Source organism: Natrix helvetica, assembly GCF_964273705.1.
Source record: "Natrix helvetica genome assembly, chromosome: 7".
In the NCBI taxonomy this organism is placed as follows: Eukaryota; Metazoa; Chordata; class Lepidosauria; order Squamata; family Natricidae; genus Natrix; species Natrix helvetica.
Window position 1 is genome coordinate 14,716,429 of NC_138558.1, and position 288,358 is coordinate 15,004,786.

The 288,358-nt window shown below is 42.5% G+C and overlaps 2 protein-coding genes and 1 long non-coding RNA gene across 10 annotated transcripts; 1 reads left to right on the forward strand and 2 right to left on the reverse strand.

Moving 5' to 3' along the window:
- Positions 1–822: 822 nt before the first annotated feature.
- FAM13A (family with sequence similarity 13 member A) lies at positions 823–159,630 on the reverse strand. Of its 5 annotated transcripts, none has more exons than XM_081959546.1 (24): positions 159,386–159,630; positions 153,965–154,157; positions 150,710–150,919; positions 143,354–143,534; positions 127,706–127,853; positions 121,226–121,306; positions 102,752–102,912; positions 65,418–65,459; positions 55,208–55,249; positions 52,207–52,386; positions 49,978–50,164; positions 47,635–47,711; positions 47,154–47,196; positions 34,329–34,473; positions 23,001–23,214; positions 20,689–20,827; positions 19,996–20,077; positions 19,677–19,894; positions 17,193–17,276; positions 14,855–14,950; positions 12,579–12,662; positions 9,826–10,022; positions 8,890–8,991; positions 823–7,068 (listed from the first exon to the last, which is right to left on the reverse strand). In XM_081959546.1, the coding sequence occupies exons 1-24, from the start codon at positions 159,410–159,412 to the stop codon at positions 6,942–6,944; spliced, it is 3,060 nt and encodes a 1,019-aa protein (XP_081815672.1). In that variant the 5' UTR covers positions 159,413–159,630; the 3' UTR covers positions 823–6,941. The 5 variants fall into 5 exon arrangements, with proteins under 5 accessions (XP_081815672.1, XP_081815670.1, XP_081815671.1 ...); XM_081959544.1 differs by lacking the exon at positions 159,386–159,630 and adding an exon at positions 159,155–159,217; XM_081959545.1 differs by lacking the exon at positions 159,386–159,630 and adding an exon at positions 159,128–159,145.
- A 28,183-nt stretch (positions 159,631–187,813) lies between these two features.
- On the reverse strand, positions 187,814–223,331 carry GPRIN3 (GPRIN family member 3). 3 transcript variants are annotated; one of them, XM_081959560.1, is made up of 3 exons: positions 223,185–223,281; positions 199,455–199,502; positions 187,814–190,714 (listed from the first exon to the last, which is right to left on the reverse strand). In XM_081959560.1, the coding sequence occupies exon 3, from the start codon at positions 190,618–190,620 to the stop codon at positions 188,311–188,313; it is 2,310 nt and encodes a 769-aa protein (XP_081815686.1). In that variant the 5' UTR covers positions 190,621–190,714; positions 199,455–199,502; positions 223,185–223,281; the 3' UTR covers positions 187,814–188,310. The 3 variants fall into 3 exon arrangements, with proteins under 3 accessions (XP_081815686.1, XP_081815685.1, XP_081815687.1); XM_081959559.1 differs by lacking the exon at positions 199,455–199,502 and having other exon boundaries at positions 223,185–223,331; XM_081959561.1 differs by lacking the exon at positions 199,455–199,502 and having other exon boundaries at positions 223,099–223,232.
- Positions 223,332–223,754: 423 nt separating this feature from the next.
- LOC309395373 lies at positions 223,755–264,167 on the forward strand. Of its 2 annotated transcripts, none has more exons than XR_014175895.1 (3): positions 223,755–223,901; positions 262,377–262,472; positions 263,282–264,167. It is a non-coding gene; the product is annotated as an uncharacterized lncRNA (long non-coding RNA). The 2 variants fall into 2 exon arrangements; XR_014175896.1 differs by having other exon boundaries at positions 223,762–223,905.
- The last annotated feature ends 24,191 nt before the right edge of the window (positions 264,168–288,358 follow it).

Below are 288,358 nucleotides of genomic sequence, written 5' to 3' on the forward strand. Positions count from 1 at the left end.
CATGGACTGTTGCCTATAGCAATCCAAATTAGGCCAGCTTTCCAGGATAGCCTTTCATCCAGATAATTTGCTTCCATTCAGGGGTGAGATTCAGCTGGTTCGCACTGGTTTGGGCGAACTGGATTTTAATTTTGCATCCAGTTCGCTGAACTGGTTGTTGCAAAGACTGGCTGGCCCTACCCACCCCTCCCTTGAGTCTCCACATAGCCCTTCCATCATGCCAGGTAAGTGCAGGGCCCGCACGGAGGCTGGGGTGAAAAACGGGCCTCCGGAAGACTGGAAACGGGCCCATTTCTGGCCTCTGGAGCCTGGAGGAGGCCGTTTTTGCCCTCCTGGAGGCTCGGAAAAAGCATCCGGAGCCTGAAAATGGGCCTGTTTCCAGTCTCCAGTTTTCGCCCTCGTGGAGGCTCAAGGAAAGCCTCTGGTGCCTGGTGAGGGCAAAAACATCCCTCCCCCGCCATGGTGCAGGAGGCCAAGTAGGCCACACCCACCATGGCCACACCCACCCAGCAACCGGGCAGAGAACTGGTTGCTAACATTTTTCAATCCCACCCCTGCTTCCATTGCATATTTATCAAAGCAAGTTGAGGACATGGATCTAGAATTGGGATTCCTGGAGCCAGAAGTGGATACTAGCAGCAGACTGCTTGGTTTAACTTTCACTTGTAATGACAACCAGGGTGTCTCTTCAGTGGGGATTTGATGGAGAACCGAGCATTTTGTACTGACTCTAAACTAGAAAACAGACAGATGGAGGATTATACATTCCATTGAGAAGTACTGGTGGCCCCCTTACATTGTTAGCAAGGATTTACGGAGACGTTCACTCGAAAATAGTTTATTTCTTTCTTCCATACAAAATACCATCATGTACGAAAATGCACACAATATAGTTTTGTCAATCAGTTTGCATTTTGAAAAAGTTGCAGTGAATGAAATGTAATTTTATTGTGCTGTAAAGAGAGAATGGTGTCCATTAAGTCTCACCAGGGACATAAAGTGAATGATAATTCAGAGAGACACAAAAAATGTAGTGCTATATCCAAAACCACAGATGACTTTTGACAAAGGGATTTTCTACAACTGGATGATTAAGAATGATTGGCTTTTAACTTTTCTACGGTAATTGAGGCGGTTTGTATGTCTAAAATAAAAAGGCACACATACTATGGAATCTCTTTGGTACATGGTTTGTCAAAAATTACTGGGAACTGCAGAGTAATAGATGGTTTTCTCATCTCAACAGTCTGTATACAGAATATCTTCAGGAGTCTGCTCCAAGTGCAATTAGATCTTTCAATATACATAGATGTAGACTAGCGAAGTATCAAAGCATGCATGCGTGCCTACAGATCGTTGAACACACACAAAAAGGACAACTTTGAAAGTATTTTTCAGTCACTGTTGAACACCTAAGCAATACTATTCAATTGTTCCACAGAATGGAAAATAACTTCTCATAAGAAAGAAACAAAAACAAAACTGAATGCACAACCACTTTATACTGAAACTTTCAGGTGTATGGACCTCTCCTGTATGCGTTTCTTTGCCATGGCAAAATTTATTACAACCTGTAGGATAACTACTAATAAGAATACTAGGGAAGGATTTGCTTGGAGTATCTTCTATTGTGTTTTAAAATGGTAATTATGGGGTGCTTTAAAAATATTTTGTGGCCCTTCAGAAGTGAAGCAGAAACATAATTTGATCAGGCATAGTGGCTTTAAAAAAAAAAGAAAGACAGCACCAGGGGTGGGCTGCTAGGAGTTTGCAGGGGTTTGGGAGAACATCTAGCTAAAATTCTGTGCAGTTCGCAGAACCCCCAAATCCCACTCCTGGCTGGCCTCTCCCCTCCCCGGAGTCCCCACATGACCCGTTTTGGATGCAGGTAAGTGCAGGGCGTGTGGGGAGGCTCGGGGAGAGTGCAAAACGGGCCTACCGGAGGTTCAGGTGCATTTCCAGCCACTAGAGGACCTCTGGAGCCTTGGGAGATCGTTTTTGCCCTCCCGGAGGCCCAAGGAAAGTCTCCAGAGCCCGGGGAGGGCAAAAATACCCCCCACCACCACTGTGGTGCAGGAGGCTGACTAGGCCACACCCACCCAGCAATTGGTTGAGAACCCCTTGCTAACATTTTTGAAGCCTACCCCTGGACAGCACTATATTTACAGAATTACCATAAAAAGGGGCAATAGAGTTCCAAGAAGGTCCCAGTTTCCCTTATTCTGCAGGGTAAGTGCTAGGAAGGAAAAGTAGGAATGAAAAAAGGCAAGTTTGGATACGTTTTGGAAAAGGCAATTGAACTTACATACACGCTTCTGTTCATTTGAAAGCTTAAAAATAGGCGGCAACTGTGATAACAACCGGTGCTTTCATAAAACACAATTTTAAAATAGGTAGTCCTTGACTTACGACCACAATTGAGCCCAACATTCCTGCTCCTAAGCGAGACAGTTGTTAAGTGAGTTTTGTACCCATTTTTTGACCTTTCTTGCCACAGTTGTTAGTTGAATCACGGCAGTTGTTAAATTAGTGTTAAGTGAATCTGGCTTCTTCATGGATTTTGCTCATCAGAAGGTTGCAAAAGGTGGTCGCATGGACCCCAGGACCCCGCAACCGTCATAAATATGAGTCAGTTGCCCAAGCGCTTGAATTTGGATCAGGTGACCAAGGGAACATTGCAATGGTCATTAAGTGTGAAACACAGGCGCTTTTTAAAATGCCGTTGTCACTTCAAACAGTCACTAAATGAACTGCTGTAAGTGGAGGACTACCTGTACAATCATTTCTTTGCCTCAGTGGCTTGGCTAAAATGCCATCATCGACGTGTTTCTTTAACCAACAAAAATAGTTCCATGAATCAGAAATCTCAACCAAGCAGGTAAGAAAGTAGTAATTGGATAAAAATCAGCCTTGAGAGGTTTTTATATGTCTGCACTACAGACATCAACATGAAATTGTTGAGAAATTATCCTTAGGCTTCTAAAGCAGGGGTCTCCAACCTCCATACTAAGAAAGGCTGAGGGACAAAGAATGGAGGTCTTTGAACTCTGGTGCTGGAGAAGACTCCTCGAGTCTCTTGGACTGCAAGGCGATCCAACCGGTCAGTCCTAGAGGAGATCAACCCTGATTGCTCCTTAGAAGGCCAGATCCTGAAGATGAAACGCAAAATACTTTGGCCACCTAATGAGAAGGAAGGACTCACTGGAGAAGAGCCTCATGCTGGGAAAGATTGAGGGCAAAAGAAGAAGGGGATGACAGAGAATGAGGTGGCTGGATGGAGTCACTGAAGCAGTTGGTGTGAGCTTCTATGGACTCCTGAGGATGGTAGAGGACAGGAATGTTGTCCACGGGGTTGCAATGGGTCAGACATGACTTCGTGACTAACAACTACTCCAACCTTGTCAACTTTAAGACTTGTCAACTTCAACTGCCAGAATTCTGGCAGTTGAAGTCCACAAGTCTTAAAGTTGACAAGGTTGGAGACCCGTGTTCTAGAGTATGCATCTTCCTACATAGGATAGGATTATTAATTTCTGTTGAGATTATAATTTTTCTTGCTTTATAATTGGTGGAGAGAAACTTGATCCAGTTCCCAGTGCCACCCTTCATCACCAAAGAGCTTGACAAGATCCCCATTCTCAACGATGTACGACCACAATTGAGCCCTAAATCTCTATTGCCAAGTGGGACTCCTGTTAAGTAAACTTTGTCCCATTCACTGTTACGTGAATCCCTTCTGTTGTTAAGTGAGTAGCACGGTTGTTAAGTGAACCTGGTTTCCCTATTGGCTTTGCTTGTCAGGTCGGAAAAGAGGGCCGCATGACTCTGGAACACTGCAACCGTCATACTACAAGCCAGTTGCCAAGTGTCTGAATTTTGATTATGTGATGAGGGGGATGTGGCAAACTGTGAAAAACAGTCATCCCCACCCCCCCCCAGTGCCATTGTAACATTCATTAAATGAATGGTTGTAACTTGAGGACTAACTGTATAATGCCAGCATTTTGGCCACTCCTTTCGTCCAGTAGTCGCCAGAAGAATAGGGAAAAGAGTAGGAGAATCTCAAAACATGCCAAAAATTCTTGCTGCAGATTGGCCCATTGCATGCACATAAAAGGCAAGTTGATTTGATATTCTGGTGGTAAAATGGTAGCTTGCCTCTTGCCAACTTATCAGAAAGTCCAGCTGCCACCTAATTCAGATAGACTTTGAGCTTTTAATTACAGACAAATTTGGCTACGGACACAAGCACATCATAAACAAATTAAACCTCAAAGCTTAACAACGATTAGAAGGCATGTTGGTTGCTTCATGTTTATTTTTGTGCGGGAAAAAAAAGTGACTTAATAGTTCACTCAAGAGTAAACACATTGGCAAATTGCAAGCTTTTTCCTTCTAATTCTGGGAATAATTTTCTATCTGCAAGAGTTTCATTGTTAATCTTCGTTTTAAAATGGAGGCTTGCATATCGTGTTAGCATCTTGCGATACCTAATTATTCAAAAGACAAGGAGCAGCTACCTAAAAAACATCGTTTTGACTTAAGCTGTTATCACTTGGTAGTTTCCGACTAAAATCTTAATCTAGACTCTGAAAATAATAATTAACAAATAAGTCAGTTTTCATCTTTCTCTTCACACAAACAGTAATTTTGGAAGGGAGAGGTCATGTTAAAAACAAAAGTATGAAAATAATTACCCCCGTTAATTCTAATACTTAGCTCATCTGGGTGAATTCATGAAATATTTGGGGTTAATATATAGTGTTATCCTAAGCAGCGTGGTGGCCTAGTGGTAAAGATGCTTGCCTTCCATTTGGAAGGTTGAGAGTTCAACCCTGCAGTGGCAGATATTTCTTTCCTAGGGCACAAAGCAAAAATAAATGCTGTGAACTTTGCATGGCATCAGGAAGGGCATCTGGCCAGTAAATCCTAAGCTTCATCCAGTCACCCTGAATTAAAGGATCACAGGGTTGTAAAAAGGAAATTTTATATAGAGTTATGCTAAAGGACTTATTATTAGAGCACAAAGAGCTTCCTTTGATTCTTTATTTGAAGTGCATTTGCTTTCACAAGCAGCTTGTTATGTGCCACAACGGGCTAATTGTTGAGAAAAAACAAGTCTAAAGCTACTTTAAGCTGAGAGAATTAGATTTTAGAATCTTTAGCTATATTGCATTCATTTGGATCCAACATTTCAATTATTTTGGTTGTTTGGTTGAGCATTAAAGTAATCGTTTTGGATTTGATAATTATATTTTTAGCATGATTTTTCAAGGTGGAAATCATTTCTGTTAAATGCTGATATTATTCATTGTATCAAACACATGTATAAGGATTTCCTAATGCTGGTGCTTCGAAAGATATGCATCTATAAGCACACTTTCCAATTAGCTGCCTATTTGTCTAGGCAAATTTTAAGGTTTTTAAGACATATTTTTCCTTCCTTTAAAAATGGCATAACAGAAAAGTCAGGTAGATGAAATGTTTTTTTCCTTTATTTAGGTACAGATTTGGTTACTTTTTCTTTTTAAAAAAATCTGTTTTCCATTTTCTAAAAAAATATAAGTTTCTTTCTAAAGTGCATTGTTCTACGATCTACCGTTTTGCTCAAGAGATTTGAAAGTACACCAATGTCAAAGCCATACAGAGCTTCAACTAAACATGAACTGGATTTTTTTTTTGCCCGAGATCAGTACCGCATCCACCTTATTTGGGTTACAAAAATTATAAGAGTATGAGGCAAACGGGCATTGTCATTCATTTCATTTTAAAAATCCACATTTTGATGCTTTCAAAGCCTAGGGAAACCTTTTGCATGAAATCGTTTTGCTGAAAAATCTCGGCACATTTTGCCCCAGTAATGTGCAGGAGAAAATTCTCAGAACTATGGCAGGGCACCAATAAAGTGGATTCCATTACAATCGGATGCAAATCAAGAGCAGATTGTGGGAAACGCCATTCTTGCAGAAGAAAACTCAAGTGACAATCTTCTGCTTTTCGAGGACACCTGTCCATTATTCCCGATCTTCACATCAAGGACAAAGATAAAACATTATAAACCCTTCCCAGTGTCTGAAATCCATTATATTATGGGTTACATCAGAATACCTTGGCTACCAAGATCATCCCATTCCTTTTCCTACTCTTGCGTAGGGTCCTGTCAACCAAACCCAATTTCTCCAAGGTCCACTTCCACAATGTTTTCTTTTTTCCAGGTCGAATGGATGTAGGAGTTGTGTAGTAACGTTTCTGAAAAGCTCGTCAGTAAGAAAGTGTGTTTTTGTTTTATAAAAAATAAAGCAGCCATATTGAAAGCCAAGGCAGTCCACGCTTAACAGTTCTCCACCAATTGGCAGTTCCACTTTCACTTGGAGGATGTTAGAGAGGAATTACATACCAACAATAACAACGAAAACCCTGCGGTCAAAGATGAGGTTTTTCAAGAGGGACCTACCAACCCTCTCCAAATGGTCTCAGAACATACATCCTATTATTAGAACAGACCTGATTGCTTTTATTGGTCTGAAAATTACAGGCCCATTATTTGGAGATTCGCGAGAACTTGTAACTGGATCACCTTTCTTACGCTGATGCTCCAAAGAAGATCAAAAATGGAGGTCTTTCTGTTTTGTCGTTGTTTTAGTCCAAGCAGTTGCAGGCCACCAATGGACGAAAAGCAAAAGGAAACTTGGGAAGCAGAGTCGTTTTAGTGGGTCAACCCCCATTCTGGTCTTGCCAGCCTGGATGGCAGGACAGGTCACAAGTCTGTGAAGAGAGATGCAGGACCATCCCTCCTTCACGCCGGGCTGCCACCTTCTGCCCACGACAGTCAGGGAGAGCCACTAAAGCCCTTTGTGGTAGTAGAGCTTCTTGCTGAGTTCTCTTGTGTTATTTGGCTGCATCGACGTCTTAACGTTAGTGGCAAATCCAGCGTGGCTTTATTACATGATCTTGGAACTTAAATCTCTTTTGCTGATGAGGACTTCTAGCAGCCTCAGCTTGGCCTTAACCTGCTTGTATTCGGTATATTCTTCAGCCATGGGAAGCCGCTCTTCTTTCTGGACATTTCTAAAAAGCACAACCAGATGAAACACATCAGCTTCCTGTATAGGATCATGTCCTTTAAAGGCAAAGTTTACACCTTTTGGGATTGGAGAAAAACAGAAGGGCAAACTTAGCATGTCCTGGTTGGGGAAGGGGGAAAACGCTTTAGGGCAGTGATGGCTAACCTTACCTGTACCCATAATGCAATGCTCGTGCGACGCCTCCATTGAGCCTCCTGGGACCAAAAACAGGCCATAGGGAGGTGCCATGCCCCCATGCGTGCCTGTGCGACCCTCGCCCCTGCGCCTCCTGCATGCACCCCATGCATGCGCATGCGCACCCAGACATGTGCAGCAGAGACCCCAAAATCTGGCGGGAGGGCTGTGTGCTTGTGCGGTGGAACTGAGCTGGGGCCAGGGCTCGTGTGTCCGCAGAGAGGGCTCTGTGTGCCACCTGTGGCAGGCGTGCCATAGGTTCGCCATCGCGGCTTTAGGGAATTGTTACAAAAAGGAAAATTCAAGTGGTGTGTCCAATCCCTTAGTGCAGTGTTTCTCAACCTTGTCAACTTGAAGATGTCTGGACTTCAACTCCCAGAATTCCCCAGCCAGCGAATGCTGGCTGGGGAATTCTGGGAGTTGAAGTCCAGATATCTTCAAGTTGACAAGGTTGAGAAACACTGCCTTAGTGAAAGGAAGTCGAGGCAGTCCTTGAATCACAACCATTTGTTTAGCGATTGTTCAAATTTACAACGCGGTGCCACTGGAAAAAAGTGACTTAAAACAATCTTTCACACTTATGACCATTGCAACGCCCCCATAGTCACATGATCAAAGTGCGGACACTTGGCAACTGGTTCAAATTTATGACGGTCACGGTGTCCTGGACTTCGTGTGACCACCTTTCGAGACCTTCTGACAAGCAAAGTCAATGGGGAGGATTCCAGATTCACTTAACAACTGTGTTGCCAATTTAACAACTGCAGGGACTCACTTAGCAGCTGTGGCAAGAAAGATTGTAAAAGGGGAGAAAACTCATTTGATGTCATTATTCAACGAATAACAGAAATGTTGGGCTCAATTGGGGTTATAAGTCAAGGACTATCTGAAGATCTTCTGGATATTAATAACCTCTACTGCAGGGGTGTCAAACTCAAGTCCCGGGGGGGGGGGCGGATCCGGCCCGTGGGATGCTTAGATATGGTCCGCGGGGCCACCCTGGAAACTGCGAAGGGCGCGAGTGCCTTTGCCAGCGAAAACAGAGCTTGGGAGGGCTGCATGTGGTACTGCATGAGTGGCGGGCAAATATGTGCAGCTCCACTTGTGTGAGAGGCAGGTACACCTGCTGCTCATGCAAATGGAGCGGGCACGTACATGCTTGCCCGCCGCTCGTGCAAGTGGGGATACACACGTACACACGCTCGTCCATCACTTCCACAGTTAGGACTCCGGGGTTAATAAGCAGGACCTTTGCAAGAAGTTAAAAAGAATATAGCATGCAATGGTGGATTGCAGGCGGTATGCCCCAGTACGGGCGTACTGGATCCTACCTAGAGCACCGGTACCATTCCGGGACCGTGCTCCAGAGGGCTCACCCATCCGCCTGCGCCCCTTACCTGTCTTTAAACCCTTCCGCGCTTCCGTGCACGCGCATAGCGTGTACAGCGCCTGCGCGATGCTCTGCCGAGCAGCTGGAGTGTCACAGAGGCATCGCTGGATGGTAAGACACACTGCACACGTTCATGTGGAGGACGCCGTACCGGTTGCAATGGGATCCGTAACCCATCACTGATAGCATGCAACATTAATTAGTCCAGGATGGGGGTAATAAAAAAGGATATCAAGTTACCTTCCGTTTTGTCGGAAAAAATTGTCTTCAAAATCTCTCAATTTTTTCCTGATCCTCTTTTTATCTTCCCTGACTTCTTGAAGCTGCTCCACAAGTTCACGCCTACAAAATGAAAAGAAAACAAGCAGCCCGATATTAGAAAAGAGACAAAAGACCAACGAGCATGAAAATAAAGCCAGTAAAGATACATTTCTCCCATGTATTGTGTGTGTTTGTCAGAAAACAAGAAAAAATAAAATTTCTAGTCCTCCAGAGCGAACATAGCAAAGGCCTTTATATTTTAAGTCTATTAAATTGGACCGGATCCGGCCCATGGGATGCCTTTATATTTTAAGTCTATTGAATTGTCATAGTGAAGCCTGTGGAATTTGAGACTTCAGTAGCATAATTTTCAATGTGATAATTCAGTTAATTCCCCCAATTCCAATTAGCCAAACTTAACCAGTACCTATGGAATTATATAAAGTTAATCATACATAACTAAATGCAAACAATTTAAAACGGAATGAAATTCAGTTTACTTGAAGTTCCATTCTATTCTATTCCATTCCACTGTTGCAACATTTTCCCCATTTTTCAGGGGGAAATGCCAGTTATTCCACTTTCTTGCTGCAACACACTGCAATAAGAGTCAATTTTGAACAGGAAACAGGCTGACTTCACGGAGTGCAAGGGCCACTCATCCAATGCGTAAAAATTGCATTTCAGAGCTTTTTCAATTCTGCCCCCTGCATGAGATGTGAGGGAGGGGACTTCCACAAGGACCGTGTCTACTCCCTCTCAAGAAAAAACTGAAATGCAACCTTTGACCGAGTGTTCAATAAACGGCAAGGATTTCACCACATATCCCTGTGAAAGTTTAGTTAACATCTCAGTCAATTAAAAAAAAAAAGCTATACCCAGAACATGAAATTGATTACTAAAAATCTGACATACATAGAAGCAGCATGAAGATTGGACAAGTCCATATCCTGGCTACTTCTCGAAGGGATCCTATCATCCACTGGAGAAATGAAACCATCAACGTCATCTTCTAGGTGGTCCAAAAAACTTCGCACGCCTACATCAGATTTTATGGTGACTGTGAAATCAGGTTTCACATTGCTGTCGTCCTCAGATCCATCCTCTTCCTCCTGGGGAGAGATTTTGATTTCAACGGTTATTAGCTTCTGGTAGCGGGCACGCTATCCAAACGGTTCACATTTAAAAAAAAATATGGACAGACCAAATACTTTCAAAGGTAGCATGAGAAAGGGCAGCCTACCTCTTGCAACCCTGTGAATGCTTCTTTAGCTTGCTTTCTAAATAGCCGGGATTGTCTGAACCAAGAGGAAAGCTGGCATACAGAAACATGCAATGAACGTGGCTAAGATTTGCAAAGGAGCTAGTAGGCCGATATAGAGGACAGCGGGCCTGGAAGGGGGGGGGGCTGGTGTGCTCTGGGGCAGGGGTCTCCAACCTTGGCAACTTTAAGCCTAGAGGACATCAACTCAGGGGTGAAATCTTCCTGGTTCGGCCGAACTGGTAGGGGCAATTGTCCTTGGTTCTGTGAACTGGTAGTAAAAAAAAAAAAAAAGCTTCCGCGGATCGCAAAGCATTTTTCCTGCCGGTTCAGCAGGGAAAAAATGTTTTAAAAAGTGAAAAAAAGTTGGCCACACCCACCAGGTCACATGACATCCCCTCCCCCAAGCCATGCCCACAGAACCCTTGGGAAATAAAATTAGATTTCACCACTGCTTCAACTCCTAGAATTCTGGGAGTTGAAGTCCTCCAGGCTTAAAGTTGCCAAGATTGGAGACCCCTGCTCTGGAGGATAGGGTCACGGCAACAACAACAAAAACAATGCACTAAAGTTGACCAGACCTCCCCCCACATTCTAAAGGATGTACCAATGTTTTATTTTCATTTGCCAGCTGGAATCCAGCAAGTGAAAAGACCACAGCACTTAAGACAGCACTCAAAATATATCTTCCGTTTGGGTTATCTGAACCTAGCATTTATACCGTGGCCACATTTAATTGTCAAATAATCTATTTCTAGGAACGGGACAATGCCATAAAGGCAGCAGATGTTACCATCCCTAAATAGCACGTAGGAGACCTTGGACACAGGAAGTATTTTAGGGAACTAGGATTTATTCATCTAGACTGGCATTGCCTATTCTGCTCTTCCCAATGTAGACACTCTCTGGTTGGATAGATTTAAATTCTCGCAAGTCTACACACAGAATGTCCACTGTGGAAAATTCTGAAGGATCCACATTTGGAGGACATCCATGTTGGAGAAGAATGGTTTACTTGACATAGCAATGGCTGTCTTAGGACTTGGGCTATTTCTGCTGCTCTTAATCCTTTTAGCTCAGGGGTGTCAAACGCGCATTGCCACGTCGTTATGTGACGTCTTACGAGTCCCGCCCCCCTTCGCTAAAACGTGGGTGTGGCCAGTGTATGATGCATCCAGGCTGCTGGGTGGACGTTTGACATCCCTGTTTTAGCTGAACATAAATCTGGAACCCTGTATGAGTAAAGCAACTATTTTGCTGTTGGTCAGGCTACTTTTACCACTTACTGAATTGAATGTCTGGCATAAGAAGTGGAAGGTTCCTGAAACTGACAAATTGTGGCTGTTATGCCAAGTAACTTTCGCATTATGCTACTGCAAAACTGGGGAAGGGAAAGGACAACATAACAACTTATACTCTCTTATTGCCAGAATATGTCCTTTTGCAGTGGGCAAATGAGGTTAGACAGAACTGCAGAGATATATTTCTTTCACTGGTAGTGAGTCAATAAACAAAAGCATGAAGATTAAAAATAATGATATTAGACCTTTCAGAACATTCTTCTAGGTCAGGGGTGTCAAACACAAGCCTGCAATGTGGTCAGATCCGGCTTATGGGGCCGTCTTGGAAAATGTAAGGGGCTGGCCCACTTCGCTTCGGCCAGGTCTACCCAATGCGAAGAGGAAACATTGGGCCAGTGTGGCTTTGGCCCAGTCTACCCAGTGCGAATAAGAAACATGCCATAGTTTGGGGAGTAGCATCAAGCTGGCCATGCCCAGTCGGCCACGCCCAGTGAGTGGTGTCAAGCTGGCCACACCCACCAACCCAGTCAGCCATGCCCGCCCAGCCCTCCAAGGTCAACCACATCCTTCAAGAAATTGAGTTTGACACCCCTGTTCTAGACAAACTTGGGTCTTGCATCAATTACATAGATTAAAAGTCTAGAGAAATTGTAATGTTGCAGTATATCACTAAATAAAATAATTTTCTAAATCAGACTGTATTAGTTGATCTCTAGCTTCTATGGGTGGGATGATTTTAGAAATCCAGGAACTAGGATGCAAAACTGTTATAACTGAAAGTACGTTGTAAAAGCAGTAATTGGAATGTGGGCAAACTGAGAAAAACAGCTGTTGCTTTTGCTGTGAGGTCCTTGGTGCACTGATGGTGTTACCTAGTTTGATAATGAAACGTCTGCATGAAAACAACCCAGCTCAGAGAGCACCAAGGACCCCTCAGGTTCAACCCTGAGCTGCAGATATTCTCGTCTATTGATTTTGCTTCCTGGAAACATGGAGATGAAGGAAGAGCATTATCTTCATCCCCCACAGTGGAAAAGAAGAACTGATGTAAGTGGAAGAAATGGATTAATGTGAGAGGGGAGAGCAAAGTCCATCTTTCGGTTTACCTTTACCTCCTTGAAGAAGGAAGCAGTTTCTCCTTCAATTATTGGCTGTAGCAAAGGACTTCTCCGCTTGCTAGAGGGAGAACCCTGCAAATATTCAAATAGGTTATATTACAACCTGTTCTTTTTCCACTTTATTCTCTCCCCACATCCCGCAGCACATTGCTGTATTTTTTTGGAGTATAAGACGCTTCGAAGTATAAGACGCACCTAGCTTTTGGGGAGGAAAACAAGGGAAAAATATCTGCCTCTGCCTCCCAGCAATTTGCCACCTTGCAACAAACAGCAAACAGTACAGACAATATATACTGTTTGTAGTGTTATATTTCAGACTATATTTGTACAGATGCTGTTAAAATTGATGTGCTTTCTGGAAGTATACTGTAGTTACTCTCTGCTATTTAAAAGAATAGCACTTTTGAAAACAATAGCACTGGGCCTCTTCAGATCAAGCATTTACAGTATTTTAAAAAGCTTCTTAATTTTGTTAAGTTGTCTAGATTAATAATAAAGAAGACTTTAAAAAATAAATCTAATAATTTGAACATTCTGTAGGCATTTATAGTTATTGACTTACCTCCTTGCAGCAAACAGCCTGATTAGCATATGAAAAAAAAATCTGCCTCCCAGCAATTTGCCTTGTGGAGCAAATTGAGTCACTTTCAATTTCTCAATCATCAGCTGTTTCAGGCTGCAGGGATTGCTATAGCCTATTGAAGCCTCCACAAGCCCCCATTTGCTGCAAAGAGGTAAATCGCTGGAAAGCAGAGGCCAAAAGGTAGGGGCTGGTGGGTGGGTGGGGCTACATTCAGTGTATAAGACGCACCCAAATTTTCACCCTCTTTTAGGGGGGGAAAAGGTGCGTCTTATACTCCAAAAAATACGGTAATTCCCACATCAACACGCTAGTATGGTATTATTATTCTAGGCCAGGGGTGTCAAACGTAAGGCCTGTGGGCTGGATCTGGCCCGTGGGCCCACTCTGGAAACAGCGAAATACCTGTCTGTGATGCTCTGGCCACCGAAAATGGAGCACAAGCTCCACCTCTAGGCCACTGCACCACTTCACCCCCTGGCAGCAGCATTTCCCAGTAAGAATTCTGATCTAATGAACTGATTGGATGAGATACGGTTTCTTCCAGGTTATCACCTATACCAGAGGTCTCCAGCCCCCAGGGCGCGGGCCACCTTCAGGCCATGAGCCATTCAGAACTGGGTTGCGGAAGTGGCAAGCACATGTGTATGTGTATGCATCCCCACTCGCGCCAGCAGTGGGTGAGCGTGCATTCCCATTTGCAACAGCGATGAAAGTGTACGCATGCCCCATTTATGCGCAGATGAGCTGCAAACATGCACTTCCCCACCGCTCACGCAGAAGCATTCCCTTTAACCCCCCCCCCCCCCACGTCTGCAAAGCTAGTTTCTTCTACTTGTGAGCTGTAAACCATCAAAAGATGTTCTGTCCTGAATGGTACACGCATGGCCCGTGCATTCTGCAGTTCCATTCATTTTTGCAAGGTCTTAAGGAACAAAAGCTCCTATTTGTGAAAAATCTTACAAGCTCTATTTTCACTATGCTGCATGATCTACGACAGAGATCCCCAGCACTGTAAGCTGAGGACATGTTTGGAATTTCAAGAACATAAAATACGGGCACCCCTTTAAGTAGAGCAAACTTGTAAAGTTTCTCCCCACCATTCATTCTTGTCTGTATTTTTTTTTTGCATTTTTTCCCACCTGGGCAGGAGAGAATACTTCCAAACAAAGCTTCCGAAAAGCTTTATTTGGAAGTATTGTTTTTATTAGAATGTGGAGTAGAAACTACTGAATGTCTCTAAGAACTACAGAAAGAAGAGCCTCTGGTTCGCCATGCACTAGCTTTCAATTTATTTTTGTTTTCATTAGAAGCATTTAAAACAAGAACCAGGAGTCTGATAAGCACCAAGAAAGGATGAATTTCTCAGAACAGTATATCTGCTGAACAAAACTCCGCATTGGTGACAGGAAGCGCATCCGGCCAGTAAACATTCTGCTAGCTCCATTTAATTGCCCAGACCCTGCAAGGGATTATGAGGTCGTTAAATGAAGAGGATGAAATGCTGCTGATCTGACGTAGTTGCTAGGGAAACTTGTATTTCTTTTCATAATGTGCAAGTATAAATATAATTATTTGGCTGTTACTACAGAGAAGATGTGGACTAGGAGCAACAGTGTTCTCCCTTGTCCTGCTTGCTAAGATAATTCAAGTGCAATAATCAAAACATTAGGTTTACACTCACGATAATGGGAATAGAGTTTGCTCTTGAGAGGATCTGTTTCACCAAACGGTATCTGTCATAGAGGGGCTTCATAGTTTGCCGTTCGTGTTTTGTTACCTGAAAAAGAAGAAAATTACCTGAATCTTGGGGCTGGTGGTAGGTAGGTTTTGCTAAAGCTGACCATATTTGGGTATCGGTCCAAAAGTCTCGGACGTTGCCAGATTTCAGCAAAGAGAACTATTTACCGCTAGTGATCAATCACATTTGTTACAGCATAGACTCTGTTTTCTAGGGAATGTCTTGTGAAAAAGAAAGATGATCTACCATATTTTCCAGAGTATAAGACGCACCGGAGTATAAGACACACCAAGATTATGAAGAGGCAAATAAAAAAAAAATTTTTTTTCACTCTGCAGAGCTTGTCAAAAAAAGGGCATGCATAGCCTTTAGGAGGCTTGTAGAGTGCTCCTGGGTGCTGGGCAAAAACGAGCAAAACACGGCCTGTTTTTCATGAAAATGGGCCCGTTTGTTGTAAAAAAAAAAAAAGGCATGCATAGCTTTTAGGAGGCTTATAGAGTGCTCCTTGGGGCTGGCGGGCAAAAAACGGCCTGTTTTCGCTCATTTCTGCCCTCCCCAGCCCCCAGGAGCACCCTGAAAGCCTCCTAAAGGCTCTGCACAGCCATTTTGGTGAAGGGGGCAGGGTTTCGGGAGGCAAAAATGCTGTATTCAGTGTATAAGGTGCACCCAGATTTTCAGCCTCTTTTTTGAGGGAAAATGGTTTGTCTTATACTCTGAAAAATACGGTACTTTCTATTATCCCCTTTTGAAGGGTAGGGCTGGGCTACTGATAAGGAATACAATTGTACAACAGAAACTTAATGGCATTATAATCATTCTTAGAACTGTTTCTTTCCTATTATCTCACCAGACTCCTTCATTTTATCCTGCTTGGGTATGTGATTGTTTGCCCTTATTAATATTTCCTACCGAATCAAAAAAGTTAACATCTACATATGCACGATATCCAATGTGGAATTTAAGTAAAATACAACTGCAACAATGCAGGCTGTTGCACTTTGAATTCTTGCATTCATCATCATCATAGTTACCTGTTTAAATGGACATTTTTATCAGTCAGCTCTGTGGTTCTAAGCAGTTCCATTTTTACCAATCCCTTGAAAAGGGAACGTCTTTTCATCTTTCATGGTCTAAGCTCATGGGCTGATCCCTACCTAACCAAATCACATCTGGTTTGGTACAGCAGCTAACCAGGACAGGTACACATTCCTGTCATGGAGCTGCCACTCAAGGAGCTGCAGAAAAAACAATCACAATCAGCCTGCCTTCCATAGAAGACCTGTATATTACCCAGGTCAGAAGGAGGGCTGAGAAAATATCTACAGACTCCTCACATCCTGGATATAAACTGTTTTAACTCCTCCCCTCAGAATGCTGCTACAGGGCACTGCAGGCCAAAATAACTAGACACAAGGCCAGTTTCCCTCCCCTTGTGCCATCACTCTGTTGAACACTTACTCCTCAAAGTCTTATGTCTTCACTATATTGACCATCTTGTATGGCTATACATCCTTCTCATCGTCTCTACTACACCCTCTTATGGGTATCCTATTCTGCTTACAAATGGAAACGAATATACGTGTCCCAGGATGGAAGTGGCAGGATCCGATCTGGGTCGGTCACTGGGACCAGAGGTTTTTGTCTTCCGAGATTTCGGACTCGTGCTGGAGCCCATCTTCAAGGAACTTGTCTCTAGCAGAGTGAGTGCTGTTCTATGTGTGTTCTGTGTATGTGGCTCTTTAGATGTTGATTGGGGTGTGTTGATGGCTGGCTTTTAAGGCATGAGCTGTCGTTTGCTTGTGCTGCCCAGCCCTCGCCTTCGAAGTACTTGAATCAGCACTCCTGTTGACTGACGAGAGGGGCCTGTTTCCCAGGCTTCAATCACTTCCATGGCTGTTTTTGTACCTGCTCGTCCAACAATCCTGGCAGCTGCAAAGTTAAATGTGTGTCCCTGTTCATAACAGTGACATTATGATTATTATTACTCTGTTTCTTTGCACGTACATTGAGAGCTTCTTCACTGGAGATAAATTCCTTGTCTGTCTAATCACACTTGGCCAAATAGAAGTATTCTAGATTCTATTCTGTTCTTTTTATCTAAATACTTTGCACCAATTATAATTACTGTCCACAATGATACCAAGCCAGTCCTCAACATCACTCTTTTGCTACTTTTCTTTGTATATTTTAATGAATGGGGACATGTTATCACATTTAATGGCCAGATAATTGCATTTACCGAAACGCTGAGCCCATTTGATACAAAAATTACTATACTTACTGGTCTTCCATGGATGCTTTCATAATAGAGGAGGGATTTCTGAAGGGCCACTTTCTCTGATGCTATCTCATCTCGAGTCATATCCTGGGTACAGGAAGGATAGACAAAAAGTAGAGGAACAGTACGGATACAGTATAGCAATAGCAATATCACTTAGACTTATCGTATTTTTTGGAGTATAAGACGCACCAAGGTTTTGAAGAGGCAAATTTAAAAAATACAGTTTTTGCACTCTGTAGACCTCCCCAAAACGGGCCCCTTTTTTGCAAAAACGGGCCCTTAAAAAAAAGGGGGGGATGAATAGCCTTTAGGAGGCTTGTAGAATGCTTGGGGGAGGGGAGGGCGCAAAAACGAGCAAACCCCCCCCCACACTTTTTTTTTCTTCAAAAAATGGTCCTGTTTTTTGTAAAAAAACCTATGCATGCATAGCCTTTAGAAGGCTTATAGAGTGCTCCTAGGGGCTGGGACAAAACTGAGCAAAAAATGGCCCATTTTTTGCTCATTTCTGCCCTCGCCAGCCCCCAGGAGCTCTCTGAAAGCCTTCTACAGGCTATGCACGTCCATTTTTGTGAAGGGGGCAGGATTTCAGGAGGCCAAAAATGCTGTATTTAGTGTATAAGATGCAACCAGATTTTCAGCCTCTTTTTTGAGGGAAAAAGGTGCATCTTATACTCCGAAAAATATGGTTTACAGCCCTCTCTAAGTGATTTACAGAATCAGCATATTGTTCCCAATAATCCTCATTTTACTGACTTGGGAAGGGTGGAAGGCTGAGTCAAATCTGAGCTGGTAAGACTCGAACTGCCAAACTGCTGGCAGCTGAAGTAGAAGTAGCCTGCAGTACTGCATTCTAACCACTGCACCAGCACGGCTCCTATTGTTTGAATGGCTGTTTCCCATCCTGGAGTTTTTTTATTTGCTAATCGGTGGCTATCTTGAGTCTGTTTTAAATTCCTTTATCTCTGTGCATCACCTGGAGTTGCTTCTGCACAGAGGAAGCTAATGATAAATTAAATTAAGTTAATCGATATGCCCAGAATTCTGCCTGGGTTGGTATTGTTGGTGATGTGAAAAACGTTCCTGGGCAGGACTTTTAAGAAGGTGGTCAAGAAAAGGATTCATTGGGTGGGTCAGTGAAAATAAGTAATACATCACTTGTAAGAATATTTTAGCTGTGTTTGAAAGAAACAATACATGATGGTCTTGAGACTTGGACCTAAAGGATGCTACCTTATTAATTCTTCTTGGTATATTGACAATTCCCTACACCATTAGATTTCAACTGCTTTCTTGAGAGATGGACTAGAGTGGAAGATGCTTTAATAATATTAATTAACTTCTAGAACGGTTGATTCTAGAAGGTGAGGTTGAGAAACTACAGTACTTGTCAAATGGAAATGCAAACATCTGAATGCTGCAATGTCAAGTACTAAACTTGGCAAGCAACATGAGAAAAAAAGTCAATAAACAAGGCTTAATAGATGAAAAGTTGATGATGTTGCTTGACTGTTCTTTTGCCCTAGACTGCAATGTTCATGTTTTCTAGAAGGACAGTGTTCCCTTTCAAAGATTAGTCCTGCATCTCCAGTTATTTAGTGGTCTCTGTGTCATGGAACATCCACTGGACATCTACTAAGTAGAAAAACCAGTTATCCATTTAGTTACTGGGTTTTTATCATTGTCCATCTCACATACACTATATTGCTAAAAGTATTCGCTCACCTGCCTTTACTCGCATATGAACTTACTGTAAGTGACATCCCATTCCTAATCCATAGGGTTCAATAGGACGTCGATCCACCCTTTGCAGCTATAACAGCTTCAACTCTTCTGGGAAGGCTCTCCACAAGGTTCAGGAGTGTGTTGATGGGAATTTTTGACCATTCTTCCAGAAGCGCATTTGTGAGGTCACACACTGAATGTTGGATGAGTTTACGTGGCCTACCATTTCATGGCTGAGTTGCTGTCATTCCCAAACACTTCCACGTTCTTATAATACAGCTGACAGTTGACTGTGGAATATTTAGGAGCGAGGAAATTTCACGACTGGATTTGTTGCGTAGGTGGCATCCTATCACAGTTCCATGCTGGAATTCACTGAGCTCCTGAGAGCGACCCATTCTTCCACAAATGTTTGTAAAAACAGTTTGCATGCCTAGGTACTTGATTTTATACCCCTGTGGCCATGGGAGTGATTGGAGCACCTGATTCTGATTATTTAGATGGGTGAGCGAATACTTTTGGCAATATAGTGTATATAACTTGGGACAGCTTACAATAAAAATTTAAGACATACCATAGTTTTTGGAGTATAAGATGCAGCACTGCCCCCTAGGGTTGGGAACGACTAGCACATATGTGCGAGGGGAACCTTTACCTTTACCTATCATGTCTGTATGCACACCACTTCAGAGAAGATCTTAATAATGGTGTGGGATTTTTTAAAATTATCATTTTTTTTCTTTCTGTTTTCCTAAGTTGTACCTTAATATCCTCAGGTCGATTTGCTTCTGTCCTTTTCTCCTGGAGCTTCTTGTGCATGGATTCCAAAGTTGTCTCCACTGAGGGCTTAGATGATTTATCAGAGACATCACGTTTCTCTTCCTCCTTCTCCAACTGAGAGCCAAAACTTTTGGGGAGTGTATTGCTACGTTGGCGTGTCATAGGAGCCAGCTTTTCTTCTGACAGTTTCAGTTTTGACTCTAGTTTTGGGCAAGAAAGAGAAAAAAAAGTATTTTTAATGACAGGCAATGGAAAGTAAGTCCAATCCTAAACAAGGAGGTGTTGCCAGGTTAATTCTCACCTTTTAGCTGCTTCCTAAACTTTGCAAGGTCATTTGTCCATTTCAGCACCTCGAGATTGGCTGCTTTGTCACTGTGAGAGGGCTAAACAAATAGGAACAAAGGATTTTTGTGAACGAAGGAATTGAAATCAAGGCTTGTAATAAACACATTTATTTAATTTATTCCAGCACTTTTCAAAGTTTTCCAAAACTTTCCGCTGATCTAGATGGTCTTCTTTAATATAATTAAGCCATCTTGGCCTTTTCTGAGTGACATTTTAAAGCAGGAGTGGGGAACGATGGCCCTTTTATGACTTGTGGACTTCAACTCCCAGAATTTCTGAACCAACTCAGGAATTCTGGGAGATGAAGTCCACAGGTCATAAAGGGGCCATGGTTTGCCACCTCTGATAAATGAATATGGTAAGTTTAAAAAAACAAACAAATGACAGTTCTATTTTATTTAGATATGCATTATTTGCTCAGTTTAGTGGGCTTTTCCTCCCCAATGGGTGAAAGAAGGGATGGCTAATTAATAATTTTTAAAAAAACTAGTCAGTAATTTCCTCTACTAGACAATCAGCTAAATGATTATACTGTTTTAACAATTCAACTACTAGTGATGTTCAGGTAAATTACATTTGGATAACTGGGAAAGAAATTAAAATCTGAAAAGTACTGTTTGATTGAAAGGAAAAGTTTTCGTCAGCTTACTCTATACTTTCTCTCCTCCTCAAACTTGTCTTCGTACCGCCTGATCTTTTTCTTCAGTCCTTGAATCCTGCGAGTTAACTGTGCTGGTGTCAAATCTTCACTGTCATCTTCGTAAGATCCCAAAGAAGAACTTCTTCGCCTAGAAGGAAAGCCATGCCGTTATGGTTCAATTAATTTGTGCACATACAGGGACATGAAAAGAGGATCCCATAAAAAGAGGATTTCCAGAAAATTATCAGAGTTTGTTACAGAAAAATCAAATCCAGAAAGCACACACAGATCACTGATTCATAGCTGGATTCATTAATTTCTTTATATACATAATAACAGATGGATAAATGTACAATATCAATAGTAGATTCTTTCAACATGGTAGAAGTTACAAGCAGAACACAAGCAGGAGAGAACAGTTAGTTTCATTTCAGAGTTCAGAGCAGACAAGAGTAGTTTCAGTTTCAATTCTCAGCACTAAGTGCTCTGATTTAGTTGTTATGCCTATTCATTGGCTGACCTTGTTACCATGTCTCTCCCAGTCATGAATATTCTAAAAAAATGTTAGCTGCTGTCATATGCTCCTTTATATGGAATTATATATATATATTTCATCACTCCCAGCTTTGGCTGGAGAAATCTCCAAGCCTTAGGAAGACAATTGTTTCCAGATCTCCTCCACAGAAATGCAAAACGTAGAATATCAAAACAAGTCATTGATTGCATGAAAATGCATAATGCAAACATACTTAAATGATGACTGAATAGAAAACCACAGGATCAGAGGATGTATGAAGACACAAATTAGAATATAGAACCAATGCTGTTTATTGGGTAGAAACTGGATATTTGATTCCAGATGGCCTGTGTTTGCCTCCTTTGATATCGCTGTACTACTGTGTTTCCCCGATAATAAGAGAGGGTCTTATTTTCTTTTGACCCCTGAAATAAGCACTTGGCCTTATTTTTGGAGGGGTCTTATTATTTTTGAGGTGCAGGAGGTGGCAAGCATGGTCACCTCATGGCTGCTGCTGTGTTGCAATATTTTTGGGGAGGGCTTATTGGGGGGGGGGTATTTTAGTGCATGCGCTCAAAAGCCCGGTTGGGTTTTTAAGCCGGGGAGGTTTTATTTCCAGGGAAACAGGGTATTACATTTTGTTCCATGCCTTAAAACTGAGATTAAGTGTCAAGATGGCAGCTGAGATCATAGATTTAATATATTTTGTTAAGATTGCCAAGTTATATTCTTTGCCTTAAAAACCTAGTTTATATGCACAGCAAAATAAAATGCTACAAACATGAAATGGGACACAATACTCCACGTTGGTGGAGAAAATAGTTTCAGCCGCCATCACCTGCAAGACATTTTCTGAACAAAATCCTAGCTTTATATTTTTGCAGTTCCTCTTTTCTCCCCTGCGGGATGTTTACGTTAATTAAACATTCCCAAATGTGGACCTACCCTTCTTTTTCCTTTCACAATCTCATCTAGAACAAAATATGAAGAAACATGGGAGATCTTTGATATAAAACCAAGAAGGACAGTCTCTCCTCTAAATCACAGAGAATTCTGCATTGCAGACGGAGTATGTCCAAAAACCTATTGTATTGAGTATCTGCTAAAAATAGATTAACGGCACAACGGGAAGGACTCTAGGTTTATGTTGTGGCCAACAACCAGCAGAGCTGGCAGAAGATTCGGACAGTGAGGAGGTTGGGGAGGAACAGGGGCCAGTCCTGGAGTCTGGGGAAGGCTCTGATGAGGGCTCTATGTCAGAGGCAGAGAGGGGGCCAGAGCTGTATGCCAGTTATCAGCTGCCTTCAGAGTCAAACATCAGTGAGGCAGACAAAGAGCTGGAACCTGTTCCCAGTGTGCACATGCGCAGAGTTGCCAGATGAAGGGAACAGCTAAAGAACAGGGGTTGACTTGGAAGGCCACGGGTGAACGATGAATGGCCCCTCCCAGAGAAAATAAAAGAGGAGCAAAAGGGAGTGGAGTTTGCAGGAGACAATTCGTTCGCTTAATTGGTTTGTGACTCTCCGAACTCCTTGCCAAGTTTTGCAGATATCGGCCTGGCAGCTCTCCAAGCCAGATAAGGTCCGTGACTGTAAATCCTCCCTTGAAAGACTTTGCTGGATGTGAATGAGCAGAATTCACAGTCAATTAATAAAAGGGGTTTTTGTCGGGACATGGAGTTTGCTTCATGCTCCTGTGAAGCCTAGGTCAGACCAGTTCAGTTGGAAGAAATGGGTGGCTGGAATTCTGGAGCAGTTTGGTAAGGAAGGTGAAGTCCTACCCAAGTAATGACCAGCCAACCTACCTCATGAATGAATGAGAATTGGGTGGAGAAGGAGGTACTTCTGTGTCATCCAAGTACTGCTGACTTTGCCCATAGTTATAAAAGCGAGGGGACAGCATTGGGTCACTGTCTTCATCCAGAAGCTGCTGAATGAGGCGTCCAGCCTGAGGGGAAAGACGAGCTTCATCGGTCTCTACGTCATTACGCTGCCAGGAGGAAAAGGCAGGGACAGGTTCTGGAAAACAGAGGAGAGGGACAACAATGGGGAGCTTGGTCTGCAATTGTGTTTAGCTTGAGTATAAATACTCAATGATTGTTAAGTCTCTAGCTCAGGGGTCTCCAAACTTGGCAACTTTTAAGACTTGTGGACTTCAACTCCCAGAATTCCTCAGCCACAGCTGGCTGAGGAATTCTGGGAGTTGAAGTCCACAAGTCTTCAATGGCCAAGTTTGGAGACCCCTGCTCTAGCTATTGCACATAATTAAACTTTTCGTAAGGTACAAATCACAATCCTTAAAATCCAGCAAGCAAACTGCGGAAACAATGGAAAAATACCCCCAGCACAGACAATATAAAACAGGTCATTAAGAATTCAAAATATATTGCAGGCTGTGTCCTAGTGACCCCAAAGGAAGGTAATTATATTCATTTGCAAAGCCCACTTACCATCAAATGATAGATGGAAAAATATTCATTGACTTCCTTTATATTCTATCAAGGTTTAGATAACACAGATTATACTTGGAGAAAAGTTAGTCTTTTTTTCCCTTTGGAAAAATAAAGTCATACTTCTAAAATGCTTGGGAGAGCAATTGTAACAAAGGTTCCTCACTAAAAAGATGTGAGGATTACTTTTCTAAATGAGTGCTCCAAAGCTGGAGAACAGCTGTTTCACAGCAAATCTCTGGATTTAGATTGAAGAAAGATATTCTGCTGATGACCTTAAGGTAAGCACACGGCAGGTGTTGAATTAGTTATGAAGGTTAAACTCTGCAGAGGTCAAACTTAATACAGTAATTTGAATTGGCCCAGAAATACACTGGAAGCAAATAAATGCAAGAAAGCTTACCATATTTTTCAGAGTATAAGACTCACCTCCCCCCCCCACAAAAAAAGACAGTGAAAATATGGGTATCTTATACACTGGGTGTCTTATACACATTTTTGGCCTCCTGAAACTCCTCCCCCTTCACAAAAATGTACACGCAGAAGCTTTGGGAGGCCTGCAAAGTGCTTCCGGGGGCTGGGGAGGGCAGAAACGAGTGAAAAATGTCCCCCAGCCCCCAGGAGCACTCTACAAGCCCCCTAAAGGCTATGCGTGCCCCTCCTTTTTTGGGGGCAAAACGGGCCTGTTTCCATTTTTTGCTCGTTTTTGCCCCCAGGAGTGCTTTGCAGGCCTCTCAAACTCTCTGCATGCCCCATTTTTTTTTAAAAAATGAGGCATGCAGAGGGTTTGGGAGGTCTGCAGAATGCAAAAACTTTTTTAAAAAATTTACCTCTTTGAAATCTTGGTGCGTCTTATACTCCTGTGCGTCTTATACTCCGAAAAATATGGTATATCATGTTAGTGCCTATGAAGCTCTTCATTTTGCACTGATTGAAAGTTTCCAAGTCAAAAAGATTGTGTCATTCCAACAGTCTTATTAATTACTATCTATGAATGTAAATTGGGTGCTACTTGTTAGTTCTGGATCTTTGGTAGAATTAGAAATAAAAAGTCATCGTCTAAGTCCAGGAAGTGGGTTATTTTCAAGGGCAGCAAACAGACTGCTGATAGTTTGGCGCTTATGATATTTATGTTCTGTGCCCTTTCGCTACATTTTCAAAATTCAGGATACATCCGCTTCTAAACAGACTTGCGAGCACTATATTTGGCCAGAGACAAGGCATTTTACATGAACCATTTTTATAACTGCTGACATTTCTGCCCTTCAGAAGTCAAAAGAATGTTTATGAACTTACAGAGCATTCCCATGGGATAGACTAGGACTGAAAGAGGGTCTGGAAGGAAATACTATTTTGGATTCTCCCACAGCATGTTCTCACCATTTTGCAATATAGTACTGCCAAATCTACTCCTTCATCAAGCAACTTCCAGAACAGAAATCGCTTCCAAAAACCCCAGGACTTGGCAGTCTTAACAGCATTATGGGCCCCGGGAAAAGCATTGTTCTGGGACCCTTATGACAACTACTCACAGGAATAAAAATGTAAATGGTCGATAAAATTAAACATATATTTGCATGTTAGTATTAATTTTAAAAATGCAGTAAGATGTAATAAATATGTTGCTGGATTTATATGATACAAGGTGCACTGAAGGGTTAACATACACAGATTAATATGGGGCCCCTATGCTTGTGGGGCCCACGGGAAATTGCCCATCAGGCCATGAGTTAAGACAGCCCTGGGACTTGGTCCTTCTTTGCTTTAGCTTTCTTGCCCAACATTTTTTGGATTTTAGATACTAACACCGACACACTGTGAGATTTGATAATCTTAGTGCAATGGTACAGGCCATTTTAAAAAAACCAAAATTATTCTATTTTAGGATTTTGCAGATGCCATCCAAAGACTTGTGCGTCGTAGTGCCTGCAGATGTTGCAATGTGGACTCCTGGCTTAAAGATGCTTCTCCAAAATCCTCTGTGATGATGTAATGAGCTACACAAATGAAAGGACTGGGAACTTCTTTTTAAAAGAAAGTAAGAAACAATCACCCTCTAGTTTCCGAATGGATGCAGGTGCAAAATCTGCAATTATAATTATGTATCATAATTAAAAGTATAATTTGCGGCAGAAAAAGACCTCTGTATGAATTAAGTCCTTCGTTTAGTCTGCAGAAACGCCAGATAAATACCATAGTTTAGAAAATGGTTTAGAAAAATACATGATTTAGAAAAGGCAGACAAAGATCTGGAAAGACCAGTAGCGTGTATTTCTCAATATGCAAGATAAAGCATTTTTATATTTTAACGTTTAAGAATCTATAGCAGTGAAGGCGAATCTTTTAGGCACAGAGTGGCCAAACCGGAAGGCGCATGCACGCACACCAGAAACCTGACGACCAGCTAGCGGGTACGCATGCGCACCTCGGAAACCCAACGACCAGCTGGCTGAGCTAGGGCGACGGTGCACATGCCCACAGAGATGGCTCTGTGTGTCACCTCTGGCATGCGTGCCATAGGTTTGCCATCATGGATTTGTAGGAATACTAAAAGTCTCCCTCAAATTGTTGGGATCACTGAAGTTTTGTCTGGTACCAGTCTTTCTACACCCTCAAAGATGAAGACTTCCCAGTGGAGAGGTCAATCATACCTGCCACGTACGCTCAAACAGAGCGTTATTCTTCCTTTCTATTGTGACATCATCCAATTTTATTCTACAATTCTGCATCTATAACTAGGCTCTGGTTACTTTCAAATGACCAGGTAAGAGAATTTATCCAACATCAATATCCTTCCTTTTTCGATTGCTCATTTGTTTTTGTAAGTTACAAGCTGCGAACCATTCAGATTCAACTCATCTCATTGTTCCTTAACCAAACTTAATTTCAAAGTACTATCAGAAATGAATAATTATCTCAATTCTACCATTTTGCTTAATTGAACAAATTTAAAGTACAGGCGGTGGGAGAGATGAGAGAGTAGGAAAATGAGAATAGAAAGTTAGGGAGAACAGCATTTTGGAAGAAACCGAAAGAAATGTTCATGCTTTGTGATAATTCCCACTGCATCCTACAAGAAGTCTTATTTACAAGTTGATAGTTTACTAAGCTGATTTGTATGCTCCTAATGAGCACGCTGGATTAATTGGTTTTACAATTTGTGGTTCTGTTATTCCAGATGGAGGCAACGATGAAAAATTTCCCAATAAATAAATTAGAAGTAAAGAACTGCTGTAAAAGCTCTTTCTAGAGCTTTAGAAGCAGGAAAAGCAGATGAAGGCACTTAGTTCTGATCATGCATAAGTCAGCAACCAATCCTTACACTCCTAAAACTCATTCCAAAATCACTGACTGCCAACTTTCTCTTATAAGATTACTGGTGTTTTGACCTACATATTCAGAAAAATCTAGCAGTAAGTAGAAATTTTCCAGATCCGTAACAAAATATCACGATAATATTGCCTCACGAATAAAACTTTTTGAATGAAAAAAAAATCAGCATGTCAAGAATGATCAGCCAGGTCTGTGTTATTGCAGGAGTTATGCTGTCAAGTGTCCAAATCTCTTACAACTTCAAGTTTGCCTTGTTGCCAACCTCCTGCTCAAGCAGGAGACCCTACACCATTTCAGAAAAATATCATTATTCAGTTTTTATGGATGGGACGCAGTGGCTCAGTGGCTAAGACGCTGAGCTTGTCGATCAGAAGGTCGGCAGTTCAGAGTTTGAATCCCTAGTGCCACATAACGGAGTGAGCTCCCGTTACTTGTCCCAGCTTCTGTTAACTTAGCAGTTCGAAAGCATGTAAAAAATGCAAGTAGAAAAATAGGGATCACTCCGCTCCCGAGCACCTTCGGCATTTAGTCATGCCCGCCACATGACCACGGAGACATCTTCGGACAGTGCTGGCTCTTCGGCTTTGAAACAGAGATGAGCACTGCCTCCTAGAGTCGGGAACAACTAGCACATATATGCGAGGGGAACCTTTACCTAAGCCACCCTAAAATACTTACTGCCAATGATCTTGTGTATCATATTAATACCCCATCAGGAATAGAACTGAGTTAGATGGCTATCAAAAGTAAGTTATTAATTAAAATTTGGGAGGAGCTCAATTGTTTGCCATAATAGTTATCTTCCCTCCATGCTCAACTGCAATATCTTTTTTTCCCTAGATTTTGAGTTGGCATTCCGCAAACAAAGAACCATTATGTCTCAAAGATTCCAAAGGTCCAGTATTTCCTCATTTGTCTCTCTCCTACATGAAGGAGACACAAGGCTTTTGGGCAAAAGCATGAAATGGACAATATTGAGGAAGAAGGGAAGATAGTGGACATCTTCCATGAAAATGAGTCATTGCACAAGTGGGGAAGAATTTGATCTGGATGAATTTATTCTTAAAAAGTACAGAGTAGAAGATTTGAGCAATACTTTATAACTGTGAAAAAAGGATTAAAAGTTTAACAAATTACGTAAACTTCCTGTTCAAGCAACTAATCTTCAAGTACCAAATACTTGGTAGACATCATTAATGATGGTTTAATTCCACAAAGCTCTGCTTCAGAGTTTGTGGGATATATCAGTTTGTTACATACAGATTGGACTTTTTAAAATCTGATCCTACAGGGTAATGTTGTTTAGTCTTATAAAATATGCCAGTAAAAGCAAGCCAAATAAATCATTCTTATCATTTCATATACTCAAACATGACCAGAAACTTTGTTTTACCTTATTTATATTGAGTGGTGAGGAAGCACTTTCTTTAGGGGCAAACATAGTAGGTATTTAAATTAGAACACGAGAAATGTAATTCACTAAATAATGTATTTCGAATGAAAACAACAATAGAAATAATTTCAAATTACAGAATAAAGATGGGGATCTATTGATTTAAAAATAAAGTGGGACATCGTGTTCTTTAAGTCCTATTTAACTTCAGTCAAGGAAAAATAAAATTTGAAGGAAGGATAGTTTGCTAGAATTGAAATATCACAGAGAAGGCCCTGTTCTTGAGATCACTAATATAATAAATCTTTCTAGCAAGCACATTAGAAATCCACAAACACCACTACTACTTAAAAACAAAAACAACCTCCAACCCTTATAGAGTAATTCTTTTTTGTCTTGTTACCTGTTATTTATAAGAACAAATACCGTGTTTCCCCGAAAATAAGACAGGGTCTTATTTTCTTTTGACCACCCCCCAAATATTGATTGGGCCTTATTATTGGGGGCGGCGGAGAGGGGGGCTGCTCTCTTGCGAGCGGGTGTCTGAAGAGCAAGGCATAGCCTCAAGGGCAAACGGCTGTGTTGGGCTGTCGCAGCAGCGCCAACACACCAGCCATGCCTGGCAATCCAGCCGGGCAGAGTGCCACTCACGACCCAGTGATATCTCAAAGGCGCTAAGTTGCGAGGTGCTCTGCCCTTCCCCCGGCTTGGCACATTATGGATACCCTTAGGTCAGTGCATGGCGGTGTGCCCAGCTGGAAAGGGAGGGTGCGCGAACTCCTGTTCCATCCCCAGCTCGTGTGCCTCCCAGCCTCACCATGCCCTGACCCAGCTCTCCCTGCAGGGCCAGGGCGGCCGCTCTGGGAGTATGCTCTATGGTGGTGGGCTGGCTGCCGGCAGAGCGTACTCCCAGAGCGTATTCCCAACAGCGCATCATAGCCGTTCGACCCTGAGGCTGTGCCCGGCTCTTCGGGAGCCTGCTCGCAAGAGAGCAACCGCCTGGCAACCCCCCTCTCCAGCTGGGCACAGCAACGCTCACTGACCTAGCGGTATCCCGAAAGCGCCAAGCAACATGAACCTTTGCCCCCCTACCCTGTTCCTGTGGCTTGGCGCCTTCGGGATACCGCTAGGTCAGTGAGTGGCGTTCTGCCTGGCTGGAGGGGGTGGGGTTGTCCAGGGGGCTTATTTTGGGGGAAGGGCTTACATTTTTGCCCACCCGAAAAATGTGGCATGGCCTTATTATCAGGACATGTCGTATTTTCGAGGAAACACAGTAACTGCATAAAATGGAAATGCGTTCATACCTCATGACTGTAAAAACAAAACAAAACATTCTGCTGAAAAGTCAGATAGCATGTGTTCATGCCATCTGCTATTCATTCTTATATAGTGCCGTGTAGGTGGCTATTACAGTGTTAACTTTTGCAATCAAAATGTTCCAGAAAGTGTCAATATTAACAGAGTTGAAGACATTAAGATCATGTGAGGTAATACAGCACAAATTCAGAGGACTGAAAAATTTCCTGTCAACTAAGAAAACTAAACCACTGATCACAAGTCCTCCTCTTGGGTATATTTAATTTGTGAATATCTAAAATATTACACACAGAGATGACATCTGTGTCAGAAAATGCCTCAAAGATATAACAAATCATACTGCTGGAATAAATTAAAATTAACAAAGCATACCTAGCATAAATTAAAACTAGCATATAAAAGAGAGAAAAATGGTAAAATAGTTTGGGGTAAGTATTGATTTTATCTTTTTCAAGAACATTTATGTCGACTTCCAAACTTTCCTAACTTTATAATTCCTTAGAATGAAGGACTTTGGAAGATATTTACTTATTTGTAGGAAGATTAAAAGTGGATATATGACAGCATTCTTTAAGTATATGAGGAATTGTCATAAGAAAAAGGCCTTCATCTTAATCATCCCAAAATGTCGGGCACCATTGCCTGAAGTTAAAGGAGAGTTTCAATGGGCACAAAACAGAACAGAAAATTGTCTCTAGGGACATTCACAATCTGTGTTGTGACTTGTTAAATATTCTCACTTGCTTGTATGAGGATAGTGCTGGAATTTGATCTCCTTAACTTTCATCTAAAAAACCTAAAAAGCGCTGCACAATACTATAAGGAAAGATAAAAGTTCCCCTGCACATGTGTGCTAGTTGTTTCCAGCTCTAGGGGAGGTGCTCATCTTCATTTCTAAGCCGAAGAGCCAGTGCTGTCCGAAGACGTCTCATGTGGCCGGCATGACTAAATGCCAAAGGCGCATGGACCGCTGTTACCTTCCCACCAAAGTGGTCCCTATTTTTCTACTTGCATTTTTTAAAAGAGCTTTCGAACTGCTAGGTTGGCAGAAGCTGGGACAAATAATGGGAGCTCACTCTGTTACGCGGTGCTAGGGATTCGAACCGCTGAACTGCCGACCTTCTGATCGGCAAACTCAGCATCTTAGCCACTGAGCCACCGCATCCCTACACAATTCTATATTCTACATTAAACAAAATTTTCAGCGAATGGATTATCAGTATCAATAATTACTTGCTAATTTTCCATTTTTACTTCTTTGAATTCAGAGAGTGTCTAAGAGAAGAGTATTAATTCAGTAGAAAATGAGCACACTTATATGTAGAATATTCACATTGTTGGCCTAAGCCAATGTATCTCAACCCCAGCAACTTTCAGATTATGGTCTTCAATTCCCAGAATTTACGTGTGCACATCTTAAAGATGCTGAGGTTGACCACTGGTCTAGGGAATGCTATCCAACCCTCTGTTCAATTATCCATGATTCAGATTAGGGACAATCCAAACTACTGTTTAGATTGTGAGACAGGACAAGGAATACGTTCAGCTAAATCAAATACTTCTAAAACGCTTCACCTACCTAACAACTAAATCATGAGTATCATGATTTGTCAATCCAAGGTTCAGGATTATAAAATAGTCAAGATGAGATTATAACAGACACCTCCACTGTTCACTGACCTCTCTTTCCACATGATTTTATTCTATTACCGTATTTATTCGAGTATAACGCGCACACGTGTATAACGCGCACCCCCTAATTTTCGATTAAAAATCGGTATAAAATTTTGTTTCACACCAAGCATTGTAATTGACAAAAATCCTGGAGACCCCCCCCCCACGTCGTCCCTTCCACCCAGCCCTCACGGCTGCAGGTTGCTCACCTCCCCCGTTCTTGTAACACAGGTAGGGAAAGCGCCACACGTTGCCTAGCCCCACGGCGAAGCCCAAGCAGGACATGATGAAATCCATCTGCCGGGTCCAAGTCTCTCTCTTGCGGGGCGGCAAGGCCAGGGTCGGCTTGCAGGAGTCCACGGCCTCCCCTTTGCTCCCGACTGAGGCTCCTTGGCATATGGCGGCTGCGGGGGGTCCCGTCTTTTTGTCCTGCAGTTCGACCGAGACGCTGCAGATGCTGCTGCCGCCGCCGCCACCACCTCCACTCTCCAACGAAGCCCCCTTGGCCATGGTGCCTGGGGGGATTCCCGAGTCCCGGTCGCCCCCTTCCAGACGGATCGAGATCCTGCCGACTGGAGGAAGAGGGTGAGAGGCGGGTCCTGTGAATGGCGGCAGCAGCGGCGGCAATACTCGCAACTCGGCGGCGGGCCGCCCCGGCTGGGAGACAAAGGAGGGGAAAGGCGGCAGGCAGCTGAGTTGCGAGTATTGCCGCCGCTGCTGCCGCCGTTCACAGGACCTGCCTCTCACCCTCTTCCTCCAGTCGGCAGGATTGAATGCTTCAGGGGCTACCATGCCAAGTAAATTTTCCCCAGCCGCCACTGCCACCCCACCCCAGCCCTCGTTTATAAGGCGCACCCACACTTTGATTCCTTTTTTTGGTACAAAATTTTGCGCGTTATACTCGAATAAATACGGTATTTATTTATTGATATATCATATTCAGAAACTTCTAAAATGTCCTAAAGTGGAATTTGCATCAAGCAATGTAATAATTTCAAGAGATTAAGAGAAGCATTATCCATTCTGTAGCCTTTCCAAATTCTTTAGGAGAAAAAGAAAAAAATGTTCTCATTTCATCCCTGACTTCTAAAACCACAGGGGAAGAATACAACTTTATTCAGATTACCTTTGAAAATATAACAAAACAATCCTTTTGGGAGCAGAGCTAATTAGAATATATAAGGAAATAAACGTGGCTGGAGGGATTCTTTAGATCTAAGGGGAAAGCATCTAATACACTGTCAAACTGTAAAAAGAAAGTTATATCATCTGGTATATTCCACCACAAATATCCACAACAGCTGATGGGGCAGGTTTGCATATCAGCTAGTATATTTGAGCCTGCTTTAGAATTCTGAACTGATACAAAAATAGCATGTGCTATTGGCATCATCCAACTCTCTACCCTTGCTAGCTGGGGAATCCTGGGAGTTGAAGTCCACTCATCTTCAAGTTGTCAAAGTTGAGATTTCACTCTTCCTAGTGAAAGGAACTGCTATTAACCAACAAACTTTCCAGTTACACCCCCAAATACCAAAATCCAAAAATGCAGTAATGAAATGTACCTTAAGCGCTTGGGGGGGGGAAAGGGGGGGGGCACTAGGTTCTCTAAAGAACCAAAATGTGTGGTAGCAATGTTCTTCCAATGTTTCCAATCACTGTTTTTAGTAGCATGACTTAAAGCACTCTTTGCCATTTAAATGAGTGGATACCAACAAAAGAGTTTGCTCGGAACCCCCCCCCCCGCCCCCCAATACTATGTTCCTTTCCTTGTAAAGATAATGTAAACAAATGAAAGTAATTCTATTACCCATTAGCTGGGCATCATCACTTGAGACTTTCAAGAAGAGATTGGACTGCCATTTGTCAGAAGTGGTGTAGAGTCTCCTGCTTGAACAAGCAGTTGGACTAGATGGCCTACAAGGTCCCTTCAAACTCTGTTATTCCACAGCAGACAATAAAAGTATGCATTCGTATATGCAATCAGAGTTAGAACTGCCTTGCTACAAAGAAAAAGAAATCAAAACATTGGTTACACCCATTTACCTTGGGCGAATCAATGATTTTTAGGACCTTTAAAAAATGGTGGGGAGAATTCTCTTAACTGGACCATATTATACATGGGAACAGTTTTTTAAAAAAATAGACAGTTAAGCATGAATACAAAAATACCAACTTAAGCCATCTTTCAATACATGTTTATTAACTGACCTTAGGGACAAAATGTGCTTCCCATAGAAGGACTCAGGGATTTATTAAGGTATCTTTTATCTGATTTGCCAGAAGGGAGACCTTTAAACTGCAAAATGTTAGCAATCAACTAAACACGACAAGTAAAGAGATAAAAAACATTTCTTTTACTTTTTCTCTGAGTTATATTCCTGAAAAGAATGCCCAATGGCATCTTTTGCAGCAAACGTTCAGCTCTTGTATTCAAACAGTTTATTAGTTTATTAGTTTCTACCGATTAACTTTCCCCAGATCAGTGTTCTTCAGATGAGCAACTCAACAGATGTGTGGATTGAGAAGCTACTGTTGAGAAGACATCTGAACAGGCTGGGGAAAACTGTCACTTATCATCCCAGAAACAAGAGAGAAAGTCAAAGACAGAAGTAAAACATGCAGTCCTGCTGAAATAAGAGCTGTCTCATTCATGCTCAACAAGCAATCCTACCTTAGGAAGAGGAGTTAAGAAAGGAAAAGAAGACATGGAAAAGGAGAGGAAGGAATGGAGGGGAAGTAAGAGTAGGAGATAGGGGAGGAAAGGGGAGAAGAGGGGAGGAGTGAGGGAGTGGAAGGGGAAGTAGAGAAGGGAAAGGAGAGGAGGAAAGAAGAAAGTAAAGAAGAAGGGAGGGAAGGAAGGAAGAAGTAAGGTAAAATAAGATAGTTATGAGATTGTATATTTGTGAATGTATGCGTGAGAAATAAAAACAAAAACACTTTTTAAAAAACCCAAGCAGTCCTACCTTCCCAGTTGTCACTGCACAAGGTTGACAGGTCCAGATGAGGCACTTCTGATATGAAAGTGTCTTCCTGGCCATCTATTTCTTGGTTCCTTTGCAACTTGACTTCAGGAACGCCGGGATGTTCCTGGATCTTCATACTTGAGTTCTGCAACACATCCCCCCAAAGCAAAGAACAAAAAACCTTTTGCAAAATTCAGTATAAAACGGGAAGTACAGATGTAAATAATCACACACAAAAACCAAAACAGCCCTTTTCCTTTCCGTATGGGCAAATTGAAAAACGGGAGCCTTTTCGTATCGAGTCTTTTTTCCAATTACTCATTTCAATGCTCATGGATCACTTGCACAAGTTGAAAAATAAAATAAAAAACCCAAAACTTTTGATCCAGAAAACCTTCTTGACTAAAGAAATAGAGAAAGGAGCTGAGAAGTTGCTTCCCTCCAACTGAGTAAGCGATCGGTCGAGTTTATCCGTGAACGGCTTGAAAAGGCAAAGCAATGAGACCAAAGACTGCATTTCCCCTTAAAAGTTCTGAATTCCCCCAAAAATGCATCACCTAAGAAGAAGCTGCGGTTGCTAAGGCTACAGTGCCACAAAAACTCTCTTGGAAATTGAGGACACTCCTTGTCTTCCTTCTTCCCTGGAGGAAGTGGAGTTTCAGAGCGAAAAGGTATGCAAAGGCTCTCTCCAGCAAGCTGTGCTGCGGTATAGCTCTCCGAATGCCAGCGGAGTTGCAGTGGCTCTGCTTGCAAGTCCTTGGCTTCCTGTGGTTGTTTTCCAGCTGGGTGTGGGGAAAGCGTGCCTATTTATGGAGGAGCTTTGGGATATTACAAGCCGCTGTTGCGCAAACTGAAATCATAGCGGACTTTGGCGTTTAATAAACTGGAAGGGGTAGGGGCCTGCAGAGTAAGCCACAGACCAGGAATGCTTCTCATTCCAACAAGTCTTCATCACTCTCTCTCTCTCTCTCTCTTCCCAATCCCCAAGCTAAAAACTGCTGAGGAGACGATCTATAATGTACGTTCGAAGAAAGAAACGAGAGCATTTTGCACGGTGCCCACTCACCAGATACCCGATATGTCCTGTGTGTCTGGACAGATTAAACTCTTGCCCTCTTGTTCCTGGCTTTGTACGCTTATCCTGTCTGACTTTTATGTTTTGGGCATCAGAGCGCGCTGTTTTCATTTGCAAAATGTAGAGAAATTTAATGCAAAGGGACTATCAGAGGAACGTGCCTGATGTAGGCAAACATATAAGGTCTTTACTTGTAACTTGGGGAGAAAACAGACAGGGAAGGAAAAACGACAAGAGAGACTTAGAGATCCCCCCCCCCCCCCCATACGATTAGAAAGGGCAGAAATACTAGGAGGAGAGTTAAAAGCAAGTTAACAAACTCTATTGTAAAAACATGAACAGCTCACAAAAGGTGCCAGACGACTTTTAACTGTGATTTCTTTCTTTAGAACAGTCAGAATTTATCTGTGCATCGGAAACTCTGTGTAACTCCCTGCAGGTTCCCCCCCCCCCCCCCCCCCCCCCCAGTATCTGCAGTGGGAACTGTTAACATTAATCCGCTCTGGAATTTGCCAATATGCTGAATTAAAAGGATGGTGGGAAATAAAACTGCACTTTGCTCTGTTGATTGTAATGCAAATAATCAGCGCTGCTTTCAGATGGTTTGCCTGGAAGTTCAAAAGTAAATGAAAACAAAACAAATCTTGAGTAGCACAATTCCAGATATATTTATTCAGCCGCTTTATGCTCCCTAGTCTACATATTTAGAAATGCAGCCGAAGTATACAATTTTGTCCAGCCACAGGGTTAGCGGTACGGTTTCAGGACGCTGAAATAAAATCTAGATTTCATGTTAGACTCATAAAACTACACACGTTTAAGAAGGTTGCCAGAGCAGTCCAGTGCCAGGAAAGTGACATACAATCAAACCACAGATGTTCTAGAAATCTAAGGAATAATATATTTCTACTGCAGGCTTCATTCTGCCAAACCAGCTCCAAGAAAAGAGATGAGAGAACAGATTCCACCCAGTATCCAAAATAGTCCCATTTTCTTTAGGGAAAACAGTCCAATCTCAAATTTCAAAGTCAACATCCTCACAAACAACAAAGCATTTCTTCTGTCTACACTTGTTCTGATAGGCACACATTGCACCATTAACCATGATTTATTCAACGACCACTGTTGGCTGAATTCTTACGATACAATAAACAAAACCTTAAGAACAAAGACTCCTGCTTTGTTAGATGAATCCTATCACCCACCTGGTCCAATAGAAGCCCAGAAACATAAACAGGATGGCCTCTCTGCTCACTAGAAGCTTGTGTTTAAAGAATGTTGCCTATAACCTCAGATGGAGTATTCAGTTATCAATAATCAGCCCATTCAAACTGTTTGTTATCACCACTTCTGATAACATATAATTTTGAGTTTTGTAAAAGCCAAAAAAGCCACGCTATCTTGTAGGATTCTCACCATAATTCAGTAAGCACCACCAAAGGGAAAGCTAGGACATTATTTGAAGGGACTATCAAGTTTGCTAGAAGTAAAAGGAAGGAATATAAAATTGGTTTACTTGACCAAGATTAAAATACATATGTTAACCTTTAATGGACATTTTATGATCCAATTGTCCTTCTCATCATCTGTATAGTATCCAATTCTCATCCTCTACGTAATGTCCTATTTCGGGCTCCTGGATTACCCATTTTCTTCTGCCTGCATCCAGCAAGTTTTGCTTGATGATCAGTTGACTTTGGTCCATTTTCTAACTTTATTTGATGCATTTGATGAATATATGTAGGATCCAAGGGGATTTGGCAGAGGAGATTGCACTGAAATTGGTGTCTGCTTTGATTGTTTCATGCTTAAATATAGTAATAATCTCCTGACAGGTGTTTCTGATTCTTCTCTCCATCCCCTGATCTTAGTGAGGAATAGTGTCGTGTGGGTTGTCCTGGACCATCCACATCATTCTCATCTTTCAATACCATGGCAAACTCTTCACTAGTTCCCTTTTGAGCCAGAACCCAATTTAAACTATTCTTGCTTGTGCTAAGTGACAAACTCGCCAGTATCTGTTTGCCCACATTTCTACCTACACTTCTGCTAATTCTTTATGTTCCTTTGCTCAGGACATTCTTGGTTCCTTATTCAAGAGTCATTGTCTCCAAATAGCAGGCTTTCAGAGATCTGGCCATCTTTGTGATACTATATAAAGGAGGTTTAAAGATCTTTATATTTAATTAACGGCTAGTGTAATCAGGGTGTTCCACTCTATCTGATAGATCCAGGATAACACTTTCTCTAAATTATTATAGATGTATACCGTATTTTTCGGACTATAAGATGCATTGGAGTATAAGACACACCAAGATTTCGAAGAGAAAAACAAGAAAAAAATTAGTTTTTGGCCTCCACACATCTGATTTTTGCTCTGTCTCCAGTCTCAGGAGCACTCTGTGGGTCTCCCAAGCCTTTTGTGCACCCTATTTTTTTTGCAAAAAATGGGCCCATTTTTGCCTTCCCAACCCCACCCCCCGGAGTGCTGTTTTTGCTCTCCCCAGCCCCCTGGAGCACTCTGCAAGCCTTCCAAACCCTCTGCGCGCCCCATTTTTGCTAAAACAGACGCGCGGGTTGGAGTTTCAGGAGGCCAAAAGTAGCTGTATTCGGTGTATAAGATGCACCAACATTTCTACCCTCTTTTAGGAGGGGGGGAAAGTGTGTCTTCTACTCTGAAAAGTACGGTATATAGCCAGTGCTCTCCCAGGATGCTATTTTAAGTGTATTGCTTTCATGCTGGACATTTTAATGTTAATTTTTCTTTATTGGATTCTGAGTTAATTTTATTGGATTGATCTACAATTCATTATTAGGCTATTGTTGTTCTACATTGTGCCTTGGCAAAGGGCCAAATAAATAAATAATAAGATGACTGCTAGTTTGCTTAACAGGAGAAGTGTGTTTCCTCTCAAGCTGAAACACTTGGCTTTTTAACTATTATCAACCCATCCCATTGCACAACTTTTGATTTCCTTTTTTCTCAACTTAACATGAACAGCATTTGCTGCTCTATGAAATCAAGCATAAAAGAGATAAACATACTGCAACTTTTAAAATATATATATATATATATATCAGTCATTCTTCTTGACTATCATACCTTTATCCAAATCATGTAAAGCTAAGCAAACATAGCAATTGAAAAACAAAATTTCAGAGTCCACTACAACATGTCCTGTACCCTCTGGCCCTACTCTGCTGTGAAGGAAAAACACGACAGCTAAAGGAACATTTGAAGAACAGGTTTTGTCATAGGGTATAAATGAACTTCCCTATCCTTTTCTCCTCAAGACACACTGTACCAGGCCATTAATCTCCACTATGCTGTCACAGCTGTAATTTAAAACTACCAAGGATCTTTCAAAGCCAGGCAATAAAATCAGATCAAGATTGGTCTAACTAACTCCTCCTAGACCTAGACATTAGGATCTGCCATTAATAAAAACTTGGAAGGATCAATTGAGAAGGTACATTCAGAACATTTTCTTCAATAAAAAGAATCAAATATTTCTAAGGCAACATCCAAAAGCTATAATGCCCACTCATCAACCTTATGAACACTGATCAATATTAAATCCAACTGGGATCTACCTCAGATTCATATAAAAAACCCACATTATTCCCTAGTAAATCTTGGTGCATTTTTGCTTCGGATGTCATTTAGCAAGGATTTTTGTTGCTGTTTAATAAAAGGTGATCCCTGATTTTTTTTAATCCTACAGGGTTGATTATGGAGGATGATTTTTCATTCCTGCATTTTGCAATGCAATGAATAATCCATACAGACTTTCTGAAGAGTCAAGATTTCTGCTTAGATTCACGGAAGCTGCATTCCAAACATATATGGATGGTTCTCTGAACAAATGTATTTTTATTTTTTGCTTCTGATGCTGCTATTCAAGCATGATGGCATGCCTATCTGTGGTATCACCCTTCTCTATGCTTGTAAGAACAGAGAACAGAGTGGGAAGCTTATAGGATAGTCAAGAATCTCCAGGGTGGAGAAATGATCTGGTGCTGCCAACAAATAAAGGACCCTAGCATAGTCACACTAACAGCATCTTCAGGCTGTCTACGGAGATTCTCAATCATCCAAGTTATGGTTGTCCCAAAGACAGAAGTGGCATTCAGCAGGTTCTGACCCGTTCTGGAGAACCGGCAGAGGAAATTTTCGGTAGTTCTGAGAACCGGCAAATACCATCTCTGGCTGGCCACGCCCTCATTTATTCTCTGCCTCCCGAGTCCCAGCTGATCGGCTGGGTCTTCTTCTGTTGCCCTGCACAGGAGAATGGAGCTGGAAAGCAGGTTAGTGGGGAGGGAATGGGGATTTTACAGTATATCCTTGCCCTGGAGTGGGGTGGAAATGGAGATTTTGCAGTATATCCTTCCCCTGGAGTGGAAAGGGATTAGGGATTTTGCAGTATCCTTCCCCTGCCACACAAAACCAAGCCACGCCATGCCCACAGAGCCAGTAGTAAAAGTGTTTGAATCCCACCACTGCCCAAAGATGCTTTTTTTCTCCCAAAAGGCAACTGCGGGATCGCATCGTCCCACACACATCCCTGCGGCCAATTCGCTCTCACAGGGAGGGGCTTCTCCTGGTGCCGTCCACTAGGCAATGCCAACGGGCGACACCAAGGAGTAGGGCCTTCTCTGTGATGGGCCCAACCCTCTGGAATGACCTCCCCCCCCGACATTAGAACCACCACTGACCTCCGCTCCTTCCGACAGAAATTGAAGACACACCTGTTCCGACTGGCTGGCCTGGCATAATTATAACGTCTACCTCCTGGCATACATATTTTTACTGGTTTTTAGAGGGATTGTTTCTTTTAAACTTAATTTTACAGGATAGTGGGGTTTTAAATTTTGTATATTCTAAATTATTTACTTACAGTTTTGTATATCTTTTTATCCTCCTCTGATATATGTATATATGTATCTAATTTTAATTCGATGTATTTCTGATACGGACTGTACACCGCCCCGAGTCCCTTTTGGGAGAGGGGGCGGTCTATAAGCGCTAAGAAATAAATAAATAAATAATAACTGGACTTTTTTGCTTTTCCACTAAAAACGTCCCAAAGGTGCTTTTTCAGGGGGCAACTGGGCTTTTTCTTTTGAAGACGTTTCGCTTCTCATCCAAGAAGCTTCTTCAGCTCTGACAGGATAGTGGGGAAGGAAAGGATATCCCCACTATCCTGATGGGGCTGAAAAAGCGTCTTGGATGAGAAGCGAAACGTCTTCAAAGAAAAAACAAGAAAGTCCAGTTGCCTCCTGAAAAAGCACCTTTGGGACAACCATGACCTGGATGACTGAGAATCCGGCTTCCCGGTTCAACCAGCATATGCCATCGCTGACCATCGGAGATGATCAATTAGCCCCGGTGGAAGGGGCACGCAATTTGGGCGTCCTCCTTGATGCCCGGCTGTCTATGGAAGATCATGTGACAGCCGTGGCGAGAGGGGCGTTCCACCAGGTTCGCCTGGTGCGCCAGTTGCGGCCCCTTTTGGACCGGGAGGCCTTGCGTACAGTCACTCACGCGCTGGTGACGTCTCGCCTGGACTACTGTAATGCTCTCTACATGGGGCTCCCCTTGAGGTGCACCCGGAGACTGCAGTTGGTCCAGAATGCAGCCGCGCGGGTAATTATGGGGAGATCGAGGTTCTCCCATATAACACCTATCCTGCGCGAGCTGCACTGGCTTCCTGTGGTCTACCGGGTGCGCTTCAAGGTACTGGTTACCACCTTCAAAGCGCTCCATGGCACAGGGCCTAGTTACCTGCGGGATCGCGTCCTGCCCCATACATCCCTGCGACCCGTCCACTCACACAGAGAGGGACTACTCCGGGTGCCGTCCTCCAGAGAGTGCCAGAGGGCAGCGCCCAGAAGTAGGGCCTTCTCTGTAGTGGGCCCCACCCTTTGGAATGACCTCCCCCCAGACATCAGAACTACAACCGACCTTCGCTCCTTCCGTATGAAGCTGAAAACCTACCTGTTTCGACTAGCTGACCTGGCATAACTCTACAACCTCCCCAGCCCAGGGCATTTTTAATTGTAATTTTAGTTTTTAAGGGTTAATTTCACTGGGGTTTTAACTTTTTAAGTATTGTAACTTATTTATTTATTCTTACCTCCTCTATACGCTATATAATACCTTTGTACGTCGCCCCGAGTCCCTGTGGGGAGAGGGGGCGACTAATAAGTTCAAGTAATAAATAAATAATAAATAAATAAATCTCTACAGACTTCCATTGAAAACATTTCACTTCCCATCCAAGATTAACTGAGGAAGTTTCTTGGATGAGAAGTGAAATCTGAAAGTGTGCCAGTGTATTCACAGAAAAAAAGTGACAATAAAGCTTACCTTATCGTTAATTTTCTCCAGGTACACCTATAACTAGACAGTCACTATCCTTTCCATTAACTTTCCAAAAAAGCAATATTTACAACTGCCTGTAACTATCTATATCTTTAAATTTGTATGTTTTCTAAAACATCATCTCATTGCCTCTTTCAAGTCATAATTCCTTTTAGAAGAAGACATCAATGACTCCATAAACCAGTCATTGTTTTCCTACTATATCTTAGTCATACTTACACCCCAATTCCCTATTCACTGGCATCCATCTTTCCACCACTATACTATTATTTTAAAAGAATACCATACTATTCTGTTAAAAGTTAAAGGAAGGAGTATAAAGTAGCTTATTGATCAATATTAAAACTAGCCATTTATCTTCAATAGTCTGAAAATTCTTTATAGACTTTTTGTTGACGCCAAGATTGAAAAGTTTATGTTTTATGTTTGTTTGTTTTGTTTTATTGGATTTCTATGCCGCCCTTCTCCCAAAGGACTCAGGGCAGCGTACAACATTAACAAACACATATCACAAAAGTTAAAAGGAAATTAGGTAAATATCCAAAAAAACAAACCCAATTAATATGACAATAACATTTTAAAAATTAGATAAAATTAACAGGCCAGGCCGGCTTGCTGGAAAAGCCAACTTTTTAGGGTGCGTCGGAAGGACCGGAGGTCAGGGATTATGCGAAGCTCCGGGGGCAGCTCATTCCAGAGGGAAGGTTTTTATCATATTTAAGTTTCTGTTGACACTGAACAACAAAACATATTAATAAAGACCCAACCAGTATAGTTTGTAGCTATTTTAACCTGCTGAGCAAAACCAAAGAGCTTTGTGGCACTTTGGAAGATTTCATGGATTATTTATTATCCTGGAAGGGGAAAAAACCTGGTATGTGTGTTTGTAGAGATTGTAAGGGACATCTAAATAAATTTGGACAGGGCTGAACTAAAGAGGGATGACATAATAAACATTCAGAATCTTTTCATGTCAGGAAGAGGGAGGGTAAAACTCATGCCATAAGAACTTGAGTTTCAAATCTGGAACCCTGGATAACATGGATTTGCTTATAACTAAGGGAAGAGATACGGAATGAAATCTGTTTGTAACCCTATGGGATGAAGAGTTATTAAATTTGTCCATATTTGTAATGACAGTTGGAATTGATTTCTTTATTCCTTTTCTTTTTCTTTAACATATTCTTTCTTTTTTTCTTCCACTTTTTATTATTTCTTACTAATCTTTTTGCTTTAAGTTTCATTTCCATTAGTTGTTACTCTGAAATAAAAACCCTTAACCAAATAAGTAAATCTATCTGGATAGAATCTTAACATTTCTTGATTATGCACTACCCAAATCACACAATTTTAGGGTAAATGTTATTGGGCAAAGCAACCAAAAGAGGTGCATTAAAACATGTGGGGAGACAAATAAAACACCTCTCTTTGAATCATTAAAGCACCCATGTCTTTTGCCAAATACGAGAGCCTCTGCATCTTTTTCTAATGCTTTGGACATTCCAGATTGTTTATTTTTCCTGGCAATGAAAACTTGCGAGAAAATACAAAGATTAGACATAGCAATCAATAATCCAAGAAACCTCTCCAGTAAAAGCATTTATTGAATGTCTCTAGCATTCTGCAATCACGAAAGACAAGAGAATCCCTGGAAACCATATTTATTTATGCCTACGTAAACACTTGGTCAACCTTGGCTGATTTCAAAGAGCAAGGCTGTGCTGCTTATAGTACTTCAATGAGAAATTGCCAAGAAACCCAAGGACTGCAGGCTAGACTGGGAAGTCAGAAAAGCATTCCAGACGAAACAATTTACTGTTGCCTAGAAACCTACATGGGGTGTTCCTGAATTTATCACAGATAAACTCAACTCAAAGGGGACAAGACTATATTTAACAATGGATTTGGCGATGGAATTAAAAACATTAGGTAGAGCTGTATTCTTGCTAAATATACAGTATCTTGACATAACCCTCCCAACTGTAGCTATTCAGTAGGAACTCATTTACATGGCTGCCCTGTGGAGAGGACATTTTTGGAAGGGGAAGAATAAAAACTGTCAGATCACAAATGACTTTCTTTTATTGTAAAGGTAAAGGTTCCCCTTGTACATATGTGCTAGTCGTTCCTAACTCTAGGGGGTGGTGCTCATCTCCGTTTCAAAGCTGAAAAGCCAACGCTGTCCGAAGATGTCTCTGGTCATGTGGCTGACATGACTAAACACTGAAGGGACACGGAACGCTGTTGCCTTCCCACCAAAGGTGGTCCCTATTTTTCTACTTGCATTTTTACATGCTTTTGAATTGCTAGGTTGGCAGAAGCTGGGGCAAGTAATGGGAGCTCAGGGATGGCGCTAAGGATTCGAACTGCCGACCTTTCTGATTGACATGCTCAGCTTCTTAGGCACTGAGCCACTGTGTCTTCTCCTATTGTACAACTTGCGATAGAGACCCTCCCTGGCATACTGCAATCTCATTGGATCAAAACATCGGTTAGAATTTAACAGTCTAGATATGCTTGTTTTACAAGCTATTATAAGCATGCCATAATTCCATGTAATCAACAGCAACAGAATGTGAACTTAGCCACAGACTTCAGCTTTCCAAGAATTTTTTTTGCTAAAATATATATTTTCATGATATGCTTTAAAACAGGGAGGTCACCAAGCCCCAGTCCGTGGACTGGCATGGGACCACGGCAACCGGACCACGCAAGCAAGTGAAGCCCCATCCGCGGGATGCAAGCAGCATACGAAACTATGTCCCCTCCAGCCCGCGGAAAAACCTTTCTCCACGGAACAGGTTCCCGGTGCCCCAAAGGTTGCAGGCCACTGCTTTAAGAGGAAAAGATAAAATCTCCTAAGTTCACAGAAGATGTTTAAGAAAATTTTTGACAGCCATAAGGCAAAATAACCAGTAAGGTTCCTGTCCCTCTCTCATGGTTTGTGGCTGTAAAAATGAATTAATGCAATATAAAATCATCCATGCAAATTGGCAAGATAAATACAGAGACTTTATTTTTGTGCGGCCAGCCGATTTGTTATTTCCAATTTGCTTTCTCGTCTGTCTTAGACCAGCTTCTTTGAAAAAAGATAATAACTTCCTGAAGCATCTCTATCTCGAGTTATCGAAGTTCTCTGCTTCTGAGAAACCAATACACTAAAGATTATTTCTATAAAGAAAGGAATGATCATAATAGAAAAGGAAAACAGAATTGACAGGGAACTGTCACTATACAGAAGGGTCTGACTTCTCTTAACCTTTCATTCCCAAAGGGAAGGAATAAATTTCAGTTCACAAGCCAAATTATTGAGGGAAGAGAAAAGTATCCATCAAGATTAGAGAAAAATGTATTGAAAAAATCAAAAATTGGTGAACAGTACTAATAGTAATATTTCTGTGCTTCCGACACAGAAGCATTACTATTACTACTGTTCACTAATTTGCCGGTGACATCATCACCATCGCCCAGGTAGGGGCTCTTTCCACACTCCTGTGAAGTTGCCCATAGAAGTAGTACTCACTAATCCAGCGGTCCCCAACCTTTCCGGATTGACGGCCCAGTGGGAGGGAAAGAGGCAGAGGTGGTATTCAGCTGGTTCAGATCAGTTCACCCAAACTGGTAGCGGAAATCGCAGGTGGGCCTGCGCACATGCCCCAGCTCTATGCGGTCCTATTTAGGCATGTTTTTGAGGCCGGGCGCATGTGCAGGTGCGCGTGTGAGCAAAGTTGATGCGCAGAAGGCCAGGCGCATGCTAAGAAGAGGCACATGCACCCACAAAGCAAGCGGGCACACCAGTGGTGGGTTGCAGGTGGTACGCCCCGGTACAGGCGTACCGAAGCCTGCCTGGAGCACCGGGTACCGTTCCGGTATGGTGCTCCAGAGGGCTCACCCGCCCTCCCTCCTTACCTGTCCTTTAAAGCTTTAGGCCCTTCCGTTCATGCCGCGTACAGCGCCTGCACGATGCTCCGCCGAGCAGCTGGAGCATCGCGGAGGTGTTGCTAGAAGGTAATGTGGAGGACGCCGGCCCCCTTTGCAACCGTACCGGTTGCAACAGGATCCAGAACCCTCCACTGGGGCACACCCACGGCGAACCAGTGGTAAACAAATGTGAAATCCACTGCTGGAGAAAGAGGATGGTTCTGTGTGATTGGTAAGCACACATGCATGAACTGAAGCTTGGTGCATGAGCGCGAGTGCCTGCTGCTTGTACAAGTGGAGCTGTGCTTGCTTGCCCATTGCTTGCGTGGCCCAGTTCCAAATGGACTGCAGCCCACTAGTGGCCCATGGACTGAGGGTTGGGGCCCCTTGCATTAATCTCCTTGCGATCACCTGCTTTCAAACTGTTGGATCAGTGGAAGCTGGGGTGTAGAATGGGAACTTACTCTGCCCTATAGCAGCACTGGGTTCCGAACACAAGAGTACCAATCATTAGCCTAGTGGTCTAACCTTGTGAGCCACCATGCTCGTTAGGGAACAGTTATTTCAACAGATCAAAGCAATAAACACAGGCTATTTTCATGATTCTGGGAGCAAACATGACCTTTCTGGGTAGGTATAAAACTTACTAATAAACCAGGGTGCTAGTTTCCTGGCATACAGTAATAGATGCAGAACAATTTAATCTCTTTATAATAATGAAGTTTTCTGATTTAAATCTCTCTCTGCCACGAAACCAATTAAGGGACTCAGAGCAATCTTTTCTTAAACTTTAGCCTCCCATTTCCAGCAGGATTTTAACTGTATAGTTTTATTTCTGCAGTTTGGTAGAATATGAATAGAAGTTCAGAGGATTCAAGATTTGGCCAAGGTCTTAGATTCCCTTCAAATATCTGTTCTCTGATTTCCAAGTTTGATCAGCTAAACTGGTTCAGTTGCACTGATTCATGACCAAGTCTAGATCAATGATCTTCTTAAATGCTACTTAAAATAGTTTTCAAGGAAGCGTCTTATAAATACTATACTAAAATAAATTCAATTTTTTAAAAAAACATCAAGAATATTCCAATATTTAATTTGGATGAATTAAAATGCATTTAAAAATCATATATTAAAGATGCTCACATATAAATTAATTGATTTTAATTAGTATCAAAATTAAAGCTCAGAATCATCTGTGCTTGGAAATGTATACATTCCATAAATAAGCACGTTCATAAACAAAGGTACTTTAATCTGGCATCTAAAAACCAAAGCCTATGATATCTGAATGTTTCTAACAAACATAGCTTGAATTAGATGCTACATTCTAATTACATGTTATCATTAATGTTGTAAAGTAAATAACAAAAGCAAAGTAACAACGTTAATAACGAAGTGAAAGCAATATGCTATTATTTTGCAAATGGTACAAATGGACACAAACCTGATTGTGCATTAACAAATCATCCTCATTTCTGCCGTCTTTGCTACAAAAAGAAGAAGAAGAAGAAAGAAGTATTAAGGAACATGCTATAAAGGAAGCAACAAACCATTTTTTAATAATCATAAAACCACATTTTTTAAAAAAGTGGATGAAAATAAAAGTTAAAATTTCAAATTGTGCTTTATAAACTCCTTCTTTGAGATTTGCATAAAAAAGCCATGAGATCAGTCTAATATTAACAGACGTGAAATACAATATGAATACATAAAATAAGGCATTCATTATAACATTAAAACACCGTTTTCTGGAAAATAGCATTTTCAAAGGAGGGCATATGCAGGCATACAAAATCTAAAGTTAGCTTTTTTTCTTTCTATGTAATGAAACTGGTTTCAAAGTTTAACTGGATTCTCTAGTACAGACCTTAACTGGCATTTACAAATCTTTATTTTTAAGACAGAGTAAATTCTAAGCAACTCACCTCTCTTCAGAAAACACCTCCATTTCATCGGGTCCTCTTCCATCCACATGTCTCAAGGAGCCAAAAGTTTCCATTGCCTGTCAAACATTAAGACAATTGCTAAGAACGAGTCATTTTAAACACCACCTCTCAAAACCTCCAAAAGTAATTGGGATTTCAACCGTCAGTACACCTATTCAACGGAAGGACACAGTTGTGTTCCATCAATACTAAGAAATGCTATTTATGATATAGGCAGTGAAATAGAAAGGGAGTGCGAAGGACACAGTAGCAAGAGGTCTACTGATCTACAGAGATGATGGACTGTTACACTACTGTGCAATGGGCAATCGTGAGTTTACTACTCCCACAGAAGGGAATTCTGGGGAATTAGAATTAGTGGGAATCCATAGAAAGGTTGAATACCAAATGTGTAATATTATAAGTCTCCTCTGAAATACCTCTGTTATTTCAAGTGTTTCTGTTCCAAGGGCCCACCCCAATACAATGGGACCTTGGGTGCTGACTGTAATCTATTCCGGGACTTCAGTCAGCACCTGATTTGGTTGTGACCAGCATGCATGCATGCATGTGTGCGTGCACGCACGCACGCACACACACACACACACACACACACACACGGAGTGGCAGGGAAAATAGCCGCGGCTGTGTTCATTCAGCACCCGAGGATGTGTGCGTGACTTGAAAACGTTTAGCGTATTTTTTGTTCGGCACCCGAATTCTTCGTGGTTTGAGCCATTCGGGACCCGAAGTCCCACTGTACACGTGTCCTTGACTTATGACCACAATTGAGCCCAAAATTTCTGCTGCTAAGTGAGACAGTTGTTATATGAATCACTGCAGTTGTTAAGTTAGTTAACACAGTTCAGTGAATCTGGCTTTCCTTGTCAGAAAGTCACAAAAGGTGATGACATGACACCAGGACACGCAACTGTCATAAATATGAATCAGTTGCCAAGCGGCTGTACTTTGTACATCACGTGACCGCAGAGATGCTGCATGGGTGTATGTGTGAAAAATGGTCGTAAGTCACTTTTTTCAGTGGCCATGTCACTTCGGTCGCTAAATAAACTGTTGTAAGTTGAGGACTACCTATATACATTGGCAGCTTCGGTTTCCTATGAAAATGGTTGGCTTCTAACTTGATCAAGTAGCAAAGCCACAAGTTTCGTTCCTGTACGGTGCACAGCCATAATTGGTTCTTTGGAACATTCTTCCTTCTGGGAGAAGAAAGTCTTCTAGCCTTCAAAACTATTTGTTCCAAAGGGCATTTGAGTGCTTTGACACAAGAGTTTCATTGGAATAGATTCATTTAGTTGGATTATTACTTTATTGCCTTTAAAGATTGGAAACAACCTTTGTGGGAAAATGGATAGCCTATATATAAGTATATGCATACATGCACGCACGCACGTATCTGCAAATAAACAAAACTATGACATAAAACCAAAACAGCTGGTTTCACACAGTGTTAAGCTGAAAGCAAACAATGACATGTGTACAGGTAGTCCTCAACTTACAACCACAATTGAGCCCAGCATTCCTGTTGTTAGGTAAGACATTTGTTAAGTGAATTTTGCCCCATTTTGCAATCTGGGTCCTCATTTTACCCACCTTGGAAGCAGTGACATGCGGTGAAGTTTATGACTGGTGAGGCTGGTGACATCATCAGCATGAGCCGCGGTCCCCTTCATGTTGACTCAGGAAGGAAGGGAATGGGACCACGTCAGCCTCCCTCCTGCACACGTCCCATTCCCCGCCTTCCTAAGTCAACATGAAGGGGACCGCGGAGCGTGAGCTGCGGTCTTGCGGCTCGTGCTCCACGGTCCCCTTCATGTTGACTCAGGAGTCAGGAAGGAGAGGAATTCCCCTCCTTCCTGACTCCTGAGTCAACATGAAGGGGACCACAGAGCGCGCTCCACGGGACCGTGGCTCATGCTCCGCAATCCCCTTCATGTTGACTTAGGAAGTCGGGGAATGGGACGTGCGCAGGACGGAGGCTGAGGCTAGAGGAGTCTCCTGCACACGTGGTCCCATTCCCTCCTTCCTGAGTCAACATGAAGGGGACCACGGAGCGCTCCCATTCCTGAACACGTGTGCAGAAGGCTCCTCAGCGCCTTTTCCCTTTTTTTTTAAAATTTTCATGATGAGAGCAGTGAGGCCCTGCCTCCCCTGACCGCACGTCCCTGCTTGGAAGGATGGAAGGCAGAGTCAACCTTGAGCCTGGTGAGAATCAATCTGCCAAATTGCAGGCAGCTGGTGATCAACAGAAGCACTGCACTCTAACCACGGCGCCACTGTGAATCATACTAAGCTACCCATAATTTTCATAAGTTTGCTTACCAAAGAACTCTCTTGGTTGTCGTTAAACTCAGATAGTTTGGTGCTGGATTTCTGACGTTTTGGTTTACTTCTTTCGCCTATGTAACCAGAACTGTTCTCGTGGCATTTTTCCACTTCCTGAGCATTTAACATACACTCTTCAATGCTACTGAAGCCAGAAGGAATATTCTCTTTATTGATGACCTCCCTAAGAAGAGGCGGGGGGGGGGGGGGGAAAGGGGTGAGAAAGATAGCAGAGTTCCAGATCATTTCCAATTACTCATAAAGGCAACCTGAGCAATTATTTTAACTTTGCAAGTTCTAGAAAGATATTTACACCCTACACTTCCTCAGTTATCTTAATCTAGCCTTACATCTGGCATTTTCTTCAAAGAATCTGCAGTCTATCTCTAGTGCACGGGTGTCAAACTCACGGCGTCACATTGCCGTCACGTGACATATTGTGATGTTTTCCCCTTTGCGGAACTGGGGTGAGTGTGGCCTGCATGTGATGCATCGGGGCCACCGGTAAGACCCCCCTGCTGTAACAAGGGGTCTAAGGGACAGATCTGGAATTTTGAGAATCTACTATAAGCCTTCACAAAATACCTATCACGGCTGAAACGTGTTTCACAAATACCAAACTGTCGAAGCAATTCTCTGCCAGGTCTTCTAGTCACCTAATAACGTGCATATGGCAATGTTTTCCCACTTGGCAGTTTTAACATTAGGCCTTGGTGGCTAGGGAATTCTGGGAGTTGAAGTCCACCCATCTTAAAACTGCCAAGGCTGAGAAATACTGGCATATACCGAAAGTTATATGAGTTTAGAGCCTGGCACTTTATTGTATGATGTGTAAGCTTTTTATTTATTGGTTTAAAAATGTTTAAACATTAAAGTTCACTCAGGGTGGTACAAAGAGGAGTATCATAGAAGCTTAATTACCTATCTCATATTTAGCCTAGCATAAAGCCAAATGCTGCAGCAATGTAGTTGAAGTGAAGCAGACTGAACAATGCTTGATGGGACACTGCCTGGAATTCCATAGGAAAAGGTTGACATATAAATGAGAGTGTAGAATATGACTTCCAAGAGGAAATGCCGTGGCAGGAGGCAGGATTTCCCATACCTACTGTCAAGTACTTAACAGAAAATGAGTCCAGTCTAATGAAAGGCATTCTAAGCAACATTCATTTCTGATTATGTAGGTCTAAACCAGGAGTGTCAAACTCAAGGCCCGCAGGCTGGACCTGGCCCATTGGGCTGCCTTGGGAACAGCAAAGGACACGCCCATGGTGTCTCTGCCAGTGAAAACGTGCAGCCTTAGCAAGCTCCGTTTTCGGCTGCGACGGCCTCCTGCAACCTTCTGCCAGCAAAAACGGAGCTCGGGAGGTCCCGAGCTCCGTTTTCACTGGCAGAGTGCTTGGGCCACTGCAGGTGCCCCCAACATGAGTGATGTTGTGGCCCTGCCCATGCTTATTCCAGCCGCTCGAGATCAAACATAACCCTAATGCGGCCCTCAATGAAATCGAGTTTGATACCCCGTCTAGACAAACCTGACAGGGAAATCAGAATATTCGGAAAATATTTCCATCAAACAGATATATACAACCTCTAAGATTCATATTTCTCCTTTTCTGTCACTGATGCAGCAGAAATAGAGGAACAGCTTCACAGGACATTCTCTCACAAGCTTTTCTAATTTGTACGGATTATCATTCAAGCACTCTGTTTATGGAATCAGACATCATGTACGGCCTGGATCTAATTCAGCTGCAGTATTCATTAAAAACTTAGCCACCCCACAACCCCGGTTGTAAACTTGTAATGGTTTATTTAAAAAAATACGCCCCTGCTAGTCAGTTTGTGAAACTTTTAAAATTATGAGTTATTTCACAAGATAAAAAGTTTCATGTGTATACAGAAGTTTATTCGTTTAGACTGAAAAACTGACATAAAATATCGTCTGCAAAATGCTCACTTTCTGCCAAACCTTTTCAATAAAAATTTAAAAAGTGAGGAGAAAGAACTGCGATGATTCCAACCTCTTTCCATAATTATCTAGGAATAGGAAGGCATCGGGGATATTAATTTGAATATATAGAATATTAGCTCAGGAATGCAATCAGGCTTCCTGGCAACCTGAGAGGGGGAACCAGGTTTTTTTTTGCAATTATCTGACAATTCCTATCAGAGAGCTCTAAAACTCTCATAGGAGAAGAAGAAGAAAAGAGAAGGAAAAAGGCATACCTATCTCTGGCCTTTCGGCCTTCATCTTGTTCTTTATGATGTCGCCTGCGCTGCCCAGTAGATACACCAGAAGATGTTAATGATGTTCCAGACTCAGAGTCTTCAGAACTTTGACCACTAGAGCCATGAACATCAAACAGATGTTGTTCGACAGCTGTCCGGATAGTCTTTTCTAAGAATCTGTCAAAGCAAGAGAAGTTACACACACATACTTATAGGTAAAGGTTCCACCACACATGCAAACTAGTCATTTCCGGCATTAGGGACAGTGCTCATCTCCGTTTCTAAGCCAAGGACCCAGCGTTGTCTAAAGACGTCTCCATGGTCATGTGGCCGGCATGGCTAAACGCCAAAGGGGCACGGAACGCTGTTACCTTCCCACCAAAGTGGTCCCTTATTTTTCTACTTGCATTTTTTACATGCTTTCGAACTGCTAGGTTAGCAGAAGCTGGGACAACGGGAGCTTACTCCGTTACACAGCTCTAGGGATTTGAACCGCTGAACTGCCGACCTTCTAATCAACAAGCTCAGTGTCTTAGACACTGAGCCACCGTGTCCCTTTTCACATACATATACACAGGTATTATTGCATAATTTTTAAAAAAGTAATAATGAATTCCCAATGTGAACTGTTCAATATTTTTACATATTTATAAGTGTATGCCTCAAAAATGATTTGCAAGAAGTGTTTCAAATATGGTTTAAGTTCTACTTATTCATTAAAAGAGACCAACTTTCAGGCTTTTTCATTAAAAACGGAAAGGAAGGGACTTCTGCTTTAAGAGTTGTCCTATTTTGAAAATATTCCATAAAACAGCAGCATTTGTTTTTTCCTGGTGAATTTATTATTTTGCTTGGTTAGATTCATTAAGTCATTTGCCCTATAAAAAAACATTTTTGTATTTTTGTATCTCTTAATGTTAAGAGATTAAGAAAGTTATTTATCCAAATAAGTTTGCTAGCATTTTCTACCCAGACTGATTAAAATATAGGTAGGATAAATGTTTGATTAAAAAAAAAATTAGATGAAGGAAAGAGGACAGGAAAAAACCCCATGACAAATACCCTGATTCCCCAAAAATAAGACTTTCCCAGATAATAAGCCCAATTGGGATTTGGGGTGTATGCGCTAAAATAAGCCCTCCCCTGAAAATAAGCTCTCCTTGAAAGTATTGCAACACAGCAGCAGCCATGAGGTGACCACGCTCGCCTCCTCTTGCACCTTAAAAATAATAAGACCTCCCCAGGCTCATTTCAGGTGTCAAAAGAAAATAAGACTCTGTCATATTTTCGGGGAAACACGATAAAAACATAAAGGAATTTTTTTTTTAAGATATATAAGATCTGTTCTATAGATATGTTCCCAATTCAAAATTGGATACTGCTTATAATGTCTTTCATTTTGCTGTGTCCTTGACAAAATAATTTACACAATAAAGTATGTTTTTCAGACATCTGAGATACTACCTTCCCCTCACCAATTTTTTTAATTAGATTTGTACTCTATCTTTGAGTGAACAGCTGTGGGTTGTATTTGTATGAGATCCACGATATGGATCTCTTTTGAAGAGTGCACAGACCTGATAAATAAACATACCATGTTTCCCCGAAAATAAGACAGGGATTTATTTTCTTTTGACCCCCCCCCCCCCCAAAATAAGCACTTGGCCTTATTTTCGGGGTGTATGTGTCTTATTATTTTTAAGGTGCAGGTGGTGGCAAGTGTGGTCACCTCATGGTTGCTGCTGCGTTGCAATATTTTTTGGGTAGGGCTTATTATCAGGGCAGGTCTTATTTGGGGGGAAACAGGGTAGTTGTAGTCATTTTTTCTGTGAGGCACAGGGCAGAGTCCCATGTTTATTTGTGTATGGTTACTTGGAAAAAGAGACACGGTCTCAAGTTCATCCAGGAAAAAATGTATGGCTGAGAGCAAAACCTATTCTTTTGAATCCACTCTTCGGGGACTAATGCAGCCTAATCTTCTGACTTTCAGTTCTTATATAGGAAGTTTCTGTGGCTCACTTCAGAGGTGGGATTCAGCTGGTTTGGACTGGTTCAGGTGAAACGGTAGCTCCAACGATCAGCTGGAAGCGAACCAGTTCACTTCAACGATCAGGTGGGCTGCCTCACCCCCATGCTTTACTTACCTATATTCTCTCAGCTGATTTGCATGGCAGAGTGGATTGCCGCACCTCAGCTGTGTTACTCCCCAGAAGTAACGTGGAAGGTAAGTTTTGTTAAAACTGTGCATGTGCAGAAAGCGTGCGATCACCGAACTGGTTGTTAAACCAGCAGGATACCACCACTGGCTCACTTATTTTCTTTATTAATGCTATTTTGATAGTTGCTACTGTAAACATATAATTCTCTGCCTTCATCAAAATAATCTACCTTTTCCTTCTTTACCTACTGTGTGTTTTTAATATATAGCTCCCTCTACTGATTAAAAAAAAAGTCTTGTAGCGTTTGCTTTAAAAAAAAATACTTGGGCAGACCAATAAGTGGAAAAGAGGCTCTCTTTTGTTAAGGGAGATTTTTTTTGGGGGGGGGGGTAGTGTCTCTCTTTTTGTTTCTAAGGGTAAAAGAGGTTCCTTGAGTTTTTGAATACTTAAAGAGGGGAAAAAGTCCAGGGGGAAAAAAAGAATATTTTTTTTGTCTTTTGGGAGAAAGGGGGTGGGTGTTTTGAGAGATGCAGTTGAAAGGAGTCTGAAGATTGACATGCAGTGTTTCTGAACCTAAGCAACCTGGGACTGGGCCTTACCTGTGTGGAAGAAATCTTGGTTGTACAATAAATATGAAACAAGATCACTTAACTGGCTTGAAACAAGATCAGGTCAAATTGGCTCAAAGTCATTTTAAAATACTCTTCCTTAAAAAGTCAAGGAACTGTCAAACTGGCTACAGGTAGACCCACCACTGACGCACACACAAATTACAAAATATTTAATGAGGAAAAACAAGAACGAAAGGACAGAGTGACAAAAGAGAAAGAATTACTTACTCTCCAGTAGCAGGGATGTTGTTGACTTGTGACACGTGAGCACTGTATAAAAAGAGATTAAAAGTTAGGTGTAATTTTTCAATAACATTAAGAAAAAGTGATTCAAAAGTTCACTTAAGTGCTGAGTGACATATTTAAAGACACCGTTTTACTGAAAATTAGTTCCGAACAATAGTGCATATGGACTGGAATGTGTTTAGATGTTCAAGTGTATCATTCAATTCTTTAAGATGAGTAACAGAATCTTTTTTTTTTAATTACAGATTTGTATTGAAACAACCATGATGACAGAACATTATATGAGAATTATGACTTTCTGGGAACGATCATCTCCCTATTGTTTCCGGCAAAGCAATTGGCAACGATCCCAAATCTCTTAGACCAGGGGTGTCCAAACTTGGGAACTTTAAGACTTGTGGACTTCAACTCCTAGAATTCCCCAGCCAGCCATGCTGGCTGGGGAATTCTGGGAGTTGAAGTCCACAAGTCTTAAAGTTCCCAAGTTTGGACACCCCTGTCTTAGACAGACCCAAGTATATACACAGCAAATGAAGAAATGATGGCCAGTCTCACATATGAGGCACAAAATTTAAACACACACTTTAAAAACCTATCAGTAATTCATGAAGTAATTGCTTTAAAAGAAAGGAACATAAATCAAAGTCAATGTAAGTAAGTTCATTTTATTTGATCGGCAAGGATTTCCCCCCCACAGCTAATGAAAGCCAAATAGGAAAAATCATGAGGTGAAAAATATATTTGGAGCTATTTTCAATTCTTCTGGCTCACTCAGACTCATTAGTTATTGTCAAGCCTGTGAAATGTTACTACAAATAGTCAGGGCAACATGTCATAATTTCTCCCTGATCTAATGATGGAAGCAGATGTGCCTCGAGGGTTCATGTCCAAAGATCATGTCTTTAAACTGTAACGCAAGATTATATTTGAGACTGGGACCATCCCCTTTCCTGGGGGACTGTCACCCTCTGCTGACTCAGCTTTGCAGATAAAGAGAGTCATATGACATCCTTCTGTAGGCAATATTCAATAAATGATGTTTCTCTAAAGCATAAAAGCAGCTTATTATCTTTATTTTATTAGTTACGATAGCCGGCTAACTTACCTGCCTACAAATCAAGGCAACATCACTAAAGGAAAGACTAAGGGGATGCTATACTGTGAAATGTATAAACATACCATGCCAAGAGAACAAGAAATCACCAGTGACAAATAAGTTTGTAGTCCTCGATTTACGACAGTTCATTTAGTGAGCATTCAAAATTACAACGGCATTAAAAAAGTGAGTTATGACCGTTTTTCACAGCTACATTTGCAGCATCCCCATGACTACATGATCAAAATTCAGATGCTTGGCAACTGATTGATATTTATGACTGTTGCTGTGTTGCCTATTGGTGGCGATGGGGCTGCTCTGGGCGCTGGGCCTCGGCTTGGCCGGGCCTTCCTGTGAGGCTGGTTCAGGGGGCCTCCTCCCCGCCTGCCTCCTGCTTCTCTGCTCTCCCACTGGCATGGCCCCTGGGGCTGCTGTTCCTGCGCCCGTCGGGGCCTCCGCAGCGTCCCTCTTGGGCGCTTCCTGCCAGCCCAAGATCCTGTGGTCACTTTTTGTGACCTTCTGGCAAGCAAAAGCAAAGGAGAAACCAGATTCACTTAACAACCGAGTTACTAACTTGTCAACTGCAGTGATTCACTTAACAACCGAGGCAAGAAAAGTTGTAAAATGGGACAAAACTCACTTAACAAATTTCTCACTTACCAAGAAAAATTTCGGGCTCAATTGTGATAGTAAGTCAAGGACTACCTCGTTTTTAAACATACTGATTTTTAATAGATTCTGGATTCTTGCTAATATTTTCTAGTAAAATGAATATCCTGCATTGTCGTCCAGGTTTAAGTAAGTAGAATGATAAACACAAGATATGGGTTGTTTTCTTCTAAAGATGAGTAAATGAGAACCAGTGGCTGAATAGGGAACCAGTGCTCATTAGTATGGACAATTAATTTATGTTACTTATGAAACAAATTACTAAAAATGAGCTATGACACTTATTTCCACCATTCAATTATATCCCTGTTGATAAGCATAGTATCAGGATGGGCCAAGGAATGTACACAAATACAGCCAATATATACAAACCAATGTTACGTCTAAACTTAATACTAGTGTATTAAGAGCTAATTCAGAAGAATCTTTGGAAATTCCTCTTCACCCCAAATGCAATAACACAATTCTCTTTGAGCAGCTAAGTTGGCTACTCACCAGTTATTAAAAACCCTAAAGGATGTTTCAGGCCTTTTTTGCATTAATATAATAAATCGCTAAGGTAAAAATGAGGTATGTCTCTACTATGATGGAGACCATGCTTATGGAGACTAAGAAATGGAGACCAAGAAGCTGTTATCTTCAGATGATGTTCTCAGAATTGCTTTCATAGAAGATATGCTTCTTTCAAGGATGCCTTGGCTATGATGAAGAAAGGGATATTCATATACACATGAGAAATAGCCACCTCGGCCTTATCAGTCCCCATCTTGTCAATGATAGTGGCTTGCCAACTTCAGTGCAACACAAGATCTTTCTCTTCACCTGTCACTTACAGCCTTTAAACACAAATGCCAAAGAGTTAATCTGACATCTCTGGCCATGAAAGCCATGTACTCTCATACTGCCATGTGCTACAAAGTCTTGTCATCTAGATGTGATAATGAACTGTGGTTTAGGTATAGAAAGTGTTGCTCTCACACACCTACATGTATAAATATACAAATGTAATTTCATGCTTTATGCAGAATGAAAGTCCTTCAGTAGGTCCATACTGAAAAGCTGTATAAACCTGTTACATATATACATGCATAATTATGTATAAACACCAGTTACAATAGGCATGTGACACTAGAAGGAACTTCTATGATATACACAACATATGATATGTATGCAATGAGATACTCAATATATAAGCTCCAGAACTAATTTGAGGAGACAACTGCTTTAAAATTACCATTTTAAATTCCAGCTGTTAAATGTGTACCTTCTAAAATCTGTAGGTGAGACTTTTTGATAGCACAGATAAGGTTGTCTTCCTACAGTACTGACACATTATGTTTACTGTGGGAGCTTGTTTGCAAAAGTGGCTACATTTGTTATCAGGAAAACTAATCCAAATAGAAAGTGTAAAGATTTACTTTTGAACATTCCTTCCAATCATTTAGAATTGAATGCAACGCCTATACAAATAAAAGTGCAAAAGTATGAATTTTTATTGAAACTGGGCAAACTGCAGATCAGAAAGAATGCCCAATAATTTTTTATTGCTACATTCTTATGAGCATAACACAATACTTCCCAACCAGGCAAAACGAATCGTGTGATTGGGCTATTTTCCTATAACTGAGCTATAAAAATAAATAAAAGATTTCTGCAAGCTGTTTTCACTAGATTACGTGGAGGGAAGTATCAACTGCAATACCTCAGCTACTTAAGAACTGAATGATGATGAAAGAGAAAATCTGGAATTCCACATTTGACAACTACTGGTTCCAGAGTCACTTATTTGAGATGGGCTGACATATAAATAAAATAAGCAGGAGGTATGACAGGAAGCCACATTCTGATTGTGAAATAGAAACAGGAGTGAAAAAAATCAAGCAAATGAACACTATTCTCTAAAGAGAAAGGAAGAACTAAAAGAGAAAGCCATAGTGCAAAAAGAAAAGAAAGTAGAAGAAAACATAAACAAGTGACTCTGATCTTCTTTACAGCTGTTATAAGTACAACTGTAGATTTTGCTCCTTCTTTAACGATACCACACTACTCTCTTCTTTTTATAATCTATCCTATCTAGTTTATAATCTATCCTATCTCCATTGCTCTTAAATTCATTTTTTCTCGTTCTGTGCAAAAAGTTCATAACGGGAGACTACATCTGTCTCCAGGATGGAGTTCACAGGTAAAGAAACTGATGGAGTGCAGATTTAAAGTAAAGGACAAGGAGGGTAAACTTAAATATGAGATTTGCCCTATCTTTAGGCTCGGGCAGAGTGAAGCGGTCAATTTAGGCTACGTATGTTGGGAGGCCTTAGGTGGCCTCCCTTCCTTGGAATCAGTGCAAACTGTTCGGTCATTGCCAAGTCCTCAGAAGATTCAATGGTCAGTCCAGTTGTCTTTTGTTATGTAATGTTTTATAAATGGGCATGGGGGCAGCTTCATGCAACAAGATGTCTCAGGTCCGTACTGTTTTTTCTCTTACACTATTTCTCCAGTCTAAAATGCATCCTTCTGAAAAGAGGTTTTGTCAGGGAACTGTGCAACTGGTGTCCAAATTAAGTCAGAGACACAAACATGTAGTTTTATATAAATATATTTTACATCTAAATATACACCAAAGAAAATTGTCAGGCAAACAGCAGCATCAGGTAAAACTCGCGGCGTCACGTTGCCGTCATGTGACGTTTCACATTTTTCCCCTTCGCAGAGCTGGGGTGGGTGTGGTGCGAATGTGACGCATCTGGCTCACCAGTTTGACACCCCTGAGGTAAATCACAGAGCATACAGGACACAGAGAAGAAAAAAAGACAGGAAAGAAAGGGAAAGTCCCCCCTCCACACTCACAGCAACCAATCACAGCGCAGATTACCTCACGCAGGAGCCGGTAGTCCACCAATCAACCATAACTATGTGTTCTGGCTCAATTGCTCAACCCCACTGCTCCAACTACTAAATTTAAATATCTTAACAAGCTTCATTTCAAAATAACCTGTTTCTTTCCAGCAAGAAATAAACCCAGGGCTCATATTAGTAATGTCTTATGTAACTGACACACTATCTTTCTGATGTAGTTCCAAGGCGGATTACTTTTAAAACAGCAAATATACAAAATGCAAATAAGAAACAAGAATCAACCTTCTTGATAACCTATGAAACAGAGTAATAGCTGCTATGTATTGAGAGACTGGCAACAGATCGTCACTTTCATCACTTTTTCTCTCTCTTTTGGATCCTTCTACTTCTCATGGTAAAGGTATTGGAAGGAGACATTTCCACGGAGCCCTTGCTAGAGTTGAAGAGTGCGGTTTAAATTGCATAGCAAGTAAATAAACTTTTCAGTGCGGCCTCAGAGAAACATATCTGATATCTGCTATCAAATGTATTACCATAGTGATAGCCTTCTACTTGATGGGCTTCCTGGCCTGATTCAACAAATTCATGGAGAATAAGACCACCAATGGCTACTATTCAATATTACTGTACTATCTATTGCCATGATGATGAGCCTATGGCACGTGTGCCGGAAGTGGAACACAGAGCCATTTCTCTGGGCATGCGGAGCCGTCACCGGTTGCTCTTCTGGGTCCTGCTGTGCCGGCCAGCTGGTCTTCACACCCGGAAGAGCGCCAGAAACCAAAAGAGCAGCCACCCGGTGCGCATGCGTGCGCTAGGAAGATGATCTTCCGGTTTCCAGAAGTGCCAGAAATGTTCTCATACGCTCCTGTTTCGGCAGTCGGTGCCGAATAGGTTAGCCCTCACTGATCTATTACCTCTGGATAGGAGACAGTGTGTGTCTGGATAACACCACTTGCAAAGGAACATGTGGTGAAGAATGTTACTGAAGTCGACGTGCAGCCTGTGAATTTTTAGTTGGATAATTGTCTGGGATGTAGCCAGCATTTTTCCTCATAAACAAGAAATGGTTGCATCAAAGGACTCACCTCTATGTTATTTAAACAATTTCTTTGGCATTGGATGGCTTAATAAAAATTAACCTATTGCCAAATTCTACCTGTCCCATTGCCATAAAGCATCTGTGCGAAGGGCAACACTGAATACAACTTTTCTTCAGCCCGACATTTTATCAGGGCAAGCAAAACATTTTCTACCTGGGCTCCGCCTGGATTAAATTCATACTCTATTGACACTTGACGTTCATGTTCTGTTTTGAAATATGCCCGGTGTGGTGCCAGCAGTGTTAACCTGATCACGTGAAAGACAAGGCACAGAACATTTTTCATACACAAATATTGAAGTTGCTTCTGGTAGACAGCTCCAAGCGCAAATAAATCACCCTTCTTCCACTGTTAGCCATCAGTAGAATTATAATTCATGCCAGCAGAGAGGGCCTTCTTTGGATTTTGTTGGTCAAAGAATTCTGACAACTGGGATAGAGAAGAGGAGCCTTCTCTTACCCTCCAACCTAAGATTGGCCCTCACCCTCCTATCCTGCCAGAAGAGTCGGAAAACCTGACTTTGTGGTTGGCTTGTGAATCCAATGTTGGAGTATTATACTGGAGATGGCTGCTGCATTGACAGCAGACTCCACCTGCCTTCCGTGCTCTTTGCTCTTCACCTGTCCATCTTTTTGTTATCATATTGGTGTATCGTTGTGTTCTTTTTCATGGCTTGTTTTATTGCTCTATTATTTTACTTTTGTTCGGTTTATACTCTTTTCATTTCTTCCTTTTTATTGTTGTAAAGCAGGGGTGTTGTCAAGTTGGCAGCCCATGGGCCGGAGGCGTCATATGCAGGCCACGCCCACTTCAGCTTCGTGAAGGGAGAAAACATCGTGATACTGTACGTCACATGATGGCAACATGATGCAGCGAGTAAGACACCGGTGCTGTAAGCTGCCTAGAGTAGTCCCGGAGATAGGCAAATAAATTTACATTTAACAAATGCACTTTTCATGTTGTAACTTTCCATGTGACGTTGCAGTTTGCTGTGTCCATATCCTACTGTCTTCTGACTGTACCAGAATCCTTAATACGGTAATACTCTTCAGTCTTTAAGATGTAAAACAACTACAATTAGTGGACCTTAATAAGATGGTTTGCAGTGGTGTCATTTCTTCTGTCATGTATTTTATTTTTTCAATCATTCCTATTAGGTAAAAGTAGTACACTTCCCCAAATGTTGTATCTAACAGGATTAATAATGGAAACATAATTACATTTTTGCATTACTGCAATGTTTCTGATGAGGGGTTGGTTTCCTGTCACTGTTTTTCTATGGTGATTAGTGATACTCAAATGTCTTTTTAAAAAGTTACCATAACAGCAGGGGTGCAATTCAGCTGTTCTATCCGGTTCAATTTCAATTTCAATTTTATTTGATTTCTAGACCGCCCCCTCTCCCCGAAGGGACTCGGGGCGGTGTACAGGCACCACATTAAAAAACCATATACATAATAAATACCCTTAAAATCAAATTAAACCTTAAACCCTGTACAAATTGGTAAAAATTAAAACTCGGCCTAAAACCAACCCATAGAATTTAAAAATGCAGACTTGAGGTGGGTTCAGGTGAACCAGTGGTGGGATACGACCGGTATGCCCCAGTACGGGCATACTGGTGCCTGCTGGGAGCACCAGGTACCGTTCCGGTACGGTGCTCCAGAGGGGCCACCCACCCACCCATTCTTCTTACCTCTATTTGAGCCGACTGGGGCATTTGCGCAGACACACAGGGTATATGGCACCTGCACGATGCTCTGCCGAGCAGCTGGAGCATTGTGGGCAGTGGTAGACGCCCGGCCCTGTTGCAGCGTACCGGTTGCAACGCGAGCCGGAACCCACCACTGAGGTGAACCAGTAGCAGTGGCTGCAGGAGGCTCTGCCCACCTGTCTGGGGATAATCATGTCCCTTTTTTGACTCTCTTGGCATGTGTGGAAGGTCCAAATGTGACTGCGCACACTTACATTTGCAAACCGGTAGCAAAGGTAAGTTGATTTAACCCCTGCACAACAGGTATACAGAACTATATAAGCCATGATATCAATATATCCAAACTGAAGAAGCATGTATTTTGGTACTGTATGTAAATGTCCAGAAAAATGTTTAAAGCATTTTTAAGGGATGCTTAACATGGACAATCCTGTGCTATCTATCATACTGTCCACTGAAAATGCTGTTATAAGTGCTTCTCTGCAATGCGCTCACTTATCCTATTTAGCATGCCCATTATAAAGTGTCTCTGCAAAGATTTCATTTTGCAATTTTGGGATGGACTGTTATGACCTTCTCAAAAAGCATTTCCAAGCAATGCAGGGGATACCTAAGATTAATCTTTAGGACTAATGTAACCCAGATACCATCTTGTCACCGAAGACTTCACTGAACGATCTGCTTGCTCTTTGACTGAGTGACGTTCTTATTAACAATTTCAGCCTGTTGTTGGGCAAACTTTTCTCATAAAGGGACAAACTAACCCAGGAGCTGGAAAAGAAGCAGGACAGAATTCTCCAACGTGTTGGACTACCATTATCTCATTTGAGCATGGCCAAAGAGTTGTTGGAGTTACAGTCCGAACATCTGGAATGGATTTGCTGAGGAAGACTGCAAGAGGCCAACCAAATGGTTGGCTAACAAGAAGGCTTCAATCAGGTTTAATTCCATAAACAACCAGGTATGGTGAAGCTGAGCACTTGACTAGAAGAGGAAGACATGAAACTGGGAGGGAAAATCTGCAGATTTGTGAAAAGTATGTACAGCCCAAGTCTCTTAAATTTGGCTCGATAATTTAATTAACTGAGAGGTTCTTGTCTCGACAAGGATAGAGAAAAATACATGCAAATCTAAATCTAAAAGGAATTCCAAAGGAAGCAAATTTGCAGCCATACTGTACTTAATAGTGTTGTTTACTCAGCGTGTTTGGGTGGGGAACAAGGGAATACAACAGGAACACTTTCAAGCCCCTGTGCTCCTCAAAAACTCTGCAACATTTGCAGCACAGATTTTACAAGGGAAGGGGGAGAATATATACACAATGTTCCCGCTAATTGGCAAGCTTGAGGCATTGTGAGGTCCTTGGAATCCGGACAAGTCTCTACTGCATCCACCCAGTATGTTACATAACTGTCTGCTCTCAATCACTGTACTTTGTGTACTGCATAAGTTGCAGCCCACATCCTTCATATGTTTACATTCGTTGCTCTGTTGTTATATCACACAAATAAAGTCTACAGTGAGTTGGATTTGGGCGTTAGGAAGTTCACAAAACAATAAGGGGAACAAAGGAAAATAAACAGCTGCCGGGCACTGTGGTTATCTGGGTTGCAAAGGTCTATAAGACCAGCAGGTGACAGGGAAAGCAACTTGCTTTTTGCTGCCATCTATCGGTCAGCTGGTTTTTTGCAAGCCAGAACAGCAGCTCTAAACAAAACAGATGCTGGCACAAGAAATACCCAAGCCATTCCTCTTTAATTTTTGTAATGAGGTTACAAAGGCAAAGGCTGGAAATCCCTTAAATATGAACATCCACTTCTCATCACAAGAACATAAAAGGGGTGAAGTATCAATCACTGGCCAACCTTCATTCTCTCTTCCTGCCAAACTTAATCCTCCTAGCAATCTAGCCCAAAGCCACAGATTTCTATTCTTAAACACCAATAATGGAATGAAGTTAAATTAAACTAAGATATCCTTATATGGTCCTTGTTGTTGTTAATTGTGAAGTCGTATCCGACCCATTGTGACTCCATGGACAACATTCCTCCAGGCCTTCCTGTCCTCTCCTCTGGAGTCAGTGGTGGGTTCTGGCTGATATGGTTGTACCGGTAGTAGCCAGGAGCAGCTGACAGCGTACCAGTACGGTGGCCGGTTTAGCCCACCTGGCCACCCACGTTCTAGACCTGTTTTTAACGCAACTGACCAATTGCGCATGCACGCACAGCATGCGGCATCTGGACAACCTCCAACAAGCAGCTGGGTGTCGCGGGGGCAGTGTAGTGCTCATGCGTGCGCAGCCTGTGCACAAACAGGACACCCAGCCCCGTGAGCAGCGTACTGGTAGCGACAGGGAGAGGAACCCACCACTTTCTGGAGTCCAATTAAGCTCACGCCTACTGCTTCGGTGATTCCATCCAGCCACCTCTTTCTCTGTCATCCCCTTCTTCTTTTGCCCTCAAGTTTTCCCAGCATTAGGCATTAATAACAACCAACACCACCAGCATCAACGTTTTCCACTGTGGTCCTATCAATAAACTACTATGAAGAAACCAAGGCTTATTGCAGGGCAAATGCAGTTTTCATGTTGTGGGTGGATATTTATCTATTGTAGATCTATAGTTTCTCTTAAGTCATTCTCTAGGAAGGAAATGTTTTTGGGCAAAACCTTTGCAAATGGCTAGGAATTGTCCTCTTCAGTTTTTTCTCATGAATCAATCTTCCAAACACAGTATAAATTTAATTATATATACGTACCTCAGATAGAATGGTGATAAAGGCCTTTCATCCTCTTGGGAGCTAAAAACAAAACAAAACATCTTTGTCAGTAGCATGTTCATTTCTATTTCTTTTTCTTAACAGCTTGTTAAGACAGAGGAGCAAATTAAACCTCAAATATCTGCAATGGAAGAACGGATGCTGAAATTAATGGAGCTGGCACAGATAGCAGAAGTGGCTGCTTTCATTAAAAAGACTATTTTTGTCTAACTTTGTTTCTACTTATAAACCACTTTCGAATTTTTAGCTCGAAACTGAAAGAACTGAAACTTTAAACCTGGGATTTTATGATTAGATTTGTTTATGATTACAGAAATACTGTGTGCTATGGTTTATTCCAGTTCAGGGTCACTGTATATTATACGAGATGGATAACTTTCCTCCATCAATCTATATCTTAAAAATTGCAATTCCATTGCAAGGAAAATTATAAATGCTGCCACATAAAGAAACCCACCGAGCTTAAAATGCTATTATTCAGCTGCTGACTGCGTTCAGGTATATTTTTTCTTTTATTTCTGCTCCAGTAGCTACAATAACTTCTAAAGAGAGATGCTCTGTTTCATTTTTCCATCTCTACCTCCTGTATCAATCTGCTAGCAGTAAAAAAAAAGAAAAGAAATACAGACACTTATGATGGGTTATTTCCATTGTTGGCGATTTATACAATAATACAATACAATAGTAGAGTTGGAAGGGACCTTGGAGGTCTTCTAGTCCAACCCCCTGCCTAGGCAGGAAACCCTATACCGTTTCAGACAGATGGCTATCCAACATCTTCTTTCTCTAGCCTTTGATGGATATGAGCTTTGCTGGTTTGTTCAACACTCAATGATTAGCCACAAGGACATCTTATCAATGCCCACGCCAAAACTTATTAAAATTAAGGAGATTCCTGCTATATAAATGGCTTGTTAACAAGCTGACTGCCTCTTCTGACAGAACTGTGAAAGTGATCCTAACACCTGCTACGAAAAAGTGAGTTTTTAAGGAACAACTTAAAGCAGCTGTCCACAGGCCTTCCTAAAATGAGTTTCAGTATAAGGCCAACAACAGAAAAGAGATAGGAGACGCTTAATGGAAGATTTTTTTGATAGCTTAAGGTGCTGAATCTGGGGGGGGGGGGATGCTCACAGAAAGATCGTTACTAGTGAGCTAAGTGTAAAAATTATATGCTGCAAAAATGTTTTCAAGCCACATGGAACTGTTCATGGGTCAGCTTTGCCATTACGGCTAAAGGTAAAAGTAAAGTTTCCCTCTGTCTAGTCGTATCTAACTCTAGGGACGGTGTTCATCTCTGCTTCTTAGCCGAGAGAGACAGCATTGTCTGATGACACTTCCATGATCATGTGGCCAGCATGATAATACACCAAGGTGCGCAGAACACTGTTACCTTCCCACTGAAATGGTACCTATTTATCTACTTGCATTTGCATGCTTTCGAACTGCTAGGTGGACAGGAGCTGCGCCACATAACCAGTGATGGATTTAAATTTTTTTTACTGTGGGCGTGACTTTGTGGGTATGGTATGGTTTTGTGGGTGTGGCAGGGGAAGGTTACTGCAAAATCCCCATTCCCTCCCCACCCCACTAACCTGCTTTCCAGCTCCATTCTCCTGTTCAGGGCAACAAAAAAAGATCAGCTGGGAGGCAGCAGGGACGGGGTCACCCTATTTGCTGGTTTTCCGAACTACTCAAAATTTCTGCTACTGATTCTCCAGAACTGGTCAGAACTGGCTGAATACCACCTCTGCACGTAACGGGAACTCATCTCCTCATTAGGCACTCAGGTATTGAACCCAAGATGTCAGCTTTCCAGCTCACAAGCTCAGCATGTTTAACTACTGAACCATCACGTCTCCTGTCATTACTGCTACAAGGATCCTAATTATACTTAACGCTGGATTTCAAGTTAAAGATTTGCTTCCACGACTTGTTAAGCTTCAGACTATTTCACCTCTCAGTTTGACATTCTGTTACCCTAATGCTACAGCAAAGTAACTTCCATTCATTTCTTCCAAGAAATCCTAAGGTTGTGTGTGAGCTTCTAGAACTGTTAAATATTGACTTAACTATAAGGATGGATAATCCATATGGTCTACAAAAGACTTCTAAGGGCAGAAAGTTCAAAGCCTCCTCGCCAAGACCAGTGGCGTAGCGTAGGGGGTGCAGGGGGGGCCGGCCGCACCAGGCGCAACATCTGGGGGGGGCGCGCTCGCACTCGCAGCTCTCTGCCCCTGCCTGGCTCACTCACTCTCTCTCACCGCAGTGCTGGCTGTGCGAATCCGATCCGAGCCGCCGGGTCGCCGCCCACTGTGGAGGGGGTGTGTGTGCCAGCAGTGGCGTAGCGTGGGGGGTGCAGGGGGGGGCGGCCGCATTGAAAGGGGGCACGCTGGTCATTCTGCATTGAAAGGGGGCACGCGGGTTAGGGGGCGCAAATTACTTGCCTTGCCCCGAGTGCTGACAACCCACGCTACGCCACTGGCCAAGACCAAGGTTTAAAAAGGGATCTGCTACCAGATTCACATATTTGTACAGTTTCCAGAAGAGTTTATGGACCATGACACCCTGATTAAATATTTGGGTACTGAAAATCAATCGCTTTTGGTTGCTGTGCTATATTTAATTCTTTATACTTTGACCTTAGATTAAAAATTCCAGATAAAAGCGATTTCCAGGAACACAGAGAAAATAAAATAAAGAAAAACACTACTGACAAGTGGCCATGAATTGTCCAAATTTCTACATGCAGAATGGGCACATCAGCTTGCAGATGGGGGGGGGGGGGGGGAGAACAACTGTCATTTTTGTTATTCCCCAGATGAACACAAACTTTGTGCAATCAGTTGTTTGCCAGATGTCCTGCTTCCTTATTTGCATCGATTCTTAAGACAAAACATTTAAAACTAAGATCGCCTCCTAGCAAGCTGAAGTAGCACATATTCATGCTATTGCACATATAAACCATTTCTAGGCATCATCTACACACCAAAACACAAACTACTTTCTTAGGTCTTAAGGCTGTCAGGATCTATGCTGTTTTTCCCTGTAGGCTTGAGCTGCATTGCTACTTTTGCACATCAGGTTAAAAGCGAGCGTGTTGATGTTTGCTTAATCTGAAGGCAAACTTTGTTTTGTTGATCTTATTTTCTCCTTATCAGCTGGATACTCCGGCAAACCTTTTTATAAAACCTTTTTTTGCAAATAGATAATTACTATGCCTGGGCTTTTCCAGAACGACTTAACAGCGAACATTTTCTGAATCCTATCATAGAGGATTTTAGCTGAACAAAAATGAAAGGGTTCTTCTAATAACAGGGATTTTGATTTAACTTTCAAAACACTTTTCAATTATGGGCTTATATAAGTTCTTCCCACTCCCATTTTTCAATCTTAAAAAAAAAAGACTTGCAAATGTAGAGATAGTCCTTGACTTACAGCAGTTCATTTAGTGACCGGTCAAAGTTACAACAGCATTGAAAAAAGTGACTTATGACCGTTTTTCACACTTACAAATTTTGCAGCACCTCCCGTGGTCAAAATTTGGATGCTTAGCAACTGACTCACATTTATGACGGTTGCAGTGTCCCGAGTTCATGTGATCCTCTTTTGCGACCTTCTGACAAGCCAAATCAATGGGGAATCCAGATACACTTAACAACCACCTTACTAACTTATCAACTGCAGTGATTCACTTAGCAACTGCGGCAAGAAAAGCAGTAAAATGGGGCAAAGCTTACTTAACAAATGTCTCACTTAACAACAGAAATTTTGGGCTCAATTGTGGTCATATGTTGAGAACTTCTTGTATTGTCATAAATCAAGGATATACCAAATGTTTTAGAACAGTGTTTCTCAACCTTTAAGATGTGTGGACTTCAACTCCCAGAATTCCCCAGTCTACCAGCATTCTAAGCATTGTTTCTGATGTCTATGGAGATTCTTGGTCATCCAGGTCATGGTTGACCCAAAGGTGCTTTTTCCAGAGCTGAAGAAGCTTCTTGTATGAGAAGTAAAAGATCTTCAATGAAAAACCAGAAAGTCCAGTTGCCTCTTGAAAAAGCACCTTTGGGACATTGTTTCGGATGCTTCATTCTCCAGAGCAACTCAGAAAATCAAGGTATACCCTAGGACAGGGGTCAGCAATCTGCGGCTCTGGAGCCACATGTGGCTCTTTCCTCCCTCTGCTGCGGCTCTGTCACCGGTCAGCGCCACAAATTTGAGAGGAGCTTCTGGTGCGGGGGGGGGGGGGAGAAGCACAGTGCGCCAGGAGAAGACTCTATGGCAAGGGGAGGGTTTTCCAGTTGTCTCCACAATTGATAGGGCTTTCGGTTATGACAGGTAGAGGAAAAAGTACGCCGCGCTAGGAGGAGACTCTATGGTGGGGAAATTGAACTTCCGGTCAGCTCCAGATTTGAACAGGGGGCTTCCGGTTAGGACCTTTGTGGCTCCCGGTGTTTTCTTTTCTGTGAGAAATGGGTCCAAATGGCTGTTTGAGTGTTTAAGTTTGCAGACCTCTGCCCTAGGGCCATGATGGCGAATCTATGGCATGCGTGCCAGAGGTGGCACACAGAGCCCTTTCTGTGGGCACGCGTGCTGTCACCAGATGTGCTTCTGCTTTCTGGTCTTTGCGGGTGCCGGAGCACCGGAAAGTGGCCTGAAAACTGCTGAAAATGCACCCAAAATAACCCCCCCCAATAGCCTGAAAATGGCTGAAAAACAGCCTGAAAATGGCCCCAAAAATTGAATTGGTGGACAATTGGCAAGCAACAACAGAGGAAGTCTGGACTTGACTTCTTAATACAATACATTTCAATAGCAGAGTTGGAAGGGACTTTGGAGGTCTTCTAGTCCAACCCCCTACCTAGGCAGGAAACCCTATACCGTTTCAGACAGATGGCTATCCAACATCTTCTTAAAGACTTCCAGTGTTGGGGGATTCATAACTTATGGAGGCAAGATGTTCCACTGATTAATTGTTCTAACTGTCAGGAAATTTCTCCTCAGTTCTAAGTTGCTTCTCTCCTTGATTAGTTTCCACCCATTGCTTCTTGTTCTACAGTCAGGTGCCTTGGAGAATAGTTTGACTCCCTCTTCTTTGTGGCAGCCCCTGAGATATTGGAACACTGCTAATATCTAATCATATTAATAATAATAACTAATTATATATAATAACTAATATCAGAAGTACAATCAAAAGTTTGCAGACCAACATCTGCCTACAAACCCTACTACGGATACAAAAATGTCTTAACACCATGTTTACGACTTTCTCCTCAAAACTTACACTTGCATATTTATTTGTATCTGCTAATCCTGTTCCCAAGATAATATTGGAACTAGAAGGTCACTCAGTTTAACATTAGTTACTGGATAACTAGACTCCAAGTTATCTAAAAGGTCATAAAAAGCATTCTAATTAAGATAAATGCTTTATTTACGGGAGACCTCAAATCAACTCCTTTTTATCACAAGCCGATGCGCCTAATGTGTTTACGCGGAGAGTCTTGGTTCAGCTTCTGTTGCTTTCCTGGAGAGATGGGTGTTGCTATTCAGCTTCTAGCTTCATTTCTTAAAGAATTACAACCCAAAGGAGAACTGTGGTAGACAACTTGGAAAAGAGACATCTGTTTATTATATGCAGTTTGGCAACCCTCCCTGGATGGGTAAGACAAAAAAAATGGGGTCAAATGAAGGAATGACTGATGCTGTCTTCCAGCCGAGCTGCGCCCTTCTTTTGAATTCAACAGTAGCATGTTAATACAGACCCAACCTTATGTTGCCTAAGAGAGTATGAGTTAGGTTACTAAGCAAGCCGCAAATAGTTACCACAGAACTATTTCTAAAAACCTGGTTGAATGTCAACAGCCTATGGCTATAAGTACTTCAGGAAGAAAGCCAAGATTTTTCTTCAGCGTTGGCAAAAACAAAACAGAACCACCCCACTCCGCTTCCTGATAATACCTTGTTTCCCCCAAAATACGACCTACTCAGAAAGTAAGTCCTAGCTTGATTTTTACATGTGCGCACAATATAAGTCCTACCCCTCAAAACAAGCCCTAATAAAGACCCCGCCCGCTCCAGGGTGCACGGGTAAAAATTAAGCTAGAGTGGGGATGGGGTGGTGGAGGAGCTGCCCTACTACTCACCTTAGGATAGTTGCAGCCAGGCCGCGCATACCTCGGCCCATTTCTTCTGCAGCCAGCAAGGCTTTCCCGAAGGCCTCTGTAGCCGATAACAGAGGTCTGTTATCGAAGGATTCCCTGAAGGCCTCTGACAGTGAAACGTCCGGGGGCGATGCACGCAAGTGAGGTGAATCAGGGGACGACCCCCCCCCAGTGCCTTTTTTGGTGGCAAAAAGAAGTATAAGATGGGGGTCTTATTTTCGAGGAAACATGGTATGTGTTCAAACTTGAGTGCTATTTTCAACAAGACGTAGGTCTGAACAGAGTCTGATAACTATTCCTGTTGGGGTAATGGTGGTGGTTATTTCTTAAGGTAAAGGTTTCCCCTCACCAGTCACGTCTGACTCTTGGGAGTGGTGCTCATCTCTGTTTCTTAGCCAAGGGATCCGGGAGTCTGAAGATGCTTCCGCGGTTATGTGGCCAGCATAATTATAGGTGCACAGAATGCCATTAGCTCCCCACTGAAGTGGTACCTATTTATCCACTCGCATTTGTATGCTTTGTAGCTGCTAGGTCAGCAGGAGCTGCGGTGAGTAATGGGAACTCATCCTGTCATGCGGCATTCGGGTCTCGAACCTAGGATGTCAGCTTTCCAGCTGACAAGCTTAGCATCTTTAACTGCTTAGCCATCATGCCCCTCTTCTTGGGTAACTTCTCGAAATAATTTTGTATTCACCCTAAGTGACCCAGTGAGCTGTTTTTAAATCTATGTTTAAAAAAACCATCTCTATAGATTTGCCATAAGGTCAGTTTTGCTCGGTGGACTAGACTGTGCCATTAATATGTATAACTTTACATTCCTTAAGAGTATATTTCATTTAATTCTATGTAACGTACCTCCAAAGAGACAGCCACGGAATTGTACCACATGCTACAAAGCTGTAGTCCCATCTCTAGCAGGTCACTGCTAATTTGCTACCTTAACTATTTGTTACAGATTTTGAATTAGATTTAATATATGAAGTAGTAATCTTATGCAAGTGGTTTAATTTTCACTAAAGACAGTGAAACTTCATTCTGGATGCTAGTCTCAGATTTTGAGAAATGAGTAGTGATTAGTATTGTCCTATGGGACAATTGTCCTATGGGGGGAAAAAAGCTTTGCAAAATGATAAGTTTACTTTATTACTTAGCACTGCTTTTTTTTTGTCAAAAAGCACTTGAGCCTTGAACTTCCCAGCTGACTAGTTCAGAGTCTTTAACCACCCTGTTGTATGGCATATCTAATGAAATTATTTTTGAAATTCACATTATTTTATCTTTATCATGCCATAAATTTCCATGCCATCCAAACATCAGATTATGAACTTCAAGCTCTAAAAGTCTCTGCTTTCTCAGTGACACCTATGGTTTCATCCAAAACAAAACAGCAGGCAGTAAAATAGAATTGCAAATCCAGTTAACCCAACCCTCCTCCTTCCAAGATTATAGAAAGAAGAGTATTAGAATTAATAAATTCGAATTGTAAGATGGCTGAGATGGGTGCCTATAAAAATCAAATAAATAATGATGTAACGAGAGAGAGAAAGAGAGAGAGAGAGAGAGAGAGAGAGAGAGAGAGAGAGAGAGAGAGAGAGAGAGAGAGAGAAGGAGGCTAAAATGTAATTGTATTTATAACTGTTGTGAAGGATATCAGAAGCCACTGCTTTGTATCTTTTTTCTATTGTTTAACTTATTATTTTTGCTTTCTCTTTGCTTTATTTCTTTTTCTCTTTACTTCTTTACATAAATTTGTAGGAGTTTGTATCTTCTTTTTAAAAGGTTTCATGAATTATTATATAATTTAAAAAAAACAGAGAAGTGAAGTTCAAAGTGCATGTTATTGGGTTTATCTGGAAGAAACAGGCATAAATAACAAATCTGCAAACCAGGTTAAAAACAAGTGACTACAAGGACTCCAGAAGACCAATTTCCTGTGTGGCTTGTATATACAGGACTTTTCTAAGTGAAGGGCCATTAAAGAACTGATGGGAGATTACATATCAGTTTAATTGGTCACAAGTCAAAAATTCAGCTCCGTGACCAATACAGTCAGTGTAAAATGGGCCTGAAGCTATTTAGATTATCTCGTGTTCCAACTTAATTATTTGCAAGTGGCCATAAAAAAAAAACCTCTACTTGGTCACGTAGGCTGTTTCATCATGTTTGTGGGTTTGCTGACAGTTGCTAGAAGAATTCTGTTAGATGCTCTGGACGACTCAGCTCCAAATGACTCCAACGAAACAAAACTTTAAGTGTAACAAACATTGGATGATTAGGGCCACGAGTAAACATTTTGGTTTGGCCTTAATGACAAGCAATGACTTAAAATACTTTAAGCCATATCATGCATGGGGAAAGAGTCTCCCTCCCTCTGTGTGTGTGTGTGTGTGTGTGTGTGTGAGAGAGAGAGAGAGAGAGAGAGAGAGAGAGAGAGAGAGAGAGAGAGAGAGAGAAAGAGAGAGAGAGAGAAAGAGAGAAGGAATACAAGAGAGAACAAGCATTAATGTTTTTAAAATGTGTTAAGCCAGGGCATATCCTACTATTTTTATGTATTTTCTGTCTCTAAAAGATTTGGGGACTGTAATTTTTACCCTACACAAGGTAATAATAAACTGGAGAGCCAGTTTGGTGCGATGGTCTAGAAACAAGGAGACAGTGAATTTTAATCTTGCTTTTAGCATCAGAGGCAGCTGGGTGATTTTGGGTCAGTTACTCTCTCAGTGCAACCCATCTCACAAGGTTGTTGTGGGGTAAACAGAAGGGCGAGGAAGGAGTGTTATGTATGTTTGCTATGCTGAGTTACTTATAAAGTAATAAAGGCAGGATAAAAATCTAATAAATACATGATACTTCAATTGTATTGTATTAATGAATGATTAACCATTGGACCTAACTAATAATCATGACAACAAAAATTTTCTTTCATACGCAGCAATCTGTTGGCATTATAAAAGCAATTATGCTATGTTTACCATCATGAGTTTCAAAGCATGACTGATGTTATAGCAACGCCAAGTTTGATAAGAGTAAGAATATTTTCCTCGGAAGAAGAAAAGAGAAGAAACCATATGCTAAACTCTTTCTGGGGCCTGTTTTGTCATAACAGCTTACTCCTTTTCTCATCAGTTCCTTAAGATAAATGATAAGCCTCTGGAGGATTTCAGGAGGGCACTATTCCAATGTGCAAACAGGGTGATTAAATGTTCTGCTATACAAAAGAATTCCCTTGCGCAATGCACATACTTTTATCTACTTAAATTTATTAGCTGCTGGAATCTGCCAAGGAAAAGATTAAAATCAGAAACCCTGACAAATAGTTTTCTGTGGGATAGATATTTCATTAAGTGAATTTTCACCTAATGTTTTGAAACACTTCTGTCCTGGCGCTAGGCCAGAAGTCTCCACACTTAGCAACTTTAAGAGTGTGGACTTCAGCTCCCAGAATTCCCCAGCCAGCCATGCTGAGGGAGCTGAGGGCCATGCTTCAATTGAGGGATTCTGGGAGTTGACGTCCATAGTTTTTAATTTGGAGACCCCCTGCCACTAGGTCATAGATTCCTCCACTGCAGAGATCCAAAAGCTTCAGATATGGATGATCTTCAACATCCAGAACCACCAATGGGGAGGGAATGGCATGACCTACAACAGTGTTGGCGAACCTTTTGGGCACTGAGTGCCGAAACGGGAGCCTGGGCGTGCGCTAGAAACCAGAAGAGCAGCCACCCGATGAGCATGCGCATGCCGCGCAGCTGCTCTTCCAATTTCCGCATGCCATCTGGTCTTCCGGTTTCTGGCACACATGTGTGCACAAAGACCAGCTGGCTTGGTGCACACGCACACACTGGAAACCGGAAGAGCAGCTGCCCGGTGCGCATATGCGTACTAGGAAGATGATCTTCCAGTTTCTCATGTGCACCGACCAGCTGGTCAGCACACAGACCAGAAACTGGAAGACCAGGTGGCGCACTGGAAATTGGAAGAGCAACCACCCGGCGCTCCAGTGCACATTAAGACCAGCTGGCTGGTGCGCTGGAACCCTGAAGAGCAACACGCGACAGCTCGCGTGCCCATAAAGATGGCTCTGCGTGACACTTCCAGCATGCATGCCATAGGTTCGTCATCATGGACCTACGAGATCAACCTCATCTGAAAGGGGGCATAGCGAGAGTTCAGATAAATTTGGGGAGCAATGGGTTTCTGACAGAAATCTGAACTGTTCTGCACCATACTGTCTCTCAGCTCAAATATAGTTTAATGCCAAAGTTAATAGCAGTTAATAATAAACAAAAAGTTAATCTAAGAGAGTTTTAAGAGAAACATCCATTTACAAAACAAAACAGGAAGACTGCTTCCTGAACACATGGCACTCCCACTGACCTCTAAGCTAAACATTTCACTACAAAAAAAAAAGGCAAATGAAGATTTTTTCAGCACAGAAAAGCTACTAAGCGTATTTCATATATTTTGAAATAAGTTTTCAGCTGAAGGCTGATAAACAGGCGCTTTGTGTACATTGGTCAGGATTGTCAAGCAATTAAAAAGAAAGATATGCTTTGCACAAACCAAAGTTATTCATTTAAAAAAAACCAACCAACCAAATTAATACAGTCAAAATGAAGGTTTTTGGAGAATATGATTATTGCAAAACAGAATCTGGTTTGTTGGTCAATCTCTGAATTTTTCTTACTGCTCTAAAGGAAATGTACGCAGGCAATTTTTAATGTATTTTTTCTTACCCTAACATTCAAAAGCTCAAAAAATTATGTAAGAAGCAATATTAACTTTGCATCACTTTCTTCTTTTTTCAGATTACAATCTTTATGTGTCATATTTAAAGAAGGCAAAGGAACATGCTCTACTAAGTATGCTTGTAAATTCAGCCTGGCCATCACGTTAAGCAATTATTAATGTGTTTACAAACTTATAAACTATCTTTTAAACTACCTTTTTATATAGTTTACTATACTATATTCTATTTTGTACAAACTTTTACTCCCAATGTCAATTACACACAAGAGAAGAAACAATTGTTCTGAGTTAAATAATCACAAATAACCTCAAGGCAACTTAGAGAAGAAACAGTTGGCAAGAAAGATCAACAGAGTAATATTTCATAGAGCAAACACTTGTTCCTAGCCGCCTGCTCTGCTTGCAGTATAATGTTACATCATAATAAATTGCACTTCACTTTTGGACATGTGTACTGAACACTGCTTAATTAAAAGATAATTTATTTCTATCTAACTGTATCTAACCCCGAAGGAGAAAACACCTGTAGACTTGGGAAAAAAAGGAGCAAAAAAGGAGAAAAATGTGCATTCTTTGCTTCTTGTAAAAACTGTTTTTCTTCCCCAAACTTAAAACTCTGTATTTAGGTTCATACAAACGCACACTAGTTCTACCTATAGAATTAAGGTGAACTTTCCTGACAGTGAGAACAATTAACCAGTGGAAGGTTTGAATTCAGAAGTTGTGAGTGCTCCATCACTGGAGGTTTTTGAGAAGAAATTGGATGGGCAGTCACTTGTCTGGAATGGTAGGGTCTCCTGCTTGAGCAGGGGGCTGGACTAGAAGACCTCCGAGGTCCCTACCAGCACTGTTATTTTGTTATTCTGTAAAATATCATTTATATTTATTAATAGGAAAAGCCAAACAACCGTATTTCTACAAATCCAGTAAACAAGACAGGAAATAAGAAGCAATCGATAACAACAGGAGTAGCAAAACATCTGTAACAGCAGCCTCAACCCAATATGACCTTGTTTAGGAGCCAATTCCATTTAGCATACAGTAGTATAGGACTACCGTACACAATTAAACCAACACATCGAAACGACCAAAGATCAAGGGGACAGTTCATGCAGAAAGGGACAGTTCAAACTCCCAACAAAACTTTTTTTTTTGGCCTGATAACGTATTTCAGAGCGGAAGAAGCTTCTCGTGGGAGAAGCGAAACGCCTTGAAAGAAAAACCAGAAAGTCCACTTGCCTCTTGGGGGAAAAAAAGCACCTTTGGGACTTTTTATTATTGTTGTTGTTGTTCCAAAACCATTTTTTGCTAAAGATTGAGAGCAGAGGCTTTTACACAGAATAGAGAAAAATATTTTGCAGGCAGCTTGGCGAGGGCTTTGCATCCACACCCGTCTTCAAAACGGACAGAAAACCCAAAAAAGTTTAAGGCTCCTTTTTTTTTTTTTTTTTTACCTTTGCAGAGAGACGGTCTCCAAAGCCATGCCGGAAAAAAATGCACTGTGAGAGCGAGCGCGAGCGAGCTGTTCCTTGGAGCTTTTTGATTCCTTCCGCCTCTTGCAGCGGAGCGGGCTGCTCCTCCACCACACCCCTCCGCACGATCGCCTTTGCCCGCAGGCACCAGCCGCCTGTCAAGACCTCCCTGCAAAGGAAAACCAGCTGGCTTCGCCTTCCTGCTCCGTCGATCGGCTGCCAGGGTCAGGCGCGCACGCCTGGGACCAAGCCTCGACTGGGCGGCTTGTCTTGCGCAGGAGCGCGGAGACGGCGCCAGGTACCAGCCGGCAGCAGGAGGCTTCCCCCTTTTCTGGCCGCGGCGATACCGCGCTCTCACCGCTCCGCTCCTCTTTCAACTCCAGCCTCCTGCAGTCAATTAGCTGCCGCAACCGGGGACAGCCGGTTCAGCCGATCCGCTCCCCCGAGTAACTTGAAACTTTTCCTTCGCCCGCTTGTCAGTGCGGCCAATCGTAGATTGGGGCTCCGGAGCTGGAGAGGGAAGGCGGGACGGTCCTCCCCTTCCTCCGCCCCCTTTTTTTTGGAGGCGTGGGGACTGCAGAAACCACCACCCCCGGGCACAGCTAGAGGGGTTGGATTTGCAACTAGGCGCCCGCTGCTATTTCCATCGGTCCTTCGGTTTAACCCGCGTCGCCTTTCTTGGAGGGTTCAAGGAGGCGCGTGTGGATGTGTGTCACACACACGCGTGTGGTGGGGCTATGAAACAGTTTGGCCCAAGGGGGGGGAGATTAAGGGGTGTTCTAAATCCAGCTCTCCCTTGTCCCCCCCACCGCCCGGTCTCCGAATCGTTAAGCACTCTGCCCCGCTCCCGAAATCGTGGGCAGTGGATTGTGGTTACTGTAGTCCAGCCCTCTCCCATAAAACCCCCGTGCTCTCAGGAGGGCGCCGCAGCCATCCCCGGGGGAAGAGGGCGTGATTATGCAACGGCAAAGAGAACTCGGGGCGTGGGGAGCATAGAATCATCAGGTTGGAAGGGACCTTTGAGGTCGTCTAGTCCAACCCCCTGCACAGGCAGGAGACCCTAAAAAACAAAGCCATTTGTTCTATGGTTCTGCCGTTTGTTCTGTGCAAGGGCTTTCCTCGGTATGGGGGGGGGGAAATCTTTGCTGCCCAAAAGAACCCATTCTACCATGGGGAAGAAGCCGCAGACCACTGTCCCACCCAGCTGCGTTTGGATTCAAGGGCGCCTGGGCGCATCGGGACTGCAGGCGGCTGGTCAGCCTGTTGCATGGCGCGAGGAGGGGGGAAAATCTCCTGCCCTCCTCCTGGAGATGATTGATTCAAGTGAAAGAGGGCAGAAAATGGAAATCCCCCCCCCCAAAAAAAATCCTGCCGCCTTGGGTCCAAAGTTCTTAGCTAGCCGCTTTGGGCCGAAGGAGGAGAGCATCCCACACGCTTCCCATTCAAAGAGGTGTCTTTGCGCGCCGCGGGACTTTTGCCACAAGCCAATTGACATCACGTCAAGCACGTTGCTCTCATTCCCCGGCGGGGAGGAGGGAGAGAGGCCGGAGGAAACAGATGTGATGAGGGCACGCATCACACATAACAGCCTGTCTCCCTTCGCTGCCTTCGCGCCTTAGGTATCAAGCGGGGCTGGCCGTGAGGCGAGTTGTGACGCTCCTGTTCGAAAAGCCACATTTGAAACTTTCCAACTTTCCTCCCCTAGCAGATCAAAACTAGCTGGATAAAGACAATTTCAAAAATAATAATCTAATTCATGATACAATCCGGCTACACGCCCATATTAACAATAAATCACTCCATTACCTGTTGGTTTTAATGTGTTTTTCATTACTGGCCCTTTCCCCTTTTGTATCCTTTTGCCATTAATTTTCTATGGAAATAGTGTGACCGTTTCTGGGTTTTGCAGAGGATGGCAAACAGAATAAGTAAACCCAAGATAAAAAATATCTAATAATAGATATTTTACAAACCTAAATAGAAGTTTAACATTCAAAAGTTGTAGATTTCTCGAAAAAGCATGTATACCCCAAAACAGGCCCTATTAATGGGCCAAATAAATTTTTAGTTATGTATTAATTTTTATGCCACTTTTAATACTTTGTAAGTAACTCAAGGCTAACGCTCTACTCTTTCCTCCTATTTTGCTAACAACAACAGTCTTGTGAGGTGGGTTGGGCTGAGAGAGTGACTGGCCCAAAGTCACCCAGTCTGTTGAAGGGGAACTAGAATTCAGTCTCCTGGTTTCTAGCCAGCACCGACAATAGTCACTCTATTGTCTTTTGTGAAATGAGTTCACTACGTGTATTTGAGCATTGGGCAATACACTTCTAGTGTAGGTTTAGATTTTGTTTGCCAACAGGAGGAAAATTCCAACCTTGTAGTCCTCGGTTGAAGCACCTAGACGTTCAATGACGCTCTAAAACAGGGGTGTCAAACTCGGCCTGTGGAACCACCCTGAAAACAGTGAAAGACTGGCCCGCGGTGCAGGGGTGGGTTCTAGCTGGTGCTACTATCGGTTTGCTCGTGGGTGTGTTTTGCGCGCATTGGATGCATGCTGTGCGCGCATGGCACAGTTCAATAGAAATTGTTCTGTACATGCAGAGCTCCCCAAAAAGATGGTGGCGGCAACCGGGAACCGGTTCGGGGGACGCGGCCAGCCTGGGTCGCTGCCAGTTCTGCAGCCCAGGCCGGCATACCACTACTGCTCCCACCATCTCGGGGCTCCATTTTGGCTGGCAGAGGGCTCAGGAGGCCGTCATGATTGAAAACAGAGCTCGGGAGCCCGTTTCCACTGGGAGAGTGCTCAGGCCACCACAGGTGCCCCCAACACGAGTGATGTCAAGCTGGCCTCACCCACCCTAGCCACGCCCACTCTGCCCCCCACCCGAGATCAAACACAACCCTGATGCAGCCCTCAATGAAATCAAGTTTGATGCTTTTATAAGGATCAAATGACCAGCTGTCTGAAAGGAATATAAATCCTTCCATTCCCCACTGTCTTGACCCAGCTGAAAAATCTCTTGGATGAGATTCAAAGGAAAAACAAGGAAGTCCAGTTGCCTCCCGAAAAAGCACCTTTGGGATAACGATGGCCTGGATGACTGAGAATCTCTACAGACTTTGTTCATTTAATGACCATTCAAAGTTACAATGGCACTGAAAAAAGTGACTTATGATTGCTTTTCATACCCAACAACTGTTGCATCACCATGGTTACGTGTTCAAAATTCAGATTCTTGGCCACTGACTCATATTTATGATGGTTGAAGTGCCCTGTGATCACCATTTGTGACCTCCTGACAAGCAAAGTCAGATTCACTTTACAACCGTGTTACTAACTTAACAACTGCAGAGATTCATTTAACTGTGGCAAGGAAGGTCATAAAACGCGGCAAAATTCACTTAACAAACATGTCACTTAGCCACAGAAATTTTGGACTCAATTAAAGGCCATAAGTCAAGGACTCCTTGACTTTGCCATTTTGATATGGGATAAATATGGGAAATGTGTGGGAAAGGCTTACTTTTAGCTATCCCTTTCAGTAAATTATTTCCTTCTTAAGTCTAAGTTAGTGTGTTATGCTTAGCAACTGTTTGTTCAACAATAGCTTAATAAATAATTCCTGACAATGGAGTCACATATACCACTAAACAAAATATTCCTGTCACAAGACACACATCCTGCTACACGATAAATCAGTCAACTGATCTCCAACCCTACTATGGCTCAGAAGACTGGGAAAATCCAGTGAGTCAACTATTATTTCTGCATGCGCATACAACCTTAGCAGTCACTGCGTTTGTTTGCTTGCTTGCATCCTCAGTTTAAAATCTGCTGGTGAGATCTTGTAGGTCTACATGCATTCCTGGAAAAACTAAGATGCCATGTTTTGAAGGAGGAAAAGAAAGTGGAATTGCTCCACTAGGACCAACAGCCCAGATGGCAGATGAAATCACATTAACGGGGGCCTTTCCCATGAGTTTGACAGTTCTATGAAGCTTAGGAAGCGTTCATATTTTCATATTATTTAACCCCCTAAAATATAGGCAGTCCTTGATTTACAACCATAATCGATACCTAAAGTATGACTGTAAGTCATGGTGGACGTTAAGCAGGTTACTATGTGGGCCTGACTGATTTTACGACATTTTTGCGGCAGTTATTAAGCAAATGCTGCAGTCATTATGCAAACATTGCGGTCATTAAATAAACCCATTATATACCACGGGCATTTTTTTTTTTTTGCTGGGAACCAGAAATAAACTTAAATTTCCAGCAAAAAATGCCCCCAAAATTGCAGTCACACAACTGTGAGATTCTGCAAAAAGCCGTAAAAACAGATCAGTTATCTACCACCCAAAATGAGATCATGTGCTGGGGAAGCTGTCAGAATTTCCAAACTGATCCTAAGTAGTTCTGGATAGATCCACCGTAATTTCGAATAATCACGAAGTAACCAGTTATAAATTGAGGACTACCTGTACATCTCTATGCAACATTTATACTTGGTAATGGCCTATGGATATGAAAACATGTTGGGAATTAATTTTAAAAGATGTAAGAATAAAGCAAGGGTGGGGAAGGATGCTGGCTTAGGAATTCTGGGAGTTGAAGTCCACAAGTCACTAAAGGGGTCATTGTTTCTCACTCTTGGGATGAAGATTCTTGGTGAATACGTAGACATGTCATTGGCAACCAATACAAAAATAATTTCCCACAGGCTTCTTTCTGGATGTGTTTTCAGTTGTTCCTTTTAAACTACAATTCTGATATTTCCTAGTGGCATCTCATTTAAATAATAATCCTACCTAATGATCATTTGGAGAGAACGTGAGAACATATCACATGTAGGATCTTGAAGTAGCATTGCTGGAAACCAAACTTAGAGCCATAGATAGCCAAATATTTCCAGGACACAAAGAGAGTAGAGTCATACTTTAACCTCAAAAATGTGCCCGATGATCAAGCTATCATTAATTAAAATAATATATCTATCTGTTCATTTATTGAATATATCTGTATTCATATGTCTCTGTATGTATCAGTGAATATGTTTTTCTTTCTTACTAGTTTTCTTTTTTACACTGACATGTATTTTTAATTGAATGCAACTGAGCACATATTTAATTTATACTGATTTGTACTGCTGATGACAAGGAAGGCCCTGCTAATGATTTATATTTTCACCAAATATTAATAAAGTCTGGTTTATAAAAGGATTTTGTGGCCCTGAAAAGCAGGGCATTCCTATCCATCTGCAACCACTCAAAATTATATCAGTCCAGATTAAGACTAGAGATGATAGGTCACTTTATTAAACTAACAAGTATCATCTTCTACAATAATAAGGAATCAGATAGGCAAGTTTGCTTTCTTGTCTTTCCCCCCCGATATCCATTAAAGCATGTTAAGTTCTTTAAAATGTAAGCACCTTTATTGCCAAATTTGTTACACTAAGCAAACCTTTATCTCTCCAATCTTGGAATTTGCTCTACGTGGCAATATTTTAAGACAGAACTTAAACATTTACTTTTCTTTATTGCACAAGCCTCGGTGTATCCAGAACGAGCCAGTCATCACGATTTATCGAAAAAAGAAGGAAAGAAGGAATTTTCCATCTAATCAAAAACAGATCAAGCCCTGAAAACGCATCTGCAGTTTCCCCCCTCCCCAAGACATCTATCCATTATAAAAAAAAAAAAAACGTGAGATCTAAAAATGACAGGGCATTAAATATCACACAAATCTTCTTCTTATTTTCCTAGCTTATTCTTTCACATGAGTGCTAAGATTTGGATGTTATGCAATTATTTTCTCTATTCCTTTTAAGATTCTTTTCATGGAATCCCATAGATTAGGTTCCAATTGTGTGGAATCAAAAGCTCTGGGTCAAAAGACCAAGGAACAATGTGGTTTGTTTGCTTTGGGTTTATTGCAATGCTTGGATCCACCCATTATGGTTTGGCGTTACGGGCGAATCGGGCTACTGCTTATTTTTCACTCTGATCTATATCACCCATTTCTTTTTTCTTTCTTTCTATAATATCTGACAAGAAGGGAAGTGTGATTTATTGAAATCAGTTGTAGATTAACTAGGAGTTTCTGCAGGAGATGGTCAACAAGTCCATACATGTATTCATTGTACACATACTCAGTGGTGGGATTCAATTTTTTTACTACTGGTTCTGTGGCTGTGGCTTGGTGGGTGTGGTATGGCTTGGTGGGTGTGGCAGAGGAAGGATACTGTAAAATCTCCATTCCCTCCCCACTCCAGGGGAAGCTTACTGCAAAATCCCCATTTCCTCCCGATCAGCTGGGACTCGGGAGGCAGAGAATAGATGGGGGGGGGGGGGGGGGCTGGTCAGAGGTGATATTTACCGGTTCTCCGAACCACTCAACATTTCTGCTACCGGTTCTCCAGGACTGGCCAGAACCTTCTGAATACCACCTCTGGACTGCGTATCTTCTGACCCATCCACTGGGATTATCAAGTTTGCAGATGATACCATCATATTGGGCCGGCACAAAGTGCAACATGTTCATATCGGTGCAATATATTATAATGTAACGTTACACACATGTATGTATGGAAGACTGAGTGTTTGTTAGTATGATTTACTGGGTTAGGAATTTTCTTTCTTTCCCTGTGAGTTATTGAGATGTATTTGGGTTGGAGAGGGGTGCACTAAAGGAGGCTCAGCCAACTTCATTGTATACATGTTATGCATTGGCCATTGGTAGGATGATCACAATTTTATAAGTAAAGTTCCTCACCTCCATTTCAATGCACATGATTACGCAGGTAAAAAGGTCCAGGAAAGGAGTCTTTTCTGCCCTGACCGCCATCCTCTGGAATATTGTGCCTCCCCCCTCATGAGATCTGTGCCCACATATTTGCACTGAAGTGTATAAGTAGTCTGCCCCCCCCCCCCCCCCCGGGAAAACATCATTCTGGAGGTAGTTGGTTAACAGAGTAATAAAAGACGCGACCTGCTGTAACTGGGTATCTGGCTGCCTTCCTTCCCATCTTTGTCAATTTTAAATCAATATTAATGTTTCTATTTATTGTTTTAATTTTGAATGTTTCATGCTGGTTTTTTAATGCTTGTGAGCTGCCTAGGGTCGCCTCCAGGCTACATGGTTGGCATTTAAAATAGATAGATGGACGGATGGATGGGAGGATGAATCAGTGGTGGGTTCCGGATCCCGTTGCAACTGGTACGTTGCAACGGGGCCAGGTGTCCACCACATGAACGCGCGCACCACGCACATATGTACTTACTGCCTGCGACACTCTGCAATGCTTCAGCTGCTCGGCAGAGCGTCGCACAGGCGCCGTACGCTCCGAGCGCAGAAGCCCCCAAAACCTCAAATACTAGTAAGGAGCGTGGGCGGGTGGGCCCTCCGAAGCACCGTACCAGAACGGTACCTGGTGCTCCCGGCAGGCACCGGCGAGCCCTTACCGGGGCATACCAGTCGTAACCCACCACTGATGAATGGATGGGGCTCCAATTGTGATGCTGTCCTGTTAAAACTGAAGATTGGAAATAATATTCTGATCCTGATATTTGCCTATCTAGACAGATTTTTAAAAAAAGTTTCACATTTCCTATGTCTTTAGAAGAATGAAGAGAGAAATTGCATAATTTTCCATTATATCTGAACTACAAGTGGAAGCTCAAGTTTCTAAAGTCTCAGAGTAATAACTGTAATAAGTGGACTAGCCTATTTCAGAAACTGCAGCATGCTTACATTTCTGTACTTATCCAAACAACTTTGGCAATTCCATGAGACTTGATTAAGAAGTGAATAAATTAATAGGTCATAACTGTAACTTGGTATATACCACTATGTAAAATTACAAATGAAAGTCAGCATTTGTTAGTTTGTAACTCAGTAACTATTGTAATTTCCTATCCAAATCTCTGATGATGGCAAATTACAAATTACATACTTTGTTTTTACAAAGTATGAAACGTACAATACAAATGGTGAGAAATCCAATCTCAAATTTGTATTAAAAGTGGTTTTAAAAATGGTGGTGGTGGTGGGAATGCATTGTCTGAGTTAAAAAATTATTTTGGCACGGAAATGCTTGCGAAAACACTTGTAAAGGTATGTGGATAAGGCCAATATACAGTTTAATGGATAGAGAACACTAGATTTAATTGAATCAGAAAGTCAACAATTCCCTAATGAAGCCCACATTGTAGCCTCCCAGCTAGTGCCTCTTCTAGACTCTCTGTGATAATGTGAAATGATTTATAAATCTGCAAATTGAAGAAAAACATGCAACTTTTATTCGTTATTAACTGCCAATTGAAGGTTTACTAATGTAAAATTTTTAGTGGAGAAATTTGTAGGATCCAATCTCGGGCTGGAATCCATCCTCGGGGAAAATACTATGCACAAAATAGTCCAGTGCACACACACACACACAGGTTCCTTGAGGATGGGCTCCAGCACGCGTCCAAAAGCTTGGAACACTAAACATCTGATCCTGGTGACTGACCCAGATTTTATGCTGCGACATTATCCTGGGACACGTACATTTGCCGTTATTCGCGGTAAAAAATTATGTAATGGTGGGATTAAAATAATTTAACAACCAGTTCTCTACCCTAATGACTGGCTGGGTGGGTGTGGCCATGGTTAGCGTGGTCAAGGAGGGGCGGCAGCACTCGACCTCCTGCACCCCCCTGGGAGCAAAAATCGGCTGCGGGAGATGGACGACTCCTGGAAGGAGCAGGACAGGAAGGAGCGGGGCCAGCCAGCAATTTAACAACCGGTTCGTCGAACCGGCTGAATCCCACCACTGAATTTATGCTTCTAAACTAGCTTTGATTCAAAACCATACACCCTGCGGGGCCTTTCACACCAACCATCCCCACCCACTGTCTATATTTTTTGACTAGAGAATCAAAGGGTTGCAATTTTCCAAATCAATGGGGAAAAAAAAAGAAAGGACTGCACACGTTGACAGATGCCGGCCTCCCTTATGAACTTATCCAAAGAAAATTATTAGTCATCTGCATATAAGTAGGTCAGGAGTTCATTTATACACTTGAACTAAATTACTGAAAAAGTAGGATGACAATTAAATCAGAACGCCTGGAACAGACTTTCTTTTAAATAATGTTCTTTTAGTTCAGAAGCTATAATTGTTAACATTTTTAGAGTCCGGGGTATCACCCTTATTTCAGGAAGAATGTCTATATCTCCACTGATTTCACTCAGCAATTGCAATACGTAGGTTTTACTTTTATTTGCACAAGAATGTACAACTGCTGTGTTGCACATTAAACTACATGACTTTTATTTAGTCATTCCTTGCCTTCTCTGTTTTTCTGCACTGACTTATAACAGCATGGAACTTACAAGGAACAATTCTGTCTTTATTTAGAATAGGGGCAATACTGCCCCCCCCCACTTTGACACGCTTTCACAGGCCCTGAATGGTTGGTTTTTCCAATGGGCCTGGGAACCCCAGTGTGGGATGGAGTCCATCAAATGTCTCATTTGATTGTTGATCAGGAAGGTTGTTTTTTTTTAAATTCTTTTTATATTGGTTTTTAAAATCTTTGTAAGTTGCCCTAAATCACTGAGATTGACTTGGCGGCCATATAAATTTTCGCTCAATCAGACTAGAGCTGGAAGGGACCTTGGAGGTCTTCTAGTCCAACACCCTGCTCAAGTAGGAGACCCTATACCATTTCAGACAAGTGGTTGTCTAGTCTCTTCTTAAAAACCTCGACTCATGGAGCACCCACAACTTCTGGAGGCAAGCTGTTCCACTGGTTAATAGTTCCCACTGTTAGGAAATTTCTCCTTAATTCCAGGATGCTTTTCTCCTTGATTAGTTTCCGTCCAATATTTTTTGTCTTGCCTTCAGGTGCTTTGGAAAATAAATTGTGGCAACCCAGCAGGTTCCGACAGGTTCTGGAGAACCGGTAGCGGAAATTTTGAATAGTTCGGAGAACCGGCAAATACTACCTCTGGCTGGCCCCAGAGTGAGGTGGGAATGGAGATTTTGCAATATCCTTCCTCTGCCATGCCCACCAAGCCACGCCCACAGAACCTGTAGTAAAACAATTTGAATTTCACCACTGTGGCAACCCCAAAAATATTGGAATACTACTATCATGTCAACCCTTTTTTCTCTAGACTAGCCAAACCCAAATTCTGCAACTGTTCACCTTAATTGCTCTTCTTTGCACCTTTTCCCAAAGTCTCAACATCTTTTTTCTAATGTGGTGACCAAAACTGCATGTAATGTTGCTGGTGTGGCTTTACAAAGGCTTTATAAAGGAGTACTAATACTTCACATTATTGATTCTACGCCTCTGTTTATGTAACAAAGGATTGTATTAGCTTTTTTGGCTGCTCCAGCACACTGCTGTTTGTATTTAATCTGTATTTGTTTTTATTTGTGTTAATTTTTTTTTTAAAAAATAAAAATATAAGCAGCAAAAGCAGCTGGAATTCAGAACTATTGATTATATTGCACATTTGCCTGAATCTGATTGACTTAGGGTTCAGGGATTAATGATATTTCTTCTTGGGCTAGCAAACTCAATTTCTCTTCTCTTTTCTGGAAACGGATTTAAATATTCAAAACTGTGCCATCGGGAAAAGAATACAGAACGGTCCATTTGGCTCTTTCTCTTCCTGTGGCATCTCAACACTGGTATTTATATTAGAAATAAAATACCCACATTTTCATTTTCAGAGTCTGTAACTTGAGGTTTAAGTGACCTCAATAATTTACTGAGAGGCAATGCAACATCCAAGGATCCCAGAACGCTGTCAGAACTGAAGAGATTCCCCCAACACCTCTCACCTTTTTAAAGAAAAAGGCCACACGATCACAAAACCTTGGCTGAGGACTTTTGACTCTCAAGAGGACAAAGCGTAAATCTGCTGAAATGTCACGAACCTTTAGCAGCCTCATATAAGCGCATATCTTTTGAGATTTGAGTTAGCTTTGCGAGGGAGACAAAGGTTCAAAACTTTGGTTCAAAGTAATTTTTTCGTACCTTTGGGTCAATCCTAGGGATTTCACCATATATTACATGCAGGGAGGGGTGGGCTTCAAAAATTTCACCAATGGGTTCTCTGCCCAGTTGCTGGGTGGGCATGGCCTTGTCAGCCTCCTGCACCACGGGGCGGTGGGGGGGGGGCTTTCTCGAGCCTCTGGCAGGGCGAAAACTGGCTCCCCCGGACTCCAAAGGCCAGAAATGGGCAGCCTTCTAGAACCTCCGGGAGGCCGATTTCCCTCCTCCCTCTCTGAGCCTCCGTGCAGGCCCTGCACTTACAATACAATACAATAGTAGAGTTGGAAGGGACCTTGGAGGTCTTCTAGTCCAACCCCCTGCCTAGGCAGGAAACTCTATACCGTTTCAGACAAATGGCTATCCAACATCTTCTTAAAGACTTCCAGTGTTGGGGCATTCACAACTTCTGGAGGCAAGTTGTTCCACTGATTAATTGTTCTAACTGTCAGGAAATTTCTCCTCAGTTCTAAGTTGCTTCTCTCCTTGATTAGTTTCCACCCATTGCTTCTTGTCCTGCCCTCAGGTGCCTTGGAGAATAGTTTGACTCCCTCTTCTTTGTGGCAACCCCTGAGATATTGGAACACTGCTATCATGTCTCCCCTAGTCCTTCTTTCTATTAAACTAGACGTACCCAGTTCCTGCAACCGTTCTTCATATGTTTTAGTCTCCAGTCCCCTAATCATCTTTGTTGCTCTTCTCTGCACTCTCTCCAGAGTCTCCACATCTTTTCTACATCGTGGCGACCAGAACTGAATGCAGTATTCCAAGTGTGGCCTTGCCTTGCATTCAAAATGGGCTGCGTGGAGACTCCTGAGAGGAGTGGGGTGGGGCTGGGTGGGAGGGAGGAGCCAGCCAGGAGTGGGATTTGGAGGTTCTCTGAACTGGCCATAATGTTAGCTAGAGGTGCTCCGGAACCTGGGCGAACCCGTAGCAGCCCACCCTGGATTACAAGTGCTGCCAAAACCTGCTCTAGAGAAGCACTGTTAGTCAATATACCAATGATCTGACTCAGGTTCACCAGCAAGATGCACAATCAGGATTTAAACCAAGAACATTTCAGATACAAGGTAAGTGTTTTATTGCTGAGTTACAGCCCCATCCATGTTATTCAGAAATTACACTGAACCTTTTATGTAGAAGTACAGAGAACAGAGACCTTCTATGAGCTGAGCATGGAAGTTCCCATCTTTTCCTTACATTGTAAAATTATGAAAAATCACATGCATATGCCTTTCCCTACTTTGACCTTGTAACTAGGGGTGAGGAGAAACACAGGATATGACAATATACACATCATCTCCTGTTGACAAGTGAGGGAGAAAGAGGAGAGTTGCTGGGTCTGGTGGCAGCTGATAACATAGGCTGTGTAGGACTTGTCCTTTCTACAGGTACAAAGTAGCAAACAAAACATGTCCAGATATCACGCTGGCTCAGAGTCATCTTTTAAAGCAGGGGTGTCAAACTCAATTTCATTGAGGGCCGCATCAGGGTTGACCTCAGGAAGGGTGGGCGTGGCCAGGATGGACGTGGTCAACTTGACATCACTCGTGTGGGGGGCACCTGTGGTGGCCAAGTGCTAAGGCAGGACTTCCCTCAGACCCTCCCTCCCTCTCATTATAACCTTCCTTCCTTTCTTCTTTCCTTCCTCCCTCCCTCTTCTTCTTTTACCTTCCCTCTTCATTCTCCTTTCTTCTTCCTTCCCCTCTTCCCCTTTCCCCCCTTCCCTGCTCTCTTCCCATTGTCCCTTCTTTTTCTTTGTCTTTCCTCTTTCCCTTTCTCCTTTCCTGTCCCTTCTTGGATGCTCAAATGCAAAAGGGCAAACATTTCTCTTTTTGTTTTGGTTTTAGTTTAGTTTTGCTAGCCCTCTGCCAGTGAAAACAGGGGGGCAGGGGGGGCACCTTAGGCATAAAAGCCTACTGGGTCACTTCAGGCCAGCTTTCTCAGCCCAAAGAGTTATTGTTGTGAGACAAATAGGAAGAGGAAGGAGTATTAGGTATGTTTTTAGATTTGAGTTACTTATATGGTAAAGGTTCCCCTTGCACATATGTGCTGTTCATTCGCGACTGTTCTGTTTCAAAGCCTGAAGAGCCAGCGCTATCCGAAGACGTCTCAGTGGTGATGTGGCCAGCATGACAAAACGCCGAAGGCACACAGAATACTGTTACTTTCCCATCAAAGGTAGTTCCTATTTTTCTACTTGCATTTTTATATGCTTTCAAATTGCTAGGTTGGCAGAAGCCAGGACAAGTAACAGGAGCTCACTCCATTATGCGGCGCTAGGGATTCAAACCGCCAAACTGCCGACGTGTCCTTCTTTACTTATAAATAAAGGTGAAATAAAATTCGAATAAATAAATGAATAAAAGTAAGGAAGATTTAGCTGCTTTTAATTCTGGACACAAGGAGATACATGTGTTTTAGAGTAAGGCAGGACCACAATTGGGAAGGGACAATGTGTAAGCATTGCCGCCAGAATGAACAGGTGGAAGATACCCACTTTAGTGTCTCCTGTCTGCGTTGTAGAAAACAGGATAACCAGTGACAGACTCTTCTTTTAAAGAGAGAGAGTAACTACTCAGGATAAAGTGGTGGCAGGGCTGGGACAAGGGTGGGGAGAAGGGGAAAAGACACAATGACAATTTCTCCAAGGTTTGCTGCTTTACGATATTGTTTGGTGACCCAACAGATTTTACTCCTTGTAGTTATGCAAGTTTCAAAAATGAAGAGCTGTATTTTACTGAATATTAATGCAATTACCTTTGGTACAGTGTAGTTACAATGCTACACACACGCACACACGATTAATACATCATTAACTGCTTTTTTTTTGGTCCCCTGTTTGTTAGCAACTCTTTCATCTTCTCAATTTGGAAAATAACCCTTAATACCTTTTTTTCATTGTTTGGAGCATGCGACGAAAGAATTCAATTACAGGTTGTTGCCTGAACATGTCAAATTGCTTTAAAAACATCAAGCCAATGTAATTCTGTAGTCCAACCGCACCAGAGGTAGGTTTCTGCCAGTTCGGCCCGGATTGGGCGAAGCAGTAGTGGCAGCGCCAGGCTCTGCCAACCTACCCGGACACTTCTGTGCAAGCGCGCACAAGCAAACCAGTAGTAAAACAAATGGAAACCCACCCCTGAATCACACCAGAGATGCTACACAAATTCTGCATCCAATTTATGCAAGGGACAAGAGGGGGAAGGGTTGGGAGCAAGTTGGCTATGAGGGCTGATAATGAATTCAAGCCGGGGAAAAGTTGTGGTTGGAAGATTAAACTTTAATGATACAGGAGCTAAGGATCAGAGGAACATGTGCCTTTCTTTATAAATTTATAGACTGTCCTGCCCACTTGAGAAGCTGCCCTCCTTGCCAGTTAATAAGTAATCATCTCATGACCCAAAACAATTTAATTGAAGTGTTCTTTCTCTCCATGCTTTAGGCTGTCATTGCGTTAGTTTTTCCAAGCTGACTCACTTTAAATTTTGAGTACATTTGTCTCCACCCTCCTATGCAATCAATCCCATTCTTTATTCCATCGTGGGATGCTGGCACCATGAATAATGTTACATAACTGAGTCTTTTTTTGGGGGGGGGGGAAGTACATATTTTTCAAAAGCTCAGGCAACAAAGGCTCCTGTGATACATATTTGAGGGATTGGCTCCAGTCCAACATTTTTTTTTTAATGATAAAAAAAAGACTTAAACGTTTGGTGTTATTTCTTTCCTCTTTGATGCAGAGTTTTCTAGCAGCACAAAATTTGAGCATCACCAACTTTTTAAAAAGTTCAACTTTCATGTACCAACTTGCAAAGTCAGGATTATGGGAGAAAAGAAAATTAGAATCATGTACTAATATTGCTTAGGGCTTTATAAACAATGCATTTGGAATAAAATGTAATGGATTGTTTATATCTACTGTTATGCACTGCCTTGAGTCATCTTTGGTGAGCTGGGCGGCTGTATAAATTTGATTAATAAGTAAGAATAAACAAATATCTGCAACTATTCCTCAGGCAGTCTTTGACTTACAACTGTTTATTTACTGGCCATTCAAAGTTACAATGGGACTTGAAAAAGTGACTTATGGTTGTTTTTCATGATTACAAATATTGCAGCACCCCCTGATTACGTGATCAAAATTCAGGGGTGTTGCAACTGATTCATACAGTATTTATGATGGTTGCAGTGTCCTGGGGTCATGTGATCCTCTTTTACAACCTTCTGACAAGCAAAGTCAATGGGAAAGCCAAATTCACTTAGCAACCATGTTATTAATTCAACAACAGCAATGATTCACTTAACAAACATGGCAAGGAAGGTGGTAAAATGGGGCAGAATTCACTTAACAATTGTTTCGCATAGAATAGCAACAGATATCTTGGGCTGAATTGTAGTCATAAGTCAAGGACTACCTGTATACCACCCCCTCCAAATCTGTGTCATACACTCTTTACTTCCTATAAACAAGGCAAAGATAAGTATTTTTCACAGTATAAGACGCACCTTTCCCTCAAAAAAGAGGCTGAAAAGGTTGGTGCGTCTTGTACACTGAATACAGCACTTTTGGCCTCCCGAAACCCCGTCCCTGCGCATCACGTTTTTCACATAGGCTTTGGGAGGCCTGCAAGTGCTCCTGGGGGCTGGGGAGGGCAAAAACGAGTGAAAAAGCGGGCTATTTTTTTGCTCGTTTTTGCCCCCCCCCAGCGCCCAGGAGCACTCTACAAGCCTCCCAAAGCCTATGAATGCCCTGTTTTTTGCAAAAAATGGGCCCGTTTTTGCCCCCCCCCACGCCCCAGGAGCACTTTGCAGGCCTCTCAAACTCTCTGCATTGCCCCGTTTTTCCTAAAAACGAGGCGTGCAGAGGGTTTTGGAGGCATGCAGAGTGGAAAAATGTTTTTTTTTTATTTACCTCTTCAAAATCTTGGTGAGTCTTATACTCCAGTGTGTCTTATAGTCCGAAAAATACGGTAAGTCCTGCCAAATGTTTATGAATAAAGTACAATATATAAATATATACAACACACACACACACACACATACACATCTACACCCGTGAAAATCTACGAAAACACACACAAATACACACACACACACACATATATATACATACACACACACACACACACACACACACACACACCAGGTGTGTTACGACCGATATGCCCCGGTACAGACATACCAATGCCTGCTGGGAGCACCAGGTAGTGTTCCGGTACGGTGCTCTGGAGGGCCCACCCGCCCGCTCTTCTTACTGGTATTTGAAGTTTTCAGGGCTTCTGCACAGGCACATGGAGCATAGGGCATCTGTGTGATGCTCCGCCGAGCAGCTGGAGTATCGCGGAGGCGTCGTGGGCGGTAAGTACTAGGACAGATGTGTCACAATCAAGGACCAAGGGCCGGAAGCGGCCCATGGGGTGCTTAGATCTGGCCCATGGGGCTACCCTGGAAACAGCGAAGGACCGGCCTGAAGTGCCTCTGCCAGTGAAAACGGAACTCATGAGGGCCACGTGCGGCTCTCCCAAGCTCCGTTTTCGCTGGCAGAGGGTTGCAGAAAGTCATCCCAGTCGAAAACAGAGCTCTGGAGTCTGCTTTCGCTGGCAGAGCACTCGGGCCACCATAGGTGCCCCTGACACGAGTGACATCATGCAGGTCACACCCACCCTGGTCCCACAACCCTGATGCGGGCCTCAAAGAAATCAAGTTTGACACTCCTGTACTAGGAAATGGAATGTGGGCACAAAGTCTTACTTGGGAAATGTTCAGACATACCCTAAAGGTGACACAACTTGCTTTCCTTGGCAGACGCCACATCTGTATGTACAGCCAAGAAATCACCAAACAGAATATTAAGATCTCTGACAGAATACACTGAGAGTACATAAGAACCTGCTTATTTTATCAGCCTTAAACGATGAACTCTGTCCTAGGCAACTCTAGACAGTGTGGGCAGGAAATAACAATTTTGAGGTCACAACAGATTATGCATTGAAGGCTAATTCGTGTTATCACACAGACATTCGACACAAAGAGCTAGATCCTGATTTAATTCCATTTGATATCAATGGGGATAGTTATTACTGATCAGAACTAAACATTCAAAAGTACAGTAATTTTTTTTAGCAGAAGTCTTTCTTAACTTAGCAAGCTATCATTCGTCTATAGTGGGGTACACTAATTTGGCAATTATTTGGATCCAATTGATCTGTGGGGGGGGGGTTTGGTTAACTTTTAGAAGTACAGTAAAGAAAGCAGGCACTATGCCTTTGTATATTTTTTAAAATTATTATGATGACATGATTAATCTAAATGTATGAACAACGTTCAGGATACCCTGAAAAACAGAGCACCGAGAGTAATGAGATTTGATCGAAAGTATGTTTAAACACACAAACATAGGGAATGGAGTGAAATCGAACCCAAATCTTGGCAGAACTGAAACTATGCACTGTGCAGAATTTTAAAAAAATCAAAACACCCAATACCACAAATGTTGACGTACTGAATTGCTAAGAAAGCCAGACTGGTAGTCCTCCACTTACAACAGTTCAATTAGTGATCGTTTGAAGTTACAACGGCATTGAAAAATGTGACTTACGAACGTTTATGACATATATATGAACATTTATGACAACTGTTCATATTTATGCCGGTTACAATGTCTCGGGATCATATGATCTGTTCTTGCAACCTTCAAACAAAATCAACGGGAAAGCCAGATTCACTTAACAACCGTGTTCCCGACTTAACAACTGTAGTGATTCACTTGACAATGGTGGCAAGAAAGGTTGTAAAATGGGCCAAAATTGACTTAACAATCGTCTCGCTTAGCAACCGAAACTTTGGACTCAGTTGCGGTCATAAGTTGAGGACTACCGGTGTTTTAATTTCTGGTCTAATCCTGTCTCCAGGAAGGAGAGCTGAGAAAACCCTGTTAAGAAAATTATAACAATGAAAACATTTTTTTAAAAAGCCAGCTATCAATCAATTAATCTAAAATCAATGTAGGCTGTTCTTAAGAGTTCCGTTTATTCTATTTTATGTGACTAGTCCTGTTTTAATGTTTGCAGCATAGAGTGCATGATACATCTTTTGAGGATCCTGTGGCTTAAATGTCACCGGATCTGGTAGATTTCCATTAGGGTTACCTTATAAACAGCTATATAACTATGAACCCCAATCTTAACCCCTAAAGCCAGCCCATGAAGATATTACAGTAGTGGCCAAAATTGTGGAAACCTTTTGGGAAAAAGTGTATTTTTGAAGTTTGATGGCCAATAACCCTACTTTTTGGGGGAGTAGTATCATAAAATTATATATCAATGGAAAGATAATTTAATGCAACAAGGTTTGTTCAATCATCTGTATTCTATGAAAAGTTATAGCCAAATAACCAGAAAAAGGAAGCACAACTTTGCTTAGGTTGATACCAGGTAGCTTTCCTTCATCTAATTGTAGCCAATGAGCATGAGCGTTTACAGAGCCAATCAGGTGTCATCTTGTTTTGGCAATGAGCCAATCAAGTTACCCAACTAGGTATTAACTGACATGGTGATAATTTTTGTATATCTCATTTTTTCCATGGTGGTAATTTTTGTATATCCTGTGTTTTCTACGTGTTTCACTTTTCTTATTTATAACTGCTATTCTAATAGTAAATCCTTCATAAAAGGTATTGCATTACATTTTTGATTAAATTATCTTTCCATTGATATATAATTTTATGGTACTACTCCAAAGAAATATGGTGTTATTAGCTATCAAACCTCAAAAATACTGTACTTTCCCCAAAAGGTTTCCACAATTTTGGCCACTACTATATAGTAAATGCTATTGAAGGCTGGTAAGAGATTGGAGAGACTCAACAAATTTGTCTCTTTTCTTAAAAGATCTATCACGAGGACCAAATGGCAGCTTCCTGGAAATAAATACAATAATACAATAGTAGAGTTGGAAGGGACCTTGGAGGTCTTCTAGTCCAACCCCCTGCCTAGGCAGGAAACCCTATACCGTTCCAGACAAATGGCTATCCAACATCTTCTTAAAGACTTGCAGTGTTGGGGCATTCACAACTTCTGGAGGCAAGCTGTTCCACTGATTAATTGTTCTAACTGTCAGGAAGTTTCTCCTCAGTTCTAAGTTGCTTCTCTCCTTGATTAGTTTCCACCCATTGCTTCTTGTTCTACCCTCAGGTGCCTTGGAGAATAGCTTGACTCTCTCTTCTTTGTGGCAACCCCTGAGATATTGGAACACTGCTATCATGTCTCCCCTAGTCCTTCTTTCTCTTAAGCTAGACATACCTAGTTCCTGCAACCGTTCTTCATATGTTTTAGTCTCCAGTCCCCTAATCATCTTTGTTGCCAAAAAGATTTAGTCTAATAGCTTCTGAACTTGAATTCCATCACTGCATACTTAAATAGACAAAATTGGGCCAAAAGATTTAGTCCAATAGCTTCTGAACTTGAATTCCATCACTGCATACTTAAATAGACAAAATTGGCATAGCAATTTTCTAACCATTCACTGACTTCTGCACAGTAAGTTACCTGATCATCATGAATAATAGATGTCTTACCGCAGAGCAATCTGACATTTAAAGACATAGCTACTTAGGGAACAAGTTACATAAAAAATGTTTATTACATATTATGTAATATATTATAATTACATAATCAAAGTATTTAAGTTACAAATTTACGTTTGTAGTTGAGACCAGAGTGCAATGAGATTGAAGTAGGTATAACAGCCATAACTTTATATTTACCATATTTTTTCGGAGTGTAAGATGCACCGGAGTATAAGACGCACCAAGGTTTTGAAGAGGCAAATTAAAAAAAAAGTAGGTAGGTAGATAGACGGACTGAGAGGGAGAGAAAGAGAGAGAAATACAGTAGGTAGGTAGGGAGAGAGAGGTAGGTAGGTAGGTAGGCAGATAAAGGGATATACTGTATATATATATAGAGAGAAATAGAGACAGAGAGAAATACAGTAGGTAGGTAGGGAGAGAGTGTGTGTGTGTAGGTAGGTTGGTAGGTAGAAGGATAAAGAGAGAAATAGAAAGAGAGAGAGAAATACAGTAGGTAGATAGGGAGAGAGAGAGAGTGTGTGTGTAGGTAGGTAGGTAGGTAGAGAGATAGAGTGAGAAATAGAGAGAGAGAGAGAGAGAAATACAGTAGATAGGTAGGTGTTTCTACTGGCATAGCACTTGATCAATGTAATTCTCTTAAATCAATTAAAGGGCTTTCCAAAAGGAAAAAAAAAGTTTTTGCACTCTGCAAACATCCCAAAAACGGCCTGTTTTTCACAAAAATGGGCCCGTTCTTTTTTTTAAAAAGGCATGAATAGCCTTGGGGAGGGGGGGGGGTTGCAGAGTGCTCCTGGGAGGGGTGGGGGCAAAAACGAACAAAAAATGGCCCGTTTTTCACGAAAATGGGTCTGTTTTTTTGTCAAAAAAAATTGCATGCATAGCCTTATGGAGGCTTATAGAGTACTTCTTATTTTTCTATTTACATTTTTTACGTGCTTTTGAACTGCTAGGTTGGCAGAAGCTGGGACAAGTAGCGGGAGCTCACACCGTTACGCAGTGCTAGGGATTCGAACCACTGAACTGCCAACCTTCTGATCAACAAGCTCAGCGCCTTAGCCACTGAGCCACCTTGTAGTCCTTGACTTACAACAGTTCATTTAGTGATGGCTCAAAGTTACCGAAGCACTGAAAAAAGTGACTTATGACCATTTTCCACACTTATGACCTTTGTAGCATTCTCGTGATCATATGATCAAAATTCAGATGTTGGTAAATGACTCCTAACAGTTGCAGTGGCCTGGGATCACGTGATCCCCCTTTTGCGACCTTCTGACAAGCAAAGCCAATGGGGAAGCCAGATTCACTGAACAACAGTATTACTAACTTATCAACGGCAGAGGTTCACTTAACTGCTATGGCAAGAACGGCTGTAAAATGGGGCAAAACTCACTTAACAGAAATTCTGGGCTCAATTGGGGTTGTAGGTCGAGGATTACCTCTGTAATATAACAATGCAAACTTCTAGTGTATACAGAGAAAGGGAAAAGTCACTTTGAATGGGTCAGGAAATGATTCCTGCAGGGTCAGCAGAAAATATGGTGTTTTAGTATATTTTAGAGTACAATTTTTAAAATGGCCAGGGGCTATGCTGGCTAGAACTCCTGGCAGCTCTGTTGCACTCACATCCAGAGAGGAGAGAAAGCTAGCTTGCAAAACCACCAATTAATAAATGATTGAGGCAAAACACTAATTCTTGAGTGAATGACCTTATACTTGAACAAATTATATACAGTGTGTGTGAGTGCGTGCATGCGTGTGTTTATGTATGATTGGCATTGTGTTCTATTGGCATTTACCACCACTATTTGTGCAATTATAAAACAGATCACAATAGCGCATACACATCTATCATTTGCAGTGGCAGCAGCAACTACGAGATGCTACCCATGCTTTAGGAGAAGAAACAGATTAACAGAGTTGGAAGGGACCTTGTAGGTCATCTAGTCCCCCGCACAAGCAGGAGACCCTACATCATTTCTGACAAATGGCAGTCCAATCTCTTCTTGAAAGCCTCCAGTGATGAAGCTCCCACAACCTCCAAAGGCAACTTCTGTTCCATTAGTTGATTGTTCTCAGTCAGAAAATGTCTCCTTATTTTCAGGTGGAATCTCTCCTTGGCCAGTTTCCATCCATTATTCCTTGTCTGGCCTTCCCGTGCCTTGAAAAATAGCTTGACCCCTTCCTCTCTGTGGCAGCCCCTCAAATATTGAAGTACTGCTATCATGTGTCCCCTGGTGCTTCTCTTTACTAGACTAGCCGTGCCCAGTTCCTGCAACCGTTCATCGTATGTTTTAGTCTCCAGTCCCCTAATCATCTACCATCATAAGACTTAGTGTTTCAAGGTTATTCACTGCAGTGGAATAAATGCTAAGTAAAGAACATGTCACATCAAATCTGATATTAGCTGTGTTGGCTGGGAAGAGAGGCACAGGAGCCATAACAAAACTGAAAGAGACAGAGTTGGGAAAGGTCACATTAAGAGGGAAAAGGAGTTATCATGTAGACTACCCAACTTATGGTGCTTAGTTTTGTAGGCTATTATGGTGTCCTCACAACATAAAAATAGAATGGCCAAGACAAAGAGTCATCCTGGATAATTTGCTTACACATAGGATCTAACTTGTTTCCAAACTAAAGATTTTCTGAGCGGTTCTTGATGCTCTCTAAGCTTGCTTGTTTTCATTGCCCTAACTAGGTAACATCGTCAGTGCTAGTCTAGTACTGATGATGTTACCTAGTTGGGTAATGAAACGTCTGCAAGAAAACAAGCAAGCTCAGAGAGCACCAAGGATCCTTCATTTCAACCCTGAGCTACAAATATTCTCCTTTCTTTCCAGATCTACAGATACCAAAAAAAAGCTGAGAAAGCAAGTTTCTTCTTTCATCAAGTTCTATTCCTAGCAAATCTTAACAACAATAGCAATAGGAAAATTTTCCTTGACTACCATGGAGACAAAAGTAACACGTTCCTTGAAACAAAGAACATTACTTTATAAGGAGGAAGCCAAGGTATTTTGTGATTTATATAAATTTTATTCCTAAAACAAAGGCAGTGCAGTATCTTTTCCAAAAATATATTTCATGTAAGTAAAAGAAGCAAAAACAATACTGGGAAACACAAAATTTGGTTCTGTTCTAATGTGCTTTAATTCAATGGATTTCATTTCTGAATATTACTGCTCTTCTGTTTTTAGGATCAAAGGAGATTTGAACAAGCCAATTTCCAATTCATAAACTGTTGATGCTTGTGATAAGTACCATATTTTTCAGAGTATAAGACGCACCTTTTTCCCTCAAAAAAGAGGCTGAAAATCTGGGTGCATCTTATACACTGAATACAGCATTCTTTTTGCCTCCTGAAACCCCGCCCCCTTCACCAAAATGATCGTGCATAGCCTTTAGGAGGCTAATAGAGTGCTCCTGCGGCTGGGGAGGGCAAAAATGAGCGAAAAACAGGCTGATTTTTGCCCCCCCAGCCCGCAGGAGCACTCTATAAGCCTCCTAAAGGCTATGCATGCCCTTATTTTGACAAACAACAGGCTGTTTTTGGGAGGTCGGCAGAGTGCAAAAACTTTTTTTTTTATCTGCCTCTTCAAAATCTTGGTGTGTCTTATACTCCGGTGCGTCTTATACTCCGAAAAATAAAGTAACTCATGGCTACAGAAATACAGGTAGTCCTCAACCTACAATAGTTAATCAAGTGATTGTCCAAAGTTACAACAGCACTGAAACAGTAACTTATGACCAATTTTCACAGTTACAACCTTTGCAGCATCCCCATGGTCACGTGATCAAAATTCAGACCTTGGCGACTGACTTCACATTTATGACTATTGCAGTATCCTGGGATCATGTGATCCCCTTTTGCAATCTTCGGCCAAGCAAAATCAATATGGAAGCCATATTCACTTAACCGTTTTAATAACTTAGCAGTTGCAGTGATCTACTTAACAACTGTGGCAAGAAAGGTCGTAAAATGGGGCAAAAATGACTGAAGAAGCATCTTGCTTAGCAGGAGAAATTTTGGGCTCAAATTTTGGGTAAGTCAAAGGTTACCTATTTACGTCTTCTGGCATACACTTCACACGGGAAGTATTGGTACATCATGGCTGATATAGCACGACTTAGGCTTAGGCTTGTGTGAAATGGAGAAGGGCATCTTGCTTTGATCACATTTCTCCAGGTAATCCTTCAAGGTAGCTCAATGAAGGGTTGCCCTAAGTGCTGCATGGGACCGACACGCAACTCCAAACTAGCCACTTCGGTGAACACAGAAAGGACATTTCTCCCGCAGCCGGATACTGACTTCAGCACTTTCCATCAGCTGCCTCAGCACTTTTGATCAGACAGTGTATCTTCTATGACACGGCACTACCTCAAAACATCTCCAGCACTTGGGAGTCAGTGCTACTCTGCAAAGCAGCGGCTTTTCATTCTACTTTGCTATAATACAAATCTTTTCAAGTTCATTCCGGATCTCGTGTTTTCAATGACATTCTAATTTAATCTAGCTTGCCTTTTTGCTGGCATCTTCATTTACCTCTTTTGGGCACAGACCAGGATTTAAAAAAAAAAAATTATGGACTTCAAGTGGAAAAAGCTCTACATGTTTGTCTCAGTGGCAGACTGTAAGATTTATATGCTTATTTTCCTGTCGCTAAAGCAGGTCCCAGGAAGGAATTGTTAAGGTTAGGGTTTATTTCTCTCCCCCCCCCCACCCCCAATCGCACATTACAAGTACCTGAAGAGAGCCAAGGTAAGAGCATGTTCCAGTATCATCTTGTTTCATTAAGGACGCATCTAACAAATGGAAGCGCTCCTTTAATTTACTCATCTTACTAACGCTAAAGGCTGAGAAGAACGATTATCTATTTCACGAAATCTAATTTGCCACAGACATGGTCTGGGTGTGTTATCAACTGTTCTAATTTTTCCTGAAGATCATTAACTTGGACTACAACAACAACAACAACAAAAACCACCATAAAAAATCACACGCATCTGCTGGCATGATTTCTGTTAGTTCTGTTAGCCCTACAGAGTTGTTGGCATGCACGTAAGCAAAAAGAGCATTTCGCTATTAATAATAAACAAAACGAGTGTCTAATTGAAGGGAGCCATGGCTGGCTGCTGAGCATTTAAGATTGCTTACAGCACTTGGCATTCTGCTGCAGTGCTCTTAAGCTGCAGCTTCGTGTACCCACAAACACAACAACGCTCCCATGAAGACGAATCTGGAAACTAAGCTTGCCCCCCGATGCAGAAAGAAGAGACACTGACCTGGTGAAGAACGCACCACTGCTTAGGAAGGAGATTTCATCCGCTAACTCCATCTCCCTGGGACGCAAACTATTGGTTAGATGGATGCTAACCCGAGGAATTCCATCTGACAGTCTCGGCTGCAGCATTAAAGGCGTCAGAGATGGTCTTCCTGGTCTGGACTGGAAAAAGCAAATCAAAGAAAAGGCACCACCGTTAAGGGGACAGAAGAATTTTCTGAGCTCATTTTGAGCACAGGTAAAGTGTGTTTCTATTTTTTAAAATCCCAGCAAAGAATGACTCAGCAAACCCCCCTCCTCCTCACACACACCTTCTGTTATAAGGTAAACATAAAAGCATACAGCCACAGCAGGGAACATTGAACAAAAGTCTTGCAATGCACTGAAATGTTCAAAAAAAGAAAAAGGAAAAGAAAAACCCACAACCTGGAAATGTGATTAAATAAATAGCTCGAGAGAAAAGTGTGCTACACATTTTTGGGTATATTCTCTTTTCCATTATCTTCTACCTCGTGTTAAACTCCCCAAATAAAGGCTGAGATTATGATTTATGTCAGAGGAAGAGTGCTAGACTGCTATTACTGAAATAACAACACACAATTAGAGGTGTTATTATGTACATTATGTAAGTGGAGTTAATAAGCCACAGTGTTAATTTGTAGTCTATTTTGGAAAGAAGAGGGAACCTAGAATATTGAATTTATGTAATCTCGGGCCTATTAACACGCCTCCTGAGGAAATATTTTGGCAACTGCACTGCTAAGACACATGAGACCTGAAGCTGACATAGAGAGACCTACCGTAGCAGTTGGACAGCTTAAGAAATTCTTGCTGCCTTGTTTGCTTTCTCAAGGGAGATGGCTCAAGGTGACAGTGGGAAACAACCCCCCCCCCCAAAAAAACCCAAAACACAGCCTGCAGAGGTTCACCCACAGAGTATGTAAGTCAGTCCAACTTCTGTTAGCATCTAAGGCCTACCTAAATAAATGAATACATCCACACACACACACAAACATCTTCACAACAGCAGACTTATAGGTAGTCCTTGATTTGTTGATGTTAGTTGCGAAGTTGTGTCCGGCCCATCACGACCCCATGGACAATGTTCCTCCAGGACTTCCTGTCCTCTACCATCCACTGGAGTCCATTTAAGCTCACGCCTACTGCTTCGGTGACTCCATCCAGCCACCTCATTCTCTGTCGTCCCCTTCTTCTTTGCCCCCAATCTTTCCCAGCATTAGGCTCTTCCCCAGGGAGTCCTTCCTTCTCATTAGGTGGCCAAAGTATTTGAGTTTCATCTTCAGGATCTGGTCTTCTAAAGAGCAGTAAGGGTTGATCTCCTCTAGGACTGACCGGTTTGATCGCCTTGCAGTCCAAGGGACTTGCAGGAGTCTTCTCCAGCACCATACTTCAAAGGCCTCCATTCTTTAGCACTCAGCCTTTCTTATGGTCCAACTTTCACAGCCATACATTGCAACTGGGAAAACTTTGACTATACTCACTTTTGTTGGCAAGGTGATGTCTCTGCTTTTTAGCATGCTATCTAGATTTGCCCTAACTTTCTTCCCCAAGAACAAGTATCTTTTAATTTCTTGGCTGCAGTCCCCATCTGCAGTGATCTTGGAGCCCAGTAAAATAAAATCTGTCACTTCCTCCATTTCTTCCCCATCTAGTTGTCCTTGATTTACAAGAAGTCAATGGGAAAGTTGCTGTCGGCCCTTTCACCACTGGAGGCTGCCTGAAAGAACTGCCCAGCGAAGGCAGCTGAATTCCTTTGGCAGGCTGCAGAAACAGAGCTGAAAACCTGAAGACTTCAGGTCCATTCCTGCACCTTGCCAAAGGAGTTGGCCAAGTGCATGGAAGGCACTTGAATTCCTTCAACAGGCAGCTCTTTCACTAGAGACAAGCGGAAGCTAAAATCCAAGCAGAGAGTGGAGAGACCGTATGGTAAGGAGTGCCTCAGATGGCTGAAGGAGTCCCGGTGATGACCACTCACGAGTGTCCCTCCAGTCAATGGCTAAAAATCCTGCTTGTATTTCAATATTTTCAATTCCTGAATGAATGGTACTTCCTGTTGTGGTCTGCTGGCGGCTGGCAGAGCTGCAACAGAGTCGTACAGTGAGGAGGTTGGGGAGGAGCATGGGCCAGTCCTGGAGTCTGGGGAAGGCTTGGACGAGGGCTCTGCATCGGAAGCAGAGATGGGGCCAGGGCTATGTGGGAGTTATGTGCTGCCTCCAGAACCCCTAGAGGCACAAATCAGCAAGGAAGCGTTGGGGGAGCCTGTTCCCAGTGTACACATGCGCAGAGCTGCCAGAAGGCAAGAACAGTTAAGACAGAAGGGGCAACTCAGGAGTAAGACTTGGAGGTAATTGCCCCCCCCCCCATAGGACATAAAGAAGGAGCAAAGGCGCGTGAGCCTTTGCAGGAAGCAACTTTGTTCATTCTGATTGGTTTACCTTCTGAAGCTCCGGTTTGACTCTGCTCCATGTGACTTTGCCAAGCTAATTGTCATTAAATTCTTAGGCAGTGTTTCAAGGAAGATAAAGGTGGGTGCTTATCAGCCTTATCCTGAAAGACTTTGGCAGCCTACTGTCGGACTCTTTACAAATTATTTGGAACTCATTACGGGCTGTGAATGAACATAATTCACAGTCTTTGAAATAAAAAGAGGATTTTGGGAGCTAAACGTCTGCTTTTTATTGTATCAGGAAGCCTAGGTCAGAACACTTCCTAGGGCTTTTCCCACCCTCCTGCACTCCTTACCTGGAACTCTGTCTGCTTAATGACCCACAAGATTGCTAAAAGACTACAACTGAGAGTACCAGGATCAGGGCCATCACTGAGGTAGCATATCAAAATGGTTTTCTGAACCCCCCTCTCCCTTTCCTGATTTTAATTTCTTGTTTTGTGTGACAGGATAAATCCATACACACCATTTTGTCAGGTGTCAATAAACCAAACATATTTCCATAGCAAGCATGGCTGATACAGGAACAGTCTAACCCTGTCCATTCTAACAACTACTTTTGTTACCAGGCCAGATTATTTTTCTACAGCAATAAAACCCAAACATTTGTCACTAGGGTCATTTTTATTATTGCTCCTGCTGCTGTTATGATAACTACTACAATTACTACTAGTGGTATTACAACAATTACTACTATCACCATAGCATATAGATCTTGAGTATTATGTGCATTGTGACTCAATGACACACAGCTTCTTATAGTAGTGATTTCTTGGGTTGCATGCTTACACTTTCACACAACTTTTTAAATACACTGATCATATCCTTCAGTTTCCCCAAAGCATCGGTTTTTGTCGTCAGTATGGAAAAAGCCCTTGAGAAGTTTAGTTTGCCCACAAAACTAATGCCAATGCCATAATGAAAGATTATGCTGCTCAACTCCACATGTATACACCCAAATGGGCCAGAGTGCTTTACTGGGAAACTGTCTCCATTTATGGCAGTCTTATACTTAATATCCATGATACTGAATTACTGCTTAATGAAAGAATGTAGGTGTCTCACTTATATTGTTGGCATTGTTATACATGGCACGCTAAATCAAGCAAAAATATGCAGGTTTTTCAAGAGCCACTGACAGTTTGTATAAATACTGTAGACTTCTGCTTCCCGTCAGCCTTAAGTGCCTAGAAATTAAGGGTATTGGAGAAAACAGCCATCTCTCTTCATTACTCCAAGTGGGCTCTGCATTGTTGTTGTTGTTAGTTGCAAAGTCGTGTCCGACCCGTCGTGACCCCATGGACAATGTTCCTCCAGGACTTCCTGTCCTCTACCATCCACTGGAGTCCATTTAAGCTCACGCCTACTGCTTCAGTGACTCCATCCAGCAACCTCATTCTCTGTCATCCTTTTCTTCTTTTGCCCTCAATCATTCCCAACATTAGGCTCTTCTCCAGTGAGTCCTTCCTTCTCATTAGGTGGCCAAAGTATTTGAGTTTCATCTTCGGGATCTGATCTTCTAAAGAGCAGTAAGGGTTGATCTCCTCTAGGATTGACCGGTTTGATCGCCTTGCAGGAGTCTTCTCCAGCACCATAGTTCAAAGGCCTCAATTCTTTGGCCCTCAGCCTTTCTTATGGTCCAACTTTTGCAGAGCTCTGCATGTCTGTTTGCAAATGTTGGATTGGTGGGGGATGGAATCAGAAAGCAGCTTACTTTATTGTTTAATAATCTAGCCAACCACCCTATTTTTGCTCTGATATTGAACACTTTTTTTAGCTTGAGTGTTTATAAATTGCCATCCATAATTCCTCATGATGCACTGTGTGCACACAGAGGGAGATAGGTCCTGGTTTTAAATGGAAGAACACTCTTTCATGTGGACTTCTTGACAGGTGCGAAGAGTCACAACCATACATTATGTTCCAGTTAAGCTGATTTATTGATCCTGCCTACACATAAGCATCTTGCCATGTAATGGTCAGCATTAAATTGACGCGAGATAAAAGTTAATGAAATTCAAGATTTGAACTTAGACCAGGGGTGTCAAACTCGATTTCATTGAGGGCCGCATCAGGGTTATAGTTGACCTCGGGGTGGGGGATGTGGTGGGCATGGCCAGCTTGATGTCCCTTGTGTTGGGGGGGACGGGACACACGCCTGTGGCGGCCTGAGTGCTCTACCAGCAAAAATGGGCTCCTGAACTTTATTTTTGGCCGTGACGGCCTCCTGCAGCCCTCTGCCAGTGAAAACGAAACTCGGGGAGGGGGTGCTATGCATGGCCTCAAGCTCTGTTTTCACTGGCAGAGGCACTGCAGGCCAGTTCTTCGCTGTTTTCAGGGCAGCCCCGTGGGCCAGAACTAAGCACCCTGCAGGCCGATCCAGCCCTTGGCCCTTGAGTTTGATACCCCTGACTTAAACTATTTGTACAAATGCAACAATGCCAGGCTGATACCTCTCTTGACTCCACCCCCAGACTCTACCTTCTCCTACATTCTACAAACCTTCTAAAACCAGCGCAGAGTGGATGCAAGTTCAATTTCCGAGAAAGAAACTGATTCTTGCAGTACTAAAACCTGCAACTCTCGTGGGAAGTTATCTGCTGTAGATTTGGATTGATAGAAAAGTGTACTTATTCACATATCGTATAGTTAATGTACTACAGAATTTACAATATAGTCAGATGTTCTAACCATGGTTTTTCAAAGAGAGGAATGAGATCTGTATCACAAATATACAGTCGTGTGGAGTGCTCTTCCTCAGGATTAAACCCAGCCAAGGTCATTGAAAGTTCTCAATTCTCCCACCCCACCCCTACCATCCAATTTTTATGACATCATTTTTCAAAAAAGGTCAGTATGATAAGGCTTCTCTTTTTGTAGTAGACTCAACAAATGCACCTTAAAAGAGGTTTATTCCTTTGCATTTATATTCTTTATCCAACTTCTCAAGCTTACTGGTATTGATGTAAGGTGATGTGGTTTGGCTGTGCAATAATAACTGAAGATAGCGAAGACTACACACCCCATCCCCAATTATGTGTGTCTTTGTGTGAGTGCATGTGAGTATATAAAAACCTCTTGTAAAGATATTTTCCCTTTAAATTCTTTCTTATTCCACCTCATAATTTAGGGCCAAGGTTATGAACTTTTCTATTTTTTACCCAGTAGCAATCTGCCCATTTCTTGTGACTGCACTCTAGGTTTCTAAACTAAAACCAGAACGGTGCAAAGAATTGCAATAAGCATAATCAAGGGCAGACACCAAGTCTCTCGTGGAGACAAAATAGTCATTATGTTAAGCTTTGCACGAAGACACCTCAGTGAGGTTACGGCAGCATTCTTCAGCTACTGAAGTGGTGTTTCACAGAACAGCGAAAGCTCGTCTCTGCTGTACTCGCAAGCAAGACACAGATTAATAGGTTGGCATTATAAGGAGTCGCATTCTGGATGAACTCCTAAAGATTGATTTGAAAGTGGAACCGAATTCCCGAGGTTCCCTTCATTGGATACATTAAAATGGAGGCTAGACGGCCATCCATTTTGGACCCTTTCATAAGAATTGCTGTTTGAGCGGAGGCTGCGTTCAACAACCTAAAAGAACTATGATCCTAATTTAATCTGACAAGACAATTTCTCCACCAGCACATTTGTTTCCTCTTTCAAAAACAGCACGCTAGAAGCGGTTCCCAGACTCTGGTTTTTCAAGGCAAATAAAGGCAAACCACATACCATCAGAGGTTCAATGCATCTTTTCATTTAATACCCATTAAATATTTATAACCGCCGAGGCAGCAAGCTGATAGCTCTAAGTGGTAAAAGGAAACTTTCTTCCTTCACATTCCCAATCGGTTATAACACGGGTGCCAAACTCGCAGCCTCACGTTGCCGTCATGTGACATTTCACGATTTCTCCCCATTCGCCGAGCTGGGGTAGGTGTGGCCTGTGCATGACGCATCCGGCCCACGGGCAGCCAGTTTTAACATCCTTGGGCTATAACTACTATTTGAATGTCCCAAGGGTGCTTTTTCAACAGTCAACTGGACTTCGTTTTTCCTTGAAGATGTTTTGCTTCCCATTCAAGAAACTTGTTCAGAACTGAAGAAGCTTCTTGGATGAGAAGCGAAACGTCTTCAAGGAAAAACAAAGTCCAGTTGACTTTTGAAAAAGCACATTGGGGACAACCATGACCTGGATGATTGAGAATCTTCAGACATTTATTTATTAGGACTTGAATGGTTTCACAGTAGCGTAAGAGCTAAGGAGAAATAACATAGGTCAGAAGAAACACGTGCAGGAAGTTTACTCATGAGTCCATGGAAAGTCAATTATCAGGAGAGTAGAGGTACAATAAGCCAACAACTGGCCTGATAGGAAATGATTTCCCAGGTCTGGAACTTCAAGGGAAGCTTTCAATTCTTGCACTATTTTGGAAATAGGAATTAAAGACTTTATTCAAGCAAAAGAGGCAATGCTCACCCATCGGGCCATAACAAAGGATTTTCTGTCTCCCCCACCCCCCCTTAATAAGCAATCTCACAGAAATGAATGCAAATGGGATTTACACAAACCACTACCAGAACTCTTGCAAAAAAAAACAGAGAAGGGAGCTTTTATAATCTGCAGTTCAAAAAACAGATCAATAACTCTTTTTGCTTTTGAGAGCCAAGATAAAATGTTTTGACAGCAAACTACTAAATCATTTGGACACCAATTGTGAAGTAACGATATCCAGCACTCTGAAATATCTCATTGTATGTATGCTTATTAATAAATGTTTGCAAATATTCAGGATTCATCTAAAAGCATGGCATTACCCGGATAGTTTTCAAAAGTAATTTTTATGTATTTTGATGCATTGTTGATAACAGTCGGCCAGTAAACACTCAGTTGCATCCAGGCGCCCAGACACTACCGCAAATAAAGGGATTACAGGGTTGTATAAAAAGGGGGTACTGACAATGGTTGATTCATGATTGCACGGGATTTTAGGAACAGCCTTGGGCAGTCACACACTGCTGCAGAGACTGGCAGCATGTTTTACTTATTGAAATCCGTTGCTCTCACCCCCCAACTCCCCTTACTTCCTGCTGATTTTCAGAAAGACACAATTAGTCAGGTTTTTTTGTTACTGGCAAAAAGCCATCTCTCTTCTAAGCAAGTCTTTCCTTTCACAGTATACAGTTTTTTTAAAAAAAAAACCTCCTGGGAGAGGAAAAGAGACTTCATGCTGCTAAAATGTCATGTTTGTAATGGGAAAATAGGAAAGTACAAAGTAACTCTTAGGATGTTTAAGAAGTTTGGAGAGCTGTGATTTTCAAGATGCATTGTGTGCATTCAATTGGGGCTCTGCCAGGACTTTGATTTGATGAGCCACAAAGCTTCACCCTTGATGAACCTCAGCAAGTTAAGGTTTGTGGAGCGGACCTGTTCTGACCGAGGCTTCCCAAGTGCATGAAGCAAACTCCTGGTCCCAACAAAAACTCCTTTTATTAATTGACTGTGAATTCTGCTCATTAACATCCAGCAAAGTCTTTCAAGGGAGGATTTACAGTCACAGACCTTATCTGACTTGGAGAGCTGCCAGGCCGATATCTGCAAAACTTGGCAAGGAGTCTCAGAGGGTCACAAACCAATTAAGCGAACTAATTGTCTCCTGCAATCTCCATTCCCCTTTCCCTCCTCTTCTATTTCCTCTGGGAGGGGCCATTCATCATCCACCAGTGGCCTTACTCCCAAGTCGACCCCTGTTCTTTAGCTGTTCCCTTTGTCTGGCAACTCTGCACATGTGCACACTGGGAACAGGCTCCAGCTGTTCATCTGCCTCACTGATGTTTGACTCTGAAGGCAGCTGATAACTGGCATACGGCTCTGGTCCCCTCTCTGCCTCCGACACAGAGCCCTCATCAGAGCCTTCCCCTGACTCCAGGACTGGCCCATGTTCCTCCCCAACCTCCTCACTGTCCGAATCACCACAACAGGATCTCTAGAACAGCCACGTGCAGTGTGAGATCCCAGTCACATGTTTGGAGTCTTGAATATAGCTTGAGTGCTCCACCAAAAGTTACCTTGATATTTTAGTGAGACAAATGGGGAAAATTATTGAACACGTGGCATGCAGTAATTCAATTAATTTTATTTAGTTGGCTTCGTGAAGTCATATCTCTGAGTGCCAAATGGGCCCACTATGAACACCAAATTGGCTGCTCATTTCTTTTTTTCAATGTTTCCAATCACTTTGAGCAAAAGGCAACAATAAGCAAAGATAGGAGAGACTATCCTGCCAAAGCAAGGTTGAGAAGAGAAGAGGGCAGGTAGCATTTTGATCAATTAACGCTTTATAGCCAACTGTGGTGAATATTCAAACTACCAGCAGATATTTTACCAGAAAATCCAGATTTTCTCAAATATTCCAAAAATGTCCACCAGGCCCAAAAAACTGTGGAAACTCTGCCAAGAGTTGTTTCGTTAGGGAACAGAACTGATAGGATGGCGATAAGCTATCACATCTATAAAATTGGTCATGAGACTTAATAATGCTTAACCAGTAAAAATTGCTTGTGTTTCTAAAACAAAGTGCTGTTCCTCACAGCTAGCCGATCTTGGAACTGCTAATGTGTAAAGTTTAACTATCTGATAAGATTAGGAAGGAGTTGTCCGTGTTCTTTTATAAGCCTTGTTCCTTTACTAAAAACCTCATGATGGTGAACTTAGTTTAATATCTAACTTAATTTTTTTTATCCTCTCAACACAGATTGATTGAGGAAACAAACACATCACTTTCTGTATTCATATTCCTTCCCAGAAAACACAAAAAGACCCAGAACTACTGTCAATATTATGCTACTGTGTGAGAAGATGAAGAGATTAAAAAGGGGAGAAATTCTTCCCTTTTGAAGATTCTATAAAGTACAGAATCGTTATATTGGTGTACATTATGTCATTGCCGAACGCAGGACCGGGTTCATCTTGATTGATTTTGAAAAGGCTAAGTAGGGTCACGTCTAGCTAGTTCTTAGATGTTAGACTTTTCAACAGGATTTGAATACTCCAGGTTATGCTTTCATCAGGTACAAAACAACACTGTTTCTTAAAAACCAGGATCCTTTTTAACATTATGAATTGCTCTCTGTTCAGAGATTGTTCAGAAGAACTAGAAAAGTAGTAAAGTACTAATACATAAGTACCATATTTTTGGAGTATAAGACGCACCTTCCCCGCCCCCCAAAAGAGCATGGAAAAGTTGGTGTGTCTTATACACCGAATACAGCCATTTTTGGCTTCCCAAAGCCCCGCCCCCACATCCCATTTTTGTGAAAAACGGGCTTTTTTCCCCTTCTTCCCCCCACCCCCAGGAACACTCTGCAGGTTTCAACAGTGCTGGGAGAAGGGAAAAATGCCCTCGTTTTTGCAAAAAACGGTCCATTTTCCGGCCGTTTCCCGCAAAAACGGGAGCATTTTTGCCTTCTGCCAACCCTGCTGAAGTCTGTAGAGTGCTCCTGGGGGCCAGGGAGGACTTTTTTTTCTTACTTACCTCTTCGAAATCTTGGTGCGTCTTATACACCGTTGCATCTTATAGTCCGAAAAATACGGTATATGTTCAAAGAATGAGACATAGGTAAAAACCAGATTGGAAAATAGAAAAAAAAGGGGAATGTAAAATGGCAAATATAAAGTCAGAACCGGGTTTGCTGGAATGCTATTCCCAAAATATACCAGACGGAAGAGGAAAACAGGCAACCACAACAACAGAAGAGGAAAGGAAGCGAGGAAGAGGAGAGGAGAAGAGAGGGAAAGAAGAAAGGAGAGGAAGATTGGGAAGGATAGGAAGAGTAGGAGAGAGGGTATGAAGGGGAAGAGATAGAGAGGAGCAGGGGAGAGGAAGGGGAAGAAGGAAAGGGAAAGGAGAGGAGGAAAGAAGAATGTAGAGAAGGGAGGGAGGGAGAAAAGGAAAAGAAAGAAAAGTAGGGTGGCGACAAAATAAAATAGGTGCATGGGATGGTTAGCAAAGCAATCCCAATCATATATTTTCTTTTTTTATATGGAAAAATGAATGTTTACAAGTGTTAAAATGTGATAAGAACAATAACTATGAGAATGTATACTTGTAAATGCGTGTAGACTAAAAAATAAAAAAAATATTTTTTTAAAAAAGAGATTGTTCAGAAGGAAGAAATAGTTGATAAAAAGTTAATTATAGACACTTGGCACATCATGAGCTAGATAGTGAAAATATTCCAAATAAATTGCTCTACTTTGGCAATTTAGAAGGTGAGACAGAAAAGTCACTATAAGCCTCTGATTTTTCCATTTGTGGCCATTCCAATGGATTGGAAGGAGTTGTTGTTTTTTCTGGAGCACATTGCCTGCGGTTGGCTAAATTAACTGTTTCTGATGCCTGGAAACATTGGCTGTCCTAGTGCTGAGGTGGCTGACTCATGCTATCATATTAACCCCTTGATTACCATGGAGGATTGAAACTTAAAGGTTGTCCAGCTTGGCTGCAATTTCATTTACCGCATTTTTCGGACTATAAAACGCACTGGTGTATAAGACACACCAAGATTTCAAAGCGGTAAGTCAGGAAAAAAAGTTTTTGCCCTCCCTGGTCCTCAGGAGCATCTGCAGGTTTTAGCAGGGCTTGGGAAAGGCAAAAATCCCCATGTTTTTCGCCAAAATGGGGGCATTTTCCCCTTCCCCCAGCCCTGCTGAAGCCTGTAGAGTGCTTCTGGGGAGTGGAGTAAGGAAAAAAATGACCTGTTTTTTACCAAAACGGGGGCATAAATCCCTTCCCCCAGCCCTGCTGAAGCCCGCAGAGTGCTTCTGAGGGGTGGAGTAAGGCAAAAACGGCCTGTTTTATGACTGTTTTTCACCTAAACGGGGGCATTTTTCCCTTCCTCCAGCCCTACTGAAGCCCGCAGAGTGCTTCTGGGGGTTGGGGAAAGGCAAAAACTCCCCCGTTTTTACAACAAATGGGATGTGGGAGAGGAGCTTCGGGAGGCCAAAAATTATTCGGTGTATAAGACGCACCAACATTTCCACACACTTTTAGGGGGGGAAAGGTGTGTCTTATACTCCGAAAAGTACGGTAATCATTGCAATTTAAAAATCCACATGTTTAAAAGTCAGAAAGTAAGCTTCTTCGAGTGGTTTAGTGATATAGTTGGAGGGAGGTGGGGGGGGGGAGGAAAGCTTGCTCCAGAAGGTTATCTCCTTACCCTGGGGAAATGATTTGGGCAGGGGCATGGGAGAGTTGAGGATATGGCTTGTTTTTCTGGCTGGATCCTGCATTATTATATTTTTGGGAGGTGAAATGGGTCCTGGAGTGATTTGGCTCTCAGTTATTTTCACCTTGATCAGTCTGTACTAATGTGTATCTAGAAGTGTATTTCTGCCTAAAAGATCACCTCTGAGTTAATGCCTGCAGGATTCATAATATTTTTCTATTCTCAACCTTGAGTCTGGTGAGATCTGAACTGCTAAATTTTGGCAGCTGGCAGTCAGCAGAAGTAGCCTGCAGTACCGCACTCTAACCACTGCACCACTGTGGCTCCTATCATGTTATAAACCCGAGAATCAGTGGAGATGTCAGAGGATGGAGATCACAAGGTGTGTGTACACATGCACATACATATAAATGTATGTCAGCATGCCTGTTTAAAGATAACTTTTATGTAGTTTATAACTGTACTTGAGGGACTGTCTCATCCCACTGGGATTGGCCCATCTTATGCAGAAGAGGCATGCTGCAGGCCCCATCAACCCGATTATTTCAGCTGGCAAGATCCAGGAAAAGGCCCTCATTGTACATACCCCAGGGGTGACTTCCAGCAGGCACTACTGCCGGTTCGCTCGTGGGTGCGCTGCGCACACACACACGCTTGATGTTCGCTGCGTGCACATGTGCAATACAATTAAAATTGTTTTGCGCATGCGCAGAACTGAAAAACAAGATGGAGCCGCCTATGGCATCGCCCAGAGAACCGGTTCACGGGAATGGCAGGCCTGGGTCACTGCCAGTTCCAGCGACCCAGGCTGCCAAACCACTACCGGTTCAGCTGAACCAGTCCAAACCGGTAGGAACCCACCACTGACCTACCTCTGAATGTCTTGCACCCCACTGTGAGGTTGCTTCCAACCCTCATGATCTCCCAGACATTGGACCCTAAAGATCTGGGTCTTCCAGTTAGCTTGGGGGAGCATCATAGTGGAAGTGGTAGATCCTACCTCCCCTGCTCATCCTGCCCCTGACTTCTCCATCTTGAATTGGATCATAACATTTAGGTTGTATGAACGTACTTATGTCCCAAAGGTGCTTTGGGCAACTGGACTTTCTTGTTTTTTTCTTTTGAAGACGTTTCGCTTCTCATCCAAGAAGCTTCTTCAGCTCATGTGGAAATAGAAATGTGTGAATAAGAATGTATTTGCGGAGGAAAAAGTTGCAGGCTACAGGAACCAGGAGCACTACTAAGGTGACCCTGAGGACACATTTCAACCTCCAGCTGCTTCAATGACCCTGTAAAAGGATGCAAATGACCAGCTGTCTGCATGGAATATACATCCTTCCATTCTCCACTATCCTGTCAGAGCTGAAGAAGCTTCTTGGATGAGAAGCGAAACGTTTTCAAAAGAAAAAAACAAGGAAGTCCACTTGCCTCCTGAAAAAGCACCTTTGGGACAACCATGACCTGGATGACGGAGAATCTCTACTAAGTTATTTATGATGTGTGCGTCTGGGTGTGTGCATATTTTTATATACGTACTTTATGACTGTACGCCGCCCTGTGGTAAGATGGGTAAGATGGCCAAAAGATTTTATAAACAAATGAACAATTTAAAATAACTTCAATGTACAGTTGTTAATTATTTTAATTTTCTTCCTCCTCCCCATTTAAAAAATTTTCTAACATGGTTTCATTCCTCCATTCACTATGAAAGGCCCAACATGACCCTTAAAGTCTAGGATGGCCCTTGGCCCGCAAAAAACATTGTGCGCAGGGGAACAGGAACACATCAAAAGAAAGAAAGAAAAATGCTGGCCAATTCCAACATCTGGAGAAATGATTACCGTATTTTTCGGAGTAAAAGATGCACCTTTACCTCCCCCCCAAAAAAGAGTGTGGAAATGTTGGTGCGTCTTATATACTGAATACAGCCATTTTTGTCCTCCTGAAGCCCCGCCCCCACATCTCGTTTTTGCCAAAAATGAGTGAAAAATGGGCCATTTTTCACACAAAATGAGGCGTTTCTGCCTTCTCCTAGCCTCCAGAAGCACTCTGCAGGCTTCAGCAGCACTAGGAGAAGGCAACAGTGCCCCCAGTTTTCCTTTCCCCAGCCCTGCTGAAGCCTGCAGAGTGCTCCTGGGGGCCAGGGAAGACAAAAACTTTTTTTTCTTACTTACCTCTTCAAAATCTTGGTGCATCTTATACACCGGTGCGTCTTATAGTCCAAAAATATGGTACCTTGGGTCAGATTTGAGGCCTGTACAATTTGCGGCCCTGCCTTGACTATGAGAGCAGAAATTGCAGGGCAAATAGAGGCAACCTTCCCTAGTGTTGTTGGACAGATGTTTTTTTTCTTCCTCTAACTGTCATCTGTCAAGTACTCAGAAGAAGGGAGAGACACCCTTGCTAACTATAGAAATGAACTTTTGCTTTAATAAACAAAAGAAAGGTTAATAGCGAAGGTTGTTGCAGGAAAAAATGCCTTTCTCTTAGCTGGCAAAGAACCGAAAGAAAGATTCATGCACACAACATACAACAGGCCACAAATCAAGTGAAGGGCTTACTCCCCTCTCTCCGCAGTACAAATTCAATTTCATCTTTCCAAACAAAACAAAACAGACCTGCAAACCAATTTTGGATTGGCAAATTTCAACTCTTCTAGGTCTGATCCAACCATCTCCCTCTCTTAAGTCGTAGCTACAAAGCACATGTGGGGAAAAAAAATGATGTGGCTGAAGATACGTACAACTCCATTTTCTGCTCCAAACTCTTCCCATTAGATTATGTATCCAAAGACAGAGAAAAGCTTTTTAAAGATTGGACCATCTAGCTATATAGTTAACATTGCATTCAGCTTTTACTCTGTATATGTCTGTTTTGCCAACTATCACGTCTGTTATATTAATACAAGTGAACAAACTTACAATTTTAAACTTGGTGGGGCAAAGCTGGTAAAACAGGAAATAAAGTCCCCTTCCTTTCCCACTATAATTTGATTTCTGTATTCCAAGAAAGACTGGTGGGAGGAGAAAGGGGGAGAAGTAGGCTGGGAAACTACCCAAAAATTGGATTTGTGCACGCAGGCTAAAAGATGTAGCAATAAAGCTCTGATTTATGAGCATGTTTCCATGTAAAACAATAACCACAAATTTGCACAAGTCAAGTTCAAATTGCCTCAAACCACACGAAAGTGCAAACCTCTAGCTCTATGTACTAAGACTCCAATGGCTATTTCCCCCTGCAATGTATCTAAAGGTTGGAAGGTCCTGAGAAATGTAATCCCAGAGATAGTAAGTGGGTTTGTTTGCTCTTACAATATATAGTAGTAAGCCAGGTTGCTCAAACTGACAGAAAAAGCAAAGAAGGCACATATTGAGACACATATTGTATTATAATTTCTGAACTATACCATTGGAGATGCAATATTTATGTCATTACTTTTCCCCCAAAGCATCCAAAACAGCCTACGAAACATAAGAAAATTAAATTGGATTCACAAATTGCACTTTGATGATTTGCTAACCTGGTGTTTACTAATGAAGCCACAATTGATTGGATTCACATTACTAATCAGGAATAATCAGCAATCAACAATTTGTAGTATGGTGATTCATGTAGTGGACTAAAACTGAGGAGGTGAGGTTCAAGTTTATTTTTAATCATGGAAGGTCACAGAAGACTTTCGGTCCTTCAAAAACAACGTCGAGGAGTCTGGGAGCACCTGTTCCAACTTACAAGTTTTATTAAAATCACAAAAGGTTACCCTTTTGGATGTATGTGTTCTGACCTAGGCTTCCCCAAAAAGCATGAGGCGGAGTCCTGGTCCCGACAAAACCCCTTTTATTAAATGAATGTGAATTCCTCTTTCACTTCTCTTTTAGGGCCAATCACCTTCCACCAGTGACTTTACTCCCAAGTCTATCCTGATTTCTGAGTTGTTCTTTTCTTCTGGCAGCTCTGCGCATGAGCACACTGAGAACAGGCTCCAGCTGTTCCTCTGCTTCACCGCTGTCTAGCTCCGTAGGCACCTGATCACTGCCAGACAGCCTCAGCCCCGTTTCTGCCTCCGACGTAGAGCCCTCGTCCGAGCCTTCCCCAGCCTCCAGGACTCCCCAACTTCCTCACTGTCCCACTCTGCTCCCAGCTCTTCTGGGTGCTGGCGGGCCATAACAGGATGAACGAATGAATGATTTTTGGCTGCTTTAGACTATCATGGCTTTCTTTCTACAACATCCCCAATGAGAAGCTCCAAGTTTGGCCAATCATTGCCTTTTACCCCAACTCATCACAATGATAAAATGAATGAAGATCCTTTGGAAAGCTGCTTTAAGTTTCTGGAGAAAAGCCAGGCTATACATCTAACACATCCAACTCAAATCCCAATGTTCCTAAAAATTAGATAATTGAATCACTTGCCTCCGACGCCACAAAAAATGGTAGCATTTAAAACCAATGTGGGGAAAAAGTTAGCAAGCCTGTTCAAGTATAGGTACGACAAATCCTGCAACCTAAAATCAGAGCAAATCAGATTTCTGACAAATTAGATGTATGAACAAAGTGCTACTGAGGATTTAAACAATCTGCTCCACCCAAAAGCTGAACTTTTCCATTCTCAGGTTGAAAAGATGACATCACCAACATTTCAAGGCTAGTTTATTAATGTCTTTCAAATTGATTCTCAACTGAAAGGACAAATTTAAGAGGACATTCCTTTCTCTCTTGTAAGGCAAATATCTATATTTGTGGCAATTCTAAATTCACTGGAATTCCAGATGATGACATTTCTATCTAGCAAGTCTAACTCTACCTTTTTATCGTGCCTGTTCTTTATACCTTCAAAAGCTTTTAATTCAAGTGGCCCTGAGTGCAGCAAAGCCGTAGAGTGCAGAACAGTAATGAACACTGGGTTATATATTTTTGATGGATGGGTCAATAAAGCATTGATGCCAAGATTAAATTCAGTTCCCAAACACTGATGCAAGTGTAGCATGGCTAAAATGCCTTGGAATTTTGTCAAAGCATTGTGTATGTGTGCACACGCTTGGCAAGTAGGTTGTCAGGCCTGCAGTTATATTCCTTTTTAGGATCTTTGGCCTGACACACTCTCTCTTATTTCATTATTCTGTTTCATTAGTGTAGTAATTGGGAGGGGGAATAGAAAGGAGTAGAATTGTGGAATGTGTTGTTGTCATTCCTTTCTAGAAGCCCAAGGTCATCTTTTGTCTCTGCACCTCGACACCTGACCGGAACTAGCAGGGTAGAGATGCCAGCGTGGAAGAAGAAGATTGGACCATGTGATGGATTTATGGGTGTGGGGAAAAGATTATGAACTTTAAACTGGGTGGAATCCCAGGAAGGTTTCAGATTTGGGATTCCACAGTTTGTTGCCAACATGTCTGTCTTATTAAATTGAAACTTTAAGGATAGCTCTGCCTTGGACTCTGATTTAATTCTGCATGATATTTGGAACGCTGACATTGGTGTTTACAGAACAAAACCTACTGTAGATGGGATCAATTCCAAGAAACTTTCATTATTTGTCTGGTTATTTAAGAAACAGGTGTTCAAGAATGTATTTACTCTAAAGCAATCCATCAAAGATGAGCGGGAATTAGTGGAGTCACAAAACAGGCCATATGATCCTAGAGTTGGAAGAAAGCATTTAGACTATTTAATCCAAATTACTGCTGAGTGCAGGAAACCAGATTAAAGCATCCATGACAGGTGGCTGCTTGGCTTCCCCCTGAGGACAAACAATGAAGGGAAGAGCAAAATTTCCCCAAATGTTTGTTTCAACAGATTGAACTGCTCTGAACTTTAGTTTTTTATAAAAAAAAAAAACCATGGAACTGGAATCTGCTTTTAAACAAATTCAATGATTTTGTGTCCTGCATCTGGGAACAATGGTGTACAAGTCTTGGCTTTTAAGTCATATTCTCCCAGCCTTGTGAGACAAACAAGAATGACCTTGGGCACAAAGAAGCACCACCTCTATCTTTATTGTTGGTTTACATTAACAGAATTCTCCAAGACTGAAAGAACCTATTTCTCCTCTTACCTTTACAGTCCACGAAACTAGGGAAGTTCTCTTTTGACATGCCCCTATTCCTTCTGCAGGCTTAGCTGTCTCTTAATTGATTTCTGCCTATCTGCCACTCTTCCTCCTGTCTCTTAAGGCCATTGTCACATACCATTACATTTCCCCCCCAGGTATTTGAAGAGTGCTACCGTTTCCCCGAAAATAAGACCTCCCCAGATAATAAGCCCAATTAGGCTTTTGAGCGCATGTGCTAAAATAAGCCCTCCCCAAAAAATAAGCCCTCCCCCAAAATATTTCAACACAGCAGCAGCCATGAGGTGACCACGCTTGGCACTTCCTGCACCTCAAAAATAGTAAGACTTCCCCGAAAATAAGGCCAAGCGTTTATCTCGGGGGTCAAAGGAAAATAAGATCCTGTCTTATTTTCGGGAAAACATGGTATTATATCCTCTTCCACGGCTACCTTTAAAAGGCTGAAGTTGCTCAGCTCTTTCAATTTTTCTTCCCAAAAGCTAGCTTCTAGCTTTCTGTTTATTCTCATTGCCCTTCACTGAATCTGTTCCAATATGCCCAAATGCTTCTAACAACATTTACAATTGCTTTTATATTTCTATTTTATTACATTGTAAGTCACCCAGAGTCACTTTGGACAGTGAGATGGGTGGCATTTAAATTTAATAAATAGTGCAAATAAAAGGAAAATGGAAAGCAGCACCGAAAAGATGAATACCCTTATTTTTCTGTACCTTAGTTCTTGGTTTTGGCTTGGGCGTTTCTGTCTCAAGGTTCTTCAGTAAGATTGGAGGAGATGACTTGCAACGAGCCTCCTATCAGGAAACATCAAAAGCAATTCATAAAAAATATGTCCGGAGATACATCCTGAAACAAGAACAGACTACCAGTTCACTTGACAGGCACTTGAGCTTCAAATACAGATAGGTATTGAAATGTTCTCTTCTGCTTCTGTGAAATGATTTTTTTTTTTTATCACAACTGGATTGACTAAAAAGAGACACCTCAAAACAAAGCTCCAGCATTCCCGATGGACTTCATCAAAAGCTGCAATTGGAAATCCAAGCTTAGCAGGAGATTATTATTAACTGAATTCAAGTAGATAGGACTGCCATATTGCCAACAAATCAAGCAGGTCCTAATGTTGTGATTTGTTTTAAGATTTGGTAGGGTATAGATTTGATTTTACATAATAGATTTTATAGACAGATTTTATTTTCCTGGACTCCAAGATCACCGCAAATGGGGGACTGCAGCCAAGAAATTCTGTGAGCGTGGCTTGGTGGGCGTGGCAGGGGAAGGATACTGCAAAATCCCCATTTCCTCCCGATCAGCTGGGACTCGGGAGGCAGAGAATAGATAGGGGAAAGACCAGACAGAGGTGGCAATTGTCGTTTCTCTGAACTACTCAAAATTTCTACTACTGGTTCTCCAGAACCTGTCAGAACCTGCTGGATTTCACCCGCTTTGGACCTATTATGTGAAGACTCAACTCCCTTGAGGAATCAATAATATTGGGGAAAGTACAAGGAAAGGGAGGCTGATCAACAGCAAGATGGATGGATTATGGCAGGGGTGTCCAAACTTGGGAACTTTAAGACGTGTGGACTTCAACTCCCAGAATTCTGGGAGTTGAAGTCCACACGTCTTAAAGTTCCCAAGTTTGGACACCCCTGGATTATGGTAACAATGGTTGTACCATTAGAAAAAATGAAGGGCTAGGCTGGGCACAGATCATTTTGGAGAAGGATTACTTTATGAAGTCACCATGATCTGTTTGTTTGTTTATTTGAATTCAGGCTGCTTATGATTTTTCAAAGGTTTTCCCTGATTTTTAATTGTAAGCCACTTACCATTGTTGGAAGTTGGGCAGCCTACAAATTGCATAAATAAATCTGATGGCACGTAAGTCATAGAAAATAATAGGAGGAAGTTATTTAGGGCCGCAGTAACATTAGAACGGCATGTCAAAATGTGAAATAAAATAAAACAATGTGATTCTCCTTGGCAGCTGTACAGGACTCTAAAGGAAAGACCACAGGAGCTCATAAACTATCACCTAGAAATGAGTGTGTTTTAATCTCGCTAGGAAAAAATATCCCAATGGATTTTTTTTTCTTGCTCTAATTTTTTTTTCCGAAAAAATATCCATCTGCTCAATGAAATACTAATTGATCTGCAAGAATAAAATGTTCTCTTGAAAAGAAAAATCAAAATTTTGTTCATAATGCGAAACATGCTCCGTTTTACTATGTACCTTTCAGGTTTAATCTCTTCCCCTAAGAAGAGAATCAATATATGTCAATCGTGCAGTAGAAATGATAATCAGCTCAAAGCCAGGTTTGCTAAGCCATGTTAAAACTGATTTATGTTTGGTTTCAACACTGCTCTGAAGCTCAATTTTTCTGGCTTAGTATTACATATGAACCAGGCAGCTTCAGCAATTTTAGCTGAAAAATGTAATTTAACTTTATGAGTGAATGCATGCAAGTGATTAGATCAGAGGTGTCAAACTCGATTTTATTGAGGACCACATCGGGGGTTGTGTTTGACCTTGGGGGGCCTGGGTGGGTGTGGCCAGCTCGACGAGTTCCGTTTTGGGCTGCGATGGCCTCCTGCAACCCTCTGCCATAAAAAATGGAGCTCAGCGTATGTACCAATGCAGTCCTCCCGAACTCTGTTTTCACTGGCAGAAGCACTGTGGGCCAGATCTAAACACCCCACAGGCCGACTCCGGCTCCAGGCCTTGAATTTGACATCCCTGGATTAGATGGTATTTCTTGCATCAGCCCAACAACAGGAAGGAGGGGTGGGGAGGAAAACATACTACAGAGAAAAAAAATTGGCACAATGCTGTGGAAAATATAACATTGCACTAAGCCAGGTACATTTGCTTTTTTCTCTAATCCGACCAATTCAGCAAGATGTGAGCAACTGTTCTTTACTAGCCAATCTGTTTATACGTCTCTGTTATAGTTAAACCACTACCCTTACCATACAAACTTAAATTATTTTTGAAATACTTTGCCAAACTTCTCTGGAGACTTAACTGGGGTCTTTCTCACACTTCTTAACTAATATACAAGCTCATTACAGGTTAACACACAAAAAGAACATTAGAAGCTACCATTTCGAATAACTAACATGTTTCTATTTCAAGACCATGATTGCCTAACAGGACTATCTCAACTGTGCATAAATAAGACTCTGTGCTGTCCATTTTAAAAGGTGATTTAACATAAGTTTTCCTTTTATAGTTTCCTAGTCTAATATTTACTTATTAGTTAATGTCTTATGTACGAACAGACAATCTGAAATAACATCACCTTGTCTTCCAGATTGATTGTATTCCTGTATGTCAAACTTCTTTTTGTTAACGATGTGTATATTCCAGAAGTAGATTACAAACATACTTCAAATATAATACTTCAAATATCTGGAATATGTATGCAGTGTTTTATTTCCAGGCGTTCCTGTCACCTACCAAGGTTCTGCTTATTTAAGAATCAAGTAAGAATGTATGACTGTAACATGGTTGTTTTCATGGTCCCTCTTGAGTTTCACGGCTATGGTGTCATCAATCAAAAATCTTACCAAATAAAGATTCATTCTCCCTGATCATTAATTCTCCTTCCACATACATTCCTCTCCCTCTCCCCAGGCTTTTATTTCCCCATCAATTTAATCAGTAACGAGAACAACGAAAGCTTAAAGGGAGGCAAAAATTTTAAAAAACTGTTCAAGTGATGCCTTTCTCCGCACCATGTGCATTTGCCTCTTGGTTTACAAAACAGTCTCCAAGAGAGTTTGCTGCATGGATGATAGCAAGAAGCAAATTGTTTCACATCATTATCGCAAATGCTAAAAAGCCCAAAACAACTCCATTTACATGGCTGCTGGTTTTCGTTTGGACATAACACCAGTCAAGGACGTATCTTATTTTCCAAGGCTGCTTCCTATCCAACTTAAACAGTGGTCAGAATCTCAGATTTTAACTAGCACTCGTAAAGATAAAAGACACCGTTTCATACACAACTGAACAGCATGAAAGTTAAGTGCTAAGTAATGATCACAACAACTTTACTTGGAACAGCTTACATCTTGCGATGATAAGTTTAATTAACATTATCAAACAACATCTCCTTATTCCAAGTCCTTAGGAAGGACTTCATAGACAGATACAAATACCAAATCCAGTCTAAATATCTGGCTGACTGTGCCACGAACGTTAATAAATTGCATCAATGTTTACACTTTTTAAAAAATAATCTGGCATCACTAGTCTGTTTTAAACCTGCATTTCAGGCACATGGATAAGCCAGAGCTAATAACAAATGGGATAGAAGTGGAGAAGGGAAAGAAGAAAAGCAAAATGATTTTGGAGTATAAGAGCAAACCCAGGGATGAATTGCATAGGTTTGTTTGGGCAAAATATACCATATTTATTCGGAATTAACATGCAGTGGAGTATAAGATGCACCAAGGTTTTGAAGAGGCAAATAAAAAAAAAAGCTTTTACACTCTGCAAACCTCCCAAAAACGGCCTGTTTTTTGCGAAAACGGGTCCATTCCCCCCCAAAGGCATGCATAGCTTTTAGGGGGCTTGCAGAGTGTTCCTGGGGGGAGGGCGGGTGGGGCAAACTGAGCAAAAAATGGCCCGTTTTTGCAAAAACGGGCCCATTTTTTGTCAAACAAATTGCATGCATAGCCTTTTGGAGGCTTATAGAGTACTCCTGGGGACTGGGGGGGGGGGCAAAATTGAGCAAAAAACCATCCATTTTTCACTCATTTCTGCCCTCCCCAGTTCCCAGGAGCTCTCTGAAAGCCTCCTAAAGGCTATGCATGGCCATTTTGGTAAAGGGAGTGGGGTTTGGGGAGGCAAAAAATGATGTATTCAGTGTATAAGACGCACCCAGATTTTCAGCCTCTTTTTTGAGGGAAAAAGGTGCATCTTATACTCCGAAAAATATGGTAATTCTTGGTTTTTGATGGGTGACGGTGAATCATCTGTTCTTATTAGTGTTTAAGTACAGTGGAGAATTTAATATTATTGGGAAATCTGCCCAAATGGAAAGGTTTCAGGGAATTTGCAAACTCTGCTAGTGATCCAAATGTTGAATAATTAGACATGAACTCCTAAATGATTGGGATAGCAAAGGCAAAAATAGTTAGTCTTTGGAGCTCTCTGAGCTTGCTTGTTTTCTTGCAGACCTTTCATTACCAAACTAGATAACATCATCAGTGCTAAGGGCTAGTTTGAGTAATGAAAGGTCTGCAAGAAAACAAGCCAGCTCAGACAGCATCAAAGACCCCTCATGACAACCCTGAGCCACAAATATTCTCTTTTATCAGTTATAATCTTCTATTATTCTTAAATTATAGCTTTTATCAGTTATAATCTTCTGTTATCCATTCTTAAAAACTGTGGGCCTGGGGATCATTAGGAACAGAAGTTAGCTAAAGAAAAAGGGCTGAAGAACTGAGAGAGAACAGAAGGGAATTTAACAAGAAATTCACTGGCAAAGGCAAAGAAGAGAGCTGTTTAGCTGTAGCCATGGTATTTTCCTATTGGCTTTCAATTTCTCATTAGACTCAAACCAAACAATTGGCATCCAACAACTTGATTTCAGCTGTAATATGGCATTCTATTGCTCCTTTGAGGATAACACGCTCGTTAAGCTTCTATCCTTTGGTACCTTGGTATTCAAATGCTTTGAAACTCATCAAATTTGGGGCTCAATGCATTTTGACATAAAAAAATCGTCCTGGTATTCGTCGTTTGGTATTCAATGCAAAAGCTAGAACTAAGCTAAGAGCCACAGTGGCGCAGTGGTTAGAATGCAGTACTGCAGGCTACATCTGCTGATTGCTGGCTGCCAGCCATTTGGCAGTTCAATTCTCATCGGCTCAAGGTTGATTCAGCCTTCCATCCTTCCCAGATGGGTAAAAGGAGGACCCAGATTGTTGAGGGGCAATATGTGGACCCTGTAAACCACTTAGAGGGATATAAAGCACCGTGAAGTGGTATATAAATCTAAGTCTGCTATTGCTATTATCGGTGTCGGCTGCCTTGTGACTCACAACATTATTCCTTATGGGGAAAAAATGTTTGGCACTCATTGTTTTTGCTACTCATCATGCTTCCCAGAACCAATTAACGATGAGTACCTGTACTTCCTGCTCAGAATTTTAGCTCAGATCAACAAAATAATTCCTTTGCACTGTTTTTCTTCTATTTCTTTGATTGTTGCTTCCTGGAGCTGTATTCTGAGTGTCAAACAGGTTCCTGGAGGCAGATATACATACTCACTCATACCTGTTTTCCCGAAAATAAGACCTCCCCGGGATAATAAGCCCAATCGGGCTTTTAAGTGCATGCGCTAAAATAAGCCCTCCTCCAAAAATAAGTCCCCCCGAAAATATTGCAACACGACAGCAGCCATGAGGTGACCCGCTCACTACCTCCTGCATTTCAATTATAATAAGACCTCCCCAAAAATAAGGCCAAGTGCTTACTGCATTTTTCGGAGTATAAGACGCACTGGAGTACAAGATGCACCAAAATTCTGAAGAGGCAATTTACAAAAAACAAAAAAAAATTGCACTCTGCAGACCTCCCAAAAACTGATCATTTTTTGTGAAAACGGGCCCGTTTTTGGTTTTTAAAAAAGGGCATGCGTAGCCTTTAGGAGGCTTATAGAGTTTTTGCTGGGAGGGCAAAAATGAGCAAAAAATGGCCTGTTTTTAGCTCATTTTTGCCCGCCCCAACCCCCAGGAGCACTCTGGAGGCCTCCTAAAGGCTCTGCATTGCCATTTTGATGAAGGGGGCGGGGTTTCAGGAGGCCAAAAATGCTGTATTCAGTGTATAAGACACACCCAGATTTTCTGCCTCTTTTTTGAGGAAAAAAGGTGCATCTTATACTCCGAAAAATACGTTATTTCAGAGGTCAAAAAAAATAAGACCCTGTCTTATTTTTGGGGAAACATGGTAAGTGCACAACAAAACAACAACTAAAAGTGAGCAATATACAGTTTGGGTCAATGAAAAAGTACAAAACATTAAGAGCCATCCCCCACCCCCAAGCCTGAATCTCTTTTCAGGATCAGAGTTCACACAGACCATTTTACTCTGACACTTACTAAACTGACCTTGTTTATAGTAAATCACAGTGGGGGATAGGTTCAAAATCACCATTCAGCTTGCAAACACTCACTTTCACCAATATAATTTTCGGTGACGCTTTGCATCCTCCTTGCTTCTGAGGCTCCCATTCAAACAAGGGACTGTAGTTCTCCAACATGTGGACCATAATTTTGTTACAGATTTCCTGCTGCCTCATCCCTTCAAAGCCAGGTGGGACACTGCAAGACAAATAAAGCAATCAATGCATAAAGCAGGATGAAAGCATCAAGCACTGTGTGTTTCCTTTTCTAATGGGGAATGAAATGAGGGACGCCTAGGCCAGTCCAAGGAAGCAGCACAAAATAAGAGGGATGGGTCCGAACCCGATTTGTTCTTGGACTGATTTAAAAAGGAGAAAGAATTACTGTATTTTTTGGACTATAAGACGCACTTTTTTCCCTCAAAAGAGAGGCTGAAAATCTGGGTACGTCTTATACACTGAATGCAGCATTTTTTATCTCCTAAAATCTTGCTCCCTTCACCAAAATGGCCATGCATAGCCTTTAGGAGGCTTTCAGAGTGCTCCTGGGTGCTGGGGAGGGAAGATTTGAGTGAAAAACAGGCCGTTTGTTGTTCATTTTGGGGGGGGGGGACCTCCCAAGAGCACTCTGAAAGCCTCCTAAAGGCTATTCATGCCCCTTTTTGGGGGAAAAAAAAAACCGGGCCCGTTTTAGTGAAAAATGGGCCATTTTGGGGAAGTCTACGGAGTGCAAAAACTTTTTCTTTTAATTTGCTCTTCAAAATCCTGGTGTGTGTCTTATACTCCAAAAAATACGGTAAGAGTTTCAAATGATCATCAAATGCAGTGGAGTGTACCCTTGTGATGGATTAATTTTCCTAATCACTTTCGATTTTAGGGTATGCACTAAATATTACATCACGTACTCTAATGACTAAAAATGCAAATGAACTGCAAGTATAGTAAGCCATGGAACACAACAAAAAATGGGAGTCTGAGTAATAGCAGTTAGACTTATATGCTGCTTCATAGTACAGAGTCAACATATTGCCCCCAACAATCTGGGTCCTGATTTTACTGACTTTGCAAGGATGGAAGGCAGAGTCAACCTTGAGCCGGTGAGAATCAAACTGCTGGCAGTCGGTAGAATAAGTAATAGCAAGAGCACTTAGAGTTTAATACTGCTTCACAGTCCTTTCTGAGCTGTATTGTTTACAGAGTCAGCATATTGCCCCCAACAATCTGGGTCCTCATTTTACCGGAAGGATGAAAGGCTGAGTCAATCTTCAGCCCAGTCAGGATTAATTTCCAGGCTGTGGGCAGAATTACCCTGCAATACAATACTGCATACTAACCACTGCACCACCAGGGCTGCTCATATGACTATGTGCCTGCTGGTATGGTCTCCTAAAAAGTTATGGAAGATGAGTTCCAGAGGACTTTGGAGTAGAATCAAATGGATGCAAATGGGAGGTGTGTTTTGATAGCTGGAGAACATGTGTACTATTGGGAGAAGGCTGAAGGTACAGTGGTGGCAAAGTGACAACACAAGGTATGATGGCCTTGCTAAATCAAAACAGCAGAAGACAATGGGTTCTGACCTAGGCTTCCCAAGAGCATGAAACAACTCCTTGTCCCGACAAAAAACCCTTTTATTAATTTACTGTGAATTCTGCTCATTCACATTCAGCAAAGTCTTTCAAGGGAGGATTTACAGTCACAGACCTTATCTGGCCAATCTGCAGAACCTGGCAAAGAGTCTCGGAGAATCACGAACCAAAAGTGAACTAATTGTCTCCTGCAAATTCCACTTCCCTTTCGCTCCTCTTTTATTTCCTCTGGGAGGGGCATTCATCGTCCACCTGTAGCCTTACTCCCAAGTCGACCCCTGTTCTTTAGCTGTTCCCTTCGTCTCGCCACTCTGCTCATGCACACACTGGGAACAGGCTCCAGCTGTTCGTCTGCCTCACTGATGTCTGACTCTGAAGGCAGTTGATAACTGGCATACGGCTCTGGCCCCATCTCTGCCTCTGACATAGAGCCCTCATCAGAGCCTTCCCCTGACTCCAGGACTGGCCCATCTTCCTCCCCAACTTCCTCACTGTCCGAATCTGCTGCCAGCTTCCCTGGCCGCTGGTAGGCCACAACACAACGACCACGATTGTTGCCAGGGTAGAAAAAAAGATATGTGGGAGTCACACCATGAAGGCTTCTTCAAGAGAAGATAACAGTGTCCTTGATTGCTCATGATGATACCCAGAGATCAAAAGCTAGTAGAATCTGTTGTTGCAATAAAATTTCTCCCCCTCATTGGACAGAATGCCACCTTGACATATTGCAAGCCAATTCTAAAACATCTGTCACTTGCAAAAGGAATGATGACAAATGGCCTTTTAGAGTCAGGCAACCAGTTCCAAGGTTCTTTGGATATCAGCCCACCTGTTCAAATATATTGTGAAATAGAGCCTTTTGAATTATCCTCTTCGGGAAACTTAAGAGGCTCCGATCTCTTCAGCTTATTAGTGAACAAAACTAGCTTTCATTGAGGGCTGCATCAGGGTTGCTTTTGACCACAGGGGATCGGGTGGGTGTGGCAATGGTGGATGTAGCCAGCTCAACATCACCTGTCGGGGGCACCTGTGGTGGGGTGGGCAGGGCTTGGGGGGGGTACTTTTGCTAGTAATTTGTTTTGCCAGCACTCTGCCAGCGAAAACGGAGCTTGGGGACCTCATTTGGCCTCTCCGGGCTCCATTTCCGGCTGCGACAGCCTCCTGTAGCCCTCTGCCAGTGAAAAAGGCTACCGCACACAGCCCTTCCGAGCTCTGTTTTCGCTGGCAGAGGCACCGCAGGCTGGCTCTTTGCTGTTTCCAGGGTGGTGCCGCGGGCCAGATCTAAGCACCCATGCCAAGCATGGATTTGACATCCATGACCTACACCCTGATGAAAACCTTGCTCATACTATCAATCTCCTTAATTAGCTCTTGGTCAGTGTCATAATCACATTGAATTTCAGTAGAAGAGCTGAGTAGCAATTCAAGTGGCAAGTATTATCAGCCTTGTAAACGCCATTTAATGTTAGAAGAGAGAAAAGACTTTGTGGCAGATGTTGTGGCCCGCCAGGGGAGCTGGCAGCAGATTCGGACAGTGAGGAGGTTGGGGAGGAAAATGAGCCAGTCCTGGAGTCTGGGGAAGGCTCTGATGAGGGCTCTGTGTCGGAGGCAGAGAGGGAGGCAGAGCTATATGCCAGTTATCAGTTGCCTTCAGAGTCAGACATTAGTGAGGCAGAGGAACAGCTGGAGCCTGATCCCAGTGCACACATGCATTGCCAGACGAAATGAACAGCTAAAGAACAGGGGTCGACTTGGGAGTAAGTCCACAAGTGAATGATGAATGCCCCCCTCCCAGAGGAAATAAAAGAGGAGCAAAAGGGGAGTGGAGTTTGCAGGAGACAATTAGTTCACTTAATTGGTTCGTGACCCTCTGAGACTCCTTGCCAAGTTTTGCAGATTGGCCAAATAAGGTCTGTGACTGTAAATCCTCCCTTGAAAGACTTTGCTGGATGTGAATGAGCAGAAATCACAGTGAATTAATAAAAGGGGTTTTTGTGGGGACCAGGAGTTTGCTTCATGCTCTTGGGAAGCCTAGGTCAGAGCAGCAAGGAAGGATGGTTATATATGCATTGTTGCTCAAAAGGAAGACATGACTTGCCCACTCCAAAAAGAGTATCAGACACAAATGATAGCCTGATTTCATTGATTTACTGTCAGCAAATCCAAGACAAATCTTCCATTAAAATAAAACGATAAAATACTACGGAGAAGAAAACATACTATTTTTTTTTCACTTTTGCATACCTGCAGTAGCTGTACAGAATTTATTTATAAAACCAACCATCTATACTTATTTTGGCTGAAGGCCAACCGAGGCAACTCATACTATGTCATTTCTTTTAAACGAGGTACCGTAACGAATCAAAGCAATTCAGTGAAACAAGGAACGGCAAAATTCATAAAAGAATAAAAGTCAGTGTGATAGTGGTGTTTTGTCAACAATATCGCAAACAGAAAATGACAGAGTCAAAATGGATTCCTCATCAGTTCAGCATTAGAGCTCATAGCATCCCTGCCACCTTAAACCACCCCAGATCTGTTTGCTGGTGCTGCAATTAAATTGTCCTTCCTGCTGGTGGAAATTTGGCTGGAAAACCTCTGAGGTTGCCTGTTCTTTGTACCTTTCTCTTGGACATTTTCTAGCCTATTAGGAGAAATCTTTTCAATTCCGCTTCCTGCTATTAATAAGTGCATAGCGACTGCTATTCTGAATACACAAATCCAATTGAAATCAAACGAGTTAGGCTACTGAGTAAATAGACTTTGGTTGTTTAAAGCTGCTTTAAACAAAAACTGTGTTGCAAGCTTCCTCCACTCCCACCTTTTTAATCTCCCATATGATTAACCATGTGAGTGATCCTTTTTCTTTTCTGCCTGAAAACTCTTGCACAACGGGTTGTGTCCTCTTTGGCTCGTGAAACATTTTCATCACAGGCAAGAATTTTGATTGGGCAAGACACCCTTTGCCAACCTTGCATCCATGGGGGGAAAGAGGATTTGATAAGAAAAGGGTGTCATACTTTGCCAGCCAGGCTTTAGTTAAACTGCTTCCAATTACTCAGGGGGGAAAAAAAAGCTAGCATGAATATTACTGATGCTGCCCTTATCTGTTTATTTTTAGCTCAATGCCTCATATAACTTTCCAAGAAATGATAGGCAGCAGCTTCTTAGTTTGAAGGCTCTGATTCTTGGCTACATTTTGAAGTGAGAGAGAATATGTTCATATAACACTAGAAGTAAATTGCTCTGATAATCTTTGGCAGTAGTAACTTGAGCAATTTTACACTGTGCTTTAAAAATGGGTAAAGGTAAAGGTTCCCCTTGCACATATGTGCTAGTTGTTCCCGACTCTAGCCAGCGGGGCTCATATCCGTTTCAAAGCCGAAAAGCCAGCGCTGTCTGAAAACGTCTCCGTGGTCATGTGGCCAGCGTGACTAAATGCCAAAGGCGCATGGAACGCTGTTACCTTCCCATCAAACGTGGTTCCTATTTTTCTACTTGCACTTTTATGTGCTTTCGAACTGCTAGGTTGGCAGAAGCTGGGAGAAGTAACGGGAGTTCACTCCACTATGCGGCGCTAGGGATTCGAGCCGCCGAACTGCTTACTTTTCTGATCGACAAGCTCAGCGTCTTAGCCACTGCGTCCTTACATTAAATTGGATAGGAACTCCCAATTTGGCAATTACAACCTTCATGTCAAAGTGCAACTTGGTAAGCCTGACCAATAGATATACAGGTAGTCCTTGATTTATGACCACATAGGCACTGGAGACTTTGTCATTAAATGAGACATCACAGGACTGCATCTGATATTTACAACTTTGCAGTCATTAAGTGGATCTTAATGTAAAGCTTACAAATTCCTTCTGGCTTCCCCATTGACTTCGCTTGTTGCAAGCTGGCTGGAAGGTTGCAAATGGTGATCATGTGACCTTGGGACACGGCAAGAGTTAAAAATCCAGCTTGTTGCTGAGTATTCAGATCGCATTCATGTGACCAAAAAAGATACTGTACTGTTCATTATTGAGAGGACAATTATGAGTCACTTTTTCAGCACCATTGTAACTTCCAACAGTTGCTAAATGAATGGTCATTAGACGGAAAGTACCTATATCTGTATACCTGTACAACCCTACAGATATCTGCCACAGGTATATTAATATTGAAGGTAGATAATGTGGCTTATAATGGAATGGACCACAATTCCTTGTGGTGCCAACTTCTTCTGAATCTCCTAGTCTAGTTTGATGTCCGTCTCGTCTACGGTGAGTGAATCTTTGTAGTCTAAGTACAGCTGTTGAAAGAAAGCCATTTGAAGCTCCAAATTCTTGCTCTGCTTAGGTAGATTTTGATTACTTGCCAGATGTTCAGTATGTGCCAATTTCATCAGAATTGGGGCAGAAAGAAGAGAGGATTGCTATCTGGCTCTTAGTAACAAACCAAATTCACTTCTTATGAAGCGTGGGTCCAAGCACGCAGTTGGTTCAGAACGCAGCCGCGCGGGCTGTGATGGGGAGTACGAGGTACTCCCACGTAACACCTCTCCTGCGCGAGCTGCACTGGCTACCTGTGGTTTTTCGGGTGCGTTTCAAGGTGCTGATTACCATCTTTAAAGCGCTCCATGGCACGGGACCTAGTTACTTGCGGGATCGCATCCTCCCACATACATCCCTGCGGCCAATTCGCTCACACAGGGAGGGACTTCTCCTGGTGCCGTCCACTAGGCAATGCCAACGGGCGACACCAAGGAGTAGGGCCTTCTCTGTGATGGGCCCAACCCTCTGGAATGACCTCCCCCCGACATTAGAACCACTTCTGACCTCCGCTCCTTCCGGCAAAAATTGAAGACTCACCTGTTCCGATTAGCAGGCCTGGCATAATTACAACTGTCCCTCCTGGCAAATGTATTATTATCTGGTTATTTTAGGGTTTTTAATCTGTTGTGTCCGTTTTAGGGATTTTAAAAAATTATATTTATTCAGCTTTGTACAGTTCTTTTAATTGCATTTTAACCTCCTCCAAACTGTACATATTTAATATTTAATTTTTTATTGTATTTCTGTGATATTCTCTATGGACTGTACACCGCCCCGAGTCCCTTCTGGGAGAGGGGGCGGTCTAGAAGCACAAATAAATAAATAAATAATAAATAAATAAGCAGAGAGCACTAACTGGATAATGCTGGACTCTTTTTTTGTCCAAGGACATTTATTTCTGACATTTCTGGTACAGCGTATGGCAGGGGTGTCCAAACTTGGCAACTTTAAGACTTGTGGACTTCAACTCCCAGAATTCCCCAGCCAGCTGGCTGGGGAATTCTGGGAGTTGAAGTCCACAAGTCTTAAAGTTGCCAAGTTTGGACACCCCTGGCTTATGGCTACAAGGAACGCTACTTTCCAAATCAGGTGCTCTTCAATTTAAGACTGCAAGAAACAGTACATAAATGAAGAACAGACGTTTATGTCACTCAGGTCATTTCAAAGTAGACTGGGAAGCTGTTATGACACGTCTGTTCCCCACCCTTGGATTTAGAAATGAAAAAATAGACGATAAAAAATTGTGGTGGATCGGATTGGCTCTTCTATCACTGAATACCGGAGAACATACTTGTAACCGTCCTGTCCTGGTACTTTTCCATCGCCACCATGTGGTGGTGAATAATGAAGTGGGGACAGGACACCTAGAAAAGCTATTTTTGGGGCTTCATCTCTATTCTGAAAGTGAGGAAAAATAATTAAGCCCTCTGCTAAACCTCTCAGTTGTCTCTGGACAAAATTGAGAAGGTGATGGGAGAGTTAGCTTTATCTTAAAGACTTTTGACTCATTTTACACTAAAACCAACATCTTCTAGGTGAGTTGCCAGTGTTAACTGACTGGATTAGAATACAGGTAATCCCTGGGCTATGAGCATTTCCTTAGCGAATGTTCGAAATTACTCGATAAGCGCCCCCTAGCATTTGCGAACAAGGCCCGAAACTACAGATTTTGGAGCACCAGGGCAGTTGTTTGCCCTTATGAACAACTGCAGAGGCTCTGCAACATTCATCCTGCACATTGCCAGCTGAAATGTCAGAGGGCCAGCTCTGGCCCCCGGAGGCTCCATTTTGGCTTGTAGCAAGCTGGGGAAGATCTACGATGGCTGAAGGGAGCGTCGGAGGGCCAGATTCATCCCTCAGAAGCTCCATTTCAGCCAGCAACCTGCCAGGCCAGGCCTGCAGAGTCTTGAACAGAACTGCAGGAGCACGCAGCTGATAGGCTGGAGGGGAGACTGCTTGCTAGATCTTCACGAGGTTAAGTGACCTGGCGTGGCAGATTGTGGGGGGGGGAGCAATTGTGGGGAGCAAGAGTTATTTCAGTGGGTTGGGGAGGTCTTGGGTGGTCTTAGGCAGGTGGCCTGTTCCATCAGTAGGCCTCCCGTGGCCTTCCCCACTCTGAAATACCTCATGTGCACTTAACAAGCCTCACATTCTATTAACGAATGGGTGGGCGAAAGGAGGGAGTGATCCTGTTCAAGTACGAGATTCACTCCCACAAATCTTTGGGTTACGGATGGAATGGACACTTCATTCGTAACTCGAGGACTACCTGTAGTGTAAATTTGGGGCAAACCTGTAAAACACACCTGCCAATTGCTGAGTCACCCAATCTGACAAAACCAGATTACACCACACTGGCATTTCATTGGATTAGAAGACCTTGAAGAATATGACTACATGGAAGTGAAACATTATAATCTCTGGTGAATCATGTCCAGTCGTAGACCAGAGTGGCAGCATTTTGTAGTTAAATATTATTCAGGACTATCTCTAAAAAAAAATGGGACTATGACTAAAATCATTAAGCAGGATTAAGGGATATGACGAAGCTCAAACAAGGGTGCAATTAAACTCTTTACCTCAGGGGTGCCTTTTTTGCAATTAGATGCCTGGCAATTTTGCAACAGGTAAGAATGTGGAATGAAAAAAAAAAGGGAGGCAAAGTGTACAGATATAGATGGAGGACAACCAGAGGTGGTATTCAGCCGGTTCGAACCTGTTCACCGGTAGTGGAAATCCCGCCCACCTGCCTCGACTTAATGCCATCCTATTTAGGCACGTTTTCTTTCTGTAAAGTCCTCAACTTGCAACCCGTCAAAAGTCCTCGACTTATGAACGCCCACAAGTCCTCAACTTAGGGCCAGGCGGCTGGCAACAAATGGACAGCCGTTGTTGGCTATGGCGCATTCTGGCTCAAAGCGGGACTTTTGCAGTTTCCCTATTGGTTGCTCTGGTTGACAGCTTCTGTATAAAATAGCTATCAAGCAGAGCGTGGGGCAGATTTACTTGTTCTCTTGTTAGCTTGCTCTTTAAAATAAAAGTTACTTGTTCACAGTTACCTCACGGAGTTTTTTCTTAACCAGTTCACTACACTTTCTTTCTTTTAATTTTTAAAACTTTATTGAAAAATAAAAACTTTAAAATACAAATACCTTTAAAAATAGTTTTGTATAAGTTACAATCCTTTTTGAAAGTACTAACATAACCATTTTTAATTCAAATTTAGGCACGTTTTCAAGCCACGTGCATGCATCAAGCCACATACGTGATCAAAGCGCATATGTGGAAGGCGAGCGCATGCGTGGAGCATGTACACGCTCACATTTGCGAACCGGTAGGGGAAGTAAGTGAATATCACCCCTGAGGACAACATACTTTTGCTGAGACATTTGTCTAGATTCGAGCCACAAAATAAGAAGGATAACTAACTGAGGAAATGTAATGGTGCCTTGTTTCAGTCTTCATGCCTCTCTTTGAGAACTATATTAATGTTTTCATATTATTATTCTTCCTGTTAATTATTTTGTCACCAATATAATATATAGAAGATAGGTCAATGATTTGCAAATATTTATTAGTTTCCAATTTTTTTGAAGGGGGGCCTGTTTCACAGGGGATGGGAACCAATGTTTCAATAATGTATTACTCAGTATTCCTAAGCGCCGAGGTGGCGCAGTGATTAGAATGGAGTATTGCAGGCTAATTCTGCTGACCGCTGACTGCCAGCAGTTCAAGTCTCACCGGCTGAAGATTGATTCAGTCTTCCATCCCTCCGAGGTCGGTAAAATGAGGCCCTAGATTGTGGGGAAAATATGCTGACTCTGTAAACCGCTTAAGGATGGCTATGAAGCATTGTGAAACAGTATATAAGTCTAAGTGCTATTGCTATTCAGCTAGGGGGATAATATGTGAATATGGTTTTTTTTCCATGCACCATTTTATTTTTATAGTACATACACAAAAGAGAACTATATTAATTCCTATTTGTTTCACAAGTTAGCACTAGCAACATCTCTGAGCCAAGCTATCCATGAGGTTGTGCCACTTAATCAACAGGGTGAATCATAAGCAGGTACATACCTTCCACTTGGAGATTATTTTACATTTACGAAAGTGTATGTTGGGGGCCTTTGAGCCAGTTTTTGATCCCACCAACGGCCTGGACTAGTCCTTGCAGTTTTCTTAACAAGGTTTTCCAGAAATGGAAATTGCTGTGCTTTCTTTCCAGAGCTGAGAGGATGACTGGCTCAAGGCCATCCAGCTGGCTTCATTCCTAAAGCGGGATTAGATCGCGCAGTCTCTAACCTGGTGCCTTAACCACGATACCAGACTGGCTCTCTTTCAGATTATGAAGACGATTTAGTATAATTATTTCTTGTACTGTCTGCCAACCCTCACCTGTCCTTTAAAAAAAAACCCAGTATTGACATGGTAATTGCTAAACATTTTAGAGGACAATCTTTCGGAGGTCAGAGGTCATACAGTTTATCTACCTTTGCCTTCTCCTTTGCCACAAAAGATATGATAATGATGTCGTATCTCAAGGTGTCACATTTGCATTTTTGCCCTTTCCAATTTGAATTTTTGACGGATCGATGTACGCACGTGTGTGACAGTGGGGACTTTTAACAGGACTTATTTGAAGCTTAATGTTGGAATGTGGGAGCCAAGCATCTCGATTGACTGACTGTTCTGAATTTTGGCAAGGTAATCTTGAGAGGTTTGTATTGGATGTGAAATTGGTGACTGGGATGCAGCTAATGTCTTCCTGTGATTCATTAATTTCATAAAGTTTTTTTTCTCTCTCCATATTTTGGTTTTGACTGAGACAAAAGAGACATCTATAGTCTAACAGAAGAGGTGAAGCTGGACTATCCTTCTCTCGGCAATCTTGTTCATTTGTATACGACAGTGGCGGCACAGGCAGGATAGGGTCTGTTGGCACCCATGATGCAAAGCGTGCTCCCACATGCGCCCCACACTGCTCACCTCCAAGCTGAGCTTGGTATTTCCTCTAGGGGGCCGGGGGCGGCCGTTGTTGCCCTCCCCAGGCTCCAGGAAAGCCTCCGGAGCCTGGGGACCGCAAAAAAAGGGTCCAACCAGAAGTTTGGAAACGAGCTTCAGTTGGCACATTGAGCCTGTTTTCTGCCCACCGCAGCTCCGGAGGTTTTCCTGAAGCCTGGGGAGGGCGAAAACGGCCTCCCCTGCCTCCCTGGAAGGTCAAAAATCAGCTAGTCAGTGTGCACATGCGTGCTGAAGCTGAAGCTCACGTGCTGGCAGATATGGCTCCGCATGCCACCTGTGCCACACGTGCCATAGGTTCACCATCACAAGTAAAGGAGAAGAGCATGCAGAGCTGAAGGGGTAGAGTAAAATGCACCATCAGTTTAGAATCCTTGCATTGCCACAAGAGACCCAACTCCAAATTGGCTTTTATTTAGTGTCAATTTAGTGCTGATCATTAATTGACCAGATTCTTGTGCTGCAACCTACAGGCATGGTCTTGATTTTTTGTGCCTAACACTTGTTCTCGTAGAGCTCTTTTGTTGCAGAAGAGAAGAAACAAATATTTCACAGCAGCATAATTTTTTGGCTCAATTGGGGTCATAACTCAAGGGCTACCTGTATTTATTTTCATCTAGGTATGCTGGCTTTCAGTTCAGCATGAAATTTAACCTGTGAATCACTTGTTCTCCAAAAACATTCCTCTTGATACTGTATTTTATTGCTTAACCCATATTTCAGATTCTGAGACACTACCACTCTTTTCTTTTCCAATCATACTGCTTTATTATTCAAAACTTCCCTTTAACTGCCCCATCTTAATAAAAGCAGTCATTACATAACTAAAATCAGCTCCAATAATTATCTCTAATTACTGACATGAAAATAGATCACTTCTAAAACCAAATACTTAGAACCTACTCCATTAAAATACTACTTCTTTTCCTGAATAATTTCATTATTTTATTTGCCCAAAGAGATTATTTCGCTACATGCACTCAAAGCAAACACTTGCTGCTTCTAAACGGGGGTTTAAAGACTGCAATTATAGTTTTGCAAGAAGTGTAGGTCTATATAAAACCAAACAAATAAGTAACAGAATTTTCAGTTCTAGGTTGAGCTTGAAGTGGAGAGAAGACTCACTGGAAAAGACCCTGATGTTGGGAAAGATTGAAGGTAAAAGAAGAAGGGGACAACGGAGGATGAGATGGTGAGATAGTGTCATCAGCACAATGTACATGAATTTGGGCAAACTCTGGGACAGGGGTCAACAACCTTTTGGACCACTAAATTGATAATTTTAAATCCCACGGACCACTAATATGATCTGTCTAATGACCGGGTGGGTGTGGTTAGATGGTCATGTGACTGGCTGGGCATGGCCAGCTCAATGTCATTCATGTCGAGGGGTGCCTCTACTTGCCCCTCCCCTGTCAGCCACTCCTCGCTTCCCCGCCCGGGCTCCTTAGAGCCCCAACAGGAAGCAGTGGTTGGAGCTAAGCAGCCAGCATGAGAAATAGTTGGCAAAACAGTTCAGTTCAAATTGGATCTGATCGAGAAGGAGCTCAGCAGAAAGACCTCACTGAGGACTACGAGCATAGGCTTTCTAAGCAGAGGGAAGACCTGTGGGACTTCAAGGCCAGATACCAGCACCTGGAGGCTCAGTGGGCTGAGATGAGCAGCCAGTTCCAGGCTATGATGCCGTCCCACTGGAACAAGGCCCTCCAGCTCTTCGCCACCAGCGGCGCTTCCCTCCAGCTTTCGCCCAAATCCTACATCAGGAGGCTGAAGCAGACTCCAAGTCAGAATTTTTGCCCCCCTCCGACCCACACAAAAAGACGACAAAAGGGGAGACTCTCTGCAGCAACACAAATGTTCATTGCACATATCCGGCCCAGGGGCCATAGTTTGAGGACCCCTGATTTAGTGCAATACAAAAAATGCAAATATTTTTTCTGCGGACTACCAAGATTTTCTCACGGGCCACCAGTGGTGCACGGACTACCAGTTGGTGACTGCGGCTCTGAGGACAGTGGGAGGCCTGTGCTATGGTCCATGGGGTTGCAAAGATTTGGACATGACTTAGCAACTAAACAACAGCAAATTCAACAGAGACTTCTACATAAATAGTTAATGGCACGAGGCTACATCAAAATGAACGACACCATCAGTACCTACATTCAGCCTCGATTACTCCTGACTGAGAACTGCTCTCCAAGTTCTCCTCCAACCTTTCTGTGGGATCCTAAAATCCAAACTATTCAAAACAAATCTTCCGTCACGGAGTTATTTGTTCACACTTTGAATGAACAAAGTGCCAAAATGTGAAATCTTGCAAAAGTCTACCTGAAAGCATTCCATTTAGAAGAACTGAGGGGGGAGAGGGGGGGGAAGCATCCAGTTAAATCCTTTCAACATTTCTCTTTGCTTTTAATTTTTTTTTAAAAGAGTAAAGCTCGTGCCAGAAAATATCAAAATAAGAGCAACAATTTGCAAATGGCACATATAAAATCCCTGAGACATTTTTCATTGCTGCCCAATGCTCAACCTTCTTCAGATTCCGCAGGATTGTAAACAAGGAATCACAAGGGTCAAGGAAACACACCATCACAGAACGGCAAAGAAAAGGAACAAACATACTTACTAAGAGCAGCATTAAAAAAGCTCAAAGAAAAAGATTCTTCTATTGTGAAAGGAGTAAACTAACATGTTTTATTTGCAGTTTTCTTTTCACACCATACATATTGTGTGGACTGTGTACTGACTGGGTCAAATCTTTTTTAAGCAATGTTAACAATAATAATACAAATAGGTACGTATGTGTAATCCTAATCTTCCAATTTCAACAATACTATTCTCTTTTTATAATCCTTTATCATTTCCCCACTGATTTATTTAAACATAAATATCATTTCTGTACGCTTTGTATTTGTTATCCCTACTAAATGCTATTATTTAATATTTTAAGAATTACTTATTATTCCACCATAACTTCAATGTTCCAAATGTGTAGGATTACTAATAATGCCAAGTATTAACAATATTTAATCAATCCCGGGAGTGTATCTCAAAATCCCCACAATTTCCAATCCTTAATGTTTTAAATTAAACAGACTATTAATGTTAATAGTACAATTAAATTACCTAATTCTAAATTTCCATCTACTGATTTTTGGGGGACAAGGATAGAAAAGAGACAGTGGAAATCAAGAAGCTTGGTTTACTGGTTAAAGTGGTAACCTAGAAACCGGGAGACGGGAGATCCAGTTCCCCTTAACAATGAAAGCTGGCTGGGTGACTTCGGGGTGTGTTTGCTGCCCTGAGTTACTTATAAAATATAATAAAGGAGGGATAAAAATCAAATAAATAAATAGCCGTTATTTTTTTCTGACAGCATCCTGATGAGTAAATCGCAAAATAGATATTGCTGTTCTTTGCAACGGAACATAGGATTTCTTGTTTTTATATCCTACAACTACATTCGTACAGTCAAAATGGATTTTGCCTGATTTATAAAATATAGTGCCAAAACAGCATGTGTTATATAATCACAGGAGAAGAAACCAATGTATAAATCGCAGCAGTTTATTCATCAAAACAGATTCAAACACAGTGCCTAATTTACCCTAGTATGCAATATGTCCTTATAGCACATGTTTAGCCATTTTAAGTCTGATCCAAATGATAAGGAAAGGGATATGAATCCTATAAAACGTAAGCCATTCACAGCTTATTGGGGTCAGATCCCCTTGAAATGAAATAATGTTTTACAAAACAATGAGATGTTTTAATTGTATAAAAAAAATTAAATCCTATTATCCTCTCTGAGGTACTTGCCTTCAAACTTTGACATAAAACATGGCTGTTAGACACACAGAGAACTCAACCAGGCCAATATCTAGGTAGCTGTCAGTCCTATCAGGTAGGCCAGACTAAGAAACTAAGGCCATATAAGTGGCAGGACTGTGTTTATTGTAACAGTTATAATAACAGACCAGGGATGAAATTCAGCAGATTCTGACAGGTTCTGGAGAACCGGTAGCGGGAATTTTGAGTAGTTGGAAGAACCAGCAAAAACCACCTCTGGCTGGCCCCAGAGTGGGGTGGGAATGGAGATGTTGCAGTATCCTTCCCCTGCCAATGCCACAGAACCGGTAGTACAAAAATTTGAATTTAATCACTGTAACAGACCCTTACAAGTCTGAATGTGCTTCCATCCTCCCTCCCTTTATGTTGTGGACTAGGAAAGGGCTTGTCTGAGATGTTTTCATTTCTTAGAACTGGCAGTTGTCTGCCTTAGTAGTGGCTGTTTCTCTTGAGCAGGGGTGTCAAACTCAGTTTCATTGAGGGCCACATCAGGGTTGTGTTTGACCTCGGGGAGGTGGAGTGGGCGTGGCCAGCTCACTCATGTCAGGGGCACCTATGATGGCCCAAGTGCTCTGCCAGCGAAAACAGGCTCCTGGGCTCCGTTTTCGGCTGCGATGGCTTCCTACAACTTCTGCCAGAGAAAATGGAGCTTGGGAGAACCCCTCCCAACCTCTGTTTTCACTGGCAGAGGCAACGCAGGCCTGTCTTACCCCATTTCCTGGGTGGACCCATGGGCCAGATCTAAGCACCTTGAGTTTTACACCCCTACTCTTGAGAAAGGCCATTCCCTATGGTCTCTTCACTAATATACTATTTTATACATTGTCTAGCTGTGATTCTCTGGGGTCCCTACACCAGCTCTGCCCTACAACGGGAGATTCTCTCAGCTAGGGAAAGGAAATACGAATATGAAAAGAGCTTACCAAAAACAGTTTGGTCCAAAAACAGTAGCAAGGTTGGAAACAGTCATTTTGTTCTCAGAATGATGCTCGGCAACCTGTTTCAGGAAACGGCAAAGATACTTAAGGAGACAATAGTGAGTCTCGGGCATCTGTCTCAGAAGGTCTCTTAAACCGCTAGTCTCCAGACCACACTTCTGGCTGGCTGTAAAGAGAGAAAGAAAACATGACATACTGTACTTATTCCGTGGTGCATATCAAACAAAATGAGCAAAAATGAACGGTACTGGATTTTTTTAAAAAGAGAAAACAGATAGTAATGTGAAGGTTATCATTCATGGAAGTCCCTTAACTAAACTATGACTTCATCTTTCTGTTTTACTTCAATTACAGTTTGGCATGAAATTTGTTCCTGCTTAGCATTTTGTCCCTAAACCAGGGGTCAGCAACCTGTGGCTCTGGAGCCACATGTGGCTTTTTCATCCCTCTACTGCGGCTCCGTCGCCAGTCGGCACCACAATTTTGAGAGGAGCTTCCGGTTTTGGGGTGGGGGGGTGAGGAAGCTGGGCATGCCAGGAGGAAACACTATGGAAAGGGGAGGGTTTTCAGTCAGCTCCACAATTGATAGGGCTTTCGGTTAGGACAGGTAGAGGAAAAAGGACGCCGTGCTAGGAGGAGACTCTGTGGTGGGGAAACCAGACTTCCGGTCGGCTCCAGAATTGAATAGGGGGCTTCCGGTTAGGACCTTTGTGGATCTTTGAGTGCTTAAGGTTGCTGACTCCTGCCCCAAACCATGGCTGCAAATTTTCTTCAAACCATGACTGTGCTGTATGAGTTAACTGTAATTTGCCAGGTCAAACGTCATGCTAAGAAAGGCTAGGAAAACATACATCAAAAACAGAGGGAGGAGGAAGTTCACGTTCATTCAAATAACTTTGGCTGGGGAAGTTGAGAATCAAAGTGGGAACGGGTTGGTTGTGACATCTCTCTCTCTCTCATCTATTGTTCTACAGCAGGGGTGTCCAACCTTGGCAAATTTTAAGACCTGTGTACTTCAACTTCCAGAATTCCCCAGCCAGAATTCTGGAAGTTGAAGTCCACAGGCCTTAAATATTGCAGGTATCGTCCCTGAGGGAGATACACCTGGTGGGACCCAGAAGAAAGGCCTTCTCCGTTATGGCTCCCTCTCTCTGGAACATCATTCCCTCAGAGATTAGAACAGCCCCGCTCTAACACTCTTCTGGAAGGCACTGAAGATGTTTCTGTCAGAAGGCCTGGGGAACCCAGAGTGGGATGGAGCCCATTCAATGACACATGTGATCTTGCTGTCGCTGGGGTGGGTGGGTGTAATTTTATTATATTAATTTATCTGATTCTTTTATTAGTTTCATTGTTTTTTTTAATGCGGTTTTAAATTATGTAAGCTGCCTTGAGTCGCCATGGGCGAATAGGCGGCAATATAAATTTAATAAATAAATAAATAAATTCCCCTTCTCTACAGAATACTGAATCAAATGAAAAGGTGAAGCTAGGCCTGCTGAATTCAGCTTCTTCAGTATAAACCAATTGACTACAAGGTGCTATTACCTTGAAAGAGATTAGCATCTTGCTGGTTTCCCACAAAATTATAAAAGGTCTTTGTTAAAATAGGAAAATACCGAATCAGCTGAAAAGTCAGCGGGGGGGGGGGGGGAAGCTTGTAGGAGGCAATTAGCTGTCCAAAGTATTTCCTAATCAGGCAGATAGCCAGGAAACCTGCTTCCTTATGAAAGAGATTGGATCCCGGGGCTCATAATTGAGTCTTTGTATTATTATTTAGACAAAGTTCATCACTAGACAATTTATCGTCATGGTGAAATGCGCTGGTCTGATGCACGCATTACAGAAAGCCAGGATTTGAAAGCCTTAGTTTGATCAAATCACAGTAGTCTGGGTCACATTCAATGCTGTGTCATGAAATGCTAAGCCTCTCAAAGTCACTGGTAGCTGGCTAGCATGCAGGTTTAATAAACAAATACTCATTTGGTTCATACACTGACTATGCTAAGAAAAAACAATCAGCATTGCGTTCCAACCTGACCTTGGTATCCTTAAAGTAACTGGCATGTTTGCAACTTATATTTGGCTCTTGCTTAAGGAAGTAAGATAGAATGGAATGGAATGGGATAGGATAGGACAGAATTCTTTATTGGCCAAGTGTGGTTGGACACACATAGAATTTGTCTTTGGTGCCTATGCTCTCAGTGTACATAAACAAACAAGATACATTGGTCAAGAATCACAAGATACAACGCTTAGTGATAGTCATAGATTACTAATAAGCAATCAAATCATACTAGGATACAAATAAAATAATATAAATTGAAAGATACAAGCAACATGGTTATAGTCATAAGTGGAAAGAGATAGGTACTAGAAAGGATGAGAAGAATAGTAATACAGTTTTAGTAAATAATTTGACAGTGTTGTGGGAATTAGTTGTTTAGCAGAGTGATGGCATTCAGGAAAAAACTGTCCTTGTGTCTAGTTGTTCTGGTGTGCAGTGCCCTATAGAGTCGTTTTGAGGGTAGAAGTTGAAACAATTTATGTCCAGGATGTGAGGGGTCTGTAGATATTTTCACAGTCCTCTTTTTGACTCGCGCAGTGTACAGGTCCTCAATGGAAGGCAGGTTGGTAGTAATTGTTTTTTTCTGCAGTTCTGATTATCCCCTGAAGTCTGTGTCTCTCTTGTTGGGTTGCAAAGCCAAACCAGACAGTTATAGAGGTACAGAAGACAGACTCAATAATTCCTCTGTAGAACAGAATCAGCAGCTCTTTGGGCAGTTTGAGTTTTCTGAGTTGGCACAAAAAGAACATTCTTTGTTGTGCTTTTTTGATGACATTTTTGATGTTAGGTGTCCATTTTAAGTCTTAATCAGTCCACCAATGGAAAAAGACTCATTTCTTTCTAAACTTTGTGAAGAAGAAATAAAGGAGGCAATCTGACCTTACAAAAATATGGAAGTCCATTATCCTGGTCCACTTTACACTTAAAACTAAGATTTCTTAACCCTGATTTGCTGAAAACGTTATTCTAGCTTGGCTTTCCATATATAAGTTCTTGACTTACAACCATTTTTTAAGTGACCATTCAAAGTTACATGGCACTAAAAAAGTGACTTATGACCCATTTTTCACACTTACGACTACTGCTGCATCCCCTTGTGATTAACATTTGGTTGCTTGGCAACTGGCATGTATTTATTGCAGTGTTGCAGTGTCCCGGGATCATGTGATCACCTTTTGCGACCTTCTGACGAGCAAAATCATCGGGGAGGCCAAATTGACTTAACAGCCGTGTTACTAACTTAACAACTGCAGTGACTCACTTAACAACGGTGGTAAGAAAGGTAGTAACATGGGGCAAAACTCACTCAACAATTTTCTTGCTTAGCCACAGAAAATTTTGGAGTCAATTTTGGTCGTAAGTCGAGGACTACCTACAGTACTAAATTAGTGACTGGGTTTGCACATCACACGTTTGCCATAAATAAACAAAACAGTTATGTCTGCATTGGAAGTAGAAAGGAGGAAGGAAACAAAAGCAGGAAATTCCTGCAGAAGTCCATAACAGCAACTCTGCCAGTCAGACCAATGGTCTATCTAACTCAGCATTTTCCAATTTGGACACCCCCTCCTGGTGGTTAGCCTTCCTATTGTGTGAGTGCCCCAGCTATCAGGACTACTGATGAGAATTTAGATTTTAAAGGATATATAAAGACACATACCCAATATAATATGCCTGCTATATCTGAAAAGGAATTTGCATAGAAAAGATGCATAGAGCATTTGATTTTCCAGAACTTGTGCATTTCTTCAATTTAACTTCCTTTAAAAATCCATGCTGGAAAAGTCCTCTAACCCACTTCCTAAATTACTGCTTGTTTTTTCTGTAAACAGTACATAAGCAAATGGTCCTTTAGTGTTATTACTTGGGTAGTGCAATACATAACCAGGTCTTGTTGAGTGATAAGTGTTTATGGAAACAAACCTTATGTTCAGACAGTTGGACACTGATTTTATCAAAAAACATACTTGGGGACATGGGGCAAACAGGACTGAAAGCTGAGCCCAGAATAATACTTAAGGCGGCCATTTTTTTCCCTGCAAGGTTGTTCTAGAGTCTGAGAGAGTAGCCATTTGCAGCCTCAATTGTCTGTCATTTGCATAGGACAGGGGTGTCAAACTGGATCTCTTCAAGGGCCAGATCAGCATTGTCGCTTTCCTCCGTGGGCCAGCTGGGGGAGGGGAGGGGGGGATGGGACGGACGCCTCCTGCAGCACCCTGCCAGCCAAAATGAGGCACAGGAGGGGGGATATTTTGGAGGTAGGGCTTATATTAGGCGCACATGTAAAACATGCGAGGGCTTATTTTAATAATAATAATAATAATAATAATATTTATTTCTTAGCCGCACCCTCTCCCGAAGGACTCGGGGCGGCGTACAATGAAACATATGAAATAAATATGTGGACAAAACAAACATATAACAGAGACATAAACCAAGACACACACAAGGAGGAGGTCGGCTGATAAATAAAAACAATTAAAATACAGTATTTAAAAACCCCTAGATTAATTAAATATAATTAAAATACCCAGTTAAAAACCCGTCAGGAGCGATATGGTTAGATCAAAGTTGAGCCAGGCCAGCTGCTTGGAATAGGTGGGTCTTAAGCTTAATACGAAAGGAGCGGAGGTCAGAGGTATTCCTAATATCCGGAGGGAGGTCATTCCACAGGGCTGGGCCCGCCACAGAGAAGGCTCTACTCCTAGGCGCCGCCCCCCGACACTGTCTAGTGGACGGCACCTGGAGGAGGCCCTCTCTGTGCGAGCGGATTGGTCGCAGGGATGTATGGGGCAGAATACGATCCCGCAAGTAACTAGGTCCTGAGCCATGGAGCGCTTTAAAGATTGTTATCAAAACCTTGAAACGCACCCGATAGACCACAGGAAGCCAGTGCAGCTCGCGCAGGAACGGTGTCACATGGGAGTACCTAGTACTCCCCATAATTACCCGCGCGGCTGCATTCTGGACCAACTGTAGCCTCCGGGTGCATTTCAAGGGAAGCCCCATGTAGAGAGCATTACAGTAGTCCAAGCGAGACGTCACCAGCGCATGAGTGACTGTGCGTAAGGCGTCCCGGTCCAGTAGGGGGCGCAATTGGCGCACCAGGCGAACCTGGTGGAACGCCCCCCTTGCCACGGCTGTCACATGGTCATCCATGGACAGCCGGGCATCCAGGAGGACGCCCAAATTGCGCGCCCGCTCCACGGGGGCAAGTTGAATGCCCCCAATGGCCAATGATGGAATTAATTGGCTGAACCGGGGAGCTGGTACCCACAGCCACTCCGTCTTGGAGGGGTTGAGCTTGAGTCGGTTGTCATCCATCCAGATCCGTACGGCTTCCACACACCGGGACATCACTTCGATGGCCTCGTTGGGGTGGTTCGGGGTGGAAAAGTACAGCTGAGTATCATCAGCGTACAGATGGTATCCCACCCCGAAACCACGGATGATCTCACCCAGCGGCTTCATATATGTGTTGAAGAGGAGTGGCGAGAGGACCGACCCCTGTGGCACCCCACAAGTAAGGGGGCGTAGGGTCGACCTCTCTTCTCCTGCCAACACACGCTGCGTCCGGTCAGAAAGGTAGGAGCCGAACCACCGCAAAACGGTGCCCCGGACCCCCAACCCCTCCAGCCGGTGCAGCAGGATACCATGGTCGATGGTATCAAAAGCCGCCGAGAGGTCTAATAGGACCAGGATAGAGGAACAACCTCTATCTCTGGCCCTCCAGAGATCATCCACCAACGCGACCAAGGCCGTCTCCGTGCTGTGACCGGGGCGGAAGCCGGACTGGGGCGGGTCTAGATAATCATTTTCCTCCAGATGTCGTGGGAACTGGTAGGCCACCACACTCTCTACAACCTTCGCCAGAAAGGGAAGGTTGGAGACAGGACGATAATTGGCCAGCTCCAAAGGGTCCAGGGAAGGCTTCTTGAGCAAGGGTCTTACCACCGCCTCTTTCAAGGCGGCCGGGAGAGACCCCTCGCTCAGTGAAGCATTCACTAGGCCCAGGAGCCAGTCTCGTGTAACCTCCCAGGATGCCAGTACAAGCCAGGAGGGGCACGGGTCCAATAAACATGTGGTGGGTCGCAGTCGTCCACGCAATCTGTCCAAATCCTCGATGGCAACCAAGTCAAACTCCTCCCAGATCGATTCCTCAAGACTCGCCATGGACGTCTCCATTGGATCACTGACAGGAACCCAATCTCTCCGGATTTGAGCGATTTTATCCTGCAGATATTTACCAAATTCCTCTGCCCTGCCCTGTAGGGGGGCCTCCCGCGGCCTCTGAAACAAGAGGGAGCGGGACACCCGAAACAGGGCAGCAGGGCGGTTCTCCGCGGATGCAATGAGAGTGGCACAATATTGGCGTTTGGCCACTCTCAATGCCAAAAGGTACGTCCTTAAATGGGCTCGTGCCTGTGTTCGATCAAATTCGGAGCGAGAGGATCTCCAACGACTCTCTAGACGTCTCTTGCAGCATTTCATCACCCTCAGCTCCTCGGTAAACCAAGGGGCTAGGGTGGATCGTTGCCGCCGGAGAGGCCGCAAAGGCGCCACCCGGTTCAAGGCCCCGGTAGTTGCATTATTCCACGCAACTACCAGGTCCTCTACCCGGGGGCGGGTCAAGGTTACAGGAGGTGGCCCAAGCTCCGTCTGGAACCTATCAGGTTCCATCAGGCGCCTGGGGCGGAACCATCTGGAACTTTCCGGTTCCGCCTCCCCGCAGCGGGAGGTAGCACCAGGGAAGTCAAGATGAAGGAGTGAGTGATCTGACCATGACAGGGGAGTGATGGTTAAGTCCCCTCCTCCCAGATCACTCAGCCACTGGCCAGAGACAAAAACAAGGTCCAGAGTGTGTCCTCCCTCGTTTTCAGGATAGGTCTTGTTTTTAGGGGAAAGGGATATTTCAAGCCTAAAAAAAAAACGAGGGAGCTCACTTAAAAGTTTTCTAAATGCAATTTATCTGCTTCGCCATGGAGCTGCTAGGCTTGTTAATCTGCAATAATCAAAATAAGCTGTGCCAAAGCAATCACTCTATTTAATTAAAGTTCCGCATAAAGTATAGGGTAGACTTATTCACCCCTGTAATTTTGTTTTCATGTGAATATGAAGTATGATAGGTGATGAATATGTCACGCCATTTCTGCAAAATAATTGTATCTACCGAATCCTGTCAGAAGCAATGATATATATTATTTAAAAATAATAATAATAATAAAAGTAGCAGGCCACACAGTAAGGATGTATGTTTGAGGAGAAACCATCACCTTGATAAAGTTGGATGAATTTGGGGTAAAGGGCCGAAGGGATCACCCGATCTGGCAGCTCCCGCAGAAATAACTTCAGCAAACTAGCGGCTGAGCTTACGTCAGCCTCTGCGGCGAGATCTACTTGATCTCCACCCTCGTACTTCGTGCGCAGCTGTTCCACTGTTTTCAGGTTACCATTCACCCTGAAAAGACCTTCCTGCTGGAGACCTGTAATTACATACATAAAATGAGATAAGACCAGTGGCAGATTTCCTGGCCTGCATTTATATATGCCGTGTTTCCCCGAAAATAAGACAGGGTCTTATTTTCTTTTGACCCCCCCCCCCGAAATAAGCGCTTGGCCTTATTTTCAGGGAGGTCTTTTTATTTTTGAGGTGCAGGAGCGGTCAGTGTGATCCCTCATGGCTGCTGCTGTGTTGCAATATTTTAGAGGAGGGCTAATTTTGGGGGAAGGGCTTATTTTAGCGCAAGCACTCAAAAGCCCAATTGGGCTTATTATCTGGGGAGGTCTTATTTTCGGGTAAGCAGCGTGTGTGTGTGTGTGTGTGTGTGTGTGTGTGTCAAGGAAACTTGAGATCCAGCCTATACATCCAGGAGCAGGCTGGAACGAGCACTCAAGCAGGGGTGGGGAACGATGGCCTCTTCATGATTGTGAAGTCCACTAAAGTCATAAAGGGGCCATCGTTCCCCACCCCTGCACTAAAAGATTGGCCAATGAGGACGCACAACTGCATTTTTTAAAGCCCCATTGGTGAAAAACTGTACACAGGACAATTAGCATAGTGAGAATGGAATGCTACCCTGTTTCCCCAAATATAAGACCTCCTTGGATAATAAGCACAATCGGGCTTTTGAACCCATGCTCTAAAATAAGCCCTCCCCCCAAAATAAGACCTCCCTGAAAATATTGCAACACAGCAGCAGTCCTGAGGTGACCATGCTCACCTCCTCCTGCACCTCAAAAATAATAAGACCTCCCCGAAAATAAGGCCAAGCGCCAAAAGAAAAGAAAAGACCCTGTCTTATTTTCGGGGAAACACGATACAAGTTTTCTCACTAACGTTCAGGGCTAAGAAATGAGCCTTCAAAGAAAGTAGCTTCCTTCCCATTGAGCCTGGGTCTCCAAAAGAGCTACAGATAGTCCTCGACCTAGAGCCACTCACTTAGTGACCATTCAAAGTTACAACAGCAGGGGAAAGAGTGATTTGCGACAGGCCATCAGCACTTACAACCCATGCAGAATCCTCGTGGGCACGTGATCCAAATCTGAACCCTTTGCAACCCAAATGTATTCTTTTAACGGTTGAAGCTTCCTCGGGTCGTATGATTGCCCTCTGTGATCTTCTCAGCTGGCTTCCAGCAAACAAAGTCAACGCGGGAAGCCGAAATCGCTTAACGACGGCAGCGATTTGCTTAACATGGGAAAATGTTGTAAAATTGGGTGCAACTCACTTAACCACAGCCTTGCTTAGCAACAGAAATTTTGGTTGTAAGTTGAGGACTACCTGTACAGGTAAGGAGAGAGGGATATCCACAAAGCCACTGCTATTCAGAGCTCCGAGAAAATGGCTCGAAACTTCTGCAACTATAATATGTTTATTAAATAATATACTGGAGTAGAGGCCACGGTTAAGAACAGTTTCTAAAATACGAAAACCAGTGTTCAAATCCCACTTGATTTACACATTAAGTGAGCTACAATCTCTCCATTCAATTTCATCAGTCATTTGGGTATGATTGCAATGCCCCATTAATGTAAGAAGCTGTAAATATGATAAACGTTGCAGAATTAAGAAAAAAACAACAACCAAATACTCAGAATGACTAGAAATCCCAGTCTGCCATCTTCTGGAGAACATGAACATAGTGTAGAGAAACAAGTTTGATTTCAAGTCTTCTTTAATCTGGCATCATCCAGATCAGGGGTGAAATTCAACAGGTTCTGCAAAAACGTTGCCAGAAATTTTGAGTAATTCGGAGAACCGGCAAATACCATCTCTGGCTGGCCCTAGAGTGGGGTGGGAATGGAGATTTTGCAATATCCTTCCCCTGCATGGCAATGAATGAAAAAAAATGAATTTCACCACTGATCCAGATGTATCAGGATTGCAAATATAGAAATCTGTCCGAAAAACTGCTTGCATTTTTGACTGTTTTTTGTGCCCGTTATACAACTGCAATTTACATTATTTTTTTTGTCAAAAATCAGTGTTTACTTGTAGTTCCAAACATTTCCCATGCAGTTTTTCAGACAGATTAAGGCAGTCCTTAACTCACAACAGCTTGTTTAGTGCCTGTTCCACTGAAAAAAATGACTTATTACCATTTTTCACCATTGCAGCATCCCTGTGTTCAAAATTCATATGCTTGGCCGAGTCATATTCATGATGGTTGCAGTGTCCCAGGATCATGTGATCACCTCTTGCAACCTTCTCAGAAGCAACAGCTGCAGTGATTTACTTAACAACCATGGCAAGAAGGGTTGTAAAATGGAACAAAACTCACTTAACGGCTGTGTCACTTAGCAACATATTTTTGGGGGGCTCAATTGTGGTCATAAGTCAAGGACTATCTGTATAAACTCACATAATTCTCCAGCTAGAATTTGGGAAGTTGAAATCCACACATCGTAAAGTTCCTGAAGTGGAGATACACAGATTTAAGCTAAGGTGTCCGAAGGATTCTAGCCTCTTCGGAAAGCAAGGGGTTCAAAGACCACACCCCATGCCCCTCCCACGCCTCCATCATTTTGGTTGTCTTCTTCATTTTGGAGGAAAGCTTCTCTCAACCAACTGAACTTTTTGCTCCTTGCTGTGATTTATAAGTCATGAAACATTTGGCACCAGTAAAATGTTTTTCCTCCTCAATAAAATGTTTTTCCTCTGCTTTTCCACCCTCGGAGAAGAGGGAATACTACGCAGGCTGAAAATGGGTGACAGCTGACCTGGGACCAATCCGTCTTTTTCAAGGCAACCTACCTCACAGGGTTGTCGTTGGACCAAAAAAAAAAAAAAAGAGGTGTGGGCGTTTTTTAAAAATAGGCCGCCTTGAGTTGACCAGAAATAAAAGTGGAAACAAAACAAAATGCATTGCTTTGTAGAGAGTAGAATTTCTCAACTGTGGTCACTTTAAGACGGGTGGACACTCCTGAGTTGAAGTCCACCCGTCTTAAAGTGCCCACGGTCGGGAAATCCTAGCTTAGAAATAAACAAGTCTTCCTTTCTTTTTTAAAAGAACTCGCTAGTAGCTTACCGTGCCAAGACAGATATTCTACAATATCCCACACCACGGTTGGGATTCCACATTTGCTGAGCCCTTCTTGCTGCATTTCCTGAAGACTAATGCCAAACAACCTCCGGTGGTGACAGGACCCTTTCTGTCTGCTCGGGGGCGGGATGGCCATCTTTTTCATATCTTCTTTAAGCCTGACCGCTGAGTGACTTTGCTTGAAAGGACACAAAAAGGGAGAACACCCGGTCAGAGTGACGATGGGAGGTGGCATGGCTTCACAAATCACTCTTTTCCAAGGGAATTGGAAGGATCAACACCAGAAGCTTCCCTGAGGTTCGAGATTCCAGGCAGGAGCTGCTAAAAACGATCTGGGACAGATCGTGCACAGATGCAAACACAGAAACCCTGGTTGAACAGGAAAAAGAGAGTCAACAGGAGCGGCCTGAATCCGTAGCCAAGCAACTGAGTGGATAACTTAGAAACATTTCAAGCTGCATTACCAGAGGAAACGATGGGCGGAGCGAAAATTAAATGCATTCAATGAATGGGCGCCGTTTCTCTGAAAAAACGAGTGTAAACATAGATGTAATATTATGCAACGGAAGCTCAAGTCTAACGTGGTAACACAACACTGAAATGTGGATTTGTAACGCAGCTGCGCGCAGACAGGCGTGGCATTTTCCATCCTTGTAGGCAGTCTGCAGTTGAAGAACATCATGCTTGTAAATTAAAAAATTATCTCAGTGTCTTATTAAGTAAGAGTTGCCCAGGCCAAAGGTCAAGTCATGGCACATCTCTAGACCAGGCCTGAGGGGATGCATCTTTAGAGAAAGAAAGAAAGAAAGAAAGAAAGAAAGAAAGAAAGAAAGAAAGAAAGAAAGAAAGAAAGAAAGAAAGAAAGAAAGAAAGAGAAAGAAAGAAAAAGAGAAAGAAAGAGAGAGAGAGAGAAAGAAAAAGAGAGAAAGAAAGAAAGAAAGAAAGAGAGAAAGAGAAAGAAAGAAAGAAAAAGAGAGAAAGAAAGAAAGAGAGAGAGAAAGAAAGAAAAAGAGAGAAAGAAAGAAAGAAAGAGAAAGAGAGAAAGAAAGAAAGAGAGAGAAAGAAAGAGAAAGAGAGAAAGAAGGAAAGAAAGAAAGAAAGAAAGAAAGAAAGAAAGAAAGAAAGAAAGGAAGGGTTAGGTCATGTGATCACCTTTTGCGACCTTCAAAGAAACAAAATCAATGGGGAAGCCAGATTCATGTAATAATTGTGTTACTAACTTAACAACGGCAGTGATTCAATTAACAACTGTGGCAAAAACAGGTAAAAAACGGAGCAAAATTCACTTAACCACTTGCTTGCTTAGCAATGGAAACTTTGTGGTCAATTGTGGCCATAAGCCGAGGATGACCTTGCATCTTTTATGCAGAATGATCTTTCCCCCATTTCTTTCTACTGAGAACAAATAGGCCAGTGATGGGTAACCTCTTCAGCACCAAGTGCCCAACGCGCGTGCATGCACACCCATAACGCAATGCATGTGCGACCCCCCGTGCACTCGCCCCTGTGAGCGTGACCCGCCAGCATGCACCCACCCCGTGCATGTGTGTGTGCCCCACCATGTGTCCACCCCCCCATGCATGACCCTTGCGCATGCCCTGGCCCCCACACATGCGCACACCTCCCCACACGCTCCACGCTCCCCCGCGTATGAAAACACATTTCCCACATGCACCCCGTGCATGCGCGGCAGAGACCTGACAACTAGCTGGCCGGTGGGAGGCGGAGCTGAGCTGGGGCGATGGCTCGCGTTCCCACAGGTTCGCCATCACGGGAATAGGCTATAAGGCAGTGTTTCTCAATCTTGGCGACTTTAAGTCCCGTGGACTTCAACTCCCAGAATTCCCCAGCCAGCTTTGCTGGCTGGGAGATTCTGGAAGTTAAAGTCCACGGGACTTAAAGTCGCCAAGGTTGAGAAACACTGCTATAAGGGAACAGCAGATCTTCCTATGCATGCCTGAACCACCTATAAGGATTGAACAACGTTTCCAATCGTGTTAAATCTTTCCTGCTTCTGACTGTTTAAAAAGTGCTTCTGCAAACAGGCAACAAGTGGCAGGTTTATAATCACTACTTCAAGCACCTTCATCCTCCAGGGAGACCTGCAAGCGCTTGTTTTAGAGATCAACGGCCTGACAATTTCAATCATTTCTACTGACAAAAGTACCTCAGCAAAAAGAACAGTGAAATCCCCAAATCAGAAGTCCTCACATAAAGGGAAATCCTATTTAGAGAAGCCAACCACATTTCCCTCATGCCTTTTCTTCGAACACATGCAGACTGCCACTTGTGCAAGGGCGAAATTATTGTGAAATCAAATGCTGCAAATTCCTGAACCGCAGGCTAGCACTGAAATAACTTTTCAAAACAGTAATAAAATCCAACAGGGGTAAAACAACAACACCACAAGCTGGGCGAGATCTCACTTTACTGTAGTTTTCCAGGCATGGACACAAATGCCACTGAACAAATACTGAATCAAGGATTGATTTCCCATAGCTTAAAATATCACCCCCAAACAAAGCAAACCTTCTCCTGATATTTATGGGAGACAACACCTGCCCCAGAAGGCTGTAAGGCAGGGGTCCTCAAACTATGGCCCACCGGAGCCATTAATCCGGCCCCCGCAGGATCGAGAGCCCCACGGGCTGGAACTGAGAGGTAAGGCCAACAGTTTTGGCCTGCAGAGACGTTCTGGAGGCGGGGGAGGTGAAAAAAGGGTGCACAGATGCCCCAGGAGGCCAAAAGAATGGACAAAGCCGGCCTGTTATTGGCCCAAAAAATGAGCCATTTTTGCCTGTTTTTGGCCTGCAGAATGCTTTTGGAAATGGAGTGTGTGTGTGTGCTAAAAAATGGGGCAAAAAAACCTGGCAAAAATGGTCTATTTTTCACCTCCCCCACCTGCAGAAGATAAGGAGAGAGAGAGAGAGGGAGGGAGGGAGGGAGGGGGAGAGGGAGAGAGAGAGAGAGAGAGACGGAGGGAGGGAGGGAGAGAAAGAAAGAAAGAGAGAGAGGCAGAGATTTCTCAAACTCCTTGGGGCTGAGAAGAATTGCTGCAAAACTGAGTTTCCTGAAGTGGACCACTAGACTCCTAAACAACTGGAAAAATGATCTGGTAAAAAGAAAAGGCAACCAAAAGAGCAACATGCAAACAAAAGCAAATAAAGCACCCCCAGGCGCAAAACAAATTAAAGTTTAATTTGTGTGCATTGTTCAATGGACTGTTAAATTGGCCACCCCCACCCAGTCACATGACCACCTAGCCACACCCACCCAGCTGGTCCGCCACCCCCAACAGTCTGAGGGACCGTGAATTGGCCCCGTTTAAAAAGTTTGAGGACCACTGCTATAAGGGGTCTTTGATTCTCTCTGAATTTGGTTGGTTCCTTGCAGACGTTTCATTAGCCAAACTAGGTAACGTCATCAGTGCATAATGTCTATGGAGACTCTCGGTCATCTACTTCATGGTCATCTGAAAGTTGTTTTTTTCATTAATGAAATGTCTTCAAGGAAACAAGCAAGCTCAGACAGCACCAAGGACCCTCTCATTTCAACCCTGAGCTACAAATATTCTCTTCTGCCCTTACAATAAATCTTTACAGGTAGTCCTTGATTTACAACAGCTCCTTTAGTGACCAATAAAGGAGAATATATGAAACTCAGGGTTGAAATGAGGAGGTCCTTGGTGCTCTCTGACCTTGTTTTTTTTAAGAGCACTGACGATGTTACCTAGTTAACGGTAATGACAGTAACATCTGCAAGAAAACAAGAAAAATCAGAAAGCACCAAGGATCCCTTCAGTGACCACTCAGTTACAACGGAACACTTACAAACATTTGCAGCATTTCCACGGTCACGTGATCAAAATTAAAATGTTTGGCCGCCACCGACTCATATTTATGACAGTGGCAGTGTCCCAGGGTCACGGAATCCCCTTTTGCGACCATCTGCCAAGAAAAAGTCAATGGAGAAGCCAGATTCCCTGAACAAGAAAGATTGCAAAATGGGGCAAAACTCAGTTCACAAATGTCCCCTTTAGCAACAAACTTTTAATAATAAATAAATAAATAATAAATATTTATTTCTTAGCCGCACCCTCTCCCGAAGGACTCGGGGCGGCGTACAATGAAACATATGAAATAAATATGTGGACAAAACAAACATATAACAGAGACATATACCGAGACATACACAAGGAGGAGGTCGGCTGATGAATAAAAAACAATTAGAATACAGTGATTAAAAAACCCCTAAATAATTAAATATAATTAAAATACCCAATTAAAAACCCGTCAGGAGCGATATGGTTAGATCAAAGTTGAGCCAGGCCAGCTACTTGGAATAGGTGGGTCTTAAGCTTAATACGAAAGGAGCGGAGGTCAGAGGTATTCCTAATATCCGGAGGGAGGTCATTCCACAGGGCTGGGCCCGCCACAGAGAAGGCTCTACTCCTAGGCGCCGCCCCCGACACTGTCTAGTGGACGGCACCTGGAGGAGGCCCTCTCTGTGCGAGCGGATTGGTCGCAGGGATGTATGGGGCAGAATACGATCCCGCAAGTAACTAGGTCCTGAGCCATGGAGCGCTTTAAAGATTGTTATCAAAACCTTGAAACGCACCCGATAGACCACAGGAAGCAAATTTTGTTGGCCTTTGTGGCCGTAACCGAGCTTTTGTTGCTCCATTGCAGCTGTAAGTCGAGGACTACCTGTATTACAATGGTTCCTGATTATAGTATTGGTATAAGTATTATTGTATTGATTTGTATTGTATTGTATTGTATAGTATAGTATAGTATAGTATAGTATAGTATAGTATAGTATAGTATAGTATAGTAGTATAGTATAGTAGTATAGTAATGTAATGTAATGTAATGTAATGTAATGTAATATATATTATATTAATTATAATCAGAGTCCGGGAGAAAAAGATGGCAAATATTGTATTGGTATAGGTATAGTATAGCATTCCATTGCACTGCATTGTAATGCAATAGAATGTAATATATGTTATATTAATTATAATCGGAATCTCGGAGAAAAAGATGGCAAATATTGCATTAGTATAGCACAGTATTGTAATGTAATGTCATATATATTATATTAATTATAATCGGAGTCCAGGAGGAAAATATAGCAAATATACTCAACAATAAAGTTAAAACCGACCGCCTAAACCCCGGCAGGGCAGCTACAGCGAGTAACAATCCAGAGAAGCTCGTGCATTCACAAGAGTAGCGCAGCAAAGGCGTTCAAACCGCGCGCGCTTTCGGCCACGTCTCCCCCCCCCCCTCCGAACTGCACGCGCGCTTGCTCGTCCGCGTGCAAAAAAACACGCGCAACCCCTTCCCCACGGCCTTCTTTCTCCCGCTCTCCCCGCCTACCGACCGCCAGGCAGCCCCTACTCACACAGATGGCCAAGGCCCCTGCCCCCATCCTTGCAGGAGGGGCTGGGAAAGAAGCGAGGCGGCCGCGGGAGGGCTTGCAGGAAGAAGAGACTCTCGGAGGCTTCCAAGGGCCTCCAAGACGGGATCTCTCCGCGGCGCGTAGCGTTATGATCCCCGAGGTCCGCGGCCGGCGAGCGCCGCTCAAACCTTGCCCCGCCAAGGGAAGTTTCCCTCCGCTCGCTGGACACCCGGCAAAGGGATCCCTGGAAGACGGGCCTGGAAGTCACGTGAGCCGCGGCTCCCAAGCCAAGCCACATCTTCCCCGGAAATTCCAGGGATTTCACGGGAGGCTGCCGAGGAATGCCCCGCTGGAAGCCGGTCGTAGCCCAGCGGGCAGAAGCAGCCGCCAGAGCGTCGTCTTGTAGATATACAGAATATAGAGTATTATAGTGTACTATAATGCACTGTAATACTACTATATATATACTATATATATATATATATATATAAAGGATGCATTTATTTTGTGTGTGATGATACACACACACACCATAAAGGCATCCTTTATAAATATATATATTTCTGGGATGGGTCTAAAGCTGAATTTTGATCATATGATGGTGGAGAGGCTGTAATTTGTAAGTGGGAAAAGTGGTCCGAAGTCACTTTTTTCCAATGCCGTTCTAACTTTGAACAGTCACTAAATCAAATGTTGTAAGTCGAGGACTACCTGTACAGGTAGCCCTTGATTTACAGCAATTTTCTGAGTGACCGTTCGAAGTTAGAACGGCACTGAAAAAAAATGACATGACTGTTTTTCACACTTAACCACCATTACGGCATCCCCATGCTCAAGGGATCAAAATCCAGGTGCTTTGGTAGCAGTGAAGACCTTGGAAAAGATATTCAGATGCTGTGACAAGGTGTGTAGAAATAAAAGCTGGAAATAGAATACAAGTAGTCATTGCCAACAAAAGCGGGTAATGTCCCAGTTTCCCCAGTTGCAATGTATGGCTGTGAAGGTTGGACCATAAGAAAGCCTGAGGGCCAAAGAATTGAGGCCTTTGAAGTATGGTGCTGAAGAAGACTCCTGCGAGTCCCTTGGACTTCAAGGTGATCCAACCGGTCAATCCTAGAGGAGATCAACCCTGCTCTTTAGAAGGCCAGATCCTGAAGAGGAAACTCAAATACTTTGACCACCTAATGAGAAGGAAGGACTCACTGGAGAAGAGCCTCATGCTGGGAAAGATTGAGGGCAAAAGAAGAAGGGGACGACAGAGAATGAGGTGGCTGGATAGAGTCACTGAAGCAGCAGGCGTGAGCTTAAATGGACTCCAGAGGATGGTAGAGGACAGGAAGGCCTGGAGGAATGTCGTCCATGGGGTCGTGATGGGTTGGATATGACTTCACAACTAACAACAACAACGTCCTTGACTTACAACAATTCATTTAGGGTCCACTTGAACTTACAACGGTACTGAAAAAAACTGACTTAGGACTATTTCTCAATCTTACAAGCATTGCAGCATCCTCTGGCAACTGACTCATATATATGGTATCGCAGTGTCCTGGGGTCATGTGGTCATCTTTTGCTACCTTCTGCCAGCAGAGCCAGATTGACTTAACCATGTTATTAATTTAACAACTGCTGTGATTAACAACTGTAGCAAGAAGATTCATTAAACAGGGCACCACTAAAATGTTTTTCCTAGGAAACCCCAGAGAAGGGGGAGACACCCCACAGAATAGAATAGAACAGGGTAGAACAGAGTAGAGTAGAATAGAATAGAATTCTTTATTGGCCAAGTGTGGTTGGACACACATGGAAGTTGTCTTTGGTGCATATGCTCCCAGTGTACATAAGGAGAATAAAATACATTCATCAAGAATAAAAAGATACAACACTTAGTGATAGTCAAGGTTACTAATAAGCTATCAAATCCTACTGGGAAGCAAATAAAATCAATATAAATTGAATGATACAACGTGGTTATAGTCTTAAGTGTGGAGAGAGGTATTAGGAAGGAAGAGAAGAATAATAGTAATATGGTCTTAGTAAATTATTTGATAGTGTTGGGAATGGGTTGTTAAGGAGAGTTATTTACATAAATAAAGGCTACATAAATGCAAGCCTGTATTTGTACAGGTAGTCCTTGACTTACTACCATTCACTTAGTGGCTATTCAAATTATGATGGCACGGAAAAAGTGACTTACGACCAGGTGTCACACTTATGACATTGAGCATCCCCCCAGTCACATGATCAAAACTCCGGCACTTGGCAACCAGCACATATTTACATCGCCAGTTGAGACAATCCTGGCTCCTAACAAGCAGTCATTGGGGGAGGCCAGATAAGGATTGCATGATTCACTTAACAACAGTGATCTGCTTATCAACAATCGCAAAAATGTCATAAAATTGGGTGCAACTCATTTAACCTCTGCTTTGCTTAGCAATGGAAATTCTGGTCCCAATTTTGGTCATAAGCCAAGGATTGCTTGCATTGTGACACTGCCCACCTACACAGAAGAGATTGAGCAATGTGCTCTAGTCATTGTGATGAAAAAACTAAACTCCTGTGGATGCTCAAGTAGATAACTATAATTTGGCCAAAAAAGATGTTCATTCTGAGGTATATTTGCATTATCCCTTACTCACTTCGAAAGATGAATTTCTGCTACAGTTTTATTTTTGGTTGTTGTTATTTCTCATAAATATGGACACTGAACCAAAACTAATTGCTTTTCTGCTCACTGGTTGCAATGGAAGGGATTTGAATGTATTTTTTAAACTGCTCATTAAAATCATCAGTAAAAAAAACCTACCGGAACACATTTTTATGATCTCTTATGATGAAAGTAGAAACAGCAATGCTCATAGGCAGATTTCAGAGAACAGAAACCATCAAGTGCAGGAATAAAGTGTACTTTTGCTTGTAAAGCCTGCATGCTGGCTGGGGAATTCTGGGTGCTGAAGTTCATATGTCTTAAAGCTGCTGCAGGTTGAGTAAACACTGTCTTAAAGTGACAAATGTCACAATCCTGAGAAGGAATAGCTACTGGTAGGTTATTTCAAAATACATAGTTTCCTGACTACGTATATATATATAAATGACTGTGTGTGTGCGTAAAAGCATAACTCTGGAACACCTCGAACAATTTCAACCAAAATTGGTACACAGATGACTTACTCTCTGGAAAAAAATATATAATGTGGGTAAGACACCCTTAAAACCCCTCGGGGTATGTGTTCTGTTAAGATACAACCTATTGTGCCTTAAAATGGCTTCTACTGCACAGCGCAGTGGAGTTGCCATGTTAACGGCTTCACAGTACTCCACAAGGGGGCTCCCTCTGGTAAGGAGGAAAATCCAACATTACAAATTACTTTTGGTCTGGACATTTTCCCCCTATAAATAAATACCTGGCAAGGCCAGGTTATCGGCTAGTATGATATATAGAGTGCTGTGGTGGCGCAGTGGTTAGAATGCAGTATTGCAGGCTGACTCTGCCACTGTCAGGAATTCGATCCTGTCTGGCTGAAGGTTGATTCAGCCTTCCATCCTTCCGAGGTCAATAAAATGAGGCCTCAGATTGTTGGGGGCAGTAGGCCGGCTCTGTAAATTGCTTAGAAAGGGCTATAAAGCACTGTGAAGCAGAGTATAAGTCTAAGTGCTGTTACTGTATTATTAATGGCAAAATAAAGGCAAAATAAAGGATTAAATCCATATTTGCACAAAACTGTTATTAATTGAATGCAAGTATTGTATTCAGAGAGAAGAGGGAAAGGGTTTCTTATTTTTTTTCTTAAAAAACAATAAGACTTTTAAATGCAGTCTTCATCAGATATAAGCTATTTATTTTGTCTGTTTATTTGTTGTTTCTTGGTCTTTGACCAAAAATGCTTACAATATGTTTTACAGTCAGTCAGGTACTATGAGCTCCTAAAGCTGAGGATTGATTTTAAAAAAGTTTTTTTTTTAAAAAAAAATTCTGTCCAGTTGTGTCCAACTTTAGGAGCGGTGCGTATCTCAGTTTCCAAAACGAGGTAGCCCGCATTGTTCGAAGACGCCTCGGTGGTCATGTGGCCGGCATGACTATACGCCGAGGCGCATGGAACAGTTATTTTCCCACAGAAATGGTACCTATTTATCTACCCTTGTTTTCATGCTTTTGAACTACTCGGTTGGCAAGAACGGGAGCTCACCCATCATGTGGTAGATGAACTGCCAAACCTCTGGTCCATAAGCCCAACTATTTAACCTCATTTTCTGATGTCAAAGCCCAGGGATGTACACAGAAAAGTGTATATCGAAATATGCAAAAATGGCAGACATGGTGTCATGGTAGAAGGTATGCATACCATCTACCATACGTAAAAACTGAGTGGGGGTTCATGCCAATGGTGGGTTTGTACCGATTCGGACTGGTTCAACCAAACCGGTAGTAGCTTAGCAGACTGGGCTGCCACGCCCCAAAACTGGTTCTCCGGCCGGTGCCATGGTTGCCGCCATCTTGTTTTTGGCTTCTGTGCATGCGCAGAGCAATTTTAATTGTATTATACATGGGGCCTGTCCCTGAGGGAACCAGCAGAAGTGGCTGCCGGAATCCACCACTGGTTCATGCGTGGAAGCTGAGAGGGGGTTCATAAGCAGAAGCTGAATGGGATTCATGCGCAGAAGCTGAGGGGTGTGTGCCTTTGATTGCAACATTGCCTCCCCCATTCTGCAATAGTTACCGTATTTTTCAGAGTATAAGATGCACCAAGATTTTGAAGAGGCAAATTTTTTAAAAAAAGTTTTTGCACTCTGCAGACCTCCCAAAAATGGGCCCGTTTTTGTCAAAAAAAAAAAAAAAGGGCATGCATAGCCTTTAGAAGGCTTATAGAGTGCTCCTGGAGGGGGGGGGACAAGCAAAGAACAGCCCGTTTTTCGCTCATTTTTGCCCTCCCCAGCACCCAGGAGCACTTTGGAAGTCTCCTAAAGGCTATGCACGCCCATTTTTGCAAAGGGGGCAGGGTTATGGGTGGCCAAAAATGCTGCATTCAGTATATAAGATGCACCTAGATTTTCACCCTCTTTTTTGAGGGGAAAAAGTGTGTCTTATACTCTGAAAAATACGATATCTTTGATTTTTGAATGAAATTGAAAGAGAACATTCAGTATTTTATTTTTAGCTCTCAAAGTTAACACCAGGCGGCAGTATTTGCTTATTTGATCCTTTCGCTTCTGCATTTCTGTGAAAAAAATAAAGAATGCCCTGATTACAAGTCATATTTTTCTTTTGTCGGGAGCAGAAATCAAAGCCTTTGTCCCTAGTCAAATTCCAAGAGATCAGAGTGACATTGCAGAAGACTTTTCTTGGTAATGTATGCATGCAGTTCAAACCTCACCAATCTTTCCTTCTGTGCCTTCAAGACAGTGAAATTTTGCCCTAAAATATGGGTGAGCAACCCATGCCTCCTTCTTTTGCTGAAGTGCTAGAATGATAATAATGCAACTTCTGACTCAAAAGTAGGTTAGGAAGCTACGGGAAAAAAAGTATTCTGTAATTTGTTCCCTATGGTTTACACACCTATAAGACCCTCACTTGCCCCCCCCCCAAAAGCAAAAATCCCATGGTACATTGTGCTCCCCCACAATGTGACCATTGGCTGCTATGTAAAATCCTCCAACCCCCCTCAAAAAAAAAAGGAGATTTTTTAAAAATGCATTTATTTAGCATATGGCAAGGAGGGAGGAAGAAAAGGAGGGAGGGAGGTTTTAGCTACTGAAATTATCTGTTCCATCCACAACCTGTAGTGTTTCTCTGTCGTATGCTTTGTTGTTGGGAAGAGAAATGTGGCAAAGAGCTTTGCAAATTAAAAGCTTCATACAAAATTCCCAGTTCACCGTTTTGGAACTCGAAAGAGTTTACACTTTGCTCTTCGTTATTGTGTTCATAAAAATTCTGATGCAACCAGATTCTATTATTATGACAGCACCTTGGTATGTAAGACGAAGCTGAAATATCATTTTAGAAATGTGACTTGTGTGTGTGTGGTTTTTTTTTTGTGTGTGTGTGAGATAGAGGTACTGAAAATGTTAACCTCTTGAGCATGGATGTGTTGTTGAACAGCCAAGAACGTTGACATATTACAAAAAAACCAATATTCCTTATTCTTCTCCATATTATTGTTCTATCATCATTAAAGTGGCTTTTATCATCTGGCTGAGAGAATGAAATACCACTTTTAATGTCTCTCTCTCCCACTGAGACAAGGAGCTGGAATTCAGGACTATAAAAGGGAATGTGTGCTTGTGATGGGATTGTGTCCAGCTACTGGACAAATTTGTACTTCGATAATCTTGCATTGCACTGCAAAGTTAATACAATACAATAGCAGAGTTGGAAGGGACCTTGGAGATCTTCTAGTCCAACCCCCTGCCTAGGCAGGAAACCCTATACCGTTTCAGACAAATAGCTATCCAACATCTTCTTAAAGACTTCCAGTGTTGGAGCATTCACAACTTCTGGAGGCAACTTCTGTTCCACTGATTAATTGTTCTAACTGTCAGGAAATTTCTCCTCAGTTCTAAGTTGCTTCTCTCCTTGATTAGTTTCCACCCATTGCTTCTTGTTCTACCCTCAGGTGCCTTGGAGAATAGCTTGACTCCCTCTTCTTTGGGGCAACCCCTGAGATATTGGAACACTGCTATCATGTCTTCCCTAGTCCTCTTCTTTGGGGCAACCCCTGAGATATTGGAACACTGCTATCATGTCTCCCCTAGTCCTTCTTTCTATTAAACTAGACATACCCAGTTCCTGCAACGGTTCTTCATATGTTTTAGTCTCCAGTCCCCTAATCATCTTTGTTGCTCTTCTCTGCACTCTTTCTAGAGTCTCCACATCTTTTTTACATTGTGGCGACCAGAACTGAATACAGTATTCCAAGTGTGGCCTTTAGTTAGTTAAAGTTAAAGAGGATACCCACCTGGTAATGGTACTGAGCCACAGTTATCGATATGGGCCTCCCAAATTCGTTTTTCAAAAGGCAACTGAACTTTCTTTGTTTTTCCCCCTGAAGACCTTCGCTTCTCATCCAAGAAGCTTCTTCTGAGGAGATCTAAAAAGAACCAAAGAAGCTTCTTGGATGAGAAGTGAAATGTCTTCAAGGAAAGGAAGTCCAGTTGCCCCCTGAAAAACCACCTTTGGGACAACCATGGCTGGATGACAGGGAATCTTCACAGACATTTAGCTAAACGTATGGGCTGCATTTATGTTCCTGAGCCCTGATCATCTCTACCTGAGGACTATAGGTAGTCCTGGAATTATGACCGTTATGGAACCTGCTCATTGGGGTTGTAAATCATGACGTTCATAAACTGGATCAACCACATGACCAACCCAATTTTTTAACCTTTTTTTTGCGCTGGTTGTTAAATGATGGCATTCATTTATTTATCAAATTTATAGGCCGCCCATCTTACCTCAAGGTAAGTAGTAAAGTGTAATCATAAAGCAATGATGTGGTTGTAAAGCAATTGCTGCAGTCGTTAAGTGAACATGACGGTTTTATGTGAAGCTATGGACTGGTTTTGCAAAAAAAAAAAAAAAGAGTAATTGCCGTTTTTTGACAAAACTCTCATAAACATGGAAACGTGCAGTCATGCGGCCTAGCTGTCAGAATTTTGAATCCAAGTCCATTGTAACACTAAGCGACCTGTCATAGATAGAGGACTACCTCAAATTTATGGAATTTGGGAAACTAAGTCTTGTCATTGCTTAGAGCAGGGGTGTCCAAACTTGGGAACTTTAAGACTTGTGGACTTCAATTCCCAGAATTCCCCAGCCAGCATGGCTGGCTGGGGAATTCTGGGAGTTGAAGTCCACAAGTCTTAAAGTTCTCAAGTTTGGACACCCCTGGCTTAGAGTGTTGCGGTGGCCTAGAGGGGGAGCTCTCGCCTCACAATCAGGAGGCTGTGAGTTCGATCCTAGGTAGAGGCAGATATTTCTCTCTCTGGGCACAATGAGAATTCATCTGCTGAACAAAACTCCGCATCGGCGACAGGAAGGCCATCCGGCCAGTTGCCCAGACTCCACCCCACAAGGGATTATGGGGTCGTTAAATGAAGACCAAGTCTGGTCATTGCTTCATATGCTTGGAAACTACGTTACTACTGCTGGTTCTGCTACAGTGACCTAACTGATACTTCCATCAATCCCCAAGAGAGGATAACTGATTGAAGACCTTCTCCTCCACCTCGCAGTTACCATTGTCTAGATCTGTGATGGAGAACCTATGGCCCGCCTGCCAGAGGTGGCATGCAGAGCCCTCTCCGTGGGCATGTCTGCCATCGCCAACTGCTCTTCTGATTTCTGGCGCGCCAGCCAGCTGGTCTTTGTGGGCTCTGGAAAATGGCCTAAATAACGCCAAAAAACAGGCATACGCATGCCGGCCACCTGGTCTTCCGCTTTCTGGTACTCTGATGTGCACAAAGATCAGCTGGCATGCATGCACATGCCGGAAAACCGAAAACCAGCTGGCCGCCGTGCGCACGAACACTGGCCAGCTGGTCTTTGGGTTTTCAGTACTCTGGCATGCGCACATGCATGTGCATTCCGGTTTGGGCACTCGGTGCCGAAAAGGTTCGCCATCATCACTGGTCTAGATTTTGTTCTTCGAAACTGCTTTTGGATACATAAGCATGATTTTTGTGCTGCTGGTTGTTAAATGGAGGGGTTGTTTCTTTACAAAATGGCTTCTGTGAAAGGTGTGGCCAATTGCCAAATATTTTATTGGAAAACAAATTGGAGAGGCAGCTCCCTGTTCTTCCTAGCATGCCATTCCTTAATTTAAATGGGTCTCTCTTGTTTGCACAAATAAGCATGCAAACAAAGAACTGACTGCAGCCACCTCCCTTTTCTTTTAGTAAAGGTGATGCTAGACGTTGGCGCTGCCTTATTTATTCATGACCTAAAGAGAGACATGAGCAGAGTATATTGCTATATCAATAAAAACACACACGGTTAAATTACTATTGGGAGAACAACTTATTCTTTCATAAGACGTGCAGTTTGGAGGATATTACCATTTTCCCCGAAATTAAGACAGGGTCTTATTTTCTTTTGACCCCCGAAATAAGCACTTGGCCTTATTTTGGGGCAAGTCTTATTATTTTTGAGGTGCAGGAGGCGGTGAGCGGGTCACCTCATGGCTGCTGCTCTGTTGCAATATTTTCAGGGAGGTCTTATTTTGGGGGGAGGACTTATTTTAGTGCATGCGCTCAAAAGCCCGACTGGACTTATTATCCGGGGAGGTCTTATTTTCAGGGAAACAGGGTATATATTGCTTTCAGGTTTTGGATGAAATTCCTTCTTTCCCTATTGAATCTCACAAGGCGACAAGGAAGCCAAAACGATTCAGCTAAGCCTGGATAGTTGTGTCCCTTTATGTAATTATTGTCTAAGCAGAGTTTATTATAACTTTTCTTATTTTGTTCTTTTTAATACTTAATCAGTTTGAATGGAGTGAGATATCCTTGGAGGTTTTTTAAAAATTCCGAGACCATGTGCCAAATGCCTCAGGAAGGTAATTAGCAGAGCTGGTCTAAGTATAAAACTGCTTCGATAAAATATGCAGAAGAAAAAGATGAGCAACTAATGAAATGAAAACAGACTTGTCAAGCGAGGTGTGCATTGACACAACCCAGTTTCTCCTTTTATAAGCAAAGTTAAAGCGGTGGCCAAAACGTTTTTTTTAAAAGTTTTTTATTTTTTTATTTTCATAACATATAATCCACATGTATACTATTACATAGCCAACATCGTATTGTATTATTAAATGTTTACATCAGTTCATCTTACCATCAACTCCCAAAAACAATTATTGGCTCTTTTGCTCTCCATACACCATATTTATACCTTATCTATCACTTTCTTCTCCCTCTCTCCTCCTCCTCCCTATCTCTTTTCTTCCCTCTGTCATCCTTCTCTATTTCCCCCTCCTCTCTCCTTCTCCTCTCTCCTCTTTCCACTCCTCCTTTCTCTCTTCCTCTTCCCCCCTTCTTGCCCAATCTCCTATCCCTCTCTTCTTCCCTTACCTCTCTCCTCTACTTCACACTCTTCATCTCATTTGCTTGGTGTATTTCAGCTTCTGAGCAAGCTCCATTTTATGTTGATGGTATTTATAATTCCTTTTCAGTATACATATTTAATTTTAATATATATCTTCCTCCTTTTTTTAAAAAAATAGAACAAAAAAGTATACATATATAGTCATTGTGGCCAAAACTTAAGCTGTTGCATCAGCCTGATGGTGCAAGGAAATGTATTGGAATTCTGATGCAACCACTTTGCTAGGGCCTCTTGTCCATGAATTACAGAGACAAAATGGCTATTAATAAATGCCAGATATAGTTGCGGCTTGTGTGTATGTAAGCTTAAGAAGCCTGATTTTAAGTCAACTGTAAAGATATTTTATTTGTTTGTTGAAATACATTTATATGGCCGTCCAACTGACTGGGCGGCTTACACAGAGAAAAGCCCAATATAAAAACAATAATAAGTAACTGCCCCCAATCTTATCTCCATAGGGATGATGTTCCACAGGGAGGGAGCCCTTAACAGCTTTAAAACCACATGCATAACTTTATTAGGACTTCATCCATACAGCTGATGAAGTGAGATGACAGAACAGTAAGCCAGCGGAACTGCATGCCTCCAGAAGTTGTGGGCGCTCTACTGGAGGATTTTAAAAAGAGACAACCATTCATCTGAAATGGTGTAGGGCCGTGAGGGCAAACCTATGGGCCGCATGCCAAAAGTGGCACGTGGAGCCATGCTGCCTGGCATGCACGGTGTCGCCCATTCCTCTTCCGGGTTTCTGTCGCACATGCGCACTCAATGATCAGCTGGCCTTTGTGCGCACGGCACTGCCAGAAACCGGAAGAGCTGGTCTTCCATTTTCCGCGTGAACATGCACACCAGCAAGCTGATTGGCATGAGCACATGCGCAGCAGTAAGTGGAAGACTTGCTGGCGTGCCAGAAACCGGAAGTACATTTTCTGGCATGTGCATGCTCCCTGGGCAGCTCCTCTTCCTGGTCATGGCCCAGGCCCAAACGAGCGCACACACAAAGTGCTCTCTTTTTGACACTTGGTGCCCCATGCGCATGCACGCACTCCCTTTCTGGCACTCGGTGCCGAAAAGGTTCGCCATCCCTGGTATAGAGTTGGTCCAAGGTCCCTTCAAACTCTGTTATTCTGTTAATTGAATGCCAGAAAAAACTTACATAAATTGTGCTTATTAGCATTTAAAGTGCTACAAGACTTTGATTCTTTAAGAATAAATGTCACAATAGTTTCCAAAAGTAAAGTTTTTTTAAATTAAAAAAATCACATTTTCAAATAAAATAATATAAAACGTGGGCTGCTTTGATAGACTTATCCCGAGAAGCCAGTGTATCTGTTCTAATACTAGGGATATGATAGATTCCTACTTCCTTTTTCTTTCAATTAAGTCCAGGGGACTATTATCTTTATATAATGCCCCTTCATGTGATTTTTTTTTAAATGGCATATCAGTCAAGTTCCAGATGAATTGCTCTAAAGACTTTCAGAAATTGTTTGCTTGTTTCTCTAACCTGAAGCCTTTCAAATGTATTAGATTGTAAGTTCCAGAATTAAGAGCCAATGTGGCAGAGATTTCTGGGAGTAATAGCCTCAATTCATCTGGAAATGTGATATAATATCTAGGTTTGACATCTTATCCTCCTCGGAAGATTTCTGTAGATTCTATAAAACGAAAGGCCCATTTTTTTCTTTAGTTAGAAAGTCCAAATTAGGCCAAGAAAAAATAAATCACTTGTCAAACATGCTACGTTCCATTGTAAAGACAAGGCTGGGTCTTTTTCTATGGCTCTTAACGTGATTAAACAAACAAGGCCTGCTGGAAGGGAACAGAGTTGGATTTTTGAAGGAGATTCAACGAGCTTGGCTAAAATCAGGAAGTCCATCAATAAGCCAAAAAATTGACATGCAAGAAAACCATAGAAGGCAAGGGATTCACTGATTCGCTATGATGGCAAGAACAATTAAAGCAAACAAAAGAAAACAGACTGCTGCAATAAAAGTCACGTAGTCTTTAATGGGCTCATTAGTTTTCTTGTTTACATTTTGAAATTTACTGGTTTTGGAAAATAGCATCGCTGATACTTTTAGCCTTAACAGATTAACAGAGTTGGAAGGGACCTTACAGGTCATCTAGTCCAACCCCACCACTCAAGCAGGAGACCCCACACCATTGCTGACAAATGATAGTCCAATCTCTTCTTGAAAGTCTCAAGTGATGAAGCTCCCACAACATCCGAAGGCAACTTCTGTTCCATTGGTCAATTGTTCTCACTGTCAGAAAGTTCCTTCTTATTTCTAGGTTGAATCTCTCCTTGGTTAGTTTCCATCTATTATTCCTGTGAAGGAGGGGGAGTTCCCCCCCTAAATTAATGAGGTGCTGGATCTTGGCATTCCTTGTAGCATACATTTGAAATAAGCGAAAATAAACCCGGGGCATGTTCTAATAAAAACAACTTTAATATAAAAAATAATAATAATACCAATCTTACTATCTAAATCTTACATTTTGGCAAGAGCTATGTTGCCCACCTTCTTCGGCAGGCGAACGGAAGATCAGAAGGAAAGTAAAGAATGTGTGACGTATTATGAGACATGCACATTAATCATTGTCAGATAAGAAACAATCCAGTCTACTGTATAACTCAGAATATAAGCACAAGTGGACAAACCAATTAAGGCAGTGACAATTCCTTGTCTGGCCTTCAAGTACTTTGGAAAATGGCTTCATTTTCTGCAGGCCTACTCTCTGTAGCAGCCCCTCAAATATTGGAAGACTGCTATCCTGTCTCCCCTGGTCCTTCTCTTCACTAGACTAGCCATGCCCAGTTCCTGTAACCGTTCTTCGTATGTTTTAGTCTCCAGTCCCCTAATCATCCTGGTTGCTCTTCTCTGCACTTTTTCTAGAGTCTCGACATCTTTTTTATGGTGCGGTGACCAAAAATGGATGCAGTATTCTAGGTGTGGTCTTGCTAAGGCTTTATGGTGTTAGTACCTCACTTGATCTTGATTGTATCCCTCTATTGATGCAATTTAGGATTGCATTGGCTATTTTGGCTGCTGCTGCACTCTGCACTCTGCTGACTCATATTTAGCTGGTTGTCTACTAAGAGTCTCTCTCTCCCCCTCTCACAGTCACTGCTATTTCACCCAATTTGTGTGTGTACTTTTGGGTTTTCTTACCTGTGTAGGACTTTACTTTTCTCTACATTGAATTTCGTTTTCGGTATTTCGATATTTGAATTTGGGTATAGGGTTTCCTGCCTAGGCAGGGGGTTGGACTAGAAGACCTCCAAGGTCCCTTCCAACTCTGCTATTGTATTATTGTATTATTGTTGTGTTAGATAGGGCCCCCAGACTGGCCTTCCCCCAGACTGATGGCCTTAAGATATTCTGAGACTCCAATTCCCAGAATTCCTAGGACACATATTTCAAGGGCATCTGGTACAGGGGAAAGTTGCATTTACATTTACATGGAAAGATTTCAAAATACTGGGGGATGGGTGGGAAGGAGAGGAGAATATAAATCCCGCTATGGAAAGAGGCACAAGTCCTACTCTTTGAATGAGCAGGGCAGAAAGCTAAGCTGTAGTTTTAAAACATACACTTAGATAAAAATACCTATTGAACACAGGTAGTCTTCAACTTATGACCACAATGGAGCCCAAAATTTATGTTGCTAAGTGGAGACAGTTGTTAAGTGAATTTTGCCCGTTTTATGACTCTTCTTGCCACAGTTGTTAAGTGAATCACTGTGGCTGTTAAATTAATAACAGGGTTGCTGAATAAATCTGACCACCTGATTGAATTTGCTGGTCAGAAAGTTGCAAAATGCGCTCCTATAGCTCCAGGACACTGCAAGGTTCATAAATAGGAGTCAATTGTCAAGTGCTTGAATTTTGATCACATGACCAATGGAGATGCTGGAACAGTTGTAAGTGTGAAAAATGGTCATAAGTCACTTTTTTTCAGTGATATTGTAACTTTGAATGGTCACTAAATGAAATGCTGCAGGTCAAGGAGTACCTGTATTTCTGATGCATAGCCAAGCTTGCTAACTCCTCTCCTCTCCTCTCCTCTCCCTTGCCCTGCCCTGTTCAGAATACAACCTACCAAAAAGTAAATCCTAGTTTGATTTCTCCATGTGCACCCAATATAATCCCTACCCCCTCCAAATAAGCCCTAATTAAGACCCCACCCACTCCAGGGTGCACGGGTAAAAATTAAGCTAGAGAGGAGTGGAGCTGCCCAACTACTTACCTTCGGAGAGTTGCAGCCAGGCCTTGCCCATTTCTTCTGCAGCCAGCAAAGGCTTTCCTGAAAGCCTCTGTAGCTAATAATAAGCCAGATCCAGATCAATCTGTTATCGGCTGAAGACACTTTTAGGAAAGCTTTGCTGGCCTTGCCTGATGAAGAAGATCCTGAAGGTCTCTGGTGGTGAAAAAGAAGCCAGGGGGGACGTGCACCAGTGAGGAGAGTCAGTGGATGACATCAGGGATGGGTTGCTCCCAGCATTCTTGCCAGTTCGGTGTGCACAGAAATTTTATGTGTGCACGTGCTCACTTTGCTTGCATGCATGTCAGACACGCGCTCTGCACACTTGCACGTCTGCACAGAAATAGGTCTGTGCATGCGCAAAATGTTAAAAAAAGAAAAAAAATACATTTGTGCAATTACAATTGTTCTGCGCATGTGCAGAACAGAAAATCAAGATGGCGGCCCTGCAGGAGGACTGATTTGGCGGTGTGGCAGGCCTGGGTCGCTGCCAGTTCCAGCGACTCAGACCGCTAAGCCACTACCGGTTCGCTCGAACCGGTAGGAACCCACCTTTGGATGACATCCCTCCTGAAAATAGGACCTGGTACTTTTTTAGTGGGAAAAAAATAAATGACAGGGCCTTATTTTTGGGGAAATGAGTAAAAACTGCTGGGGTTTTTTGCTCTTCCCCAAATTAAGGAAAATTGATCCCCATGCCTATTCTCTCTCACGTCCAGAGTAAGCGATCGATTCTGCCCTTGGATTCTTAAACGTTCCTTTGCCATCTAGAGCAGAGTTCCTATTTCAGCTTCATCAGGCAAGTGGTAGCGATGTCCTTGGGTTTCAAACAGCTTGCTGGAGAAACCCTCGGAGAGAGCAGATGGCATTTCCTGGCCTGAAATGCTGGGTCAAGCCGAGATGCTGTAAATCACAGTGACAAACAGCAGTCACCCCTGCTGGTTCTTTGGCAAACATCCCCCTCTCTGGCACATCCATTATTATTAGAGTGCCATAAAGAGAAATATTAGCTCAAGGAGGTGGCACTCAGCAGCTCTGAGGGGCAGACAGGAGTGCATTAAACCAATGGGTCATGTTGGTGCTTGGCAGACTCTGTTAGGTCCCATGATCACCATAGAGTTGGAGCCAGGGGTGGCTGTGGCAGTGAGAGAAAAGCCTCCTTAAAAAAACTCATTGCTTCACTTTTATTTGTTTTTAAAATAGATATGGGATCCACCCCAGGGGTGAAATCAACTTACCTTCACTACCAGTTCCAGCACGCACTAACTTCGCTCTCACATGTACCACCTCTGTGCAGGCGCAGAGGGTCAAAAATGATGGGTGGGTGGGTGGGCGGAGCCTGCTACTGAGCGCACCTGCAAAGGTATGTAGAACAGCAAGGGGTGGGGGAAATCCGTGGTATTTCCGATGATCAGCTAATATAAATCACGTGTCACAACTGATCGTTGAAATACCAGTTTGCCTGAACCCATAGCAATTTTTTTACTACTGGTTCAAGCGAACTGGTAGCATTTTTACTACTGGTCCAGGTGAACCGGTCCGAACCAGTAATATTTCACCCCTGGTCCACCCCCAGGTAGAAAAGGGGTGGTTCAAGGCAGCTCACAATATTAATACACAACTAAAAAATACTAGGGAATATTATACGTTCATTGTTCATTCACCAAAGAAAATTCCTCTTGGTTCAGGGCTGCTACTGAAGCTTTCAATGCTTCAAGTTCTAGGATGTTTTTTAAACTTGTTTTTATTCTGCCTTTTTTTTCATATACAATCCAAGGCAACAAACATGCCAATATTCCTATTTCTGGTGTAAGGTCCTTGTCCATCCTTGAATCTGACCTCCGTAGGCCACAACAGGTGAATAGGCAGAATGAGAGTGACTAGAAATCAGTCATGGTAGGTAGAGGATCCTAGATTGTTCTTGGTTTGTGATGGCGATGGTGCAATCAAAACTTCAACCATTTACGTACAACCCTCTGCGTCATGTTGGTCATCTGGACATTTTTGGCTATTTCTGGTAAACACTCCTGAAGCAAAGGGAATGTATTCGCTTTAACTATTGGCTTTAGGGAGCTTTTGTTCAAGGGCAGCTTTGAATGTAAATAAGGAAGCCAAATTCTGCAAAGGTGGAAATCATACTCCTTGTAGAGCAACCTCTGTTGCCAGAATATAAAAGCTAGCTGCAAAATTCATGGATTTCTAAGTATGGTATTTTGGAAAATGTCATTTGTAGTGAAAAATCTTTTTTGTGCATTATTCTTTTACTTCCTGATCTGCCTGCCTGCCTGCTGCCTGCTATCCATCCCTCCATCCATCCCTCCATCCCTCCATCCAACCATCCATCCATCCATCTATCTTATCTGTCTTATCTGTCTTATCTGTCTTATCTATCTTATCTATCTTATCTATCTAGATGTAGTATAGATATGTATGTGTTTTTGTGCATGCATGCATGCATGATAGGAGGAACTAGAACAATCCATGGGAGATACTTGTTAGCTCATTGATGTTAGCCTGGCAAAGTAGTCCACCAAGTAGATGCATCAGTTCTACTTTGTTGTGAGGCCATGTTAACAGAATCTTGAAAGTCTGATAGCATATTTCTCCCCCCATCACTTTTACAGCCTGAGATACTAGGGAGGGTCCCTTCTGAGACATTTGCCATGTCCCCATTCCTGCTGCAGGCACAGCTGCCTCTTGTCTGACCATTACCCTGGTTGAGGCTCTCCCCCATCTCCCAAGGACATACCCTTAACCTGTTTGACCCACTTAACCAGGCTAGCAGTTGAAACTTATAACCAGGCTATCAATTGAAACTGTTTACACGCAAAGTGTTTGCTCTCCTTCTGTGCTACGTTTGTCCCATCGGTGCTGTGGGCTTCTCCAACCCAAGGATAAGACATTAAGGTTGAAAAACTCAAGTCGAAGCAGAAAAGGCCGAAACTGCTTCTTTCAAAGACCAGCATGTCTCAGCGCGAACGGCGCCTGAAAGAAACATTTTACATAAGCCGCATGACTACTTACGCCTCCCAGTTTCCCAGTGGACCATTTTTTAAAATAGTACTGGTTTCTTTTCATCCAGAATTTTCTCTCCAGACTTAAAAGCCATTAACATAAATGATTGAAGCTGTGGAAGAAGTTTGATGCATGCATTATTCGCACGTATTCAATAGGAGGGATCTTGGAAGTGCAGGTAATCCTCGACTTACAGCCACAATGGAACCCCAAATTTCTGTTGCTATGCGAGACATTTGTGAAGTGAATTTTGCCTCATTTTATGACCTTCCCTACTACCATTGTTAAATGAAACATTGCAGTTGATAAGCTAGTAACCTGGTTGTTAAGTGAATCTGGCTTCCCCATTGCTTGTCAGAAGGCCGCAAGAGGTGATCACATGACCCCAGGATATTGTAACCGTCATAAATGTGAGTCACTTGCCAGGCCTCTGAATTTTGATCACATGATACAATAATACAATAGTAGAGTTGGAAGGGACCTTGGAGGTCTTCTAGTCCAACCCCCTGCCTAGGCAGGAAGCCCTATACCATTTCAGACAAATGGCTATCCAACATCTTCTTAAAGACTTCCAGTGTTGGGGCATTCACAATTCCTGGAGGCAAGTTGTTTCACTGATTAATTGTTCTAACTGTCAGGAAGTTTCTCCTCAGTTCTAAGTTGCTTCTCTCCTTGATTAGTTTCCACCCATTGCTTCTTGTCCTGCCCTCAGGTGCCTTGGAGAATAGTTTGACTCCCTCTTCTTTGTGGCAACCCCTGAGATATTGGATCATGGGGATGATACAAGGGGCGTGTGAAAAACGGTCACAAGTCACTTTTTTCAGTGCCGTTGTAACTTTGAACGGTCACTAAATGATCTGTTGTAAGTCGAGGACCACCTTTTATTTTGTGACTGCCAATGGAAAGCTCTTGCCTCAGCAGGCAACTCCTAAAAAGCTCCGCAGAACCTTTGATAAAATACAATGAAATTAGTTTAGTGACTCGAAGTCACAACAGCCCTGGGAAAAGTGACTGGTGACTGTTTCACACACTTATAACTGTGGTACCATCCCTATGGTCATGTGATCAAAATTCCAGTTGCACTGTCCCAGGGTCATGTGATCACCTTTTGTAAACTTCCTAGCCAGCTTCCAGCAAGCAAAGTCAGTGGGTGAAGCCAGGTTTGTTTAATAACAGCATGATTCACTTAACACCTGCTGTGATTCGCTTAACAACTGTGGCCAAAAAGGTCATAAAATGGGACAAAGCTCAGTTAACAATTGCCTTGCTTAGCAACAAAAAATTGGGGCTCAATTGCGGTCATTAGTCCAGGACTACCTGTGACCTCCAAGCAGTGGTGGGATTCAAATAATTTAACAACCGCTTCTCTGCCCTAATGACCAGCTGGGTAGGCGTGGCTCGGTGGTCATGTGACCGTATGGGCGTGACCAACTCAACGCCACTCAGGTTGATGTAACAGCCTTAGATGTTACAATGTAATAAGGGTTAACCAGAGAGGCAGTTTCTGTAAGCAGGGCAATAAAGATTAGGCTAGAAACAACACCAGAATGTTTCCTTCCTGCCTTCCTTACAGGATTAGCCCTGGAAAGTGGAAAAAAAACAAAATGAGATTTCTTCCCACAACCGGTTCTCTGAACTGCTTAGAAAGTTAACAACCGGTTCTCCAGAATAGGTGCGAACCGGCTGAATCCCACCACTGTCTCCAAGCATATCTCCTGCAAAATCATGCAAGGCAATGGAGCCCGGGGAAGTGTGGGGGGGGCAGGGAGGTGTGCTTAACAACTGCACTGAATCACTTAACAACCATGTCAAAAAATCATTGTAAAATCAGGAGTAAGTCACTTAACAATCGCCTTGCTTAGCAATGGAAATTCTGGTCCCAACTTTGATCATGTTAAAGAAAATCAATCAATCTATCCATCCATCCATCCATCTGGAAAACTTCTTACATAGGCACCCAAAGTGATTCACATCAAAGCAGAGGTGGGATGCTACTGGTTCACACCAGTTCAGGAGAACCGGTAGTGGAAATTGAGGCAGGAGTGTGCAAATCGTGCGCGCACCGAATGGGCCGTAATGCCAGCAACAACCCACCCCTGAATCAAAGGTAGATGCACAGTATAACTTAGTATACTCCAGTTGTACTCCACTTCCTTTGGACTTCAACTCCCATCGGTCCCAGCATGGCCTATGACAAAGGATTGTGGGAGTTATAGTACAAATAATCTGACAGGTACCATATTATCCAATTTCTGGGGTTTTCAAATCCAGAAAAGGCAAGGGGTTTCAGCATTCTTGGGATTGTATCCCCTTTTATATTACCATATAAACCTTTCTTTCCAAATCAAAGCAATTAACAGATTTGAGAAAATGAATATTTTTTTATTGGAAAAACAACGTGAGATGATTAATTACAGTTATAATTCTTTTGTAATTATATGTAATTATATGGAATATATGAAATGAATTCACTGTCTTGTCATGTTTTCACTAGCAGAACACAGATTCAAAATCTATTTCTGTGTTTCCACAGTCCAGAATCTTCCTGCAAATTTGGGCTTCCCCTTCTTACTGTATTTGAGGTACAAAATCAACAAACCAATAAATCTATAAAACAGAGATAATAAAGACCATCGTTTTATTATATTTATTTCTGTGGAAATCCAAGATGTAAAACAGCAAAATGTGGAACTTCCTGCTGGCAGTTGCGCAAACCAATAATGTAACTCTGGTATATTATTATAGAACCAGTTCTCACATGCATGTTTTAAAGTTAATACCCAAAATAAATGCTACGGTACAGCTTCAAGTTAAAGTGTAGCTATTTGGTATAGCACATCAGTCAGTAATTTTCCCTGTTAATATATATTATAACCATAGCTACATGAACATAAGGCAGCTTTAGCAGCCTAAAAACCTCATTTCAGGGGATGGATTGGATCCTTGGCAAGCCATGTCAAATTCTAGCTATAAACCAGATGTTGGGATTGCCAACTATTCATACTTTAATGTATTGTTAGGCTAAGAGTTTGTGTCTGCGTGTGTATCCACGTTTGTGTCTGTACATTGGACCACTTTGAAATCTTTTCACTCAAGAGATTTCAAATTGGGATTGGCCATTGGAAATTTAAAACTTCAACCCATTCTAGTCCATCTGTATATATTTCCATTGCTAATGAGTTTAAATATAATTTGATGGTTTCTAATAAGGCAATAGCTGAATGATTCGAATAGTGTTGTCTAAGATTGCTATTCAAGAACATTCAGTTCTTGTCGTGGTAGAAATGGGTGGTTGATATGGAATTGGGATTCTTTTTAAAATCTTTTGGGGAAGAAGAGAAGTATCTGGGGGCCAAGCAGGGTAGGTGGGCAAAAGAATCATTTGGCAGCACCTGCCACACAATGTGTTGTCCCTTTTTTTTACATATCTTACTTGACATATGCACCCACAGACATCCCAGAGGTGTTGACCCTTATTATTAATAATGATTAATAAAGGCTACTAAAGCTGCTTATATTCTGAATTCACACAGCAAAGTCCTCAAGAATCAAGAATAATATCTCAACATGAAATGTGCTGGTGTTATGGGCTTTGAGGGGCACATTATTGCTCGACAGCAAATGCGTTTCAGCAGGCTTATGTGCCCATTGTATTGTCACTGTGAGTCCCAAGTTTCCCCCCCCCCCAGAAAAAAACAACACATATATACTCTAGATGTACTTTCTCAATTGCTCTACCTGTTTAAGTGCAGTCTCTGGAAGCGTTACCTTGCCCCCATTATTGTCAGTTCTTAAAATACTTAGGTATTTCTCTATGTATTGGAAACACTATAATTAGAGGTGTTTGGGTTGAATTGAGAACCTTTAAGACAAATGTTCCTGTTTCCTCAAAGTCAAAATAGTTCATTCTTTTTGTCTCTTTCCTGTTAAAATCCATAATTTGTTTCATTCATTACTGAAAAGTCAACATTCATTGTAAATGAAGAGCGGGAGTCGAAAATAGAGGTCCAGTTTTTGTCATGCACTTCAAGGCCATCTACATTTGGATAGATGTCTTTCAGCTGTTTATTTCTTCTATTGTTCTGACCCGCTATAAGCGATTCGTAATCATTGGTTTGTAATGAATTCTCACTAGACAAGCTCTTCAAAGTACTCAAGATTCAGAGCCTTATCCTGAAGAGAAAAGGTGGGAGAAAATGTCAGAAGATTCTTTTATGGATGCCACATCACAATCCATGGGGACAATCTGGATGAAAACAATGCATCTGAAGACACAAGAAGCAAGAAGAAACACCAGGGTTTTGGAGTGTGAAAGAGCTGCAAAGTCCGTTTGGTGCCAAAAGCATGACCAGAGGCAGTAAGAGAAGTCAAGCGTCAACAACTCTTACCTCACAACATCACCAACATTTACTATTATTCAAATGATCCACATATAATTCACATTTTGGACAATAGAAGAGTGTCAATATTACATACTTCATCAACAGGACAAACCCCGTACATGGAAATTCAATAATCAAACACTTATCCAGGGTGGAACTGGATAAAGGTGGGCCATTTGAGAAAAGAGCAAAATATAAACCTAAGAAGATGCCGAATTCAGTGTTCGGTAATTGGCGAAATTTTTCAAGCTGGACTCCATAAATGTTTCAGATTATCTATGGCTGACATTAGCTAAACCATCACAGAGATGTACTGATTTATTGTGGAAAGAAAACAGAAGAATTTAGGAAACATAGTTGGTGAAAACTGTACATTTCTGCAACTTTCTTCAGATCGGTAAGGCTAGCTAGGAAGAGCTATAGCAATTGTATATAAATTACTTTAAGGATGATTCCCAAATGAAATTATACCCATGCATTTTTCTTTTAAGAAGCTGTTCTTCCACAGATATTTCCTGGAGAAATGAAAAATCTGATCATGAGTATTGTTCTACAGGAAAATATGTTCAAAAGTTAAAAAAACAAAAGAATTTGGGGAAGAAAATTAGGGATAGAATGGAATAAAAACTGGCAGTGTTAATAGTTAAAAAGTGAGAGCCCCTCTGGCCATTTTGCCCAACTACCTACTAACTTGACATGCTGAGAATCTAATAGAATATAATTATCCTTCATAATTAGGAATGGTTTCCTTTTCCAGACAGAAAATTCACCATTCATGACATACCTAAAGGAGGGATGCAATGGCTCAGTTTAAATACGCTGAGCTTCTCAACTGGAGAGTTGAGAGCTCAACCTGAGCTCCCTGCAATGGGGTGAGCTCCTGTTACTTGCTCCAGCTCCTGTCTACCTAACAGTTCGAAAGCATGCAAATGTGAGTAGATAAATAGGTACCACTTTTGTGGGGAGGTAACAGTGTTCTATGCGCCTTTGGCATTTAGTCATGCCGGCCACAACCATGGAAATTGTTTTTGGCAATGCTGGTTCCCTCGGCCAAGAAACAGAGATAAGCACCGTGCCCTAGCTAGAGTCAGACATGACTGACAGGGAAATATTTACCTTTTATACCTAAAGGATCCCATTACATGTCTGCTGTTAAACTGAATCCGGATCAGCAGGAAAAAAAAACCAGTGGGATTAGGAATCCTTTTCTCAGTTTAGGGGCCAACTCCAATGATTTCAATAAATTTTGTTAGTGCATAATCTTCAAATTACAATACAACAAGCCAGATTTTAGTTCCTTGGTGTAAAATTTCCCTCCGCTGCTTTCAAGAAGAACCTTTTCGGATAATTGCTTCTTTACAAAGGAATCCTAAAAAAATCTGATTCACTTGAAGAATAACATTGATTTACGTGAAGTTTATTAAAATGGTTCAATTTTTCAAAAACCTCTTTAGTTATTAAGCACATGAAAGCAGTCAACTTTAAGTAGAATGAATGAACAGAAGTGACAGGATTATAGCTTTAAGAATCTCAGCTCTGCTGGTAACATGAGTAAATGATCTAATCTTTGTGTTTCCACCCTGGCCTTTTACTATGAAGATATAATCCTCTAGTCTGTTTTCCCCAAAACTGGGAAATTGTCTTCAATACTAGAAGTAATATACAGCACAGCTGTTATGAATAGCAGCTCACAATCATGTTCTTTGCCATAATATACTACCAACCATAATTTCCATATGATTAGAATAATTTCATTACCATATAGAACTGTTGTGTTAATGATTCATAGCAGCTCAATATGACAAAGCTATTTTATGATATATATATTCTGACCAATGTTTCTCAACCTTGGCTGCTTGAAGATGTGTGGACTTCAGCTCCCAGAATTCCCCAGACAGCCATACTAGCCGAGGAATTCTGGAAGTTGAAGTCCACACTTCTTAAAAGTATCCAAAGTTGAGAAACATCACTCTAGACTGACATGGTCTCCTGTTGATACTAGACAAAACATTGTGATTTCTACATGTAAAGCATGTTCATCAATTACTGAATCTTCTTATATTTGCATAGAGGATCAGATAAAAATACAATACATAGAACTTCATTTCCTATCTGTGGTTTGTAACCCATTTAAGGGAATAAGATCTTACTAGCTTGACACTGATTTTTTTTTACGAATAAACAACTCTGCTTTGTGTATATTATAATAAATTGTTCCCTAATACAATGTGTTCCAAATATACGATTCCAAGTTAGCATGAGAATCTTGTACGCATCTGTTCAAAAACAAGTTGTATCAAGTTCAATACGAGCCATGGTGGCGGTGGTGAGAATGCAGTACTGCAGGCTACTTCTGCTGCCTGCCGGCTGCCTGCAATTTAGCAATTCGTATCTCACCAGGCTTAAGGTTGACTCAGCCTTCCATCCTTCCAAGGTGGGTGAAATGAGGACCGAGAGTGTTGGGGACAATATGCTGACTCTATAAACCGCTTAGAAAGGGCTGTGAAGCACTGTGAAGTGGTATATAACTCTTAACTGCTATTGCTAATAGGACTGAATCCCAGGAAGGTGGGGAGCAGCTCATCTTTCCCCCCCAGGAATTTATATATCCATTTCCTTTAACCTCTTTCTTTTTTTTAGCTTTGTCAATATAATTAAGTATAGATGGGTAGCCAAGAGCCACAACAACTGAAGTCAAAAGTTAGAACCCACAAAATTTCTCAAAAGGCAGTAATTTTTTTTAAACGACCCAGTAATCCTTTGCATCAGGGTGGAGTTGGGGCGACTGAATGGAGCGGAGCATTTACTTGCTGGATGCCCTTCCTGACTCCTATGCGGAGTTCGCAGCAGATATTTTCATTTGGGCCCAGAGAGAGAAATATCTGCTGCTATCTAGGATTGAACTCGCAGCCTCCTGATTGTGAAGCAAGGGGTCCACCTCTAGGCCACCATGTCGCTGTCAAAAGACAGTCAATAACTCTGTGAAATGCAAGGGCTGAAAGCTCTGTTCTTTGATTTAAGTAATGCAATACAGCTGTTTTTGTTTGGGTTTGCAGTGTAGAGCAATGTTCAAGGAAAGGTTGAAAAACTAGATTACCTTTCGAGAAATTTCCTGCCGTAGTGATTGTGTGTGTTGAACTGCTGATTTTGCTGCAAGGCAAACAATAAAGCCAGGCGTGAGAAGATCTACATCCGTGATGGCGAACCTTACAATACAATACAATAGTAGAGTTGGAAGGGACCTTGGAGGTCTTCTAGTCCAACCCCCTGCCTAGGCAGGAAACCCTATACCATTCCAGACAAATGGCGATCCAACATCTTCTTAAAGACTTCCAGTGTTGGGGCATTCACAACTTCTGGAGGCAACTTCTGTTCCACTGATTAATTGTTCTAACTTTTTCACCTCGGGTGCCAAAAGCACACATGCGTGCGCTATCACACGCGCACCCACACCAATAATTTAATCACACACACCCTGCACCCTGCGCAAGTGTGCATGGCTTTTTTGGAGCATGGGGAAAATAGCATCCCCTGCCCCACCGGAGGCTGGAAATGACCTGTTTCCCAACTTCCAGTGGGCCCGATAGGTCCGTTTTTCGTCCTTCCCAGGCTCCAGAGGCTTTCCTGGAGCCTGGGGAGGCTGAAAATGCCCTCCCGGAGATTCCGCATGAGCCCTGTACTTACCTGGCATTGTGTGGAGACTCCTGGGAAGGGAAGGGCAGCTTGGACGGCCAGTTGAAAATCAGCTGGCCGGCCCACGCATGCTTGCTGGAGCTGAGCTAGGGCAACAGCTCACATGCCCGCTGATATGGCTCCGCATGCCACCTGTGGCACGCGTGGCATGGGTTCGCCATCACGGATCTACATTGCAAACGCTCTAATGATGATGGTTGGAAGCCCATACATATGATAATCACAAATTAGATATTTCCCCCCCCCATAATAGGGGGGGGAAAACACATTTTTTTTTACATGCATGTGATGGTTTAGTTCAGTCCAAATTGTTTTTAGTATTTGGTTTCAATAGAAATGGGTAATATACATGCTTATTTCCCATTGAAAGCAATGGTATATGGAATGGATTAAAGTTGGCAGAATGAAAGATTGCTATTGATATTGCATTCCCCCCCCCCCCCCCATGGTGCATTTCAAAGCATAGTCTGTCATGATAACATTAGGCAGAACCGCAAAAATCATGAAAATCCCTGAGATTTAGGTTGCCGTAATGTCATTGCCTTTTCTGGGATTCAACTCATTTAACTTTACTGGCCTAGATTATGCATCATATGAAGCTATGATGTTGCTTGTATTTGTTCCCAATCTACTGTTAACCATAATTTATTGAACTGTCTTAGTTAACAAAGGAACTTTCTTTCGTTTAATCAATTTGTGGAGAAAATTCCACAATTTTGTTCCATGTTTTGCAAAATATATTCCAAGCACATCTGCATTATCCTGTCATTATATTTTTAGAAATAATTTTCTGAGCACACAAATTTCTCAACCCTGGCATCTTTAAGAAGTGTGGACTTCATCTCCCAGAATTCTCCAGCCAGCCATGTTCCCCAAACATGCTGAATTGAGGAACACAGCTTAAAAGATGCCAAGGTTAAGAAACATCTCCCAGTTAATCCAGTTTAAAGATTTAAAAACCAACAACCAGGAAGGAAGAACATAGTTGGGTTGATTTACTTATCGGCAGTTAAAATTCAGACAATAATTGAAGTTTGTTCCAAGGTCACATCATCCCAACTTTTCTCCATTCTGCTGAACTGTATTACACTTCTCTTTCAGTTACAGCAACTGTTTCTATACCAGCATCTGTATTGGCATATGCAGCTCACATTCTTGGTGATACATGCGAGTGTGATCCCCTTAGAACAGTGTTTCTCAACCTTGGCAACTTGAAGATGTCCGGACTTCAACTCCCAGAATTCCCCAGCCAGCATTCGCTGGCTGGGGAATTCTGGGAATTGAAGTCCGGACATCTTCAAGTTGCCAAGGTTGAGAAACACTGTCTTAGAACCAAAGCTAGAAACAGTTGTTGGAACTGATGATTCTAGAAACGTCTACAGAGGAATACTATGCTGGAAAAAAAATTACAACTAATATCTAAAGGGCCTTTTCTCCAAAGCACCTGAAGGCAGGAGAAGCAATTGATGGAAACTAATCAAGGAGAGAAGCAACTTAGAACTGAGGAGAAATTTCCTGACAGTTAGAACAATTAATCAATGGAACAGCTTGCCTCCAGAAGTTGTGAATGCCCCAACACTGGAAGTCTTTAAGAAGATGTTGGATAGCCATTTGTCTGGAACGATATAGGGTTTCCTGCCTAGGCAGGGGGTTGGAATAGAAGACCTCCAAGGTCCCTTCCAACTCTGCTGTTGTATTGTATTGTATCTTCGTTAGTCACTCTGCAGATGACATTAGGGAAAAAAGTGGGGTCAGGAAAGTCATCTCTGAACTTGTGGAAGTTGTGAATGCTCCAACACTGGAGGTTTTTAAGACAAATGGACAATCGTTTGTCTGAAATGGTACGCTTGAGTAGGGGATTAGACTAGAAGAACTCCAAGGTCCTTCCAACTCTATTGTTATGTGAACTGGAGTACTGGAGCTTAGAAATAACAAGCAATACATAGCTTCAAGCATGAAAGCGGTCAAAACATAGCTTCAAGCATGAAAAATGGTCAAGAGTCTGGTGCTTTTGTACCAAAGAAAATACAAATAGGATAGACAAAGCAATTTTTATCTTTTTTTTTTCTCAACCATGGAGGAAAGCCCTTGTTCTAGAACAATCTTTCCCAAACTTGGAATCCTTAAAATATTGGAATCACAGCTTCGGGGATTTCTAATCCAACACACCTGAAAGGCGTAAAAAATTTGGAAAGGCTAAAATATGCAGCAATGTCACAAGAAATGTCCACGAGAAATTAAACCAGTGATCGGTGGGTTGCTGGTTTACTATATAATGATTTGAAAATCTTTCTGTAAATGCAGTTGTTTTTCCCTTTGATGAGTGTTCTCAACCTTGAGAACTTAACAGTTCTCAACTGTATGGACTTCAATTCCCAGAATTCCCTAGCCATCAGGCAATATCAGGAAACAAGCAGACAAAATCCATGCAGCAGGCATCATACAGTATAGGCTGGAAATGTGTACACAAAAAAGACTGCAAAAGACTCTACCAATTCCTAATTTCTCCAATCCACTCTGGATTTCCATCCATCCTATTTTCTCTAGTATTATGTGAAGTGCTCTATGTGTGTGTGTGTGTGTGTGTGTGTGTGTGTGTGTGTGTGTTCATCCATTCTGAGAATCATTAGAGAAAACAAGATATAAAACAAAAAGCAGCATGTAAATGAATACACGGAAATCCCAAATGCTTAAGACAAAATCTGGCTTTGAAGTATCAGGACAGTTGGAAACTTATGCACTTTTCATTTGAGATTAAGCACCTTCAGTGGGGCAAGGCTGGCAGTGGCTGCCAATGGGTAAAACTCAGCTGGAAGGGTTTGGGCACCAGATCCTGTATTTAATGTGTAGACTAGTCTCAACTTTGAAGGGTTTATACCAGGGGTGTCGAAACTTGGGAATTTCCAGACTTGTGGACTTCAACTCCTAGAATTCCCCAGCCAGGCTTCAACTCAAGTCCACAAGTCTTAAAGTTCCCAGGTTTCGACACCCCTGGCTTATACAGTTAAGAAAGCACTATTCCTTCTAACCTTTCTAACCCAACCCAACTTTCCTTCTTTCCACACCCCAGTTTGGGAATGTTTTTCTACATTATCTCATGACAAAAATAAAACAATCTATTTAAGATTTAGTCACCCCTCTCTTTTTATCTAAAGCTAATGTGGGTTACTTAAGGAACCTGACGTTCTGACTTGTGCTTCACCATGTACTTTTATTTTATTTTGGCAAAAGACTGGGAAGTTCCCGGCATGAACCTGAATGTTTCATGTGTTATTTGCAGAAATTAGACAGATGAAGGCATGTTAACCAGTGGGAACGAAATATACTGTCATCATCTCCTCTCCCCTCAACCCTGTATCGGCGTATTGGAATCTCAAACATCCATAGAGTTCCTTGTGCAAGTACACATGTACGCACAAATGGATGTGTTACGTTCCCATCCTCCTTTCTGATTTTGTTTGTTTGTTTTTTTCAGTCCAACACAGAAGAAGCCGCAGGACGAACGCAGCAATTTGGGCGCCGGAAATTCTGCAGCATGGAATGAAAAACGTTGTGATGCCTCCCTTTCAATTTTTTGTTTGAAGATGTATCTGAAGATATGGATTTGCGGGCTTGGGGGCTTTGAGCCTTGATCAGTTTTTCATGCTCTCTGATCTGCCGCTGCAAGTGGTTCTGGATAGCGATTCCCAATGATTCTGGATCTAGGGATGCTCCATAAACCTCCCAGGTCATGCCCTGTTCATCCCACACAACATCCCTGACATGCTTGGACTGCTTCAGATGCATTTTCGCCTCGGCAGCAAAAGCCTTAGGCCCTTTCTTCTTTTCACCAAGACGTGGTGTAGGACTTGAAGAAGTCCGAGCAGCTGGTACACCAAGCACCGGGCCCTTCTGGATTTTATCGTTCTGGATTCCTATGGCAGCACCAAAACTTCTACTCAACTTGGAGATTGGATTGTGACTGGCCAAAGTTTCTGTCTTGGCATCACCAGGAACCGTATCTTGCTTGCTTTCTGCTACAACTGGAGCACTCGTTGTTTGGGAGCCAATAATAGACCCTGTCTTGTTGATCTTTTGTTCTTCAGATATGAGATGGACCTTTCCTTCCCTCTTTGGATGTACAGCAATGGGAAAACTGGGCAGAGCTGTCTCAAGGTTATCAACAGCCTTGATCTGCGGCTGTTTCTCCTGATAGGTCCTTTCAGTATCCATACCGATAACTATAGCCTTGGCTTGTTCAGATGTCCTGGGACACAAAGGAAGAGGATGTTCTTGGAATGAAGAGGGATCAGCGGGTTGATATTTACTATCGATGGTTGGGGTTGCAAAACATGGAGGTAGTTTAGTTTCAAAGTTTGCAGGGTGCTGGGTAGAAACGGGCGGATGACTAGAACTCAGACTAATTTGGGAAACGGGTCTTGCTTTCTGCAAAACCGAATTGTCTGACAGTTGCTGCGGAACGTCGCCGTGATTTTTAGCCACGCCCGTCGTTTGCACCTCTGTCCTCTTGGCCAAAGTTTCTTGAGAATCATCAGATGAACACACCCTTTCTGCCTTATCCAACAAATCTGCACAGATCGGATCGTGCATGTTTGTGAGATTCTCCTGAAGTCTGACATTAGGACTTCCCAGAGGGTTTTCTGTTGCAGGTGGTATTTGAACATGTACCTTGTGCATGATGCCAATGGAGGAAGGTGTTTGGACAGTGGCTGCAAAGTCACCAATGATTTCAGATTGCTCTTTCCCTCTGGCTCCCGTGTAAATAACGTGCAACTGATCTTGGTCCTGTTTCGCCTCAGGAGACATGTTCTCCCTCAAAAATGCCGTCAAGATACTTGGGCTGGTAGAAGCAGACCTGCTTTCCACACTAGCTACAGCTTGAACCTCAGCGTCTTGATGAGTCCTGTTTATCGTCTCTGCCTCTACAGATCTGTTCTCGGGCTTTACAGTCATTGTACCTGTGTCTTTGAATTTGGACAGGTTTGGTACCACTTTTGCTGCAGGCTCCTCACTGCCGGTACACGATATCTCCGGGGTTCTCTTCAGGCTAAATTCGGATGCAGTCTGTGGCTCAGTCTTTGCACAGGCATTTGCATCCTTTGTAATCCCCAATTCTGTTTCCACACCAACAGGAGCTTTCGGATTGAGACCCATCTCATCAGACGAAACCAAGACTTGACTGGTTTCAGAGATGATAACTTCACACATATTGTCCTTCCCCACAGGAGATGCTTGCTGGATATCAGAATAAATAGGAAGGGAAGGAATAATGGAATAATCCTTGGATTTGCTCTCCGTAACATCAAGGTCTCCTCCAGGAAGTACGGTTGCTTTATCAATTATATTACATGATTGTTCGCCACCGCTTGGAATATTTTGGTTAGCCTCTTGGGTAAGAGGCACTTTAACTTCACCATGCTCTGAGGTGTGGGCTTCAGGTGCTGGGGCTTGGACCTTGGCTCTGGAGCCCTCCTGCTTAGCGTAACTTACTGGTTCTGGAGCTGCCATGCTGCCTTCTTTGGAAGAGCTGAAGGACCCAGGAGAAAGTACGTTTGGATGCTTAGTATCATATTCACAATGCCAGTCACTCTTTGGAACATTGGCTTCTCTGCCAGAGTTCACTTCCAACAAGTATCCTCCAGACAGCTGGTCCTTGGCAGTAAAAGGATATCCATTACTGTTGCTTTCTATGCTTGCTTGCTTGCACAGGTGTTTAGGAGATTCTTCAGCTGTGACCAATGAAAGCTTAGTAGATCTCAGTGGATCTTGTACGGTCCCCATGGAAATGTGACACAGTACAAATTCTAGGCAAATTTGTGCAGTGGCAGTTACAAATTCTTTCTAAGATACGCTCAGGCTGAAAGGATGCATCAATCTGTTGAAAGAAAGAAAAAGACATAAAGCACATTAATAATGCGTTCATATAAAAATAATCTAGTCAAACATTTTGAAGGAAGACTGTGGACAGTATCAGAATTGGAGACCTACTGTCTTCTGATAATAGCAGGTACCAGCTGTGAAATACCTGTTCTTTCCCAAGAAAACAGGCCTTATTGAAGAAACGTTGGTATTTGCTGTCTTAAGACTTTCACTAGAACTTTAGAGAGTACCAAAAAATCAGTATTATTTTCTTTTATTAGTTTTATTTTTTTTATATATGATGTTTATACCCCTGTAAGCCACGTTAAGCCGCCAACTGTGAATAGGCGGCAATATAGATTTTCTAATAAATAATAAATAAATAAATAATGGAGTATATAGAAAGACTATAATGATAAAACATCTAACATCTTAGAGGGATTTCTCACTGAAAAATACATAAAAGGTATATGATTCTGGGCAGATCACAAGATGGCATCAATCAGCCAATATTACAGAAGCAACTCTAATGCAAAAAAGGTGTGGACCAGGGGTGAAATCCAGCAGGTTCTGACAGGTTCTGGAGAAACGGTAGTGGAAATTTTGAGTACCATATTTTTCAGAGTATAAGAAGCACCAAGATTTTGAAGAGGCAAATTAAAAAAAAAAGTTTTTGCACTCTGCAGACCTCCCCAAAATGGCCCATTTTTCGCGAAAACGGGCATGTTTTTTTGTCAAAAAAAAAAAGGCATGCATAGCCTTTAGAAGGCTTATAGAGTGCTTCGGGGGGCTGAGGGGCCAAAAACGAGCAAAAAAGGCCCGTTTTTCAATCATTTTTGTCCTCCCCAGCCCCAGGAGCACTCTATAAGCCCCCTAAAGGCTATGCACGGCCATATTTGCAAATGGGCGGAATTTCAGGAGGTAAAAAATGTTGTATTTAGGTTATAAGACACACCCAGATTTACCCTCTTTTTTGAGGGGAAAAAGGTGCGTCTTATACTCCAAAAAATACGGTAGTTTGGAGAACCAGCAAATGCCACCTCTGGCTGGCCTCAGAGTGGGGTGGGAATGGAGATTTTGCAGTATCCTTCCCCTGCCACGCCCACCAAGCCACAGAACCAGTAGTAAAAAAAACTTGAATTTCACCACTGGTATGGACATATATCAAAAGCATACAAGGCCAAACTTGTGTAGAGACAAATATCTGTTTTTATGAATGTTTCAATCACACCAATGTGGCTGCCATCTTGACCTATCTTGACTCTGTGGACACGCCTGATAACTAAGATTTTCCAGCTTCATAAAAAACAAACCATTTTCATGGAACTTCTATATCTTGCCCACCTTTTCAAAGCAGCAATCAGAGAGAGAGAGAGAGAGAGAGAGAGAGAGAGAGAGAGAGAGAAAGGGGGGGGGGGAGGAGGACAATTTTTCATAGATATTTGACATGTTTCAAAAACATGACCTGCAATCTTGGGCAATTTTCGTTTCTTCCAATGACTACCCCCTTAGGGCTGAAGAAAGGGATTACTGTAATTATTTACTTCCTAAGACTCAGCTGGTCTTAAATATATAAACAGCTGGAGCTCGAAGACCACACACAGTGTTATTAAAACTGGTATGTAGAGCTATTTCACGTTGAAACAAACAAACAAAAATTAAAGTCCCTTTATTTTTAATTTTTATTATTTTTGATTAAGTTTTCATGTATCAATTTGGTAACTCTCAAGGTAATAAAGCAGAGTATTCTACAGGTTTAGCAGTCAGATCCACAGCAGGCCTATATGTATGTATGTATGTATGTATGTATGTATGTATGTATGTATGTATGTATGTCTTGGCGTATTTGGGTCTTTTCCCGTGTAAGATTGAGAGTGTCTTGGTGACGTTTCGACGAGGTCCCACTCGCCATCTTCAGGCTGGTGCACGAAGGCACCAGCCTGAAGATGGCGAGTGGGACCTCGTCGAAACGTCGTCAAGATACTCTCAATCTTACATGGGAAAAGACCCGAATACGCCAAGACCTGCAAACTGTACCCGTGAAAATCTATGAAAATACACACACACACACACACACACACACACACACACACACACACACACACGTGTGTATGTTCCAGCATAACTCTGGAACACCTCGAGCAATTTCAACCAAACTTGGTACACAGATGACTTACTCCCTGAAAAGAAATACTGTGGGGATAAGACAACCCCCTAACATCCTCAGGGTGTGTGTTCTGTTATGATACAGCCTATTGTGCGTTCAAATGGCTTCTACTGTACAGCGCAGTGGAGTTGCCATGATAACAGCTTCACAGTACTCCATATGGGGGCTCCCTCTGGTAAGGGGGAAAATCCAACATTAGAAATTAATGACTAAGCTTAAAAGCATAATACAAATACAATAAAGGCATATACATTGAATGCTAGCATCTCAAGAAGGTTCTTGCCTAAGTAATGGAAATGTCTGCATTATATATTTAAATATTACAGCTCCTCCCCCTCCTTTCAGTCTTAAGCAATAGTGTCTTCACAAAAGAAATACACAAGCTGACAGTGATAATCACTTGCTTTGTACTCAATGGTTGGCCATAAATTAACATTCCAGATGCTGGATGTAATCTGCGTACTGAACCAGAGATCACCATCCTTTCTGCTCGGCAAAATGGCGGAGGTGACAGTGGCGGGGATGGTTTCGCATGCATGCCGCTTTCAGAAATCTGACTTCACACATGCTTGCCCATCACTTCCATGGCCTGGTCCAAACAGGGGTTGGGGACCCCTGTCCTAAACTATCTACCACAACAACACAGAAAGGAAGAAAGTACAGTTTATTAAATTATTTACTTGTAAATTATATCTTCTGCCAATGTAGCAATTCGGAAGCATGTAAATGCAAGTAGTCAAATAGGTACCACTTTGGTGGGAATGTAAACTTTTGACGTATAGTCATGCCAGCCACATGACCACAGAAAAGTCTTCGCACGTTATTGGCTTTTGGTCTGTGAATTGGGGATGAGCATCAACTCCTAGAGTCAGATACAACTGGGAAGGGAAAACCTTTACCTTTAAATATATCTATCTCTCGAAGTATTGCATTTGTTCATAAAGTCCTTTAAAAATTCCCAAGCAAGATAATTTCGTATTCCATAGTTGATACAGATGAGGCCTGTCCCACATTGACCACAATATACATATACATATACATATGCATATACATATATTGTAAGACGTTCCGCTTTCATTATTTTCTTCTTAAGGCTATTGAGATTTTAGAACAAAGTAAAAAAATTGAAACTATAAAAAAGGACATACTATTAAAAAAAGGCATACCTAAAATGGTAGGCAGACAAGTTCTATAAATAAGATTTCTTATCGCTGCTCATGAAATAGGCCTCAACTTGACAAGATCCAAGCGTTTTCACTCTGAAATAGCAAATGTAACTCAGCTGGAATTTTAAAATCTTGTTTTGATCCAGCTCTGGCACCTCACCAGAAAGTAATAATCAAGTTAAATAGCATTACCAAAACCCATTAACTCTTATTTTATCAAGCCTCAATAGACAATACGTACACAGCCAGGGCTCCAGGTTTCACAAAATGATTGTTCATTGTATTTGTTCATCTTCAGGCTGTGTTCAAAGTACACGTCTTTCTTCTGTGAGACACATCATATTTCTTGCCAAGATTCAACCCTGTTATCCAATACCACCAACAGATTTGTTTTTCTTTTTGTGGTAAAAGGAGAAGGGATACAGCTTGCAAGTAAACACAGGAATTAAAATCAAACAACACCTGTACAAAGCAACTAAGAGAATTAGAGGCAAAAGCTGTTCTCATATCTACTATAGTTCGAGCCATCTCAGGACAGCCTCTGTTTGTTGGTCAAACCATGAAATTTCTTGTTTGCATAAAACTCAGCTATGGTTGCCCATCAGTTAATCTGCACAATGTTTTTTTTAAGTTATTATACAAACTTAGAAGACTGATGAAAAGGCAGCCCTTGTTGGATACAAAATTGCAATGTTCAATAATCAAAAAAAGAGGAAAAATACAAAAAAAAATATTTTCTTTTTATAGAATAAACTGTCCCAGCTTTACTGTTAAAAGCAAGTTGCTTAATTTTGGTAAGATTATATCTGGCATTAAAAAAGTTTTTGTTGAAGTATTTTATTCAGAATTCAGCCAACGCTGAACTGTGCATAAATATATACAGCTAATGGCGGTATATATTTATGCACAGTTGTTCTATGGTTTTCATAGAATCTTGTATGAACCCAAGTCCCATCTTTAGAAGACTACAGTGGACAATTTCAGGCAAAGAAATCAGTAAATTGGAAAGAACCTCAGCATTCTCTAGCTGCACATAATCCAATTCAGCATGCAAATCCAGCCTGTTTGGGTTTATGGTTAAGGCACCGGGTGTTGTGGCCCACCAGCAGTCAGCACAGCTGTCAGCAGATTCGGACAGTGAGGAGGTTGGGGAGGAACATGGCCAGTCCTGGAGTCTAGGGAAGACTCTGATGAGGGGTCTGTGTCAGAGGCAGAGAGGGGGCCAGAGCCACATGCCAGTTATCAGCTGCCTTCAGAGTCAGACATCAGTGAGGCAGACAAACAGCTGGAGCCTGTTCCCAGTGCGTGCATGCGTTGCCAGATGAAGGGAACAGCTAAAGAACAGGGGTCAACTTGGGAGGAAGGCCACAAGTGGACGATGAATGGCCCCTCCCAGAGGAAATAAAAGAGGAGCAAAAGGGAAGTGGAGTTTGCAGGAGACAATTAGTTCGCTTAATTGGTTTGTGACTCTCCAAGACTCCTTGCCAAGTTTTGCAGATATCGGCCTGTCAGCTCTCCAAGCCAGATAAGGTCTGTGACTGTAAATCCTCCCTTGAAAGACTTTGCTGGATGTGAATGAGCAGAATTCACAGCCAATTAATAAAATGGGGTTTTGTTGGGACCAGGAGTTTGCTCTTGGAAAGCCTAGGTCAGAACACTGGGCTAGAAAGCAAAAGAGTGTGAGTTCAAGTCCCGTCTCTGCCATGAAAGCCATTGAGTGCCAGAGTGACCAGCCTAAGGTTACTTTCTATCAGTCCAACTCACATTACAGGGTTATTGTGGGGAAAATAGGAAGCTCTATTGGATATATTTGCTGCCTTGAGTTATTTCTAAACTTAATAAAGGTAGGATATAAATGAAACAAATAAATCACAGCAGTCCTGAGATTCAGCCATCAGTCCTTCCAAACATAACTGGATTATAGTCAGTTGCCACCATAATGGCCATTGTGCTAAAATTAAGGTCTTCTTTTCATTAGAGACTGGATAGTTACACTCTTATTTTTCTGTCCGCTATTAGAAAAAATATTTTAAAATGATATTTTCACACAAAATGATTCTTTGAAGATGTCTTGTTTCCAACTCACTCAAAAGCTACGTCAATATTTTACAGAGGAAAACGAAAGGCAAACAGCTCAACAAAAGTAGTCTACAGCAACCCATTTTAGACCTCAACACTGCAGGACATTGTGGTATCTCTAAGATCAAAACTGAAGTGTCAATGAGGTTTTTTTTATTGGGGACAGACCCCTTGGGAATGCAAAACGGGACAACCTAACCAGTCCAACTATTGCTCCAACTTCCCTTTCAAGATTCAAACACTCTATTTCAAGCTTATCATTTAAATACCCTGAAATGATTGCATTACAGGTAGTTCTTGCAATTTCTGCAGGATACAGAAATAATGTTTAGTATGTTGTCAACAGTATGAACTACCTTTTCCCTACTCATTTCCCGCCCCCCCTGAGAAACATATCTTGGTTTTTACCTATAAGCAAGGACTAGATAATGGGGCTGAATCTGCCCAACTCACTTTGAAAATAAAAATCAATAACGTAGCAAAATGTGCAAGCGTTCGTTGCTTTTATGATGATGGAAGACCTTGAGGAAGTTAATAAAACTCCTACTGAATGAAGAGATTGATTCTCTTTTTGTTTGGAAACCTAAATACAGAACTTAAAAACAATTTTGAACTTTGCAATCTATTGCATACAAGTATGTGTGGTGGACTTAGGTTCCCTATTTTGTTGGTGACTATGAATATTGGTTATGGTGTAATGAAGAAAGTAGAGAAACCCAGGTTCATACCCATAAATACTGTGTGGCATGAAAACTAACATTTCTTTGTGATTTGCAAAGTACATGGTAAAAGCAAATCTAAAAAACAACTGAATTATATCTTCAGAATTAGAGGATTAAAAAAAAGCGATACAATTCTAACTAATTATTTCCCCCATGACAGCAAAAACAAAAGAACCAATATATTATATATTAAAGCAGTGACTATGGTTCTAAAAAAATGCCCATCAGTGACATGGACAAAGTATGCATTATGAATAAAAGCTCCACCTTGCTGCTATGTGTACAATATCCAAAGAAATATTGGCTTGTCTGCTTTTCAGCTTCTGCCCAAACTGTTGAAATACATGTTAGAATGTATTTTGTATTGCAACAACTACAGAATTATTCAGCCAGTAGATGGCAGTGTTTAGTTTGCATCTAGGGTTGTTCTTTATGTTCTGAGGAGAGTTTCCTGTTACAGTTTAACAGTTGAGCAGTAAAGCACATGGTGATTGTACTCTTCGTTTCCTCTGTGATGCTAAACAGAATTAATAATACAGACAAAGCAGCCAATAAGAAACAGAGCTCCTACTAGACTGGTGTTTCTCAATCTTCGCAACTTTAAGAGACGTAGACTTCAGCTCCTAGAATTCCTAGCCAGTATGCAGTTATCAGATTGAGAAATACTGTACTAGACTATATACAGTAGCAATAGCAATAATACTTAGACTTATATACTGCTTTATAGTGCTTTATAGCACTTTCTAAGCAGTTTACAGAGTCAGCATATTGCCCCCAATATAATATCATTTTACTGACCTCAGAAGAATGGAAGACTGGGTCAACCTTAAACTCGTCAGGGTTGAACTCTTGGCACTGAGCAGAGTTAGCCTGCAATACTGCATTCTAACCACTATGCCACCATGGTCTAATATCCTTGTCATTTATTTCACCTGTCTTCTCAACTGTCTATACACATTTGAAGAAAGTTAAAGTTTTCCCCTGTCCAGTTGCCACAGACTCAAGGGAATGGCACTCATCTCCGATTCTCAACTAAGGGAGCTTTGTATTGTCTGAGAGACACATCCGTCATCATGTGGCCAGCATGAAATTATGGAATGCAGTAACCTTTCCCATCAACATGATTCCTATTTATCTACTTGTATTTGTGTGTTTTTGAACTGCTACGGGGCAGGAGCCGGGGCAAGTAACTGGAGTACCTTCCCCATTTCAAATCCAGTTTTTCCAGTCTGTAAAACTGCAGCTCTTAATAAGCAACTACCCAAAGCTGATGGGTGGCCATGGTGAACGGGTTGGGCAGGCAGTATGAAGTGCTATTTGCATGCCTGAATGTTTTAAAAGAGAGGAAGCAAAATGAGCACGGAGCAAAGTGGAGGAAGAAAACAGCTTCTGGGTTTTTCCCTGTTTTTTTTTCCACAAAAGGAAATGTAACAATAGTAAACAAAAAAGGAATCAACTTCTTTGTAATTGCTGCCATGAACATGAAAACACATTTCTAATGCGTTTTCTACAGACTCCTCACATCCTGGACATAAATTGTTTCAACTTCTACCATCAAAACGATGCTACAGGGCACTGCACACCAGAACAACACGACACAAGGACAGTTTCCCCCCGAATGTCATCACTCTGCTAAACAACTAATTCCCACAACACTGCCAAATTATTTACTAAGACTGTATTACTGTTATTCTTCTCATCCTTCCTAGTACCTATCTCTTCCCACTTATGACTATAACCATGTTGTTTCTATCTTTACAATTTAAATTGTTTTATTTGTTTCCTAGTATGATTTGATTGCTTATTAGTAACCTCTATGACTATCTCTAAGTGTTGTATCTTATGATTCTTGATGAATGTATTGTTTTTTTTTCTTTATGTACACTGAGAGCATATGCACAAAGACAAATTTCTTGTGTGTCCAATCATACTTGGCCAATAAAGAATTCTATTCTATTCTATTCTATTCTATTCTATTCTATTCTATTCTATTCTATTCTATTCTATTAATTGTCATCTGCTTGTATTACTATCACCATATTATTATCTCCAAATTATTGCAGGAATACCATCCAGCTTGTTTGAGACTGACTGGTTGAGAAATTCATACTAGAAATAGCTGTTTACGGAAATCAAATTGTCCTCCATTTTCGTGTATGTTAATTTTCTTTAACATCCATAGTGAAGAATAGCTCGTTTGACACTCCCTCTAATTCCTACCCACCCTCCCCTGCCAGGTGTGTAGGACTTTGTCCCTCAGAATTTCTGGACAGCATATTTGAAAGTTCTAGGCTTGGTTGGACATCATTAAATTGGGGAAGACCAGCTTAAAATGTCCTTGCCTTCTCTCATCCTCCTGTACACTTTTATATTTATCAACTGGGCTAATGTTTTTATAATTCTCTTCTGCTCTGTTGCACTTGATAAACCACACATCCAAAAGTGGGACCAAATTAATGATTAATAGCTGAGAAATGGACATCAGTGCAAGGAGTAAAAAAATTATGCCATCCCTGCCACACTTAAGGCCTAAGGTCCATTTTTTTACAGGTAGTTCTTAATTTACAACTGGTTGCTTAGAGACTGTTTGAAGTTACAACGGATCCCTCAAAAGTTACTTACGACTGAATTCTGAAGCTATGACAGCAGCTTCTGTCGCACTTCCGGTTTCTGGAAAAAAGTGGTCATTGGGTAAAATCTATTCATTTAACAATTGCAGCATTCATTTAATGACCACCACAAAAACATGTAAAGTTGGGCAAGGTTACACGATGTCCCGCTTAGCAACTGCAGTGGCCTACAACTGAAATTCTAATGTCAATTACAGTCGTAAGCTTATTGTATTCAAAGCAAAGTCACGTAAAAGGTCTCATCTGTTGTCTCCTTAAGCTTTCCCATATCACATTTTGTGCTGCCCTACTTAAAATAAGACCTGCACTTATAGAAGCCAGCAATCTTGTAGGTGGCTCCAAATGCCTCCCACTGTTGTCATTAAATAGTAATTTTCAACGAGACAGAAGGAGAGAATATTATAGAGAATAAGTACCTTAATTATAGATTCAAGTACAAGTGAAATTAAAACAGATTTTGTTTTTGTCCTGGTCTCATCCAATACTAGGGGTTATGCAGCTGTTCACATCTGAATTTTAAAAAAAGGATGCTGCAGAGGAAAGTTTGGTACCCTTAGTGCACCTGTTAGTGTCCCCTTAAAGAAGGTGTGCTTTGGGACAGGAAGGGGGGTTGTACGGCAAATGTGAAGTCCCAGATAAATATATATTTGGGTTAAGGACACAATTAGTAGATGCACAACTTTGTTTTACCCTGTTGGTGCCTCTGAAATTAAAAATAGTAGGGATTACTTTATTTTTTGGAGTATAAGATGCACTTTTTTCCTTCAAAAAAGAGAGTGAAAATCTCGGTGTCTTATACCCCGAATACATCATTTTTGGCCTCCTGAAACCCCACCCCTTTGCAAAAATGGCCATGCATAGCCTTTAGGAGGCTTCCAGAGTACTCCTGGGGGCTGGGGAGGCATTTTTGCCCCCACCCCCACCCCCCAGGAGCAGTCTAAAAGCATCCTAAAGGCTATGCATGCCCTTTTTTTGACAAAAAATGGACCAGTTTTTGCGAAAAACAGGCCGTTTTGGGGAGGTCTACAGAGTGCAAAAACTTTTTCTTAAATTTGCCTCTTCAAAATCTTGATGCGTCTTATACTCCGGTGCATTTTATACTCTGAAAAATACGGTATGTGCCTACAAGTAAAAAAGCCTATGTAAGTGTATGGAGTTTCACAGATAAGCTCCATAACAAGGTATATATAATTGATACAATTAGTCAGCATTTCATACAAGGGGAAAACCCCAATTACTCAAGGTGTGAATAGCATCCTAGAGCCTCAGGTCCTATTCCTGGGGCCACTCCAAAGATTGCTCCCAAGTTATCATTTTTAAGGTGAGAGGTGTGCATAGTAATTAAGTAAATGAGAACTAGTTGCATTTAATTAAATTACATTTAATTAAAGTGAGCTGAACTGTAAATTCAATCCAATTCGGCTTTTGTCTTGGCCTTGCCCATTTCTTAATTCTGGTCAACTACTTTCTGAAGTTTGGTTCTTAGTTGACTACTGAAACCACCGATATATTATCCGCCTGAAAAGAAAGCCATTCAACTATGATTGAATGGGATAACTTCTTTCAGTTGAACCTCAACAATTTTATTACCCTTGCTAATAAAAAGAAATAAAGGAAAACAGAATGGGAAAGAGGGAGAAAGAAAAAGAAGAATACATTTGTGCCAAACAGAGATGTGCAGCTATTCAGATCCAGAGGAGAAAAGGCACTTTCTTAACAGAATAGCTTCCAGATTGTCCTTCTTTGGACTGAAAAAGAAGGGAAACTACCTGACAGTTAACAAACTGCTTTCAGCTAAACTACTAATCAGGTGTGCAGGTCTGTGTGGCAGGAAAGCTGTCATTCCTAGAAAAAAAAAAACATCTTGAGTCCTTCATTTAGAAGGTGGTGCTTCTAAGCATCAAACTAGGTTAAAAAGGTTCTCCTCATACATATGTGCTAGTTGTTCCCGACTCCAAGGGGCGGGATTCATCTCCGTTTCAAAGCCAAAGAGCCAGCACTGTCTAAAGACGTCTCTGTGATCATGTGGCCAGCATGAGTAAACGCCAAAGACGCATGGAACACTGTTCTCTTCCCACCAAAGGTGGTCCTTATTTTTCTACTCGCATTTTTGCATGTTTTCAAACTTCTAGGTTGGCAGAAGCTGGGACAAGTAATGGGAGCTCACTCTGTTATGCGGCGCTAGGTATTCGAACCACCGAGCTGCCGGCCTTCTGATCAACAAGCTCAGAATCTTAGCCGCTGAGCTACCACGTCCCTTCAAACTAGGTTATAAAGGCATTTTCCGCAGCTTCCACGGAAAATCACCAATAACTGTCTCCAATTAATATTCTGGGTTTAAAATAAAATAAAATAATAGAATATGATAGTGCACCAATAGCATTCTTTAAACTCTATTAATTTAGAAAGTAATTTTACTGCGGTCCTGATTTTATGCTAAGACAAATGACTAATTGCTGATGCTTGAAGTTGATTCTTCTCTGGATAACTTTACTGAAAAGAAATCAAATACAGATATACTGGAGAAGTCAAACATGTTTGGATTTTTGACATCTGTAACAGGCAGAAACAATATAAATTGAATAATACCAAGGTAAAATGCTTAAATCTTCCAGCCTTAATTTAAAGCAATATGCTATAATCCAGGTTAATATAAATACATTTGGAGGGATCAACAACATATTTAGCTTCAGGTATAATACACATTTAACAGCACTGCAAAATTGAGTATTAACCACCTGTTGCCAATGGCAGAGTGAGGGAGGAGCCGGTCCAGTGAGTTCTGCTTTATAATTCATTTAAAAACTTGATTTGTTCAAACCGCATAGAAGTATTGCAGGGAAAAAACACAGCTGCCTCCAAAGACCCAAACTGCAATATTTCCACTCCACATTATTATTTTACTTCCTAATGCTCCCTAATCTTAGATTAAGGCAGTGCTCCACTAATTAACTTTCTACTTCCATATCACCCAATCTTGTACTAATTAAAATGCGGGATTCTGCAATTTTTACATGCCCTTTAGAAGTGGAGCAACTTGCATAAAACTGGCCAAAGTATTCTAGACCAGGGGGTCAGCAAACTGCGGCTCTGGAGCCACATGTGGCTCTTTCCTCTCTCTGCTGCGGCTCCGTCACCGGTCGGCACCACAATTTTGAGAGGAGCTTCCGGGGGGGAGGGAGCACACTGCGCCAGAAGACACTATGGCAAGGGGAGGGTTTTCCAGTTGTCTCCACAATTGATAGGGCTTTCGGTTATGACAGGTAGAGGAAAAAGTATGCCGCGCTAGGAGGAGACTCTATGGTGGGGAAATTGAACTTCCAGTCAGCTCCAGAATCGAACAGGGGGCTTCCGGTTAGGACCTTTGTGGCTCCCGGTGTTTTCTGTTCTGTGGGAAACGGGTCCAAATGGCTCTTTGACTGTTTAAGTTTGCCGACCCCTATTCTAGACCATAGTTGCTACTCTACCTAGATGGAAAAATAAACTGGAGTTATATCAAAGTGCATATCTGAGCTGGAAACCTACTTTTTAAATAATGTGTTTGACAAACAACAGCACCTGTCTGACCTTGCTTCAGTTGAGAAACTAAGTATTGCTGGGGTGGCGCAGTGGTTAGAATGCAGTATTGCAGGCTGACTCTGCTCAGTGCCAGTAGTTTGATCCTGACTGGCTGAAGGTTGACTCAGCTTTCCATCCTTCTGAGGTCAGTAAAATGAGAACCCAGATTGTTGGGGGCAATATGCTGACTTTGTAAACCACTTAGTGCTGTATAAATCTAAATTCTATTGCTATTGCTAAGTAGGGTTGGGCCTGGTTCAGTGGTGAGTTATGGCCAGTACGGGCGTACCGATGCCTGCTGGGAGAAGCAGGTATCATTCCGGTACGGTGCTGTGGAGGGCCCACCCTTCTGTTCTCCTTACCAGTATTTGACCGAGCCATTTGCGCATGCGCAGGAAGCGTACGGCGCCTGTGCGACGCTCGGCCAAACAGCTGGAATGTCACAGGGTGGTGGTGCGCATGTAGGCGCAGCGCACATGCACGTAGTGCACACCTGGCTCCGTTGCAGCATACCAATTGCAACAGGATCCGGAACCCACTGCTGGCTTGGTTGCTATTTGCATGGGAATCTCCACGGAAAATCAAAGATGAAAGTTACACTGAGAAATTGAAAAAAATATCTTAGGAGAAGGCAACAATAAATGTTCGGGCATGGGCCAAAGAAAGGCCAAGTCAATGTCTGTGAAGACATTAGAACTGGGTCGTGAAATTCAGCAGGTTCTGGAGAACCAGTAGCGGAAATTTTGAGTAGTTCAGAGAACCAGCAAATATCACCGTCTGGCTGGCTCCAGAGTGGGGTGGGAATGGAGATTTTGCAATATCCTTCCCCAAGGAATGGGGAGGGAATGGGGATTTTGCCGTATCCTTCCCCTGCCACGACCACCAAGCCACGGCCACAGAACCGGTAGTGAAAAAATATTGCATTTCACCACTGATTAGAACTGAGAACAGCTCAAAAAAGGCTTTACAAATGAGCACCATTTGGGTCAGAATTTCTATTGCTAAGCAAGTCAGCTGTTAAGTGAGTCATGCCTGATTTTACTTTTTTTTTTTAAATCCTGGTTTTGTAACTCAAATCCCTGCAGTTAAGGGAATCAAGTAGCCATTACATGAATCCAGCTTCCCTCATTGACTTGGCTTGTCCAAAGTTGACTGGGGTGATCATGTGACCATGAGATGCTGCAACCATCGTGGACACAGACAGGCCAATTGCCAAATGCCCAAATTTTGATCACGTGACCATGGAGATGCCACCATGGTCATAAGTGCAAGAGACAGTCATCAGTCATTTTTCTCACCGCTGTTGTAATCTCGAATGACCGGAAAATGAATGATTGTACATTGAAGGCTACCTCCATTGTTTAAACCAGGGGTGTCCAAACTTGGGAACTTTAAGACTTGTGGACTGGGGAATTCTGGGAGTTGAAGTCCACAAGTCTTAAAGTTCCCAAGTTTGGACACCCCTGGTTTAATCAAAGACAATATAATATGTCCCGTTCTTGGAGCGAGGCGATGGACGTGTTTACTCACCAGAAGTTCTAATAACTGGAACAGCTATTTATATAAACTTAATACTAGCTTGCTCAATGGGCACATTTCCTGGTGTGAAGCTCTGGTTACTACTCTGGTTGTAAATTATTACTAACGGCAGATGATTGCTGCCAACATATCTCCTCAACAGAGTTGGGAAATTGATCCTAATACTGAGAAATTTGAAGAACACACTCTTATTTTTTTAAAGTCACCAAATATGGAATAGAAATTGATTCAGGCCAAACTATCATGTAAATGAAACATTATGTACTAATTTGGGCAAAATACATTAGCTAATAAACCAAAGCCCATCTGCAGGAGCACTTTCAACGGAAAGAAAATATGAAACTATCTTTTTTCCAGTCTGACAGTCCACAAAAGGTATCAGATACATATATTATATTCTCCCTTGTTATATTGCGGCATCAGAAAATGGTTGGTCTCCTGGTGCAATTTACATTTTATTTATCTCTTTTTTTTAAAAAAAAAAATGAAAATAATTTTTCCCAGAAGAACTTACCCAAAAAAGGGCATGCAATAAAATACAGTCAAGGTTTAAACATTCCCGAACCCGCCTCACCCATTAATTCAGAGGCGGTATTCAGCCAGTTCATACCGGTTCGCCTGAACCCGTAGCAGAAATCGTGGGTGGGCCAGCCCACCCGCCCTGGCTCTAGGCCATCCTATTTAGGTAAGTTTTTGAGGCATGTGTGAAAGGTGCACGCACAGAAGCCAGAGGCACGTGTGGAAGGAGTGTGGGTGCCCATAAAGCAAGTGAGTGCGCAGCAAACCGGTGGTAACAAAATGTGAAACCCACCGATGAATTAATTGTATACAAATGACAAGTATTTTTTAATAACCAACCATTTTAGCAGTCAGGAAAGGCCTCTGCGTCAGGGGTGTTTTTCTAACCACTTTACTACTTGTTTGCTGAGAGGGCGTTTTGCACGCGTGCTGCTCTCTTCACTCACACACGTGAGCCATGACTGAAAACTGTTCTGCGCATGTGCAGAAACATGCCAGTGACGGGGAACCGGTTCGGGGGGTGGGGTGACAGGCCTGGGTCGCTGCCGGTTCAAGCGACCCAGGCTGCCATACCACTACCTCTTCGGCTGAACCGGTCCAAACCGGTAGGAATCCACCACTGCTCTGCGTATAGCATGAGTGATTTTCTCCATGTCTCTCTCAAATTAATGCCTAAAGATCGGGATGGCCTCCCAAATACAGTACTGCCTGAGTGTAAAGATGTTCTTTCCCTTATTTAGATAATGACCCTTCAGTGTTCTGAAGAAAAAAAACTTTCCAAACAAAGCATTGATCTTTCTGTACCAGAAATCCATTTTCTTCATAAGCCACCTGTTTTTTGATTTGCCTACTAGCCCATTTTTCCTTTCGATGTCTCTGCCACCTGTTTTATTTTGAGGAAAGTGACGAATGCTCACCTTTGCTCTGAGGACCATTTAAAATAAAGAACCAGATTATAACTACCTACCATATTTTTCGGAGTATAAGACGCACCGGAGTATAAGACGCACCGGAGTATAAGACGCACCAAGGTTTTGAAGAGGCAATTTTTTTAAAAAAGTAGGTAGGTAGATAGAGGGAGAGAGAGGGAGAGAAAGAAAGAGAAATGCAGTAGGTAGGTAGGTAGATAAAGGGATAGAGAGAGAAATAGAGATGGATGGATGGATAGATAGATAGATAGATAGATAGATAGATAGATAGATAGATAGATAAATACAGTAGGTAGGTAGGGAGTGTGTAGGTAGGTAGATAGGAGAGAGAGAGAGAGAGAGAGAGAGAGAGAGGGTAGGTAGGTATGTAGATGTTTCCAGGTGTATTTATCCATGTGCTGGAGAAGGAAATCGCTGACAAACTTAGACTTTGTTTCTGCTGGCACAGCACCTGATCAATGTAATTCTCATCAGTTAAAGAGCTTTCCAAAAGGAAAAAAAAAGTTTTTACACTCAGCAAACCTCCGAAAAACGGCCCATTTTTTGCAAAAAAGGGCCCGGTTTTTTTTCCAAATAAAAGGCACGAATAGCCTTGGGGGGGCTTGCAGATTGCTCCTGGGGGTGTGTGGTGGGCCCAAAAAACAGCAAAAAACGGCCCATTTTTCGCAAAAGCAGGCCTGTTTTTTTGTCCAAAAAAATTGCACGCACAGACTTATGGAGGCTTATAGAGTGCTGCTGGGGGCTGGCAAAAATGACTCGTTTTTCACTCATTTCTGCCCTCCCCAGCCCCGGGAGCTCTCTGAAAGCCACCATAAGGGTATGCACGGCCATTTTGGTAAAAGGGGAGGGGCATCAGGAGGCAAAAAATGCTGTATTCAATGTATAAGACGCACTCAGATTTTCAGCCTCTTTTTTGAGGAAAAAAGGTGTGTCTTATTCTCCAAAAAATAAGGTATGTCATTGTTTATCAAACCTGACCAATTTAAAACATGTGGATTTCAACTCCCAGAATTCCTAAACCAGCAAGATGGGTAGCTGGAGAATTCTGGGAATTGAAGTCCATGGCTGGAAAATTGTGGAACTTGAAATTGGGGTGTGCATACACACACACACACAAAACTGCTTTTTTGCTTACTTCCCCAAAGCCACTTAACTTTAATCTAAGGATTTTTACAGATCTAATAAGTAACTGAATATCCAGAGTTAACAATACCAGTCTTTACAAGTCTTTGTTTCAGCAAAATACCAGCAGAGTTCAAAGTCCACAAAATTTGATTGGAAATATATTAATCTATTCACACTTACTATGATTTCACCTGACTGTTCATTGTTTAATCAGTTGATAAACTACTTGAAACAGATTTCTCCCTAACTTTAGTGCCCTTCATAGGACTATAACTCCACCAATTTCCAGGCAGTGTGGTTAAAACACACATGTTCATTTACTGCATAGTACAACTGGAGGGCTAGCTTGGTGCTTAAGGTGCTGATCAACAACTGGGAGGCCATGAGTTCTAATCCTTCCCTAGGGATGTAAACCAGTTGGAGACCTTGCGGCTGTCACTCTCTCCCAGTCCAATCCCCTCACAAGGTTGTTGGTGTGAGAAAAACAGGAGGGAACATTTGATATGCTGCCTTGAATTGTAAAAAAAATAAAGGCATGATTTAAATATAATGATGCTGTTAAGCATCGTATATGCAAAATTAATATCGTCACTTTTTTGTTTACACGTATGAACCGGAGACAGAGGGGGAGGGAGAGAGATAGGGAGGGAGAGAGGGAGAGGAAGAGAGAGAATGAGAATATAAGAAAATATGTATTTTCAACATTAGCAGGACTAGCCATGATGCCTTATATAACTATTGCCCAAATCATCATCAGCATGCTCATGATACTCAGTTATCTCTTTGGATCCCAGACTGGTTAACTGATGCTATCAAGGTCCTGTTTGTGTGGCTGGAGACTGTGTGGGTCTAGAACAGGGCTGTCAAACCAGTATCTGACCCTCAGGGCCATCATGGAAAAGGGGCTGGCCTGTGTTGCTTCCGCCCGGTCTACCCAATGCAAAGAGGAAACATCGGACCAGCATGGCTTCGGCCTGGTCCACCCAATGCAAAGAGGAAACATCGGACCAGCATGGCTTCGGCCTGGTCTACCCAATGAGAAGAGGAAACATCGGACCAGCATGGCTTCGGCCTGGTCCAACCAATGAGAAGAGGAAACATCGGACCAGCAGCATGGCTTCGGCCTGGTCCACCCAATGCAAAGAGGAAACATCGGACCAGCATGGCTTCGGCCTGGTCCACCCAATGCAAAGAGGAAACATCGGACCAGCATGGCTTCGGCCTGGTCCACCCAATGAGAAGAGGAAACATCGGACCAGCATGGCTTCGGCATGGTCTACCCAATGAGAAGAGGAAACATGCCAGCAGTTTGGGGTTTGACACCCCATTCTAGAAGATGGAGAAGAACTGCCTCTGACTTAGTCCTACCAAAATTGAATGGCTATGGGAGTTTGGGTCACCTTGATCTGGGAATATTCCCTCTTCGATCTTGGATAGATTGCGTTTCCCCATTCAATGACGGCACACAGTCACAGTTCCTGCTCACTGAGCTGAGAAGGCCTTTGCCCAGCTTCATGAGATGTTCCAGTTGTGCCCATTCCTAGACTGAGAGGCCCTGTAGACACTCATGCATTCCATACTCACCTCATGGCTTGACCATTAGACAGTAATGTGGTCTACGTGAAGTTGCTTTTGAAGATCACTCGTAAGCTTCAACTATTGTACTCCAGAATTCAGCAGCAGAGAAAATTACGGACATGCCTCGGTGTGCCTGCGTCACACCTCTGCTCCATGAGCTGTACTGATTATTTGTACTTCCAGTGCAATGTAAAGTGCTGGCTATGATTTATAAAGACATCGAGATGAAGAGCCTAGGTACTTGAGATCTGTCTATATTCTGAGGTGTCTGCCCAATTGATTTTAACTGACAGAATTGGCATGCTTTAAATCCTTCTGATTAAAGAATGGCCTCCATAAGGACCCAGGAAACGTGCCTTCTTGGTTACAGTATCTGCTCTCAAGAATTAGGCCCTCCATTTGGGTCTCACCCTAGTGGCATCCTGAACACCCCCAAAACCTTGATTGTTCTCCCTTGGATGATTGGGACCCCTTTCGTTGGATGTCAGTTGTTGGTGGGATGTTTTGAGGTTGCCAGACTCTAATTTTGTTTTTGCTCTTCTTCTTTTTGTTTTTCTGAGTGTGGTTGGTTCTTCCTCTGTCTCTGTATATTGCTTTGATTCATTGTGAGCTGTTCAGAATCATTTGGGTATGAAATTGAGTAATAAAGAGACAAACCTGCTAAGGCTGTGTTTTTTAAAAAAATACTTTGTGGTTGTGGTCTATTTTTATACTGCTCCTCTGCATTGAGGCTTTAAAGTACAAAACGAAGCATTGATTACAGAAGTGGGTTCTTACCGGCTCGGCCAAGTAGCAGGCTGGCCTGGGTCACAGAACCGGCAGCAACCCAGGCTGGCCATGCCCCCGAACCAGTTCCCCAGTGGCCGCCATCACCATCTTTTTTTTTTTAGTTCTGCACATGCGCAGAACAATTTCCATTGAACTCGTATTCGTGTGCAGCGCACATGAAGCACATGCACAACCGAATGGCAGTAACGCTGGCTGAAACCCACCCCTGATTGATTAGCACACTGTCACTAATTTACAAAGAACTGCAAAATATGGCATCTGCACACATTCCTCAGGAGAATTTAAGTTCAGTTACTCTCCAGGATGTCAGATTGAAAGTGACAGGAGTCTTATCTAATGGAATGGATAAACATCCGTTCTTATTATTATCAGGTAGTTTCACACATAATCTATGTAGATAGTTGCAATTATAAAATGTTGCGTATTAACTTATCCATGGCCATCTTCAGCAGAAGACCCAAAATCTTCAGCTACCAAATTTACAGCAATTTTTTTCACTATCGGTTCTGTGGGCATGGCTTGGTGGCCATGGCAGAAGGATACTGCAAAATCCCCATTTCCTTCCAATCGGCTGGAAGTCGGGAGGCAGAGAATAGATGGGGGCAGGGCCAGTCAGAGGTGGTATTGACCGGTTCTCTGAACCACTCAAAATTTCCACTACTGGTTCTCCACAACAGGTCAGAACCTGCTGAATACTACTTCTGATGTATAGGTAGTCCTCAACTTACAACAGTTCATTTAGTGAACCAATTTCGTTGTATTTAAGTACAATGACAATAAAGATTATACTATGCTATACTATACTATACTAGTGACCGTTCAAAGTTGCAATGGCACTGAAAAAATTGACTTTCACATTTATGACCTTTGCAGCATCCCCATGATCATGTGATCAAAATTCAAATGTTTGGCAACTGGTTCATATTTATGACCAAGGTCATGTTTTGCACCCTTCTGACAAGCAACATCAATGGGGAAGCCAGATTCACTTAACATCCAGGTTACTAACCTATCAACTGCAGTGATACAAGACGGTTCATAAAATGGGGCAAAACTCACTTAAGAAATGTCTCACAACAGAAATTTTGGGCTCAATTCTGGTCATAAGTCGAGGACTACCTGTAGGAGTGCATGCATTCTGGAACCATATGCATTCGGGGACCACAAGCCATTCTGTCTGTCTGTCTGTCTATGTCCATCTATTTCTTCTGTTATAAGAGGGGATCACTAGAGATTTTAAGCATTAAATACATCCAATTTCTCGTGCTGCTTTCAACCAAGAAAATTCAACGGAAACTGAATTTTATCCAGTGTGAAAGGGCTTTATATCTTGGTAAACTAAAGTTTGGAAGACAAAGGAAATAGAAGCCAACATTTTCATTTCCTGCATCTGTCTGATACTGCTTGAAACAGGATGCAGATTTGATGAATTTTGCAAATCAAATTTAGAAAAGCAAATATATTGTTTGTTCTGCCAAGAAACTGACAGTATATCATATTAAAGTTATGGGAAAACCACAGTACCTCAATATCACACTTTTTGAGTGAGAAACATGAATGGGCAGACCAGCCTTTACATCAGAATCTTCTCTCTTTCATTTTTTATGCAAATTCTTTTGCTTCTGGGTTTATTCTCAAGTGTTGCATATATCTCCTATAGCAGGGGTGTCAAACCAGGGGTGAAATCCAGCAGATTCTGACAAGTTCTGAAGAACTGGTAGCAGACATTTTGAATAGTTCAGAGAACTGGCAAATGCCACCTCTGGCTGGCCCCAGAGTGGGGTGGAAATGGAGATTTTATAGCAGGGGTGGCGAACAAGTTCGACAAAAAGCCAAAATTTTAAACTATGAGAGTCAGAGAGCCACACCACGCAGTGACCTGCCAAAACAGACAAACACTCACACAAAAGCATATAATTTTAACAATAATATATTAAACACATAATATAACATGCTCAGTCAGGTGTTTTTTGTTATAAATTTTTATAAACCCATTAGAGCTGCAACGGAAGGCAACGGAAATGTTTTTAGACACAAAGCTTTTGACAAGTTAAAATTCACAGTAAATGGAATAATCTCTACAATCTTTTAATATGGAAAGTCAAAGGCAAGGATGGGCATTTTCTCTTTTATTATTTATAATTGGTTAGGACAGGGGTGTCCAAACTTGGCTGGGGAATTCTGGGAGTTGAAGTCCACAAGTCTTAAAGTTCCCAAGTTTGGACACCCCTGGGTTAGGAGGTCCTGGTGGGCCAGAACTGAAAAGCTAAACAAATATTTCAGCTAAAGATTCAGGTAGAAAGAGATACAAGATGAAATGCTATGCAAATGATATAGTAGTAACGATTATGCAAACACAAAGCTCCATAAGATACTAATGGCAGAATCCAAAGATTTTTGGCTACCTTTTAGAGATAAAAAATTAAATGAAAAGTAAGATAATAAGGCATTCAATTTCCAATGGGAAAAAAAAACATGAAAAGGGGGATTGGGATATGAGAAAAATATAGTGAAATATCTAGAACTCTTATTTAATAGGATATAATAATAATACATTTGAAAACAATTATAACAAATTATTGAATGAAATGAACAATTCCTTGAAACTTAGATATTATCTAAGATAAATGTTTTATTCCAAATGGCACCAACTGGAAGCTGGGTGGTGGGGTGGGGGAGCAAGATTCAAAATCATACAAGACTCAAAAGAAAGATATAGAGGAGCAGCATTTCTTAATCTTAGACTGGATTACAAAGCAAACTGTCTTAATCTTATTTAAAGATAAAATTGAACAATCACCTCTGTGGTCCCTTCCAACCCTGTGATTCTATGGGTTTGGTATATCTACAAATGATTGGCAGATCACCAATCTTTTCCAACTTCCAGTATTTTAAGTTAAATGAAATGTTAAAAATTTAGAAAGATCTCTGCCATAGCCACCATTCTGATAATTGCTTGTCTTTTAACTTCAGTATAATGATTAATTCATTGCATTTGAATTAATCTATTTCCTTGGACACTTTGATCTCTAGTAACTAAGATATAAGTTTGTATTTTTTAAAATATAGAATACTTGATTCATGATGAGGTGCAATAGGTGACTGACAGTACTGCTACAACCTTCCTCTGACTACTTAGTCTTAGCATTTTATTCTGATTAGCAAAGTTCAAGTTCTAAGGGCTGGTTTTTTTGTATTTTTTTAAAAAAGTGGACTCCACAACCCAAAGTCTCCATTCCCCTAATTATTACGCATCTTCCACTTCATCTTAACTTAAGACTTCATCTTAACTAAACACGCGGCTCACGGCCAAAATAAATGAGGCTCTTTGCCTCTTACCATTATTTAGTATGCTGTGGCTCAGATCGCGTGCTAAACCCGGAAGTACGGTCGATGCGACGACGCTCCAGCAGGCAAGCGTCGTCGCGTCGACCGTACTTCCGGGTTTAGCGCACGATCCGAGCCACAGCATACTAAATAATGGTAAGAGGCAAAGAGCCTCATTTATTTTGGCCGCGAGCCGCGTGCGGCTCGCGAGCCGCGTGTTCGCCACCCCTGTTTTATAGTATCTTTCCCCTGGAGTGGGATGGGAATGGAGATTTTGCAGTATCCTTCTGCTGCCACGCCCATCAAGACATGCCCACCAAGCCACACCCACAGAACCGGTAGTAAGAAATTTGAATTTCACCACTGTGTCAAACTCAAGGGCCAGGGGCCGGATATGGCCCATGGTTACTTAAATCTTGCCCACAGGGCTGCCCTGGAAACAGTGAAGAACCGGTCCGCGGTGCTTCTGCCAGTGAAAACAGGCTCCCAAGCTTTGTTTTCGGCTGCCAAGGCCTCCTGCAACCCTCTGCCGGTGAAAATGGAGCTTGGGAGGGCATTTTTGCTGGCAGAGGGTTGTAGGAGGCTGCGACAGCCAAAAACGGAACTCGAGAGCCCATTTTTGCTGGCAGAGCACTCAGGCCACCACAGGTGCCTTCAACAGGAGTGCCATCAAGCTGGCCATGCCCACCCTGGCAATGCTCCCCCATTCCCTCCCTGAGGTCAAACACAACCCTGATGCGGTCCTCAATGAAATCGAGTTTGACACCCCTGTCCAATAGGATACCAGCCTTGCTAAATGCTATCTACATAAACCAATTGAAAAGTAGATGGATTTTAAATGACATTCAACAGACCACTGTTGAAGAGCGTGGGTTGAAACGTAAAGATAGCCTCTATCATGTCTTCAAACTTCCTGATTTGTATTCATAGGAAATCTTGGCAAATTTGTGATCAAAAAGTGCTTTCTCACGATGGGTGTTAATTTTAACCATCAAGTTTCAATATATATATTTTAAGTGAGATCAAATGATTGATTGGGCCTTTCATCATTAAACAAGAAAGCATCTTGTCCCATTCCACCATTTCTTTTGCTTTCGTTCCAAAGTCAGCTCCAAAAATAACTTTTTTAAAAAGTGTCAGCATTATAAAAATGTATCACGAAACATTTTACTGATTGTTGCTTTGATGGATGCAAAGATCAGGTACAAAAGCAAATTAAATACTTAGGGGCTTGAGCAATGAGAAAAATGATGCCAGGGCCCTGCTCAAATCTGAGAGAGTAAAGACCTAACAAAATTAAATGGGACAACAAAAAAGCTTGATAATTTTCTAGGTAAGGATAAAACACCAATTTTAACACCAGACCTAAACAGTCAATTGATTCACTGTGGAGGATGAAGAGGATATGAAGAGGAGACCTAAACTGCTTGGTCTCTTTTTCAGTCTGGAGATAATGTCAGAGAGGAGATGCACTAAAGCAGGGATGTCAAACTCAAGGCCTGCGGGCTGAATCTGATTCACAGGGTGCTTAAATCTGGTCCACAGGGCCAGCCTGGAAACAGCAAATGACCGGCCCACGCTGCCTCTGACAACCAAGTTGGGGCGCGAGGGCCCCATGTGTGCCTCCTGCATTCTGTTTTCGGCCTGGACAGCATCCTACAGCACTCTTCTGGCCCATTTTAGCCAGCAGGGTGCTGCAGGAGGCATCTGTCCCATCTCCCCCACCCCCGGAGAAGAACTACAATGCTGATCCGGCCCTTGAAGAAATCCAGTTTGACACACCTGTTCTAGAGTATAAATAATCCTCAACTTACAATTGAGGCCAAAATTTGTTAAGCAAGACAATTGTTAAGTGCATTTTGCCCACTTTTTCCACAGTTGTTAAGTGAACCGCTTAACCGCTATTAAGTGAATCACGAGGTCATTTAGTGAATCTAGCTTCCCCCATTGACATTGCTTGCCGGAAACTGGCTGGGAAGTCTGCAAATGGGGATCAAATGAACCTGGGATAGTGCAACTGTCATAAATACATGCCAGTTGCCAAGCATCTGAATTTGGATCATTGTAAGTGTGAAAACTGGTCGTAAGTCACATTTTTCAGTGCCATTGTAATTTTGAACAGTCACTAAATGAATAGTTGTTAGTTAGAAGATCCTAGCTCTATCCTGAGTCCATAGTCAATGGACAAGCTGTGCTTCTAGGAAATGAAGGGGCTTTTAGTTAAGAGCCGAATTGGCACAGTGGTTAGAGTGCAGTACCGCAGGCTGCTACTGCTGCCTACAATTTGGTAGTTTGAATCTCACCAGGCTCAAGGTTGATTCAGCCTTCCGTCCTTCCGAGTGGGTAAAATGAGGACCCAGATTGTAGGGAGCAATAGGCTGACTCTATAAACCGCTTAGAGGGGGCTGTAAACAGAGATGGTATTCAGCCAGTCTACAGGTTCTGGAGAACCGATAAGAGGAAATTTTGAGTAGTTCGGAGAACCAGCAAATAGGCTGGCCCCACCCCGGCTGCCTCCCAGCTGATCTTCTTTTGTTGCCCTGAACAGGAGAATGGAGCTGAAAAGCAGGTTAGCGGGATGGGAAGGGAATGGGGATTTTGCAGTAGCCTTCCCCTGCCATGCCCACAAAGCAGTGGTGGGTTCCAGACCCCAGCACAGCCGGTACGCTGCCCACGGGCTGGGTGCACGCCACCAACCTGCGACACCCGGCTGCTCAGCGAAAGTTGCACAGGCGCTGCATGCTGTGCGCGCATGAGGAATTGGCCCGGTTGCTTCAAAAACTGGTAAGAAATGCGGGTGGGCCAAAGTAATCACCGTACCAGTACGGTGGCTGCTGCTCCCAGCTGCTACTGGTACGGCTGTACTGGGCCGTACCGCCCGGAACCCACCAATGCCACAAAGCCATGCCCACAGAACCGGTAGTAAGAATCCCACCACTGGCTGTAAAGCATTATATAAGCCTTAAGTGCTATTGCTATTATGCAAAAAGGAAAGGAAGAAAAAAAGAAAGGAAAAGGCAGTTGGTCAACATGCAAATCACTAACATTCTGGCTGCATTTATACAGCAGCATGTCAATCTGGTTTTTCTCCCCCCCCCCTCCAATGTTTGCATCTGTAAAAATCTTGTAACCCGTGAAGGTGCTTAAACAACTATAAAGGGGAATAATGTAATCAACCTCCCCCTACCACTTTTTAAAATGGGCAGACTGAGCAATGCTTCAGGTTTTATCCATGGTATTAAGAACCTCCTATGTCTGGATTTTGCTTTATTTTCCCTAGAAGCAAATGAAAACTGCTGCAATGTGCCAAGAGAAAATCCAGATTATAGCTGCCAACTGTGTTTTGAACCAAATAAAATGCCTAAGGAGACTTCAAAGGTAGCCCCATTGTGAACACACACTGCAGCAATCATGTCACTAGGGCATGTGATTGTAGCAAAGCTGTATCTTAGTGTGTCTGGTGCTATAGCTACCCTCGGATATAGTTCGGTGAAAAAGGACTCACTTCTTTCAGACACACAACACATTGTTTTGTTCCTTTCCTCCTTCCCTCTCCCCCATATCTGTTTGTACCAGAAAAGGAACTTACCAGGGGTGAAATTCAGCAGGTTCTGGAGAAGCAGTAGCAGAAATTTTGAGTAGTTTGGAGAACCAACAAATATCATCTCTGGCTGGCCCCAGAATGGGGAGGGAATGGGGATTTTGCTGGATCCTTCCCCCAGGAGTGGGGAGGGAATGGAGATTTTGCAGGATCCTTCCCCCAGGAGTGGGGTGGGAATGGAGATTTTGCAGTATCCTTTCCCCAGGAGTGGGGAGGGAATGGGGATTTTGCAGTATCCTTCCCCCAGGAGTGGGGAGGGAATGGGGATTTTGCAGTATCCTTCCCCCAGGAGTGGGGAGAGAATGGAGATTTTGCAGTATCCTTTCCCCAGGAATGGGGAGGGAATGGAGCTTTTGCAATATCCTTCCCCCAGGAGTGGGGTGGGAATGGAGATTTTGCAGTATCCTTCCCCCAGGAGTGGGGAGGGAATGGGGATTTTGCAGTATCCTTCCCCTGCCATGGCGGCCAAGCCACGGCCACAGAACCGGTAATAAAAAAATTGAATTTCACCACTTGGGAGTTATCCCTAAAACCAGCAAGTTTTCTCTTACCAGTGTAGGAAGTTAGCACCCACTTCTCTCCTAGAAGAATCAAATATTCTAGGAAATGTTTGTCAGTGGGACATTAAGTTCTGAGCCAGTTATTCTGCACAACAGCTCTAGGGTGATGGGATTAAGACATGATAGGATTAGCCCTCCAGCCATCTAGCAACAGAACTCACCACATGGCACCTGGGGAGATTATATCACCCAGCAAGATTCAGCGAGACCTGGGACACAGTCAATTAACAAAGTTAGCTAAGACCCCTGCCCCCTGGGAGTCTAACAGTAAATGGGACACATTTCTTGGACAGAAACAGGAAACTCTTAAGGTGGGGCCCAAGAGAGGTTATAAAACCCAGGGACTCTCAGCATCTCTGTCCTTTTTCTTCTTCTTCACCCAACATCTTCAAGGCATGTGACCTTGTCCACCATTCAAACATGTTTCCAAACAGCCACCATGTTTCCAGTGTCCTTCTCCCCACTTGGAACTGAACCCGGAGGGACATTTCTTCCAACAGAAGAAGGGAAAGGAAGGAAATCTGCATATGCAAAACTAGCTTTAGACCTTTCCCTGGATAGAACTGCAAGCTATTTTGATGGGTTAAAAACACATCAGCAATTCAATAGGCTAGTTGGCTTCTCTCTCAAGTAGCACACATAGAAATACAGAGTCCCTGCACACGTGTGCATATGGACACACGCCCACATTTTTATCCTACCAGGTATTCCCCTGCATCTTCTTTTCAAAACAACTGTGAATTGAGTTAGTGATTGGTGCAAGGTCACGCTGTGATCTTTACAATCAAGTAAAAGCTGGAACCTCCTTCTCTCTTCCTAAGAGTTCCAATTATCTTAGCAAAAATCACTTCTAAGACCCTGGACAAGTTCACCACCGGGCTCTCCCTTTTATCTTCTATAAGGCAGAAATGCCAGCAGCTGAAGGACAAGTTGCACTTCTAGACTGCGGCAAGTCACACTGCCTAAGTTAAAAGCACTGATGATGTTTCCTAGTTTACAATAATACAATACAATAGCAGAGTTGGAAGGGATCTTGGAGGTCTTCTAGTCCAACCCCCTGCCTAGGCAGGAAACCCTATACCGTTTCAGACAAATGGCTATCCAACATCTTCTTAAAGACTCCCAGTGTTGGGGCATTCACAACTTCTGGAGGCAAGCTGTTCCACTGATTAATTGTTCTAACTGTCAGGAAATTTCTCCTCAGTTCTAAGTTGCTTCTCTCCTTGATTAGTTTCCACCCATTACTTCTTGTTCTACCCTCAGGTGCTTTGTAGAATAGTTTGACTCCCTCTTCTTTCTGACTGAGTTTGGGCAATGAAACATCTGCAAGAAATCAACCAAGTTCAGAGGGCACCAAGGGCCCCTCATTTCAACCCTGAGCTTTATTGGGAACAGGTGACAAAGGATACTTTCCCTGCCATTTTTCTAGGTGCAGACCTCTCTTTTTTACTTGTGGCAAAATGATAGTGTCAGCCACAAACACAGTGGTACTTTACTGCAGAGGTTCTCAGCAGATGGCCCGGAGCGATGTTGTTACAGGGGGGTACAGAAATGGCTGAAGAAATGTTCTGATTTAAATATGGAGTTAAGTCTTGGGGGTCCGTGGCCACAAAAGGTATTTCAAGGAGGTCCATGGTGAAGAAAAGCTTGAGAACCCCTGTCTATGGAGATTCTCAGTCATCCAGGTCAAGGTTGTCCCAAAGGTGCTTCCCCCCCACCCCCCAAGAGGCAACTGGACACTCAGAGCTGAAGAAGCTTCTTGGATGAGAAGTGAAACGTCTTCAAAAAAAAGCAGAAAATCCAGTTGCCTCTTGGAAAAAAAAATCAAACCACAGTTAAGAACCACTGTTTTACTTAATTTATTTTGAACAGGAAATGGGGGAGTGAAGAACACCTTAGGTCTGTGATGGTGAACTTATGGCACGTGTGCCCAAAGTGGCACGCAAAACCATATTGCCTGGCACACACGGTGTTGCCCGTTCCTCTTGTGGGTTTCTGACACGCATGCGCGCGCAACTATCACCTGGCCTTCGTGCGGGTGGCAGTGCCAGAAACCGGAAGAGTTGGTCTTCCATTTTCCGGCGAGTGCATGCCCCCTGGGCAGCTTCTCTTCCTGGTTGCGGCCCAGGCATGCGCGCGAAGTGGTCCCTTTTTGGCACTCGGTGCAGAAAAGGTTCGCCATCACTGCCCTAGGTCATTTTTCTGGATGGTTCTGAATGCTCCCTGGACTACATGAAGAACATGATTCTGGGGAACGATACTTCATCAAGTCCTGCTTTTTCCATTTAGCTCTTCTGCGAGGGGACAGCTAGACTGCTCAAAAGTATAGGGGCATCATTAAATATGCCTTCTAGGTCTTGTTCAAATAGTCCTTCATTCAGGACTATAATCATCATCTTCTTCTTCTTTTAATGACCCCACCATCCCTTGCGTGGTAGAGTCTGGGCAACTGAATGGAGCAAGCAGAGCGTTTAATGGCCGGATGCCCATCCTGTCGCCAATGAGGAGTTTTGTTCAGCAGATATATTCTCATTGTGCCGAGAAAGAGAAATATCTGCCTCTACCTAGGATCGAACTCACAGATTGTGAGGCGAGAGCTCCACCTCTAGGCCACTGCAACACTCCTGATTTATGACTATAGTGAAACTACACATTTCGGTCGTAAGTCATAATACGACTTCTGTCATGTCGAAGCACCCATGGGTAACCTTATTTTACAACTTTTTAAAAATGGTGGTCATTAAGCAAATGCTATGTTAAGTGAATCGCCGTATTCCTATAGGACTTTTTTTTTTGCTAGAAACTGGCCATGAAGCCTGGCACCTGGCAAAGATGTCATAAATCGTGGTTATGTGATGCGGTCTGTTGCAACTGACTAGTAAGCTGATTGCCAAGTGCCCAAAATGCAGTCATCTGACCCTGTGTGTGTATGTGTGGCCATTTGAATTCTGGGACTGAGTCATAAGTAGCTTGTTTGATGGGAGTCTATCATAACTTCAAAATGTCGCTAAGTGATCAGTCCTTAAGCAAGGACTACCTGTAATTCTTACAATAATAATCCTAAACTATTGCAGGGTTTGCAGTTCCATGGAAATCTGCACAATTGGCATCCAGAAGGAGTTGGGTCCAATCCTCAGCCTCACTAATTCCATAGAATTCCTTTCTTTTAGAATAGCTGGTTGGGGAATTCTGGGAGTTGAAGTCCACGTATCTTAAAGTTGTCAAGGTTGGGAAAGACTGTTTTAGAATCTTCCTGCTTGCTGATTAGGAATTCTGGGAGTTGTAAAACCACACATCAAGATTGCCAGAGGGTTGAAAAGTTATACCAGTTGATGGGGGGGGGGGAAATCTTACTTGAAAATGCCCTTGAAAGCAGGCAAGATTAAGCTAGATGGTGAAGCAATCTGATTCGGGCACAAACAGACTATAAGAAAATGTAGAGCTGACCAAATATCTGTGTTACCATCTTAACACCCTTTGGAGAATGCATAGAAAGATTTCCTCTTTCATCCTGTTTCTAATCCTATATGCTGGTATCTTTACGATTTATATTGTTTTATTTAGTTTCCTAGTGTGATTTGATTGCTTACTTAGTATCCTATGACTATCACTAAGTGTTGTATCTTATGATTCTTGATGAATGTATTTTTTTATGTACCCTGAGAGTTTATGCACCGAAGACAAATTCCTTTTGTGTCCAATCACGCTTGGCCAATAAATAATTCTATTCTATTCTATTCTATTCTATTCTATTCTATTCTATTCTATTCTATTCTATTCTTCTTCTTCTAGCATTTGGCTATGGAATGGTTTGTAAATGAAGAAACTTAAAGGAGAAACAGCCTAATTTCTCCCAAGTTAAAAAAAGATGCGCTAACAGATGTATGGGTCAACACAGACAATTCATAGGATAGCAATATATATTTTTTGCAAATATTTCTTGCTCAGGCTTTTCCTGTCTGTCACCCAACTAGTCAACCAGGGACCCGAAACATCAATGTGAGCGTTAACGAAGAAAACCACAAGCCTGTATTTTGTTTTTTTTTCTGAGGCTGTTGCTTGTTTTCGGATCCACCTGGGCTGGGGCAGCGTTTGGTAGCTGTGACAGTTGTGTTGCTATGGTGATGACTCTTCTCTACCGGATGGCAAAAATAAAACGAGAGTGGGGGAAAAAAACCACCCGAAAGCTAATCACACTGCAGCAAAAAACACAATGGCAAAGGGTCCAATATTTACACCTAGTTCCATTCATGTCAAATTTGTGTTTTTATAGGGAAAATTTCCCAGTGGACTATGAGCAGACATTTTCAGTTGGTAGAAACCTTTGGTCAAAAGCTCCAACCGGATATGCTATTATTCTTTCAAAAAAACATTCATAATTGGCGCTTTTGTCTTTGGGTGTTTGTTTGTTTTTTGGTCTTTTAACTTCCCTTCCCCATTAAAGAAACCTCAAGATGTCATTGTTTCCTCAGAGTACCTTTACACAGCTATCTTGTGTGGTTTGCTGTTATCTATAGACAAACCACTCCTTAGAAACAGGAAGAGGGAAGTCGGTAGGTTTAAAGCTATTTAAAAAAAAAAAAACAGGGAGGGAGATGTGGTAGAAATAAAGGGAAAATAAAAATGCACGCTTCTCCCAAACGGAGTTACAGATGAGTGTTTGCCTGGCTTATCTTGCTGGAGTTGGCACGCCTGTGGAAGCTGGGAAACCTATGTGGGAAGGCTGTATTCTCACAACAAAACCTGAGTCATTCCCCTCACAAAAGCTTCACTGGGCGTAGCAACATCTGTTCTTCTGCGGATTGCATTTATGAATGGGCCAAATCAACGCTGGCCAGAAGCCTTGATTTCCTTCCCTTCAGAATAGTCCTTTATGTCTGCACGTGCCTGCTTTCTCTCCTTTTTTGAGGCTACATCTCCCATCATCCCCAGCCCCACTGGCCTAACCATTGGAGGGTGTCTTCAAGACAGCAGCCGGAACTTGCATTAGGGACAAATACCAGAGGCTTTTATTTTCAGAAAAATTCATCTGGCCAGTCCAAGTAAATAACAGTTTGCACACACGCCATGCCTTCAGTTCTATTCCTTCTTTTCAGTTCTATTCCTTCTTTTCTTTCTCTTCCCCCGCTCCCCTGCAAATCTTGGCATTGTTAGTGCCCTTCAATTCCTTCTCTGAGAAGGGCAGGGGGGGAGGAATAATCCCAAAAAGGCATCACGTATTGGGGGGAGGAGAGGCAGGGATGAGTTTGGGAGCCAATTTTTAACAAGGACAACAGGAGAACAAACATTCTTTGGGATGGGATCCCTGTATATAAAGTATGAGAGCAAAGACTGAAGGAAGCCCTTTTCATAAATGTTTTTCTTTACTTTCTCCACCATTTCCACATGGGATGGAAACCCCAGGGTTAAACCGAGGTGTGAAACTTGCACAGAATCCAACCTAGAATTTCTTGCAAAATACACACTGGGAGGAAATGTATTTCCTTTGATGTAAACCTGGTAGGGTTGTTGTTTTTTGGGGAGGGGGGGCAGAGAGGGGGGGCTTGTTTAAACCAGGGGTCACCAACCTTTTGGATCTCAAGGACCACTAAATTCCTAATTTTAAATCCCGCGGACCTCTGATTTGATTTTTTTTAAAAAAAGAAAGATAAATAGCATTTAGTTCAATATAAAAAAATGCAAATAATTTTTTTCTGCGGGACCACCAACATTTTCTAGCGGACCCCTGCCTTAACCCACCGAGCAGAAGAAAATGGCAAAACGGATCAAAATAGTTGGCGAGACACTCGCTTGCCTCTTAAGACCTGTAGCTCATCCGCCCAAGTTCACAGTACTCAACGCGCTGCCCACCCAAAGTACTTCTGGCTGCAGCCCGAACGGCTTATCCCGCGCCCGGTTTTGTCCCCCCCCCCCATAGGGTGGTACCGCCGAGGTCATCTAGCCCACCCCCAGCCCACCCGCTCGGGATAGCATCTCCACGAAAAAGCATCTCTGGGAAATCCCCGGGAGCAAGACGGGAATTCCCAAGAAGGGAGCGAGGAAATAGCGGCCCGCTTCAGTCCACCCCGTCCCGTTCGGCTATCGAGGGAAAACCCGTTTTCTCCTGCTTACAGAGGCGAGGTGTCCGTGGCGCCTCCCGCCCGTCGCTCATTCCCCAATCTCGGCCGGCGAGCTTGTGCAAGCCGCGGCTTCCTCACCTCTCCGCAGGCAGGAGGAGGAACCGGCTGCAGCCTCCTCTTCCTCAGCCGCCGCTGCAGCGCAGACGTCCAGGCGGGTTGACCTTGCGGAGAGAGAGAGAGAGAGCCTTCCCCGTAGCCTGAAAGGAGGACCCGCCGGCCGGGGAGTGGAGGGGACCGAGCCGCGAAGCTACGAAGGAGTCGGTCGTTAGCCGCGGCGTGGCTATGGTGCAGGTGCCGCCAAAGGCGGGAAGGACGGCCGGGCGCTCGCTCGCTCGCTAACCTCACTCGGTCTCCCCGCGTCGGGCTGTTTCCGCTGCCGAGCGGCTCGGATCGGCTGCTGTTTGGCGCCCGTCCGCCTGCCTGGCCTTCCTTCGAAGCGGCAAGAGGTGGAAGAGCTCGCCGGGCGAAAGGGGCCGGCGCGTCAGAGGCACGCCGTGTGGGGAGGTCGGGGAGGAAGCGAAGAGGCGGCGGAGCTGCCCCAGCGCCGCGCCAGAGAGGTGGAGCTGGCGTCGAGCCCGGCCAGCCTTCCCTCCTCGTCGGGGGGGGGGGGGGGGGGGAACAACTCCGGCTCGGTTCGTCCTTGGGCGCCTTAAAAGTACAGGTAGCCCTCGCCTGGCGGCCACAATCCAGCCCCACGTTTCTTCCCAAGTGGCTAAGTGAAGCGATTGTGAAGTGAATTTATTTGGCCCTGTGTTAACGACCTTTCTCGTCACGGTTGTTAAGCGGGTCGTTGCGGTTGGTATGTTAGTAACTGATCCCTGCTTCCTCCTTGACTTAGCTACTTGTCAGAAGGGGGGGGAGTAACATGGTTGTTAAGTGAGCCCTGCTTCCTCCTTGACTTAGCTACTTGTAAGAAGGGGGGAGAAGTAACACGGTTGTTAAGTGAGCCCTGTTTCCTCCTTGACTTTGCTACTTGTAAGGGGGGGGGAAGTAACACGGTTGTTAAGTGAGCCCTGCTTCCTTCTTGACTTTGCCATTTGTAAGAAGGTGGGGTGGGAGAAGAGGATCACATGAGCCCCGGACACTGCAGTGGTCGTAAATATGAATCAGTTGCCAAGCACCTGAATTTTGATCGCAGGAGTGTTGGGGGTTCTGCAACGGTTGTAAGTGTGAAACATTTTTTTTGCCCTAATCTTTTATTTATTTTATTATTTATTTAGTTTGTCACTCATGTACAAGATAACAGGAATAAGAATTAACATGAATAAGAACATAGAAAATGGGGACAAATAAATGGGGACAGTGGGACAGGGACGTTAGGCACTTTTTTCAGTGCCGTCGTAACTTTGAATGGTCACTGAACAAACTGTTGTAAGTAGAGCGCTACCTGTAGTTTGTTCTGTGGCACCTGCAAGCGGAGAGCAAGGAAAAGGGTGCCTCTGACCATATGCAGAATTCTCTGACATTGCCTCCCCCTCCCTTTCCACGCTCACCTTTGCGCAACTCAGACCCATAGATTGGCTTCCAGGTGCATGGAATTAATGGACAGACTTTCACTGTAGATAGTTCAGGGGGCTATTTCCAGAGATTAGATAGGAAGCACGTTCTGTTATTTGGTTTAAAGTGTGGAAAAAGTTGGAGGAAAATAATATTTTTGAGATGAATGGGCGAAGGCACTTCTTCCCCCAGAAGGAACTAACACCGCAAATGATTGTTATTTTTACACACACACACACACACACACACACACACAGAGAGAGAGAGAGAGAGAGAGAGAGAGAGAGAGAGAGAGGGAGAGAGAATGCATGTAGACTTTATTGTGCCAATAAAAATCAGGAGGGAGAAAACCCCCAACTCAGAAGGAATACAGTATATGGAATTTTGTGCACATGGGGGCACTTTGGTAAAATGGCTTCTAGCCATTCATGAAACGGCTGCAGAGAAGGGAAAGTAGCCAATGACAAAAACATGGATTTCCCAGAATGCTTCTTATCACACCTTCTATTCCCTGCAACTGCAGCTTAGTTTCTAGCTTCTATGCTTCCAAACTAGATTACTGCACATTTCCTGATCAAAAAGAAAAAAAAATAGAAACAAACCTACCCCCCCCCAACTCCCCAAAAAGAATGTTATGGGATGCTTTGCAGCCTGTTGACTTCACAATTTTTCAGCTAAACTATAGGGCAATGATGGCGAACCTTTTTTGTCTCGGGTGCCAAAAGCATGCGCCCGCATGCCCATCCCCATAATGTAATCCCCCACACACACTATGCCCCTTGCGCATGTATGCGTGACCCCCTTGCTGCCCCGCGCATGCGTGCAGGGCTTTCTTGGAGCTTGGGGAGAGCGAAAATACCCCCCCGCCCCTCGGAGGCAAGAAACAGTCTGTTTTCCAACTTCCGGTTTGCGCGTTGGGCAAACTGAAGCCTCCGGAGAGTGAATAACAGCCCAACACGCAAACTGGAAGTCAGAAAACAGCCCGTTTCTGGCCTCCGGAGGGCGAAATATGGCTGAAAACCAAGGCCGAAAATCACCTTTCAGTGCGGGAGCTGAATGAGCAACGCCTCGTGTACCCTCAGAAATGGCGTTAATTACGTTAGCTTCATCCTTTTTGTACACTCATAGATGAGGTGAGGCAGAATGCAATGCGAGTGTGGCCATTTTGACGAAGTCCCTGGATTCAATGGAGGCTTATACTAGATAGGTGCTAAGTGAAGTGTAAGTGAGCATAAGTGCATAAATGCCAGACGTATGACCCGAACCGAGCGGTACATTTAGAATAGTGAGGGAGAGACAAAACTATTATTAATGAAGTGTAGAGAGAGTCAAGGCCAATGTAAGAAAGTACTATATCATACAATGTGCAATTAAACTGAATAGAATAGAACAGAATAGAGCTGGAAGGTACCTTGAAGGTCTTCTAGTCCAGCCCCCTGCTCAAGCAGGAGAACCTATACTATTTCAGATGCGTGGCTGTCTAGTCTCCTCTTGAAAACCTCCAGTGATCGTGTGCCCACGGTTTTTGAAGGCAAACTGTTCCACTGGTTGTTCTCACTTGTCAGGAAGTTTCTCCTTAATTCCAGGTTGCTTCCCTCTTTGGTTCGTTTCCAACCATTATTTCTTGTCCTGCCCTCAGGTGCTTTGGAGAATAATTGGACCCCCTCTTCTTTGTGGCAGCCCCTCAAATACTAGAACATTGCTATCATGTCACCCCTTTGGGTCCTTTAGATGTGCGGCTAGCTCCCTAAAACGGATTGGACACATTCACAATATTAACTCTAGCCACAGTTGTGGTGAAAGCTACCTGTGTGCTGCCTGTTGTGGAGAATCATATTATCAGTAGGAGAGGAGATGCTTTCTCAGCACCATTGTTTCTCTTTTTCACTGTTCCAATAACTCCAATTTTTCTCCCCTCTTAGTTCTATTGAGATAGACACCAGTAACCTGATTTTTCATATTTTTAAACTCTAAAACTATTCTTTTTGTGGGTTGGCGTTAATAGAAGTCTATAGTACAAATTAATATAAGGACCTTAGAATAGAATAGATTAGAAAGTGATTAAAAGAAACATTTTTGTCCTGCCCATTATGTGCAGAATTATTATTTTCATTTAAGGTCTCTGTTATAACAATTTGCACAAAACAGTGCAGCTAGTTTCACTAACTTCACTGAGCCCAAATCTGACAATGGTTCAAATCTGGCTTGGCTGCACACACTATGTGTATTCAAAGTCACACATGCCACAATGATACAGGGGCGCGGTAGCTCAGTGGCTAAGACACTGAGCTTGACGATCAGAAAAGTCGGCAGTTCAGCGGTTCGAATTCCTAGTGCCGTGTAACCAAGTGAGCTCCTGTTACTTGTCCCAGCTTCTGCCAACCTAGCAGTTTGAAAGCATGTAAAAATGCAAATAGGAACCACCCTTGGTAGGAAGGTAACGGCGTTCCGTGTGCCTTTGGCCACATGACCACGGATGACAGCGCTGGCTCTTCGGCTTTGAAACGGAGATGAGCACCGCCCCCTAGAGTCAGGAATGACTAGCACATATGTGCGGGGTGGAACCTTTACAATGCTACATGTGCTACAACTCACTCATGATTCATTGAATTGTGTCCATCTGACAATTTTTTTTTTCATGGGAGACACTATCTTGAACTGAATTCCAGGAGGATTAGTACAACATCTTAGATTAAAAAATGGTTTTCTACTTTGCCATATATGCCTCGCCAGGAATAAAGCAAGGATGGTGAAGTAGTTGTTCTGAGATGTTTAAAAATCTACTCACATCAGATTTTTTAAAATAAATGCCATCTGATCCCCCAGAGGGGAGGGTGTGACATCAGGCAAAAAAAGAAAAAAACTGTTTCAGCCTTTTGCAATGATCAGAATCACCCAACATTCAAAACTTCCTCAGTTGTTCAGTTTTATAAGCAGGCTGCTGAATTATATTAGATATGTGTATATTTCCTATCTTTTTCCATATATAGGAATTAAAAAAAACACATAGAACTATAAAAAAACTACCTCTAAGATCATTAGTCCATAGAGTCCAGTACCTTCTACCCTAATTAGTAATGAATTTTTGGATGTCAACCAGCTCCATCTGGAAATCTGGTGACTGACCTGAGATTCTTTGCATGCAAAGCATGTTCTGTATCATTAAGCTGCAGTCCTTCTGGCATCAATTTTTATTATTATGCCTTTGATTTTGCTTACGCTGCGCATTTCCAGCAGCATTATTTATACAAAGGATCCAAGTTGCTTCTGTGTTTCTTTTCCAGCTTTTAAGGACATTGTCTCAAAATTATGACAATGGAAAGCTTATTGTTCGGTTTGCCATTGGAAATCTATTTATATCTCAGCAATATCCATAAACACCAGTTTCTTTTGTTCAGTGTAGCCCATTTTAGGAGTTGGCTAACAGAGATGAATCTAATGAAGTAATATTCAAGTCAACGATTATCCTGTTTTTTTCTCAGAGATACACCTGTAAATTTACTTTTTCTTTATGAGAGTGCAAAGATGTGTTCCAGCTTGCAGACCAATTTTAAATTTGGCAATCCAATTAAGGCTCCAACCAAATGAGACACATAATCATATATATCTTCTACTTAACATTTTTAAAATACCAAAAGTAGCCTCCAGAGAATCCACTGTTGTATTAGAAGTAATGTTCCTCTTGAAAATTAGTTAGGCTCCTTGTTGTTTTTCATCTACAAGAGAAAATTTGTAGACACTTACAATTCCTTCCAGGGCTGATAGAGCTATAGGAAAAGGTAAGGATTTGCAGTATGAAGTAGAAATCAGCCTGTACAAAAATATTGTCACTTTTTTTCTCTCCAAACGCTGCTTTATTTAATTATTTACTTATTGGCTTGGCTTACAAGCTGTCCCAATCAACCAATTCCGAACAGTGTAACACTCCCTTAAATCTGTACTTTGAATTAAAATGAATACATAATAATCAAAACCGAAACCAAACTCAGGAATAAAATATTCCAAAAAGCTGATTAAAATAATTATTCACTCAAAGGGATCGTCATGGTAGCTGTTAACTGTGGTAAAATACCCTGGTCTTTACAAACGTACAAAGGAGATACAAGGGGGCCCTCTCTTCTAGACCTTAGTAAACATGGAGATGTTATTCAGAGAAGATAGCTCCATAGTGTTCTGACATAGGCTTCCCAAAAGCACGAAGGCGACTCCTCGTCCGATAAAGCCCCTTTCATTTAGTTAAAGTGAATTCCTCTCCAGCAAAGTCCCGGCCAACAGTCTTTCAAGAGATTTCACAACTACAGACTTTATCAGGCTTGGAGAGCTGCCAGGCTGATATCCTCCAAATGCCACTCTGTAGCAGACAATACTTGGCAAAAAATCAGGAACAGATCTTCACTCCGATGAATAGAACTAATTGTCTCCTGCAAACTCCCTTCCCATTTTGCTCCTCTTTATTCCCTATGGGAGGGGCCATTCACTGTCCACCTATGGCTTTACTCCCGAGTCGACCCTTGTTCCTTAGCTGTTCCCTTCTCCTGGCAACTCTGCTCATGCACACACTGGGAACAGGCTCCAGCCCTTCTTCTGCCCCACTGATGTCCGACTCTGAAGGCAGCTTGTTAGATATTAACATATATCGTAGCAAGTCTCCTCTCTGGTCCGCTGCTACAGCGGGAAACAGGTATCGTTCTGATTGGTCGAGGGGCGTACCCGACTCCTATAAAAGGGGAACCCTCCGACCACAGAGCAAGCTGGATCACTATTACTACTAATAAAGAGCTGTTAAGTCACTTCGTGTCCGCAGTCTGTTCTCTCGTTGCCCAGATCCAACATTGGCGACGAAGGTGGGATCGAGAGACAGATAGGACGAAGAACGCTACTTCAGAATCTCCGGATTCGATCCAGCCCAGGAATTCGGCAGAAATTCCGGCAGCCATCTCAGGACACCGCAGCGCGGCAAATTCAAACGAAAGAAGATGGCGATGCACACTCCCCCCGCTCCATTCGACCCAGCGAACGACGAATGGGAAGCCTTCATGATTCGTTTCGAGTGTTTTCTCGAAGCGAACGAATACACGGGGATAACCGACGCCCGAAAGAAAAACATCTTCCTCGGCTACTGTGGAAAGGAAGTCTTCAACACGGCCAGAGACCTCACCGCGCCTACTCCAATACAAGCGGTATCATGGACGGCGTTGCAACAGGCTCTACAGACTCATTACACGCCAAAACCTTCCCGCCACGTTTGCCGCCAGGAATTCAACACGCGGAACCAGAAGGCGGGAGAGTCAATCAACCAATATGTTGCAGCCCTGTGTAAAGCAGCAACTCACTGCGAGTTCAGGGATCTGGACGAGCATATCCTGGCACAATTTGTCTGTGGGTTAAGAGACATTTCCCTACAAAAGAAGCTGTTGGCAAACCCAAATTTAACCCTACAGATAGCACTAAACGAAGCAAGGGCATCAGAGTCAGCAGAGAAATCATCGGTAACCATACAACGCGGTTTCAGCGGAAGCCAGCCAGCACCCAGGCAAACCAGAGTTCACTACGAGGACACAAACCCCGACTACGAGGATCCCGAGTTCGAGGACAGACACCTGATGAGGAGCAGTCACATGAGGCCAGGGGGGAGACCCGGATCCCGCTTGCCGCCCTGCGCAGGCTGCGGAGGGAATCACCCCCGGTCTACCTGTCGGTTCAGGAACGTTGTTTGTTCAATCTGCAACAAACTTGGGCACATCGCACGAGTGTGCCGGAGCGGAGTCCCTGCCTCATGGCAGCCACCTACGTACCGCCAACAGAAGCCCAACCCAGGGGCTTGGCGAAATCAAAAAGGGCGCCCAGAGAGAAATCCACAAGTGTTTACCCAGAGAGAAAATCCCCAAAGAGCTGAGCGAGCGTATTCCCAGAGAGATTACACACGAGCTGAGCGAGCGTATTCCCAGAGAGATTACACACAAAGAGCTGAGAGAGCGTTCTGTCAAGACGCTCAACGAGAGTATTTTCAGGATACAGATGCTGAGATAGAGTTGACCCAGAGAGAGGAATTGCGAACGTATCTCACCACAATAAGTCAGGTCTGCACCAAGCGGCCTAAAAAGCTGAAAGTCACAGTCCTCTTGGAGGGCTCACCTTGCGAGCTAGAAGTTGACACAGGATCGTCCCTGACGATCATTTCATGAGCATCCATGAAACAGGCTATCCCTAGCCTCAAAAAGAGCCAACTACGCGCTCCAGGCATCCTGCTACAAGACTACCAGGGGAACCGAGTCCCCATCGTGGGCCAAGGCACGTTCCAGATCCGTTTCAAGGACATCGTAGCCCAGCTGCCCGTGACCATCGCCAGCGCACCATTACAAAACCTTCTAGGACTGGATTGGTTTGAATCATTGGGGCTAGAAGTCACCGGAATCAATGCCGTGGAGAACAGCAGCACCGAGCAGATTTTTAAGGAGTTCGAGGATGTGTTCAGCCCCGGTCTTGGTAAGTATGTGGGTAAACCAATCTCATTCAATTTAGACCCCAAAGTGGCGCCAATCCGACTTAAGCCGAGACGAGTGCCTTTTGCACTCCGCCCAAAAATAGATAAGGAAATAGATAAGTTAGTGGAGCAGGGAATCCTCGAGCCGGTGGATCACGCACGCTGGGAAACTCCCATCGTGACACCAGTCAAGCCAGACGGATCAGTCCGCATCTGCGCGGACTATAAATGCACAATTAATGTCGCGCTACAACAAAGCACATATCCTGTGCCAGTAGTACAACACCTATTGCATTCGTTGGGGCCAGGAAAGATATTTGCTAAGTTAGACATGGCACAAGCTTACCAGCAGTTGCCCGTGGTTAGCGCCACAGCGGAGGCCCAAACTATAGTGACGCATAGAGGAGCATTCAAATGCAACCGGCTACAATTCGGTGTGAGTATTGCTCCAGGTCTGTTCCAGAGCGTCATGGAACGGCTGTTGCAAGGGATACCGGGAGTCGTCCCCTATTTCGACGACATCTTGGTATCCGCTGAAAACGAGGAGCAATTATTAAAAAGAGTCAGAACTGTTTTGACCCGAATCAGAGAGAAGGGCCTCTGCCTTAAAAAGGAAAAATGCCAAATTAACGTGCCTAGCGTAGAATTCCTGGGATATAGAATCGATGGTCAGGGAATACACCCCACTTCAAAGAAAATTAAGGCGATCCAGGACGCCCCCACACCACGAAATCAGACCGAGTTGCAGGCCTTCCTCGGACTACTTAACTTCTACAGCGTTTTTCTGAGACAGAAGGCGACCGTTGCTGAGCCATTGCATCGACTACTCCAGAGGAACGCACCATGGAAATGGGGACGATCCGAAGCAGCAGCTTTTGCCGCAGTAAAGCGCCTGCTCACCACTGACTCGCTGTTAGTCCAATACAGCCAGACACTGCCGCTGGTATTGACCTGCGACGCATCACCTTTTGGAGTTGGCGCAGTCCTTAGCCACAGGATGCCAAACGGAAACGAAGCACCCATCGCCTTTTACTCTAGGACTCTTTCATCGGCCGAGAGGAACTACAGCCAGATGGACAGGGAAGCGTTAGCTGCTGTAGCTGGAGTAAAACGTTTCCATGAATACCTCTACGGCCGCGATTTTGAACTAATCACAGATCACAAACCGCTGTTGGGACTCTTGGCGGGAAACCGCCCCACTCCCGTCTCCCTGTCTCCACGCATGACCAGGTGGACTGTTTTCCTGGCTGCGTACTCATACAAGTTAATTCATCGACCGGGCTCCACTTTAGGACACGCAGACGCACTCAGCCGTTGCCCATTACCGGACCTTTTGCCAGACCCCACTCCCGAAGTACCGGTGCTACTCATTGACTGTTTGGACTCAGGACCGGTTTCTTCCTACGACGTTGCAAGGTTCTCCTCTAAAGATAATATAATAAAGCAAGTTCAAACTTGGGTTTGGAGGGGGTGGCCGAAGGGAAACGTGGGCCCGGAATTCAAAGTGTTTTGGTCAAAACGGGATGAACTCTCAGTGTTACAAGGTTGTTTATTGTGGGGGGATCGAGTTGTTATTCCTTATGCGTTACGTAGAAATGTGTTAGATGCATTACATGCGGGTCATCCGGGGATTGTTAGGATGAAGGCGTTAGCAAGAAGTTACGTTTGGTGGCCAAACATGGACAAAGAGATAGAGGAATGGGTGGCCACTTGCGATCCATGCCAGGAATCGAGACCAGCACCCCCGGAAGCGCCCGCCACAGAATGGGAGAAGCCTAAAGCACCCTGGTCGAGAATACACATCGACTTCGCAGGGCCAGTTCAGGGTCAGACCTTCCTCATAGTTGTGGACGCATACTCCAAATGGCTAGAAGTAGTCCTAATGACTTCAACCACGGCAGAGGCAGTCATTAAGGTTCTACGGCGACTTTTCACCACTCATGGCCTGCCCGACCTCCTGGTCTCCGATAATGGGCCCCAGTTCACGGCCATGCAATTCGAAACGTTTTTAGCTGGTCAGGGGATTCGGCATGCCCTCGTCGCGCCATTCCATCCGGCATCAAACGGACAGGCGGAAAGAATGGTGCGATCCGCAAAAGAGGCCCTCACTAGGATGGGTCCAGGTGATTGGCAAACACGCATTGACCATTACCTATTAATCCAACACATTACCCCCAGCGCAACGACGGGTAGGAGCCCCGCTGAGCTACTCATGGGCCGCCGTCTACGGTCTCACCTGGACCGTCTTCACCCAAATTACTCTGCCACAGCACCCCCAGACTCCACAAGCAAAATTCGGAGTTTTAGCATAGGGGATTCTGTATATGCCCACAACTATGCAGGGGGGACATTGTGGATGCCGGCAAAGGTCATTGGCATCTCGGGTCCACGATCGTATCTGTTAGAACTAGAAGATGGGCGGAACTGGAAAAGGCACATCGATCAACTTCGGGGTCGCCTGGCGCATTCAGATCTACGAACTGAGAACGAGAGCTACCTGCCAATGCAAAGTCAGCCACTCGAGAGCCCCATCACAGAGAACTACGACACCTGCGAGCCCAGAACAGAACAAGAGGTCGAGCGCGAAATGGAACAACCCTCAAGCAACGAAAGCAAGCAAATCCCCGAACGCCAAAACAACGAAAGCCTGCAAACGCCCGGAAACGAAACACAGAAAGAAACCGATCCTGCAACTACTTCTGACCAACCCGAACTGCGACGCTCCAGCCGAGTAAGGCAAACACCAACGTATCTTAAGGACTATGTTACTAACTGCAACGTTCCATCTAGGAGGGGAGGGGTGTTAGATATTAACATATATCGTAGCAAGTCTCCTCTCTGGTCCGCTGCTACAGCGGGAAACAGGTATCGTTCTGATTGGTCGAGGGGCGTACCCGACTCCTATAAAAGGGGAACCCTCCGACCACAGAGCAAGCTGGATCACTATTACTACTAATAAAGAACTGTTAAGTCACTTCGTGTCCGCAGTCTGTTCTCTCGTTGCCCAGATCCAACACAGCTGATAACTGTCAGATGACCCTGGTACCATCTCTGCCTCTGAAACAGAGCCCTCATCAGAGCCTTCCCCAGACTCAAGGACTGGCCCATGTTCCTCCCCAACCTCCTCACTGTCCGAATCTGCTGCCAGATCCGCTGACCTCTGGCGGGCCACAACACACAGATGTCCAGGCCCTAAACCAAGGGGGTCTTAAAAGATGGCAGCTAGCACTTTGGATTGCACCCAGAAGCCATCTGGCAACTAATTCAGTTATTGAAGTAGAGGTGATATATTGGTGCCTTTTGATGTTCCCATAATTACTCAAGCCACTGTATTCTGGACTAGCCGTAGCTTCCAAATTCCTTTCAAGGGCAGCCCCACGCAGAGCACCTTCCATGAGTGCATTCAAAAGCTGACTGAGGTATGAGTGACATGAGTAAAGTCTCCCGTATCAAGAAAGGTCTTAGTTGGTGTGCAAGATGGAGATCAGCAAAGACAAGCTGTTATCTGTGGAGCAGAGCTGTGAGTCCAAGAGAATTCCCAAATCGCAAACCAGTTCTGTTTGGAGAAGCACAACCTCATTCAGAACTAAAGATGGATGATCTCACCCAGTGGCTTCATACAGATGTTGAACAGCAGTGGGGGAAAAGTTGAAAGGATCACGTACCTTGGTTCTAATTTACATGAAAGCTAGGACATGGCCACTAAAGTAAAGGCAAGGATAGAGAAAGCTTGAACAGCATTCTTCAAAATGAAAAAGGTCTTCTGCAATCACGACATAAGCCTAAGACTGAAAATCAAGCTTGTCAGATGTTGCATCTTTTCTATCCCGCTGTACGGAGTGGAAAGTTGGTCTCTGACAGAAAGCCACTTGAAGAGACTAGAAGTATTTGAAATGTGGATTAACAGACGGCTGTTACGTATAAGCTGGGTTGACAAAATCATAAATAATGAGGAGGAGCCGCCTGGGAATACAAGGGAAATCATCAAAACCATTAAAAAGCAAAACTTAGAATATTTTGGACAAGTGATGTGACACCTGGAAAAATGCGGCATACTTCACTTAATTATCCAGGGAGAGATTGAAGGCAAATGAGGTCCAGGCAGAAGAAGAACATCATGGCTTCAAAATTTAAGGGACTCGTTTGGACAAAACTCAGCAATACTTTTTCGTTTGGCTGTTAGTAAAAATAGGATCGCCAACATGATCGCCGACGTCCGATGATGGATATGGCAGAAGAAGAAGGGAGAATACAGGGAGGTTTAAGTTTGAGCCTGAAACTCTGGGTTTAATTAATAAAATCCAGAAGGAGGGATGGGATTGTGCAATATTTTCAGGGTAATGCAATAGATCTGATGCCTTCTGCCATTTCTGCTGTTTTTCCTAAGGACTCGTCCACTGCTTATTTTTATATCCTGCTTTCAGTTTTGCATTTGAAATGATCCTATCTGCAATATTATTATTATTATTATTATTATTATTATTATTATTATTATTATTATTATTATTATTATTATTATTATTATTATTATTATTTTGTGCTTCTAGACCGCCCCCTCTCCCAAAAGGGACTCGGGGCGGTGTACAGTCCATGCAAAGAATACGTCAGAGTACAATAAATAGAAAAATTAAATATGTACAGTTAAATATGGAGGAGGTTAAAATAGAGTTAAAAAGAACTGTACAGTTAGCCAATATATATAAATATAATTTTAAAACCCCTAAGAAACACACAAATTAAATTAAAAACAATACCCCTAAAATAACCAGTTAATAAATAGTATGTCTACCAGGAGATAACAGTTGTAATTATGCCAGTTGTAATTACTCATAAGAATGATATCCAAAGTCCTATAAAGCTAGCAGGCCTTACTCCGACCTTATCTTAACTAGTTGTGCTTTCTAAACAGAAGAGTTTTAAAAGTTTGAAGTCTGCCAGTATTAGTTTGTTCAGCAGCAAATGTAGGAAACAATCTGTGTGGTCAAATGCAATCTATGTGAATCATGGCAAGCAGAGAGGAGAGAAAAATCACGTCTCTTCCATCTACCACATTAGCGTAAAGCTTTCTTCCTCCTTTGGGCATGTCTTCTTTTTTTCCTGAGACCCATCATCTGCTGACATATCATAGTATGTGCCAAGCGAGCGTGTAATTTTTCAGCAGATTTAATCCAAAATGTCTCACTAGATTTGGAAGAGCTCATTTCTTGCTCGGCATGTTTAAGGATCACCACAATGTAGTTTGATCTCTCAGTGACTTCCTTGGTCATTAAACCCAATGAATTCGGAGGGACTTTGTTCCTAGCAAATATATGTTGAGTTTGCAGTCTGATAGACAGTGGCGTTATAAATCCAATTTGGTTCTTCCCGGAGCCAGGCCTAAAGCTCTTTGTATACCACAAAAGTACCCAGCTAGCTTCAATCTGAGGTAGAGGTGAGTCACGTTCCCAGATCTAACTGCCCATTCATTACACAGCAGTTGTAAACTATTTGTTCTCAGGCACACCCTTTCCACATGGGATAATAGACTTTATATCACCAGGAAAGCAATTTTATCAATGTTTAAAAAGCATTAGACATTGTTAACATTGTAAACAAAGTTTACATACACACAAACAATAAGGCCTAAACATAAAACATCACGGAGACCTGAATATGCTGCTAACCTTTGTTGCTGAATGAGCAAACTGCTGTCAGGTCAGAGACAGGAATTCTGGCTTTCTGTATCATTTCATTTTTCAGTTCAGAAGTTGGACACTTGGATTCTCATCACTTCCCAACTGATTCTCACTTATCTGATTCTCACCACTCCCTGACTTTAAGATTAAAACTTTACGTGTACGTTACACATTACATAGTATTGGAAGGGATCATTAGACCATTGAGCCCAATTCCCTGGTCAGTGTAAGGGTCCAGATCAAAGCATTTTAGACAGAAGGCTATCTAGCCTCTGCTTGAACACATCTGGTCAAGGGGAATTCATCCTTGCTCAGTATTTCCTTCCATTGTCCAATTTTCTTTTACTGAAGAAACTGTTCCTAATATAGGTAGTCCTCACTTTTAACCAATCGCAGTTGCGGAAGTGACAGGATCGCTAAGTGAAACATCACATGACCACACTAGACAATACAACATTAGTTCATTAGTGATCAATCATGAGCCATGATGGCGGAGTGGTTAGAATGCAGTATTTCAGGCTATTTTGCTGACTGCCAGCTGCCTGCAGTTCTGCAGTTCAATTCTCACCCACTCAAGGTTGACTCAGCTTTCCATCCTTCTGAGATTGGTAGAAAGAGGAGCCAGATTGTTGGGGGCAATGGGTTGACTCTGTAAACCACTTACATGATGTCATACGACTATGATTCTGTGACCATAACTGTGAGTTGCAACTTCCTGCTGGCTTCCCCATTGACTTTTGTTTGCCAGAAGGTCACAAATGGCAATCATATGACTGTAACAATACAAGTTCAAGAACTGCTTATAGACCTACTTTTCAGTGCCATAGTAACTTTAAACCATTGTCAAAAATGGTAATTGGTAAACGAGGGGTATCAATAATCATCTGAAATCACCTTTCATTTATAGATTTGTGTGTCTCTGTGTGTGTGTAGTTCTCTAAGACTGCAAAGAACATGTCTTGATCATTTTCTTTCTGAGGTCCTTTTAGATATTTGAAGAATGCTACTATCTACTTTCACTCATTTTTCTTCCAGATGAGACCATGGACCTTTGGCTGGAATGCAGTTGCCTTTCCAGTCTCTAATATTGTGTGTGTGTGTGTGTGTGTGTGTGTTTGTGCATTCATGTGCGCACGTGTGTGGAGAATAACTCATTGTGACACTTGAGCGCCCAAGGAAAAATGATCAGGAGTTATGTCAAACATATTATAACAAAGATCTTTAGTAAGTGCAGCTGCGCGTTCGGCTTCTTTTTGACTCGTCTTTCTCTTTTATTCCAAGGAGGCAATTAAACACCCCGTTTCTAAGAGGAAGAAAATGACCAGGCTGCGAATTCCACAAAAGCGGCAGGAAGTTGGAAGAGTCTGTTCTTTATTCCACTTTCATTGATGCCCACACATGCCACTTTGTGCTGTGCTCAAATATTATTTCACAATCTGTCTCGCGTTTCCAGTCTGCCTGGGTGTGTTTCCCTGCTTGAATTCAAACTTTCTTTCCCTTCATTTTAATTCATTTCCATGCCGCGTTCAAAGTATGTGAATGCAGCACGGAATTTTCAACTGAGAGCATTTGGGCCATATTTTCATGTCTAAATATGACTTAAATGTATAGGGAAATATGGTGTGACTTCAGTTCAATGGTAGAAGTTTAAGCTTTGCATGTAGAACGCCCAGGATTATATTCACGCCCTGGCAATGCAAGCATTAAAAAAAAAAAAAAAAACCTCTGAAAAGCTTCAAAGTAAACCACCCCTTTTCACCCTGGTTGACTTCCAGATCTACTACAGATAGTCCTTGACATACAACTATTCATATAATGACCATTCGAAATTACAATGGCACTGAAAAAAAGCGACTCACATTTTTCACACTGTTCCAACATCCTCATGGTCACATGATCAAAATTCAGGCGCTTGGCACCTGGCATGCCCCCGAGGTCATGTGGTCACCCTTTGTAACTTTCCCAGAAGGTGGCAGGCCTGATGGCCCAATGTAAAAGAAGGACAAGTCCCTGCCCAGCACCCATGTGTCCATCACACAATCCAATCAGGCACCATCCAAAGCTGGAGATGCCTCCCAGTCACCCCATCACAGCTGCAGGGCAAGGTGTCCTTGACTCTCTGAGAAAAGAATGTTATTTTGACTATATATCACCCATACTCCATATAATCCCCCCTCCCATTTTCCCACAGTAGAAATTGTGGCTGGCCTGGAGGCCCAATGCAAAAGATGGCTTCCAGGCCTGACAGAAGGCTTCTTCCGACAAAGTCAATGCGGGGAGCCAGATTTGCTTAATGGCTGCGTGAGTCACTTTCAACTGCAGCGATTCGCTTAACAACTGTGGCAAAAAAGCCGTAAAATGGGACAAGTCCACTTAACAACTGCCTTGCTTAGCAACTGAACATTTGGGCTCAGTTGTGATCATAACACGGAGATTGCCTGTAGTTGGTTTCTTTACTTATTCAATTTATAGGTCAGTCTGTAAAATTCTGGGTGACTTGCAGCATATAACCATGAAAAATAATAGAACCACAGAATAATGTATACAGGTAGTCCTTGACTTGCAACCTTTCCTTTAGTGATCATTCAAAGTTACAACGGCACTGAAAAAAGTGACATGACCGTTGTTCACACGCTCTTTGCAGCAGCTTGTGCTGCCCCAGCGGTATATAGATAGCGTAGGAATTAAGAGCTGTCTCCTTTAAGAAACTACCTCCTGGGAAATGTAGGCAGAGACTGCCTTATGGGAAATGTAGTTCTGTGACATGTGATCATATCTTGTTTCTGATTGGCCACTGGGGAGTTCTGCCTGCACGCAGAACAGAGGCGGTCCTTTTAAATGCCATTGTGAACCAGACAAGCAACGCATGTGCCTCCTCTCTCAACACGGGAGCCAATTCATCCTCTTTTTACACCATGCGATGGGACAGATTATGGAAAGTCAGAAGTATCTTAACACTGAATTCTTGTTATTAAGAATGCCTGATAATAAACTTGATCTGAATGAGATTCCTAAGCGTGGAGTTAGCTGCATGCCCCGAGCGAGCCTACAGCGCTCGAGGCAGAACATAACTGGCTCGTATTTATGACAGTTGCAGTGTCCAGGGAGTCATGCAATCCCCTTTTGCAGCCTTTTATGAAGCAAAGTCAGCGGGGGGAGCCTGGTTCACTTTACAACCATGTTACTGGAACCATGAGCCGGCAGTGTGCAGCAGCAGCCAAAAAGGCTAATACAGTCCTGGGTTGCATAAACAGAAGCATCAAATCAAGATCATGCTAAGTATTATTACCACTTTATAGAACCCTAGTAAGAACACACCTGGAATACGGCAATTGATTTTGGTCACCATACTACAAAAAAGATGTTAAGACTTTGGAAAAAGTTCAGAGAAGAGCAACTAAGATGATCAAAGGCCTGGAGACTAAAACATATGAAGAACAGCTGCAAGATTTGGGCTTGGCTAGTCTAAAGAAAGAAGACTTAGGGGTGACATGATAACAGTATTCTAGCATTTGAAGGGCTGCCACAAAGAAGGGGTCAAATTATTTTACAAAGCACCAGAGAGCAAGACAAATGGTTGGAAACTAATTGAAGAAAGAAGCAACCTGGAATTAAGGAGAAACTTGTGAGGACAGTGACGAAAATGAACAGTGAGGACAATTAAACAGTGGAACAGCTTGCCTTCAGAAATTGTGGGCACTCCATCACTGGAGATTTTTAAGAAGAGACTGGACAGTCACTGATCTGAAATGGTATAGGTTCTCCTGCTTGAGCAGGGTGTCAGGGTGTGAATTCCACCCTGGAAATTAATGTATGGATCTTGGCAAACCTTGAAGTATACTTTTGAAGTAAGCAAAAATAAACCCGAGGCATATTCTAAGAAAAAACATTTTAATTGTAAAGAAAGTAAAAATACAAACTTACTAATTGATTACATTTTGGCAGAGCCCCTGTCTGCTTTGGCATCAGTGACGTGCGGTGAGGTTTATGGCTGGTGAGGCACTGACACAGTGGTGGGTTTCAAATTTTTTTAGACTTGTGGACTTCAACTCCCAGAATTCCACAGCCAGGCATGGTCAGTTCTGATTTAAAACGACAGCATTTGTTTTTCTCCTTTATTTCCTTTCTTTTTCTTCTCCCTTCCCCTTCTTCCTCCCTCTCTCCCTCCCTCCCCCTCTCTCAAACACACACACACACACACACACACACACACACACACACACACACGTTGGATTGGACTATCTCTCCTACCCCCTTCCCTCTCTTTCACTCACTCTCTCTCAAATATACACACACACACACACACACACACACAAAGTTGGATTGGAGGAAAGAGCACCTGCGAGGAGACCACAGGAGGAGGCAGGAAGCCAGTCAAAGAGCCATACTGGAGCACACACACTTTCCCCCAGCCCCGGAAAGATCCAGCCCAGCTTCACTGATTACAGGTTTGAAAAGGCAACGTGGCTCTGCCTGCAATCAAACTACACCCCAGGGAGAGCACAAGCGAGCCACAGTCCTTCCCACCAGCCTTTGCCCAAAGTCCCTCATCAGGAGGATGAAGTTTGAATTCCTACCCCTCTCTCCGACCCACACATACCTTTTCCAGCTGTTTCAGAGAGGATTTCAACTCTGCTCTTGCCTCGGGTCCTCTGAAGAAGCCCCGCCCAAACGAGCGCCCTCTACTATGAGGCAGGAGAACTGTGTGCCACACCTATGTTAGAAATATTTAGGCTTTTAACCCTTGCTTAACTCTGCTCAAGTGATCATAAAACGCCTAAAGTCAGGCTAGATGAGGCATGCAGTTCTCCTGCCTCATAGTAGAGGGTGCTTTTTAGAGGCTTTTTTTAAAAGTTAAGCAGAGTCATCCACGGTGAGGCAGCAACTAGCTCAGCTTTTTCTTTTTACATTTTTTTTCTTTTCATGATGACAGTGGTGAGGCTGTGCCTCCCCTGCCTCACCTGACTGCACGTCGCTGCTTGGCATACAGACAAAGGAAGAAAAAAAAGAAGGTATGTGATGTAATGACATGCGCAGTAAATCATTGCTGATAAGAGACAGTTCATGCTGCCGTATAACTCAGAATGTAGGCACAGCTGGCAAACCAAATAAACACAGTGACACAGGGGGCTGGACTAGAAGACTTCCAAGGTCCTTTCCAACTCATTCATTCTATTCTATCCTACTAATTTAAAAACTGTGCTGATTCACTTAACAACTGTAGCAGAAAAGATTGTAAAATGGGGCAAAACTCACTTAACAACTGTCTCACTGAGCAACATGATTTTTGGCTCAATTGTGGCTGCAAGTTGAGGACTGGTTTGTTTACTACCTGCAAACAAGCAAGCAAGCAAGCAAGCAAACAAACAAAAAGCCCAGAGGAAACCAACAATCAATTAAAAAACGGAAAAATCTCACCATGCATTCTAACCCAGGTTCAGAGAACACTTTTGCTAAACCGAGTAGGGATGATAGACCCTATTTCTGTATTGACTGGGATGATGAGAGTCAGGATTTAATACAAATCAATGGCTGGGAAAGGCAGGAGGAAAAACTTTGAGCTGGGAGATAGGATTAAACATTTGTGAACGCTTTTCTAGCTGTTACAGCTGATCCCGCAAATGAGAAATACAGTATATAAGCAAACAGAGAGATGAATGTTATAATCTCATGCTGTTAAAAGAAACGCAGTTAATGCTTGAAAATAATATTGTAAGCTGGTGATATTTGGGAAAGGATGAGTCACATTTTTTTATTTGAGCATGATCTTGCAATTATATCAATTACTTTATACATTATTCAACGTATACATATATATGAGCAATTACATATTAATCTGCAAGAAGAGGGCTGTGTAATAGATGGTTTGGGGGCATCTAAAAATGTGCTAAGATATGGCTGCTAACAGGGAGAATAAGCCGCAAATTGAGATTCAAGATCTGAGAATCTAGGTCAGCTGTAATGAGCACAGTGCAATAGAGACTCTTAGCAGTTAAAATCGGATGGATCGTAAAAGTAAGGAATTACAAGACTCTGCTGTAGGTGCACAGCCTCATCTGGGCTCCCTAAAATAGCCTTTCTCTCCCAAACCTGCTGCAGAGGCAGCCACTCGAATTCAACTGCCAGATTGATTACTTCCATGGAATGATGATGTTGATCTTTTGTTCCTTCCTCCTAATTTATATCACAGCCTTCTTCTAGGATAGGGGTGTCAAACTCGATTTCATTGAGGGCCACATCAGAGTTGTGTTTGATCTCGGTTGTGTGTGTGTGTGGCTGGGGTAGGTGTGGGCATGGCTGGGATGGGCCTGGCCAGCTCAACATCACTCGTATGGAGGGCACCTGTGGTGAGCAAGTGCTAAGCAGGACTTCCCTCAGACCCTCACTTACTCTCATTATAATCTCCTTCCCTCCCTCCCTCCCTCCCTCCCTCCCTCCCTGTCACGATGTTAAAAAGTTTGCTAGGCCTGAACTGCCTGAATTGACACTCAAGAGTTAAACTAAGAAAGCTTTATTGCGCAGGTCATAAAACAAAAAAAGGGTTCTTATCTGAAAGTGATTTATTGCGCACGCGTTACACATTCCAAATTCCTCTCTTCTTTGTTCGGCAGCCAACTTTTGGCTGAGGAGCTTTCATTATCAAAATGTAACCTTTAGTTATTTCTGTATCATTTATTTTTTATTTTATTATTAAAGTTTGTTTATTAATTAGAATATTTTCTTAAAGAGTATTTCTTTTCTCAATATCTCAAAAGATATGCGGAAGGGAATCAGCCACGGTCCATTGATCTCCAACAGGGTGTTTTTTTCCCCTGACAACTTGGTTGCAGAGTTTTGGCTTTTGATGATACAAGCTGAGATGACTACAATTTATGGCTGTATTTTCTCTTCGCGCTATCTTAAGATAACCGACTAAGCCTAATTAGCCATGTCGAAGAAGAGAAAGAAAAAGAAAGATGGGGCGAACACAGATGAATCAGCTTCCTCTGACAAAGAGGCTCCCTCGGACACAGAGGAGCAAGATTCTTCAGGTGCCGAGCCAGAAATGGGGGAAAGAGTTACAGAAGGCAAGATCTACGGACTGAGGTCAGTAAATGTCCCTCATTATCAAGATACAATTAATGAACGGCAAAAGTCTAAACGGCAACTGCCGGCAGAGGAAAAATCCTCCCACGCAGAAAGCAAAGTTTATGAAATTCCCCCAGATGGTGAGCAAGAAATGCAAAGCTATCTTGATCGATTAGAACGTTTTGAAAAATATGTTAGGGAGGCGAGAGTGTGTTTTGAGGAGATAAGGCGAAGTAGAAGAAGCTCCCCCACTCCCAAAATGTCTGAGGACGCCATCTTGTCTTCTTCAAAACAACAGCCTAAGACACACCCCACAGAGTTCATTGGTCAATTAGAACAAAGAGACATGTACACGTCACCGAGGTCACGTGGTCCCTTTGAGCCCATTGAACTTCCGCATATGTATAGAGGGCTGCAGTCAAGAAGTGAAGCTGCACTGCCATCTGCTGGCGGAGAAAAATCATTACAGCAAAAGGTGATGAGTTTTAAAGAATTAGCTATGAGTCCTTTAGAAGCCAAAACTTTGTCTCCAAAGGTTAAGTCTTCAACACCCCCTGGCGGTGTGGAATTCTCCCTAGATGGAAAAAGGCAAAGCCAAAGGCGAATTCGAGGAAGCCAATTTGATGTTGCCACGCAAAGGCCAATGATGCAACCCCAGCATCCCCTGGTTCAACAACCAGCTTTGCAACCAGAGCAACAAATTGTTCCTCAGCAGGTATTCACAGTCACCCCCTTGACTGGTGAGTCCAAATTAAAGGAGTCAGGAGAGAATTATAAAGCCTGGGTCAGTGAAATTGCGCTCTTGCTTCGAAGAGAAGGCACATATTCCATGGTTTTTAATCCTCCTCCTCCACCGTGGACGCCTGCAATAAGAAACCTTGAAAACAGAGCAACCACGACTTTACTCATGTCAATGGAAATTGAGATCCAAGGTATCTTTCCACCTGATGCAACTGCCCAAGAAATATGGGCTATTTTGGAAGATTGCTACAGGCCCGTTTCAATTGAATCCTCATGTTTGCTCATGTCTGAGTTCCATGGTTCGAAGCTGAAACCTGGTGAACGAATTGGTGGACATTTGACCAAACTGAAAAGAATGAGAAGTGAATTGAGACAAAATGGCCATGTAATCGATGATATCCAAATGATTAGCATCATCATTAACTCATTGAATTATGAATGGAAAGATGCTGTTGCAAAGATTAACTACGTGCCTATTGCTCAACGCACAGTTAACCACGTTTGCAGACTTTTAGTGGAAGACGAAGCTATCAGGTTAGCTACCCCACATCTGCAACGGCCTCCAGCACCAAAGGCTCCAGCCAGACGTCCCTTCCGAGGAAGAGGCTACGCTCCAAGGATGCCAAAGTGCTACACCTGCAACCGTGTGGGACATGACACCCGGGATTGTCCCCAACGAGTTCCAGCTCCCGCCACGTACCAGCCCAGAGGAACAGATTCCAGAGGCAGAGGTAGAGGCGGAAGACAAGGCCGTCTTGGTCCAAGGCGTGATCCACAAGCTCCGCTTGCAACACTGGCCATAACCAACGTTCCACAACCTGATCCAAAGTTCGACAGACGTCTTTTGTGGACTTTAGATAGTGGAGCAGCTGTGCACGTTACCCACAGAAGGGAACTTTTCACAGAGATGGGCGAACCAGAGCCCGAGTATCGAGAACTGTATTCCTTCACCAACCACACTTGCAAGGTTATGGGAAAAGGAACTGTTTACATTGAAGAGCTCGATACACACATCCCTGATGTTTATTACATACCTTCAGCAACCAGTAATTTGCTTAGTCAAAGTCACTTGTCTAGAGAGTTAAAGTTCCAGGTTCACCACCTCGAAAAAGCAAGTTACTTAGTTAAAGATGGTGATATTGTTGCTGAAACCATGCTGATTGGTGGTGTTTATTACTTAAAGCCAAAGCCTAAAGGGCAAGCACAGGCAAGTATGCAAACTCCAAAAAGGCACAACGCAGACCCAGAGAGAGTTGTCCCAGAGAGAGAAAGCGTTACTGTGCCAAAGGCTCCTAAAGCCAACAAACAAAGAAAACAGAAACAGATTGCTCAGAGCAAGCCTGAGGGTCCTCATGAAACTGTTAATGTTGAGAATTCACTAACTGGTAAACCTTTGCATTCCAGGTGTATTCACAAGTGGCACAGAAGATTGGGGCATGCCAGTTTCCGTGTTCTTAGAAAAATGCCGGAGTTCGCAAAAGGTTTGGATCTAAAGGGGTGTAAGGTGTTTTTGGATTGTGCGGTTTGCAAAAAGGCTAAATCCAAGGCGGCTCCAATTCCAAAACACGCTACACGCCGGTCAACACGCATTTTTGATTTGGTACACACTGACATAGTGGGTCCTTTCCCACCAACACTTGGTGGCAGAAAGTATTTTTTAACAATTGTAGATAATCATTCTAGATATGGATTTGTATATCCTATGAGAGAGAAATCTGAGACCTTTCAGATCTTTAAAGACTTTGCAGCGTTTGTTTCTACACAATACCAAGTTCGCATCGCCAGAATCCAGAGTGACCGTGGTGCAGAATTCATGTCTCAGCGTTTCCAGGACTGGATGCGTAAGAATGGAATTCTTCATCAGACATCTGCTCCATATACACCGGCTCATAACGGAGTCGTAGAAAGAAGACAAGGGGTTCTACAAACCATGATGCGTTGTCTTCTAGAAGATGCCAATCTCAGTAACGCATACTGGGGTGAAGCAATCAAATATGCAAATTACATTGTCAACCGTACTTGGAGCAGTGTAATCAATCAAACTCCTTTCTACATGCTGTATGGCTACAAGCCTGATCTCAAGAACCTCCACATTTTTGGTTCATATGCTATGGTGAACACTCCTATAACTCAAGGACCAAAGAGACTAAGATTTATGGGTATTGATGATAATTCAAAATGGTATAAATTCATTGATACTAAACATGTGATTGTCATTTCACAATCTGCTAATTTTGAGGAAGACATTGACTGGTCCAGGATTCATTCCAATGATCCTGAAGTTTATTTTCCTAGAGATGGTGTTCCAGATGCCACGCAGCCTGATGATAATTCGCAGGCAGATGTTCCTTCTACCAGTTCTTCACAACCTGATGTTCCGTCTTCTCAAGCCGCGGATGCTGATGCTAGCGACGAACGTGAGGACGAGGATGATGATGATGAAGAAGAAGAAGACTGGTCTGTTGTTCCTAGACGCTCCAAGAGGGCCACAAAAGGAATCCCTCCACAACGTTATTCATGGCAACTGACAAAATCACCATTACCTTTGATTTGCAACGTTACTCTTCCTCCAGAGACATTCACACAAATCAAACAGCTTCCTGATTCAGAACAAGACAAATGGTATGATGCAATGCAGGATGAAATGGACAGTTTAAAGAAACTTAATGTATTCACACCTGCAAAACCTCCAGCAAACAAGAAAGTCATTGGCACCCGATGGGTCTACAGAATCAAGAAGAAACCAAATGGTGAGTCTTTATACAAAGCCAGACTTGTAGCTCAGGGTTTCGCTCAACGTTATCCTGAGGACTACACAAACACTTACTCACCAACAGTCAGAACTGAAAGTGTAAAAATTGCTTTAACCACTGCAACTATTCTTGGTTTAGAAGTTTTCCAATTTGATGTGGACACGGCTTATCTACATGCAGACCTAGATGAAGAGATCTACGTGAGAAGCCCTCCAGGATTCCGAAAGCAAGAAGGGGATACCTGGTTCCTGAACAAAAGTCTTTATGGTCTGAAACAGTCAGGTTTAATGTGGTATTTATGTCTTACTGACAAACTAAATTCAATGGGCTTTATTAAGTCCGAAACTGATGAATGCGTGTTCACAAAAAGATCTAACAATGCATATGAGATAATTCTTGTTTATGTTGATGATATTGTTTATATTGGTCCAAATAAGAAAATGAGTGAGATTTTTGCCAAAAGTTTGCAGAGATACTTCACACTAAAATCTTTAGGACACATTAGCACTTATTTAGGTGTTCAAATTGAAAAGACACAGAAGGGGTTTAGTCTTTCACAAGAGGAGAAAATTGACCACATTCTACATCATTGCAACATGAAAGATGCTAGCACAACAAAGACACCCATGCAAACAGATTTTCACAACTTAACACATGAACCAAGTCCTGAGTTCGAGGATCAAACACTTTATCGTTCAGTCATTGGTTCACTATTATACATTAGTAGTTGGACCAGACCTGACATCGCACTTAGTGTTAATCTTTTATCACGACACGTAGGTAAGGCAACACAATTTCATTGGTCATGCATTAAGAAGTTGTTGAAATACCTAAAACACACTAAGCACATGAAGTTATTGCTAGAACCAACACACACTGATCAACCAAAGCTGATTTGTTTTGCCGACGCCGACTGGGCGAGCGACAAGAAGTCACGCAAAAGCACTTCTGGTTACATGATGTTCCTAAATGGTTGTCCTGTTTACTGGCAAGTGAGAAAACAGAGTTTTGTTTCATGTTCATCTACTGAAGCTGAATATGCTTGTGTTTCAGATGCTTGTAATTCTCTAACGTGGTTTGATGCTTTGATCACAGATATCTGGACACGTCCGATTCGACCAATCACCGTGATGGAAGATAATGTATCTGTTGTTTATATTTCTGAGTCACATTTCACAGGTTCTAGGTCCAGACACATTGACATTCGTTATCAAAACACAAAGCAATTAGTTAAGCAAGGTTTTGTTAAATTGCAATATGTTTCTACACATGATCAGATCGCAGACATGCTTAACAAACCACTCGCCACAAATCAACACGAGTATCTGCGAAAGAAGATGTGCCTTAATTGATGATTTGATGATGTCAGCCCAGACTAGCAAAAGAAGGGGTGTCACGATGTTAAAAAGTTTGCTAGGCCTGAACTGCCTGAATTGACACTCAAGAGTTAAACTAAGAAAGCTTTATTGCGCAGGTCATAAAACAAAAAAAGGGTTCTTATCTGAAAGTGATTTATTGCGCACGCGTTACACATTCCAAATTCCTCTCTTCTTTGTTCGGCAGCCAACTTTTGGCTGAGGAGCTTTCATTATCAAAATGTAACCTTTAGTTATTTCTGTATCATTTATTTTTTATTTTATTATTAAAGTTTGTTTATTAATTAGAATATTTTCTTAAAGAGTATTTCTTTTCTCAATATCTCAAAAGATATGCGGAAGGGAATCAGCCACGGTCCATTGATCTCCAACAGGGTGTTTTTTTCCCCTGACACTCCCCTCCCTCCCTTCTTTTCTTCTTTTTCCTTCCCTCTTCATTCACCTTTCTTCTTCCTTCCCCTCTTCCCTTATTTTTCCTTCCTTGCTCTCTTCCAAGCTTTTCTTCTTTTTCTTTTTCTTTCCTCTTTCCTGTCCCTTCTTGCATGCTTAAATGCAGAAGGGCAAACATTTCTCCTTTTGTTTTATTTTTAATCTGTTTTGCTAGCCCTCTGCCAGCGAAAATGAAGCGCATGGCCCACCTGAGCTCTGTTTTCGCTGGTAGGGGGCTGCAAGAGGCCATTTGTGGCCAAAAACAGAGCCCTGGAGTGGCCCTCCTGAGCTCTGTTTTTACTGGCAGAAGTACCCCAAACGAGTTTTGTTGTTTCCGGGGCAGGCCCGTGGGGCCAGATTTGGCCTGCGGGCCTTGAGTTTGATACCCCTGTTCTAGGCTCTGAAGGCATTTTCCTTGTTCTCATAAGGACAATTCTGTTGGATCAAGCCAAGTCCCACATCAATTTAGCATTGTGTTTCTCACAGTGGCCAAGTAGATGCCTCCTAGGTGTTGACAAACAAGAAGATGAAACAACATACCCCTCTCATGCAATTGTATTTAGAGGCCATGGTACCTTCAACCAAGAGATACTACTGGTTCTTCAAGACAAACTGGTTTTGATAGACTTGCCTTTGTGCCTTTATCCAGCCCCCCACAACAGCATCAGAGCCATGGTGGCGCAGTGGCTAGAATGCAGTACTGCAGAATAATTCTGATGATTGCCGACTGCCAGCAGTTTGGCAGTTCAATTCTCACTGGTTCAAAGTTGACTCAGCCTTCTATCCCTCCGAGGTCGGTGAAATGAGGACCCAGATTGTTGGGAGCAATATGCTGACTTTGTAAACCGCTCAGAGAGGGCTGTAAAGCACTGTGAAGTGGTATATAAGTGCTCTTGCTCTTGCTCTCAGGGCTCTGAAAGAGGTAGTCTGGCCTAAGAGAACATGACTAAAGTCGCCCAGCGGGTTTCCCCTGCTGTAAGTGGACTTGGACCTCAGTCTCCTTGGTCTTGTCCAACATTTCTTGCCAGTTGTCCTTCCCCGGGCAAGAAAATTGTCATAGCCATGCTTTTAGACCTGAGCTTTTGGAAGCAGGTGTGTTTTAGGAATGTTGATTTAGTTTATCGTGAATAAAATGAATGAACCTGCGTTTGCATGCAGAAAAATGGACTTCTGTGTAAGACAGTGTTTCTCAAACTTGGCAACTTGAAGTCCACAGGACTTAAAGTCGCCAAGTTTGAGAAACACTGGTGTAAGAGAACAGAAAAAGACTGTAAAGTCGATTGTGGTGGCAGAAAGTGTTGAAGCTAGAAGCAAAAAGGCTGTGACCAGATCAGACGATGGTCAAAACATGGTGCAGGTGCCTTCTAAGGCAAGGAACCAAACAGTGAGATGTTAATTATGACATTAAAATATGCAAAGTTTAATCTCTGGGCCTCTTAGAAATAGAGGCCTTCACTGCTTGATTCTGCATTAGCTAATATTATTATTATCAGGGCTTCTGGTATCTGCAATCAAAACAATTTAACTTCCAAGCTTAGTCCTTGACTTTGTTACTAGCTCCTGAATTCAGGTTTGAGTTCTCATAGAGAACTTTATTGTTGAATTTTAGGTTATACTCTGGCCTAAACGGGGACCTTAAAAACCCACACTACACCATTTTCTCAGTTAAGGTGATCACCGAACTTTTTCTCCTCTCTCTGATGCTGCGTAAGAGGAAGAAGGGGGGGGGGGGGAAAGTGAGGCTCATGGTCTTCAGAAAGATTGAGAATATATATGTTTAGCATTGCCAAACAGTAACAGCCTTCATGGTATGAAGATTACGGATAGACAGTCTCTCTCATATCCATAGTGTTAAAAGTTAAAACTTAGGGTAATCCATTAAAGTAAGACACGGTTAAATTTCTGGGATCTGCTGATATTTGAAAAATGCGTTCATGTATTCTCTTGACAAGTTTTAGGATAAAGTTATATAATGTTTGGCATTACTTTTTGATCCCAAATCTTGTGAGAAGTTGATGCTATAATATAACTTAAATATGAAAATAGCAGGGAAGATGTTCTGTTTTCCATTTACCACAGACTGGGGATTTTCCTGTTTCTTTAGCCATCCGAATTTGAGTTAGAAGGGAAGGAAAAGAAATTGTTGATCATTTTTTTCCTGTTTGGGATAGGATGGGAGAATGGCAGAACTCTTGTTAATTTTTGCCTAATCCTTTTTTTTAAACATACAGATCCATTGTTCCACTATTTTATCAGTGAATTTGCTAAAATAAATATTGCAGTCATTATACCAACAGGTCTGTTGTACAATATGTATATAAAGATCCACAAAAGAAAAACAACGCCTTTAGAATGATCCTATGCATAGTTCACCATTCAATCCGCGAAGAAAGTAAAGCCTCAACAGAATAAACTCACCTTTGTCCTTTGCCTTCAGGAGATGTCGTAATATTCCTCTCACATTACATCTTAGAAGATGCTGATCATTTTACAAGTGGCGACTCAGCTGAATCATGCTGAAATGGCAAACAATATATTTATTTACCCTCCCTATGATCATGCATTCCCCTCGTGTCACTCGAGCACAGTAAATATTCCTTCCACATGCCACACTACACCTTCCGCTTTTCACGTCATTTGTAGAGCGCTCCCAATATCTCAGCTTTCCTTTTATCACATGGGAGGTGATTTGGTTCATATATGAAGGTGCATACTGTACATAGTAGACCCTAGAATAATGTCAACTAGTGGGACCAAGAGGTAATCTTCTCTTTTGTAGTGCCTGCCGTATGGAACATAATTCCCCTGAGATTCAATAGTTCAGGGGTGTCAAACTGGATTTCTTCGAGGGCCGGATCAGCACTGTAGTTCTCCGTGGGCCGGGTGGGGGAAGATGGGCTGGCCAGCCTCCTACAGCACTTTGCCAGCCAAAATGGGGTGTGGGGGCCTCTAAAGGCACCACAGGCCAGTCCTTTGCCATTTCCAAGCCAGATTTAAGCACCCCATGGGCTGGATCTCAACAGTGGGCCTTGAGTTTGACACCCCTGCAATAGTCCTAGCTGTCTGCAAGGAATATAAATCCTTCCATTCCGCACTGTCCTGTCAGAGCTGAAAAAGTTTATTGGATGAGAAACGAACTGTCTTCAAAGTAAAAACAAGAAAGTCCAGTTTCCTCCTGAAAAAGCACCTTTGGGAATAGTCCTGACCTTTTGTCCTACTGCAAGGCCCCAAAGATTTGGCTCTTCCCCAAACAGTAAGACAGATAGTGGAATGAGCATATGTAAAGTCTAAGACCAGTGAATAATATATATGTTGATTGGCCTTAGTTGCTGCTATATTTCACCAATGCCTAAGACCATGATGGCGAACATTTGGTATGTGTGGCATCACCCGTTCCTCTTCTGAAGTTCTGGTGCGCATGCGCACGGAACAATCAGCTGGCCTTCGTGTTTGTGGCAGTGCCAGAAACTGGAAGAGCTGGTGTTCTGTTTTCCAGTGTAAGCATGCATGCCGACCAGCTGATCGTCGCATGCATGCCAGTAACCAGAAGACTAGCTGGCAACTGCATATGCAAATCTGGAAACCAGGAAGTTCATTTTCAGGCACACAGATGCCCTCTGGGCAGCTCCTCTCCTGGGTTGCATCCCAGATGAGCATGTGCGCTCCCTTTTTGGTACTCGGTACTGAAAAAGTTTGCCATCACTAGCCTAGGATAATTCCAATAGCCCTAAATAGAATTTTCTAACTAGGATCCAGCCAAGACAACTGAATAATATACTGGTATTAAATATGGCTTTATAATATATACCCAAGTTAATGCATGGATATTTAATTTCATGCAAATATCTAAAAAAAATGGGACAGTGTTTTCATGTTTCAGGCATTTGGATTATATTGTGAATTTAATAGATAAGAAACTTTGCAATTCTGTACAATTCTCTTCCCCTCTAAATGAAAAAAATACCTTTTTTTTGTAATTTTACACCTTGGGTATAATACCGTTTTTTTCGGGGAACTAATTCATTGCTATTTTTATATTAACTTCCTCCATTTTGTTTTATATTGGATTCCTCCAACAAATTCATTTTTGACGCACAGGTTTCTGTTCCCCATTCCATTTTTCATAAATTCCTGGGTCCACAATAATGAATAGTATCTGTTCTATGAAAGTCCCATTTATCAAATCTTTCCTGCTTGCCAACAATTCACTGTGCTTTCCTTTAGAATCTATACCTATTGGGCTAATTTTATACTTACTTACGTGGGGCAATTTTACTCCAGACAAGAATATTTTAAAAGAAAAAATGGCACTTTAAAAAAAATATGTCTTGTTCTGATTTACATGTAAACTATTTCTAGTGCCCATATTACAGCCAGAGCCAGAAGCTCTCCCCCCCTCCCCCAAATGTGCTAGCTATATGCCATGGAGGCAAGAAGGGACAATGTGACTGAAGTCCTGCCCTTCTAGCTTTTCATTGAGAATGGCATTTTATAAGTAGGACATTTTCCCCATATTGTAATGTGCCTTGTAATTCATTAGTTAACTTATAAATGTCAGTAATGTAGTTCTGATTGTGTTTTGTTGGATATGATAGCTAGTTAGCTAGTCATAGATGTTGTTCTGACCTTTTTGTTCCCCCAAAAGCACGAAGCAGATTCCTAGTCCTGACAAAACCCCTTTTATTAAATGAATGTGAATTCCTCTCATTCACATTCAGCAGAGGCCTGGTAAACAGTCTTTCAAAGGTGAATTTATGACCACAGACCTTATCTACAGTAGGTTGGAAAGCTGCCATGTAAATATTTTCCAAATGCAGTGCTGTGCAAGGAAAGACTTGGCACAGAGTCTCTGAGATTCACGGACAGATCTTCACATTCCTAAAATGAATGAACAAACAAATTGTTTCGTGCAAAAGCCCACTTCCCTTTCGCTCCTCTTTTATTTCCATTCACTGTCCACCTGTGGATTTACCCCCAAGTCGACCCTGATTTCTGAGCTGTTCTTTTCTTCTGGCAGCTCTGTGCATGCGCACACTGGGAACAGGCTCCAGCTGCTCCTCTGCCTCACTGCTGTCTAGCTCTGAAGCAGCTGAGAACTGCCAGATGGGTTTGGCCCCATCTCTGCCTCCGACGCAGAGGCCTCGTCCAAACCTTCCCCAGCCTCCAGGACTGGCCCATGTTCATCCCCAATCTCCCCAAGCTCTGCCGGTCGCTGGTGGGCCACAACAGATGTAGGTATAGATAGATCTTAGCTGTATAATGTAAAATCATTAATATGAGAAGAACTTTGAATATTTTTCAGTTCATAAATGACATGTTTGGAGAGTAAGTCTGCAGAAACCCAAATGACCGATGGATGGCAGCTAAAACAAGAGGGAAACCCTCCATTATTTGGTCTTATGGATCTGGATTTTTTGCAACTCAGAGGTGGCAACCCTATTGTAGACTTCCAATTCAGGGCTTTCAGAAGAGCAGCTCTGTTTTCTCTAATCACAAAATATTACATTGAGGTTTGGGCACCTGTAGTAGTGTAATAAAGGCCCAACCCTCAGGCATTAAGCCTTCTTTTAACATAGAGGTCCCCAACCTCGGGGCCATGGTCCACTAGTTAGCAATGAAGTGTTTGCAACCGACTGTGGAAATGGTGAGCAAGTGTGCATAGGCACCCCCCCCATGCGAGCAGTGGGCAAGTGTGTGCACACCATTGGGGGTTCCACATGGACGCGTGCAGCGGCGTGCACACATGCGCAGCACGCGCATGCGTCTTAGTACCTCCGCGAGCCTCGGTGACGCTCCACCTGCTCAGCGGAGCATTGCGCAAGTGCTGTATGTGCCGTGCAGAAGACTTAAAAGACCGGTAAGGAGCTCAGGCAGGTGGGAGAGTCCTCTGGAGCACCGTACCAGAGCAGTATCCGGTGTTCTGGGCAGGCTCCGGTACACTCATACAGGGGCGTACCGCCTGCAACCCACCACCGGTGCACACGCGCTCCATTTGTGTGAATGGCGGGTATGTGTGCATGCTACTTGTGCAAATGTAAGCTGCTCGCGCAGAACAATCCCGTTTCTCCCCCACCCCCCTCTTCGCTGGTCCTCAAAGCAGGAAAGTTTGGGAAACTCTGTTTTAGCAGATTGATTTCAAAGAGAAAATGGCCAGAATATGTATTAATTTTGTGATTAAAATAGATGTTTTTGACATGCCAGTAGGCTCAAACAAGAACAACAATTCTGGAACACACTCCGAAACTGGGGCTTCAGTAGCACTATATAGTGACTATTTCAATTCTTCCGATCATCCCAATAGAATGTGTTTCTGAAGCATTGTGGAAAAATATAACAGCTACTATTCACTATTGATTGAAGAATTGTTTCTGCCTGTCAATCACTGCATTGAATAAGGAATTAACCCAACCAAATGCACGGCTGGAAATAGCCTTGTTAAGAATTAAGGAATCAAAAGCTGATTTTAACTTTTATTATTCTGTACAGCTGAATTTAGGTTTAATTCGCTTTTAAGGGTATTTAAGGGTATTTATCTTTTGTATCTGGTTTTTAATGAGATGCCTGTACACCGCCCCGAGTCCCTTCGGGGAGAGGGGGCGGTCTATAAATCTTGAAAATAAAATAATAAATAAATATAGATGATTTGCTCTGAACAAAATTAAACGAATAATAAGAATTGGACAATGAAAAGCGGGAGATAAGGGGGAAAAAAACCTTCCTGACTCATATGCCTTTGATAAATGTTTAACTACAATAAAAAGTGACAGCTCACTTTTATGAATACTAGAAAGCAAACTCTCAAGACCATTTCTCAAAGGGAGGAAAAATTGCTTATGCACAAACTTAACTACTTGAGAAAAATTGCCTAAGTAAATGAATAATTTACAGCAGTGTTTCTCAACCTTGACAACTTTAAAATGTCTAGACTTCAACTCTCAGAATTTCCCAGCAAGCATAATTTACAGTATTAATTCATTACAGTATTTAAATTTGAAACAACTAACTTTGGTGCATGTTGCTAGAAAGCTAAAGTGTTGCTAGAAGCTTTTCTAGACTGATGTGAAAGATATATTGCATCTGGGCAATCTATGCTGAGGATTCATTTATTTTTGTAATTGAGAACATTCATATTTTGCTGATAGATGTACAGTATTTGATCCGTTTCCTAACTTCAGCTACTTAGCTGTATGTGCATATACAGTATGTATGTATCAGTGGTGTGTTCTTACCGGTTCGGACTGGTTTGGCTGAATCGGTAGTGGTTTGGCTGCCTGGGTCGCTGGAACTGGCAGCAACCCAAACTGGTTCTCCATAAGTGCCGCCATCTTGTTTTTTGCTTCCGCACATGCGCAGAACAATTTTAATCAAACATGCGCCCACATGTCCACGAGCGAACCGGCAGTAGTGACTGCTGGTACCCACCCCTGGTGTGTGTGTGTGTGTGTGTGTATATACACATACACAGATGCGACATTTATACGATTGCCCATCTCAAAGTAAAGTGACTCTAGGCCACCTACAGTTAAAAACCTGTATAATGATGTGTTAAATGTATATTTTACTGACAAAGAAATTAAGAAATAAAGAAAAAATATATAAACTTAACACAAAAAATAGTTTGTCACAAAAGCGACTGCCTGCGAAGGCTCTTGGATTGGGACTGAAAGGTGAAAGCAGAAACTGTATGCTCTGTCCCATATTAGTGTAGACCAGGTTGCCCTGATAAAAAACACCATATAGAATAGAATAACAGAGTTGGAAGGGACCTTGGAGGTCTTCTAGTCCAACCCCCTGCCTAAGCAGGAAACCCTACACCAATGATGATTGGTACCAAAGATAATTGGTACATTTGGATTGCATGTAATAGTTTCTGATTAGTAAGTCCTGAGGCTGTATTTAATTGTATGCCTACAAATTTTCTTAACTTAATAGAATACTATCTAGCTTGTGTCCCATTCCCCCCCCCCCATATAACATTGTAGGAAGTTATCACCTAGCCCTCTCCCAGAAAAATGAAATATCCTACGAATATTGAAAAGGCAGAATATTATATTTTCCTGGGTGTGAAAAAGGGAGAAACAAACACAAAGTAAATTCCTGCAGCTTCCTGCCCATCCCCACTTTGTCAATGGGCCATTAAGAAGGCCAAGCTAGTCCACTTTACATAATAAAGAGTCCTCCTCTTCAGCTCCAGAGTGATGGGATTAAGGCAGGATAATATAAGCCTTTATTCAACTGACCACATGGCATCTGAACTCAATCAAACCTGGATTCAAAACTCAGCCTAGAGGGTTGCCCTTGCACGGGCCCATGGGAGTCTGGCAACCAATCAGAATACATTTCTTACACAGGAACAGGAAACAGATAGGTGGGGCAGAACAGATTATAAAAAGCCCTGCAAGCCCTTCTTCTTCTCTGCCCTTCTCTTCTTCTCCCTACCGCCCATTATGAACTACCCCTTAGCTGCAGCCCTCTATTCACCAGCTGGCTATCTTATTTCCATCAGCCCATCATTTCCATCCAAGATGTGGACTTTTTTTCCATCTGTCTATCCTTTGCCAGGACTATCCCCTTAGTGGGATCTGAGGCTGCCAATGCATATTAATACCGACAGCTCCCACTTGACGAGCTTTGGCCCTGTCTAATCATGTTATATACGAGGCTAGACCTACTACAGCTACGAGATTCCCCCCTCTCGCAGCTATGGCCTCCTGCCCTTTCAAGGGCCCACCTTGAGGACGGGTTCATTAACCCAGAGAGGTGGAGGAAGCGCACGTTAAGGGGTTTTTTAATTAAATGTTTTTTAAAAGTTGTAAGGGGTTATAAGGATGGGGGGGGGAGGGGTTGTAGGGATGGGGGGGGGAACCGGTTAGGAGGGATGGAAGAGCCAGGCACCTAGGTGTGGTCGAAAGAGGAGGGAGCGGAGTGGGGGAGGAGAGGGAAGATAGCATTCCTGTGCAGGGCTCCTTAATACCAACAGTCGTGGGGAGGGGCAGGTGCGAGGACAGTTTAAGAGCGCGTAGTCGGTTGGGAGACCGGGGTTTTTGGTCATTCCCGGTCGTCTGTACCAACCCCTGCATACTAGGTGGTCAGGATCTACAGACCCAAGGCCTGAGACTGCTGTTATGCAACGCGAGGTCCGTTGTTAATAAGGCCCCCCTCATCTACGATCTAATTTTGGAGGGGGAGCCAGACCTCGCCGGAATAACTGAGACCTGGTTGGGCCACGAGGGAGGTCTACCCCTTGTGGAAATGTGCCCGCCAGGTTATCGAGCATTTCACCAGCCTCGGGCCCAGGGAAGGGGCGGTGGGGTAGCAGTGATTATCCGGGAAGACTTAGAGCCGAGAGAGTTCACCGTGCCGCAGACATCCGGGTGTGAGTCCCTCGTCGTGAGATGGGGCCCAGGGAGGCATCCCTCCTAACTGTTTTTTAAATTGTCTTTAAATATTAATTCTTAATTGCATATTGGGTTTTTACAATTTGGGGTATTTTAATGCTGATTTTTAGCTGTCTAAATGATGAAATTTGTTACCTCCTCCGTGTATGCGTGTATGTGTGTTTTGTATTTATGTATGTTTATGTGCTGTTATATATCTTTTATGTTTTATGCTCCATTGTACGCCGCCCCGAGTCCTACTTGGAAAGGGAGCTGCTAATAAATCCAAATTATTATTATTATTATTATTTATTCTCCACCAACATTGAAGCATGTGATCACCTTTTCTGTTCAGGACTCAAGCCATGTGGTCCTGTCCACCATTAAAACCATATTTCCAAGCAGCCTCCATGTCTCCAGTGTCTTTTTCCCCACTTGGAGCCGAACCCAGAAGGACATTTCTTACAACACACGTATGGCAGAAGATGTCTGTATGGTCCATTAATATAATGGAAACCATAAGGAAAATAAATATTTTTATGAGGCTCCCTATACATTACTCGTTTTATCAGTTTCAAAATGCATTACTTTTCACAGCTCATTTCCAGCATTATCTAACTTCATAATGTGGAGAACCATATGTGTCCATTAGGAATCCTTATTAACTCCCAGTGTTGGAGAATGTTATTAGTTAATAGGGTTAATTATTAATTAGCCTGAAATCAATCACTCTAACTGCCTATCTCTAAGTGCAGGGTGGGTAGACAAATAAGTACTGTTACTATTTCAGTTGGCTTCCTTTGAATGTTCACATTTGGGAGGATGGAAAATTTGGGAGGAATGAAATGTTAGTACCGCTTTATAATGCCTTGGTAAGGCCACACTTAGAATATTGCATCCAGATTTGGTTGCCACAATATTAAAAAAAGCTTCTGAAACTCTAGAAAGAGTGCAGAGAAGAGCAACAAAGATGATTAGGGGATTGGAGGCTAAAGCATATGAAGAATGGCTTCAAGAATTGGGTAGCTTAATGAAAAGAAGGACAAGGGGTGACATGATAGCTGATACAAAGAAGAGGGAGTCGACCTATTCTCCAAAGCACCCGAAGGGAAGACAAGAACCAATGGATGGAAACTAATCAAGGAGAGAACCAATCTATAGTTAAGGAGAAGAGCAACAAAGCTGATTAGGGGACTGGAGACTAAAACATATGAAGAACGGTTGCAGGAACTGGGTATGTCTAGTTTAATAGAAAGAAGGACTAGGGGAGACATGATAGCAGTGTTCCAATATCTCAGGGGTTGCCACAAAGAAGAGGGAGTCAAACTATTCTCCAAAGCACCTGAGGGTAGAACAAGAAGCAATGGGTGGAAACTAATCAAGGAGAGAAGCAACTTAGAACTGAGGAGAAATTTCCTGAGAGTTAGAACAATTAATCAGGGGAACAGCTTGCCTCCAGAAGTTGTGAATGCTCCAACACTGGAAGTCTTTAAGAAGATGTTGGATAGCCATTTGTCTGAAACGGTATAGGGTTTCCTGCCTAGGCAGAGGGTTGGACTAGAAGACCTCCAAGGTCCCTTCCAACTCTGCTATTGTATTGTAGAACAATTAATCAGTGGAACGACTTGCCTCCAGAAGTTGTGGATGCTCCAATACTGGAGGTTTTAAAGAAGAGATTGGACAACTATTTGTCTGAAATAGTAAAGGATTTCCTGCCTGATCAGAGGTTGGACTAGAAGACTTTCAAACTCCCTTCCAACTGTTATTTTCTTTACATTAAAGAAACATAAGCAAAATACCTTTGCTGTTCTCCCAACTGATGAAGAGGAGAAGACACTGAAAATCTAAGACCAAACAGATTTACTTAGGATTAAATCTCTGTAGAAATAATTTCCATGTAAATATGAGTGAAAAGCTAGTACCTTACATATAATTTCCATTTTTCTTCATAGATCGAGTAGGAAAACAAAATTGAAACATTGTTGGAAAAAGTAGGGAGGTTTACAAATAGAACATGGCCATTGTCTGAGCTGTCTCTTCTCTTTAAAAGTTGTCTGTTTAAAATCTCAGTTTGAAAACATTTTAGTTCTAGACATGACAGGAATGAAATGCTGAAATGTAAAGATAACTACCCTGCTTTTTATTTTTTTATCAATGAAGCATAGCATTTAATTATTCAGTCCCACCAAATAACTCTGTCGTGTTAAGTAGAAAAGAGTACAACAGTCTTAAAACTTATCAGTCCTTGATCATTTTTTTAAATTTTATTGTTTCTCATATTTGCACGTAAAGGAGTACGCTGTGTCCACCATAATTACATGACAATCCTGTAGAACAGGTTGCGTTGGGCAAGTGCATTTGACTTAAGGTTACAGAGTCGGCTCCATCAGGCTGAACCTGAATCAAAGCACTACACACCACAGTTGAGTATTTCTCCTTTATATTGAGCTTGTCTTCCTTTTAGGTTTTGTTGGAAGAAATGTCCTTCTGGATTCACTTCCAAGTGGGGAAAAAGACACTGGAAACACGGAGGCTGTTTGGAAAGATGGTTTAATGGTGGACATGATCACCTGCCTTGGAGCTCCTGGATGAAAAGGGAAGAGATGCTGAGAATCCCTGGGTTTCATGCCCTCTCCTGGGTTTTGAACTTCCTGGGGCACAGGAAGAGTATCCTGACTGGTTGCTGTCAGAGGTCATAGCTAGCTTTGTAGGTTGTCTATGTGCTAAGTTTGGTTGAAACTTGGTGGGTGGTGCAATGAAATGGGGTAGATCTTTGTTATGTAGAATAGGCCGACTCAGGCCTTAATGGTCCATTGACACAGGTGGGAGGGGGGCTATTAAGAGTGAGTCTGTTTCCTGCCTAAAAACATGTTTCTCCATTTCTCATCCAGGGAAATATAATGTTCTGCCTTTTCAATATTTCCTAGAACAGTGATGGCGAATCTGTGGCACGCGTGCGACAGGTGGCACATGGAGCCATTTGTCAGGGCACGCGAGGGGCTGCCCTGTCAGCTGGCCAGCGCGTATGTACGCGCTGGCCAGCTGAATTCACCCTTTTTTAAAGCCATTTTTCGCCCTCCCCAGGCTCCAGAGCCTTTATAGGAGCCTGGGGAGGGCGAAAAGAGCCCACCCGCCCCCTGGAGGTCCTCCGGAGGCTTCACGAGCTTCCCTGAAGCCTCCGTAGCGCAAAAAACCGGCCCTACGGGCAAACCAGAACTTCAGGAACAGACTTCCAATTTGCTCAGAGGTTCGTTTTGACTGCTCCGGAGGCTTCAGGGAAGCGTCCTGAAGGTCCCTGAAGCCTCCGGAGGGCTTCTGGGGGGGGGGCAGGGGAGGCTGTTTTCACCCTCCCCAGGCTCCTATAAAGCCTCTGGAGCCTGGGGAGGGCAAAAAAAGCATGCAAAAAAATGGGGGGGTTGCGCCTGTAGTGCGCGCATGCGCACTGGGGGTGTCGTGCATTGCATTATGGGTGCGGCATGCCTGCACACTACCCCCCTGCGCTCCCCCCACTTATGGCACGCAAGCCAAAAAAGGTTCGCCATTGCTGTCTTAGAATATTTCATTTTTCTAGGAGACGGATGGGTGCTAACTTCCTACAGTTTCTTTCACAACAAAATTAAAGTGGTTTGCTATTGTCTTCTTCCAGAGTTTTTTCAAGAAGATGCTCCAGTCCTGAATACCTTTTGCTATCTTTTTCTAGTGTAACCATTTTCAATTCATGGAGGATTTATAGGAATTCTTTGATCCTCAGACAGAAGTCTATTTTGTCTGCTCATTCTGAAATCTATGGCATTACAGCTGCATGTAGCTCTTAACTTCCATAGTTCCCTCTGAATGTACCACTGAACTTAAATTTCTCATTATTTTCAGGTTGGAAACAGAGAAGAAAAATAGCATAAGCCTTAGGCTGGTGGTAATAGCTGTCTGAATTCATCAGGGGTCAGAAACTAAACAGTACTGGATCTGGTTAGCATTTATTTTACTTTATTTTATTTTAACAAAATATTGTATAACAACTTTAAAAAAGACAAAAAGAGTAAAATGTGCAACAGGTAAAAAAGCAGCTAATCAACCTTAAAATGGCCAGAGGATGATAAAGGACAGGAAGGCCTGGAAGAACATTGTCCATGGGGGTCATGATGAGTCGGACACCACTCTGCAACTAACAACCTTAAAAAATTAAGCGAGGAAAAGGAAAAAAGCATTTGATAGGAGATTGCTAGTGGCTTCCAAGCGTGTAGACTTAATTGTGACATAAAAAAAAAAATCAAGACGACAGCAGTAAATTCTTATTGTCTTATCAAGAAAACTGCATGCATGTATCAATGTATTAACTTAAATATTTTATCCGTTGTATTTTATGATGGGTGATTTTAATGTTTTTTAAAGTTTTTATGCTGTAAGCCATCCATTTCAGCCATAAAGTTGAGCTCAATATAATGGCATTCTTTTCTTTCAAAGTAGACGTATAGAGTTAGAAAAGAACTTATCCCAGGTAGTAGTAGTAGCAGCGTGAAAATCATCGATTTTACAGCCCCACTGATTTTCCTATTGTTGTCAGTTTCCCCCCCCCCCCGCCCACAAAGAATAAAACAAGTCAAATCTACAGCTATTCAAGATTGCCCAATCCTGGATAAGATCTAAGAAAAATCTAGCCACAGGATCACGAATGTTCCCCAAATATGTCTAGAGTTACACTGACTATTAAAGTAAGATGCCGAAGCAGCCCTGGAGAGCTGGGAGTTAATAAACCATCTGCTATATTCTCTTCACAGACCCTGCTTGCTGGAACATCTGCTTTAGGAAAAGCCTGTGCCGTGAGAAGTTGCAACGTAGAGCTGAAAACATGTGAATAGATTCATGAGGGAATGTTGTTTGCCTCTTCAATTGCATCATGGTTCCATCACTGCGGGGAAATTTGATTTATGAAGCTCAGCTACCACGTCTGTTCTGTGCTCCTGTTTTGTTGCTTATTTTAGAAACACCAATCCTGATTGGCTACTTTCCTCCCCGAGTAGCATGATGATTGGTTGCGCATTCACACTTTGTTGTGTGGGTCTCGCTCCTGTTTGATTGTGTGTGCAGCATGCTGCATACTAATGGGGTAGGATAAAGCAAGAAGCCTTTTGAAGCAACTGTTGTGATCTCAGGGAGATGTCCTTGATAGAGCTTTTTTCAGATTTTTCACCTCATTAAAAAGACAAACCGTATGCCTTTAACCACAGCCATAGTGTCTTCTGTCAAAACATTAAGAGAGAGCGCTAGGCCGATTGAATAAACTTAGCACTAGAGAGCTCGACTAAGAAAGGTGAGGTTAGCCCTACTATTACTGAATGAGAAGGAACAGAGCAGGTTAGAGGGGCTTTTTATCCAGGAATCACCAGGTGAGTCTTAACTGACTCCACAGCTGTTATTTGAGAGAACTTGCTCGCCTCTCAAAGGAACAAATTCAGTTGACTTGGTGGCCGTTCTAGTGCAAGTGTGGTTAAAAAGGCAGGATGAAGCTGTGATTATGGAGGCCTTTCACAAGCATTGGCATCAGAGGTGGGTCCCTACCGGTTTGGACCAGTTCGGCTGAGTAGGTAGTAACTCGGCTGGACATGCGCCCAAACCGATTCTATCGGTGCCGCCGTAGGTGCTGTCATCTTGCTTTTTGCTTCTGCGTATACGCAGAAGCAATTTTTTTTAGTTCTGTGCATGCATGCGCGTGCCCAAAGCACACGCGCAGCCAAAGCACGTGCACAGCCAAAGCATGCATGCACGCACTTGAAGTACGTGTGCACCCAAAGCATGTCCCTGAGCGAATCGGCAGTAAAAGAAGCCAGAACCCACCCCTGTATTGGCATTAGCAACTAACAAGACACGTTCATTAACTCTTGTGGGAAGAAATATCCATCTGGTTCAGTTCCAAACGGGGAGAAAGACACTGGAAACATGGAGGCTGATTGGAAAGATGGCTTATTGATGGACAGAACCACATGGGTTTGAGGTCCTGGGCAGCTGACCCCATAGAGCTGAGAATGAGGGTTATTTAGTTTATTATTATAGTTTAGTTTATTAAATTTATAAACTGCCCCCTCTCCCCAAGGGGACTCGGGGCGGTGTACAGACAGAAATAAAATACACAATAAACCTTGTGTTTATACCTTGTCTTGGGCCTTGCCCTTGAGCTTCCTGTTCCTGTGCAAGAGCATGTGTTCTATTGGCTGTTGTAGGGGTAACTTTGTAAGTTGTCTGAGTTAAATTTGGTTGAGTGTGCTGATGGAATGAAGGGGCTTGTTCTACAATTCCTTTTGTGGCAGAAGGCTAACCCTACCTTTGCTCAGAATTTCCTATCTTGAATGGATTACCAAATCTGTATTTCTAAAAACTACTGATTGTATTATTTTCATCAGTTTTAATGTAGGCTGTAGGAGCCAGATGGAGCCCTAAGTCATTGGTTGTTCATCTCTTATCTAAGAAGCCATCCAATATCATAAGATTTCTACAAAGTTTTCACTCTGTCCATTACTGTCTTATTTCATTTCTTCACACTTCTCATTTTAGCTCTTTCTACTGACTCAGAATGCAACTTTTAAAAGCAATGAGACAATCGTCTGAACAAAAGCAAAATACTTGTTAAGCTTGACTGAATTATATTAAGGCACTAATCAGCAACATTGTCCGATTCGCTAAGTCCTTACCTGCCCAAACATTCAACTCTACAGTATTACATTAAAATGATATCACCTTCTTAAAATCATCTATCAGAAATTTAAAATATATCCACAATTTGTGATATAGTAACCTGTCTATTCTGATCCGAGCATATTATTTTGACTTGTGAACTGCACAAGAAATATCGATTTCTGGTTATAAAAATATAATAATGAAGGAGATAGTATTTCAGCATTCATGTACATACATACATCAGTGTGAATGGCCCATATTTTTAGCTCAAAAATGAAAATTCGAATGAGTAATTATGGAGGAAGCAGACTTGAACCTTGAGAAACAAAATTGTCTCTAGCACCTCAAATCAACAATGTAGGAAACAGTCAAAAGGCAGTCTCAAAAACAAAAGAATAGACAAATGTAGCTTCATTTCTCATTACGATTAATGCAACTTGACTCCAAAGCGCTTGTTTTGGTGGCCAAGATCTACAGCAGGGATGTCAAACTCAAGGCACGGGAGCTGGAGGCAGAGCTGGCCCACGGGGTGCTTCGATCTGGAGCTGCCCTGGAAACAGCAAAGGACCGGCCCGTGGTCCTCTGCCAGCGAAAATGGAGCATGTGGCCCTCCCGAGCTCCGTTTTCACTGGCAGAAGGTTGCAGGAGGCCATTGCAGCTGAAAACAGAGCTCAGGAGGGTTGCACGCGGTCCTCCCGAGTTCCGTTGTTGCTGTTTGCCGTTTTCTTGGGCCACCCCAAGAACCCCTGACATGAGTGACTATGAGCTGGCCATGCCCCCCTCACTCCCCCCCGGGTCAAACGTAACCCTGATGCAGCCCTCAATTAAATCAAATTTGATGCTCCTGATCTACAGTTTAGATCCTGACCTTCTAAAGTTTAGAAGGTCAGGAGAGCATCGAAATAAGGACTTCATTGTATCTGCGACTACGTATCTGGAGGTTTGTCTTGCTTTTGTTTTGATATTGAAACGCATAACGGATTATAATTCCATTTCCCTAGGTTTCCTTAAGATCACAGGAAATCCCCCCCACCCCCCAATCAAGAGAGGCTTTGAAGGCCATAAGGAAGTGCCTCTTGGATTCCTAAGACGTATCCCAAGGTCTTGCATTAGATTTAAAAGAAGCTTAAAAGATGCCGAGTAAATAACTAGTTTGCAATCTGGCAAGCAGCTTTAGTGGTAAGATGCTAACAGAGATAAGCAGATTAAAAACTCTATAAAAAGATTGAATATAGCGCTAATGGTAGTGTCCAGTTGGGCTGCTTAACTATGAAACGTTGACTGAGCTATTCAACATCTCTCCATCTATTCCACCTTCTTAAAGAATAAGGCAGCATTTGAATTATGAACAGAGACACAAATACATCCAATTCTCCGACTGTATTTTAGCCATTTTCTGTGTTTACATGCCCACTTACAACTGCAAACTTGCAATGGGCAAACGCCAGTCAGTGTCCATTATCTTTTGCAGTGATCCTATCCTAATCCAGATATTGCATGTTCAAGGTTTGTCTTTATGTTAGGAGCCTATATACTGCATGCCAAAACACATTTGTTTGTTCCATTGTTTGCATAACCAACCATGCAAAGGATATTTCAGCTTTTATTTTATTTCTATATTTTATTTCTACTTAAGTACCTACAGTTTATTCTAGACAGTTAAAGGGTAAAATGTATTTTAATATTTGTCAATGGAACCTGATGCACTAAAGCGGGGGTGTCAAACTCGATTTCATTGAGGGCCACATCAGGATGGTGTTTGGGGGGCTGGGGTGGGTGTGGCCAGGTAGGCATGGGCAGCTGGATGTCATTCGGGTCGGGTGTACCTGTGGTGGCCAAGTGCTAAGGCAGGACTTGCCTCAGACTGTCTCTTCCTCTCATTATAATCTTTCTCCCTCCCTCTCTCCCTTCCTTTTCTTCTTTTCCCTTCCCTCTTCATTCTCCTTTCTTCTTCCCCTCTTTCCTTCTTTTTCCTTCCTTGCTCTCTTCCCATCTTTCCTTCTTTTTCTTTGTCTTTCCTCCTTCCCTTTCTCCTTTCTCGTCCTTTCTTGCATGCTCAAATGCAAAAGGGGAAACATTTCTTCTTTTGCTTTATTTTTAATGTGTTTTGCTAGCCCTCTGCCAGCGAAAACGGAGCTGGGGGCAGGGGGCACAAAGAGCCCTCCCAAGCTCCGTTTTAGCAGGCAGAGGCACCGTGGGCTGGTCCTTCCCTGTTTCTAGGATGGCCCTGCGGACCAAATCTAAGTACCCTGCGGGCCAGATCTGGATCCATGGGCCTTGAGTTTGACACCCTTGCACTATAGTTTTCTTTTTAAAAGTATCTGACACTTTGGTGGTTGTCACCAGATGTCTCTTTTCACATTCCCACATGGTTGCTTATATATACAGAAATAGAAGCTGGAGAGAAGAGGTGTGATATACATACACAGCTTCAACTGATCTGCACTGAGAAACAGCTGGGAAGTAATTGCTGCCCTTTGCTTATTGGCCTTAGCCTTGAACTATATTGCTGTTGTTTAGAGTGGAAGAGATAAACACAGTTTATCACAGCATATTATTGTGATTATCCTTAAAATAATGTTGGAAGAAATGTCCTTCTGGGTTCGGCTCCAAGTGGGGAAAAAGACACTGGAGACATGGAGGCTGCTTGGAAATATGGTTTTAATGGTGGACAGGACCACATGGCTTGAGTCCTGAACAGAAAAAGTGATCACATGCTTCAGTGTTGGTGGAGAAGAAGAGAAGGGAAGAGAGAAAAGAGAAGGGAAGAGAAGAGAGTGAAGAAGGGCTTGCAGGGCTTTTTATAATCTGTTCTGCCCCACCTATCTGTTTCCTGTTCCTGTGTAAGAAATGTATTCTGATTGGTTGCCAGACTCCCATGGGCCCGTGCAAGGGCAACCCTCTAGGCTGAGTTTTGAATCCAGGTTTGATTGAGTTCAGATGCCATGTGGTCAGTTGAGTAAAGGGCAATATTATCCTGCCTTAATCCCATCACTCTAGAGCTGAAGAGGAGAACTCTTTATTATGTAAAGTGGACTAGCTTGGCCTTCTTAATGGCCCATTGACAAAGTGGGGATGGGCAGGAAGCTGCAGGAATTTACTTTGTGTTTAAAATGTGTTTCTCCCTTTTTCACATCCAGGAAAATATAATATTCTGCTTTTTCAATATTTCCTAGGTTATTTCATTTTTCTGGGAGAGGGTTGGGTGATAACTTCCTACAATAACAACACTAGATCACTATTAGCCCAATATTTTCACTATACATTTTGTTTACTTCATAGCAAAGTTTTAAAATGATAGTTGCATTTTTAAAATTTTTGCCTTGTTCTTCTATTTTTTTTAAAAAAATATGAATTGTGAATAGTCCTGGAATTTGAGTAAGCAGATATCCTATTTTACAGACAACTATCTGCCTCCTATCCTTCACTAGATTATTCCATTGGTAAGCAGCTCACACTGTTCACGCATCCCTTGAGGTCAGAAGGAGCGAAGGTTAGGCGAAAAAAGAGAACAAGTGGGAACAGCATAACCTAGTTTCCTCCCTCTGTGATTAATTTTATATCTCCTATAATAGTCAATATCTAAACGATAGCATCATAAATTATCCCAGTTTTCATTTCCAAGATTAGATTAAAACATGTATGGACGGTAGTGGGGTTCCGTAGACAGAACTAAAAGAAGAAAAATGTAACATGGAAAGTTACTATCAAACGTAAATGCCTGCAAAGCTTTTCCGAATGGGCCTCTTGACAGACCTTTGGACATTTTACAATTTAGGCCAGGGGTGTCCAAACTTGGGAACTTTAAGACTTGTGGACTTCAACTCCCAGAATTCCCCAGCCTGGCTGGGGAATTCTGGGAGTTGAAGTCCACAAGTCTTAAAGTTCCCAAGTTTGGACACACCTGATTTAGGCTGATTCCCCAATTTGACTTGGATGAACATAGATTATAGTCCTTGGCTTGACAAGATTGCAATCTTCATTACAGAGAGGGGAAGCTGTACCCAACAGTTGATTCAGTGGTAAAATCTAATGTTTTTTGCCACTGGTTCTGTGGGTGTGGTTGAGTGGGTGGGGGGGTCATGTGACTGGGTGGGTGTGGCCAACTTTTTTTCCACTTTTTAAAGTATTTTTTCCTGCCGGTTCGGGCGAATGGGCAGGAAAACATGCTTTAAAAAGTGGGGGAAAAAAGAGCTTCTGTCGATTGCGCAGCTCAGCTCGATCGTTGTAAACTTCCCCCACTGCTTTTTAAAGCATTTTTTTCCTGCCTAATCGCCCAAACCGGCAGGAAAAAATATGCTTTAAAAAGTGGGGAAAAAAAATCTTCCGACAATCACACAGCTGACAGCTGAGCCGCGCGATCCTTGGAAGCTTTTTTTTTTACTACTGGTTTGCAGAACTAATGACAATCATCCCTACTGGTTCAGCCGAACCGGGCCGAACCGGGAGGATTTCACCCCTGAGTTGATTGCTCATTGCTCATTCAAGGCTGCAAAGCATTTTGATAGTCTTGGGAGTTTAAACTGGAGTTGTTTTCTATTCACTCTTCCAAATTAAGGAATACCTGGCATGTGTTTGATGTCTTTCAAGAAGACTTTTAAAAAATCTTTACCTAAATGGCAACCTCTGACCTGGAAAACATCTATGTCAAGCCTTATGTCATCTTTGTCCATTTTCCCTTTCCCTTCCCTGTTCGACTGGAAGTATTGAATATCTTTGCTCCTTCTGGACCCTCCATTCTATACAGTCCAATCCTGTGCCTTCCTAACTAGTAGCTGCAGAAAGACTTGATTCTTTAAAAAAAATAAGTTTATTTATTTATTTACAAACATATCAATGTGTGAACAGGGTGGCACCTGGGTATCATACATTTCAATACAAGTAAAACTAATAGAATTAGGCATAGTGATTATTTTCAACCAACTTATATATTTCTAGTAGTAATACATATTTGTATTAGGTTGCAGTCTGTCATTATTCAATTATTCCATGTTTTCTCTTATTATTTCTCTTATTTTATTATATAAAAGTGTATACACTAATATTCCCCTTTTCTTTTATTTCTGTCTCTTATTCTAACTTTTAATCATGTCACCCTTTATTAAAAGACATTTTCTTTCTAGTCCTAAACTAGACCTAACTTCTAGTCATGTCACCTACCTAAAAAAAGGAAAGGAGAGAGAGAGGAAAATCAAAGCAAATCAGAACAACAAAAAAGATAAATCATCTATCCATCATCTCTTGCCTGCTTCAATACTTTAATTGCTATACTTTTTTTTATACCTGCCTCCCATATTCCTCTCAAGAATCTTTATCTCATGTGCTGGCTGAGGAATTCTGGGAGTTGAAGTCCAGAAGTCATAACTTTGCAAAGGTTGGAGACCCCTGATCTAGATGTTGTGGACTTTAAAAATGCTTTAGTTCTTTTTGCTTAGGCAATGGAACCTGCATATGTTTGCCAAGGTCACTAAATTTGGATCCAACAGCTGAAACGATTGGATGGGCAATAGAAACTTGGTAGAAAACCAGTTGTGATCTCTAAGATGATGGAGAACCTTGCTGATGGAGACCCTCAGTACAGCACTGGCAGAGAGCCTAATTGATCCTTAAGGAGTCATTGAGTGCCCTGAAGTTTCTAGAAGCACGGGAAGTCTTTGGAACTGGGGGAAGGGGAAGGGCAGGAGAACTTGACAGCAGAGGAAAATATAAGTAGGTGGCCTTACATAGCAACAACTCAGTGGAAGACTGAACCAAAATACTATATTCTAATCTGGGTATGAGTACAAAATCAGGCTGATTGTCTTGCTGGTAATTTGCATAGAAGTAATGCTTTCAGGGCATTTCTTGCCTCAGTTTCTCCATCTAATCTTGGAAGGCAGATGGAATTTAACATCTAGTAGCTGAACTTTCCAACAATATGATGTGAGTTTATTTGTTTGCTTATATTACATACTGTAGTTCTTAACTACCCATCTCCCTTGTTGTTTGAGCCTCTGTCAGAAACCTGATGATTGGGCTAATCCTGATTCTTCCTTCTTGCTTTCCATCTTGTTTAAAAGAAGTGTGAACTTTCCCCCCTGACAGTTCGTTTAACTATGTTTGTTGGTTTATTGTAATATGACTTATTAAAATACTACCTTTCCTGGTCATTGAAAGTTATAAGTTATTCAGAAGCTAGCTGCACATAACTGTTCTGACCTAGCTAGTTCCCAAAAGCACGAAGCAAACTCCTGGTCTCGATAAAAAACCCTTTTATTAATTTACTGTGAATTCTGCTCATTCACATCCAGCAAAGTCTTTCAAGGGAGGATTTACAGTCACAGACCTTATCTGGCTTGGAGAGCTGACAGGCCGATATCTGCAAAACTTGGCAAGGAGTCTTGGAGAGTCACAAACCAATTAAGCGAACTAATTGTCTCCTGCAAACTCCACTTCCCTTTTGCTCCTCTTTTATTTCCTCTGGGAGGGGCCATTCATCGTCCACTTGTGGCCTTACTCCCAAGTTGACCCCTGTTCTTTAGCTGTTCCCTTTGTCCGACAACTCTGCAGATGTGCACATTAGAAACAGGCTCCAGCTGTTCGTCTACCTCACTGATGTCTGATTCTGAAGGCAGCTGGTTTCAATACAATCGCAGAGCAGCAATTTTGAAATAATTATGGAAAAGTGCTTTGAAAAATGTGTGAGAGCATAATCATAGCAACCGTTGGCAATCTTTTAAAGCGCCTAACAAAACAATCCTCCGAAGTTAATCTCTGAGTGATACTTGGAAGGCAGCTGACCATCTGACTAACTAATAAGAGCACAATTGCCATTTCTTGGCGGGGGTGTATCTGTTGAAAGCTGGCCCACCCTTGCTAATCTGTGAGTCTGTACTATATCTTCAAAACATAGTAAATATTACAAAAACCCCTTTCTGCCATCAGAATGTAGGCTCTTTCTAAGAATTTCAGGTCAAAACACTTTGACACAACCAGTTTGAAGCCTGGAGCATAATTGACATCCTGGTAAACTCTCGCCTGCCATTTATGATGATTAGTAAGTTCTTTCATTTCAGCGTATTACGTCTGCAATGATGTAGATCTCCTATTTAGAGATAATATGTGTTTATCAAGAAAGGAGCTGCCAGGGTCTGGAAAGGTTTATATGAGTAAAATAAACACAAAGTGCTAGCAAACGAAATGTTACTGAAATGCTCTTATTTGCTTTCTGTATCGAATTTTTAATTTCATTTCCCCATTTCGTAAGGGAAAAACCAATATCAGCAGGATAGTGAAGAGGAATAGGAAATCCCAGAACATTCTGCACTATTCCTGATATCTAATCTTTGCATCTTCCTCTTCTTCCCCCTCCTCTCACAGAGTGAAATGTTGGTACCAATCAAATATGACACAATAGTATAAATTAGTCTGCTTTTTAAAATCCTTTCACCTGGTAGTTGTTATAAAGGTGGGCTGAGCCACCAGGTAATTTCTAGTTTGCTACCATGATCCAGGACATCAGAGGTGGAGCATTTTGATTAACAAAGCAATAACTACTCTTCTTAAATAGCTAACTAAATTTATTCTTGTTACTGATCGGCATTAGGCTTCCCAAACAGGCTGAATTTCATTTAACTTTCACATTCTGTAAAATAAATTAGAGCCAGAATTAAAAGAAATAGAAAGGGACAACCTGTCTAATATCATGCAGTCATGCAATCAGTAAGACCTGACAATCTCTGTCCAAGTGTTCTGATCCGGCTCCCAAACACAATAAAATTGTTGTAGTTAAATAAATTATTCCTTTATTAGGAACGCCAGCAGCCCCGGCAAAAAGTCTCTCTCTCTCACACACACAGCAGGCTAACAAATCTGTCCGGCAGGGAGATGAATAGTTGTCTGCCACACCTATTCATCTCCCCCTACCTTTTATTCCCGGAGCTAGGGTGGGGCTTTGCTAGCAGCGGTGGCTCTTCCATCCCAAGGATTGGCCCATAGATTTCCACTGCTCTCCTCTCCTCTGCCTTCTGCACATCTGCATGACAGGCGCTGTTCCTCATCTTCCCGATCAGCCACCTCCAGACCTGGGAGCTGTTGGGTCTCCATCTGTGGGCTGATGGATGGCCCAGGCTCTGCTTCTGTCTCTCTCTCTCTCTCTCTCTCTCTCTCTCCCCCCCCCCCTCTCTCTGACAGCTCCATTTCCTCTTCACCCTTGGAGCTCTCAGGTTGCCTTGGTGCTAGCCCTGATTCCTACACCTCCTCTTCATCTGGTTCGGCCAATAGGCTATAACACCAAGTGTGTATACTGGATTATCTCCAGTTATACATTCTGAAAGAAGCTGAAACCTAAAAAATAATGCACCAAAATAACAAATAACTTAGGATGACTGTACGAGACTTTATTGTGAGAATTTCCTTCACTTGTAAAATTGCACTGTTGCAAATGTACCCTTTATCTTTCTTCACTGGAAACTTGGAACGAGAGTTTGCCAGGGAGATTTGAAATTGTCTCCCTTATTAATTCATAAGAGCGTCCTTCCTATTGTGACAGAAGTTACTTCTTATAACAGAAACTACCTTAATTTACAGAAGCATATAAATACAGATTCAAGAGGTTCCTTGCTTAGCAACTGCCTTATACTGTGACTATTCTCAGTCATGATAGTATCATTTTACAGGTGGGGGATATTGAGTTGGAGAAGGAAGCGATTAAGAATGAACCATAGTGTCAGATCCCTAAAGTGATACTGCCATACAAGTGGGGGATTGAAGGGAAACACAATGTATTTCTTTCCTCTTACCTTTGACAACTGCTATTTTATAACCTTTATCTTGGCACCTGAGTGCCTTGAGATTTACTCACCTTTCGGCGAGATATATATTAGGGGGGAGGGCCATGTGGGCTGTTTTACTCTAAAAGCCGGCGGAAGATGTCCCTGGGAATGCTGGCTTTTCTAAGTTCTCAGAAAGGCCATTACAACAACATCTCCACACCTGTGGATTGGCTGAATCCACATCAAACTGGAGGGAGGAGATTTTAATGCCTTATTTCTAACTGTATTGCCTGAGGGGATTCAGAGTCTGCTTTACTTTGTTCCGCTATCACTTCTACTCAATAAAAGGTTCCTTTTGAAATACTTCATTTCAAGAGTTTTACTTTCTTGAGCAGGAAGGAGAGGCAGGACCTTACACATACAGTCAAATTCACGCTTGCATAGAATTTGTTTTTTGTACATATTTTTAAACAATGGTGTTAAATATTGTGGTTCTCAAACAATATGGCTGGTAAGTGGCACTTTTCCAGAGTCGCGAACACACCGCTGTGCTTCTTGATAAAATATCACAATGAATGTATGGGCCATAAATAATGAACCCAATAACTTGTGAACATTTGTATTGAGCTCTGAGTGAACACAGCTTGATTTTAGATTGCAAGTAGGAACAGATCAAGACAACACGTAATCATATTCCTTGTGCAAGAATTTATTTTTCCTTTAGGGCAAACTAATTTGGCAGAGCAGGTGACAGAAGTAAAATATCAATTAAGTGGAAAAGAGACTGACAAAGTGTTAATTGTCTCACAAAAGTTTGAAACTGCATAATGTACGGCAAAGTGTGATTTGAAAAGTTTAAATAAGGAGAGTTAGTGATAATCATCAGATCTTACTTATTAAGACTTTAAAGAGTCTTCTACCCAAAACAGAAAAAGTTGCTACAACCAATCCATATACCACATGGGAAAATAGATTTGTAATAATAACTACCTTCAATTTTAACCTATATAAACCTATTTTCAAAATGGTTACTGAACTGATTCTCTGGCTGGAATATCCCCAAATCTTAAGAAAAATAAGACAGTGATATACATAATTGTGTTGGATTTGCAAGTTACCCTAAAGTTAATGTGATTTATTTGATTTGGTTTGACCTGTTGTGAAAACCAAGTCATTCTTTTTTGGAAACCATGTTTTCTGGCTTAGCATGTATATCAATCTGGCCAGTTGTGGGCTGCTTCTTTTTATCTTTCTTGCGTACACACAATCATAAATCATATTTTTAGGTAACTGCAACTTCTGGTTTAATTAATCCTGTTGGCTGCAACTTAGGGAAAATCATAACAAAAGTGAAATATTTTGATACGACACACTAATATATATTCAGTATTAAACAACCGCAACAACAACATGTAACGTGAATATTTTCTACTCCTTCGCAAATTTTGATCTCAATTTTGCTCATCCGGCAAATCCAGTGTGTGATCTTTAACTCCAGTCCTCCTTGGAATAGTGAAGGTTTTTATACATCCTATCAGGAGAGAACAAAATTGGAGAAGGCTGATATTAGAAATGTAGGATCTTTAATGATGAGAAGGAAGACTTCATATTTTGTATTGGCATGATTTCGAAATCGTAAAGGTGGCTACCAGTATGAAAAGGTTGTCTTTGACAAGAAAGAATAGAGATTGAAAGAACAGCGGTTTTGGTGTAGGAGCTGGCCTAGAAAACAGGAGTCTAGTTTTGCCTGACGCATGAAAGCCAACTAGATGACTTTAAGCCAGTCAGCCCAGCTCACCTCGCAAGGTATTGTGGAGAAAATAGGAGGACGAAGGAGTATTATATATGTTCATTGCCTTGAGTTATTTATAAAAATAGTAAAGGTGTGACAAGGTAAAGGTTCCCCTTGCACATATGTGCTAGTGGTTCCAGACTCTAGGGGACGGTGCTCATCTACGTTTCATGTGGTCATGTGGCCGGCATGACTAAACGCCGAAGGCACAGAGAACGCTGTTACCTTCCCACCAAATTGGTCCCTATTTTTCTACTTGTATTTTTTATGTGCTTTCGAACTGCTAGGTTGGCAGAAGCTGGGACAAGTAACGGGAGCTCACTCCGTTATGCGGCACTAGGGATTCGAACTGCTGAACTGCCGACCTTTCTGATCGACAAGCTCAGCATCTTAGCCACTGATAGAACAATCTAATTGATAGATAAACAAACAAACAAATAAACAAACAACGGTAACCTAGAAAATGAAACTAGCAAGAAAAGGAGGTTGAAACCAGCCACATGTAAGAAAAGGGAGTGCCATTTCTGTTTTATGCCCATATTGATCCTTAGCCAAAGATGGGAACATTAACCAAAAAACAAATAAGAGCCACTGGAGCTTAGTGAAGATCCTGGGAATGGTCCAGTCAGATCATAGCTGATCACAAATGCACTTCCTCTTTTCATTCTGTAATCATTAATGGAGCGTGAACCCTGAAGAATTATTCCTTCATTCACAGTTGGGACAATGTGATTGTGCAGTGCCCCTTAGTGGCTTTTTGAGAACATGATCCCAATTTTGTTTACTGACAAAGCCAAATATAAAGATATGTTTTGCCTGGGACGAGAAGGTCATGCTATGTTTGAAATGTCATATACTCTCTTGGTGAGGAGGGGATTTTCCAGACCCTTGAACCATTTGTTTTATGTTTCTTCCAAAAGATCCATTGATTTTGGCTGAAAATTCCTAGGTCTAGGGGTGACATCATAGGAATCTAAGGACTAGGGGTGACAGTGACATCATAGCAGCCTTCCAATATTTGAGGGGCTTGAAGACAGGATTGACCGATTTTCTAAAGCACATGAGTCCATGTCAAGAAGTAACAGATGGAAGGTTATCAAAGAGAAATACAACTAATTAATTAAGGAGAAATTTCCTGTTTGTGCTTCGAAAATGTTCGAAATTTTGCATACAGCTGTCCATTAGCTAAGATTTTGAAAGATTTGCAGCAAATGTTTGTTGCTGATTATCACCACCTGGCAAAGTATGTCTGAAACAGTTTTGCTCAATGGGCAGGAATGAATACTTTCCAAAAGTCCATTTCTGTGTGGTTTCTTCTTTGCTCTTCTTTCTGAACCACTATTTAGGGATTCTGAAAAACAGATATGAAAGAAGTACAGAAGGAGAGGCTGATGGTCAACACACACAAATGCAAACTTTAGCAAAAGGCTGCACAGAATGACTCATTTCTCAATTCATTTACTCATCCCTTAACTTTCTAATTTCTAAAAACAGACACAAAGCCTGGTATTATCAATGGTGGCCTAAAAATCATTCTGTCAAACATCGTAGTTCAATACAGAGTAACAGAATAATAGAGTTGAAAGGGATCTTGAAGATCTAGTTCAACTCCCTGCTCAAGCCGGAGATTACAGTATTTTTCAGAGTATAAGATGCACTCCCCCCCCAAAAGAGGGTGGGGCTACATTCGATCTTACACTGAATGTAGCCCCACCCACCCTTTGGCTTCTGCCTCCCAACAATTTGCCTCCTTGCAGCAAACAACAAACAGTCTGTTTCAGTTTCAGCTTCAGCACAGCCTGATTAGCACAAGCAGCTGATTGGTGCAGGGATTGCCATTGCCTATTGCCGCCTCCGCATGCTCCATTTTCGGCTGCACGCGCCCCATTTTCTGCGCATTCCAATCCCTGCTACCCAGAACGAGCAGAAAATAGGGTGTGCAGAGGCCGAAAACAGGGATGCGGAGACTGAAAACTGAAAACAGCACAGTCTGATTAGCACAAGCAGCTGATTGTCGGTTGGATCGGCCTCCTGACCATCAGCTGTTTCAGGGTGCAGGGTTTGCCACGTGCTCTGTTTTCGGCCTCTACGCGCCCCATTTGGATATTCCAGCTCAGTTTCCCAAATATGTTGTGGTACTACTCAACTTTAGATACCGTGTTTTCCTGAAAATAAGACCCTGTTTTATATAGTTTTGCCACCAAAAAAGGCACCAGGTGTTATTTTATTTTATTTTGGTGGGGGGAATGTTGTTTATTGATTCAACTCACTTGCATATATCATCCATGGCCTCCTTTTCGTTATCAGAGGCCTTCAGGAACTTCTTTGGCTTCAGATAGTTGCAGCCAGGCCTCGCACACCTTGGCCTATTTCTTCTGCAGCCAACAAGGCTTTCCTGAAGGCTTCTGTAGCCAATAACAGAGCCCCAGATGGATCCGCGTGGCTGCAACTATCCGAAGGTAAGTAATAGGGCAGTTCCCCTGCCATCCTCATCCTAGTTTAATTCTTACCTGTGCATCCTGGAGTGGGCGGGGTGTTAATTAGGGCTTATTTTGGGGGGGGGTTTATATTGGGCGCACATGTAAAATCAAGCTAGGACTTACTTTTTGAGTAGGTCATATTTGGGGGGGGGAAATACAGTAGTTTCACAGTTGTCTAATTCAAGGCCAGAAAAGTGGGTGATGTCATATCTGGTTCCCATCATGTGTCCTTAAAATATTGGTGAGTTACGTGTATATTAACTGTGCTCTTAAACTGATCTTTTCAATCTCTGCTTTGAGACTCAGCAAAGCCAATGTTAAACACACCTGTATTGTTCTGCTCCTCTTTTCAATGATTGGTAGTTTTGTCCCTACCTGGCCAGCAGCAGAAAGGAACTGGTTTTACTTCTTCCCTCCCTTCATCTTCTCTTGTACGTGTGCTTGAGAGCATATGGAAAGATCTTGTGCAGGCAAGCATGCAACCAATCATTCTAAATGGCTCCATACCCAGCAATAGAAATTGGGGCAATTTTCAAAATGGTACCCTGTGAAATATACAATTTATTTTAGCACTTTGGTAGAAAATGAGCTATTGGGAGAAATGGGCATTTCTGAATTTGATTTGCTAGAATGTGTAAGCAAAACTTCAGTTTTCGTAAAAATACTGGAAGGTTGTTGCCCTTTCAGCTATTTAGGAGCACTTAAGGAAGTCTGGCACAGCAGCTGTAGTTTGTCTTTATTGTTAAGGTATTCTAAGATGAAAGTTAAATGTCTCCTGTTTTGTTATGGAATTCCTTGATGCACAAATTTTGATCTATTTCTGGAAGGCCCCAAAACCTACTTCTCATTGAAAGGTAAATGCCACAGTTCCAGGGATTTTATTGCTAGTTGAAAGCAGAATTCCTCTGATCCAAAAGATTTACAGCTTGAGTCTTCAGAAATATACATTCAACAACTCAAAGTCTTCAGTGGGCCTCGAGATTCTCTAGAAGTTATCAGCAAATTGTAAAATGATGGAAAGAAAACCATCATATTAACTATTTAAGTTACCTAATTTAATTACAACGCATGATTTTGTCCATTCGTATTTGGTTTTTTAAATTAATTTATTTACAAAATTTAATTAACCAATTTATAACATTTTATTAATTTATTTACAAGTAAAAACTGGGGGGGGGGGGAAAGAAATATTCCAACTTCCAATTTTCATTACTGTAAGTATAAACAATTTTAGTCACCTATCACGTTCTCTTAAAGTTCAGTTTTTACTTGTAAATAAATTTATGATGTTTTCTTCCAATATTCCATTTCTTATCTATAAGAAATCTATTCAGTTTTATTTTTTGTCATTTCAGTCTCAGTGTTAGAAAATGTCCATTAAGGTTTACCAGAAATAGCAACAAATCTACATTAACACAGAGAGAGGAAGTGGAAGTTAGTTGCGGGATTTTCCAGCTCTAAAAATAAAAATATCCTAACTAGCCCTTGATTCATACGCGAGATAGATCTGAATTCTTCCCTGTTCTCTTTCAGAAAGCAAAATGTTTCGGGGATGCCTTCTTTGGAAGGAGGAGAGCTAGTGGAAATCCCTGCTTTACATATAGGAAGGATCAACTGAAAAATGATAAGTGAGCACCTGTCTACCCTAGACGAGTTCAAATCACCAGGACCGGATGGATTACACCCCAGGGTTCTGAAGGAACTAGCAGATGAGATCTCAGAACCACTGAATTATATCTTTCAGAGATCCTGAAACACCGGGGAACTACCAAAGGACTGGAAAAGAGCTGATGTGGTTCCCATCTTCAAAAAAGGGAAAAAAATAGATCCAGGAAACTACAGACCTATCAGCCTGACCTCAATACCAGGAAAGATTCTGGAAAAAATAATCAAGCAACAAATTTGCGAACACCTAGAAGCAAACAAAGTAATAGCCAAAAGTCAACATGGATTTGTCAAAAACAGATCATGCCAGACTAATCTTATTGCATTCTTTGATAATGTGACAAAATTAGTGGACCAGAGGAATGCCGTTGATATAGTTTACTTGGACTTCAGTAAGGCTTTTGATAAGGTAGACCATAACCTACTACTAGATAAAGTAGAAGAATGTGGGTTAGACAGCATCACCACCAGATGGATTTGTAACTGGCTGACCAACCGCACTCAACGTGTAGTCCACAATGGAACTGCATCTACATGGAGGGAAGTATGCAGTGGAGTACCCCAAGGCTCTGTTTTAGGCCCAGTACTCTTCAACATCTTCATCAATGATTTGGATGAGGGAATAAATGGGGAACTCATCAAATTTGCAGATGACACCAAGCTGGCAGGAATAGCCAACACTCCAGAAGATAGGCTTAAGATACAGAAGGATCTTGACAAACTTGAACATTGGGCACTATCTAATAAAATGAAATTCAATGGTGAAAAGAGTAAGGTTCTACATTTAGGCAACAAAAACGGAATGCACAGGTACAGTATAGGTGGTACCATGCTCAATAGTAGTAACTATGAGAGGAATCTTGGAGTTCTAGTGGACAACCATTTAAATATGAGCCAGCAGTATGCAGCAGCTGCCAAAAAAGCCAACACAGTTCTAGGCTGCATCAACAGAGGGATAGAATCAAGATCACGTGAAGTGTTAATACCACTTTATAATGCCTTGGTAAGGCCACACTTGGAATACTGCATTCAGTTCTGGTCGCCATGATGTAAAAAAGATGTGGAGACTCTAGAAAGAGTGCAGAGAAGAGCAACAAAGATGATTAGGGGACTGGAGACTAAAACATATGAAGAACGGTTGCAGGAACTGGGTATGTCTAGCTTAAGAGAAAGAAGGACTAGGGGAGACATTCCAATATCTCAGGGGTTGCCACAAAGAAGAGGGAGTCAAACTATTCTCCAAGGCACCTGAGGGTAGAACAAGAAGCAATGGGTGGAAACTAATCAAGGAGAGAAGCAACTTAGAATTGAGGAGAAACTTCCTGACAGTTAGAACAATTAATCAGTGGAACAGCTTGCCTCCAGAAGTTGTGAATGCCCCAACACTGGAAGTCTTTAAGAAGATGTTGGATAGCCATCTGTCTGAAATGGTATAGGGTTTCCTGCCTAGGCAGGGGGTTGGACTAGAAGACCTCCAAGGTCCCTTCCAACTCTGCTATTGTATTGTATTACTGTATTATATTGTAAGATGCAATGTTTTGTTATTTCGTGACTTGCAAGAAATATAAAACTATATAATTTTATATAATAATAAATTATGACTGCAATGATGAATTAGGATATTAACTACATATACTGTAAGGTCCTGTTCCTTAGATGTTTTCTCTTACGTTTTAGTATTTCTTTTAACAGTTATAGTAAGAAAAATAATTTTTAATGTCACAAAGGAGGCGCTTTGTCTAGATAATTTTTTTCTGCGACACAGTCAAATTAATTGAGTGAGAACTCTTCCATTTCTCTGCTGCAAATATGAGTTATAGCTAAGATTTATAACTTCCATAAAACATTGCCTGGGGCAATGAAGATAAGTGATGATGCCAAGCATCAATGTTTGAAAATATGATCTTATGCCAGCCATCTATGAGACAACATAAATATTACAAGGCAATGTTTATGTAAATGTTTAGAATTGGGAGTACCAAAAATAAAATAAAAAATATCTGCAATTGTTACACATCAAATTCGGTTAAAATCCAATACCTGCAGAGGCAAGATTATATCATATATTCAAAAGCAACAAAGAAAAGGGAAGAAAAAAAGCTTCATTTGTGGCACTTTTCTGTCTGTACTGTAGGTGACACTATATAATTAGAGATATGATATGTCTTATTTTGAAAGATAGTTATACCATTTATTGGAATTCATGATGTCAACTCTTGGTCTCCTGGTTTATACCCTGATGCCTTAACCAGTATACCAAACCAGCTCTCAACTATATTGTAGTTTATACAATATACTAAATGTATATTTAGATCCTATTTCTCTCAGAAGGGAAAATTGTAAAGGAGCCAGTTCAATTTTTGAAAGTTATAAGCAACAAAAATGAACTTCTTGTGAGGGCACAACCAGTTCTTAATAATATCATCATCTGTCAATTGTGAAACACAGCTTTACTTGGAACAAATTATATCCTGTGACGATACCTTTGCACCATCAAACAACAACATCTGCCTATCACAGATCCTTGGGAAGGACTCTATCTATCTATCTATCTATCTATCTATCTATCTATCTATCTATCTATCTATCTATCTATCATCTATCATCTATCATCTATCTATCTATCTATCTATCTATCTATCTATCTATCTATCTATCTATCTATCTATCTATCTATCTATCATCTATCATCTATCTATCTATCTATCTATCATCTATCTATCTATCATCTATCTATCTATCTATCTATCTATCTATCTATCTATCTATCTATCTATCTATCTATCTATCTATCTATCTATCTATCTATCTATCTATCTATCTAAATGGCTGTGTGTGTGTGTGTGTGTGTGTGTGTGTGTGTGTTCCAGCATAACTCTGGAATGCCTCAAACAATTTCAACCAAACTTGGTACACAGATGATTTACTCCCAAGACCTCCCAAACACCACTCAGGGTGTGTGTTCTGTTAAGGCAGTGGTTCTCAACCTGTGGGTTGGGACCCCTTTGGGGGTCGAACGATCCTTTCACAGGGGTCACCTAAGACCATCGAAAAACACATATTTTTGAAAAAATACGGAAAACATAAAACAATGCTATGTTTGGGGGTCACCACAACATGAAGAACTGTATTAAAGGGTCGTGGCATTAGGAAGGTTGAGGTATACAGCCTGTTGTGCCTTAAAATGGCTTCTGCTGTACAGTGCAGTGGAGTTGCCATGGCAATGGCTTCACAGTACTCCATAAGGGGGCCCCCACTGGTAAGGAGGAAAATCTCAGCATTAGAAATTATGTTTGATCCTGACATTTTTAACAAGGCTTTGATTATTTTTGAGGACAAATATATGGCTTATGGGGCATAAGGAAAACATTTGTAACTAATTTAATTGTCACTGAAATCAGGGCTTTTCCTGTCTAATATAGGATTTGTATAAATAAATACCCAGGCAATGCCGGGTTATCAGCTGGTAGGTGGATGAAAATGCCAAATCCAGTCTAAACATCTGGCTGACTGTATGAGAAAACATATTATACAAAGACAGAATTGAAAAGAGAGCAACAGACAGTAAAGGTGGCCTCTGCTAAGATGAAGAAAGAGTGGACCACCTAGCTAGTTGCACATAGACTGACTACAAACCAAGACATGACAAAGTAGCAGTAATGGTGCATTGGAATATCTGCAAGAAATGGCATTTACCTACAAGCAAGAACTGGGACCAAAAAAATGACAAATTAATAGAAACTTCTCTGGGACTTTTGAATTCAAACAAAAAAGTACCTGACACATAACACCCCTGCCCCCCCCCCCCGTGCATGCACCTGCGACCACCCACAGTCCCCATGCATGTGCACATGCCCCCACATGTGTGTGTGTCTCCCACATGCGCCCCTCCTCCCATGCATGCATAGCAGAGACCTGTAAACCGGCTGCCCGGCAGGAGGTGCACGCGCTGGCGTGCTGGAGCTGAGCTGGGGCGACGGCTCGCGTGCCCGCAGAGAGGGCTCTCCATGCCACCTGCGGCATGAGTGTCATAGGTTCACCATCACAGTTCTAGGTAATTCTGGACAGCTCAAAATGTTATCGCTCCTTAATGGCATGATATATGACATCTTAGCTTTATGCCTTAAGCTAGTCGTACTTGCATTTATTATTTGCTGTAGTCAATTTTCTGCTGAAGCAACAATGGAAAGGGTGGATCCGAGCTGTGCTGGCAGAAGGAGTGAGGAAAATGTGGTGGCCAGACTATTTTATTGGATGCCATAGTCCAGCGATGGTGAACCTTTTTTGGCTCGCGTGCCATAAGTGGGGGGAGCGCAGGGGGGGTCATGTGCATGTGTGCCGCACCCATAATGCAATGCACAACCCCCAGTGCACATGCGTGCACTACTGGCGCGACCCTCCCATTTTTGCATGCTGTTTTCGCCCTCCCCAGGCTCCAGAGTTTTTATAGGAGCATGGGGAGGGCGAAAACAGCCTCCCCCGCCACCACGGAAGCCCTCCGGACACTTAAGGGACCTTCAGGAGGCTTCCCTAAAGCCTCCGAAGCAGTCAAAACGACCCTCCGATCAAACCGGAAGTCACTTCCGGTTTGCTCGGAGAGTTGTTTTAAGCACTCCAAAGGCTTCAGGGACCATCAAGAGGCTTCCCTGAAGCCTCCAGGGCAGTCAAAACGACCCTACGAGCAAACAGGAAGTCCGTCCCCGAACTTCCGGTTTGCCCGTAGGGTTGGTTTTTTGCGCTCCGGAGGCTTCAGGGAAACTCATGAAGCCTCCGGAGGGCCTCGGGGGGCGGGGAGGCTCTTTTCACCCTCCCCAGGCTCCTATAAAGCCTCTGGAGCCTGGAGAGGGGGAAAATGGCTTTAAAAAAGGGTGAACTCAGCTGGCCAGCTGACAGGGCAGCGCCTCGTGTGCCCTGACAAATGGCTCCGCGTGCCACCTGTGGCACGCATGCCATAGGTTCGCCATCACTGCCATAGTCAAATCAATCAGAATAGAACTGGAGGGGACCTTGGAGGTGTTCTAGTCTAACCCCTGCTTTAGCAGAAGACACTGTACAATTTGAGACAAATAGCTTGTCCGGTGTCGTCTTAAAAGACTCAAGTGACGAAGCACCCACAACTTCTGAAGGCAAGCTGTTCCACTGGCTGATTGTCCTCACTGTTAGGAAGTTTCTCCTATATTCCAGGTTGCTTCTCTCTTTTTAGTCTCCATCCATTGTTTCCTGTCTTGCCTTCTGCTACCTTGGAGAATAAGTTAACCTCCTCTTTGTGGCAGCCGCTCAAAATAGTCATTGCAGACCATTACCAAGTTAATTGGAAGAAAGGAAAGAAAACAAATAAAACAAAACAAAACTGCTGATTGATTGAGAATCCAGCAGCCCAGCAGGAACTGGCTGAGTAGGGCAACAACCAGCTGCTGGAATGCGTATGTGTGCTAAATGTCACTAGACTGGAATGAAACATAGCCGCGTAACTCATTAGAAAGACTTAAAAGTATTTAGGATCGAAAAAAGCACATCTTCTGCTCCAAAATATGGGTACGGGTAAATTTGCAGTAGCCTGGAAGTGGATGGAGGTTGAGATCATTCATTCATGCACAGTAAGTAAGTAAGTAAGTAAGTAAGTAAGTAAGTAAGTAAGTAAGTAAGTAAGTAAACAAAAACAATTGGTGTCCTATGCTGGCAAAGGGAGAAGAAGAAATTATGGGCATGGCTGCTGTCTGGCTAGCTAGAATATTTATTCCAACAAGAACGAAGCCCAATGAAGTGGTTGATTGCTCACTGCCTGTGTGAGGAGAATAAGTGCATTTGTATACAATGATTGAAACTTGAATTCCCGCCCCCCCCCCTCTATATTCCACCCGACTTCATGATGGCGCTTGAATATGAGAAGTGTGGAGTGTTTTCATTATGGCAAACTCAGGCTTGAGAACTACTGGCTGACATCTAAATGCTCCCTCGTACCTACTCCTGAACAAACCAAAATAATCGGTCTTGTAATACAGGCTGGTCAGAGAGACAATCAACATTCCAAGCATGTTTAGTACAATGCATAAAAGAAGTCACTAATGGTTACATATCGTCATTCATATAGCAGAAGAGTCCTTCCCTTAGAATATGTTGGATTCCCCCCAGGGGTGAGTTCCTGCCAGTTCTAACCTCTTCTATAGAAGAGGTTCCACAAATCTACCATGCCGTTTAGAACCGGTTCCAGCTCCCTCCCCCCCGCCCGTCCGCTCCACGCTTGCCCCGCCCACCACCCACCGCTCACTGATTGGCTGGCTCACCAATCACCCTGCCTGCCTCTAAGAGTCCTATCTAAACCTTAAAGTCTTAAAGCTGTCAAGTTTGAACACCCCTGGGTTTTTTTTCTAAAGGGTTAAGGGTTCAAGGGTCTTGTAACTTGACAGCTTTAAGACTTGCGTGCTTCAAATGCCAGAGTTTCTGAGCCAACATTTTGGTTGCTAAGCAAGAGCGTTGTTAAGTGTGTTTCACCACATTTTACAAGTTGGCCACCCCCACCCAGTCACATGACTGCCAAGGCACTCTCACTTGGTGACATGGCTGGCAAGCCACTCCCACCCGGTCACATGGCCAGCAAGCCACTCCCACAAAACAGGCCACACCTACAGAAGAGGTTCCAAAAATTTTTAAAACTCACCACTGATTCCCCCTCCCCCCTCCCAAGGTCAGAGTTTTTAATCCCATTTTTGTGTGAAGGAAACATAATATTTATATTTTGGTTCATCTGTGGGAAGAAATCAAGAGTTGTATCGGCTCACACTATTTCTTGTTATGCAGAACTCTTTTCACTGTGGACTCACTGATAGCCATGTGAGTGGAGACTTTGATGTAATAAATTGGCAGAAAATGCAGTGGAAGGAGTAATTGATACCTTCCTCTTACAGAAAGATAGATTGACAATTTTCTGGCAAGCTATATTTAAGACTTTTCTTAAAAAATGAATAATTTTTGACCGGCCCGAAGACTGAATGTTAGTAGTATAATCCCTTAAAATTAATATTGCCTGTTGGAGCTTTGTTCCTGGATAGATTTCTTATTCAGCAGCAGGGGGAGGGGGAGGAAGAGGAAGAGGGGGAGGAGAAGGAGGAGGAGAACTTTAATGATGATAACATGATTTCTTGGCAGAGTGACTGCTGCTTCCTGCCTCGCCATTCTCAGCCCTTATTTCAGGTGATTTAATGATCATATTGACATGGTTTTCTTGGGAACTAGATAGCTATATAGCTTGTTACTGTTTTACAGATTATAGCTTTTTTAATGTATTCCCTGTGAAGGGACAAATGACTGAGGTGAGTGATCACTGAAACCGAACTGCTTTAATAACCCAACTATTAGAACAGAACAGAGCCTGCCAGTTTGACAACTACTTATACAGGTGGCTGTCAAACCGGCAACCAATTAGAACACGACCTTTTCCCGCCAGAACCCTCCTTTAATTTCAACCAATGGCAATCATCCTCAACCCTGATTGACACTGAAGATACAACTGCTTTGATCTTCATCAAAGTACAGACTGATCTGAGGAGGTTCTTCCACCTGCTGAGACCATCCAGAAGCTCCTCTCGGTCAAAATATGGCTCCTTTTTCACTTCTTGTTGCTTGGTTTTTATGGCTTTAACTGGAGTTCATTATCTTTCTGCTGTCATTTCCTCAGAATACAAAAGAGCATGAGATAGAAGAAGGGGGAAGAAGAAAGCAAAGTTGATGCTGATCATGGATTAATTAAAATGTTTAAATATATGGAATAATAGTTATTTTGATCTGATTTGGGGGCTGCACTGATCAGTTCTTAAATCTCTTTTCTTTTTCCTGTCTTTCCTTCCCTGTGTTCAATTATTCTCTTACATGAGATGTCCAAGCTTATATTGCCAGTTTTAGTTTCTTGCTATGTAAAAAGCTTTTCAGTAAGCCTATTAATGTTATGTCTTTCTTTTTTATTTCTTTCAAGCTGATTTAGCTTTAGATTGAATGAAAATATTAATTTTAATTCTATGTATAATAGCTGCAATGTTTATCTATTAATAATCAGGACAAGCGTCCCATTTGGTACCCAGTGAGCTAGGAGATGCAGAGATGATCTAATAAATAGAAAATATGATTTTATACTCTGCATGGAAGTGAATGCACATTATAGAGTCCAGAAGGCGTGAGATTTGAGTCACCAGGAAGAAAAGACAAGATGGAGGAAATTTATAAGACACAGAAAGGGACCAAAAAGTCCAACAGCATATTGGCCCAATAAATGCCATTGTACATAGTAGTTAATGTTAGTATATGTAGTAAGAAAAGGTTAGTGTCTCAGTAGCAGAGAAGAGTTTTTTGATGCTGGCATAGAAACCTTCCATTTCAAGCTCTGTTGCATCAGTCATTGGGGCATAGACTTGGACAACTGATTTTGAGAGACTTGGCACAGCTTTGGATGGTCATAATGTGATCATTAACCGTTGAGTAGCTTTCTACTGCTTGGATGAG

Coding starts and splice junctions, on each gene's coding strand:
- FAM13A (XM_081959543.1), bottom strand. CDS start 154,214: ATGCCACCTCCCATCGTCACTCTGACCGGGTGTTCTCCCTTTTTGTGT. Junction 127,854..143,353: donor TTTGGACCAAACTGTTTTTG/GTAAGCTCTTTT, acceptor TTTGTCTTGCAG/TGTCCCACCTGGCTTTGAAG. Junction 52,387..55,207: donor AACATCCCTGCTACTGGAGA/GTAAGTAATTCT, acceptor TTGCTTTGACAG/ATTCTTAGAAAAGACTATCC.
- GPRIN3 (XM_081959559.1), bottom strand. CDS start 190,620: ATGGGGACCGTACAAGATCCACTGAGATCTACTAAGCTTTCATTGGTC.